The sequence below is a fragment of the Mercenaria mercenaria genome, chromosome 17, assembly GCF_021730395.1.
Source record: "Mercenaria mercenaria strain notata chromosome 17, MADL_Memer_1, whole genome shotgun sequence".
Taxonomy (NCBI): Eukaryota; Metazoa; Mollusca; class Bivalvia; order Venerida; family Veneridae; genus Mercenaria; species Mercenaria mercenaria.
The window spans coordinates 52204144-52453761 of NC_069377.1; the positions used below are offsets into that span (position 1 = coordinate 52204144).

Consider the following 249618-nt stretch of genomic DNA (forward strand, 5'->3'; position numbering starts at 1 on the left):
ATATGAAAAACGAACATGTAAAAAAAGATAAACCTGTCATTTGAATAGACCCTATTATAAATTGGTTTTCATTATGGAATTCTAAATACAAATAAATGCTTGATTTAATTCGACCTATTTTCTATCCGTGAGATATTGATTCTGTCATATTTAAATTTCTTAGCTTGACTGATTTCATTTATATTCATTAATATTTCATGAATTCACCTTCTGTTATAGTAAAATATTAAAAAAAAAAACAGATCATGTTGTCCTAATACATAAATTAAATTGCTCTTTCGTGTTTTTTCACCAACTGGCCCAAGGCGGTGCCCAGCTGTGTTCATATGTAGTTCTTGTCTATAAATTCTTTAATATTTGTCTGTGTACCGTTCTGTTAATATTAATTATTCAAACATACAAACACGGTTTTTTATTAAGGTTTGGTGCTGAGATCTTGGAATATGGGTTTTCCTATCTGACCTGGATCATTGTTCTTGTCTAAAGAAATGTCATTTTAAAATACATATCTGTGCCCTCAACATTGAGAAGGAGCAATCTTGTCTAAAAAGAACATCTTTCCAAGAAAAAAGTAAAACAATTTTGTTTTTATATGTTAAATGCATTTCACAGAAGGATATCCACTTGTATGTCTTTTTGATATTTTCTTACTCAATTTCATTTTTTAACCCTTAGCATGCTAGATAAATTGTCGTCTGCTGGAAATGTCGTCTGCTAAAATTGTTAAGTTCATTCAGTTTGCTCCAAAATTGGAAGAGATATTATCAGAGTAGCAAACAGCTTGGAACCTGATCAGACGCCGATTATTTAATCGGCGTCTGATCTGGTTCCAAGCTGTTTGCAAAGGATGTTAAATTCGCCTGCAGCGGGCTAAGGGTTAAGTATTTATGTAAAGTAGTAAAGCAGATATTATCTCATAATGTAAGAAAACCTGCACTAAATCGTTAACAGAAATGTATTAATATTAAAGACTCTGTATAAACGTTAAATTTCATCGGTAATAATGACCAAAATAACGCTACAATTGTCACTTGCATTTCATTTGTTAACGTGTCGTATTGTTATGAATGCCCTCGCAATAAGTTTTTGTTCATTAAGATTCGTAATCGGAGATGTAACATCGCTTCCTCATTATCATAAACTGTAAAACTGATAATTGCACTTTCTTATTTATATCATTTCGTGGAGGCATCTGTGTGTAAATTGTGGCCACAGATTTATTCCCTGATTGTAATATTTTCTTATTTTTTGCGACAGATTGAACCTCAGGTTACGTCTGGTTATATCTATTTATAGCAGCATGAAACGCCAATACTGACTTTAGCACAGCTGCATTTGAACTATCAAAACAGAAGGTATAGTTGTGATGCTAAAACTTTAAAGGCTTTTTACTAAATATACAATATATACTATACAATATATACTATACTACAGAAATGCTATATTTACGAGATATAATGTAAGAACACGAAGTTTAGTCGCAGGTATATCCTTTTATCATGTAGCACATTTTCTGCCTTATTTATTTGTCACTGATATATGCGTTTGGTGTTAGGCTGTACAGATAATATCATTTCACTTTAGGTTTGAAACGCAAAGTTAACACAAGAAGTTATGGAAGAAGTCTGAACCAGCGATTAAGTAGCTGTATTTAGCATGGTTTTCAAACTTTCGAAGGACTGTAGACTGCTAAAATCTGATATTCTGGAAAATATGTGGTTTCTATTGTATTACATGTAATTATATAGGACCCAAATTTAGTAGTGTTCAACCTAATAGGCCTTACTGTTGAGGGTTTGGAGAATACACCAAAATTGCATATATTTTGCATATGTGTAAAAGTAACATTTGTAACTTATCTGGATATTTCTCTCTTTAGTAATTAAGCTACGACTTTTCATAATTTTTATGCAGGCATTCAAGATTATGTAAAATAATTCCTTCTTTAAGTTTTGTAGTCCCAATACATTAGTCCTAATACATTTTCATTCGGAGAAAATAATTGCCCTAGGTAAAATATTCCATTAAAAAGTTTTTGTAAAAAGTAATTGCTGATAAATTTGATGATTATTTTGTAAACGTCTCAATTAATCTAAATTGTGTGAAACTTGGAAAACTTCTTTAGATTAGACTTATTAAATATATTTTTCATTGCCCAAAACAACGTTTTTTCCTGGAATGTTCGTTTTCTTAAGCTTATTACAATTCTTCAACCAGCCTTGTGTCTTTGTATAAATTTGATACGGACAACAGTATATTTTTGTGTTATGGATATAGTCACAAGGCTAAGTCACTTACGTCTGATGTTTTACGGCCTCCAGGAATTCTACCTTAACTGTTTACGTTTGGATTTAACAACGTTTTGTGTCAACGTATGCAAAACCATTACAGGTCTATGATTAAAAATTTTCACGAACATTATCACTATAAGGCTTTTCTTAGCCGAAGAAAATAAAGATAGGTATGAAACATAAAATTGCATGAAAGATATTTTTTAAAAGAGACAAACAATGAATGTTTTTAGAAGTCCATACTAAGGGTGAAACTATAATTACTGTTCAATTTGATCATATGTTCTGTCATGAAAATAGATTCTAACAACACCTTTAAGGCGTATAAATTCTGAAATGTTGTACTGTAAACCGCTTTAGAATACGGATAATATTTAAGAATGCGATATATATACAAACTTTTTCATTTCACATATTTATAGAGCGAGTTTTCAAAATTTAGAAAAATATCTTTACATACAGGAAAACATGATTACACTCGTTCACATAATCAGAAGAATCGTCTGTCTGCTTGTTAGGTCACAACTAAGCATTTGCTGGCGTTTAATAATAATAAAAAGCTTCTTCAAATATGAATTACATTTCTTTTACCCATTTGAAAGTGGTCAAAAAGTAAATATATTTTATTATATGATTGCAATACATGTAAAACATTTGTATGTTCTATGCAAATCTGTGTAGTCTCGCTTATCTTCTCTTAAAGAAGTGTATTGAAACACAATGTTTAGTTTTTCTAAGTAGCTGTAATCGAAGTCTCTTAGACATGTAACAAAAACACTTTTGAAGATTTATATTATTATTATTATTTATTTATTTGTGTATATAAGTAGGTAATACTAACATACCATCACCATAATAAGATAACATGGGACCGTTTCACGAAGCTTACATAGGGCAAGGTAAGAACTTAAATGTACATCATATTAAAAACATGCATTTTAAGTGCTAGTAATAGGCTATTCTTAGAAGATGAGCCAAAGAAAATTTTAGAACTTGATAACAAGTAACATCCTATGAAATAATTGTGTTTTGAAAGCCCGCACGTTCAACTAAATATCTAAGATATCATTTTGCTTAGTTGCGTTCTTTGCTTTAAAAAGATTTTCTCAAAAATGTTATTGACATCCAACAATTAATTCTTTACGCACCGTTTGGCGTCTATAAAAGGTCTCCCCATATTTGAACTCAGTGTTACTACCTGTCTGGTCCTTTTGAGCTAGTTTGACTATAATATAGAATTGTGCTTAAGGCGATGCTAAGATTTTAAAAGAGTTGCAAATTTCATTACATCTCAAGTCTTGATTCAATCAAACAGAGGCTGCTATTATTTTGTTGCGTTCTGTTCATCCGATGGATTTCTCAATGATTTTATTAACATGAAAGGTAAACGCTGCTACATGTAGTTTGCAGTATAATGCGACAGCGTTTTTGAAACGTGGCTTTCCATATTGAATATTCAGTTGTGCATTTTTCCACATTCCCTCCCCAACACCCCCACCCTTTAATCTACCCATTACCCCCTTTATGTATTTTTGCAAATAATTCAAATGTCATTGTTGTTGGGTTTTTTAAGCAATTCATCTGCAATTTTTTTTTTTTTTTTTTTTTTTTTTTTTGTTGTTTTTTTTGCGGGCCTACCTTGCGATGGATGACTCTATGGCTGTGTTTGGGACATTCTATGTGCACCGTTACCTTTTATTTTTATGAACTTTTTAAAACATTCTACAAGCCAACTACGACATAATACATAGCAGTACAGCCGAGCGTTCATGATGTAAAGAAATGAAAATTTCTGTATTATATTACAAGTTTACATGGAAAGTATGTCTCCTCAGAGGCAAAATGCTTATATACATGAATGTGCATATGACTAACACATACACACGTACGTACGTACGCACACACGGACAAATAAACGAGCACAGCAGGTCACCGCCTTTGAAGAAAGACAATTGGTGAGCTTAAACTCGTATCTGTGTGCCTATTAGTGACATATAAACAACTGACACTGCCATCAAAATTTAGGGAGTAGTAGGGCTCAGTAGCAATGTACGTGCAATATCTAGCGGAAATTTGCTTGATTCAAAAGCAAACATATTACTGGACTTCATATGACTTTAAAATTTTCTTATTTTTCCATCAATTTCGTCAGTGAAAAGAATCTAACATACGCCCTTACAAAATCTTCCGATGTTTAGGACTTTGGGGATTGTGTATTTGGTAATATGACCGGCTGTGTCAGTGTGGAATGTCTGTCCATAAGCGGCATTACTATCTTATGCACTGCGTTTAGCTCGCCATCATTTTTTCCACTCTTATGCTAATGAATTCTTTTATAACTTTAAAAACAACATTCGGTCGCATTACTTGTTTCACCAACTTTGTTCTTTTGTTTCCGCCTGTACTGTATATTAGTTTATTCCCTGAAATATCTATAATGCTGTTCACTGCAGGTTCCTAGTACAATGAATGATTCCAGAAATTACAGCTATATATAAAATTACAAGCCATATAACCAAACGACCTTTATGCGATCGGTTCATACGATGAAACATAATTTTATAAAAAATGAATTTAAAGCCACTGGCGTCCAGATCGTATGACAACAAAAAAGATTACTTAACAGGAAATTAATCATATATTTCTAAAGAAAGCACTAACATACTATATGTTATAAATTAGTTGTTTTCACTACTAGTAATTGTTACACTGAAAATCGAAAAGCATTTGTAATGCTTTACTCGAGGTAAACTGCAAAACATTTAACGCGATATAAATATATTTCTCCGTGGCGATAGAAAGACAGCGGAAAAGATTTTATTGCCGCGGCGGCCCGGGTTCGATTCCCGACGCGGGCATCTTTTTTTATTTTTCTTGATTTGGCATTTTTAAGATAGTTTAGAAACAAAAACGCATATTCTGATGTTCACAACATGACCAAGTTTTTCCAAAGAAAGACATTTTTAGCCAAAATCAAGCCAGTGCCTTTAAATATTAACATATCAAAGTTTTTTGGGGTTTTTCTTAAAGTAGCCACTGTGATATAAAACTGTTTGAAATACGAATTATTGCATAGTATACAGTATGAAAATATTTTGAATAAGTGGAGTTTCTTAGACATGTCTGAAATGATGAAATGTATCAGCCTCGTGTAAGGTTTTTACAAATGTTTGATACATGGTACTGGTTTGAAATGTCAGAGTCACAATCCAGCCTTGTCATTGGTCAGTAAATGAACCAATCAGATGTTGGAGTTATAGATATTCTTACTAACTTTGGACCAGTAGGTTTATTTCAAATATAGAAAATTGTTCCACGAGGAATTTTAATCACGCAACTAATTTTAGGAATATTAATGATATGTTCTAGGCGCAAATAACAGCACATCATTTAGTTTTATCTAGGTAGATGATGTCGATTATACTTAACCCTTAACCTGCTATATTTCTATAATGGACTGGTCCATCTTTTAATTTAGACAGTACCACTTATTACTCAAAGGGGTTTTCACTGAAAATTTACTGACTGAATAGCGAACAGTGCAGACCATGATCAGACTGCACGGATGTGCAGGCTGATCTTGGTCTGCACTGGTCGCAAAGGCAGAATCATCTGCCGCCAGCAGGCTAAGGGTTAATGCAGTTACGAACGCCTTTTACATATCCCTCAGTTACAATTAGTCCTACGCAGTTTTGTTCATAAAGACATAAACAGTCTGTGAAAGAAAAATGTTTATACACATTTATTTGAGCGTTTTTTAAACTGTTATGAAATTGTCCAAATAATTAAAATTTCAGTATCTTTATACGTATTTCATTTGAAAGTAATTAATGGGAAATATATGTGACGTGGGAGTCTTGGTAAATCGAAATTCTATAATTGTGTCGTTTTTGGTATTTACGCATTTTAATTTTATATCATTTGCCTACGTAAGTAAATAACAACCTGCATGTAGGTGGTGCGACATAATAATTAAGACAAAACAGATATTGGCATCTGTAAAAAATGTATGGCTGTCAAGATCTTCCTACAGTTCATTTTAAAAAGTCGTTTGACTCTTTTCCTCGTATCGAAAATTTGATGAGATAATTTGTTATATCATTTATCATTATAATTTAGCTTGACGAGTATTTTTGCACTCACTTCTAATCCCCGAAAACCACATTTTAAGCAGCGGGGGTATATTGCTTTGAACATGGCTTAGAGTCAAGTTTGAAACATAAAAAGCAATTATGTTTGAAATACTAGTGAACATCAATAAATTAAAGCACCTACGCTTTTACCACTTTCGGAATATATTTGAGCCGTGCCATGGAAAACCAACATAGTGGGTATGCGACCAGCATGGATCCAGACCAGCCTGCGCATCCGCGCAGTCTGGTCAGGATCCATGCTGTTCGCTAACAGTTTCTCCAATTGCAATAGGCTTTAAAAGCGAACAGCATGGAGCCTGACCAGACTGCGCGGATGCGCAGGCTGGTCTGGATCCATGCTGGTCGCAAAGCCACTATGTTGGTTTTCCCATGGCACGGCTCATTTCAAGAAAATGCGACTCCTGAATAACCATTTGCCAAATTTAGTAAATTGTCTTTAAGAAATATGTTTCAATTATTTTCTTTCCACTTTAATAGAAATATAAACTAAGTCAATTTCGATTCTAGTTTGACAATATACCAAGCAGTCACTTACAAATTGACCTGAATTTCAACCGAGTTATACAAGTTTGTTAATATTGTCGTACAAAGTTTATACATATACGTGTAGTTGAAAACCAGATATTTTGCAAGTAACACAAAAAAGAAAAAAAACCTTCTTTTGCTGTCGTTGTGACGCGCACCAGTTAAAATGATGATTATTTTTTAATTACTTGGAGTACAATCAAATATTTTGACAAACTGTACACATAATGAGTACTTTCATCATGTTCTTAAAGATTGTGGAATATATAGGCAGATTATGGCAAGTGTTTGATTAAGCATGTCACCATATTACGATAACATGGTTTTACTATTGTCGCAGGATTTTCTTGGTTGCATAAATAATTGTTTGCCAATATTCCTGTATATAACTTTCAGACTTAATTTTATCATTATCACCGATATTATTGAAACATTTTTTTTAAATATAGACATATATGGCTCCTTTTTCTTTGGCCATACTATATATATCAAAAGTAAATAAAATAATTCCCTTTGTTTGTAAGATAATTTTAAAAATTTAAATCCTATTTTAGTATTTTAGTACTTTGGTTATGTTACGGCAGCCTGTACCTTTCAGATACTCTTGGATTCTAAACAATAGTAGATTGATTCTCAATAGAAAGTCTACATGAATCAGAAAACGAAACTCACTAGCTTTTGTCATTTTGTCAAACCGTAAAATAGAACATTCGCCGCACCCGGTATCAAACTAGCTGCTACGTATTAGATTCATAGTATTGCGCTGTATTAATTTGGAAGGAAATGGTGTTAGATAATTAGTAATCAAATTCAACCCAAAAAGTATAAAAGATGAGTGGTATTTGTGTGTACTTTATTTGCTGTTACTTTACGTTTTAGTATGTCCAACCAACAGCCGATTTCAAACGGTTACCGCTGTACTTTTATTTGAAAGCTTAATAAGTCCATTGAGGTATAATTCCATACCCTTTCAGGCGTCTGGGTGAAATAACTTATTTGGCTGCTACGCATGATATAGTCCATATCTGACTCCTGATGAGGCTCAAAACAACCAATGGTTGGAGTCAAGTGACTAAATTAGAAAGACAAGTTGCCAACACACCACTAGCAAGTTTAAAGTGGGTAAAGATACGCATCGAATTTTACTCTTAATCCCCAACATATATAGTTACAGTACAGTGTGAATGAAAGTTATTCAATAAAACACCCAATGGCTATAAATGGAACATTCTATTATATAGACAAAAGTGTTAGTGTAAAATATAAGTTAAAACCGAACCTAACAAACAATTTACACATGCACTGTAGTCATAGGCTATGCAGAAGGCAGAGCAACAATAGAAACACCATTATGGTGCCAAAGAAAGGTACTAAAGTAGATCAGTCGCAATCAAAATTCCGCTTATTTCTTTGGGCAGTAACTGATCAAATAGAGATCTATAGAAAGTGATATTGACTGCATGAAGTGATACTTCTGCAAATAAACTTGTTTTCCATGAATATAATATTTGTTATATTAACATGTATATACATCTGGTTTAAGTACAATAGTACAGTTTAGATAATCTATATCAGTTTGCATCTGGAAGTCTGACTTCATCTTCATGTTTATTTTGATAATGTTCCATGAAGTTTAAATAATCTATATCACCGATCTGCTCATGTCTTTGAGAGCACATATCGTTTGTCTTTTTTTCAAACAGTTTCAACGTCCACCACTTTCCTACTTTATTGCCCTGGACAATCAACATTTGTATATGCAGCATTCTTCCGCCAATAGTGACTTGCATCAGTAAGTATGGTGATGCCTGTTGCCTTCACATCTTCAGACAATGGCCACTGACATGGTTATTTCTGCCTAAATAGCTTTTCCTTTTAATTTTTCTGTTACGTTAGCAACTATAACATAGTATGTCTCTAGTAGTTGTTTCAGCTATTCTTCTCCCATTTCAGCAATATGGGCAGAAGAATGCAAATGTCTTAGCTGATAAGGGGTAATTCCTGAAGGAAAGTTTTCAAAATGTTTTCAAAATGTGGGGAAGACGTTCGTCTTAATGTCACACTTCACAGAAACAGAAGCAACGTGATGTATAAATCTACTGTCTTTGTTTTGAAGATGTTTTGTACATTTTTAGAATGGTTTTCTATGGCTTGACATGTTGTCAAATGAAAACATGGTGCCTATGGAAAAAAAAGCTTTGCTGTGCTTTCTCCTCAGTAATGTTCTGGTATTCAGGATCATCTTTAATTTCATCAGTCTTCAGGAATATTGATACATGTATTAATAAAAAAAAGTCTAGGACCCTGTTTAATAATTGAAATGTTGAGACTGTATTGAAATTTCCTTCTCCAAGAAACAACTTTAATTTGTCCATCTTTTTGAGTAGTTGGATTTTATTTTTTCATTTTCACTTTTGTAATGATAATCCAGTCTGTCTCTAAGAAGCGGTGTTGTTTGCTTTTTGCTTAATTTTAGCAAATTTCCTTGCCTCTATTAATTTAGAAGGATACTGCTTCAATTGTACATTCCTTAACTCTTCACGAATTCTCTTCAGTGGAGGTTGACTATTTTCGTTATCCATATTTCAGTATTATAAAAACTATACAATGCAATTATTTTTATCTAATAAAATTTGAAAGGCATTTATCAAGTTGAATGTTAACTAGGACTGTGAAACACAGTGTCAAGACATGAAATCAAAATTTGATGGAATTCGTGGAGGCCTGTTTCCATCACTGAATTATCAAGAAAGTCCAGATAATAGACAACAAGGGAGGATTGTCAAAATAAAACACATTCATGGCATTAAATGTACTTTTAAGTTAAGTTTGTGGCACTTTGCAACTGGATTTTCATACCAGATTTTATTCCCATGAGAAAATAAAGCATTTAGTGGAAAAATCGGAAATATGATTATTGTGGAAGCAGAAAAAAAACAAAATTACAACTTATTTATCAACCAAAGCTTCAGTAAATAAACACTATAATATACTAGTTATATAATCAGTATTTATTCACATGACTAAGTGTCGATCATTTTCTGAGAATAGTTTTATTTCATAAACACACATGTGAAGAAAAGGCAGGCACACAAATACTAAACAAGTGGTAATTGTGATTGTCTTTTGATGTAATGTCCAGAGTCAAGATTGTTCTGTGGGGAAGGTCACAGGCTAGGCGAACTTGTATGGAGATGAGGAAGAAACACGAACACAGAAATATGGGCATTTATTAAAATGCTAGGAAAGTGCAAGATTAGACATTAAAGCAGTGCAAGCATTACAAAGCGATACAAGTAATAAATTTCCGAATCGTAATATCTGGTAAATTTGTAGTGAATTACCGTCTGCCGTCACCCCGACTTCATCTCAGTGTTGTTATATTTTCTGGTCCTTCGGGATCATTGAATCAACTCATTTAAATTTGAAGATTGAATACTGCTTAAGCCGGTGCTAGGGGGCGTGGGCAGTGTTGCATTTTCCATTACTGCTCATGAACAGACTCAATCAAACCGAGTCTGCAATTTTCACTGTTTGCATTGTTTTCGGTGCTTCCGAGGGATCTACTTTCCAGATTGTATTTACATTCCCTGCTATCAGTGAAATGCAAATTTTTAATAATTGAAATTTAAGAATATATAATATGTATACTTTCTTGGCATTTGTTTAAAAAAATTAAATGCACAAATAGAAATAATACATATCAAACTATATCTGTGTATGTTTTAATTTTATTTGATGAAGGCGTTCTTTCAGGATTTCAAAATAAGGTTCTTTGATATTTACAGTGCATATGTTATGTAGAAACCTGCCCAAGCGCCATCTTCCTGTTTAAATATTCCAGTTGAGGGTTAAGCTAAAATTCAGATGTCATGTTACGTGTAGCATACTATTCATATGTAAAACAAACAAAAATCAACAAACTGAAAATGTGTACTAAAATTATTACTTTTTAATTAAATGACCTTTTGACCTTTTCACTCAGTATTTAACCATACATGTTGTTCAATGATGCACAGAACAAATGGCAGGTACGATAATTACTTTGTCAATGACTGATCTCTTGTACCATACCTACGTAATGTAAACCATACTAATACTTAGCAATGTATTAAGACTAAGATCAACGCTCATCACGTTGTCACACGACTTGAAAACTAGTAAATATAAATTGTATAACAGTGTGAGAGCAAAGGCAGAGAAATCTAAAACAATTCAGCTAGACGTTCGTGCTTATATTTTCATTTTGTACATCTTTTGTTGGTGTGTTGGAATGCGATAGACAAGGCGCTCACTTGGAAACATTAGACAATTTGATATTTAACGGCGATTTTTTGATCAACGAGAAGCATAACTGCATGTGCTCTTTTCTGCAAGAAAAATGCCGAATGCATGGCATTCTCAACAGCACGACCGTGTGAAAATGTCGAATTTATCGTTCAGGAGATTCTCATGTTAAAGATGGAACACCTGACAAAGGCTGGAAATACTACAAGTATTGTGTTACAAAGTGTCCTTTGGGAGCTGGTTTTGTAAACAGTCGTAAATACAACATGTGTATACACATTTCGCCAACTTCAAATTATCTGTATTAAAATGAAAATCAGTTTTGCTTAGACATAGGATCGAGTCTGAAATCCCTCAATACCACCGAAAAGGTCAGTGGCATAGCAGAAATTCTGAGCATGCAGAAATTGTCGGGATTTTACTTTTTTATTGCACTTACGGCATACAGCGGACATTGGAGATGGGAAAATGGATATGTGCTATGCCCAGAGGCAAACTGGGCAGACGGTACAAGAAATGGTAAGGGATATTACTGTGCCTATTCGAGGAGGACATGGGGTTACAAATACGAAGATCATGCGTGTTATGCCTATCCTACACATGTTGTGTGTGAACATCTTGCACAGTAATGTCTGATGAACTTGTGAATGAAGAATATGTACATTTGATATTGTCTTATGTATTGTCTTATGTACATTTGATAGTGTCTTATGTCTTAATTATTTAGGCCCTCTTCTTTGTTCAGATAGTTCACGAAATTATTTTGCGTATGTTATCCTGTAAAGACAATGGAAACAGATATTCGTAGCGAGCGTTCGAAGCAAGTAAGTTTTTATTTAATTGCGCTGCCTAACTGAACACTTTACGGTAAGTAGCATTAAGGAGGTAGGTTACCTTGTTACAAGGGTAAATTCAAATTAGTTGAACCGCAGCATTCTTTTGTATTTCGTGTAATATGAAGTTTTAACTGCTACAATCTCAATTTCGTTTGTCTCTGTCCCTTCAAGTTAAATTTTTATCCAGGTTTGAAGAACATGACCCTCCAATGGTATTTCATATTGAAAGAAGAAGGAAAATACGGATATTTAACACTTTTCAGTGTATTTTAGTTTCATCGATATCCGTAGAAGTCTGAATAATTGATAATTTTACTAATATGCACTTTAGCTTTCTAATATAAGCTTAAAATGTATATGTCGCGGGGCTCGTGTTTCCATGGTAACGCATTTTCTCTCATTTTTAAACAATTATGTATAAAAATAGGGGTTTTCGACGGCCTCAGTGCAATTCTGTTAATGACCAACATGGAATATTTGGGTAATATTATTAGCAAAATACTAAGCACTTTACATGGTACCCTATTTTTCTTAAAGTTTAAAGTAACCATGGCAACAGAGATGTTTAAAATAGCTTATATCTTGCTTTTTGTTCTAATTTTTTATAAAAAGTATTGATTAAGATTATCTTTCTAGTTGATGAAGCTTTAAAACATATTATTTCTAACGTAAGTTATATTTTCGTGTTATTTGCATTTATTCAAACAAATTTCACAGCTTAGAATACTTACAGCAGTACCCCTCGACTGGAATTTTTCATGGAATAATCTTTCAGCATGCTGCTTTTATTCTCATGGATATTGTTGAAATGAAAATAAAAAGCCGAAGCTGTGTTTCTTAAATAGACCAGTGTCAACGCTTTTAAATTTTACATTTAGATACATAGGTCACGGGCTTCGTTTCCATGGTAACATCAATTAAATTCAAGAAACCACAATTTTCTACTGAAATTGCAACAATTTTAGATCTTAGTTTTAGAACATAAGTAACAAATTATCAACGGAACCTGAAAAATAGGTATTAGAAATCAAACTGCTAGATTTTTATATTTGAAAATGGCCGTAACAAGTAACCTTTCACCCAACTATACTCCAAATAACATTGCTTATCATCACCCATTTTCTTACATTCCGCATAACATTTCAATATATCTACATAAAAGAAGCAAAATATTGATTATTATTCAGAGCAAAAGACTCATAAAAAATATTTCAGCAAATAATGGTTATTTGAAAATAGTTAAAGTAAAGAAAATGCACAGAATTACGTACTTTCAAGATAAAAGCTATTAATTTTGCGCGGTATCTGGCACGTAACGTCATGACGTCAATGACGTCATTTTAAGGCAACATTGTTTTGAAGCGTTTCTGCGGCAATTTATTCATTATTTCTGCATTATTAAACCATAAAGCATCAGATCGAAGACAGGTTCATGATTAATTTTCAGAAGAATGAATATACAGACACATTTAGTTTGTCGTAAACGCCGTCGTAAATCGTCACGTTAGCTTCCGTTTGGACATGCGCACATACAAATATGAAGGTAACCTACCTCCTTAATGTCTTATTAAAATAAATATTCGTAACATTTTTTTTAAACTTCTGGTGATGGAGGAAGGCCCTAGCTGCTCATCCGCAAATCTTTAAAGACATGGGCGAGTACCCTAATTATCTGTACAAATATAGATATATGCAGCCAGACTGAAGATCTTTATGTCGTAAAATTGAACTGCAACATCTTGGCTCGCTACATACACTCTCTCGGAAGTCCATTTGTAAAGATGACTTTCTTTTAGAAATAAAATAATTTTAAATTTTCTTGTTCATTGTTCTTAAAACTACTATCATCGTAGTACTAAATACGACAGGAAAGAAAATGGAGGAGCTGGCTAATCTGTATCATTGTTTTAACCAATATATGTTACAAATAAAACAGTTTAGTCAGAATTTTCATGAAAGTATAACTATAATGTCAATAAGATTTGTTTTTTCTATAGATTTATATGTATTTGTCGAAGCTGTAGAAAAAAGAAATTTAACACATTTCAGTATTTATTAATGGCCTAGCTGAAAGATTATCTGCAAAATTTATCAAATAAATGCCAAATAACAGAAACTGTGTAAACGATGAGAAATATCACCTAGCAATTATCTAATAAAAAGTTCATATAATATTACGTTTTAGTCTATATTATTGTAACCAATAATTAAAAGTTTTATCGTCCATAATTTTAGCTCAGCTGAGCACGTAGTACTTTCAGTGACCAGTTGTGATCGTCCGTCCATCCGTTCACACTTTTCTTCAGATGACACCTTTTCTGAAACTATTGACCAGAATTTGACCAAAATTGGTCAGTAGCATCCTTTTCATGGTTTTTCCATCACTTTTGCTCAGATGTTTCAGCTTTGCCTCTTTTAGGGGTCGCCGGAGCTAAGAAAAAGAAAAACCTTTAAACGGTTTCTCATCAACAGCTGGATGGGTCAACATCGGACTTGGTCTGTATCATTATTATAAGGTCCTCCCCAAAGTTTGTTCAAATCGGGACGCTTGACCTCTTTTAGGGACCGCTAAAGCTAAAAACGAAAACCTTTAAATGACTTTTTCTCATGAACCGCTTAATGGATCTTTGCCTGATAAGGGTACGATTTCACAAAACGTTTGCAAAACGTTAGAAAATTTTAAGAATTTTGTACGTCTGTTGGTAAAATTATTTTGTACGAACTTTTTAAAAAAAAAAATGTTATCAGTATTTCTCTTCATATGATAAGAATTTCTTGTGTACATGATGAAATCTGTAGTCAAGGCCAAAAAACCTTTTTACGCCCATGTTTTAGCTCAGCTGAGCACAAAGCTCTCGGGGTGAGCTATTGTGATCACTCACCGTTCGTCGTCCGTCCGTCATCCGTCCGTCCGTCCGTCCGTCAGTCTGTTCGGTGTCTGTCCGTTCATCCACACTTTTCTTCAGATTACATCTCTGAAACTACTGGTCAGAATTGTCCCAAACTTGGTTAGTAGTATTCTAGCATGATCCGGTATCAATTTTGCTCAGATGTTTTAGCATGGCCTCTTTAAAGGATTGCCAGAGCTAAAAATAAAAAAATAAACCTTTAAAATGAACACTTTTCACGAACCGCTTATGGATCAACATCAAACAGGGTCTGTATAAACATTATTAGTACATGTATATGGTTTCCTCCAAAGTTTTTTCAAATTGGACACTACGCCTCTTTTAGTGACCAGTAGAGCTGAAAATAGAAAATATCACGACTTCTTTTCTAGAATTGCTTGATGGATTTTCATCAAACCAGACTGTTTCACAAAACGTTTGCAAAACGTAGGAAAATTTAAGAAAAATTCGTACGTCTGTTTCACAAATTTGTCGTACGAAGTCATTGCGAATGTTATGAAAATTATTGTGTACAAACTTTTTTATAGAATGTGATGGGACCTATTTCTCTTCATTGACAATGATATACTGTGTTCATAATTGAATCTGAAAGTTAGACAAAAGTGAGCACAACAAACCAGATAAACTTTACAATTGAAAGAAATCCTTTCATGATAACACTTAGAGTTATGGTTTAATAAGACATTTGTAATAATAAAAATAATACTAATAAAAAGTTCTTATTTCATAATAAAAAACTGAAAATTCTATTACATAATTTATAACAAAAATTTAACAAGTGCATTCCGCTATAAAGTGACGATAATAGCTCGTAGTTTTTGTTGTTTTTTCTTTTCAAAATTATACGAGCTAAAATAAGATCTATTCAACAATAAAATCTGTAAAAAAAGAACTCTTGGAGCAAAGAATACAACCAAGAAGAATGATAGCAGATTCGGTTTGATTGAGTGTGTTCATGAGAGGTAATGAAATGTGCAACACCTCTCACGCCCCTTAGTACCGACCTAAGCGGAGTTAAGTTTGTCTCTTTTTAAATAAAAAATAGGAATAAAAACAGCTTCACGACGTTAAATCATAAACACCAATACCATGTGCAACAATAAATCTACATGTCTTTACAGCGGTTCCACTGACAATAAACAAACAGCAATTGTTTTTTTCAGTAAATTTCAAAGACATGGTTGAAAACACGTCATCATATTCTTTGAAATAATGCGTTGCCATATTTGACAACATTTAAAAGCCCTACATAAAAAATTGAGTTTCCAAATTAGTCCATAAAAATCAAGTAGCCTTTGATTATCAAGCACCAGCAACAAAGAAGAACTCATTAACCCATTAAGAAGTAAAATAGAACCAAGCCTAAACATTATGACAGGTAGAAAAATCGAATAGATCTATGCCTTCTTTTCAATTAAAAAGCTATTTGAATTTAGCAAAATATTTTCTGTGATCTTAGAAATATATGGCATTGTTTTATCTCAATTTTAGCCCACCTGATACTTGATACTCAAGGTGAACTATTATGATCATCCTGTTGCCGACATCCGTCGTCGTCGTCTATTGTCAAGAATTTTGCCAATCTGGAGGTCACAAATTTTGGTCCAATGTTATCCTCAATAAAGTCTAGGACGAGTTTGAAATTGGGTCATTTAAATAGTTTTGGAAACTTCTGGTTAATCAAGAGTAAAAAAAAACATCTTTAAATCACACCGATAGCCCAGTGGTAGAGCTTCCACTTCGAGTGCGGGAGGTCGTAGGTTCGATCCCCGGCCGCGTCATACCAAAGACGCGAAAAATGGTACCAGTAGCTCCCTTGCTTGGCGCTCAGCATTAAAATGGAAACTGGCATCTCCTCTCATACCCTCTTGGAGATGGATTCCATCAGAAATGAGGTGTCGAGAGTGATTAATATACGTTGTAGAATTTGCATCACAATCAACCTAATATGAATTTTGTATAAACTAAAATTCTAGCGAGGTCCAAGGCTGTGTTTGCAGTCTCAAACCATAAGCAGCTGATTGGTTGATTTTGATTATCCAGTTACAATGCGCTGGTCTCACTTTCATTATCCTGAGTTTGGAACTGATTTTGACTCCCACGTTATAAATCTATAAAACAGGTTTGTCCTCAGAGACTTTGCGGGCTAGTTTTAGGTCTAAAGTGTTTAACACCGTGTCTTGAAATAACGTTACGGCCCGATTATGTTTTCATGGTCATGAGAATATGCAACAGACCAAGTATCAATGAGTTAAGACAACACGCAAAAGAATTACAGCAGGTGACGTCTTTCATTGTCTACTTTCAACTGCAGGCAGTACAAAGAGTATACTTCCTTGGGCTTCAAGCATACCGTCTGACAATTTCCAGCACGAAAGTCATCTGGCATGGGGGTGCGACATGACATGCTAAATATAGAGTTCTTACTTAAGTCATCAAGCGATGTAAACATTTCAAATAAAAAATCAGTTTTATGACATTTAAACACGTCATACAGGGTAACAATTTTAGAAAAATAAATTTCTTGTTAGAGACATTTAAAAAATATCTCAGAAGGTATTGTCTGCAAATTCGTGGGCTCTTGTGGTACAATTTTCATTTACATCAAAATATTTAGGCACTGTTTATTGAAGGATACAATCTGAGTTTTGTGTAAATAATAGTTACAATGCATGTAACGAAGAAAAATAGTTATTACATATTTATAATAGAAAAGATTATTAACTGCATGTAGATATTATTCCTACTCAGATTCCTTAGTAATGATGAAACATGCTGCACAAATAAATTCATGTACAATAATCTCTAATTGGAGCGTCCAAAAGCTTCCGTTATGACAGTTATTTTAACATCAGAAATTGACAGTTTCTACAATCTGCATCAATTGGCAAATGCTTAGATCGAAATATATAAAACTGCTGTAAACTTACTCTTAATTTTCTTAATTAAAAGGTCAACAAAATTAATTTGACAGAGATGAAACGTACGCATCAAATAAAGTGGAAAGTAGAATGCTAGTAATTGAAATCAATAAATTTGGAAATATCGGAAAATAGTTAAAGCGGTAAATTGCTAAGTGTTCTTACTGAAAACCATCATCCATATTCCTTTCCGTTATTTGTGAATATAGGTTCAGATGTTTCAGTACGTGCAGGCATTTTATTAGGTAAAGTTACATGTGGTGACAGAGGGACGCAGAATGTACTTACCTAAACAGGACGGTCTTTTACGCAGATATATTGATGGAAAATAACACTACGAAGTTTCTACCGAAATGCCCACCCATGCCTACAATAGCGTCCTGAAGTTTATAAACTGGGAAAAAATGGGACAACATTTAAATGCATTGACTCAGCTAAACAAGGCCTGCTATTAGTTTTGCTAGTTAAAGTGTTTCGTACTTGAACTAGGTGTTATTAAATATTTACTGGTCCTTTGTGGTCAGAGACCTCCGTGACCGAGCGGATAAGGTAGCTCACATTGAATCACTTACCCATCACCGACTTGGATTCGATCATCGCTCGGGTCATTGAATTCCTCATGTAAGAAAGGCATACAGCTGGCTTATGGAAGGCTGTTAGTTCCATCCAAGTTCCCGCTCGTGCACGAATGGGCATCTGCAGTCTTACTCGACAATCAAAAGCTGGAAAGTTGACATATGACCTGTAATGGAGCCGATGTAACGTTAAACACAACAAAAATAAGGGCCGACATTGATTCAATATTCGTTTGGTTTGTTCAACTCGCGTCTGCTTTTCTTATTTGCCATTGACCTTTGAGATAAAGTTTCAAATAAGTGAAGGTCAATAAGTACAGTGTACGACGTTTACTACCTTTGTGTGACTTTATCATTTTCAAATGTCCTTTTTTATGTGATAAGTAAAATTGCCCCAGTTTAAGATTCAATTAAGAAATATCGTGATTTAGTGGTGTTATATGGCGAAGAAGTACATATACGAATTTAAAAATGTTTTGGACTACATGCGTACTTCATGCAAGCCCATATGTTTCATACCGATTTGGAAATTACTAAACTGCGTCTGTTTTGTCTTTTTTTTAATTCTTCTAATTTATCCAGTATTGTATTCTTATCAAATTATAGTTCTCTAAAGAAACAATCGTCAGCTAACGGTAGATGTTGGAGCAACTATTGTTCAATCAAAATGTTCGCTTTGTACTGATAATGTCCGTAAATAATCTGGGTTAGAAAATATGGACGTGGTAAAAATATGAATGCCGAATGTCTTCACGCGCACCTTAATTGGAACAATGTATTTCATATCCAAATGCAAATTAAATAAACGTGATGTTTATTTTTTATACAAACTCATATTTTTCCTTTTATCAAACTTTTTCAAATAGGTTAAAAGTTGCATACTTTGGTACTTATACTTCTCTGAAACGACAAAATTGCAACCTTGCGACAGCACTTGAAATAGGAAACATTCTAAAGTTAATCAAAAATGTGTACATTCCATAGTTAATGTCCGGTCACATGCACGTTGCAACAAATTGTAGCCGACCAAACATTATGAACTTAGTTTACCTTTTTTGACAAAAGCAGTGTAAGTTTATCTTAATGGCAGGCGCTGTTGCACATGTAGTAACAACTAAAACAAGGAGCTGCGTTCAATAAACGCGTGATGCCCCCGGTGGCATCCTTGGCGATACGAAGCAACCTAAGTCCAAAACGAGGTCAAATTCAAGGTCAAGGTCAAACTGAGGTCAGGTGATGTCTGAATATGAGGAATGGTCACAGGTTACATCTGCATTAGAATCAAGTCATTCTAGTAAGGGGTATTGATGCTAGACGAAACGGTCCCATTTGGTTAACCAAGAGATGGCCCATACGAAGCAACCCAAGTCCAAAACGAGGTCAAGGTTAAACTGAGGTTAGGTGATGTCTGAAGATGAGGAATGGTCACAGGTTACATCTGCATTAGTATCAAGTCATTCTAGTAAGGGGTATTGATGCTAGACGAAACGGTCCCATTTGGTTAACCAAGAGATGGCCCGTACAAAGCAACCTAAGTCCAAAACGAGGTCAAGGTCAAGGCCAAACTGAGGTCAGATGATGTTTGAAGATAAGGTATGGTCACAGGTTACATCTGCATTAGTTTCAAGTCATTCTAGTAAGTGGTATTGATGCTAGACGAAACGGTCCCATTTGGTTAACCTCGTACGGACGGACGAACAAACGAACGAACGGACGAACGGACAGGACAATCACTATATGCCTCCCACATCTGTAGATGCCGGGGGCATAAAAATTGACTGCGAAAACAAGGAGGATGTACATTTATAAACTGTTTGCTCATAGTCATATAACAGTCTAATACAAGCCGGTCACCATGGCCCAGTGGTTAAGGCGTCCGCCTCGGGATCGGGAGGTCGAAGGTTCGAGCCCCATGGGGATCGTTCGTCTGGGGGATGTTTGTCATGGGACTCGTTCCGAAATGGCCGGTTCGTGAGCCTCGAGCTAGTTAAATGAATGGTTACCAACTTCTATCCGCCTGGCGCCTGGCATAGTGGTAGGAGTTGGGAGGTAATTGGTACGCACAATAAAGGTGTCTCATAAGCCAAATTGGCTGGCCCTTTCAGTAGGGGTGACACTATAATAAACAAGATCTTCACCTTTACCTTTTACAATACATCCTCAAAGTGTGGGAAATTTAGTTTGAAGTAAATAGGTTAGATAAAGTCGTAGCATTTTTAAGAGTAAAAGAGTAACATCATACATTCAAAATATTATTGCTATCTAATTAAACGTAAAATGCTTTCATTATAACTGAGTGATTAATGGTAAACATATTATGGTAATATAGCCATGTTTTGCTGTTGTTTGTGCATGTTTTAAGCTAGCCATATATTTACATATATATTATTGCACAATGTACTTCTGCTACATCGCGGTATAATTTTTCTCTACAGGTTTACCCACCATTCCTTTTCCAATTATTTGAGCTAGATATAGATCTGATTTTTTAAGTAAGCCATCCCTATGTGCTAGCATTGTTGCTGAATAGCCATGGGATTTACCACAATTACTTTTCATTAACATGTTCATCCGCTTCCAAAATAAACGAAAGTGTTAAATATGAATTAACATCAACGTATGTATTCACGTTGATGCAGATTCAGCATTTGATCCATATCTTCAAAACTGAAACATGCAACATTTAAAATGCATCTCTCCGGTATGAATGTTCAACTTTAACATGCGCCAGAATGGCATTTATGGACATAGTAATTCTAAATCGATATGGTTTACTAATATACAAGTAACCTTTTTCTGCTTCATAGATAATTTGACTTTAAATCACAGGCCTTTACCTCTAAAACTTTTATTTTTGACGATTTGCGGTTACAGAACTTGCACATATATATTTTGCATTTTGTGCATCTTTTCAGTCATATATTTTCTAATATGAACTAATATTTACAAAAATCACATAATTATCTATTTGTGTTTGATCGCTTACAACTTACATTTGTATGCCATTTTGGTTAAGCATTGTTCTTTAAATACACTTTTTCTTGTACTCAAAGAATGATTTATCAATCAAGTAGGATATTTCCCTAATACAAAATTGACGAACATGAATGTTTTTGCCAAAACAACGTGACAAACATTAAAAGTTCATTAAAGAAAATTGTTTCTGCTGATACAAACAGAGATAACAGATATTTACTAGGATGCTAATGGTATGTCAATGTTCACTGAGACACCTCCACATAATAAACGACGCCTTCATCTTAAAGATTATCATATCTTTATTATTTTTAAATGTATCTTTCATCACACATCCTTATGCCTATACTGAGCGGGCATTGACTTTGCCGTTTAATGAAAATGATACACGTTTCGAATGAAGTTAACATACATGTAGATTTCTGCCAGTTTAAAACAAGACTGAGTTCACATTATTATTGTTACTATAGCTTGGGTAGAATCCAGTTCAATGTAATTTTTTTTTTTTTTTTTTTTTTTTTTTTTTTTTTTTGTTAAAGGATAGCATTTCTAAAATATAACCTGTTTTCTGTTTTCAAAATTGTTTAGGTAAAACTTAAGAATAACTATTAAAATAGTTTTAAAGGGTTGCCTTCAAACATTTAATTTGCGCAATACGTGCATTTTAATCACTTGTTCACTTATACAGATATTGAAAAGTCTATTTCACACATGTTGTACTATCCATACTATAGTAAATTTTGAAAAATATAACAGTTTTGAAATCAACATTTATATGAATCAATCTATATACATCATGCAACAGATGCAAGCGGTATAAATCAAATGAAACGCACATTCATACTCATAGTGCAATAACTGCATGGGGTACAAAATAACTGAATTCACCCCGATAGACAAGATAGACGGGAGGTCGTGGGATCGCTCTCTGGCCGCGTCATACCAAACACGTGAAAAATAGTACCAGTAGCTTCCTCGCTTGTCGCTCAGCACTGAAGACAGTATTAGGGCTGGTAAGCCTGGTATCAGTATAATGTGACTGGGTGGCATGTCACGTGTCTACGACATGATATGCTAGTGGAATAGTACAACAAAGCTGAGCATTGGTCTCACTGCTACAAGTAGACAACGTCGTTTATATGACTGAAAAGTTGTTGAAAAAAAAGACGCTAAAGCCAAACGCACGCAACCTTACACACAAACACATACGCGTGCATGCGCGCGCACGCAAACACATACACGCATACACGCATACGCATACGCATACGCATACGCACACGCACACGTACACACAAAGAAATAAAAAGTTGAACCTCACATTCGTATGGGTTAACACATTATGCAATAACCACAAGGGCTACAAATGTAATGAATCGACAATCATATGGACAAATATAAATACATAATACAATAATTGCAAGATGCGCAAAATCTAATGAAACGCACACTCATATAGTCTAAATACATAATGTTTTAACGTGTAAGGGATACAAATATAGTAAAACTAGAGGACATAATGCAATATTTGCAAGGTGTTCAAATCCGTCCTTGGATCAGTCTAAACACATAATACATCTATTGCAAGGGTACCAATCTATTGAAACGCACCCTCTTATGGGCCAATTTAAACACATACCTGCAAAGGGTGAAAAGCTTCTGAAACGCACACAAATAATGGATTAACACATGTTATGTATATGTATTGCCGTATCGAAAGCATATCCCTATATGGAAAGGTCTGTTTCACAAGAGTTCATTATTTTATAGGTTCTGCATTGAAATCAGACTTTAACAATGCATTACAGACATCTTAATTGAAGCATTTAAATTTTGAATAGTTTTACTGCAAAACAGCATTAGGAAGGAATTGAAATACTATTGTGCATTGCTTGTACTAGGCGTTATATACAGTGACCTTTGTGAAATTTCCATGTTCTTAGGAAAAATCCTTATCCTAAGACCTTGTACTAGTTTTCACGGTTTCAGATTTTAGATATGTTCACAGATGGAAAATATTACATGCATGTCTTTTCACATTGATTCAATGAAAAGGGCTGAATAAAATGTGAAGCTGTGCCGAGCACTGTATCATTTTTTCAGTGAGTTTGATTAATTCAATGTGGACAGAGACAAGTGTAAATTTTCTTTTATCACATACTAGCTTTTTGGTTGAAATTATAAAAATCTTCTTTATTTACCTGTTATATACAGTTGATACTTAAAACGACTTCTCGTTGGGTTGAGCACTAACTGACATTTAACCTTTAACCTGCTAAATTTCTAAAATGGAATGGTCCATCAATCAATTTTGGCAGCAACACTTATTATTCAAAGGGATGTTCACTGAAAAATTATTGACTGAATAGCGAACAGTGCAGACGGTGATCAGCCTCTTAGCCTGCACTAGCCGCAAAGGCAAAATCACTTGCCGCCAGCAGGTTAAAAGTTAAAATCATAAACACATTCTGGTATTTGAATTTCAGTAAGATAATCTGAAATATACTCAACGTCTTCAATACGATGTGACCTATACTAAAATCCCAGGGATAAAACTTCTTTTGAAAAGAAAATTTCTGTAAAATACAAATACGTTCATGACTTTAATCCATGATATATATGTCTTTATAACTAAATAATGGATTAGATTTTAACTCTCATGTTCCTTATATGGTGACCATATATTTGCATAGAAAGACCGCTGGTATGGTGCAGAAATGATTAACCTAAATGGCATAAAATAATATTTTAAAAATATCTGTTTAATCCACGTTCTTGAATAGCAATCACTTTGAAAGTTCACGACATATTTATTTCAAATATGCTTAGCTACAAAACAGAACTATACCCTTCAGCTTTACTCTTTAGATAAGAATTTTAGATTTCGTGTCATTTGTATTTTCTAAATTGACTCTACACATATACATATTTTAATGAACACATAAATATCTCATAAATCAAGATAGCCTGCACACAGTAAGTATCATGAAATATTAATAAGAATACGTTCCGTAATAATGACAAAATAATGCAACAATTGTCATGCTATATTTGGATCTTGTCTTTGTTCATTAAGAGTTTTGCAATCCAAAAGAACATGTAACATTTGTATAACATTCATGCTTTTGTGATAGTTATTATCCTCAGGCTCCATCTGGTTATACATGCACGTTAAATCCAAGCTATGGTGGAAACGTTTTTACAACAAAAAGAATCTGTAATAAAAGTCTAACAACCTGAACCAAAATTCCACTTGTGGCTCGATGATAATGAACAATAAATTGTTATTTTTTAAATGCAATTGATGTGTATTAACTCTGTTTACAAAATAGACAAAGAATGGCGTTCTGGCTTCTGATTGGTCAGCATAGATTACCTGGCCAAAATATTGATCTGCGCTAACAATAAACGAGAAGAAGTAAGAAGTAGCGCGTGGAATCCCAAAACAAATATCATAAATCATTTTATATCTTTAAAACCTATTTATCAAGTGCAGTTTACGTACCTCAGAATCAAGTGCACCTTTCTTATTTCAGAATTAATAGCAACTCACTTATTGCAGAATCAAGTGCACCTTACTTTTTTCGGAATTAAGTACATTTTACTTATTTCAGAACCAAGTTTAGTTTACATATTTCAGAATCAAGTGCACCTCACTTAATTCAGAATTTAGTGCATCTTACTTATTTTCGAATCAAGTGCACCCTACTTGTTTCAGAATTGAATGCGCCTTGTTTATTTTAAGTTCAGTCATTATATGATTTTAAGAAATACAGATTTATTGAAAAATAAATATATTTATGCAAGTACGGGACGGTATGGTGTTTAATATTATTCAATTGCGGAGCAAGAAAAGCTTACGCGCAAATTATCAAGAACTTCAAACCCTTCCTCCCATCCCTGTTATGCTCAGTATACCTATAGTTGTAGATAGTTCAACATGTGCCAGTCAATTTTTGTTGTCTTGATAGATATGTCATTATAGTTTCATTGTAAAAATGATGTTCAACATATGATAGTCATTGTTATAATAGATATTTCTCATACTTCTTAATTGTTAGCATGACATTCAACATACATTTATAAATGCTGTATTGATACTTCACATGTAAATATAAATATATCGATATCATTACTTTTAACTATAAGGCTGACATTCAGCGTGCTATTATCATTATGCTAGTCATTGTGCCATTACTTTTTGACTATAAGACTGACATTCAACATAATATTATACTGATCATTGTTAATTAATGGATATGTATTTCAGTATTTTCCTTGATATTAGACTATCATTCATTCCTTATTGGCATAAAGGTTAGATCCCCACCTTTGATGATGCATATCAACTGTTAATATTTGTCTTTTCTTGATAAAATTAGTCACCTATCACATATTATGTATGACGCTGTAACAGAACCATTTATTGTTAATTGTGTTTTCAAATTCGTCATTTAGATATTAAATGACAGATTTCAATCAATGATTTCAATGCGCCTTGTTTATTTAAAGTTCAGTCATTATATGATTTTAAGAAAAAGTACTATACTAAAACCTCAGGAATACAACTTTTTTTTGAAAAGATAAATTCAGTGTAAAAGTCGCAGATATTCTATTAAAGATGATAATCCACCATAGGGGAACATAAACAAACACATTTTACTTACCTTAGTTATATAAATGTTTAGGTATTTCACTTTACTGCAATTCAAACAGAATGAAAAATATGCTTTTATCGTGGATTGGTGCAAGTGTTTCTTTACTTTATGTGCAGCAAAATAATAATGACCAAAAATCTACCACGTTTTGTACGTCAGTATCAGTCTGATTACGTGTTTACCATAGAGACAAGTCCCCTTTTATATTTTATTAATGAACACAATATGGTGAAAAAGAAACAAAATAGGTTAACTGACGATTACAAATGCTAGTTTAATTGCGACTTATTTGACATTTTTGGTACAAACAAGAATTTCTGTACACAGCTCATAACAGCTAAAAAATATATATACTAAATGGTGACTCGCACCACTGCTGATAATGTGTACTGTCTTAAAGGGACTGGCCTCCAGATCGTTCGACAACAACAACAAAAAATTTTTTCAGATATCTGGAAATAAATGCTTTATTTCCTAAGAAGGCTTTAAAACTTAATTACTAACAGAAACACCGGATAATTTTCTGTTTTACTTCTTTTTACGATGAAAATCGAAAAGCGTTTGAAACACTTTACTCCAGGTAAACTGTGTCGATTATAAATATCTATATTTTGAACTCATAATTCACTAATTCCGCTATAGAGCTATTGGTTACGACGACGGGAAAATGTCTGTATTTGCCGCGGTGGTTCGGGGTTCGATTCCCGACGCGGTCATCTTCCTTTCTTGATTTGGAATTTTATAATATTTTAGAAACAAAAATTCATATTCTATAGTTCATAATACGACCAAACTTCAATTTGAGAAAAAGATTATTTTAGCCAAATCTGGAGGTCAGTGCCTTTAAATAATAAGTTTTCTTATCAGTCATTTTATATATGATCTGACCTTTTTAGCGAAATACATACAAATGACTTCATTCACATTTGAATGTAGTATGTTTGAATGTCTAGCAAAGGCAACAAAAGTGCTGGACATTTTTCATATATTCTGCCTGTGGAATGACACAAACCTATGAACCTGTAACATCTCCTGCATGGGTATAAATTAATTGCGCAAATGGTAAGGGCTGACGGGATGCTTTTGGTAGTATCATCGGCATTTTCATGACAATTCCATCTCATGCAAACTTATTTTGTCTGCCTTCATGTTTTCACATTCTTCTGCTCATGAATAATTTCATTTCTTTTCCGTCTAGATTTCCATATTTTTTCGTATTTGTCACATTTTAAATGTCTACAGAATCATTTATTTCATCAACTATGTTATTTCAATCTCTCTAAGATGTAAATTTTTGACTGAACATGATCTTTATTATTATCATTCTAGATTCCTATCAAGTCATAAACAATAAGCCATACACACAAGCGACCTTAAGACGATGGGTTCAAAGAGTAAAATTGACAAAAAAATGAAATTTAAATAAATTTTCACAGATATTATTTTGTACTGATTTTGATTTTTATGCTGTAAAAGTAGCCATTGATATGAACTTCAGTTTATACAAATTTTTGCTAATGTGTAAAGCAGTTATGAACGATATCAGTGTTCTAAAAGAGCTTTTACAGATTTTCTCACTTGTGGCTCTTGGAGAGCAGTCTCAAAATGATGCATTGGCATTGGTTAATTTCAAATTTGAACTCTGAAACAACCAATCAGTATATTTATACAATCTTTGAACGAGTATGTTAGCTACTTCAGATAACTACATTTAACAAGATTGATAATTCATGCTAGCAATACTTGAAATACGTGATCAGATACAAGTTAACCTTTTAAAGGTACAGGTAAGCCTACGCAGTTCCTTTCACGACGATTCATACAACCTGTCTAAAACTTAAAGAACAGTACACGCTAATTTTCAAGTTCTAAAATTTCTGTGACATTTGCAATGTTGGGAAACTGACAGATGGTGTCTTTTCCGTCAATTATTTTAAGTTTATTTTCACATAAATACTGTTATAATTACTGTATGGATATATATATCCTGTCATTAATGTCAGTTATTGTCAAGAATTTCCAGATCAGTCTAATTTAAGAAATAAATCTATTTTTCGGTGTTGAAATACGTAATCAGATACAAGTTAACCTTTTAAAAGCCTACGCAGTTCTTTTCATAACGATTTAAACTTAAAGAATAGTACACACTAATTTACACACTAATTTGTAAATTTTAATCTGCCGATCCTATTCTGTCGTTCATTTCGCATGAACACCGAAAAAAGGGTTCATTTTTCTTATATTTACATTATATTTCCTTTCCATTTGTAAACAATATTAAATTATAAATTGCACATATTTTTTTGCATTTAACATTAAAATCAGCTTCCCGGCCATTCTGTTCACCAGACGGAACAACTGCGACGTCATGTAAGGAACGTTCTCCCTGACTATACGCAGACGCCATCAAAACAGAGACCCTTTATCACTAAATACGTTATCACGTTGACGTAACCTTTGGCTGAAATGAACGTCACAATTTTCAATGGAAAAGAATAGGGCGAATGTAAAGATTTAAGCTATGTTTGCATGATGCACAACTAAATTCCTTGTAATTTACATCAAAATTCTACTGCGTGGCTTACTCTACATAGAACCGAAGATTTTGAAATGTGGAGAACTATAACTCCATATAAGTATCAATAGGTTTAAGATTTTTAGTTTATAAAGTATGTTTATGGTAGAAAGTGAAAGCAGAGTATTGAATTTTCGGAAATGTAAACAAAAACAAACAACGATAGCTGTATATAATAAACGTCTCGAAATATTTAGTCATAAACTCTATACAAATATTACAAATATCTCTCGACAACAACAGAAAATATGGTGCAAGTCAGACATCTTACCACTTGGGCACCGTGTGATAGGTTAACTTTAACTGTATAGGTTATAATTAAGAAATAATGTATCTCATCCAGTGATATGTCGTTGAATAAATCATTGTTTGGAGTTCAGATGCGAAGGAATTATATCACGAGGGCGCAGCCCGAATATTATAATAGGCCTACGCATCTGAACGACAAACAATGATTTATTAAAAGAGCAAATCACTAAATGAGATATATTATTTCGATTCTAACACGTTACCAAGGATTTTTAAGTACATCCTTGACGACGTCCGTCAAATATTTGCCTGTTTTTAGTTGGTTTCTTTTTCAACGCGCCGCTATGCCGTTTGATGCTATGACGTAATAGTTGTGGCGTCAAAACAGTGAATTGTTGTGAAATAACACACAACTTTCACCCTTCTTTGTTTAATAGGAAAATGAATCAAGTCGTGTTAGAATAGATATTTTCAGGATACAAATATTGCGTAGATTAACGGAAACGCCAGAAGTCGTACGCACGCTGAACCATCTCTACATTAAATTCTCATGCAAATCAAATTCGTGGTAATGGGTGTATTACCCGTTATCCGGGAATGATTTTTTTTTCATGAAAATGCTTTATTGGTTAAGCATGCATAGTACTCAAGCAAAATGCAACATTGAAGTTTGGTCATGTTGTTAACATTTCAATACGAGTTGGGGTTTTTTTCTCAACTATCTTAAAAATGACAAATCAAGAAAAAAAAAGATGCCCGTGCCGAGAATTGAACCCGGGCCGCCGCAGCAATAAAAACTTTTCCGCTGTCTTTTTCAATCCCACCACGGAGGCTTTCGTGTTTAACGCACAAACTCTTTCGATTTTATTTTTAAAAATTAGTAAAAACAACTAATGCTCATGTGTTTCCATAACATATAGTCCATCAGTAATTAAGTTTCAAAACTATCTTAAGAAATATAGGTCTAGCAATAATTTCCTGATACCTATTTTTTGTACGATCTGGAGGCCAAAGCCTTAATTTTTACACACAGTCAACTCATATTACTCCAGTTGGAAACCACTGAACACCACAGAATCCCCAATACATTTTTAACCAACCATAAGCCCTGCGAGTTGAACAAAAAGAAAAAAGTATACTGCTGAAGGATAACCGAAATGCCTGTCTAAATCAAAATTCAGAATTATATATCATCATAGATGTAACAGACATGACGAGGAAATAACTATCTAGGAGTTGCATAATGTAAGACGAGTTAAGAAGTCGCGAAAACAGGATAGAAAAAAACAGGATAGAAAAAAACAGAAGAAAAACAACTTTAAAAGTGAAAAAAAAGATGAAAATGCTGGTAAATCTCATAATGTTGAGTTGAACTAAGGCAACATTTAACTCAATGGATATCGCCAGTAAAAGATACCAAAGAGCCCAAACAATTGTGCAAATTAAAAAAGTCAATGTTACATTTTAGAATGCCCTATACAGATTTACCTGGCTTACATAACTCACATACGGCCTTTATTGCAGGATAATCGTACCGTACCATATTAGCTGGCTGCTGTTCTCTTGAAAAGTTATTCTTCATCGAACATGAATGCATTCCGTTTGCAAATATTATATGTATTCCGTTATAGCGAAAAGTTTTCCAGCGTACGACAATGTACCTTCCGAGGCTTCGAAGCAGGTAATTAAATAACATATTTCAAAGGAGATATTTTTCAGAAAAAAAACGTGTGAGTGAAAGAGAAACATGTCTCAGTGATAATATTCAGTATACAAATATCCTCCAAATTATCTGTGTTTGTTTTCAAGCAAAATACCAGTAATGCTATGTAGGTGTTGACAAAACTTGCAAAAAAACATTTTCAAGATGGCTTCTTCTGCTCTGACAAGAACAGATCCTGATATTGACCCAGTTGACTGAACCAGTTGAAAGTTGTATCGTTTCTGGCCGAGGTGATTAACCAATCTGATATTAGCTGTAAATATTCTGCATTGGCTGAAATACTGCTTGGCCGGGATAGCACTAACTGTTGCCGATTTTATCAGCTTAGTACTTTGGTAATTAGCGCAGTACAGGGTGGCCAACTCACATGGCTTCCGGATACCGTACACACGGAGAAACGTTTCGATATAAATAACATTTTGCCTACATTTTCCTTATAACTTGATGGATTTTCATAAAAAAAAATGTGTGCGTCGAAAATGTGTGCGTCGAAGACAGCAAAATGAATGCTTTCCTCCGAACAAAGTATCCTCCATCTGTTCTCAGTACTTTTATTAAACACTTCAAAATACATTTTATAAAAGCAGTTAATGAGACGTTCGAGGCGTCTAGGTCAGTTTATACTTTATGTTGGTAAGTACAGATAAAAACAACCACAAGAGGGAAATGTTTATCAAAATGCAGATATTTTATCTATATACAGGGAAAAATATGACACTCAAATTTATAATAATCAAGACAAGAGTGTACTCGTAAAACCACTAATTAGAACGTTCCTAAGTGTTGTTATGAAAATTGACAACTGCTTCCTTTTACATCATTATCAGTGTGTTCCTAAGCGACAACATGATTCCTCGTAAAACAAAATCATTGAAAATTAGTTTGTGCCCAATAAGATACTACTGAATACTGAAAGAATGATGCCATTTAGATTCTATGTTTTAGTTTCAAATGTAAAATTCAAAATAGTTGGGTTGAAAATTAATTGAATTCTCTAAACTAATAAATACATGTCTTTTCAAGAATTTATAACGCATGATGAATTATGGTGCCTACGCTTCATAACGCAAGACACTAATTCAGTAACATTTCCAGATTTAAGTAAATTATACTGATTTCCATCAGATTGTCTTTAAATGAGAATTTTTATTACTTAATTAAATAAGGAACATACCAGTGTTTTTGGAGTAATTTTATCTGTTTTCTTAGTAAATATCAAATAAATTACAACTGACATTTTGAGAAATAATATTTTCGAAAATGTGATTTTCCCTGTGAACAATGCTGGCAATTACATAGTTAAAATAGCAATAAAAATTGATGACATTTTGTTATGCAGATGGTTATTTTTAATATAACAGGTCTAGATATTTGTGAACTTTCTATTTTCATGATAGAAAGGCGATGCTTAAAGTACTTTTCTTTCATTCCAAAATACATCAAATGAAAAACATAAAAAACTCTGGGGTTTTTTTATGAAAAGTACATTACAATATATCAAAACAAATAAAACTCCCAACAGTTTTTGTGATTTCTGAATGCATGGTATCGTTCATCCAAACACAACACTTCCTTCGTTAAAGACTGGTTTAGACATGTGAAATATCTCTTCAGTATTTTCAAAAAGAAAAAAGAAACTCGGAAAAGAATTCCTATAAATTTGTGTTCACTACCTAATGATCGACATTTCCACAGGCAAAAATAAATAAAATATTGCAATATTTTACATAGAACCCTTCTGGAAGGTGACTGATTATCCAAAGTGAACCATAACTAAGTTATGTGAAATCTGTCAAGGACGTTTTGGGGACTGAGTCTAGTGAGAAACGCATTTTCTTACTATGGGAGCATTTGTGCCCAGAAATATTAAAATACCTCGATGGATGGAATATTTGTGGAGCGGACACAGAAGATACCCTGTTAACTTTTGTCCGCCAATGTGGCATTTGCCTTTCAGCTGGGCGTGGTATATCACCTTATTATGGCAAGCAATTGTGTCGAGTAAAATTTACACCGTTTGATAAATGGCAGAGTTAATAAGCAAACACGGAACAGACTCTGTTCACGTTTGAGCTCTGTGGGTAAAATGATGCCTCGTTTTATTATTTGGAACATTTGAGCAAAGGTCATTGTTTCTGCGCACGACACATCGTCAACTTATGGTAAGTATTTGTTATAAAATCCCTTGATGAATGGTAGAGTTATGGACTGGAAACGTAAAATACTTAATTACACCAGAGAAGGTAACTTGGCTGGACCTTCCAGAAAAACTTTGTCACTTTATAGTATGCGACAAGTTTTCAATACTTTTTTATATATCGGATTCTTTGTTAATCACTAATTTATAGAATAAAATCTGTCAAAAGATCCTTTGGAAGCATAGAATGCAACCAAGCAGAATAATAGCCAACTCGGTTTGATTGAGTCAGTTCATGAGAGGTAATTAAATGTGCAACACCTCTCAAGCCCCATAGCTCCGGGTTAAGCGGAACTCTGTTACACATATATTGAATAGACTCCATGATCCCAAAGGACCAGACAATATAAGAACACTGAATCCAAGTTTTCACCTTGGCCAGACATAAAACCATGCTTAGTAACATGGTTCCGGTAAGGCTCTTATATTGTTTTATTATACTGCGTGTGCATTTGCGCTGTTATGAAAGTATCTTTATTGTGTAACAGATTATGCCATATTTGTGCTGTAGGTCTGTGCCGTAAGTAAACTGTCTATTACTGCACATGTTTGCGGCGCTGTGTAAGGGCATAGGACCTCATAATTCTCAGCGAGTGTGTGTCGGTCTTGCGAATATTTCATGTACAGTTTTGAAGAACTAAAACTCATCGTCATCAAAAACAAATACTCACCTCAGTTAGTAACTAGTTCAAATATCTTAATATATCTGCGGATGATAGAAGAAACCAAGTTCTTAATAGCGGATACAAATACATAGTACTAAACCTTCTGAACATTTAAATAATTATGAAACAGACTGAAGCTGAAAAAGGTTTGGCAATCCCGTAAATTGAATTGTAAGATCTTCTCAGTATATTTACAGTTACGTTCTAAAAATATTTTTGTAACAAGAATTGTGTCAACATTGTATGAGAAATGCTTTATAGAATAAAATATAACAAAATGCAGAAAATCTGACATTAAATTCCCCACAGTACTTCATGCTGATGATGAATACTACAAAGTTACTTTTTTAAATGAATGGAAACTGTAAAAATATTTTGAGCACACAGGGTACTGTTGTATACATGTAATGTACAGTTAAGTCCAAAAAGGTACATACCTTAAAACATTTCAAATAGTGACATATTAAAGAAATATCACATATATTGCCTACTTCTGGAACCTCAGATTAAGGTAACACTTTTTAAAACAAATGAAACTGTAGCGTACACAAAGACAAAGATTTAGTTGTAAAAATATTCATTAAAGTCAGAGCTGTCCTCAAGACCACATGTAAACAGTGACTTCCAGACCCTGAAGGCTACAAGTAATATTTCATTTTTTATTTTTTTTTAAAATAATGTCTTTTAAGCTGAAGATGATGCATACCTGCAAATAAAAAGAAGCAATTTGCATTCATACCAAGGTTTGATTGTATGCAGAAAGGTACTACTGTTTTCACCAGTTACCTCGAATGGGGTATCTATTAGACGATAAATTGGCACCCAATATATATGTTTTAGTTTGCTTTTAATACTCGTAATAGTAACTGCCTTGTCAACTTATGAAATGACTCGGCGAGATACGGAGACAGTGAACATTTCAATTTAAATTCTCAGAAGATGCGTCAAGAAAACGAGTAGTGGCAATTTCAACTCTGTCATTGGATAACATTTCATTTTGTTTAGTTGAAGTAATTGTTAACGATTCGTCTTTATTTGTTCTAAATTTAACACTTCGATAGATGATTTCAATAACATTTTTAATCCGAGGTAAAAAAAAACGATAGACAAGTATTTTCTTGAATATCTTCCTGTAAAAAAGAAAAATGCAAAACTCATCTTAGTTAGAATAGAGCATAGAAAAGAGCATAACTTTCGAAATCACTTGTACGCCAGGATTTTAATAGCAACGATAGAGTCCCTCCGCCAGTTATGTGTAATGTGTAGTAGGAGTGAACCATCAGGTCTTAACACTCGGGTAGTCATCGCACAATGTATACTGTAATTAGACCACTTAGCTCAATATGGAGGGTCGCGTGGTAGTGGTGAGGCGTTTGTTCTCCGTGACGACTTAATAAAAGACATATTTGTGTCTGAAATCATTCTCCTCCACCTCTGATTTATGCGGGGAAGTTGGCAGGTACTTGCGGAGAAGGATTTTACTTGTACAGAATCCAAGAACACGGGTTAGATTAATTGTCTGTCGTTACATAACTGAAATACTGTTGTAAAACGGCGTTAAACCCAAAGCAAACAAACAAATACCTGCTGTGATATTTGGTGTTGACTTGTATCCTTTCTCGGATTTTGAGATTACCATTATTTGCATAAGTCAGGAGTTAACTCCAGCCCGCCAGGTCGAAAAAAAACGCACAATATAATACTTTACTGCTATATTGTTATAATGAGTATCATTAATGATATGCATTGATATATTGATACATTTTAATACATACTGTATATATGATGTGTGGATTAAGAGTTATGTTCAACTTCTAACTGTTCTGTTATTTTATTGCCATCATTGTAAATATAGAAATACTTGGTAACCAGATAATTTTCTGAAATTATGTTAGTTAGGTGTAGTTTCAGTCATTTTCTTTATTCGCTGAGATCATGCAAACAAACATGACAACACATAGTAATAACACGTATTTATAATATACGAGGCTGTCAAACATATAGAGAACAAAACTTACGGGCGAGCAAATAATAATGCGATTTTCTACACTAAAGAGATTAAATACAAATATCAAATTCAATGATAAATGGCTTCTTTTGTATTTACAAATAATTTCTTACAGAAACTAGACATAGTTTTTTCATACCCTAAAAATTTACAGGGTCCATATCCATTAGCAAGTGTAGGCAACGTGTATTGTATTGTTCAATCACTTAGGATGTAAATAACGTTTCCGGCTGTTAGCAAAAGAAGAAAGCATTGTAACATATAATGAAATTCGTCTCCACAAATCTTTGTCATGTTACAAAAGTCATATCCTAGTGGTAGAGCGTCCGCTTCGAGTGCGGGAGGTCATGGGTTCGATCTCCGGCCGCGTCATACCAAAGACGTGAAAAATGGTACCAATAGCTCCATTGCTCGGTAAGGGAAACTGGCTTCCCTTCTCTCCAGTCTGACTAAGTACTTGATAAGGAATTCATCTTTCTGTATATTTGGATTTCCGAAATTGCTATTTTTATTTTCGCAAATCTATTTTATTTGAACCAATCAGACGACCCGTTTCAACAAGCATTTGGCTTAACTATCAAAATAGCGTCGAATATGAGGGGAGAAAAATGTGCAGTCAGTCCGGGGCTCGAACCCGGGACCCCTCGCTTACAGGGCTAGTGCCCTACCAACTGAGCTAAGAGGCTGTCTGACACCTTACGTGAGCAAGTCTGTACCGTGACATATTGTTTCTCTCAAAACACGAGGGCCCAGTCGCGATGTGGCCGTCGTAAGAATTGTAAATATGAAACACCCAGGCTAAATATAGATTTTTTTAAATCAATTTTTTTTAACATTCTTTATATCATAAAAATAAAACATCAACTAGAATAATCATGATTGATGTGTAATAGTGAAACTTTGATTATCAAAGTTACTTATTGCTGAAAGTATAGACATTTCGATGTTTGGACCTGAGAACATAGTGTTCGTAAACAATAGACTTTTAAATGAAACTTGTTCATTTTCTTCATACTTTGCAGTCTTACAGAGGGTTTCTACAATTCTTTAATACATACTGCCTAGATCACTCCTAATCACTAAATATATTTACTAATGAATGAAAGCATTTTCTGAATTCTGAAAATAATTGACGCAAATCTGGAGGCGTGCATTCTCGTTTTTCTGCCTAATAGAAAGGTTTGTTCAAATAATTGATGGAAATAAATCAACAATAACTGACACTAACTCATTGTTAATGATTATTCTTTAGATCAAGCCTGTAATTGTAATCTTATTTATTTTGGATATAAACGTTCGCTAATTGACGTAAAGGGGCATCTGCAGACATTTTCCCCCAAGATCAGAACAATAACAATAGAAGCTTAGGAACGCTCCAATTAGTGGTTGTAGTTCTTCAATAAAACGTTACAGCATGTTTATGTTTTTATTGTCATAAACGAAACGGAATGGGTTTCGGGAAACATTTATTTTTCGGGAATCATTTTTATTTGTGACGGGTCGCAAGTATGGAGGCCGTGCCGCTTGGTTGTCATACATGGAATTAGAAGCCTCAAGAGGGAAATCTAGTTACCTACTAAAACACACACCATTATGTGTATTATTCAGCGTTTATTAAGCACAGCGTAGCATGTGACATAGACATGTGATGTGTTTTAAAGTAATTTGTATTTTGAAACTGAAAAATTTATAGACATTTACAAATATGCAAGAATTACTATTTAAATTGTAGAGACACAGAATTTTGACAACGTGTAATCTTTATGGCCTAAGCCAAAGACAACACAATCATACAAAATAGTTTAAGAATTTATCTTTTCTAAGTGTCGGTTTATTCTTACGAATTCGGTGCATTACCCTTGTAATGGCAAACTAATAGATGGCGTAGGCAAAGTATAATTATACCGCTCTCCTTAGATTCAGCAGAAATCAGCTATACACACAGATTTGAGAAAACAAATAAAGCATATAGTAATCATGTATGTGTATATTTTCTTAAAATCTATTGACAATATCCATTTATAAGACTCTGTATTCAATACATAGCTAGTAGTGAAACTAAGTCCGCGAAAATATGTACCAATGTTCAAAAATATTACCATACTGGTCTGGTGGCAAAAGGTTAGGAGAAAAGCGCACAGTGTCTTGTACACAAACCTCTCCCCTACCCAGACTGCATAACAAAATTACCTGTCAATCGATTATTTTTTTTCAGTACTCTTTCCTGAACTAGGCCTCTGTGGATTTGATTCGCACAAAGAGCCAGCAATCACAGTTTCGCATTTGTCCTACCTCAGAACACTATTTCCATAAGGGTCAGTTGAATACATGTCGGAAATAAAATCCGCATTGAATGTAATAAAGGAAACAGGGCCTTTGGTTTTAAGACTTTTGTTTACTTTAAGATTTTGACCCTTGTCAATTCGCTATAAGGCTGAATACTACCAACTGCTACCTAAGTAATATGTAACACGGTTGACATTAATTAGCTTATATATCAGGATGACGGGCGGTGCGAGTAAGTAGAGCCGGGTACTTTTAAACATGTTCCCAAATTAAAGACCGACTGTTCCGTTAGTGTACACTCACTGGTATAATTTAAACTGTGTTACAGTTCAAGACATGTCACAACATTTTGTTAAATGTAGACAACACTACATTTAACCAACTTTTCATAAAATTTTGGGGATAAATCATATCAATTTTACTAATAACGTTTTTGATGTCGGCGTGTTGCCATTGCAGTGTATGCATTTGAAGGAATCCCCAAACTAATGTTCATATTTTGACTTATCGTATACTAATACTTAAATTGATCTTATTCACGGAAAGGGTCGCTTTGATTTTTGCGATCATCTTTTTACATAGAATATTTATAACCATCATTTGAAATAGCCAGCGTAGCCCTATTAACACTATCAAAATATAACGATTTAAGGTATGACCCACCTAATGGTGAGTATTTCAATTGTTCAAAACAATGTTACAGCAATATACTGTATCCAGTGAGAGACTTGTATGCAAAAAAAAACTTTTACCTGCCGTTTTTTTATAAATTTTATATAATTCATGATATTTTCACAAGCTCAAGTAGAGATAAATTTCAAAGTGATGGCCACTGTCCAAAAGATTTGCAGCGAATTCATTTTACCATCAATTTTGATAAAAGAAACATCAAACTATTGGTAAACAGTTATAAAACACAAAATAAAACTGTGAATGTAATTTTTTTCTAGGTTGCCTCAAGTAAAAGGATTTAATGAGACAGAATTCTAACTCCAACATTGAAAAATTAAGGTAGAGTCATTTGAGACTGTTTTAGATGTTGCACACTTCATTCAAAAATAACCTTGGGGCAGAAGTAAAACCTACCTACATTTCTTCCACAATATGTAATCTAAAGAGTAAAGGCAAAATAAGAACTTTTACCGCATGTAACTCAGTATTTTTAAAGATGTCTAACGCTGCTCCCTTCTGTTTCAGAGGTAAATTTACTTTGAACAGCAAGAAATCACTTACCAGTGAAATATTTTCACTTTTGTACACTAAATCAATAATAAATCTTGAAGTAAAAACTTATTAGAAAAAAAAAAGAAAAATAAGGGGGGAATGTGGTCCTAGTGGGGCTTGAACCTATGCCCCCTGAAAAATTTAAGTTAAAGTAGGTTTATTGTAGGAATTGAATACTCTTCAAAATGGAGGTACACTATTTATAAGAGCTGAAATAAGACTTTCCTTGAAACACATCGCAATTAGTCTTAATAGTCGTAGATCGGTTGTATATGATATAAAAGGGTGTTTCCAATGCAAAATAATAGTGAAATTTGAAAAATTTTGAATTTTTGGCCACATTTTGAGTAGATGTGCCTATTTCAGCAGAGATTTCTGGGATTAGAAAGCCAATATTTTGTCTCCAGTATGTCAGAAAATGCACAAAATGCATCCTTCTGGCTCTTATTCATAATGGAATGAATGACATTTCAGAATCCCAGTGAAAAATAATGCAGACAAGTGAAACTTTTACCAAAATATACAATAAAAAGGACAATAGGGCCAAAATATAGCCCAGTAAATGGGTAGTGGGGTGGCTTCTATTAAATACCTATATTTCTCTAAAATCTCGAAATTTCACAATGAAACTTGGCAATATGTTTGGTATAACATCTTTCTTGAAAACAGAGATGAAAATGGTGTGAAATTTGATAAGAAACATTTCTTATAGGAATAAGGTCAGTAATTCGGTCGAAAATGTGCTTCCGTGGTGTAGTGGTGTAGTCGAAAGAAGTCCATAATAAATAGATCCTAATTTTCCCATTTTTTGCGCAAATTCGTGTAGAACGAGTGCTTTAATCACCATTTTTCACTACTAGAATACATTCTGCATGAAATTAGACGGTTTTCATGTTCATACACCCCACATGGCAAGTTTTGCAGATCGAAACCGGAAGTAAGTGTTTATTGCGAAAAAATGAAAAGAAAATAGGGGGTTATGTAGTTCCTAGTGAAATGCCAGTCAATTGTGGTCTGCTACCCTAAAAATGGCGCATATTTGCTCTCGTCCGCGCAATAAACACCTACTTCTGGTTTCGATGTGCAAAACTTGCCATGTGGGGTGTATGAACATGAAAACCGTCTCATTTCATGCAAAATGTATTCTAGTAGTGAAAAATGGTGATTAAAGCACTCGTTCTACACGAATTTGCGCAAAAAAGGGAAAATTAGGATCTATTTATTATGGACTTCTTTCGACTACACCACTACACCACGGAAGTACATTTTCGACCGAATTACTGACCTTATTCCTACACGGGTCATACCTTAAAATGCATCCAGTCTGAGAAACACTGTATATTGATAAGATATTGAAATATCATGTACATAAACACATACATGCAATCAAGTTTACAATTAAAATAGTTCAAAGAACTTTCATTGTAAACTTTTACAAATTCATTTCTTTGAGAGTAAAACAAAATTAGCCCACATTGAACACAAGATGGAATAAAGTGCCCACGCTTCGAACCCCTCCGAAATCATTTTTTTTAAATAAAATTTAATTATGTTTTCTTTCATTTTTAGTATTTTTTTTTCTAAAAATTGGTTTTAACGATTCTCATTTAATTTTATTGGAATGATGACATAAACAAGTGTTATGATGTCATAATCAAGACAATGACAAGAAAGTTACTTAATTACGTCGCTTCCAATTTCAGCCTTAAAAGATATTTTTTAAAATATCTGATATTGTAGAAAATATTAATCTTTCCTTTTCCTTTTCATTTCCTTTTCATCTGTTTAGAAAAGAAACAGTCAAAAAATATAGAGTGGGAAAACAAATTATATTAACATTGATACACGAAAAATTCGTTTGTTACTATTTTTACATTATGGGAGAGAGAGAGAGAGAGAGAGAGAGAGAGAGAGAGAGGTCACCAATGTTTGGCGTACTGACCTGACATTGGGGATTTTAAATGATTAATCAATATTATGTCTTGACATACATTTGTAAAAATATCATATTATTTTTTTACACAAAAACTGTTATGTCAAGGAAATTTTGTCAACATAAGCAAGTTTTGTATTGTGACAGAAAGGAACATTGTTATTTCATTGTTATAACTGCGGAAAAGTTTTGTTTAAAAAAAATCATAAAAATTATTCTTTATGAATAAGAGATGAATTGTAACACTGCGCTTCAAAGAGCTCAAAAATCTTTAGAAAATATTTCAATAATACTTTGATGATTTTAGATGGATTTTTGATTGGTGTTAATGATTTTTTTCAACGGAGTGAAAAATTAGATTAATTAGTTTGTCGTCAATTTATGTCCTATTTCAACACATTCGCTGGAAAGTCATTGCTTAATTAATGTCAATAAAATTTCTAGTTTTGATATGAAACAATGGCTCGCTCTCTGCAAGTTCATTTTTTATAAAAGTTATCAATCTGCGACGTGAAAAGCTGCCGACAAGTAAAGTCGTTTTGCGCTGGAATTTGCAGGAAAGTCGGTCACAGAGAAATTACTGTGTTCTTTTAGCAAAACGATGCGAAGATGCTGTAATAGGATGTAAAAATACGATGATAGCAACCTTTCGTGTTGTATTTTTTTCGTTTTCACACAGTATCACACAATCGTCCCGTCAGCCTAAAGTACGATAATTCTATGTTAATCGTAAGTTTGCCCTTAGGTAGAGGGGCGACATTGGGATAATACGATGCTAAAACGCAAAATTACGGTGCGAACGTTCGCTATTGATATTGCTTAATGTTTTCACGTTTTCGTATTGTATCATAATGCTATCTCGTCCTATCTTCACACCTTCGCATTGCAGCCCTTACCATTCTACATGGTGAAAGGGTGAAACAACGATGCCTTAAACGGAACACCGTAGAAATGTGATTGGTCGAAAAAGATACATATGTTGTGTCATAGAATGTGAAACTGTTTAATAGTGTGCAGAATGTGTTGGTGTTTCTAAAGTTACTTCATAATTTGAAAATTGAAATCATCGGAAAAGCCTAAATATGTCTTGTTTTCGAAAATGTTGCCTAGTTCTCTGCATATGTTAAATAGGCGCGCGCATGCGGCCTAAGACATTCTTTTTTAGAATAAAATGTGTCTGTTTCCATATTTTAGTACTAGATCTTTGGGAAACGAAAGATATAATTTGCTAAACAGACATTTTGATATCATTTCATAATGCAAGTCTATGTGAATTCAATTTGTATATGGCAACCTAAAGACAAATCAGTCACAAGATAAAATATGTTCTAGAAGACTTCAACTTCTTTTCCCTAGCGTGGGTCAGTGCAGCTGTGGTAGTGGTACCAACGATATCATTCGGAAATGGTTACTTGTCTTTCGGCAGTTCTTACTTTTCATTTATAGTGACAAGTTTCTTTTTATTCTGATGATGTCACTTTAGCATTGGTTTATATTCATTTTTTGATGTGGTTCGATCTTTATTGGCTGTTACCGGCAAACTGATATTCACATTTTTTTTGAAAATTCATACTTTCCACGAACCATCATGGCTTCCATTTCGAAATTGTCAATTTTCCCCCATCTGGATGTGGAGGTCCTTCGAGTGGCATCAAACGGTGTCTATACTTCACAACTTTTTCATTTTGCAAGAGCGTGTTCAAAGTTAAAGAATTTAAATCATAGATATCTTCGGAAGGCTTTCACTGAATTTCACTACAGATCGTCCCAACTTTTAAAGAAATATAACACAAACCTTTTACATGTATTAGTCAGTTTATCAAACGACACAACCCGTCACAAGATATTCTAGTGCGCCTGTGCTGCTCTTAATTTCAGTTATCTTAGTCTCGAGGCAATCAAATACAACACGTGCCATAATTCCTATTCACTACAGACGAGGGACAACGGTGTATCTTATTACAGTGACAAAGGCACTAACTTAAACTGACTAATGGATAAAGAATAAATTTAAATTAATGAGTGCGTTTTACAACCAACTTTGCTGCAGATTTAACAATATCCCTTTTTGGAAAACTCCTGCGCAGATTTGTTGCGTAAACCAAGTCGTCAATTACTCTTTTTCTTTAAATTGATAAATGTTGCATTAACGAGCAGATCGACATAGAAACCACCCACAAGAGAAATGATGATATAGATCATAATTACTTATCTACGAGGGCCATTCAATAAATGATGCAACTGCTCTGACACTTTTTAAAGTATAGTGCATAAAAAGAATATTGAATAAATACAAAGTTGATTCCTCACCTTGTTTGATGTTTATTAGAAAATACGAGGAGAAAATAAACCAAATTCCATAGATAAGTATTTAGGATGGTATGGTGGTCACGATCTTCTCCAATTTAACGAGAAACTACCATTTTCCAGTATTGCTTTATTTATTTATAGTTCGACTATTCGAAAGAATAACGAGGGCAATGGCCGCCCTGCATAGGCGTTGGGAAGAGGTTTATGAGGTTCAACATTTTCTTTATTAGTTAAGATGTTTTATTGAAATATGCTCTTAGTGGCAATGTTCGTTAGTGTGATAATTTGACTCTGAAATGTCTGTCGCATGTCATTTAAGGGTCCCCTCGGGAGCACAATAAATTTTTGATAAATTGTTCACCTTCTTTATTGTGTTGATGGCTGCACTTATTTCTTCTTTGGAAACTAATGATATATCATTATTATTATTTATTAACTGCTTCAATGGCATATAGTTATTAATAACGATTTCACAAAAGCTGTAGTCTTAGGCTGGGTCATCTTCTACGGATGTATACTTGTCAAAATGATTTTAAACCTTGTACAATATTTTTGCCTGAATAAGTCTCTCCACCAACATTTAAATCTGTAATAAATCTGCTAGAAGTTTTCATTTGTATATAATCACTTATATGTTCTAGTTTCTAAAAACATACATTTTGTTCTGCTTTTTGACGTATGGGTAATCCAATTCTTAGGTTTTTCATCAAATACTATTTATTGTTTCCTCTTGTGTTTGTAAAGTGGCTGTTGCAGATCATTAGGCCATATGTATTATCAGCATTCCATTCTATCAATTTTGTATTTCTTTTCTTTTGTGCCCTTTTTATGGTCAATTCACTGAGTACTTGACAGTCGTTTATTACAATTTCTTTCTTCAGCATTTAACTCGGTGTTATAAAAACATTTTTGTTTGTTTTTGTTGAGTTTAAAGAGACACCGGCCCATTTCAGGACATCTTGCGAGTTTTCCAGCTTTTGGTGGTACAGGAAGATCTTAATTATTCCTTCGGGCATAGTTCCAAGAATGGGTGGACACCTGATTAGAACCGCCGGCCTTCAAGCTGGATGGCACTTGTTTTTAACCTTGATCGCAGTGTACAAGATTTTGTCAACCTTATTCCAGTTTACTTTTGAGTTGACGTTTATATTAGACCGACCGAGTAGAATTTCTTTCAACTGCTGCCTTTGCCACTGTAATATTTAGTGTCTATAATGGTAGGACAGTGATCTGAAATATTAATGTTTATGTTTTAATTGACAGATTTCCTTGAGATCTTTTCTCTTATGTGTTCATTATAGATAAAATACAACACAAATGTACTTAATTTCACTACAATTTGATAACAGTTGTTTTTACACAGTGATACATGAGGCTACATTCGTTCATCATGTCTTTAATTGATTCTTTCACTCTGTTTACAGTTTTCTTTTAAATTTTCATTTATGTCGCCTCCAAATAATATTTAATTGGTTATATGGTATTTTGTACAGTTCCATTTATTTCATCAATTCTTTAAATTTACTGGTGCGAACCTTATTTTCTCTAAAGGGCAGGTAATTATATGTACTTCCTAACAAAAGGGATATAAGGTGTTTTGGCATATTTCAAGACATTGTGTGCCTGAACTACCATCTTGTATTGTACTAACAATATGGTTGATATTAATTTTCTCTAAATAATTCCAGCTCCATCATACCCACAAATGTATTTTATTAAAACTGTCTATTCCTTTCCCTGTTGAACATATGTTTGTTGATTTCATCCAACAGATCGATTTGAAAATGAAACAACCGAAGTCCTTATACTCAAATTGAATCTACATTCTGCTTTTCAAGAAGATTGCTGGTTGCAAGGCTACTAATTCTTAATTTTGACATTAAATGACAAAAGTTTCAGTTGCTGGTGCTCTTTACCTATCGTTGTGTTTTCAGTTGTATGGTGTGTGACAAAAAAGGATCGCTTAACACTCCTCAGATCTCCTATATTATAATTGTTGGGGAGTATGGCAGGAGGATGTTTTGTGGGATTGGCACATACTGTCGCTGTTAACCAGTACTTAATTACTTCCTCTACTTGTGATGTTGGTGTGTCTATTGGGGTCTCGTCCTCGTCTTCATGTATACTGTTTGCTATGTATTTATTCCTTCATTAAGGCAATATTTGGTGCTGTCCTACACTAATCTCTTTATTCTATTGGTCGGTTCATTCTGGGGTTGTTCATAATTTTCGACGTTGAAAATGTTCATGAGTGTTTCGTCTTTTCTCACATTTTTACTACTTTTGTTGTTAGCTACTTGTAATTTATTATTGTCCTCAATATGTGTTTTCTGATTACTTTTTCATGTTCTTTCATCAATAAATGTTTACTAGAATTTCCCATTAATAAGAAAAAAATGTTGTTGTTTTTTTTTTTTTTTTTTTTTTTTTTTTTTTTTTCATTTTTTATATTTGCAACCTGTAAATTGTTTGTTGTTCATGTACTCAGTTTTTCTTTGCAATAATTGTAATGTTCATTCATATTCAATTTTCTGTGCTCTGATTTTTATCTCGATTATTTGAAGGATAAGCAGAGTTGTTCGATTCACCCGTGGGTCCCGATTTGGTTAAGTTTTGTATGTAAGTTGGTATCTCTTGTGTGAATGAATGATGATAAACTGACTTACACTACATAGGTTAAATAATTAATCAATAATAAATGACATGTGTAGGATGCATTTCATTTTGCTGACATTGATTTGATTATTTCTCTGTGATTACTGCACATATATATATGTGAAAGTTGTCTTGATTGTGAATTAGCTGATTGTGATGAGATTGGTGTAAATAGTATTGTGAAATATTTGCATTTTGTTTGTATTTTTTTGGCGTAGCTGTCTGAGCCAACTTTTGACCTTCTTAAAGAACCAATAAAAAATGTAAATGTATAGTTATTCAACTAATAAAAAAGTGGGACTGGTCAGAAATTAAAACACGCTTACTTTTAATTTGCTGAAATTAGTAAAGTTTCGTTACATTTCAACATAATAACATTAAATACTGGCTCTAATGACGTTTATCGGAGAGCATGAAAATATTATTGGAGTTTTACCTGAATGGTGATTGGTTTTTAATACATCAATCTTAGAACTCCAAACTTGTGTAACTATTTTTGCACGTTGTAGTTCATGGTGAGTTCGGTTATGCGGATTGATTTCCACCGCTTTATTAAACTAACAGTCTCAAATGCAAGTGTTTGATATTACTGTAAGAACAGAACAGCACAAAACCATTTAACCAAATAGATTCTACTTTCTGCGAAAAAAAAATCACCCTTATTTTTGGCTGGCATTTACCTAAAATTGACGCAAGATTTACAATGGGGTAGGGTTAGGTAGTTTGAAATATCTATCAAAATAGGTCAGGTTTGGTTTTGATATTTTCCTGACTGATACATATATAGTAATAAGCTCTAACTGAAATAAAAGTTTTCAAGATAGCATTTTATATTATCTAGAAACTATAAATTAAAACAAAAAGAACAAAAAATATCAAAATTTACCATTTTTTAACAGTTTTTTTTCTTAATAAATCTCTTAGATGCACGGAGACCCCTACTTTTTTATTTCCATTTTGAAGCATTTTTGTGTGTCATTGAAAATCTGAACGTCAGAATTTGTTTTGTAGATCTAAATACGTTTTTTTCCATTGAAAATAAAGTTGGTGGGGTAATTATGTCAACATGTAAAAATGAAAGAGATTTGTTATTGACATTTATACTTATATAGTACTGACATCACCTCGTTTTCATAATAACCTGTAAGACCTGAAATCCTATGATATTAAGTGGGATATTATATGTTTTATGAAATACCACCATTTTTTCAATTTTACAAGTATTCAGAAATGCTTAAACAGTGGGTGAAGAAAATGCCCTATAAAATAAAAACGAGTTTGGTGACCTGTGTTTTTTCTTCTCTTGTTTATCTTGGAAACTAATGTTCTTCAAGTTGACAGAGTATGAAAAATTTTTAACGTTAGAATAAATTCGTTCCTACATCCTTAAGTCACAAAATGCAGTCAATTTGCTGGTATATCTACTGAAAAGTGTCAGAAATGCAACATTAATATAAAATTACACAGGAATATTCGAACTCTTTTGTTAAATGTCATAATTTTGTCAAGAACGAAGTAATGGTTTTACTTCCTTCTCGTAAGCTGGCTTTTGTGTTAATTGTTTCGGAATCACCCGGCGAATGCTTTTTGTTTGTTTGTTTTGTTTTTGTTTTGGGTTTAACGCCGTTTTTCAACAGTATTTCAATCATGTAACGGCAGGTAGTTAACCTAACCAGTGTTCCTGGATTCTGTACTAGTACAAACCTGTTCTCCTCAAGTAACTGCCAACTTCCCCACATGAATTATCAGAGGTGGAGGACGAATGATTTTAGACACAATGTCTTTTATCAAATCGTCACGCCACCCCGCGATCCGTAGACCAACGCTCTCCCTATTGGGCTAATTAAGCGGGCGGGCTCCCGGAGAATGCATGCCTTGAACCAGGTTATTGTTGTATGTTTAGTTTGGTCGTCTTGTTTGTTCTGGTGTTGGTCCGGTACGATTTTCGTTCTTTGATGTAATGAAAAACAAACACTTTTTTTAAAATGTATTGTGAATAACAGCGGTGACAGATCTGTGTTTATAAAGATTAATACTATACCAATCAATCAAGCCTAGAAAACCACTATCACCAACAATGATTTTTTTATACACATCAAAGTACTCAGTCACTGTCTACACTCCAAATACACTGATGCACTTTCCTTTTCACTATTGGACTTTGAACATTAATCCAATGGGTGATTTAAGTTACTGAAAATTGTCTTTCTTGGCTCGCCCAAATTTGAGAAAATATTTTTTTCAGAACCACAAGCTTTAAACATTTGCCAACAATTTTATATTTGTTATACTATTATGAGTGTCTACCTCTTGAAATGTATATGCCTCTCGTTTTGCTATCACCCTACTAAATCTTTAAGGCTGGATAATTAAATGATCCATCAAAATAAGTTCGTTTTGTTATATTTCACCTCTGAGAGTTAATATAAACGCGCAAAAAGAGAGCTAATAGGCAAGATCGTCATCTATACTCCCTCAACATGTTATCTGATTTTGAAGTTGGAAAAAATCGGATGTCTCTTCCTCCTTTTAAAATCCATGATATCTCCATGCTTCCATAAGCAATAGCAAATAAAATGAGACTTCGTTTTAAGAACAATATAAGAGAATATGTTATGGTTTCATTACATTTTGATAACCTAACTTATTATAGTATTTTCTTTGCATATATATAAATACCATAGATCTACATTGGTGATAACTGGACTATAACATAGTCAAGATCCGGTTACTGGACACTTCTTCTTCTTATTCTTCCACCATCACTGGCCACATTCAAGTAACTGAATCTTCTACCATGAGGTTACGCAAAAGGGGAAGAATAACGTTAAAAGTTAGAATAGTACAGTTAAAAGCAAAGGACAGAAGTTAGAAAAAGAGTGTGGCGAGTTTACTCTTAAAGACCTCGGCCGAGCCGGCTGACTGGATGTACGGTAGCAGCTGGTTCCACTCCCGGATGGTACTGGGAAAGAAGGACTGTTGTCTGAAGGTGGAGCTAGCATATGGAACCATGTAGAGTTTGCACTAGACTGTTTAAGATGTTTATGAAGGATTTTTTACTGACTTATGGAAATTACCTGATTTATAATTTTGTACATCATGATTGTTTTTTGTTTTTGTTATTAAGATCTTCCAGTATTTCTGTGACACTTGAACAGTAGTCCTATCGGTGTATGACAAATCTTTCACTCCTCCTTTGTATCATTTCTATTTTCTGTATGTCGCCTTTCTCGTATGGAACCCAGACACAGCTTGCACATTCCACTGTTGGTCTAACCATGGCTTCATATGCTGTCTCTTTTGTCTTTGAAGGGGCGATGTTCAGGTTTCTTCTTAAGAATCCAAGGGTGTTGTTTGCCTTTGTTGTTATCGTGAAAATATATTGACCCCAGTCAAGGATGGTGTTGACTGTGCACCCAAGGTATTTGGCAGAGTTAGAATGTTAAACTGTGAGATGATATTTGTTTCTGATACGTTTTTTTTCTTTCTTGAGATGAATAAGACATTACATTTGTTTGGATGGAATTCCATTCTCCAGTTTCTTTCCCAGTTGGCTAGTAAATCTCAATCATGCTTAAGTGTTTTACAGGCTCCACTTTTACGAAAAAACTTAAGTAATTGCTTAGCTAAGTCTGTTATTTCATATGTTTGTTTTTTTACCCTTCATGCGTCTTCAGTGTTGACTTTTTCATCTATATCAGAACCGTACATGACTATTTCGTAGATCAAAACACAATTCTGTATTTTACTGAGAACGATGATATAGAACTAGCAGATACTTAAGTTCGTTATATCGTGTCTAAATAGAAATACCATATTTGCGTGAATGAAATAAGTATTGCAGACAAATACTAATAACCATATCATAATTAGCACCGTTTTGAAATAACAGACTTAACTAAGTAATTACTTAAGTATTTTCGTGAAATCGGGTCCTGGTCATTTTCAACTACTAGATAGGTGATGACATCATCAGCAAAGAGTCTTACAGTGGACTGGAGTCCCTCCTGGATGTCATTTATATAATAGAGGAAGACGCTCAGACCAAGCACTGACTCCTGTGGAACGCCAGACTGGGCACTGACTTGATCTGACCACTTGACTTTGGCTGTATCCGTTTCTTTGTTTTCACATAGTGGTGGAGCTAGTGGTGGAGCTTGCGTATCAGCATGCCGCGGCAGACCTTATCGAACGCTTTAGCAAAGCCCACTACGAGGATATCTGCGCCTATTTTCCTTCTTCAAGATTTTTGGATATATCGTCAATGAACACCGGAAGTAACGTGTCTCGAGCTTTTGGTGTTTTCTAAATCAATGCTGCAGTTGGTAAGGATTCTCTGCATGATGCATTATGTAGCTGGTGATGATATGTTCTAGAACGGATATGCAAGTGAATGAGATTGGCCTGTATTGTAATTTGATACGTCGTGCTTGTTACTCCTTTTTACAAGAAACTTTATTTTACGTCGTATAACAAATAACATTAGCTCATGAGCTATTTCCCGACAAACAACAGAAAACAGAAAATAATAAGAATAAAACGGCTTAAAGGAAAGATAAGCGGATAGTTAAAGCATTTAAAAACATTTACGTTGCAGGGGTTAAGAATGACATAGTTATATGATTAAAACAAACTTAAATGCATGCACTTAGCATATATAAGTACAAACCTGTAAAAAATGGAAGCACATAAGTAAAGGGGAAATTGACAAACATATAATTAATATACTAGTACAGTGTGAGTTAATTGTATAGAATGTGCTAACTTCTGCTGTTTCTCCATTATTCAGGAATAGTTCCAGTACTGTAGGATACGTTTAAGATGGTAGTAAGAATAGGTGCAATTTCTTTTTAGCAGTTCTTTAAGTATTCGTGGTTTAATTTCGTCTTGGCCATCGGCTTCGTGTGGATTTAGTTGTTCTAGTAGTTTCTGGACAGCTTTGACTGTGATGACAATATCTTGGGCTATTAAGACACTAGTGCAAAGTTTCGGTCTCTGGTATTTTGTTTCTATATATAGACTTGGACCAATGGTGTCAGGTGTTAAAATTGTACTTTGCGGAGCACATCTGGGCCTGGCTACTGGCCGCACGGAATATCGTACCATGGTACGGAATATAGCCCCTTCCGCAAACCGAAACCAAAATGCAAGTGGAAAGTCGGTTAGAAGATTTAATCCTAAAACTATTTGACATCGAAGGTGTAAAGTTTGGAGACTTTAAACTGAAAAGTGGGATTCAGTCACCTGCATATTTTGATCTGCGTGTCATTGTCTCTTATCCAAAGCTTATGGTAAAATATTGCTTTGTCATTTGTTTTCGCGATTCAAATTTTTAAGCAGTGCTCATTGTACATGGTCAGGCACTGTTATTATTTTTTTCATAGACTTCCATTATAAGTAATGAACCCATCAGATGCCCCAAAATTGAGAAATGACCAATAAAATGTGATTCTTTCAGTGACATAGTTAAAAAATTTGTGCATGATGTATACTCCTTTCTCATGGTACTGGGGCTTCCATGATACCGGTGTAAACAGTTTTCTCGCGAGACTTTTATGTTAGCCCCGCCTGCTGGATGTTGACATAATTAGCAGAGTAAACCCGAAGCCACTCTTCCGTATCGCACATTATTTTGTGAAAATGTAAGGATTACTGGTGATTTATTTACCTTTTAATTAAAAACTTCTGAAACATGATTTTTTCACCTTTGGTCCCCACCCCATGTGTCAAAAAAACATCTGTATCTCCTGTAAACAATTTTTATCATCTGGAATTTTTAGCGAAAATAACGTCTGACAGAATGCTGATGACGTCACCAAACCGGAAGCCATGTTGTTTCTAAATTTAGGTCATTTCTTAGAAATGAAAGTATGGCAAGCCGTTAAGGCAAAATTAATGGAATTACAGCAATATGTAAAATATAATGATACCCAATTAAGCCCCAGTTGATATATATATGGGTCTGTCATTTAAAAAAGATTTTAATGTATATTCTCACAAGATAACTTTGTTACTCTTTAAACTTACCTGAAGTATTGAGAAATATTAATATCATTGTGTATCAGGCTTTCCATAGTTGACACTTTTTAGCTCACCTGTCACAAAGTGACAAGGTGAGCTTCTGTGATCGCGCGGTGTCCGTCGTCCGTCAGTCTGTGTGTCCGTCCGTCCGTAAACTTTTGCTTGTGACCACTCTAGAGGTCACATTTTTCATGGGATCTTTATGAAAGTTGGTCAGAATGTTCACCTTGATGATATCTAGGTCCAGTTCGAAACTGGGTCACGTGCCATCAAAAACTAGGTCAGTAGGTCTAAAAATAGAAAAACCTTGTGACCTCTCTAGAGGTCATAATTTTGAATGGATCTTCATGAAAATTGGTCAGAATGTTCATCTTGATGATATCTAGGTCAAGTTCGAAACTGGGTCACGTGCGGTCAAAAACTAGGTCAGTAGGTCTAAAAATAGAAAAACCTTGTGACCTCTCTAGAGGCCATATATTTCACAAGATCTTCGTGAAAGTTGGTCAGAACGTTCATCTTGATGATATCTAGGTCAAGTTCGAAACTGGGTCACATGCCTTCAAAAACTAGGTCAGTAGGTCAAATAATAGAAAAACCTTGTGACCTCTCTAAAGGCCATATTTTTCATGGGATCTGTATGAAAGTTGGTCTGAATTTTCATCTTGATGATATCTAGGTCAAGTTCGAAACTGGGTCATGTGCGGTCAAAAACTAGGTCAGTAGGTCTAAAAATAGAAAAAAACTTGTGACCTTTCTAGAGGCCATATATTTCACAAGATCTTCATGAAAATTGGTCAGAACGTTCACCTTGATGATATCTAGGCCAAGTTTGAAACTGGGTCACGTGCCGTCAAAAACTAGGTCAGTAGGTCAAATAATAGAAAAACCTTGTGACCTCTCTAAAGGCCATATTTTTCATGGGATCTGTATGAAAGTTGGTCTGAATGTTCATCTTGATGATATCTAGGTCAAGTTCGAAACTGGGTCACGTGCGGTCAAAAACTAGGTTAGTAGGTCTAAAAATAGAAAAACCTTGTGACCTCTCTAGAGGCCATATATTTCATGAAATCTTCATGAAAATTTGTCAGAATGTTCACCTTGATGATATCTAGGTCAAGTTCGAAAGTGGGTCACGTGCCTTCAAAAACTAAGTCAGTAGGTCAAATAATAGAAAAACCTTGTGATCTCTCTAGAGGCCATATTTTCCATGGGATCTGTATGAAAGTTGGTCTGAATGTTCATCTTGATGATATCTAGCTCTACTTTTAAAGTGGGTCACATGCCATCATAAACTAAGTCAGTAGGTCAAATAATAGAAAAACTTTGTGACCTCTCTAAAGGCCATATTTTTCAATGGATCTTCATGAAAGTTGGTCTGAATGTTCATCTTGATGATATCTAGGTCAAGTTCGAAACAGGGTCATGTGCGGTCAAAAACTAGGTCAGTAGGTCTAAAAATAGAAAAACTTTGTGACCTCTCTAGAGGCCATACTTGTGAATGGATCTCCATAAAAATTGGTCAGAATGTTCATCTTGATGATATCTAGGTCAAGTTCGAAAGTGGGTCACTTGCATCAAAAAGTAGGTCAGTAGGTCAAATAATAAAAAAAAAAAAAAAGTGGTGACCTCTCTAGAGGCCATATTTTTCATGGGATCTGTATGAAAGTTGGTCTGAATGTTCATCTTGATGATATCTAGGTCAAGTTTGAAACTGGGTCAACTGTGATCAAAAACTACGTCAGTAGGTCTTGAAATAGAAAAACCTTGTGACCTCTCTAGAGGCCATACCCTTGAATGGATCTTCATGAAAATTAGTCAGAATGTTCACCTTGATGATATCTAGGTCAAGTTCGAAACTGGGTCACATGCCTTAAAAAATTAGGTCAATAGGTCAAATAATAGAAAAACCTTGTGACCTCTCTAGAGACCATATTTTTCAATGGATCTTCATGAAAATTGGTCAAGATTTTTATCTTGATAATACCTAGGTCAAGTTTAAAACTGGGTCACATGAGCTCAAAAACTAGGTCACTATGTTAAATAATAGAAAAAACGACGTCATACTCAAAACTGGATCATGTGGGAAGAGATGAGCGATTCAGGACCATCATGGTCCTCTTGTTTATGATTACACCGGTATCATGGGAAACAACTTTGACTTGTCAGATTTCAACAGGGCATCATACTCGTCGGGAATTAATAAACAATAACCAGATAATTAAAGTTTTCTATTCATTATAATAATGAGGAAGGATGTAGGAAGCAGCAAAGAAATAAAAAACTGAGGTGAATTGGTTTCTTTAGTTTCGTTCATTCTGCACATGTTAAGTACCCCGGTATCATGAGAAACCAGGCTACTGGGTATACCAATTACCGGGATATACATATTACCGTGAATGTCCCGTTTTGACATTTAACATGAAAGCGCTTTACATTTTTTCTCTCATTATTCATGCTTAATGTGCTTAGATTTTTAGCAAAACTATATTTGAAAATTGGAGTGTCTTTCTTTTTATTTCACACTGATCCCAGAAATTAAGGAATTTAGCTAAGTGCATGACTGGTCATTATGGTTAATCGTTGCAATTTTTCTCTGCAAATTTTCGATGAAGTTGCTTATTTCTGCCATATCTGTTTCATATTTAGTTTGGCCTATTGTAAAATAGAAATGCTTCCTTTGTCTTAGATCAATTTAACAACTTCTTTAGATTGAAAGTTGAAATTCACGGTAATAGGTATATGCTAGAAAATGCTAAAATTTCCCACCTCTGTTCTTTGAATGACAATAGTGGAACTTTTACCTGGTGTTTTGGTGATTTTTTTGCCAAAAGTCTAAAGCTAAATTATAAATTAATTATTAAACAGAATAAAATTTATCCATTCATACAATTGTTTTGTTATAAATAGAGTACACTGAATAAAAGACTCATGGTAATTGGTATACCCAGTATACAAATTTAAGCTTTTCTCAAGTGGCAACCATTGAGGCCTGTGAACAATTGCAGTCAGATTTAGATGGGCTGTGTGCATGATTGGAGTGAAGAATGGAAATTAACGTTTAATGCAAAAAAAGTGTAAAGTTTTACATTTAGGATCAAACAATGATAAGTTCACCTATAGTATACCATGACTGGCATGAGAGCATCAGATGGAAATTACGTAAGAGTAGAGCAAGTGCCTTCCGAGGAAGATCTAGGGGTTACATTTGATGAATGTTTAACTTTTGATGAACACATTACAAATATTACAAATAAAGCTCAAAAAAATATTAGGATTAATCTACAGGTCATTTGAAATACTTGATGAAGAAATTTAAATTCCCTCTGAATAAACTTTGATAAGGCCATCTTGAATACGGATCATGCATTGTTCTCCATAATTAAAGAAACATTTTAAAGAAATTAGAAGACATTCAGAAAGAAGGGCACTAAGCTCGTTTGGATCGTTGCAAATTTTCTTTATGAACAGAGGTTGAAACTTGGTTTGTGACTCTGGATTCGAAGGATGTGCCGATGTGATCCAGATTTATAAATCAGTTCACAATCTTGATGATTTGAAGTGGGACAATTTGTTTTCATTGGCTCAGGACGAATTTGCGTGGACATTATCTGAAGTTTAAAAGCAAAAAGTGTAAACATAATATGAGATTAAATTCCTTCAGCCAGAGATCAATTGCTTTTTAGCTCACCTGTCACAAAGTGACAAGGTGAGCTTTTGTGATCGCGCGGTGTCCGTCGTCCGTGCGTGCGTGCGTGCGTCCGTAAACTTTTGCTTGTGACCACTCTAGAGGTCACATTTTTTATGGGATCTTTATGAAAGTTGGTCAGAATGTTCATCTTGATGATATCTAGGTCAAGTTTGAAACTGGGTCACGTGCCTTCAAAAACTAGGTCAGTAGGTCTAAAAATAGAAAAATTTTGTGACCTCTCTAGAGGCCATATATTTCACAAGATCTTCATGAAAATTGGTCAGAACCTTCATCTTGATAATATCTAGATCAAGTTCGAAACTGGGTCATGTGCCGTCAAAAACTAGGTCAGTAGGTCAAATAATAGAAAAACCTTGTGACCCTCTCTAAAAGGCCCCATTTTTCATGGGATCTGTATGAAAGTTGTTCTGAATGTTCATCTTGATGATATCTAGGTCAAGCTCGAAACTGGGTCATGTGGGGGTTCAAAAACTAGGTCATAGGTCTTTAAAAAAAGAAAAACCTTGTGACCTCTCTAGAGGCCATATATTTCATGAGATTTTTCATGAAAATTGGTCAGAATGTTCACCTTGATGATTTTCTAGGTCAAGTTCGAAAGTGGTCACGTGCCGACAAAAACTAGGTAAGTAGGTCAAATAATAGAAAAAAAATTGTGACCTCTCTGAGGCCATATTTTCATGGGATCTGTATGAAAGTTGGTCTGAATGTTCATCTTGATGATATCTAGATCAGTTTCGAAAATGGGTCATGTGCCATCAAAAACTAGGTCAGTAGGTCAAATAATAGAAAACCTTGTTGACCTCTCTAAAGGCCATATTTTTCATGGGATCTGTATGAAAGTTGTTCTGAATGTTTATCTTGAGATATCTAGGTCAAGTTCGAAACAGGGTCATGTGCGGTCAAAAAACTGGTCAGTAGGTCTAAAAATAAAAAAACCCTTTTGACCTGTCTAGAGGCCATACTTGTGAATGGATCTCCATAAAATTGGTCAGAATGTCACCTTGATGATATCTAGGTCAAGTTTGAAACTGGGTCACGTGCCTTAAAAAACTAGGTCATAGGTCAAATAATAAAAAAAAAGTGTGACCTTTTCTAGAGGCCATACTTTTCATGGGATCTGTATGAAAGTTGGTCTTAATGTTCATCTTGATGATATCTAGGTCAAAATTTGGAAACGGGTCAGTTGCGGTCAAAAACTAGGTCAGTAGGTCTAAAATTATTTAAAAATCTTTTGACCTCTCTAGAGGGCCCTATTTTTTCAATGGATCTTCATGAAAATTGATCTGAGTGTTCACCTTGATGATATCTAGGTCAGTTTTGAAACTAGGCGTAGGTATAAAATAGAAAAACCTTGTGACCTCTCTAGAGGCCATATTTTTCATGAGATCTTCATGAAAATTAGTGAGAATGTTCACCTTGATGATATCTAGGTAAATTCAAAACAGGGTCACGTACCTTCGAAAACTAGGTCAATAGGTCAAATAATAGAAAAACCTTGTGACCTCTCTAGAGACCATATTTTTCAATGGATCTTCTTGAAAATTGGTCAGAATTTTTATCTTGATAATATCTAGGTCAAGTTCAAAACTGGGTCACATGAGCTCAAAAACTAGGTCACTATGTCAAATAATAGAAAAAACGATGTCATACTCAAAACTGGGTCATGTGGGAAGAGGTGAGCGATTCAGGACCATCATGGTCCTCTTGTTGGAATAATTTGTCAGAAGAAACAATTTCTGAAACTAATCTAAATCAGTTTAAATGCCTACTAAATGAAGAGAACTGGAATACTGAGAATTTCAAGAGTAGTTGTTACTAAGCACAGTATGAGAACACTGTTAAAAATACTTATTTAGAGAAGAGGATTGTATGATGAGGAACTTGACAAGAGGGGCCATTAAAGCTTAGGCTAATACTACGGCCCTGGATACAGGTAGATTACAGGTAGAGACAGCATTTCAGACACATAAAAATAGCAGTTTATATTATTAGTCAAAATAATTCGACATTCAGATTGTTTTATATTTGTGACGAGGCAATCTAAACGTCAAAACTTTGAAGGACCAAAATAATGGAGGATAAATCACAGTAAACGGTCCTGATAAGTTATTAGTTTTATCGCTTGCACATATTGGCGTACGGTAAACATTAATTGCTCATGTGTACAGTACATACATGGGTTTAAATCACCAGAAAATTCGTAATTTTGGATATTATTTGATAAAATTTACATAAATCAATGAGGAATTGAATCCCCTTTCGATACATGTAAGTTTTATTTGAAGTTATGGCCAATTCTTGAAATAATCTGCATTTAAACCTATATCATGTTAAGCGTCGGCAGTGATGAAAATTTCATTGGAAGTTGCTTCAACTGTTTCGGTCTTTCTAGTGTTTGACGCGAGTGGGATATTGCCCATAAGAAAAAATTATCTTAATATTTTCTAGGATTGTGTCAAATTAGTTGGACTATTTATATTATAGGCTTATCCAATCCAATTTATTACAGTTTTTCTTCAGATTAATATTGTATTAATATTGCTTGATTTTGACACCAATTTTATTATTGTAAACATAACCTTTTTATCCAGTCAGTTTACGTCTCATTGACTCTTACAGGTTTCCCTGCACTTTTTTCAACATGTTCAACAAATAGTTGATGAGAAGTTATCAAAAAATGTGACACTCGTAAACTTAAGATATTGAACACTACTGATTGCCTTGTTGTTGTTTTTTTTTGTTTCTGACATACAGTGTACAAGAGAAATACACTCTGTATCACAAAAGCCAGTAATATGGCGCGGGCGGTAATATGGTGCAAATGATGTTGCCATTGAAAATACATGTAAAATATGCGTTTGTGGCAAATTTGCTGAAGTACATGAATGGTCAGCCATAGAAATTTTAAGCAAGTGTTTATTTTACACTGCACATCATTAGACTTTGGAATGACATTGATCATATGTTTCCACTACAACAAAAACATGCATACCACTGTATTATACGGCGCAAATTGGTTTGAATAATCTTAATTCTGCAAATATTAAGCATGCAAACTAGTGTTTAGATGTTATTGTCATGTTGTTTTATTGTGTAATTTTAGACACCGTGTTGCATTATTTTAGACTACTGTAATGTTTTTATCACTTGAGATCACTCCTGTACTACTGATCCCTACTAGAATTACTAAAAAACACTTAAAAATATACATATTGTATGAAGCAGTAGCTAAAAAACTGTTTTATATGACTTATAATTATTACACATTGCACACGACTACGTCCTTGTGCGCCGTATTACCGGCAATGTAATCAGAGCACGGAGAAGGATTGTGTTCAACATTATATTTGCTTGAAAATCAGTATGATAAATCATGTGTTGTTTGTTTTTATAATGAATTCACATTTTGGTGAAAAAGTAGGTATTTTAATATTTTTAGCAAATCAAAAAGACTTAACTGCGCCATATTACCGGCCACAAGGCTACATGATGTTTCCTATATACTTTTTTTAGCACAGTTTTCAGCAAGGTCTTAGTTTATGGAGTTTATATTCTGATGCATGAAAACTTGCATCATTTTACTAGATTTTGTGTCACAGAGAAAGCATGGCTGGACAAAGTGGCATATATGCTATGATCGCTCAGAAACATACTGTAAGCAACAAATACTGTAAGCAACAAGTAAACCTCATTGACTTCATAAGCAGGGCTTCGGAAATTTGCCGGTTTGTCGGTTTTGGACCGATTTTTGACTTTTCAGACCGATTCATGAAGTGAAAAAACGAAAAAAATCGGTCCATAAAAATGGAGGAAAAGTATAAATTGTCGGTCTGTAACTCAATACACGTACTCCAACAGAAATTGTTGGTCATGTCAAAACTTTTGCACACAATAAACAAAAACTTTTTTTGGTTTGAAGAAACAGCATATTTTGAATTTCTATGTGCAATATTTTCAACATGGCTCAAAACTTCATTGATCTGTGATATGTGTGCACTATTAAAGTAGTAAATATCATGCTGCACATGGGTGTAGTGTAGAGCAAGTTGCAACTACTGTGGGAAGAGGCCATGTATTCAAGTCCCAAATGAGAGCCATTACTGATTTTATGTCCAGTAGGTAGTCATAGTCATAAAGTAAAATGAACATCACTTGTAATGACTTGATCAACTTCTGCCAAGCGATATGTTTTGCACTTTAAACCTTGCAGTGATCATGAACTTTCCAGGTAGAGTGACTTTGAAAAGACATTGTTTCTTTTGGGTTTAAGGCTGTTTTTCAACAGTATGTAAGTTATGTAACGACAAGCAATTAAGCTAACCAGTGTTCCTGGATTCTGTACCAGTATATACCTATTCTCCGCAAGTAAATGCCAACTTCCCCACATGAATCAGAGGTGGAAGACGCTTGATTTCAGACATAATGTCTTTTATCAAATCGTCACGGAGAACATACACTCTGCCCGGGGATCAAACTCATGACCTTGCGATCCGTACATATGCGCTCTCCCTATTGAGCTAAATGGGTGGGTAGTGGCCTCCGTTGCCAGGTGGTTAAGGTCACTTACTTCAAATCACTTGCCCCTCATCTATATGGGTTCGAGCCTCACTCGCAGCTTTGAATTCTTCATGATTGTGAGGAAGTCATCCAGCTAGTTTACGGAAGGTCAGTGGATCTTTCTTGGGTCTTCCTCTGCTATCAAAGCTGGAAAGTCACCATATGACCTAAAATTGTGTTGGTGCTATGGTAAACCCAACAGATAAGTAAGCGAGCGGGCACTTTGAAAAGAAAAGCCAATAGAATTGTAACAGTGTTCTCTATGATTAATGTAAAATAAATGTAGAAATTTACATTCTCCCTATTCATTCTGTTAAAATTGTTATGTTTAATATGCTTGAACCTCAGGGAGATAGGCGTCAAAGTTACAATAACACTGTTAAGTGAAAACATGCCGCTGTTTTGGCAAAGTCCTCATGTAGTCGTGGTGTCTGGTGGTCTGAATGACTGGGAAGCTGATTTCTAATAATGAATGCAACAAAGTATGTGCTGTTAACACTAAGAGCCCTGTTAACAGATGGGAAGGAAATACAGTGTAAATAATTAAATATAAGAAATCTTTTCAGACTTCAAGAGAAATGAACAAAAGAAGAAGTTTGCCAAATTAACTTTTAATTACTAGCGCAATTTGTGAATTTGTCAAACATATTCTAGCGTTCATTTTGCATGAACTCCGAAAAGAATCTGTTTATTTCTTAATGAAAGTAAACAGCCTTTTTAAATATATTTTGTCTGTCTGGTTGTGAATTTTAAAGCTTTATAAGATGTAAATTATTTCAGCAGAGCAGATAGGTAATAAGTATACACTTACTATATTTCAGCGTGAAGTTTCACAAGTACTATGGGAGACAGCGAAAAATGCTCAAAAGTTTGTTTCCATCTGTGGAGTGCCATACACTGCTTTGCCTATTGCATCAGTTAGTATATGCTAGAATTTTTAGCTCATCTGATTTTTTGAAAAAAAATGATGAGTTATTGTCATCACTTGAGCGGTTGTCGGCGTCGGCATCGGCGTTGCCTGGTTAAGTTTTATGTTTAGGTCAGCTTTTCTCCTAAACTATCAAAGCTATTGCTTTGAAACTTGGAATACTTGTTCACCATCATAAGCTGACCCTGTATAGCAAGAAACATAACTCCATCTTGCTTTTTGCAAGATTTATGGCCCCTTTTGTACTTAGAAAATATCAGATTTCTTGGTTAAGTTTTATGTTTAGGTCAACTTTTCTCCTAAACTATCAAAGCTATTGCTTTGAAACTTGGAATACTTGTTCACCATCATAAGCAGACCCTGTACATGAAGAAACATAACTCCATCTTGCTTTTTGCAAGAATTATTGCCCCTTTTGGACTTAGAAAATCAGTTTTCTTGGTTAAGTTTTATGTTTAGGTCAGCTTTTATCCTAAACTATCAAAGCTATTGCTTTAGAACTTGCAACACTTGTTCACCATCATAAGCTGACCCTGTACAGCAAGAAACATAACTCCATCCTGCTTTTTGCAAGATTTATGGCCCCTTTTGGACTTAGAAAATATCAGATTTGTTGGTTAAGTTTTATGTTTAGGTCAACTTTTTCTCTTAAACTATCAAAGCTATTGCTTTGAAACTTGCAACACTTGTTCACCATCATAAGCTGACCCTGTACAGCAAGCAACATAACTCCATCCTGCTTTTTGCAATAATTATTGCCCCTTTTGGACTTAGAAAATCATTTTCTTGGTTGAGTATTATGTTTAAGTCAACTTTTCTCATAAACTATCAAAGCTATTGCTTTAAAACTTGCAACAGTTTTTCACCATCATAAGTGGACACTGTACATCAAGAAACATAACTCTATCCTGCCTTTTGCAAGAATGATGGCCCTTTTTAGACTTAGAAAATCATGGGTAGGACAATATTTCTATTATACAAAAAAAATCAGATGAGCGTCAGCACCCGCAAGGCGGTGCTCTTGTTGTTAAATATATAGTTTGTCATGATTAAATGTCATTTCCTTTAACAGTATATCTAGACTTTAAAAGAACTCTTGTCTGTGTTTTGTACACATCAGAACATTTTGATATATTTAAAGGTGGTCAGTCACATTTAAACAACATTTAATGACATTTTTTACTTTTTGTATATTCTGGTAGAGAATTATTTAAGGAACAAAAAGACCGATTACATAGAGTTAGATTCCTATTTGAAATGTACATTTTATTATTTTTATAAAATTTTGAAATTACTCCCCTTTAATATGAAAGAATATAAAAAGCTGGGTATTTCTTTTTATTTCGATACAATGTCTAGTTTTACATTTGCATTTGATAGACATATCAACTATTGAACAATCTGAACCAAAATGCAAGTTTAAAAGCTGTGTGTTGCTTCTGATTTCATTTATTTCCAATCTATCTTGGTTGCGCAACCAAGATAGGCAAAGGGAGGTAATAATAATTTTTCAAACTTGCGTTTCTAATGAATTCCATCTAAATACATAATTTTTAATGCAAATATTTTACAAATATATTACAATATGTCTAATATTTATACATTTCCTTAGGCAAAGTATGTTTATCAAATTTATACTTATGATAAAATAACTCTATCTTGGTTGGGCAACCAGGATAGCAAAATGAAATTTTAAAAATACCTCCAGTGAAAATCTAATTTGTATTAAGTGTTAAGTGAACATAAATGAGTGTAAATGATCAGATGCTAAAGTTTCGAACAAATCCGTTACATGGCCAAAATCTGATTATCCACCTTTAAATGCAACACTCAGATATGATATTATTTGTATGTAAAACTACACTAAGCCTCAGATGTTTTCCTACTCATTGTTATTAGGCGTAAAAAAAAATTGTTTGTTTCTGGTATCCCGACCTACCCTAAATTTTTGGCCCAACCCTAAATGTTTTTATGGCCTTCGAGAATATTTTTTTTCAACTTTTAACAAAAAGTTGCAAAACTGCACTTTTTATGCTTTAAACATGGTCATTGATGTTTGAAATCAACATACTGATGCTCTAAAGGCATAACCCCTTATTTGTATTCATTTTTAGCTCATCTGATTTTTTGAAAAAAAATGATGAGTTATTGTCATCACTTGAGCGGTTGTCGGCGTCGGCGTCGGCGTCGGCGTCTGCGTCGGCGTTGCCTGGTTAAGTTTTATGTTTAGGTCAGCTTTTCTCCTAAACTATCAAAGCTATTGCTTTGAAACTTGGAATACTTGTTCACCATCATAAGCTGACCCTGTATAGCAAGAAACATAACTCCATCTTGCTTTTTGCAAGATTTATGGCCCCTTTTGTACTTAGAAAATATCAGATTTCTTGGTTAAGTTTTATGTTTAGGTCAACTTTTCTCCTAAACTATCAAAGCTATTGCTTTGAAACTTGGAATACTTGTTCACCATCATAAGCAGACCCTGTACATCAAGAAACATAACTCCATCTTGCTTTTTGCAAGATTTATTGCCCCTTTTGGACTTAGAAAATCAGTTTTCTTGGTTAAGTTTTATGTTTAGGTCAGCTTTTATCCTAAACTATCAAAGCTATTGCTTTAAAACTTGCAACACTTGTTCACCATCATAAGTTGACCCTGTATAGCAAGAAACATAACTCTGTCCTGCTTTTTGCAAGATTTATGGCCCCTTTTGGACTTAGAAAATATCAGATTTCTTGGTTAAGTTTTATGTTTAGGTCAACTTTTCTCTTAAACTATCAAAGCTATTGCTTTGAAACTTGCAACACTTGTTCACCATCATAAGCTGACCCTGTACAGCAAGCAACATAACTCCATCCTGCTTTTTGCAATAATTATTGCCCCTTTTGGGCTTAGAAAATCATTTTCTTGGTTGAGTATTATGTTTAAGTCAACTTTTCTCATAAACTATCAAAGCTATTGCTTTAAAACTTGCAACAGTTTTTCACCATCATAAGTGGACACTGTACATCAAGAAACATAACTCTATCCTGCTTTTTGCAAGAATGATGGCCCTTTTTAGACTTAGAAAATCATGGGTAGGACAATATTTCTATTACACAAAAAAAATCAGATGAGCGTCAGCACCCGCAAGGCGGTGCTCTTGTTTGACAAAAAAATAATTTCCAAAAAGTCTCAATAAAAAAAAAATCTAAAGAAAATTTTTTTTCCGACCTACCTACCCTAATTTTTAGCTCATCTGATTTTTTGAAAAAAAATGATGAGTTATTGTCATCACTCGAGCGGTTGTCGGCGTCAGCGTCGGCATCGGCGTTGCCTGGTTAAGTTTTATGTTTAGGTCAGCTTTTCTCCTAAACTATCAAAGCTATTGCTTTGAAACTTGGAATACTTGTTCACCATCATAAGCTGACCCTGTATAGCAAGAAACATAACTCCATCTTGCTTTTTGCAAGATTTATGGCCCCTTTTGTACTTAGAAAATATCAGATTTCTTTGTTAAGTTTTATGTTTAGGTCAACTTTTCTCCTAAACTATCAAAGCTATTGCTTTGAAACTTGGAATACTTGTTCACCATCATAAGCAGACCCTGTACATGAAGAAACATAACTCCATCTTGCTTTTTGCAAGATTTATTGCCCCTTTTGGACTTAGAAAATCAGTTTTCTTGGTTAAGTTTTATGTTTAGGTCAGCTTTTATCCTAAACTATCAAAGCTATTGCTTAAAAACTTGCAACACTTGTTCACCATCATAAGTTGACCCTGTACAGCAAGAAACATAACTCCGTCCTGCTTTTTGCAAGATTTATGGCCCCTTTTGGACTTAGAAAATATCAGATTTCTTGGTTAAGTTTTATGTTAAGGTCAACTTTTTCTCTTAAACTATCAAAGCTATTGCTTTGAAACTTGCAACACTTGTTCACCATCATAAGCTGCCCCTGTACAGCAAGAACATAACTCCATCCTGCTTTTTGCAATAATTATTGCCCCTTTTGGACTTAGAAAATCATTTTCTTGGTTGAGTATTATGTTTAAGTCAACTTTTCTCATAAACTATCAAAGCTATTGCTTTAAAACTTGCAACAGTTTTTCACCATCATAAGTGGACACTGTATATCAAGAAACATAATCTATCCTGCTTTTTGCAAGAATGATGGCCCTTTTTAGACTTAGAAAATCATGGGTAGGACAATATTTCTATTACACAAAAAAAATCAGATGAGCGTCAGCACCCACAAGGCGGTGCTCTTGTTTTAGCATGTTAACGGAAACAAAGAATGTTTTTTTAGGCCTTATGTAACAGTATGCTGTGTTTTAGGTGTTTTCCTGATATTTTGTGTTACTTTGTAACACAGTGCTTATGTTTCTTCCAAAACTTGTGTGCATTTTACAACATTTTGTTTGCATGATTCTTGGTTGCTGCAGGTGATGTCAGTTGATAACGATGTCCCGATGTTGATACGTAGACGAGAAGCTAAGGATTATGGTACCAAGAAAATGATCGAGGGAAAATATGAGAAGGGAGATGTATGCTTGGTGGTAGAAGATGTTGTGACCAGCGGATCCAGTGTGTATGAAACTGTAGAGGTATTTTCAAATTTCATCATTGTCATATGCATATGGAGAACAATTTTAAGTGAGGCTGCTGTCAACTAACCTCATTACTTAAATTTCTGACCAGTTGAAAACATGTCCACAAGAAATTTCATGTCACCACTTGCCAGTACAAAACTGTTAAAAGAAGAGGGTTTCAGTGTCCATGTTTATATGGTCAAGGGGAGCAAACTCTAACATAATCCCCAACACATATTAATTTTTGACAGTATGCGGTTAACTTCAATTTGTAGAATTTGTGTACATGTAGTAGAATGTTTCAGCTCAATGTGAAATAAAAATTGATGTGTTTTTTCAGCTTCTGAATGAGTATGGGTTACAAGTGAAAGATGCTGTAGTGTTACTAGAGAGGGAACAAGGAGGTACTGAGAGGCTGAAAAGGGATGGTGTCAATCTTCATAGGTAAAAAGCTGCAGTGTGTTTATATGTATTGTGTTTTTAAAGTGACCAGTTCACAGTTTGGGTGAATAATGTCAATATCCTTTTTGAACAAAGTTGTTTATGAAGGGTTTATTCAACAAAGCAGTAAAACTAAGGAGAAAGTATTTGTAAAGAATGATGAAAAATGTTGACATTTTTAGCTCGACTATACAAAGTATATGGAGAGCTATCCTACTCGCCCCAGCGTCTGAGTCTTTCCGCGTCCCCACCTTGGTTAAAGGTTTTTCCACATTTTCTTTTTACTCAATGGATTTGCTTTAAGCTTAAAATAGTTATTCCTCATCATCACCCACATCATATGGCACAAGGGCCATAACTCTCACACCAATATTTCATGAATTATCCCCCCTTTTACTTAGAATTTCGGGTTAAAGTTTTGATGCACTTTCACTCTATCTCAGTTATTCCTAAATGGATTTGATTCAAACTGAAAGTAGTTGTTCCACATCATCTCCCACATTATATGATGTGAGGCCAATAACACTAACTCTGGCACCAATTTTTCATGAATTATGTCCCCCATTTTAAGGTTAATTTTGATGCATTTTCACTGTATCTCAGTTATTACGAAATGCATTCGATTCAAACTTGAAGTAGTTGTTCCACATCATATGACACAACATGCATAACTCTTGCACCAATATTTTATGAATTATGCCCCCTTTTTGCTTAGAATTGTACTTGTATAGTTTTTTTATACACTTTATACACTTGATCTTTTCTTCTCTTATTACTTAATATTTTTGACACAGATTCAAGCTATTGTGCAATATCTTCATCAACCATTGGAGTCATTAAACACTCCAGTGACAGCTCCAGTTTCCACAGATGTGCCAAGTTTCACTAACCAGCATCGAAATAGTCAAGCGCGCTGTCTCCTGTGACAGCTCTTGTTATCATTGTAACAGCCTCTCTGTGCTCAAGGTGAGCTTTTGTGATTGCCCTGTGTCTGTCGTCCGCCACTGGCGGCATCAACAGTTTGACTGTTAAGCCTCTAGAGGTCACAATTTTGGCCCAATCTTAATGAAACTTTGTCAGAATGTTACCCTAAATAAAATCTTGGAAGAGTTTGATATTGGGTCATCTGAGGTTAAAAACTAGGTCACCAGGTCAAATCAAAGGAAAGGCTTGTTAACACTCGAGAGGCCACATTTATGACTGTGTCTTCATGAAACATGGTCAGAATGTTAATCTTGATGATCTTTAGGTCAGGTTCGAATCTGGGTCATGTGGGGTCAAAAACAAGGTCACCAGGTCAAATCAAAGGAAAAGCTTAACACTCTAGACGCCACATTTGTGACTGCATCTTCATGAAACTCAGTCATAATGTTAATCTTGATGATCTTTAGGTCAAGTTTTAATCTGGGTCATGTGGGGTCAAAAACTAGGTCACCAGGTCAAATCAAAGGAACAGCTTGTTAACACTCTAGACACCACATTTGTGACTGCACCTTCATGAAACTCAGTCAGAATGTTAATCTTGATGATCGTTAGGTCAAGTTCGAACCTGGGTCATGTGGGGTCAAAAACTAGGTCACCAGGTAAAATCAAACGAAAAGCTAGTTAACACTCTAGAGGCCACATTTATGACCGTATTTTAATGAAACTTCATCAAAATGTTTATCTTTTTTAGGTCAAGTTCGAACTGGGTCAGTTGGGTTCAAAAACTAGGTCACCAGGTCAACTCAGGAAAAGCTACTTAACACTCTAGAGGCCACAGTCACGGCCATATCTTAATGAAACTTGGTCAGTATGTTAATCTTGATGATCTTTAGGTCAGTGTTTAAATCTAGGTCAAGTGGACTCAGAAATGAGGTCACCAGGTCAAATCAAAGGTAAAGCTTGTTAACACTCTAGAGGCCACATTTATGACCCTATCTTAATGAAACTTGGTCAGAATGTTAGTCTTGAAGATCTTTAGGTTAAGTTTCAATCTGGGTCATGTAGGGTCAAAAACTAGGTGACCAGGTCAGATCAAAGGTAAAGCTTGTTAACACTCTAGAGACCTAATTTTAAGTTTGAAACTCATGGGAATTGATCAGAATGTTTGTCTTGATGACCTCTAGGTCAGGTTCGAATCTGGGTCATGTTGGGTCAAAAACTAGGTCATCAGGTCAAATTAAAGGAAAAAGTAGTTAACACTCTGGAGGCCACATTTATGCCCATATCTTAATGAAACTTGGTCAGAATGTTAATCTTGATGATCTCTAGGTCAATAGGTCAGGTGAGCAATACAGGGCCTTTGTGGCCCTATTTTTTTTCAAATCAATAATATTTTCATTTCCAGTTAAAGTTTTCAACTTGGAAAATTTTAGTATAGCTTTGCATGTGAGCTAGTACTATATGGATGCATTTCAAGTATCGAGCGAGTTTGTTGCTAATAGACAGCTCTTGTTAAGTTTATTGTATTTCACTTTGAGTGATAAATCTTTTTATATCACTCTTTTAGGATGTTATAGTTCATTCATGATGATGGTGATTTTGATAAAAATTGATTTTATTTCAGTGTGATTACAATGACTCAGCTTGTTAGTGTCCTGAAAAAGAATGGAAAAATAGACGAGACAATGTATAGCCGTGTACTGAAATTTGTTGCGGGAAACAGATTTGATAACCCAACGATACCATCAGTAGGAAGTGGTGATACTCCAGCAAAGAAAGCTAAATCTGTAATATACTGTGAAATCATTTATATTCATGGGGGACTAATTTTCATGGATCTCATTGTTGGGTCATTGTTGGGTCATTCTGCTATTTAAATCCTAGAGAGGGAGCCTCTGTGGCTGAACGTTAAGATCGCTGACTTCAAATCACTTGCCTTTCATCTATGCGGGTTCAAGCCTCACCCGGGGTGTTAAATTTTTCATTTGAGGAAACCATCCAGCTGGCACGGATGGTTGGTGGTTCTATCTAGGTGTCCGCCAGTGATGAAATAATGCACGGAGGGGCACCTGGGGTCTTTCTCCACCATAAAAGCTGGAAAGTCGCCATATGACCTACCTTCAAAGCTGGAGAGGCACCATATGACCTATAATTGTACTGATGCAATGTTAAACCTAACAAAAAACAAATAAATTCTAGCAAACAGGTATATATCCAATTCAGTTGATGCTGTACAGCTTAAAATTACAAATTCATATCCCCACAAAACAGCCCATGAAATTAAATGATTTCACAATAACAAGCTTTCTTTTCAATTGTCCATCAGTTTTATATTCAGTAAAGAAAGAAAAAAATCAACTGAAGGAAAGAAATAAAGTGTAATATAAGTTTAAGGCAGTCCCACATGTTTGAAACAAATATTGTCCTACAATGTTTTTTTTTATAATGCCTCCCCCCACCCCCACCCTACTGTGGGTGGCATTTGGTTGGTAATTGCAGCATCGTCCATCTGTTCATTTGTCACAGATTTGTGTCTTGTCTGTAACTTTGTCATTCATCAAGGGATTTTAATATTACATGGCACAAATCTATCCCATAATGAGTTGACATGTCATGTGCAACATCCACAGTCCTTGTCCAAAGAGGGGGCCTCCATGGCCGAGTGGTTAAGGTAGCTGACTTTGATCACTTGCCCCTCATCGATGTGTTAGAGCCTCACTGGGGGCGTTGAACTCTTCATGTGAGGAAGCCATCCAGCTGGCTTACGAAGGGTCAGTGGCTCTACCCAGGTGCCTGCTTGTCATGAAATAATGCACGGAGGGGCATTTGGGGTTTCTCCACCATCAAAGCTGGAAAGTCGCCATATGACCTATAATTGTGTCAGTGCAACGTTAAACCCAGCAAATTGAAATTTAATTGCCCAAAGATCAAGGTCACACAGGTAAAATGTCAATAGTTTTTTTTTTCCAGTCCAGCCCATAACTCTTTGATCCATCAAAGGATTTTAATATTAACTGACACAAAAGTTCCCCATAATGAGACAATATATCATGCGCAACACCAAGATCTCTAAGGTTAAGGACACACTTGAAGGTCAAATTTCAAAAGGATTTTTTCCCTACTCGGTCCATAGCTCTGCCATTCCTCAACAGATTTTAATATTTTTTTACACAAATGTTTTCCAAAACGAAACCATTTGTCTTGCACAACAACCAGACCCCTAGCTCAAAGATCAAGGTCATACTCTGAGGTCAAAAGTTGATAGGTGTTTTTCCCTGACCTGTCCATAACATATAGGTTTTAAAAAATATACCAATTATTTACCCATATATTACATCATTTGCCACATCCATTCAAATGAAGCAGTATAGGGGCATGCACTTTTTATGCCCCCAAAGGGAGGCATATTAGTTTTCAACTGTCCGTTCGTTCGTCACAACGTTAACTTTTTGCATGAAGGCACTTTACTCGCGAACCACTTCACCCAGGACCTTCAAACTTCACATGCTGATAGTACTTATTGAGTACACCACCCCTACTGACCTTGGGATCACCAGGTCAAAGGTTAAGGTCACAGGGGCCAATGTTAACTTTTTGCATGAAGGCACTTTACTCGCGAACCACTTCACCCAGGACCTTCAAACTTCACCTGCTGGTAGTACTTACTGAGTACACAACCCCTACTGACTTTGGGGTCACCAGGTCAACGGTCACGGTCACAGGGGCCAGTGTTAACTTTTTGTATGAAGGCACTTTACTCGCGAACCACTGCACCCAGGACCTTCAAACTTCACATGCTGATAGTACTTATTGAGTACACCACCCCTACTGACTTTGGGGTCAAAGGTCACGGTCACAGGGGCCAACGTTAACTTTTTGCCTGAAGGCACTTTACTCGCGAACCACTGCACCCAGGACCTTCAAACTAAACAAGCTGATAGTACTTACTGAGTACACCACCCCTACTGACTTTGGGGTCACCAGGTCAAAGGTCACGGTCACAGGGGCCAACGTTAACTTTTTGCATGAAGGCTTTTTACTCGCGAACCACTTCACCCAGGACCTTCAAACTTCACATGCTGATAGTACTTACTGAGTACACCACCCCTACTGACTTTGGGGTCACCAGGTTAAAGGTCACGGTCACAGGGGCCAACGTTAACTTTTTGCATGAAGGCTTTATACTCGCGAACCACTTCACCCAGGACCTTCAAACTTCACATGCTGATAGTACTTATTGAGTACACCACCCCTACTGACTTTGGGGTCACCAGGTCAAAGGTCAAGGTCACCAGGTCAAAGGTCAAGGTGCTGCCGGGGGGGGCATTTGTCACCATGAGTGACAGCTCTTGTTTCAAATGTAGTTTCTTGCTAAATTGTATGTTTTTAAAGCCTGAAATTCAGCCAGTAACAAAGATATAGTGGTGAGTTTGATGTTTTGTTAGATCTTTTTTGAAAATATTGTTCCTCCAGTTATTTTTCACCATAGGCTTATATAAGAAATAGTCATTTTTGCTGAAACTACAAGATTTCAGCCCATGAAATAATATAGTGGTAACTAAGTTTGATTGTTGTCTTGGAAAATATTCTTTGCTTAGATTTATTTAAATATTGTTTGTTTGGTTGATTTGGAATTAGCATTACCTGGTATTTATCAACAGTATTTCAGTTTTGTAATTGCAAGCAATTGTCATTACAAAAGTCTGTCCTAGTTTCGACTTTCTCTTCAAGTATGTTACAACTTCCCCATATGAAACGTTTGTGGATGACAATTGATATCAGATATACTGTCCTCTGTCAGTTTGTCCTGGATAACCTTCACCTTACCCTGAAGGTCAAACTTCTGATTCATAGGTGTTTATTCTACCTGCTAAGCAAATCTGAAGGCTTCCAAAAATTTCTCTTATCATCCACCTCTTATGTGGGGAAGTTTACTATGAAATCATTAATATCCATGTATTTTGTAGTTGGCTCAATCCATGAAATTTAATTCTAATGTCAAAATTGAGCCGTTGGAATTCCCATACATTTTATGTCAAAATCTACAAATTTGTATTCCCTTGACTTTATCGTTTCAGGAAATTTTGTGTCCACGAAATTGAGTGATTTCACTTCCTACTTATACAAAGTAATAACCGGTGAAAAAAAACTTATTCTAGAAATACACAAAAGAATTGACCACCGTACATAATATTTGTGAACATTGGTCAAGAATCGAGGTCTTTGGATGGCTGCAAATGACCATGAATGCTGTAGTAAAATGGTGTTAAACCTCGCAAAAACAAAATATAACAGCTAAAAGTAGCAGTTCTTTTTTAGGAGATGACATACAAAGAAAGGGCCAATTTGTGCAAAAATTCAGTGAGCAAACAGTTACTAGAGATAATGGAACAAAAACAGTCCAATCTTGCTGTATCTGCGGACCATACCAGTGCCAGTGATATCTTACAGGTAACTCTCATTTACATTCATCAGCTGTCAGGTCTATTTTTAGCAACACAATACTTCAGAAGCTTAAGTTATTTTTTTCCACATTGAATGCAGACTTACTGTTGTAAATGTGCAGACCATTTTTGTAATCATAGGACTATCTACAAGCAAAGTTTGGTAAAAAAACAGTTATTGTCTTTGGTAAAAACCATGGATTTTAAATTTAGCATTTTCAAAATGCAGCTTTAAATTACAATGAACTGGCTTTATTTGTCGGCTCTACTTTTTCTAATGAAAAAGTTTTAGAATCAGGCGTTCCACAGGGACCGGTGCTTGGGCCGTTACTTTTTCTCATCTACGTTAATGATATTGCAGAGTCCCTTACTAGTGTTACACGTCTTTTCGCAGACGATAGTTCTCTCGCGGTTTCATCTTCAAATACACAATACATGGAATCAATTTTGAATGCAGACCTAGAAATAATTAATAAATGGTCCAAACAATGGTTAGTCAACTTCAATCCTTCGAAAACGGAAGTCTTATTTTTTTCCCTTTCAGATATGGCTAGACCTAAATTAACTTTCCAGAACTCACAGTTAAACTTTGTTGAAAATCATAAACACTTAGGTCTAACTTTAAGCCAGGACGGCTCTTGGCATTACCCATATTTCTAACATCGTAGCATCAGCTTCTAAAGTACTTGGTTCTATGAGAATGCTTAAATTCAAAATAAAGCGAAAATCACTCAATCAAATTTATATTACATACTTAAGACCGTATTTGGAATATGCGTCTATAGTTTGGGATATTGTACTTCTTATGAAAAGAATATATTGAAAAATTACAATATGAGCAGCGGAATAGTAAGCGGTCTTACTAGGTCAGTCTCATAAAAAATCTCTTACGCGAAATAGGTTGGGTATTCACTTGCAGACAGAGAAAAATGCAAAATTGATTCTAGTTCATAAATATAAATATGGTCAACTTCCCGATTACTTAAATATACTATTTCGCCAACTGTTTTAGACTCTAACTCGTACTTCTTAGAAATAACTCGGATTTGTAACGCTACCAGACGCTAGAAATATATTCAAATCTGTAATACCATCAGCGATAAACTGTGGACGAACAAGATCAAAATATCGCGCAAATAGATTACACTCGCAAAATTCAAACAAAATTGAAAGAGTATAAAAACCCCCTATTGTACCAACATTCTTCCTAGTGGAAACTGAGCTGAACAGGTCCATCACGCCGTATTAGAAATATTGTAGTAACTTACATGCAGACTTATTCAATAATCATCTAAAAGACACTCCAAAATGTAACTGTGGTAAATTTCGAAATGCTGAACATTATTTTTTCCGATGTCGCTTATTTGCTGACCAAAGAATAATATTATTTCGTAATACACGACCGTTTCATCCGATAATACTAACAAACTATTATTTGGATAAGTAGTCGTACTGATGAAGAAAATGTTAGACTATTTGCAGAAGTTCAAAAATTTATAAAAAATACAAACGTTTTTATAATGTTTTACTACTGCAGCCCCTGTGTTATTTCCGATGTAGATGATGGGTCCACGGGGTGGTTGGGTGGTGCGGGTGCCGGCTGTCGAACAATTCAGAGAATGTCCCTCCTTTTTCTCTAACTGGATTCTGATTATTTTTCAATCATTAAAATATTTTTTTCTTTGTGAAACAATGATGTTAGATCTATCTAATCTCAGTTCAAGTTATTTTTTCATCTTCTTACAGTCATTTTCTCCTCGTTTTCTCACTTCTTTATCAGAAATTAATAGGTTTTAAAGCATATCTTATTTTTCTTTTTTTTCTTTCATTCAAGTTAAAAAGTTGTCATAGACATATATCTATCACTTGTTTACAGAGCTGTTAATTTGACTTCATGTGGAACGGGCCGTTTGCTGATGTTGATATAACTCGTGGCCCAATCCATTTGTATATGTTACTTTTGTGTTCATACTATTGTACATATGCCTAATAACAAATACAATAAAATATTATTAAACTAAAAACTGGCTTTATAGAATATTTAGCACATTCTTGAGCCACAGTATAAATTTCAAGACTTGAAATATTGAAAATGGGCCCAGAGTCTTAGAGTTAGACTTTAGAATGGCATGCCTGCAGATGAACATAAAAAATCAAAATTTATATTTAATTTGACAATGTATGAGGAATTGTATGTGCCTTAATTTAGAAAATGGAGAATCCTGGCAATTTAAAGTCTTAAATTTCCGTCAAACTATAAAGAGAAAACAGCTGTTGCAAATTGTTTACGTCTTTAAATAAATTACAGTCTACTCCAGTATTACAATGTCTATCTACCAACGGTTGTATTTATCATTTCTAGCTAGTGGATCAGGTTGGAAGTAAAGTGTGTATTGTGAAGACACATGCAGATATTATAGACGACTTCAGTGATACATTTGTACATAAACTACAGGAACTGGCTAAGAAACATAATTTTCTAATATTTGAAGATAGGTATGTCTTTTAAGTTTCTGTATTTTAACCCTTAGTCTACTGGTGGCAAGATGTTCTGACTTTGCGAACAGTGCAGACCAAAATCAGCCTGCACATCCGTGCAGTCTGATCATGGTATGCACTGTTCGCCATTCAGTCAGTATATTTTTGGTAAGCACCCCTTTTAACAGCTAATGGTACTGTCGAAATTGAAAGATGGACAAGTTCATTATAGAAATTAAGCAGGGTAAGGGTTAATAAAAAGAACCTCTTTATCGATCCCGCTTTTTGTTTTTAGCTCACCTGAGCCAAAGGCTCATGGTGAGCTTTTGTGACCGCTCAATGTCTGTCGTGTGTCGTGTGTCTGTCAACATTTTCTAAAAAAAATCTTCTTCTTGAAAACCACTGGGCAGAATTACACCAAACTTCACAGGAATGATCCTTGGGTGGCCCCCTTTCAAAATTGTTCAAAGAATTGAATTCCATGCAGAACTCTGGTTACCATGGCAACCGAAAGGAAAAACTTTAAAAATCTTCTTGTCCAAAACCATAGGACCTAGGGCTTTGATATCTGGTGTGTAGCATCATCTAGTGGTCCTCTACAAAAATTATTCAAATTATCTCCCTAGGGTCAAATATGGCCCCTCCCCGGGGGTCACATGATTTATATAGACTTATATAGGGAAAACTTTGAAAATTTTCTTGTACAAAACCACACGGCCTAAGGCTTTGATATTTGGTATGTAGCATCATCTAGTGGTCTTCTACGAAGATTGTTCAAATTATTCCCCTAGGGTCAAATATGGCCCCGCCCCGGGGGTCACATGGTTTATATAGACTTATATAGGGAAAACTTTGAAAATCTTGTACAAACCCACATGGCCTAGGGCTTTGATATTTGGTTTGTAGCATCATCTGGTGGTCCTCTACCAAGATTATTCAAATTATCCCCCTAGGGTCAACTATGGCCCCGCCCCGGGGGTCCCAAGTTTTACATAGACTTATATAGGAAAAAAAGTTTTAAAATCTTCTTGTCTGAAACCACAACACTTAGACCTTTGATACTTGGTTTATAGCATTGTCTTATGGTCCTCAACCAAAATTGTTCAAATTGTACCCCTTGGGTGAAAAGAGGCCCTGCACTGGGGGTCCCAAGTTTTATATAGACTTAAATAGGAAAAAGCTTTAAAAATCATCTTGTCTGAAACCATATGACCTAGGCTTTTGATATTTGGTATGATGCATTGTCTAGTAGTCCTCTACCAAAATTGTTCAAATTATGCCCCTGGGGTTAAAAGAGGCCCCGCCCTGGAGTCACTTAGTTATTATGTGTGTTATATAGGAAAAATACTTAAAAATTCATCTGATCCTTTTTCCAAGACTGTTTAATTATAATTACCTAATGACCCCAAGTACTATGATGTCACTTGACTGTGACCTTGACCTGCTGACCTACTTTCTTGTTTTTTTAAGATAAAGCCTTGAAATTTTGATGACATACACAGTTTCGCACACAAATCATAAAACTAAATTTCATTGACCATGAATGTGACCTACGGACTTTCTTAATATTTTATCATCAGTTTGACATTTGAAACATGTAGCTCATATTACTCAGGTGAGCGATCCAGGGTCATCATGACCATCTTGTTATTAGATGTTAAGTCACCAAACTGAGGTCATATGGTATCTGTGCAGCTCTAGCAGTGCAGGAAGATCCAAGGTGTCCCTCTGGTCATTAATTATTTCTCTTAAAATTGCTGGCTTTTGAAGTAGAATCAGATTTCTTCAGCAGTTAAACTATATGACCTCCTCTTCAGAAAGAAGCTTGCCTGCTTAGGTCAATAGAGATAAGGCTGAACTGCGGATCGCGGGGTAGTAAGTTCAGTATTGGGCAAGGCATGTGTTCTCCGCGACGACTTGATAGAAGGCATTGTGTCAAATCATTTTGTCTTCCACCTCTGATTAATGTAGAGAAGGTGATAGTTACTTGGGGTGAATAGGCTAGTACTTGAATCTAGAAATACTGGTCAGGTTAATTTTCCTCTTGCATAACTGAAATTCTGTTGGAAAATGGTGCAAAGCCCAAAACAATCTTACCAGTAAGAAAGACTTTGACATGAGGCAGGGTGAGGACTCGGACCTACAGCTGTAACTGCATTGTTGACTGCAGTCTCAGTATGATAGTCAGTGATACAACACTAACTTTTTAAGACATTAAGTGTTTGGAAGGTTAGATTCTGATCCATTAGTGGCTGAAAAATCAAATTTTGATTGATATTTTAGAAACTGCTGTTTTTAGCTCAACTGAGCACAAAGTGCTCATGGTTACCTATTGTGATCACGCTGTGTCTGTCCATTCGTCCGTCCATCAAGTCGTCCGATTTTAAAATAATTTAACAAAAATGGTCCTTATGTTACCCTCTACCAAAATTGTTCAAATTATTCCGATTCTTCAAAAAACATGGCCGCCAGGGGGCGTGGTCACTTTTCCCTATATGTATATAGTGGAAATTCAAAAATTCTTCTTGTGTGAAACTTGTTGGCCCGATTTTAAAATAATTTTACACAAATGGTTCTTGTGTGACCCTCTACAAACAGTATTTAAATTATTTTGATTTGTCAAAAAACATGGCTGCCAGAGGGCATAGTCACTTTTCCCTATATGTATATAGTGGAAAATTTAAAAATCTTTTGGTGTGAAACTGTTGACCCGATTTTAAAATAATTTTACACAAATGGTCCTTGTGTGATCCTTTACCAAGAGTGTTCAAATTATACCGATTCATCAAAAAACATGGGTGCCAGGGGACGTGGTCACTTTTCCCTATATATTTATAGTGGAAATTTAAAAAATCTTCTTGTGTGAAACTGCTGGCCCGTTTTTAAAATAATTTTACACAAATGGTCCTTGTGTGACCCTCTACCAAGATTGTTCAAATTATTTTGATTCGTCAAAAAACATGGCCGTCAGAGGGCGTGGTTACTTTTCCCTATATGTATATAGTGGAAACATTAAAAATCTTCTTGTGTGAAACTGCTGGCCTGATTTTAAAATAATTTTACACAAATGGTCTTTGTGTGACCCTATACCCAGATTGTTCAAATTATTCCGATTTGTCAAAAAACATGGCTGCCAGGGGGCGTGGTCACTTTTCCCTATGTGTATATGGTAGAAACTTAGAAAATCTTCTTGTATAAAACTGTTAGCCCAATTTCAAAATAATTTCACACAAATGGTCCTTGTTTGACCTACTACAAATACTGTTCAAATTTTTTGATTCATTAAAAACATGGCCGCCAGAGGGCGTGGTCACTTTTTCATCAACAATTTCTTTTAAACAACATTCTCTCCAAACCACTGAATGGATTTTGATGAAACTTTTACACAAATGATCTCTGGTAGCCTCTTTCAAAGTTGTTCATATAGTTTGGGTTCATTGAACACATGGGTCATTTTCGTTAGAAATAGGTTTTCAGCTATCAGACTTTAAAAATCTTTTTCTCTAGAGCATGTGATATCAGGGTGTGACTCTCTACCATAAAATTTATGTCCAAATTATTGCCCTAAGTGTGACATGTGCTAGGGGGCATGAGAGGTGTTGCACATTTCATTACCTCTCATGAACAGATTCAGTCAAACCGAGCCTGCTATTATTCTTCTTGGTTGCATTCTTTGCTTCTAAAGGATCTTTTTACAGATTTTATGTACTTACTATATAGGCTTATATATAAGAAACTTTGAAAATCTTCTTCTCTGAATCAATAATAGCTAGAGCCTTGATATTTTGGCATGTGATATCAGAGTTGTACTGTCTACCATAATTGTTCAAATTATTGCCCTAAGTTCAAAAATGTGTGTGACATGTATATAAACAGGCTAACATAGAAGAAACCTAACTTTGTACTTGTACCATTACGTTACACAAACACATTTGAAGCCTTGTACTCAGGTGAGCGCTTTAGGGTCAGTGACCCTCTTGTTTCATCTTTGACTGGCATAATGATGAAAAATGCATAATTTCTTACTGTAATATTGCATGAGTGCATTACTCTTTTGATTTTAATAATCAGAGACCTTGGATCCTTTAGGGTTACATGAAAACATAAGAAATTGCATTAAATGTGTTGTTGATTTACTGAAGATAGTGCAAGCATGATAAAGATCGACAATTTCCATGTTACTAATATTCTTGTGTGTTATTTTGGTATTCTCCAGACACTACTGTAGTACATTTGAGTACTTGACTTCATACGAGCCAGAAAAGCCAGTAATGCAAATGGAGAATGTTTTCCATACCAGCAGGGAAAGTTGAAAAATTCTTTCTATTCCAGCGGAAAAAGTCAATCTGGCAAAGTGAGAATACGTTACCGGATGAAAATAATTTCAGATTGTTATAACCTGTCTGCTTCTTCCATGATATTTCACTCACTGATGGTGTTGACTAATGATATGATATTGTTTAAAGTAAAAAATCATAGATTTCAGTAACATATTTTTTGCTCACCTGTCACATAGTGACAAGGTGAGCTTTTGTGATCGCCCTTCGTCAATCATCCGTCTGTCCTTCCACAATTTATTGTGAATACAATAGAAACCACATTTTGCAATCAGTTTTAATCAAACTTGCACACAACTTGTATTGGCATAATATCTCGGTTCCTTTCGAAAACTGGCCAGATCCCATCATGGGTTTGAGAGTTATGGCCCCTTAAAGGGCCAAAATTCGTTATTTTGGCTTGTGAACACAATAGAGACAACATTTTGCAATCAATTTTAATCAAACTTGCACACAACTTGTATTGGCATAATATCTCGATTCCTTACAAAATCTGGCCAGATCCTATCATGGGTTCCAGAGTTATGGCCCCTTAAAGTGGTCAATTTTGCAATTTTGGCTTTTGCAGCCATATAGAGACTTCATTTATGGTTTGATTTGATACAAACTTGCAAAATATCTTAGATTCCATGATGAATCCGTCAGATCCAATCATAGGTTCCAGAGTTTACAGCCCCTGATAGACCCTTGTAAGAGCCAAAATTTGTTAATTTTTACCTTGTGAATAGGATAGAAGTGACACTTAACATTTTATTTTAACCGTACTTACACACTACTTAAGTCACAGTAAAACCTCGGTTTCTTTTGAAAACCGGCTAGATTCCATCTTGGGTTCTAGAGAAATTTTCTATTTTGGCACTTTTAGCCATACAGAGGTTTCATTTATGCTTTGATTTGATACAAACTTGCATAGAATGTTTATATTGATGATCTCTATGCCAAGTTCGAAACTGGGTCATGTGAGATCAAAAACTAGGTCACCAGGTCAAATCAAAGGAAAAGCTTGTTAACACCCTAGAGGCCACATTTGTGACCCTATCTTCATGAAACTTGGTAAGAATGTTTATATTGATGATTCTTAGGCCAAGGTTGAAACTGGGTCATGTGTGATCAAAAACTAGGTCACCCGTTCAAATCAAAGGAAAAGCATGTTAACACTCTTGAGGCCACATTTATGACCCTATCTTCATGAAAGTTAATCAGAATGTTTATCTTGATGATCCCTAGGTCAAGTTCGAATCTGGGTCATGTGGGATCAAAAACTAGGTCACATGCTCAGATCACATGAAAAACTTGTTAACATTCTAGAGGCCACATTTATGACCCTATCTTCATGAAACTTAGTAAGAATGTTTATCTTTATGATTCATAGGCCAAGTTTTAAACTGGGTCATGTGGGGTCAAAAACTAGGTCACCACTCAAATCAAAGGAAAAGCTTGTTAACACTGTAGAAGCCACATTTATGACCCTATCTTAGTGAAACTTGGTCAGAATGTTTAAATTTATGATTACACGGTCAAGTTTAACAGGTGAGCGATATAGGGTCATCATGACCCTCTTGTTTATGTTACTGTGCCTTTACTTGTAATTTGATTTAAAGTCAAATCTTTGTGCAAAGACCAGTTTTGGAGTCCAAATTTGGTCTTTATAAGCAAATTGTCTCTACTGTGAACTCATAAATACTCATATGTTTATAAAAACATATAGCTGTTGGTTTCTTTGTTTTTAGAAAGTTTGGAGACATAGGTAACACAGTACTACATCAGTATAAAGGTGGGATCCACAAGATAGCTGACTGGGCAGATATTGTAAATGCACATACCGTACCTGGTGCTGGAGTGGTTACAGGACTTAAACAGGTATGATTAAACTCATTCACATTTTTTACCCAGACCCCTAGCTCAATTGTAAAGGTCTCACTTAAAGGGACTAACCTTCACATTTTAGGCGAAAAATAATTTCTCTCAAAAATCTATGAAAGTGAGTACCAGTACTCTGAAAGTGACAAGTGGTACAACTTATTGACATGATTTTTGCAAGATACTTCTATAGATAACCAAAAATTGTGCAGAAGGTAGTAAATGGTTGCAACGGTTTTGAAATAATGCAGAAAATGTATATTCCTCTGGCATTTTTACCAATATCTAACTTTTATTTTCACCCACTTTATCATTTTTTCAGTGTTATATATACACTCTATGCCAAACTTTGTGGAAATGAACATGTTGAAAAATTTCATCCTAAGTTAACTGTGGGCGAGTATCTTTATGAAGCCATTTTTCTTATCCATTGTATAACTTCCTAATGCATGGTTGGACATTCAAACATTCTAGGTACAAAGTAACAAGAATATGTGTCTGTTAAGTCTTTACATGCAGTCTAGTATTTTGTTGAGGGCTTACAAAATGTTGAACACACTGTCTTTACACAACTCTCTTGTTATATCTTATATTGTTCTTGTTTATTTGTATTAATTATAAATCATATAAATTTATGTAGTCATTTCCTGTTTTTTGTCAGGTTGGCGGAGATAAAAACAAAGCTTGCTTATTAGTTGCTGAAATGAGCAGTTCAGGTTCTTTGGCCAAGGGAGATTATACTAGAGGTAATGGTAGCAGATGCTGATTTATCTCCCTTTAGTATTTAGTATGAAAATCATAGAGAAAAAAACTTTAGTTTAATTTCCGGTTTTGTGAATAACACCCAAAAATATAAATGCATTGAATGTCGTCAGTGCCTTTATGTTGTTCTGCATGTTTAGTAAACCAAGGCCCATATTCAGTAATCTTTAATAGTTAAATGTAAGAGTTTATTTTTACAAAGTTCATACATCAGTTTCTATGGTTTTAATTCACATTTTATTAAGTGAATACATGGATGATAGATAGATTTATAGTCCATCTTAGTGTTCAGTGAAAATAATAGCGGGAAAAAACACAAAAATTTCACTGTAGAATTTTTTCTCTGCAAAAGAAATTCATTGAAATTGTGATTTACAGAACTCGTTATACCAACTTTCTGGAGCTTACCAAGCAGAGTGTCCTTTATTGCCTGATTGGGTAAATTAAAACATGCTTAGCAACCAATAATATTTTCAGTCCCCATTCAAATTTTGTTGTGGGCACAAAATGTCATCTTCCTTCAGAAAAAGCAATATTCTGGGGAAATTAATCACATTTATTGGTTGCTCTAGTTATTACTGATTTTGAATGTATGAAATTATGAGAGAACCCCTATACTCTTACAAAATTTTGAAAAAAATAACATGAAGCATTTTAACTTTCAGCCACTGTTGAAATTGCCAAGGAAAATTCAGATTTTGTGATTGGATTTATATGTCAGAACAAGCTCATGGATGATCCAGTGTTTATACATATGACTCCAGGTATTGTTAGATACCTCTTTTAAGTTAAATAGTATGCTTTTACAATTGAGATCTTTAGGTCAGAGAACAAGTTCTCTTTACTGTTGCCTTTATCTCTATAAGAAAACTAGATATTTTGTTGAAGCTTTGGAAATGGTGTGTTTAATAACACCTTGGCGTTGTGTTTTAGAACTAAATGTGACAGCTGTGCCTTTCCTTAAAACACTATATCTAATTTGTTCAGGAGATTGACTGGAAAGGTGTCTTGAGTTTAAAGCTTTGATTACAGTCAATCTTGAATAAGTGCAAAAAATAACAAAATTTTAAGGAGGACAAAAATTAACACGAACATTTTTTTGTTGTTCATTTTTGCAGGAATATGTGTATATAAAGGCAATGCTGCAATTCATTAGCATATCAGCTTTGTAAATTTGATTGAATTTAAATTAGCAACCTCTCCTTGGAAAGAATCTAAAACAGAGAAGATACAAATGCTGACAGTTCTGTACCTGCCTTAGGTTTATATGCAACATTGATTTTGTTCATATATTTTGTAGGTGTGAAGTTAAAATCAGGAACAGACTCTCTTGGTCAGCAGTACATAACTCCAAAGGATGCAGTATTTGTGAATAAATCTGACCTCATCATTGTTGGGCGAGGAATTACCGCAGCTTCCGACCCTGTCGCCGAGGCCGAACTATACAGAAAGGCAGGATATGATGCTTACTTGGAAAGACTGGCTTAATTTTGACAGAGAAATAGGGATATAAAATTGTTCATTTTTAGCTCATCTGATTTTTTGAAAAAAAATGATGAGTTATTGTCATCACTTGAGCGGTTGTCGGCGTCGGCGTCTGCGTCGGCGTTGCCTGGTTAAGTTTTATGTTTAGGTCAGCTTTTCTCCTAAACTATCAAAGCTATTGCTTTGAAACTTGGAATACTTGTTCACCATCATAAGTTGACCCTGTATAGCAAGAAACATAACTCCATCTTGCTTTTTGCAAGATTTATGGCCCCTTTTGTACTTAGAAAATATCAGTTTTCTTGGTTAAGTTTTATGTTTAGGTCAGCTTTTATCCTAAACTATCAAAGCTATTCCTTTAAAACTTGCAACACTTGTTCACCATCATAAGCTGACCCTGTACAGCAAGAAACATAACTCCATCCTGCTTTTTGCAAGATTTATGGCCCCTTTTGGACTTAGAAAATATCAGATTTCTTGGTTAAGTTTTATGTTTAGGTCAACTTTTTCTCTTAAACTATCAAAGCTATTGCTTTAAAACTTGCAACTCTTGTTCACCATCATAAGCTGACCCTGTACAGCAAGCAACATAACTCCATCCTGCTTTTTGCAATAATTATTGCCCCTTTTGGACTTAGAAAAATCATTTTCTTGGTTGAATATTATGTTTAAGTCAATTTTTCTCATAAACTATCAAAGCTATTGCTTTAAAACTTGCAACAGTTTTTCACCATCATAAGTGGACACTGTACATCAAGAAACATAACTCTATCCTGCTTTTTGCAAGAGTGATGGCCCTTTTTAGACTTAGCAAATCATGGGTAGGACAATATTTCTATTATACAAAAAAAATCAGATGAGCGTCAGCAACCGCAAGGCGGTGCTCTTGTTGTATATTTTGTAACAAATTCTTGATAAATTAGCATTATGATTTGCAGACTACAAAGAATAAGAACAAAAGTTCTGTATGAATCTCGTTATTATTGATTAAATGATGGCCATGTTTGTTCATTATATGATTGCAATGTGTTATAGGTAAAGTTAATAAACAAATGCAGTTTCATTTCCTGTGACTTCAAGTCATAGATTTTACTAAAACTTTAATTCATATCCCAGTATGTGCAATTCAGTATTTTCTAGTACGGTACTAGTAACATGCTGTGAGAATTTAAAGGCTGCAATAGCACTAGGAGCTATGCTAAAATAATTTCTCTACTTGCAATAAGGTTATGTCAAAGTTCATACAGTTCAAATAATGCAAAGGCAGGAAATACCCGAAAAGGCTCCGTTTACTGTCGTTTTGTAGTAACATGATAACATGCATTGCTTTTATATGCAACAGAAAAATGCAGTCCCATTATGTTTCAAACAATAGCTCTCCCAAAATCTCTGTTGGGGGGTGGGCACTTAGAGTTGCCCTTGTCCATCTGTCAGTCCGTTCTTCCGAAATTGTGTCGTGCATATCTCAAAAAGTATTCGACCCAGAGTCATCAAATCTTACAGGCTTGTTATTCAGCATGGGAAGTTGTGCACTAATGGTTTTCTTTGGATCTCACACAGCCAGACCAGAGTTATGGCCGTTGACTTAGTCAAAAAAATGCAATAGGGCCTCAGTTTGTGTTGCATGTATCTCAAAAAGCACATGAGCCAGTATTATGAAACATTACAGGAGTATTATTCAGCATGTGAAGTTGTGCCTGGGGTTTTGTTAGAGATTTCACTCAGCCAGACCAAAGTTATGGCCCTTGACTTAGTCCAAAACATGCATAAAAAGGCAAAAAAGTTGTCTCGCACATATCTCAAAAAGTATTTTTGATCTAGGGTCATGAAACATCATAGGAATATTATTCAGCATGTTAAGTTGCGCAGCTGTAATTTTGTTCTGGATTTTTGTCAGACCAGAGGTATGGCCCTTGATTGTCAAAAATATGCATAAAGGGCATACAAGTTTGTGTTGAATGTATCTCAAAAAGTATGTGACTTAGAATCATAGAACATTAGGGGAATGTTACAAAGCATGTAAAGTTGTGTGCCTGGTGTTTTGTTTAGGATTTCACTCAACCAGACCAGAATTATGATCCTTGACTTTGTGAAAAATACACATAAAGTAATTAAAGTTTGTGTTGCATATATCTTAAAATTATTTCACCTAGTGTCATGAAACCATGTACAGTGACAGGAGTGGGGGGTTAAAATTTTTGTTAAGGTTCACCTTTTCTAAAAAACTATAAGTGCTACAGCTTTGAAACTTTGCACACTTGTTTATCATCATTAGGCGACTATGTAGACCAAGAACCATAACTATGGTATGCATTTTGTCAGAATTATGGCCGTTTTTTTTACTTAGAAAATCTGAACTATAACGGTAGGTGGTGCTCTTGTTTGTAAATTCATATTATCTCGATTATATAAAATCGAGGAATTTTCAGTGTTCATAAAAGCAGTATATAAATTTCCAGTGTTTATAAATGTTTTGTAGAAATTTTTAGTTTTCTTAAATGCAATGTAGAAATTTCCAGAGTTTATACACACTTATTTCCTTTCTGTATTGGTTTTTATGCCCCGAAGGCGGGCATATTAAAATCACACTGTCCGTCAGTGTGTGTGTCTTTGTAAATTCTTGTCCGGGCTGTAACTCTGCCATCCATAAAGGGATTTTGAAATAACTTTGCATAAATGTTCACCATAATGAGACGACATGTCATGCACAAGACTCAGACCCCTGGCTCAAAGGTCAAGGTCACATTTAGAGGTCAAATGTTTACAGGGTCTGTTTCTTGTCCAGTCCATAACTCTGCCATTGATAAAGGGATTTTGAAATAACTTGGCATAAATGTTTGCCATAATGAGACGACATTTCATGCGCAAGACCCAGACCTTAGCTCCAAGGCCAAGGTCACACTCAGAAGGTGTCCAGTCCACTCTGCCATTGATGAAGGGATTTTGAAATAACTTGGCATAAATGTTCCCCATAATTCAAAACTTAGATATTTAAACCAAATTAAAAACCTTGATGTTTACAATGTACTGGCCATAACTGACTTTTTAGTTCAAAACTGTGTACATTTGTGTTTAGCGGCACAAAGATTGATTTACTGAACAATTTATGGTTTACACTTATTATTATTTACATGTACACAGATTTCTCACACATAGTTGTACATATTTAAATGTCTGTTTCTCTTCTTTGACGATTGATTATAGACATTGTGTCTGAAATCATTTGTCGTCCATCTCTAATTCATGTGGGGAAGTTGGAAGCTACTTGCAGAGAACAGGTTTGTACTGGTACAGAACCCAGAAACTCTGGTTTCAGTTATATAACTGAAATACCATTTGAAATTTCATAAAATAGAAATAATGATCCTTAATAAATAGAAATGATATTCTATGTACATCCTGGATTGAAGTAATATTGTCCACCTCTTAAAGGTAAAGGAGAAGAATTCTATAAGACTATGTGTCTTTCATTCTTATCCTTTCCTACTTATCTTGTTATATGATGTATGTTTTTAATTTGTACATGTATTACCGGGAATAAAATATGTTTAAAGTAAAGCCCAGGACAGCTGCTGTTATTTGAAACCATGTGTTTATTTATGTTATATTTCTTTGGTAAGAATTACCATTATTGCTACTTTTTTTTCTGTTACATATTTAATTGTCATAAAGCGTTACCTGTAGAATGTTCAAAAGTAGGTGCTCATCTAATGAATGCAGTATTAAAATTCTTTTTTTCTTGCCATATATTTTGCTCTTGTGTTTTGTTGTAAAATTTGTAGTAACATCTCCAGCGTTTTGGAAGCTTAGTTCTTGAAACTGCTTTTATTAGCACTTTGAAAAAAAGTCCTACAAAGTTTCTTGAAATACATGGATTGTCATGCGTTTGATGTGGTCTTTGAAGTTATATTTGACTTGAATAAAGGGGTCCGTGGTCTTCAGATATCAGGATAATATCTGCTTCATATAGAAAAAAGTCCTTCATTATATTTGACCAGAATGATGAAGAGAAAATAGATGACAAGACAAGATTTTGTCCTAGAAAATTGTATAGGCAGGGGATCAGAATATGATAGAAGAAGCCTGCTCTGCTTGAAACCATTAGGGCATTAATGCTCTAGACCACTGTGCCACCGTGTGATTTTCCGAGTGTGAAGATTAATTTAGTAATGCTGACCTTGAACTTGACCCCAATGACCCCATATACAATCCCAACCTTGGTTTTTAGCTGACCTGAGCACAGAGTGCTCAAGGTGAGCTATTGTGACCAGTCGTCGTCCGCCCCCGGCCGTCGTACGTCAACATTTGCCTTAGCACTCTAGAGGCCACAGTTTTGACCCAATCTTTATGAAACTTGGTCAGAATGTTTGTCTTGATGATCTCTATGTCAAGTTAGAAATTACGATATGTGGGGTCAAAAACTAGGTCAGTAGGCCAGATGAAGGGAAAATCTTGTTAACACTACATAGAGTTCACAGTTTAAGTCTATTACTCATGAGAATTGGTCAAAACGTTAGTCTTGTTGACCTCTAGGTCAAGTTCGAATCTGGGTCATGTGGGGTCAGAAACTAGGTAACCCGGTCAAATCAAAGGAAAAGCTTGGTAACACTCTAGAGGTCACATGTATAACCCTATCTTCATGAAACTTGATCAGAATGTTTATCATGATGAGTTTTAAGCAAAGTTCAAAACTGGGTTATGTGGAGTCAAAAACTGTGTCACTAGGCCAGATCAAAGGAAAATCTTGTTAACACTTTAGAAACCACATTTTAAGTTTAAAACTTTGGAGAATTGGTCAGAATGTTTGTCTTGATGACCTCTAGTTCAAGGTAGAACCTGGGCCATGTAGGGTTAAAACTAGGTCACCCGATCAAAAATCAAAGAAAAACCTTGTCTATCCGATAGGGGCTGCATTTTACACTGATCATGAAATTTGAACAGATTGTCTTGATCAAATCTAGGTCAAGTTTGAATATAAGTCATGTGAGTCAAAAACTAGGTCACTCTGTCAAATCAAAGAAAAATGCAGTGTGTACAATAGGGGCTGCATTTTTCATCTGATGTGCATGACTCTTGGTCAAAATGTTTGTCTTGATAAAATCAATGTCTAGTTCGAATATGGGTCATCTAGGATCAAAAACTAGGTCGCCTGCTCAAATCAAAGAAAAACTGTGTGTGCAATAGGGGCTGCATTTTTTACTGGATATTTGTGAAATTTAATCAGAATAATCTTCTTGATGAAATCTAGGTCAAGTTCGAATATGGGTCATCTGGAGTCAAAAACTAGGTCACCTGGTCAAATCAAAGAAAAACTTTGTGTATTATTATTATACCAGATTTTTATAGCACCCTTTTCATGATAAACACGTTCAAAGGTGCTTTACATATACTGCAGCCACACAGGGCATGAAATCATCCTCTACTAGTACAGACACAGAGCGATCTGACCAGAGGGATAGAGTGAGATAAAGCCCCCAGAACAGACAGAGAGAACTTTTCAGATACAGACGTGTCTGGTTAACTTAGCCTAGCTCTTTTCGAATAGACAGTCTGGTTCTTTAACATGCCCGGTGTATAGCACCGATACACGCGAAGCCGTCTTTCCTGGGAAGAACCAGTACAGGCCTCTAGTTAGGTGGGAGACACTCATGAGCATCTCAGAAATTTCCAGTGCCTGGACCGGGATTCGAACCCCGGACCTCTGGATTGACAGTCAAGCGTGTTACCACTAGACCACCGGCCCAATAGGGCTGTATTTTTCACTGAATATTCATGGAAATTAAACAGATTGTCTTGATCAAACCTAGGTCAGGTTTGAATAAAGGTCATGTGGGATAAAAAACTAGGTCACTGACAAATCAAAGAAAAACTTGGTGTGTGCAATAGGGGCTGCGTTTTTCATCTGGTGTGCATGAAAGCTGGTCAGAATTATTGTCTCCATGAAATCTCTAATCTTGGTCACGTGGGGTTAAAAAGTAGGTCACCAAGTCAAATCAAAGAAAGAGCTTGTTTACACTCTAGGGGCCACATTTTTATTCGATCTTCATAAAACTTGGTGAGAATGTTTGTAATCACAAAGTCTTGGAAGATTTCGAATCTGGGTCACATGAGGTCGAAAACTAGGTCACTAGGTCAAATCAAAGGAAAAGCTTGTTTACACTCTAGAGGCCACTTTTGCACTTTAATCAAAGTTAAAACATCTTTTTTTTAACTAAACTTTGTCAGAATGTTTGTCTCCATGAAATCTTGGGCGAGTTCTAATCTGGGTCCTATGGAATCAAAATCTAGGTCACTAGGTCAAAACAAAGAAAATGCTTATTTACACCCTTGAGGCCACATTTTTGCTCCAATCTTAATGAAAACTGGTCAGAATACTTGTTTCCATGAAATCTCAGAAAAGTTAAGAATTAGGTCAGGTTGGTTCAAAAACTAGGTCACTAGGCCAAATTGAAGAAAAATCTTGTTTACACTCTAGAGGCAACATTTTTTGCTCCAATCTTCATGATCATGACACTTGGTCAGAATGTTTATCTTGAAAACTCGGACCAGTTTGAAACTAGGTCATGTGGTGTAAAAAACTGGGTCACTTGGTCAAACATGTTTACACTGTTATTGTAAGTTACTTAGGTGATCGACTTAGGGCCATGTTGGCTCTCTTGTTCTATAAGCTACCTATAGGCCAAGTTCAATTTCAATACATCAATGCAAACTAAGGTTATTAAGCAGAAACTGTATTTTCTATTTTTAGCAACAGTGAACCTAGTGACCTCATTACAATCCCAAACTTTGTCTCTATGCAAGCTACCTATATACCAAGTTTCATTTTAATCTGTCACTCCTAACTAGAGTTATTGAGCGGTAACCGAAAGTTGACGCCGCCTGGACAACAACATTGAGCAATCTAATAACCAGTTGTTTTTTTTTGAAAACCTGTTTAAAAACATGGCCACCAGGGGGCATGGTCAATTTTCCCTGTATGCATATTGTGGAACCTTAAAATATCTCATTGTCAGAAACTGCTGACACTTTAAGAAGATATACTTTTTGAAAATAATTTCAGAGACATTTTTCTTGCATAATTATCTTCCAGAACTGCAAGCAGTGTAACTCTGGTGAGTGATCTTGGGCCATCATGACAATCTTGTTACAAATTTACTCATCACCTAAGTAATATTTCTATCACATTGTGCATAGTCAGTCCAGTGGTTTTTACAAATTTACTCATCGCCCAAGTAATATTTCTGTCTCATTATGCATAGTCAGTCCAGTGGTTTAACCTTTAGCCTGCTGGCGGCAATTGATAAAGCCTTTGCGACCAGTGCAGACCAAGATTTAGCAGTGTAAAAAGGTTAATGGATATAATGATTGAAGTTTTCTCTTTTTTTAATCTATGGCAGCCATTTTTTTGTTGTTTTTAGGGGGAGGGGGGTGGAGGGGTTAAGAGGTGAAAAGGCAACTCTAAATATGAACATTTGGTAGATGTTCATCCGAGGAACATTTCAAAATCAGACCTACAGTGCAGGAGTTGTTTGGAAATTATTAGCTTCATGCTCATGTGGAGCTATTGTGATCATGCTATGTCCATCATACCCGTGTGTATCTGTCTGTCTGCGTTCCAACAATTTCTTTAAATGACACCTCCAAAACCTCAAATGGATTTTGATAAAACTTTACACAAATGATCTCTTTCAGTTGTTCAAATGGTACCAGTTCATTGAACATATGGGTCACTATGTTTAAAAATAGGTTTTCAGCTATCAAACTTTAAAAATCTTTTCAGAAGCTAGATCCTTGATATTTGGCTTGTGATATAACATAATTGTTCAAATGGCGATGCTTCTTTAAAATCAGACAGCAGTTTCTGACAAGAATAAAGTTTCCACTATACACATAACCTATAGTGGAAAGGTGACTGTGCCCTCTGGCAGCCATGTCTTTGTGGAATCAGAATAATTTGAACAATCTTGATCAAGGATCACCAAAGGAACATTTTTGTTAAAACTATTATTTAATGTCCTGGTGTCAGAGACCCAGGAGGCATAGTGCTTTTAAGTATCAGTCCATTCATTAGATGGTAGACATCAACAGGAAGTGGACATGCATATATTATCAGGACTTTCATGTCAGATTAATTTTTCTGGAGTTACTGCCATTTTTTCCACTTTGGGAATATTTTATCTACATCAGAACATTGTGTATCTCCTGCAGTTTCGATCTAACTGAAATAAACTTCGTACACATCTTGTTGGGACTTTTGTTGGCCATTTTCTTTTTCTTTGAAATATTGCAATATCAGTGGATTGTGTACTCTACTGTTTCCATCCAACTGAAATGAAACTCGTATGAATCATCAATATGAAGTGAACATGCACATATTTTAAGAAGACTAAAGGACACCTACATAACTCTACCTTTTATTTTGTCAAAATCATGACCCTTTTAACTTAGAATTGGGGTCTTCCTCCACCACCAAAAACTGAAAGGTCGCTATATGACCTATAATTGTGTCAGTGTGACCTTAATCCCTCAACAAAAACAAAAAATAAGTCTGTGTTAAACAGATGGTGGGTTTAGGATTTTACTTGTTCTTCAGATTGAGGGCACCTAGATTTTACCTTGCTCCTCACTAGCAGAAAAAGTTCTAACAGTTGATCAATGATCACCAGTAGTGTTTAGACAGTAGTGTACACAAAGGAAGGAAGATAGGGACTTGTCTTACTTTGTACCTTGCTGTTGTTATAAGGCACCCCTTCCATTTCTACAATTTACTCAAGTGGCAAAACATAAAAAAGATACATACAGAATGAGCAACAGTTTTATTGTGAAGTTATATGAAACCTTTCCAGTTTCACTTCATTAACAAGTTGTAACTGAACATGTAGAACAAGCTATAAAATTGCAATCTTAACTATGGGTAACTTAAAAGCTAACTCGGAACTATCATATATGCTATGCTGTATAATGGCTAAAATCTACACACCCGACCATCCTGTATAAAATAAACACTATTACATTATTATTTACTGCAAAGCAATTCTTTATCTTCTGTTACTAATTTATTACCATTAATTGTAAGTAGTAAGGTTTTTTCACTAACAACACTATATTTGAATCATAAGTAAAATATTATTATTTATGCTTCGTCTGTTAGTCCCTCTTTCAATTTTTTTGTAAATAAAAACATTTGTAAAATGAGCTGTATTGTTAGTCAGACTTGTCATATATTAAAGATCAGATGATAACTTTAGTTCGATTTTTATACAGGTAGTCATTGGTCAAGACCAGCTTGTACATTCAAAATTCCTATCACAGCTTTTTTCTCCCCCTGATACTGCCATTGTTACAACTCCATTCACTAATGCTTACAGATTATCTCCCCCTGGTTCTGCTTATTATACACAGATTACCTCTCCTTGATTCTACCCCTTTCAAAACTTTAGAACAGTCTACTTTTCAACTTAATTGCATTTTATTTTACACTGTTTTTTCTGGCAAACATGTTCAGGGCCACAAAACTATCATGAGGTGTAGTAATCAATCTAAACAAAGTCTACAGTGGCAGACCACAGACACCACTTGCTAAATAACCATTTGCATGCAGCCATTTCTCAATTTAAATAACTAAATAACAACCCGATTGTCTTGGTTGTTCACAACTGTAAATAAAAAAAATCCACAAAAAGGCTGAAATAACTCTTAAAAAGGTATCCCTGACATTTTAAAATACTTTGTATATGACAAAAAAAAAACATGCAATAAAACTTATCACAACATTCGTTAGCATGTCCAACACCTTCCAACATAATTTGACATGCGTGTTCTTGCAATAGATAATACTACACAATAAAAATGGCATGTGCAATTTTTTTTAATGCTATATGTACTTTCAAAAGCATAAACACATTTTACAATGGTTGGTAATTTTAATTACTGAGACAACAAAATTTGGTTTCCATATCTATCAGAAAAGATAAATTTGATAAATTCATAAGGCAAATTCATTTATATTTGCAGGGGACTATGGTAACTGTGTTATGGTTTCCTTGTTTAAGTGGACCCATGATAATCAATCTCCAATTACCTCAAACACTTAAAATTCTGGACAATTTCCAATTTAACTCGTCTTTAAAAACTCATTTCCCTATTAGCTAGCAGTTTAAATTAACAAATTTTATGTCATCAAACTAAATGGTAAAATAATTTGGAAGATGTTAAACATGCATAATGAACTTCTTATGCAATATACTAAAAACTCATATATAAACTGATGTATGAGACTATAAAAGTAATTCAAACATGCAGGAATAGTCTAAGATTTTTACTGCTAATATAATGGATTTCTTAGAAAAAGTTTTAGACTTTTTGTTCATATTACTTTCATCATTTCTGTAACTGTTTTAAGATTCTTTACATTTTCAGTTAAAGTTTGGTTTTCCAATTCACAAATTTATATCAATTTTTGTTTACGACACATAATTTTCCCTAATAACTTCATGCATAAAATAAATAAATAATTGCAGAATAGCACCATAAAATATGCACCATAAAGAAAAAAAAATTGTATCATTCAGACCTTGAGCAACACACCTATTAAAATTTACTTTTAATGTTAACAAGTTTCTTACCAGTACTTTTGTTTTATCTGTTATAACACTCTCTGTGTGAATAATTCTCTGAATTTGCAGCTTAACTAGTGCAAGTGCAATGCCCTAAAAAGCAAAACTTAAAAACTGCACTATATTCTAAAAAAAAGATAAACACTTTAATACTTTAGTAAACTAAAACGAATGACATGCAGTCAAATTTTCATCAGCATTGTAACACATGCAAGAGTAAAAGTGAAACTCAACAATGATTAAAAGGATTTCAGAGGCAACTTGTAGCAGCTCAAATTTAATTTAAAGAAAGGGGACACCAGTGTATCACTTAAAAGTTTATACCACTAAGTTTGGTGTATACAACCATTAGCATTTTGCGACTTGGGGGGAGGGGGTAAGAACATGAACTGCATTCTGTCAACATAAATATTACAGTTAAAATCTCAGCGCTTGTAAGGAGGCTGCCTAAGTCTCTAACAAAATGATTATTACTGTACAGCAGCATCATGTGATTATGATATATATGCGATTGTCATATATTTATGTAGGAATGCGATTATGTTTTATGATTGTCATAAACATGTGATTTTTTTTTTATTTCATTTTTCGAAGAGAAAAAAAAGTAAACCATAATTCATATTCTAAATGTGATTAAACATTATCCATGTGATTAATAAGTGATTCATGTGATTATTTAAATGATTTACACTTTTCTATGCGATTTACTAACTTTGATTAATACCTTTACTATCAAACATCATGTGATTATTTAAATGATTTACACTTTTCTATGCGATTTACTAACTTTGATTAATACCTTTACTATCAAACATCATGTGATTATTTAAATGATTTACACTTTTCTATGCGATTTACTAACTTTGATTAATACCTTTACTATCAAACATCATGTGATTATTTAAATGATTTACACTTTTCTATGCGATTTACTAACTTTGATTAATACATTTACTATCAGACAAGATTAATACTAAACTACTTGGATATATATTATGATTCGTAAATAGTTAAAGAGGGTACAAGTTATAGTTTGTAGAATTCTTTGGATTCTGATTATTTCTATCATTCTAAGACAAAACGTAAAGCTTATTAAATCATATTTACAAACAGAAGTACCATAACTGATCTCAACTGTGCAGTTGTAAGAGCATTGATGGACTGGCTCTTAATTTTGCTAAAAAATAATTTAGCAGAGACTGGTTACTTTTATTAACTGATTCATTTTTATAAGGAATTATTTCAATAAACTCTACACCTTTGACCAAATATTATGGCCTCAAATTATTTGAGTCTTTTGGAGTTTTCCCCCCTACCTGGGTATGCATAATTAACATGTTTTCTTGGAAATATTGTAATCTTGAGTTATAACTCCCTGCAATTCACAACCTAATGTATGGCACAAAAATAAAACATTATTTGAAATAATAAAAACCCTCACCAATTTATAATAACAAAAAAGAAAGAAAATACCTTACTCTTAATATGACATGCTTTAAAATCGTATAAAAAAGGAATTAATACTAAAATCTAATAAAATCTAGAAAGACATCTCCATAAAATAAAACAAAGTTCAATAAATGAAAACAAAATTTAAATCATTTCTGGAAACTGTTTTTCTTCATTAAATAATAATCCCAACCCAAAAGTTACCCAAAGATACATGGAGATGCCTTTTAAGCACATTTAAAATATCAATGTTAATCAATAGAAAAATACTACATAAAATCAAGTGCAAAAATCAAAATGGCAAGAGTTACTTAAGATAGCTCTAACATAATCAATGTCCCACACTACCCTAAATTAAACCTGTATTATATAATAACTGTTCACACAAGTATGTCTAAAGATATCACTATGGGTGAATCATACCCCAACAACTAAAAGGCCTGTTGAAAAGGTTATAGTCTTGTTTAAAAAGTTAAGCTGTAACTTATTCCTTAAAAATTCAGCCTATCAGACATCCCTTCATTTCTAGCAAACTTTTATCCCGACAAAAGTGAGAAGATCATTGTATCATGATACATCAGATTACCTTCAGTGGATTAAACGTTCAATGTTCAAAAGTGTGAAAAGTAAAAGAAGGGAGACAATTGTTTAAATAACTAAGATAGTTTTGGCTCTTGTACCTTGTTGCCATCAGTAACTGTCTACAACTGAATGTCTTGAATATTTTGGGATGGAAGAATGGATAGACAAATGAGACAAAGTGATTCAAACATACTACATCCCTACAAATGTGTATGGCAATTGGGATAACAATTCTCTTGGAATATCAAATTAAAAACTGACTAGCTCTGTCCTATTTTTTTAAAAATCAATTCTCAAATTGAAATATAAATCATCAGATTGGCGAATGCCCTTAAAATGTAGAACTTCCTGTTTCCGAAAGAACATCAAAATGACTTGGAATGTCCTTTGGGGACTGTATCCACTTACCAGCCAAAATCACATTTTTGATTAAGGCTAAATACACAAACTAAACATGGGGTCCAGCAAGAAAGCCACATCAATAAAGGCAATGCCAAAATACACACAATCAAAGGAAAGCAATCACTCCGTATTTCCTAAATTTAACTTTGAAACAAAAATTGAGGGAAAGAACTAGACATGATATTCACTACATTAACTGACAAAATTTTAGCTCTACATGATACCAAAACCATTAAAGTAATTTGCAAAGTTCTAACTTTTTCCATTAAAAATTTCATTTTCTACAATCAACTTCTTTAATTTACCATGATTAAACATCCTACACTGGAAAGCCTTTAAGCAATCTACACTGCTTAAAACATTCAATAAAGCATTATTCTTACATGTTCTTGAGCAATTTAAAACCTTATTGCAGAGTATGGTGTAAAACAAAAGTAAAGTACAACATGTGTAAAATTTTGCTGCTAAAAACTGCAGCACAATCTCATATTTGTCTAACATCATCTAGTAACTTCTAGACTTTGTTTCTCTGTAAAATATCTGGTACCCTTCCCTACTTGCTTCTCTGTTTGGTACCCAGTTCTACCTGGTTCTTTCCTAGATTTGCTTCATTAAAACACATGGTTCTTTTCTTGACCTCCAGCAGTGCCCATCTTTATTAGCTTCTCTAAAACACAACAATGTCATGTGTAACTTTTCTTTTTAAGAAACAAGTTATTCTTCTAAAAGAAAATTTTCTAGAAATAAACATATCATAATCCTTGAATTGGCTAGAGTTTGGATTTAGAAATAATTTTTTTAATTTTTTCCAACTCGTGAGTCAAACATGTAATTAAGCTAAATCGTTTTGCATAGAGTAATTTTGTATACAATCCATGCATGTGAATTAATTACACAAGCAAATGCATCCACACCCCTAAAAATTGTACATGTCTTAATGAAGCAAATCTACTTATATTATGACATCTATATCCCTTCCTTAATCCTGGGACAAACTTCTTTAGAGAAATGACATAACGTTTTGCAATCATACTCATGATGAGTGAAATCTCTTTAAAAAGGACAGCAAAAAATTCATGACCATTATCTATGACAACAATTAACATCTCATGTCTGAAACTAGAGCAAACATGAAATACAGCCACAAAATGTAACTTAGATATACAGCAAGACTTGTCCTAAAGACACTTCTGAATAAAGATGAGCTGGCTCTTCAGACCACTGTTAAAATTTCTGCTGTAAATATCTGAAGTATATCCAACTTTTATATGGAGACAAATAATGGCAAAGTTTGGATTCTCCTAAGCTACAGGTTTGATCGAACACTGTATGATTACTATATAGCCATGATTTTGCCTTTAAATGATGCACATAGCTTATTTAACACAAAATAACAAAGGACTTCAAAAGGATTCAAAGCCATTGGATAATTAACATATATGTTAATTATTTATGCAAGTCATGCAACTCTCAACAAGAGGGAAACTCTTTAAATCTTAAATTATATCAGAGAGACCGAGAGAAAATACACATCCGAATATGTTTGTAAAAATTATGTCATAACTCTTTACTTTGGCACAAACGTTGGTAAATCCAATCAGTCTTAAATCAGGTTTTCTATCAAAGATAGAAAAGAAAAATAACTCTTGCATTTAGATTCATTGTGCAAAAAAATAAAAGTACAAAGTAAAATAGCATAAAATGACGTGCAACATAAATAACAGTAAATAAGATCCAACAAATGACAAAAAAGATGCTTAAAACTGATAAGCAAAATACATATTTAATAGAAAAAAGAAAACAATAAAATGGGGGACTATATGTAAAGCACTCTGTGCTATTTTTCTTACAGAACTAGGCTTTCTAATAAACCAAATATCTGAAATCCTACTACACTCAATGGCAAAATAGAAACCATTACTTTGAAAATTGATTCATCAGCTAAACTTGTGAAATTGATGCAACTTACTAGTCAATCTGGTTTGAATTATTCTCTACATATTTATACATAAATCTAAAAATACTGGTACTTACAGAGGTACATCACTGGTTGTCACCTCAATACAGAACTGTTAACTGTACATACATAGAGAAGGTAACAACATATTTACACACCGAAGTGGAAAATATTTCATTTTATAAAATAGTAGCACTTCCAGGGTCTTAATTTCAACAATTAAAGCTAGTAATCCTAATAATTCATGTTTTTCTTAGACAAATTGATCATGATAGGGTCTGGGCTGTTCAAACAAACCTAACTCTATACAGTGACACATTTTGGGAACTATTGGGAAATGTGCCTTAAAACAAAAAAAAAAAGCCGATTTCTAGTCTCAGTACATACTCCCTTGCCATTGAGTGTTTACATGCACAACTTACAACATAAAAAAAATAAAATACACTGATCTAATACTACATAAAACATAAACATGAAGAATACTGTATAAAAATTCTGTTCCATTTTCCTCCATGATAACAGTAAACTCACATCTTTTACTGTGAAGTATTTCATTTCATGCTGTTGTTTCCTCACACAACCATACATGATGCAAAACTTGTGTTCACTCCAGTCTCATTTTATAGAAATGTTTGGAACAAGTATTCCACTTGAGTCAAAGGCTTGTTTAATAACCGATATTGCAAAAAAAAATGAATAGAAAAAATCTACACAAAACAAAATTTACAACCCAAGGTTTCACATTAGTTCTTTGTGACATTTCTGCTGAATAAAAATCTAGTGTAAAAACAAAAACAGCAACAGCAAATAAAATTTACAACCTTGTAGTCAATATCCTTCTTTTTCTTTAGACAATCGTGAGCAAACACAGAAACATGGTAGTCATGGTAATATTGCTGGCATTTGTAAAACACAATTCCAACTGCACAAAGTCTTTCTGCATTTAGAAAAGGTGCGTCAGAAGAAATCACACATGAATAATGAAAAGCATAAGATTTTCTGTACTCAAAATAAAAGGATAACTTCTTGTTCATTTTAATTATTCTCTCTATAGTCTGTATATAACTTAACCTAGTGCAATAACAGAATACTTTTCAAAAAAAACTTTAAAACTTATGGAATGTAAGCTTTCTCCATATATTATGTAAACTTCTAAGACAAAATAGGATATATATTATGATATAAATAAGTTTCTCCTTAAAACTAGTTTCTTCATAATAAGTAACAGTTTATAAATATCACAGCTACATTAAAAACACAACACTCCCCAAAATCTCCAGTCAAATCTATCCAAACATCTTCTATTCGTTGACATCTTAATGAGGTCTTTTCAGTAATCCATCCTTCAGGTTAATACTGCGATACTGTCTGTATGCTGGTCACTGGGGGTGGTGGACCATAACCAGGTGCATGGAAAAATTGCTCTGCAACTGAAATCAATATGGAGAATATAGGATACACTTTGAAATCTTGAGACCTCATTTTCAGTCCTTTAAGATTATTTCAATGATATGAAAACCATATATGGTAATTCAGTTTATCAAAAATATATATAAACAAGAGCTGTTTCCATAGGATGACACATGCCCCCGTTGGCACTTTGAATGAATAGTTATGGCCGATGTTAGAGTTTAGGACCTTTGACCCAGGGAGCTGGGTCTTGCGCGTGACATGTCGTCTTACTGTGTCAAACATTCATGCGTAGTTATTTTAAAATCCATGCATGAATGACAAAGATAAGGACCGGACACACCCATCAATGCACTATCATGAAAAATGTCCTTTAACGTCTTAGTGTGACCTTGACCTTTGAGCTACGGACCTGGGTTTTGCGTGCGATACATCGTCTTACTGTGGTACACATTCATGCCAAGTTATTTGAAAATCCATCCATAGATGACAAAGATATGGACCGGACACGCCCATCAATGCACTATCCTTTAACGTCTAAGTGTGACCTTGACCTCTGAGCTACGGACCTGGGTCTTGCGCGCGACACGTCGTCTTACTGTGGTACACATTCATGCCAAGTTATTTGAAAATCCATCCATCGATGACAAAGATATGGACCGGACACGAAAATTGCGGACAGACTGACAGACCGACAGACGGTTCAAAAACTATATGCCTCCCTTCGGGGGCATAAAAAATACTGATATGATATGTTATGTTACATGTAAGAAAAATAATCTGTTCTGAAAAACATCACCCTCCAAAAATGCTCCCATGAAAATACCCATTTAGCAATTACGCCTATGTAGACATTTTCTCAATCAATAAAACTAAAACTTGGAAAGTCACAACGTAAATGGTCTAGATCTTTTCTCAATACAAGAAGCAATAAAAATAAGCCAAATCTATAACTGCCACATCTCATAATGACTCATTATACCAGATTTCATCAACAGCATTTGGACTACTTCACATGTAACACTGAGTAGTCACTTCCTGTTGGTGTAACCAGTTCTTTACAACAAGGCCCATTTAACAAGGCCCAAATGGGCCTAAGTCACTCACCTAAAGAGGACCTTAACAATCTGACCCTTAAAGGAGCCAAACACCCAAAACTGAACAAATTCATGAGAGGACCTTATAATGATGCTACAGACCAGGTTTGATGAAGATCTATAGACTGGTTCATGATAAGTAGTCATTAAAAGGTATTTTAACTTCTCTGATGAAGATCCTTCTTGCGGTTCATTTGAACTCGTCATTTAAAGGTATTTCTAATTTTGGGAGAGGACCATATGATGATGCTACAGGCCAAGTTTGATGAAAATACATCACGCGTTTCATGAGAAGAAGTTGTTTAAAGGTAATTTTAATTTTGGCTCTAGAGGCCACTGAAAGGGGCCAGATGCCCCCGATTTGAACAAAATTGGGAGAGGACCTTATAATGATGCTACAGACCAGGTTTGACAGAAATCCTTCAAGCAGTTCATGAGAAGTTTAATTTTTCTAATTTTGGCTCTAGCAGCCCCAAAAAGGGGCCAAGTGCCACCCTTTGAACAAAATTGGGATAGGATCTTATAATGATGCTACTGACCAACTTTGATGAAGATCCATCAAGCGGTTCAGGAGAAGAAGTTTTCTAAAGGTTTTTCTATTTTCAGCTCTGGCGGCCCCTAAAAGGGGCCAAGGTGAACCATTTGAACAAACTTAATAGGGAATTGATCATACTGATTGACTGATCCTTCTACGGTAACATGCGATATACCGAATGAGATATATACTATCGAATTAAAAAATGTGTATTTCCCACACATGCACAGACCTCTTGACTTCGGATTTTTGGAAGAATATGCTTTTTCCTTATGCCTAATAAGCGTTCACATAACTTGTCCGAACTGCAACGTCTTCATACATGTGATAAGTTCAGAATCCCAAAACTGGAGGTTTGCCATTTTTCAGCTGGAGTTGGGGTCTCAAAACTGGAGGTTTTTTATCGACATAAATTAAGCGCGCGGACACATAACTTAGAGGCAAAATCCAACATTTTTGGCCACACAATAATGTATATAAGACTACACCAGAAGAAACAATCATCATAACTCTTGATTTGAATTTCATTTTTTTGTTAAAGTTTTATATAATGTCTAATATCTCTGATACATACAAAGCTATTGCCTATTATGCCCCTTTTACTGGCAAAGCTTTAATTCAGAGTCAATCACTGAGAAAAGTCGAGCATGCTATCTTACAGAAGCTCCCTCTTGTTCTAACTTTAAAACTTTCTTAACAGATTAAATTTGTAGAAACAAAGTCTCAATTTAGGTCTGAAATGAAGGTGAACATGCATTAACATTATTCTACTCGAGGACTTAAAAAAAAAACGAAGCTCTAAATTGGTCTGAACACAACACATAAATTATGTAAATTCCTTACCCCACCCACTTTCGTATAAAAAATACTGATGATTTTGACATGAAAAATAGAAAACAGAAATGCATCCACATGTATTTACCCTTACCAAAATAATGTAGATTGATGTTATCAAATAAATGAGTGTGTGTTTTCATCCAGTTTTCAATGAAATAAGTCCGATTTATTAGCAAATTAACTTGGTAAACATTGGAAGAAAATGGCGTAACTCCGTAAGGGGAAATAACACTCCTGTTCTAAAAATAGTAATGGGTTGGTTTTTCCAACAGTTACATGTATTTATGTGATTTTATTACCGAGCAAAATTTTTCTTTGAATAATCAAAATTCATTTCAGTTGGGAATTATTTCTTATGACTGGGAGTTTTTTGCTTCAAATTGGTAAAAAATGGAGCTTAATTGGCATTGAGAATGGGCAGATATTCGACCCCGTGAGACAGTAGAAAAAGGCCCTGCTTGTCTAATCCCTTATCAAAACAAACAATTAATAATTCACCTGTGAAAAACAACTCTTTCCTCCAGCTACATGTGTGTCAAACATGTATAATACACAACAGTCGGTGACACTTTGATTTACTGTGTAAACATGTTTGGCACTCCTCGGTAATTATCAACCCAGTCATGATACTGATTGTTATTTTTTGAAAAGCGGGAGAAATATGGTTTTGGTCGGGAGACGGGAGGCAAGGTGAAAAAGTCGGGATTTTGACCCTCCCGCGCGGGAGATCACATGTATGAACGTCTTTCATATCAGTATAAATATGGGTATATGGTATGTGGTATATATACAAGTAGTGTGCACTTGTAAATAAAAGCACCTAGTGAGCACAGTTCATATAAATAAATATACCTATCCAAGAGGTGGAAATTACATGTCATAAAATACAATATGGGCAGTGTTGTTTTCATTCCAAAATCTACCTTTAAACTGATAGGGAATCGATCCTACGTGTAGTGACAAAAATCAGGATCAATCCCTCTACGGTAACATGTGATATACCAAATGAGATATTTACTATCAAATTAAAAAATGTGTCCTTCCATGCTGTCATTAGACAGTAAATCTTTTCAAATGTTATGGGATGAGTTGAAATCAGATCGACTGAGGCGCTGCCTTATTTCATATTAGAGATCCATGCCAGGATGCTACTGAGCAAATTTGGTATAATTCTGAGCAGTAGTTTCAGAGAAGAAGTAAAAAATGTTGCCGCAGGACGACAGATGTTGGACGCCGGAATATCCGCCTATACTAATAGCTCACCCAGGGTTCATACAGCCAAGTTGACAAAATTTTCAAGTACTTTTCATGGACATAGCTTAAATTTTCAAGGGCTATCCTACTTCGACAAATGAAAGAAAAAGTCAATATATAGTTGGGAATTGCAACTACATATGGAAGAATTCTTACAACAGAACACCAGTATGCCTAGAAAAAAGCATAGATAACCAAGTAGACCTATCTAAATCGAATTATTTGAGAATGGATCTATAAGCTTTTTGTAGGAATTCAGCTTAGCATCTGACATCAATGCACAATACAATTTCATTTCTCGCAACATCAGTCAATTTTTTAATCATTCACTTCAAATTAGGTACTTCTTTCTTAAAGAATTCAGCTAAATCTCATCAATGAGCCAATGTCTATTATTTTGTTCAAATGTTTGCACATCGCTTTGTGCCGGTTTTCGTGGTCCACCAACTACGGATACATTAACAACCATTTTTCATTTAAAACAGCTGTTTTTCGTCGCCGTTTCCCATGTTTTTTACATTGGAAACAACGAAATATGGTGCGCATAATAATCACACTTCATGAATATCTTAACTTAAACGTTTCATACTCAATACAATTAATATGTCGTATGCAATGCGTTTTTTTACGCAACATGCACATTTTATACTACATTTCCGATCAAAATGGGATTATTCTGCTCGAAAGATTTGAGATTAAGGAAAATAAGGACTTTTCCAGCAAACTCAAGCACTTCTTAAGTACTTTTCATTTTCCAGTGGAAATTCAAGTACTTTCAAGGACTATTTTTAAGTACTTTTCATGCAACAGCTCCAAATTCAAGTACTTTTCAAGGCTGTGCGAACCCTGAAAGTTCAGGTGAGCTAGTGACAATTTGCTCTTGGTACCATTTGAACAGCTTATTTGAGCTCTTTCAAATTTTTGCTAGCTCTGATTGCTGAAAGAAGCAAAACACTACTTCTGAGTGTATTCGATTCGAAATCTGTGACTTGCTAGCCAGTTCTCTAAAATGTTTTACGGCTAAAACAATCTTTGAAATGTTCAAGATAAAACACATTTTACGCTGAAATTTAAAAAAAACAACAACACTGAAATATAGGGCTGGGTACCACCTTGAAAAAAATACCGCGGTATGCCACGGTTTTTTCCTAATTACCGCGGTATATACCACAGTATACCATCATCTTTATCGTAAGACTTACAGCAATGGCAGTGGTCATAAAAATATTGAAAAACTCTCAGAAATACTTAATTTATTATGAGCAACAACGAAGACTAGTTACTTGACTAGAATTAAAGAAAAAAAGTACACTGGAATATTAACTTGACTAATGACTAGTTAGATTAATGACCCTTAGTATTTTTTACCAGCGTGTATTCATCGGAAGACGCCATATTGCCTCTAGGGAAGCACTGGGTCACATGTATATAGGTCGCGCTTGTTTGAAGTTCGATTCGTGCACCCGTTTGATAAATCAGTAACGTTTATGAAGGCTTCATCAGATTGTTTTCAAACAAAAAAAAATAAATTTCGACTGAACATTTTCCATACTATTTATTTCTTTTTTAATACGTGCAAATACATACTGGGATATTTTAAACTATCATCATTTAAACAAGAAGTCGGGACTCGCCGAATTTACCAGACTCAAAGTAAAAACAAGTGCGCCCATGACGTCATCCATCTATACGGAATAATCTGGAGGTTTTTGAAGTTTTGATTGGGGATCACGCGGTCGATCATACATGTTCAGTTGCACCATTGGGTGGTTATTTTTGGAAACTAATAATAGTAGCATGGAAATTCCAGAGATATAAATCGGAAAATCATGCATGGTGTCAATTGCTGTTACGGAAGGCTACATAGACAAACTATATTAAAAATAAACAGAGGTGGGGATAATGTTGATAAAATACCGGTATTCCCCGATGGTACCGCGGTATCGTACCACGGGAAGATGGTACCACCGTTACCGGTATACCGGTAATACCGCGCACCTCTACTGAAATAGTTTCTTGATAACAAATAAATGTTTGTTTGTTTGTTTGTTTTGGGTTTAACGCCGTTTTTCAACAGTATTTCAGTCATGTAACGGCGGGCAGTTAACCTAACCAGTGTTCCTGGATTCTGTACGGGCCAGTACAAATCTGTTCTCCGCAAGTAACTGCCAACTTCCCCACATGAATCAGAGGTGGAAGACTAATGATTTCAGACACAATGTCTTTTATCAAATAGTCACGGATCACATATGCCCCGCCTGAGGATCGAACTCGCGACCCAGCGATCCGTAGACAAACGCTCTACCTACTGAGCTAAGTGGGCGGGTACTGTAAAATAAGATCAATGTGCACAATATGAGGCACTGGTAAAAATCATGTTTAAACACAGAGTTTGAAATGTTTGCAAGTAAGAAAAATTTCAACTGTACTGGCAATTTTGTCCAATTGTTTTTTATAGAAATTTCCTGTCTGTTTTTGTTGTTGTTTGCCAACACTTCACAGTGTTGCATGAAATTAGATTGTTTAAACAAGAGTGCCAGAATGTCACAATATACGCCCGTCACAGCAAATTTCTTTACACTAGCACCTGTATTTGCAAATGGAATTTTAATTTTGTAGTTGTTTACAATGTTTTTTTTAGAAATTATTGTAATTCTTTTATTTTTCTAAGTCCACAAAAAAAATCCTTACCAGGTAGAGATACCTTAAAATACACCCAAAATTTGGAAGTATCAATGTTGTACCACAGAAAAGTGGTCTTGGTTTTTCCCTACGGTCAATTATAAAAAAGTTACAATGTAAGTTATTTATAGTAACAACTAAGGGAAGTTAATCTTTAAAGAGAGAAAAAAAAAAAAAATTGCAAGTCCATACAAAAATCCTTACCAGGTAGAGATAGCTCAAAATACACCTCAGAATGGATGTAACATGCATGTTGTACTACAGAAAAGTGGTCTCGATTTTTCCCTACGACTAGTAATGAAAAAGTTACAATATAAGCTATTTATAGTAACAACAAAGGGAAGTAATTCAAAAGAAGGGACCAGTGCATCTCCATCTCATGATGGTGTACAATTGTGCCAAGTTACATCAAAATCCCTCCTTGCATGAAGAAGAAATGCTCCGGACAAAGTCATTCTTGTATCTGACCTTTGGCCTCTAAGTGTGACCTTGACCTTAGACCTAGGGACCTGGTTCTTGAGCATGACACTCCGTCTCATGCTTGTGAACATTTGTGCCAAGTTATATTAAAATCCCTCCATGCATGAAGAAGAAATGCTCCGGACAAAGTTTTCATTCTTGTATCCTTGACCTCTAAGTGTGACCTTGACCTTAAATCTAGGGACCTGGTTCTTGCGCATGACACTCAGTCTCATGATGGTGAACAACTGTGCCAAGCTACATCAAAATCCTTCCATGCATGAAGAAGATATGCTCCGGACAAAGTCATTCTTGAATTTTTCATTCTTGTATCCTTTGACCTCTAAGTGTGACCTTGACCTTAGAACTAGGGACCTGGTTCTTGCGCATGACACTCCGTCTCATGATGGTGAACAATTGTGCCAAGCTACATCAAAATCCTTCCATGCATAAAGAAGATATGCTCCGGACAAAGTTTTCATTCTTGTATCCTTGACCTCTAAGTGTGACCTTGACCTTAGCCCTAGTTCTTGCGCATGACACTCCGTCTCATGATGGTGAACAACTGTGCCAAGTTTCATCAAAATCCCTCCATGCATGAAGAAGATATGCCCCGGACAAAGTCTGTGGACGCCGCCCGCCCACCAGGGGCGTTCCCATAATACGTCCCATTTTTCAAACAGGCGTATAAAAAAAAATGTAGATAAAATATCTTTATCTTTTTAAAATCTGCAACTAGTCTACAGGGTACATCCACTGTAAAAACATCATCAGTTAAAGCATACGGTGTAAAAACGCCATCAATAAAATTTCATTATTTACAGCATATCAGAAATGAAAGTTGTAGAAATGAAAATTGAAGTCATTTGCCCCCAGCAACCGCCTTTTCAAATATACTTATAACATGCTTGTGCACAAAAGCAAGAGATGATGAAACTGTCCAAATGAAAACTGTTATAACAAGCTTGTGCATAAATGCAAGAGAGGATAAATCTGTCCAAACAAAAACTGTTATAACGAGTTGTTACATGGTTCATTGTCGAGTCATGGGTTTTCCTTGAGTCATGGGCAACATAAATTAAGCTCAATTTTTAGAAATAAAATAAATGCACTTCCATTTGTTTTTGTCAGAAAATGGTAGTTACAATAAAATCAATTATGCTAAGCGAAAATCAGTGTTATTTAACTAAAACAAGACCTATCACCAATGGTGATGAATACCCCCAGACAGCAGCTTATTGTCAGAGGAACCAGGGTATTGAAAATGTGATACATTGCATTTGTATATTGTACTGGGAGTAAATGTACAAAGTTGCACAAACTAGAAATGTGTCCATGAGACACAGATGCCCCCACTACATGACAAAGGACACAGATCAACTTTGGGAAAACAATACGCGTGACAAAACATTAAAATGACAATTTTTTCCTAAGTCAGGGACCATAACTCCTACAATACTGAATGAATCCATGAGCCTTTGGCTCAAGCGAGCTAAAAAGTAGGTCAGTAGGTCAAGGGATCATGTAATCACTAAGGGTCATCAACTAGTTATACTTAACAGCATATGAAATATGTTAGAAAATTATTGGTCTTTTCCAATGTAACTCTATTCATATTTGAAACAAATAAAGGGCCATAACACCAAAAATCATTAAATGGAGTGTGCTTTGCACATGCACAACTACACTTGATACTGATGATAAAAATATGTTTGATAAAAGTCTGGCATACAATGACTAGGCTTGGTACTGATAATAATTACATGGTTTGATGGACCTAGTGACTTTGTTGTGGGCTCTGCATGTCATATTGATCCAAGTGTTATGGAAATGTACAAAGCATTTAAGGTTTGGAGCAGACTAAAGATGATGAAACATACAGACAGACATGTGTGACTCAAATATTGCCCAAATTTGGAGTAGAATAAACTAAAGAACTAATCATTAGTAGGCTTATAATCTTTATCAGTGTTTACATTTTATCCATCATAAATATTCCCTAGGGACCTATTCATTAGGTTCTAACAAAATGAAATTCTTTCAAAACAGAACAGATTTATTCAGTTTATCAGTTTTAACATTCATCAAAAAGCAACAAATGTTCTACTGCCTTATATCTCAGTACTTACTTTGATGTGGTGGTGGTGGTGGCATTTTCAGCATTTGGTTAGCAAATGCGACATCCTGAGGGGAAGGGGCTGGGACCCCACTTGGCATAGGTACAGACATTGGAATGGTTATAGGCCTGCCTGTGAAGAGCTCAGCACCTAGCAAAGACAGAGTAACATAGCATAGATAGATCACTAGCTTCTACTAACTTTACACAGTTCAAAGTAGCACTGATTATAATGTTAATATATATTTAAAACTAAAAGGCATACCTGTAAAATGAAATACTGCCTCTACCATGTTCATCATCACAGCATAAAACTTGCTGTAATTAATACCTACTACAAGTATTCATTTTGTTTTCAAGGAGGAAATTTTCTACATTTAATCCATTTCCAGACTGAAAACGTCTGGCTAAGGATCAAGAGAAATAAATTTGGCAACATAAAGTATCAAAAGATAAACAGGAAGATATAATCAATCAGAAAAAAGGAATGTATTTAGATTTTCTGGAACTGTTTAGTTATAATTACAACTCGATGGTTTATGTTATAAGGGATTACAAATAACATGGCTAATTTGAAAACAAAAAAGTGGAGGAAAGAACCAAAAGTTTAGAAAGAAAGTATCAAGATGACAGCTTGAATGCACCAAGATCCTAAAGAAATAATGCAGTTGAAGCATTCACCTCCATCCTGCACTGCATCCAGCTATTTCAATTACCTTATATTCACCCATTAAAATGCTTCTTACAAGATGTAGAATAATCTCATGCTGTTCATCAGCATTTATGTCCTTACATCTCTATCAAACTTCATCAACATCTTCCTTTACATTTATCAAATTTTCACAACCGTCTTTCTTAAATTCCCTATCTAAATAATATATATTTAAAACAATTACAAAAAAACTTTCAGCCCTACATGTGGGAACCATGTTACACACTTTATTTTTTAAGTATATAATACAGTGCAAATTCAAGATATTTTACAAACTTTTTATCACAAGAATTTTCATGCCCAAAGATAACTTATAATGCAGGGGCGTAAAAATTCCACTTGCCTGCTAGCATTGATGAGTTAAAGTTAGAACAGGACGAGTGAACCTTGCTGTATACTCAAGTGATCGAGCAAGTGCTTTTTATGTCATAACTTTACCAAAATTCAACAAAAAATGTTCTGAATTACTTCGTAAAAAACAATGACAATCTAGTAGACTCTTTAAAATTCAATCGCACAGCAATAATAATTCACAGGTGCGTGCCAGACTGTGATTATTATTACCATTGATGCAATCATTACAGTAAAAACATGTACCCTAAGCCAGTCATAAAAGGTATTTTATCCGAGATAATATTATGCTATCATATTCACCATTTATTTTCCAGAACTTTGTAAAAGCATGACTTTAACGTCCAAACAAACACCGTAGTTTGTTTGGAAAGCGACCAGGTGGTGCAGATGAAAAACAAGAGGACCATGATGGTCCTGAATCGCTCACCTATCCCCAAATGACCCAGTGTTCAACTGAGTATGACGTCGTTATTTCTATTATTTGACATAGTGACCTAGTTTTTGAGCACATGTGACCTAGATATCATCAAGATAAAAAATTCTGACCAATTTTCATGAAGATCCATTGAAAAATATGGCCTCTAGAGAGGTCACAAGGTTTTTCTATTATTTGACCTAATGACCTAGTTTTTGAAGGCACGTGACCCACTTTTAAACTTGACCTAGATATCATCAAGGTGAACATTCTCACCAATTTTCATGAAGATCTCGTGAAAAATATGGCCTCTAGAGAGGTCACAAGGTTTTTCTATTTTTCGACCTACTGACCAAGTTTTTGACCGCACATGACCCAGTTACGAACCTGACCTAGATATCATCAAGCTGAACATTCTCACCAATTTTCATGAAGATCCACTGAGAAATATGGCCTCTAGAGAGGTCACAAGGTTTTTTCTATTTTTAGACCTACTGACCTAGTTTTTGACCCCACATGACCCAGTTTCGAATTTGACTTAGATATCATCAAGATGAACATTCTGACCAATATTCATGAAGATCTCATGAAAAATATGGCCTCTAGAGAGGTCACAAGGTTTTTCTATTTTTAGATCTACTGACCTAGTTTTTAAACCCACGTGACCCAGTTTCAAACTTGACCTAGATATCTTCAAGGTAAACATTCTGACCAATTTTCATGAAAATCCATTGAAAAATATGGCCTCTAGAGAGGTCACAAGGTTTTCCTATTTTTAGACCTACTGACCTAGTTTTTGACGCACGTGACCCAGTTTCGAACTTGACCTAGATATCATCAAGGTGAACATTCTGACCAATTTTCATGAAAATCCATTGAGAAATATGGCCTCTAGAGTGGTCACAAGGTTTTTCTATTTTTAGACTACTGACCTAGTTTTTGACCCACATCACCCAGTTTCGAACTTGACCTAGATATCATCAAGGTAAACATTCTGACCAATATTCATGAAGATCTCATGAAAAATATGGCCTCTACAGAGGTCACAAGGTTTTTCTATTTTTAGATCTACTGACCTAGTTTTTAACCCCACGTGACCCAGTTTCGAACTTGACCTAGATATCATCAAGCTGAACATTCTCACCAATTTTCATGAAGATCCATTGAGAAATATGGCCTCTAGAGAGGTCACAAGGTTTTTTCTATTTTTAGACCTACTGACCTAGTTTTTGATCCCACATGACCCAGTTTCGAATTTGATTTAGATATCATCAAGATGAACATTCTGACCAATATTCATGAAGATCTCATGAAAAATATGGCCTCTAGAGAGGTCACAAGGTTTTTCTATTTTTAGATCTACTGACCTAGTTTTTGATGGCACGTGACCCAGTTTCGAACTTCACCTAGATATCATCAAGATGAACATTCTCACCAATTTTCATGAAGATCAATTGAGAAATATGGTCTCTAGAGAGGTCACAAGGTTTTTCTATTTTTAGACCTAATGACCTAGTTTTTGACCCTAAGTGACCCAGTTTCGAACTTGACCTAGATATCATCAAGATAAACATTCTGACTAATATTCATGAAGATCTCATAAAAAATATGGCCTCTAGAGAGGTCACAAGGTTTTTCTATTTTTAGACCTACTGACCTAGTTTTTGACCCCACGTGACCCAGTTTCGAACTTGACCTAGATATCATCAAGGTGAACATTCTGACCAATTTTCATGAAGATCTTTTGAAATATATGGCCTCTAGAGAGGTCACAAGGTTTTTCTATTTTTAGACCTACTGACCTAGTTTTTGATGGCACGTGACCCAGTTTCAAACTTGACCTAGATATCATCAAGATGAACATTCTGACCAACTTTCATAAAGATCCCATGAAAAATGTGACCTCTAGAGTGGTCACAAGCAAAAGTTTACGGACGCACGGACGACGGATGACGGACACCGCGCGATCACAAAAGCTCACCTTGTCACTTTGTGACAGGTGAGCTAAAAATGGGAGAAAGAAAAAGAAAAACATCTTGCAGAGGAAAGAAAATTTAAGCAAAGTGAATATGATTAACGAAAAGAAAACATAGTGAACAAGAAAGTATTATTTGTCTACTGTGTGTTATATTTTCATATGCGACGATGCTCCAGAGTGGGCCCTGCATATTAACGGAAGAAGAAGAAGATATTTGCAATATGTTTGTAGTTCATAATTCTTCTTTCATAAGACTGACAGTATTAAAAAGTCATCCAGATAGTTGTAATTTTATTGGGGTAACTGTTCACTAAGCGCGAGTAGTTTTACTGGCTAATTCTTATAAACACATGAACAAGCTAACACACACACACTTTTGCATATCAAACAACCATTCTAATGAACACATACACACGCAAACACTTCTGCATATACTCAAAACAACCTTTTTGAACACATACACAAGCAAACAACTATTTCGATGACTGCCAGGCTCATTACAAGCAGCTGTGCAAACAAAATGAACAAGAATAAATTCTCTGAACTGCAATTTTCTTCAATGCTTGTAAGCAAGTGAAACTAGTGTTCAGAATGAATGAAGCGTAGCAATACGTACACTGTCAAGCTTAATTAATCCATGCATATATATATAAATCATGAAAATGTGTGCTTGCTAAAATTTTGCGCTGTACATACTCTTTATAACTTCATAAATTTTCAAAGCATTTTAAGCAAAAATGATTATGTAAATGCTGTATATATTTACATGAAAATTTTCAAACAAAAGCACTTCCAACGGAGCGGATTAGCATAAGTACATATGTTGTATTTTCTTGAATATTAAAACCTTCCCTCATTTCTCCTCTCAATATATAACTGTCCCTGTAACAATTATTTCCTCTCTGTCTTCAAATGTGCTCAGCCACATGTTAAGTAGGCTCTACTTTCAAGCAAAGGAAGACATAGAACATAATTACACAAGCTACGTTTCTAACCTTCTGTTGGTATACCAAGCTGCTGAAGAACAAATTCTGCAGCATAATTCTTCGCCTCGTCCACAGTCCTACTTAATTTATTTGGCTGAAAGGGTCCACTGTTAGCAGTTAAAGCAGGAATCGCAACCTGTAATATAGTCCTAACTGTAAGCATGTAACTAAGAATTTTTATTTATCATCATCATTAGGTTTGCTTCATCTAACTTTTATTTAACAAGAAAATATCAGTAAAACTGGCGGATGCTTTCTGAAGTATGATTATTATTGTATAATAAACTCACAAATCTGGAATTTATAAACTGGGCACATACCACATCTTGGTACAGGTGCAAGTAATTGTTTGAGAAAAAGCAAACACCATGGCTGCAGATATGCGAATCTCCCATATTGATTTTGAATAATCAAAAGGCAGTAATGTGGTGAAAATTAACAGGACCAGAACATTAATATGCACAGCTCCTCTTAAGACTGAAGCTTCCTATGAAGTTTCACTGTATTCCAGTCAGTGGTTGCTGAGAAATACTATGGCAATGAATTGCGAGACGGATGGAAGAAAGAAATGGCCGCTATATACTTCCTCAAGTTGTCAGCATAAAAACTGGCTCCAAAAAACTTTCTTCTACCTACCCTTTATCATACATATTTGCCTGTTAGAAAAAGTTTAATACAGTACTCAGGCACAATATTTCATTTTTCTTAACTATGTTGCCATTACAAATATTTCACTGTACCTTGTACAAGAAAAGCTGGACATCACCACCCCCGTCTCTACCCATGGTCGAGTGTAGCTGGTAGTTTGGAGATCCCCATCCATTCTTCTGACACACTTCTTCTAGAATCTACGAGTCAAAGAAAATGATTATACATATAACTAAATACTTTCAGCATCTATAAGACATCACAAAGAAATCTAGTACAAAATTTAGTCCATAAAACCTTTCTTTGTTATACATATTAAAGAAATAAATAAAAGTGCGAACAAAAAACAACCCACTATCCATAAATATATATCTGCACCACATAGGAGCCAGTATCAATTTTTTTGTTAGGCTGGTATTGTGGGGTGGGGGAGGGGGGCGGGGAGGAATGGCCCACATATATTTAATAACAAGCAAAGGCTGGAAATGGAAAGTATATACTACATTACAATACTTATTCTAATGTAACAAACATTTTGTTTTGGGTTTAACACTGTTTTTCAACAGTATTTCACCAATGTAATATTATGGTGGGCAGTTTACCAAACCAGTGTTCCTGGAGTCTGTACTAGTACAAACCTGTTCTCCGCAAGTAACTGTCAACTTCTCTTCATTAGAGGTGAAGGACGAATGATTTCAGACACATTGTCCTTTATCAAATCTTCACGGAGAACATATGCCTTGCCTGGAAATCGAACTCACGACCCCGGGATCCGTAGATCTGCCCTCTCCCAATTGAGCTAAGTGGACTGGTAATGTATTACATACAGATCATTTTCCCCATAGAGGTTGAAACTAGTCATTGTGCTGAACTAAATGCAACATAATATAAGGCAAAGGATTCTAGACAAAGGAGTTGGTCTGCTGGAAACACTATAAGCAAAAGATAAAATAACTACAAAAGCGATGGAGTAGGAATACTGCACAGTTGTTTGAACAAGTGTGTTATTTATACCAATATTCCAAATCATGGAACATAAAAATGTAAATTAGGGAAATAAAGATTTAATATGTATCATTGTGACTGGATATGGGGATAAGCCACTTAAACTGACATATATATACAAGCTATTTTTTTTTCATACACTGACCAACTTATATAAACTAGTTATTAATTATCAATTCTTTAGTATATCTGCTTGGCCAAATTACCTAGCCATCATAAAACTAAGCTTCCTAAAAAACAAGTGAAGTGACCGAGTACTGCAGTGTCAATACAGAAGTCCCCGACCGGTGAAAGTCTTTGTAGTGTTTGCCCTTTTTGGCAACAGTGTTATGACTAAAAATGCTTCAATATAGTAGCTAAGAAACAAAAACTATTTTTACTTATATTTTAATAGTGCCCTTGATCTACAAGCATAGATCATGTACGTGACACATTGTCTCTTCGTGTGAAACATTTGTGTGCAGTACTAAGACATTCCATCAATGCACATAAAAGTTATGGAGTGGAAACAATTCTACTTGACCTTCAATAGTGACCTTGACCTTTGACCAACAACCATGGGTCATGTGCAAGACACATAGTGTAATCATGTGGAACATTTCTGTGTAGTAATAAAAAAAAAAACCTGCAATGAATATAAAAGTCATGGAGTGGAAACAAATTTTTACTTGACCTTGAACAGTGAACTTGACATTTAACTGACAAGTATAGATCATGTGTTCACATTGTCTATAATCATGGGGAACATAATTATGTGTGTAGCACTAGGATAATCCATCAATGCATACAAAAGGTATGGAGCGAAAACAATTTTTACTTGACCTTCCAATAGTGACCTTGACCTTTTACCTACAAGCAAAAGTCATGTACATGCATAATCTACATACTGCCCTCTATTCACATACAAAGATTTATGAACGTAGTTTGAATACTTTTGAGTAATTGCAGGATCCAGATTTGTGGACGGACAGACAGACTGACAGACGGAGGGCTTTCATATAGTCCCCTCTGGTGTTCCACCGATAAGGGACTAATAATTCTCAACGAAACTATATAGTAAATTACATTCATTCAGTTTGCAGAAATATAGGCAAATACTTTATAGCAGTACTAGCCAAGGCTCCAACATTTACAGATCTTTCAAACACAGAACAATACCACTGAAAAGGCCATCAGCCACGACTCTGGATGGCCTTTTTCCCTGCTATAATAGTGGCCCACACTTGTAAATTTATCATTTTCTCAAATTTCAGAGGAAAAACATATTACAAATCAGGGCTTTTTCCACCTGTCTCATGGGGCCGGCCCCATTCTCAATGCCAAATATGCTCCATTTTTCCCAATCTGGAGCAAAAAATTCCCAATCTAAAGAAAAAATTCCCAATTGAAATCAATTATTTTTTGTTATTCAAAGTAAGTTTTGTTTGCCAAGGAAAACAAACAAAATGTTGGAAAATTTACCAACTCGTTTCTATTTTTAGTAGGCCTAACATGACCGCCTGCAACCTCGGCAAAAATTAAAACAAGATTTTGCTAAACAAGAGGGTCATGATGACCCTGAATCGCTTACCTGAGTATATTGAACCACATGTTTCAAATGGCAAACTGATGCTAAAATATTTGAAAGTACATCAGTAGGTCACATTAACTTTATGGTCACTGAAAGACAGTTTACAAATTGGTGTGCAAAACTGTACATGCCATCCAAATTTCAAGGCTGGATTTTAAACTAGAGTGGTCACAAGCAAAAGTTTCACATGGACACACGGACAACGTAGACCTACTGACCTAGTTTTTGACTGCAGTTGACCCAGTTTCAAACTTGACCTAGATATCATCAAGATGAATATTCAGACCAACTTTCATACAGATCTCATGAAAAATATCGCCTCTAGAGAGGTCACAAGGTTTTTCTATTATTTGACCTAATGACCTAGTTTTTGAAGGCACGTGACCCAGTTTCGAACTTGACCTAGATATCATCAAAGTGAACATTCTGACTAATTTTCATGAAGATCCATTGAAAAATATGGACTCTAGAGAAGTCGCAAGGTTTTTCTATTTTTAAACCTACTGACCTAGTTTTTGACCGACAGTGACCCAGTTTCGAACTTGACCTAGATATCATCAAGGTGAAAATTCTGACCAATTTTCATGGAGATCCATTGAAGATATGGCCTCTAGGGAGGTCACAAGGATTTTCTATTTTTAGACCTACTGACCTAGTTTTTGATGGCATGTGATTCAGTTTCAAAACTGACCTAGATATCATCAAGGTAAACATTCTGACCAATTTTCATGAAGATTCATTGAAAAATATGGCCTCTAGGGAGGTAACAAGGATTTTATATTTTTAGACCTACTGACCTAGTTTTGGACCGCACACGACCAAGTTTCAAACCTGACCTAGATATAATCAAGATGAACATTCTGACCAACTTTCATACAGATCAAATGAAAAATGCGACCTCTAGAGTGGTCACAAGCAAAAGTTTAAGGACGCACGCACACACGCAAGCACGGACGACGGACGCCGCACGATCACAAAAGCTCACAGGTCTTGTCACTTTGTGACAGGTGAGCTAAAAACTGTATGATTTGTAAGCAAAAACCTCTCAAAATGCATAAACATCAATATTTATTAAATAAAGTACCCAAAACATTTTGACAGATATAGTTCTTACACCATTAAAATCAATTGTCACATATTTTCGCAACCCAGTTCCAGTTTTTTTTACTCGAACATACCACTTTGCCACTCTACTTTTTGGAGAATTCAATTATAATTGTGAAGAAATCAAATTGTAAACAAAGGTTCAAACATGACAAATGAAGAGTTACCGTACTTAATTTTTGCAAAATAGAGTACAAATGTATCAGCAACTTGGAAAACAATCCTGAAAAAATAAATTCTCAAAATTTCACATGGGGATAATTATATTTAAATTTGTAATTCATTTGGATGTCTTCCAGTAAAACTTGAAACTGAAGTTTTGAACTAATACTAGAGCTGCTTTTAAGAAAAGTGCATGTCTCCCACAACTGCCTAATCATCTAAATAGTAAGTCAGTCTTTATATATCGCTTACTCACTACAAATACGACTTAGAGTGCAGACAAGAGTAAAAAGGCCAATTTTCGGTAATTCAAAGGCCATAACTCCATAGTGCCTGGGCCGATTTGGCTCATTATTGGACTTGCCCTACTTGAGCGTAAAAATTGCACATTCATCAAGCCTAAAGGACTCCTATACTACTCAGAGCGCATGCACATTCCTGGAACCAAAAGGGCTCCTATACTACTTATTTGTAGTATAGGATACCTTTTGGGTGCAGGAATGCACATGCACTCCGAGGGTTTTTCGGTAATGCAAGGGCCATAATTCTGAAGTGCCTGGGCCTATTTGGCTAGTTATCGAACTTGGCCGAGGACTTATGGTCAGACAGTTTGTTCAAGTTTGGTGAAGATCGGATGAGAAATGTTCAACTTAGAATGCGGACAAGCTTTATGACAGACATACAGACACACACACACAAACACAGACAGGAGTAAATCAATATGTCTCCCACACCACTGTGTGGTGGAAGACATAATTATTAAATGTTAAAAACTCTTGATTTGTCGATACATTTTCCCAATTTTGACAATTTACCGCGTTAAAAATTCCCAATTTGACCAGGGGCCTTTTTCCCAAAAACCCTTGAAAAAGCTCTACAAATTCAAGGTAATTTTTGGTATCATTTTCGCAAATTCAGGCAGTTTCCACATTTCCATGCTACACTGACACCGACGCAATTACATTGCAAAATGGAACGAATCAAACTTAGCACTATATGCAGTCTTCCTACATAGTATAGTTCCATCCTGATAATGGAAGTGATTCTTTATCAAACAAGTGTGCAAAATGATGGCTTATAGTAGTCGCAACTTGACCGCGATGGTTGACCTTAGGCTGATTATTCATATCGATTATTTCATTATAGAAATCAAGGGTGCTTAGGTTAGCCGTGTATATTTATATGGAATTAGTTTGTATAAGGTGCAGTTTCAAAGTATATATACTTACATCTGATCAGTTAAAACCTTCAAATGCGCTAATTTATATTTACACAAATTTATATTTCCTTTTTCTCGTGCAGCTCGTGTTTACGTACACTCCTTTTCAATAATAGGTTGTGCCTCATTATGTATTATAATGCAACGGTCAACCATCGGGGTCAAGTTGCGTCCACTATACCATTTAAGGAAAAAGAGACGACATCTAATATCAATACTGCTAAAAGATGGGAAAACACTCATTTCAGTCAGTTTTATGAGCATAAAAAGACTTTGATGTTTTGATGGGTAATCACTTGCTTTAACAGGGTAGAAATTTTGAAAACTCAACATGGACTTGTTTTAAAGATGTAAATGTGGTAGCCTTAGAGCTAGTAACAGCTAGGCAAGTTCTCATTATTTTTAAGTTACCACTTTTGTACATTTAACATTTCATAAACTTTCTAGCAAAGATGAGTCCTAAGATGTAGATGAACTTCTTTATACTTACTGCCAAACCTGTATTAAGGACAACCTCTAAATAAAGACTACAACCAATTATAATCTTCTTCTAAGGGTCAACGTATCTCTTTATGTTTTATCATACACAGTACATTTTTACATGTTAACACTTCTTAATAAGACCACTGTATCATTTGTTCTCGTCAATGTCTCTACAATTAGACTTTATTCATAAATGTCATATTGCTGAATAATAAGACTTAAATTACACAAGTTTGTTTGTTTTTTTTTCACAAAAAAATGCATTCCTGACCTTTCTGCATTACGGCCATAATTATGTGACTTCTCAAAGATTTAAGGTGAATCATTTTAATTAGTGTCTTAAAGTGGTCAACCTAAACAACATGACTTGAGAGAAATCCATACATGAATGCAACAGACAAAGTTTGGCTGAAATCTACCTAGCAGTTCATAAGAAGTTGTTTAAAGGGTTTTCTATTTTTTGCTCTTTCATTAGAACAAACTTGATAGAAATTCACACACAGATGCTACAGATCCTGAGTTTGGTGGAGCTATATCAAAAAGCTCATAAGAAGATTTTCTTTAATATATGTTTTTCTTCAGTAGCCCCTAAATGGGGTCAAGTGGAACAAACCATTTGGACAAAGTTGAGGCAGGTCCATCAAGGATCCTTCTTTGAATGTTTGGTGAAGATACACGAAGAGTTTCATATAGACGATTAAAGCTTTCAATTATAAGCTCTGACAGCTACTTAAAGCAATCATTCAAGTGAAACCATTTGAACAATCTCAAGAGAGGTAAACAAAGATGCTTAACAAATTGAAGACCAGTTTTGGCAAAAAAATATCAAGGGGTTCATGAAAAGAAGTCATATAAAAGTTTTTTCCTAATTTTAGCTCCGGCAGCCCCTAAGTGGTACAGAGCAACCACATAAAACATATTAAAGCGTGATGTTTACTAGGAAGCTGAAGATCAAGATATAAAAGGGGCCTGATATACTTTATATCCCTAGAAACCTTAATCATTTAAAACACAAGGCAATATGGCAACCTAACATATTTAATGACTGTTTTTTATATACATATAAATGCAACATATTTATAAAATTATCACTTTTTCAAAATACAAAATATGGATGTTTTACAACGTATTTTTCCCAGTTGTAAAGAACACAGGCCCATTCCCAAAACAGAGAGAAAAACACCCTGTAAACATTATTTTTTCTTTTTCTTTGGCTTAGCGTCGCAATGACACAATAATAGGTCACAATTATAGCGACTTTCCAGTTTGATGGAGGAGGAAGACCCCTGGGGCCCCTCTGTGCAATATTTCATCTTGAGCATGCATTTGGGTACAATCATCGATCTTCCTTAAGCAAGCCAGATGGCTTCCTCCCATGGCGAATTCAACGCCCCAAGTGAGGCTTGAACCCACATCTGTGAAGGGCAAGTGATTTGAAGTCTGCGATCTTAAGCATTCGGCCATGTAAACTTTGATTCAGATAAGATAAACAGGAGACTAACAATGTATCATGACAAACGTCTACAACTTCAGTTTTCACTAATTTCTAACTACAACTTTTGGTGGAATCTCACATTCCAATATTTCAACAATTCCTAGCATCACATCTAAAGGTTTCTGTCTACAAACATCCACATTTATAAGCATGGGTGACAAAAAGCAAAATACTACCTGTATCGGAGATTTTGAATGTTGTGGTTTTAAAGTGACTGGGTTAGTTGGTGTTAGTTCCATGCCAGGTAGCAGATCATATAAATTAGCCTGTGCAATTTACATATATATATAAATGATATCAAGGTCCAAAATGCACATAATAATTATTGCCCTGAAATAGCTATGAGTGTGGGTGTATGTGTGTGTGTGTGTGTGTTTAGATTTAATGAGTTTTTCAACACCTTTTCAGTCACATAAAGGACGGTGTCTACTTGCAGTAATGAGTACAATGCCCATCATAATAGTGCTGCCTCACTGGAGTATCAGCCTTTAGACAGGTGACACAATACCTCTCCCAGTCACCTGCTACTGACATCAGGATGCCAGTCCGAAACAGCTATGAATATAATGTGGTAATTGCGGGGTAATAATATCTAATAGATACAGAACTACCCATGAATAAGGAAAAATATCAATTAAAAATATTTGAAAATTCTAATCGAAACTTATGTATCAAGAGAAAGATGTACATAGTTTTTAGGAAGATTTAACATGCATTTTGTTTCAATATAATGACCACCTACAATGATTACCCCTTATTAAACTACAGTTAAAGTGGATTACAAATTGTAAATATTTCGGAGCTTTTATTACAAACAAAATTTTCAAATTGACCTTCACAGGGATCGAATTTAACTTTTTTTCCCACTAGCAAATTTTTGCTAGTACCATTTTTTTCTGCTAGCAAAATGATGGGTTCCACTGGCAATTATTTAAAAGCTGTTTACGTGCTAAATTTAAGTTGTTTCCTTGGACTTTTGGCTGAACATTGATGTTTTTAAGTTTTTCTCAGGTCACTGCCCATAGTGTTGCTAGCATTTTCGGTCTCCGCGGGCCTTTTTGCACCAAGAAACATGTTATTTTCATCTCCATTTTCGCAGAACTTTGCAAATTACAGACCAAAATGAAAACAAATATTGCCTAGACGCTTACTTAGATATCGGATAATTACTTTTGTATAAAGCGACAAGCATCTAGAAGCAGTCACGTGATTATCGGTAAATTAACTGCCCCAAAGGAGTTTTTAAAGAGAAAAGGACAGTTTGAGCGAATTCCCTGATTTTCAAACGTGATCGCAAAAATATTCGAGTGCCATGACTTTCTACTCGCATTTTTTTATTCTTACCCGAATTTTGCCAGTTAGCGACCGCTAAATTCGATCCCTGCTTCATGTCAGTCAAATTAATGTATTAATTCAACAAGAGTAAGAAATGTTTTTGTAAGTACCCCTGAAACTAGGAAGAGATCTTTAAATAAAGAAAAAAGAAAAACTTTTATAAAATAAATATCAAGATTAGATTCCTTTTGTATTTTTCATAAAATTTAATCAAAATTTGGTAAGAATAAATATTTAAACAGGTTAAACATCATAAAATACCTACATCTGGTGCATATCTGGGAAAAGGTGCCCTGAGATATCCCTGCACAAATCCACCTCTACCTCCCCGCGTACCAGCTGCCCCTCTTCCCCGGCCTCGCATCATTCCTCGTACACCTACAGCAGTACGACCAACTCCCCTGCACAGCAAAAATTAAAGATACCGTCAATATATATCCATGAATATATACCACAGCCTCAATTATTAAGAACTTGCATGCTTCATTTCTATTGCCCATGTCAGGTTAGTGCTTCTGGACAGCTTTACTGGCACATTGACTTGCACTTGTTGCAATTTAATAATTGTCTGCCATTTTATACTAAACATAAATTTTCTCTAGTTGCCTTAGAAATGAACATATTTCCTTTTATTTCACAAGGTTATCTACTTATTCCCTCTAAAGCAGATTCCACTTAATACTGCACAGGGTTCGACACTAATGGTGTCCCGGGGGCCCCGAGGATCCCAAATTTTGAGGAGGAACACCAACTTCTAAAAGCTGGGATTCCGGCTGGATACCTATTTTTTTTTTGTCAATGATATCCAAAAAGTAAAAGATAAATACCTGTTTGAAAAATATATTTTTAACCCTTTCCCACATCGATACGTTTATCACCGTATCTATCGATTACCAAACAGAAACGTATTGACCCGTGTCTATCGGTTACCCGATAGAAACGTATAATACCGAATTACGGCCATTTGAACAGAATCGTTTTATCCCGTGTCTCATAATCAATCGCTTTATCGTTCTTTTCCTAAGGAAACAAATTCCGGATGTTTACTAACTCAAAATTGGGATTTCGTCATCATTATTTACGTACAAGATCATGTGGTTACTATTTAAATATATCGAGTACTTTGCAAAGAAAGACAGCGGGGTTTTTTCCTACAGGTGCACGATGCTACCAGTACGTCATGGAAAATTACTGAGAAAACCGCTTGCAACTGGCCGAATCGCGCCGCGGGACTTTCCTCGTTCTAAAATAACAACCTAAGTATTTTTAAAAGTGTTAGGTCATGAAGGTCACGCGTGATACATGCAGATTTTCCCTGAACAACAATTCGTGTTCACGATGGCTTGGAATTTATGGCCTTACATAACAGGAAGTGTTAATCAAAACAGAAGGACCGCAGCTTCCAAATATTTTATGACACCCCCAGAGTCAATTGCAGCGGAAGTCACCCGTGATGTACCGACATTTGATCATCAAAATATTACGTAATATTATCTAAAAATATTTTAATTTTTAGCACAAGAATACTGTAGTCGGTTACGAGTCTCGATCTCGGTGATCTTTTTGCACTTTCAGAAATTTTACGATCCGTTATTTTTGTAGTGTAGTGTTATTCAGTTTGATGGTTGGTTGTTTTTATATAAATACTTACCGATTCCGATTCGGAAGATAAGTCTATTAACTATAAATCAAGCTTTCAAACATCAAAATGAAATTGTATATGAATTTCAATGTGAAAGTAATCCAAAACAGAATTTTATGCCTAAAAATATAATTCCCTTACTTTAACACTTTATATCTTCAAACCTCAAAGAGAAACTACAATAAATTTTGTATCATCGGAAATATAAATGCCAGGTAATATTAAGATTTCATATTTTAAAATATATGAAGAGAAGTCAAGAATTTCAAGAATTTTTTTTTCGATATTTTAATTTTTAGTGGTTGTCACAATAGACTTGACAATGATTATAATTATCTATAAGATACAGGTGTCTCCAAAGTCGAGACCTTGTCTTGACATTGGCAAACATGTAAATTGATATCAGTTTGGATACATTCTTCTGTAGTAGTTAAGGTGTCAGCCACTCAATACAGAGGTTGCAGGTTCGAATTCCACTGGGGTACGACCGTAACTTCTCATAAGACATCTGTTGTGATTGTTTTTATATATCATATTATGAGGGATCCCAAAGCCTGAGGAGGACCCCCAGATTTAAAAAGTAGAGATTCCTTTGGGAACCTTGTTCAAATAAGTTAGTGTCTAACCCTGCTGCATAATGCTAGAATAAATGATTTCATTTTAACATCACCAAAAAAATATGGCAACAACAAAAACAAGCAGAGGAGGACGGAGGCAAAATTTAAAGAAAAAGCAAACGTTAAAGATTTAAAGACTGTGAAATGGGATGGGGGGTGGGGAGTGGAATTTTTTTTTTTATATCAGAGGATGATGGAAGCAAAATTTAAAGATTCTTTTTTTTTTTTTTTGGGGGGGGGGGGATGGTTGCAGGATACTACAAAAGGGCAAGAAATTAAAACGATTTTTGGAGTGGGGTGTGGTTATTGGGTGTCATCACCACCTGTCTCTATTCCAAGTTTCATGTCAATATCTTAAATAATTTTGATGTTTGACCTACTACCCTGGTTTATGCACTCTGCACAGCGTCTCAGTTTGAAGTCAATATCTTGCATGGTTATTCAGTTATGCTCCCTAAACAAAATATGATGACCAACTTTGACCTTTTAGCTCAATTTGTGACCTCGACCTTTGACCTAAACAGAGTTGGTTCAAGCACTCACCACCATCTCTACCTATATCCGAAGATTAAAGTCAATAAAAGTTATGCTCCGGACACCAATTATGATGGACAGATAAGACACACGGGCCATCGCATAATACATCCAACTTTTCCAAAACAGGCATATAAAAATGTTCGTCAAAGTAACAATGCTGATTTATTTGCTCTCAAAGGGCAAGTGCAACAAAAGTTGGAAGTCCAGTCCTGACTTGTTTATTTTCATATAAGATGTATCAGCAAAATCCATAAAACACAGTGAACTGTACATACCTTCCAAACATTGGCTGTGGTGGTGCAAATGGGTTATACATTGTACCTGCATTGCTAACTGTGTCACCAAACTGAAGGCTGTATCCAAAGGCCTGCTAAGAGCAAAACGTAATTTAATTCTTAAATCATGTGTTTTAAAAACATTAAGAACATCAGCAACAAACTCACTTCACAAGCATGTCAAATTTGGTTTATATAAAACTTGTATGAACTAATTTTAATAATGTAACTGCATGCTGCTTCTTTTAGTCAAAAGAGTAGTATAACTCTGTAATGGCAACTGGAAATATACAAAAATAGGATGTCATGATATTGATAAATTGGGTGGACTTATCAGAAATCAATCTACGTAATAGAAAGAGCATTGAAACTCGAGGGTAAACGATTTGTACGAGGGGGCGTAGCCCCCGAGTATAAATCGTTTACCCAAGAGTTTTAATGTTCTTTCTGTTTTGTATCATAGCCTTCCATATATGGTAGTTGTAGGCGTTCCTCATTGCCATATGCAGCAGTTCAGTGAGTACTTAAAATCCTTTCTTTACAAATGTGTAAAGCCCAGGTAAAATAAACCAATGCGAGAGCAGAAAATCAATAAAATACACTTCGCTGTCTACTGTTCCAGACACGCTGGCATACTTTCCTATCCAACAGTGCGGTAACTAGCGTGAGGGTATTAAATACCTGCACACTTTTAGTTACCGCACCCTGTAGTCAGTGTATACGATTTACCTGCAGCAAATTTGTTAAGAAAAAACACCGAGCTATGATACAAATTGCCATATACAGCAGTTTAGTGAGTACTTAAAATCCTTTCTTTACAAATGTGTAAAGCCCAGATAAAATAAACCAATGCGAGAGCAGAAAATCAATAAAATACACTTCGCTGTCTACTGTTCCAGGCACGCTGGCATACTTTCCTATCCAACAGTGCGGTAACTAGCGTGCGGGTATTAAATACCTGCACACTTTTAGTTACCGCACCCTGTAGTCAGTGTATACGATTTACCTGCAGCAAATTTGTTAAGAAAAAACACCGAGCTATGATACAAATCTAGTTTACAATCATATCAAATTATATCCATCAAAAAAACATATTCCAATTTATTTTTATCCTTTTAACATAAAATACACTGTCGGAGTTTACTTTAAGGTACCATGATAGACTTTATAATTCTAAAGTGAGATCTCTAACAACAATGTTCTATCTAAGCCATAAGAATTGATTGGTAACAAAGCTTAATATTGGCAAGACATGAATTGGAATGCCATTTCAAACAAACATTTCAGACAACATGGACATTATATGTTTAAACAGGCAGATGTTGTTTAAAGTTATTGTTACAGTAATAAAGAGGTTTCAGGCCAGCTATATAAAGTATTAACTTAGGTGGGCAAAACATCAAAACTATTTTCTTTCAAAGGATAAGCAAAATTAGTTATAATACAGTCATGCAGTCTTGTAAAGTCGTACCAGTATAAATATGTAGCAGTAATAATAGATTGGTAATAGGGCAAAGAAACAATCACTGCCATACCATACATCATAGAATTTGTTAGTACTGGTATCTACCCGAAAGTAGTTAGGTAATTTCACCAAAAACATATCACAGCAGTTAGTAAAATTTCAGGCATTCAGTTTTGTTACTTTTTACACCACATCAATAAAGATTTTCACTCTGAGCTAACAGTGTAGTCTAAAGTAACTAAAGTTCAAATGAACATATAATTATACTTGGTTCAAAATATATTGACTAGTTTCTAAAGTCAATGAAAACCAAGAGGTACTGGTCAGTGAGATATAATGGAGATGTATTTATGGATCTGACTGGGTACTTTTCTACTTTTTCTAATATGAATGTTCAGCCTCACCTTAAAGGGACTGGCCTCCAGATCGTTTAACAACCAAAAAGAAATAATTTTTTTAGATATCTGGAAATAAATGCTATTCTTCTTAAGAAGGCTTTAAAACTTAATTACTGACAAACTATAATATGTTACGGAAACACATTTGAATTTGCTGTTTTTACAATTTTTTACGATGAAAATCTAAGAGTTTGTAACACTTTACTCTAGGTAAACTGTCTCGATTATAAATATCTATATTTTGAAGTTATAATTCACAAATTCCGCTATATAGCGCTATTGGTTATGACAACGGGAAAATGTCTTTATTGCCGCTACGGTCCGGGGTTCAATCCCAATGGTCCGGGGTTCAATCCCAACAAGGTCATCTTTTTTTCTTGATTTGGAATTTTTAAAATATTTTATAAACAAAAACTCATAATCTAATGTTCATAATATGACCAAACTTCAATTTGAAAGAAAGATTTTTTTTAGCCAAATCTGGAGGTCAGTGCCTTTAATACTAAATCCTAAATGTATCCACCCTACATTTAGTTCAAAGGAGAAACCCAAAAAAGATATTATAATTACTATAGAATTATGTGTCTTTGCTTAGAACTAAAAACATCAAGGCCTAGTAAAATATTTAATGAAATACCGTACAGTCAATTCTACTTTTATGCATATCAGTTATTTGAATATTCTAGATTATTTGCATACTCGTTTGCATAAGTTATTTGAATATTTCAGATGTTTGCATAAAATGTACCCCTATATACCATTATTATGAAAGTCTTTAAAAACAATGTGATTTAAAATACTGAAAAAGGATAACTATCCAAATCTGTACATAGCCAGATAAAAGTATTAGTTGTTAACCTGTCAGAACAAAACAGAACAAAACTACTTTATTAGCTCAAATTACATGCTAAAGTTATGCAACATACGAGTATTTATACATAGAAACATGTATGAACTATTACCAATTTACATAATATACCATCATTTATTCAAGTTTAAGTCACAAGTAGACAAAAAGTATAGAAATTTACCTGAATGACATGTATCATAAAGTAATGTTCCCTTATCACAAATATACTGACTGAACAAAAAGAAAGTTTATCACTCAATATTATAGGGTTTAGTTAAACCTGCATTAGCATTAACCTCAGTCCTGTATACAGCATGACCATGTTTTACATAGAACGGTCACCTTCAGATCCGACTGTTGGAATTCTCTATATATAATGACCCTTTATGTAGCATGACCCTGTCAAACATGGTCAGCAGTCAGTAGAAAAGTCAGCACAAAGCACTACAACAGTCACTACGAGCTCTTAGGCTGTAGAATATCAAGGTGCTTTTTTTTTTGTCTTACTGTATTGCTGTAAAAAAAGTCCCTAGTGGTCTAGTAGTCTAATTACAGAAAAGGTGTGAGAGACCATTCAACCATTTAATCTTTTAATAGCACATGCCTGACTTGCACAAAACTGCCACAAACCAAAATATTTTGTGCACTGATGACAACAAATTAAAACCATTCCTGGGCTGAGGGCAAAACTCTTTTGTAACTGTATATAAATAAAGAACAATATACAATAGTTTCCAGCTCAGCCCTCGCATTGCTAGAACATTTTGAAAGTAAATTTACCAATACAATATTAGAGCTGCTTTTGAGAAAAGCGCATGTCTCCCACAATTGCCTAATCATCTGAATAGTAGTATATGAGTAAACCATGCACCAAGGAAGCCCACCCGCTTAGCTCAGTAGGGACAGCGTTGGTCTACAGGTCGCGGGTTTGATCCCCGGGTGGGGCAGATGTTCTTCGTGATGATTTGATAAAAGACATTGTGTCTTTTTTGTGTCATTTGTCCTCCACCTCTAATAATTCATGTGGGGAAGTTGGCAGGTACTTGCGGAGAACAGGTACAGAATCTAGGAACACTGATTAGGTTAACTGCCCTTCGTTAAATGACTGAAATACTGTTGAAAAACGGCGTTAAACAAAAAAAACAAAAACAAAAAACAACAAAAACCATGCACCAGGACCTCAACTGCCTTATCAGATTTTCAATGCTTTGATTATCAAAAACAAGTTTCAAGGGCCATTATTCCGAAGTGCCTGGGCCGATTGGGCTAGTTATCAAACTTGGCTGAGGACTTATTGGCAAACACATTTTGTTCAAGTTTGGTGAAGATCGGATGAGAAATGTTTGACTTAAGAGTGCGGACAACACACAGACTGACACACACACACACACACTGGAGTAAATCAATATGTCTCCCACACCACTGTGTGGCGGGAGACATAATTATAGCTGTTATGTAAAGATTCAAAATTAAAACTGAAAAATGATTGTCACTATTTATGAGACAGAATCCATTCTAGAAGACAACATATAACTTAGAAAGAGAAACTGCTCCCATCAGCTGCGTGTGAATTGTGTATTTTTTTACGTTGTAATACAAGGTACAAAATTTATGTACCTGTTTTTACCAAGTAACATAATACAAGAGCTTACAGATTCTTTACATAATAAGCAGAATTAAAAAACCAAGGTGATATCAAACATCGAAGACCTGGATACAGTGGTAACCTGTCTGTAGTGGTCACTTTCAGTCAATCTCTTCCATGACCACTCATTCCTATTTATCAGAAGTTCAACATGGTACCCCGAGACCAGGGAACCATGGAAAACATCTGACCAGTATGTGAGAATAGTGAACACTATACGCAACTTAGACCATGTATCATTAGGCCTTACTAATAGATTGTTAGTAAATTAACACAAACAAAACACAAACAACTAATAAACCATGCAAAACAACAACTCTAACCTCAACAATTGCAGTGATCTCAGAATCATCTTCCTATATATGTAGAAAAACTGTACAGTTTAGAAGCAAGTATTTTCAACATTATTTTAAAATCCATCTGTGTGAATTAGTAGTGAATTAGTAGTGTTTAACACTATTAAACAAGAGGACCATGATGGTCCTGAATCGCTCATCTCTTAATCCCACATGACCCAGTTTTGAGTATGACATCGTTTTTTCTATTATTTGACATAGTGACCTAGTTTTTGGGCTCATGTGACCCAGTTTTGAACTTGACCTAGATATTATCAAGATAAAAATTCTGACCAATTTTCATGAAGATCCATTGAAAAGTATGGTCTCTAGAGAGGTCACAAGGTTTTTCTATTATTTGACCTATTAACCTAGTTTTCGAAGGTACGTGACCCTGTTTTGAACTTTATCTAGATATCATCAAGGTGAACATTCTCACTAATTTTCATGAAGATCTCATGAAAAATATGGCCTCTAGAGAGGTCACAATGTTTTTCTATTTTTATACCTACTGGCCTAGTTTTTGACCGCATGTGATCCAGTTTCAAAACTGACTTAGATATCATCAAGGTGAACATTCAGATCAATTTTTATGAAGATCCATTGAAAAACATGGCCTCTAGAGAGGTCAAAAGGTTTTAATAATTTTAGACCTACTGACCTAGTATTTGACCGCAGGTGACCCAGTTTCAAACTTGACCTAGATATCATCAAGATGAAAATTCAGACCAACTTTCATACAGATCCCATGAAAAGTATGGCCTCTAGAGAGGTCACAAGGTTTTTTTATTATTTGACCTACTGACCTAGTTTTTTATGGCACGTGACCCAGTTTCAAACTTGACCTAGATATCATCAAGGTGAACATTCTGACCAATTTTCATGAAGATCCATTCAAGGGTATGGCCTCTAGAGAGGTCACAAGGTTTTTCTTTTTCAAGACCTACTGACCTAGTTTTTGATCGCAGTTGACCCAGTTTCAAACTTGACCTATATATCTTCAAAATAAACATTTAGACCAACTTTCATACAGATCCCATGAAAAATATGGCCACTAGAGAGGTCACAACGTTTTTTCATTATTTGACCTACTGACCTACTTTTCGAAGGCACGAGACCCACTCTCGAACTTGATCTAGATATCATCAAGATGAACATTCTGACCAATTTTTATGGAGATCCATTCACAAGTATGGCCTCTAGAGAGGTCACAAGGTTTTTCTATTTTTAGACCTACTGACCTAGTTTTTGACCGCAAATGACCCTGTTTCAAACTTGACCTAGATATCAAGATGAACATTCAGACCAATTTTCATACAAATCCCATGAAAAATATGGCCTTTAGAGAGGTCACAAGGTTTTTCTATTATTTGACCTACTGACCTAGTTTTTGACGGCACGTGACCCACTTTCGAACTTGACCTAGATATCATCAAGATGAACATTCACACCAACTTTCATACAGATCCCATAAAAAATATGGCCTCTAGAGAGGTCACAAGGTTTTTCTATTATTTGACCTACTGACCTAGCTTTTTGATGGCACGTGACCCACTTTCAAACTTGACCTAGATATCATCAAGGTGAACATTCTGACCAATTTTCATGAAGATCTCATGAAATATATGGCCTCTAGAAAGGTCACAAGGTTTTTCTATTTTTAGACCTACAGACCTAGTTTTTGACCGCACGTGACCTAGTTTCGAACTTGACCTAGATATCATCAAGATGAACATTCAGACCAACTTTCATACAGATCCCATGAAAAATATGGCCTTTAGAGAGGTCACAAAGTTTTTCTATTATTTGACCTACTGACCTAGTTTTTGATGGCACGTGACCCAGTTTCGAACCTGACCTAGATAACATCAAGGTGAACGTTCTGACCAAATTTTATGAAGATCTTATGAAATATATGGCCTCTAGAGAGGTCACAAGGTTTTTCTATTTTTAGACCTACTGACCTAGTTTTTGATGGCACGTGACCCAGTTTCGAACCTGACCTAGATATCATCAAGGTAAACATTCTGACCAATTTTCATGAAGATCTTTTAACATATATGGCCTCAACAGAGGTCACAAGGTTTTTCTATTTTTAGACCTACTGACCTAGGTTTTGATGGCACGTGACCCAGTTTCAAACTTGACCTAGATATCATCAAGATAAACATTCTGACCAACTTTCATAAAGATCACACAAAAATGTGACCTCTAGAGTGGTCACAAGCAAAAGTTTACGGACGCACGCACGCACAGACGCACGACGCGCGATCACAAAAGCTCACCTTGTCACTTTGTGACAGGTGAGCTAAAAAGTCTTTGTTTGCTGTCTCCCGAGCCTACTCTGTGAAGTTGGGTAGGTAGGTTAAGGTAGGCAAATAATTCTTTTTTATTCCAGTGCTACTTATAACTAATTATTTTATATTTCTCATGAAGATAAATGAATAAAATATGAAAAGGTACCTATGTCATTTAATATCTGATTTGGTGATGCTTTGCGAATATCTGAAAACAAAATCTAAATTTTAAATGATACAATTAAACTTCTTTCTGCTCTTCTACAACAATGACTAAAATTCTAAATTGTTATTTTCATTTTATGTGGGAGAGTCTGGGTAGGATGTGTGATGGTGTAAAACAGGGTTCGAATTTAGCCAGATTTGCTACTTGCATTTTTTCGCAAGTGGTATTTTTTTTAACTTGCTAAATGAAAAAACAACTTGCATTTTCTGCAACTTGTCACTTTATTAGAACATTAACATAAACCTCCATGTGACGAGTCCAGCCAATCGTATCTGCGCTATATAAATAGTAACTTATTATAGATTACCAAAAAACCCATCGGATGCGGTAAACGTCATCAAAATTGGCGCAGGTACTTGTCAGCAGTTGAAAAGACATGCGCAAGGGACATGTATCGAGTGTAAACTTCTGTTTACGACGAAAGATGAAAGAGTGCTCCGAAATTCGTTCTGCAAATGACAATGCACTGCAATGACCGCGAGTTGTTAAAGAAAGAACAGTGTAAGATCGAGACGACCGTTAGAAATGCACATTATTCGGCCAAAAATTTTCACTCGCAAAAAAAATGCTGGTGTCTGAAATCTCACCTCGCAGTTTGAAATTTGCACTCGCGAGTATGCGAGCTTAATTTTGAACCCTGTAAACGTATTCATTGTGTAGAGTTTTTGATAATTTAATTTTGCTCATGTTTGTTTTTAACAGACGAACTTAATGTATGGGCAGAGAGTGTGATATCTGATGAGGCTACGGATCCATGGTAATGTAGTTTAAAAGGATTCACCGAAAAAAGTCACACGCCCAATCTCCAGACGTCAATCTAAAAATTTCCTTCTGTAAATACTCTGTGCTAAAACAATCTACATTTATGAAACTTTACTTAAAGTAATTTACATAAGCCTCTAATTGTTGAATTCTATTTGCATTATGTTACGAGGAAAATATGCACACATTTAATTAACAGAAAACTTACGAAATGAAACGCACTTGTATTGTTTTCCGGCCAAAATTTTAATTGAGTGCTAATTCAGCAATAAATTCATTTTAGTGCTCAGATTTCAGGATTTCTGTTTATCGTCTGTATTTCAAAATGTGAAACGGGAGATTCTGAGCTATTTTCATATTAACATCAGATAAATTGATGAATTTTGCGCGGCGACATCGAATAACAAGAGGACCATGATGGTCCTGAATCGCTCACCTCTTCCCACATGACCCAGTTTTGAGTATGACATCGTTTTTTCTATTATTTGACATAGTGACCTAGTTTTTCAGCTCGTGTGACCCAGTTTTGAACTTGACCTAGATATTATCAAGATAAAAATTCTGACCAATTTTCAAGAAGATCCATTGAAAAATATGGTCTTTAGAGAGGTCACAAGGTTTTTCTATTATTTCACCTATTGACCTAGTTTTCGAAGGTACGTGACCCTGTTTTGAATTTTACCTAGATATCATCAAGGTGAACATTCTCACTAATTTTCATGAAGATCTCATGAAAAATATGGCCTCTAGAGAGGTCACAAGGTTTTTCTATTTTTATACCTACTGGCCTAGTTTTTGACCGCACGTGACCCAGTTTCAAAACTGACCTAGATATCATCAAGGTGAACATTCAGATCAATTTTCATGAAGATCCATTGAAAAATATGGCCTCTAGAGAGGTCAAAAGATTTTAATAATTTTAGACCTACTGACCTAGTTTTTGACCGCAGTTGACCCAATTTCAAACTTGACCTAGATATCATCAAGATGAACATTCAGACCAACTTTCAAACAGATCCCATGAAAAGTATGGCCTCTAGAGAGGTCACAAGGTTTTTTTATTATTTGACCTACTGACCTAGTTTTTTAAGGCACGTGACCCAGTTTCAAACTTGACCTAGACATCATCAAGGTGAACATTCTGACCAGTTTTCATGAAGATCTCATGAAATATATGGCCTCTAGAGAGGTCACAAGGTTTTTGTATTTTTAGACCTACTGACCTAGTTTTTGAAGGCACGTGACCCAGTTTCAAAGTTGATCTAGATATCATCAAGATGAACATTCAGACCAACTTTCATACAGATCCCATGAAAAATGTGGCCTTTAGAGAGGTCACAAGGTTTTTCTGTTATCTGACCTACTGACCTAGTTTTTGACCGCACGTGACCCGGTTTTGAACTTGACCTAGATATCATCAAGATGAACGTTCTGACCAATTTTCATGAAGATCTTATGAAATATATGGCCTCTAGAGAGGTCACAAGGTTTTTCTATTTTTAGACCTACTGACCTAGTTTTTGATGGCACGTGACCCAGTTTCGAACTTGACCTAGATATCATCAAGGTGAACATTCTGACCAATTTTCACAAAGTTCTTTGAAATATATGGCCTCTAGAGAGGTCACAAGGTTTTTTTATTATCTGACCTACTGACCTAGTTTTTTAAGGCACGTGACCCAGTTTCAAACTTGACCTAGATATCATCAAGGTGAACATTCTGACCAATTTTTATGGAGATCCATTCACAAGTATGGCCTCTAGAGAGGTCACAAGGTTTTTCTATTTTTAGACCTACTGACCTAGTTTTTGACCGCACATGACCCTGTTTCGAACTTGACCTAGATATTATCAAGATGAACATTCAGACCAACTTTCATACAGATCCCATGAAAAATATGGCCTTTAGAGAGGTCACAAGGTTTTTCTATTATTTGACCTACTGACCTAGTAAAGTGCCTTCATGCAAAAAGTTAACGTTGGCCCCTGTGACCTTGACCTTTGACCTGGTAACCCGAAAATCAGTAGGGGTGGTATACTCAATAAGTACTATCATGTGAAGTTTGAAGTTCGCGAGTAAAGTGCCTTCATGCAAAAAGTTAACGTTGTGATGAACGAACTAACGGACGGACAGTTGAAAACTAATATGCCTCCCTTCGGGGGCATAAAAATATTATAACACTCTGACGGAAGTATGGTATTTCGCGCTTTGAAAATTAGTTTTTTGCACTCGTCGGCAAAATGAAACTAATTTTGTAAGCTTGTCAATGTAGCAATCATCAGTTATCTAATATATTTTTCACACCTTGTGATGCAAACACACTGGCTCAGGGATCGAATTTAACTTTTTTTTCCCACTTTTGTTAGTGCCATTTTTTTCAACTAGCAAAATGATGGGTTCCACTAGCAATTATTTAAAAGGTGTTTATGTGCTAAATTTATTAAGTTATTTTGTTGTTGTTTGGTTTCATATAAAAGTTTACGGTCCGGACTGGCCGGGGACTTTATGGTTTTGAAAGTACGATATGAACCAAAGTACTCAATGATTCTTTGGACTTTGGGCTGGATGTTGAAGTTTAAAATTTTTCGGTCGGGAGACAGCAAACAAACCTAATTTTAATATTGACCTTATATCATATCTGGCCATTACAAGCAACCTTAAGGGTTAAGTATCCAGATATATTTAATGCTGTTAAAGATTTTCCCCGTTTTACATTCTATGTACCTTTTTTGTTACAATTATATCATTCAAGAACACATGTTTGCTCATTGACAGCTTCCTGAATACATGAACAATGCCCTAGAATGGGGCTGTGATATGTAATCGAAGTCCTCTTTCAACAGAGTTTAATACCCCGGTCACACATACGCTGATAGCTACGTCTAGTCACGGATAGAAACGTAGTAATCCGTATTGATCCGTACCGGAGCCGTACAGATCAGGGCACTAGACAACTTTTGGGGACAGGTACCTATACCCTCAGGAACGGGAATTTTTTGTCGTTTTAAGACAAAAAGGCCACATAATTATATTTTACTACTTTTCAAACTTATTAACACTGTTTTCAATCATTTCTAACAAATGTAACTATACTGCAGCAGTACCCTTCTTTAGATGCACAATAATATAACTTGAAAGAGAGTTCGTATCTATCTGTGTCAAACAACCTATCATCAGGGGAATTTACTTCTGAGAAAGGGGAAAAAAACATATTATTTTAGGAGGGCAATGGTACCCATATTCGGCCCTAAAAATGGCCAAACGAGTGCCCTGCAGATTGATACAGATTACTACTTTAAGGTATGGCTCAGGTGCTGATCGATATGGATTATTATGTTTGAACTTTTTATCCGTGGCTAGACGTAGCTATCCGCGCCATATGTGTGACCGGGGTATAAACCATGGTCTCTAAGTTTGGTAATATTCTGATGAATTTAATGCAACTTAGTTATTTAAACCACAATACCTGTGCAGGAAAAGCTGTCTTGTTCCTGGCATATCTTTGATACTCAGCCTTGTCTACTGGTTTGGCAAGAACAACCTCAATTCTAGAATTCTCCAGCAATGCACCTGAAATTTAAATTACCGTAAGAAACCAACCTAACCTTTTAAATAACAGCTTTTCTATTTCAAACAGTTACTGGCATATCAGAATCAGTAAGTGAAGAAAAACTTTTTCCTCAACTTACTTCTGTTTTTTCTATTTCCATGGTTCATACAGGACTTGGCAAAAAAAATTCAAGGACTTTTCAAGGACTTTTTAAGGACTTTTTATGGATTTTCAAGGACTATTTTAATCGCTTTAAATCTTAAATTACAAAACCATTTAGGCTCTTCATAAGGCATTATGACAGAAGAAAAATTACAGAACAGTTTTATTTTCCATAAGCTACAATAGCATATCTTAACCTTTATGAGATCTTCAATGGGATTACCTTTTATGAGCTATATTTGCCTGTATACATACTTAGTACATGTTTCTTATAAGTCTTTCAAGCTCTCAAGACTACATTTGTAGTTTTCAATTTGTCCTCAAGGGCTTCACTTCTTGTTTTCGCGTGTGATTTCAACGCACTTTCTCCCATAGTTCCGACATCAATGAGTTTATCACATACACTTATGCTTGTCTGACTTAAACTCCTTTAACCACGATGAATAATCATCCTGTGTACGCCATTTATTGGCGAAACTACATTTATTTTTCGGGCCACTCATTGTTGTTGTTGATAGTCACGCTACAATGACCTTGCGCATAATATTTTAATGTTGTGAAAATCGCTATTCCATATCTAACTTCCGTACCGAAACGGTGTTCAACTAGCGTTCCCTCCGTGGGTGTGCATGTATTTTTATTTTACACCGTTTTTTTGCTCGTTTTGACTTATTTATTATTTATTTTTTGTATTTTTCCCCTACAATACGATTGCACCCCCGTTTTTAGCAAAATTTAAGGACTTTTCTACCTTTTTTTTCAAAATTCAAGTACTTTTTTAGGGGATTTTTGGAAGAAAAAAATCAAGGACTTTTCAAGGACTTAGGATCAAATTCAAGGACTTTCAAGGACCTGTGCGAACCATGATTTCTCTTTTAGGCTTATATCTTCTTTTTCCAAAGCAAGCTGCTGATAAAACGTATTTCAAGGAGGTTTTGGTGAAGTTCTAGCATTCGTTTTTTTTATTTCCAGAAACTTTTCATGCTTTTAAAGTTAGTCATTTTCAAATTTCCAAGGAATATCATAAAATTCAAGGACTGTGCAAGGTTTGTGCAAATCCTAGTAAATCAATCGATCATCCACTCATTCTTTTATTTTACTAGAAAATAAATTAAAACCATAGTAAAACTTCTGAAAAAAACTAGATGCCCACGGGCAACATGTCGAGCCCACCCTTTGACCGCTAACTGTGACCTGACCTTTGAGATAGCAGGGTTTTGTTTTTTTTTACTAAGAAAGTGACACCGATAGTCGGCATCTTCCCCTCTGAAAATTTTTCCCCAAAAGATCAATTTTCCCCAATTTATCTCCAATTCTTATGTTTCAGGGATCGAATTTAGAGAATATAAACAAGATTCCTCAAAGCATGTCAAAGTTATGGGCCGTACAAGATCTGACATGACCTTTAACCTCCAACTTTGACACTGACCTTTGAGATAGGAACCTGGGGTTTGCACATGACATTCCATCTCACTGAGGTTAACATTCATGCCAAATATAAACAAGATTGATGCATGCATGTCAAAGTTACGGTCTGGACAAACAAATCCTGATGGACAGACAATAAACAAGCAAATTCGATGGTATCCCCCGCCAAAAGGGCTTGAGGTGAAGAATGGTAAAAAAATATTTCTGGCAAAAAGTTAAGGATGTTATTAAGAAGCAAATAATTTCATTATATAGTCAAAATCCTTTTAACAGAAAATGAATGTTTTGTTTTTTTGGTGGGGGTGGGGGCGGGGGCAGTGGGGGTGACCGGGTGAGGGTACAAAATTTCACCTGTTGATTATAAATATTGATGGAAAATTAAAAATGAAAAAAAAAAAAAAAAACTGGGTGGGGGATGGGGACGCATATCGGGGTTGTGGGCAAGACCGAGTGTAGAGTGAGGTGGGGGAATGGTACAACTCTGCATGCTAATAAATATTCATGAAAGGTTTGAAAAAAAAAATAAAAAGGAATGATGCGCCTCGGAAAATGTTTACGTCTCCATTAATAATTATCCTCATGGAATTAAACTACCATAAAGGCCTGGAAAGTCTGTGAGATAATTAATAAATTTAGTTTCTTAGAAACTTTGATTAAATATATTTAAATAACCTGTTAATCTTAAATGAGAAAATGCACTACAGACATGGAGAAAGTAGGCTACTTGTATGATATAGCAAACTGTTTGGTAGGGCCCTTCATTTAGTGCTAGTACACTTTAGTCCGATCCGTCAATTTTCGTCTTTTTCGATGCTTTGGGTTATTGAACATGTTGATATTCGCAACAAAATGGCCGATTCGTTTGAGTATATATACCTTGCATAGGTTTATTGCTTTACTGATTGTTTCAAAGCCAAGGAAGGCAAGAAATAGAAAAAAATTTAAAAATATTTAATGTTAGATTTATTTCTGTCCATTTCAGTTATACAAACATCTCAATGTGTATTAACAGCAATTGTTAACAGTGCCGTGTCTTACACTGTGTAGTGTGTAACAATGCCAGTTGTTAGTTTTACTGTATAAAATATGGTGGCCGATAACTATTGCAATAGTATCGCAATAGTAACCTGCAATAGAATAGTATCGCAATAGTTTTTCAGCAATATCAATAGTATTGCAATAGTCAAAATTGGCCTCAATAGTCACCCCTAGGGGAAGGTGTATGACCAAGGCAAGGTGGTGACCAGGTGTGGGTACAAAACTTCACATGTTTATACTAAATGTTCATGGAAAAGAATGAAAGAAGTTTAATGAAATTCTACCAATGGGTTGGTTTGTTATGTACAAATCTGTAGATTTTGAAACAATTAAACTGCAATAACTCTAAGGAAAATTGACCAATTGAAAAAAAAAATGACCGGCATCATCGAAGTACGTTGGTTCATATTTATTTCAAGTTTCATGAAATTCTACCAGCTTGTTACTGAGAAATGGCTGCAGATGTTAAATCAAGGGCAATAACTCTAAGGGAAATTGACCAATCCGATGAAAAATTTGACGGGCATCATCGCAGTATGCTGGTGCATGTTTATATAAAATTCTACCTAATAGTTACTGAGAAATGGCTGCGGACGGACATTTTTGGGCATTTTTCATTAAATCAAGGGCAATAACTCTAAGGGAAATTGATCAATAAAAAAAAAAACTTGACGGGCATCATTGCAGTATGTTGGTTCATGTTTATTTTAAGTTTCATGAAATTCTACCTGCTAGTTACCGAGAAATGGCTGCGGACGGACGGACAACGCCATTTCAATACCCCCCTCCCGATTTCATCGGCGGGGGATAACAAGATACCTTAATGCATGTCAAAGGTATGGGCCGGACAAGATCTGACATGACCTTTGACCAACTGTCACCTTGGCCTTTGAGATAGAAACCTGGGGTTTGCGCAAGACACTCCGTCTCACTGAGGTCAACATTCATGCCAAATATAAACAAGATTGATGCATGCATGTCAAAGTTACGGTCCGGACAAACAAATCCTGATGGACAGACACAATCATGCACAAAGATCCAAAGCTTATTAAAGAGCATCTACGACTAACAAAGCTCCGAACCAGAAATATACCTTTTTCAACCTATGGAGTAACATGAAGATATTTCGGCATTCCCATTCAAGCTGAAATTCGTGTAATTCACGCATAAAAAGTCACTTGCACGCAAGTTTTAAAAATCCACGGGTACAATGCTAGCATAAAAGACCTGACAGAAAATACACTGTTCGTCCATAAAGAGCCGAAAATTCAAGCAACCAGCAGACTTTATTTTTGGTCCGCACATGCAAACTACCGCAATTCAAACTGTTGACAATTTGCTAGGTGTCAAGACGAGTTGAATTTACATGCCGACGGCATAATTTAAGCTCCACCTACTTTAGGTACTTGTGAGATTTTTGCGAGAACTGTGACAGTGAATCAAATTATTCGTAAAACTAGATGGGATAGTATTCAGCCAATCAGGGACGCTGTTACATCCTTGACACGTACTGATAATTGTCAACATTGCGAGTGCAAAAACAACGTTTTTGAATGTTTTTTCAACAAGCGATCAGCTGGCATCTACTAAGTATACACAAATATTTTGTCTCCACTGTAAAAGAAACTTGTCAGCTGCTTGTTTATAAATATTTACAAAATGACCGGTTGCTGACTAGGGTTGGATATCATTAAGGGCAAAGCAGTATGATACCGATACCAACGAAACGATATGGTATTTTCAACGATACCGATACCATGCTTTCTAGTACAACACATAAGCAATGATTTGGTTAGTATTAAATACACCTATGTAAGTAGATATACATCAAAATTTGCTGTGATAAATAAACATAAAATTTTTAAGTCTGTTAATGGAATGTTGTATTAGATTATGAAAGAGTAAAAAATAAACATATCTTACAGACTAGTTTTCCAAAATAAAAATCTAGAGTAGATACCTCGCTCATTATGCAATTTAAATCTATGAATGCACTCACTGTAGTAATGCTTTTAAAGCTCAGCAATGACTAGAACTGGTAAACTGAACACTTATTAGTTTTTAAATTACCCCTCTAACAAGTCAGACTCATTTTCACTCATGATAATCTTCGACCAACACTTTTGCAACACATTTTTAATTGAACAATAACCTTCAAAACACTTGAAACAACCAACATTCCAACAATAACGTATTTCTAATGGTTCGCGAAAAACGATTATTTGTTTACGTAGGTTACAGCTTAGTCTTGTAACTTTTTATTTAAATGATTTTTTCATTTGTTTTAAAAGAATACAACAAAGAAAAATAGTGTCGTATGTTTTGAAATTAAGTATTGGTTTACGTAGTTTAAAACGACGGGAAAAGAAGTTTTTCAAGTAATATTTAGCATACGAAACTATTCGCAAGGTTATAGCTCTCCATGTTAATTCAAGGGAGGTTACTTGGAGCGGTGTCACAGTAAACAATGTCGATCGCGTTATTACGATATTTGCTTAAATTTCTGCTTTATTTTGCCGCAGATTTTGTAAGAATTTTGTTTTTACTTTTATGGAAATACCGAAATCGGAACCGGTTCTTATACGAAACGGTATATACCGGTACTTTTCGAAGTGATGATTCAGTATTGTACCGATACCAGGAACCGGTGTCCAACCCTAATGCTGACTGACTTTCTTCGGGCAATCTACAAATTATTTTTCATTTTTATTCGAGTCCAGTATACTGTCCATGCTAAATTGATGGCTATGTCGTAGGCCAAACTGGAATCTAGGCAGATCCGGAATCGGTCTAGACCAAACTAGAATTCTAGTTCTCTTTAGCCCAAAAATGTGTACAACAGCTATACACAAATAAAAGATGAAATAAACTGCAAAAACACTGATAGGTTAAACAGATACAAAGGGACACAGTAGCTAGGCATAACAGACAGTTTTTAAAAACTTGCATACGCCTGTATTCTGGAAAGCAAACATTCGACTTCAATGACTGCCAGCCATTTTCGACAGTTGTGTTTTTTCACCACACATGTTTATCGGCTGATTTTTTTTATCTCAGAAAGAACAATAGAACCCAGAAATTTTGCATAGATGCTCCGAAAAGTTACACCAAATGATTAACTTTTTTACAGATTGTTTATAAACGAAGACATTTGTGCAAAAATCTGGAATTCTGTTAGATTTTTCAGACTGAAGAAACTGTTAGGGAATGTCTAAAAATATAACAATTGTTTTTCCGACCATAGTTGTAAATGTAAGCCATCTATATTTTTTTAATAAAACTTGAAGTTGAATTGCAAGGATTGGCTTCATTTTTATAAATAGAAATAAATGAAAAACTTATCTACCCATTTACAGCAGTGTTATTTTTCCAGCAGGTTTTTTTGTCCAGCAGCGTCAGGATAACCGGTTATCGCGTGAAGGGTTAATTGGCACTAATTTAGATTTTAATCAATTTGCCGAAAGCATAATAAAGACCAGATTTTTAAAAAAGACTTGAGACAAAAATTTCTTGGTAGGTATACCTAGAAAATGGGCAATATTAAAATAATACATACCATTCATTACATTCATAGCATTAATGGCAAGATCCCGGTCTCTGAAGTGAACAAAGGCATAATCTTTCAGTTTCTTCACTCTTTCTATAGCATTATCATGTCCACATGCCTTGTTAAAAGATCTAAGGATTGTCTCTTCTGTAGTGCTTAGCATCAGATTTCTTACATACAAGATCTTCACCTAAAATACAATATTATATGCTTACAATATATCTTGGTGAACTGCAATAAAGATAGGACTGTACAAGAGAATGTCATCATATATCTGCTCTGTTGTTTTTTTTTTATATGAACTATTAAAAGAACAATAAAAATTGGTACCTTTTAAAGCCTGAAGTAAAACCAATGCTTATTTGCATGTTTCTACAAGCAATGGATAAAATTGTCCTATCTGGCCTGTCAGATATGGTCCATGTTTCGGATAAAAAAGTTTGAACATCACCAAATCATAGAGAGAAAGAATTGTTTTACATGAAAATTTAACAGCATATAAACATTTATAATTCTTAGTAAAAAACTATTATCAATTTACTCATATATGTATTGAATTCCAGAAAGGAATTGCATGAAGGGGCCACACTTCTGGACAGTTCAGCGTCTTTAAAAACTCACCAGTTTTAAAAAGCTGTTACATGTCTTTGTTTTGATGCATTTGCAACAATGTCCCAGTGCTTAAACTTTACATAACTAGGTTAAATTATGAAATTACAGATCAGTATCTTCATTAGTTATGGAGATATACCCATTTTAATTTGAAATAAAGGGAGGTAATTTGAACTAAAATCAGTCCATAGTTATCTTCCCTGATTGTCTCAATCCAACTAATGACAATAATGAAATTTCAAATAAGTCCAATAATTACTTACTGTTATTTCCATTTTTGATTACAATCAGGGGAGGTAACCAGATATAAAATAACTGGAACCTACGATTGAATCTGACAGATTCGTCATGGAATCCAAGATTTATTGTTGCTGAAGATATTTTGTAAGTTTGTATCAAATCAAACCATAAATGAAGTCTCTATATGGCTGCAAAAGCCAAAATAGCAAATTTTGGACCTTTAAGGGGCCATAACTCTGGAAACCATGATGGAATCTGGCAAGTTCAAGAAAGGAACCAAGATCTTGTGGTGATACAAGTTGTGTGCAAGTTTAGCTAAAATCAAATCATAAATGAAGCTGCTATTGTGCAGACAAGGTCAAAATAGCTAATTTTTGCCCTTTCAGGAGCCATAACTCTGGAACCCATAATAGGCTCTGGCTGTTCAAGAAAGGCACCGAGATCTTCTGGTGACACAAGTTTTGTGCAAGTTTGATTAAATCCAAATCATAAATGAAGCTGCTATTGTGCAGAGAAGGTCAAAATAGCTAATTTTGGTCCTTTCAGGGGCCATCACTCTGGAACCCATAAAGGAATCTGGCCAGTTCAAGAAAGGAACCAAGATCTTATGGTGATACAAGTTATGTGCAAGTTTGGTAAAAAATCAAATCATAAATAAAGCTGCTATTGTGCAGACAAGCTCAAAATAGCTAATTTTGGCCCTTTCATAGATGAAAAAAGCGCTATAAAAATCTGGTAAATAATAATAATAATAACTCTAGAACCCATAACGGGATCTGGCCAGTTCAAGAAAGGAACTGAGATCTTAATATGGTGATACAAGTTGTGTGCAAGTTTGGTTAAAATAAAATCATAAATGAAACCTCTATTGTTCAGACAAGAAATTGTTGACGCATGGACGGACTGTTGACGGACGAAGGGTGATCACAAAAGCTCACCTTGTCACTATGTGACAGGTGAGTTAAAAAAACAAAAAAAAACATAATTATGTTAGAAAGTAAGAAATATTTTACAATGTGTGCTGTTAATTAAATGCCAATAAACTGGCCAGTAATTACCGGCAAAAAGCTATGTATTTTGTACTTCTTTGTTATCAGCAATTAGCGTGATACCTGACACTTTTGATGTTCACACTTTGTTCTCTGTTGAATACAATACTTGATCTTTAATGAGTATCATAATATTCATGATCTTTTTATAATTCTTTCATCAAAATACTATTAAATTAAATTCATATGAAATTAACTTTGTTTAAAAGAATAAAATACCAGGCCTCGACACTAACGGTGTCCCGGGATACTGAGGACCCATAATTCTGGCGAGGGACACCAACTATTCAAAGCTTGGTGTTCCTCCAGGATATCTATTTTTAATAAAGACAATCATTCAATAATTTTTAATTCTAACAGAACATTTGAACGAACTTTCACTTTACCAGTGTTTTAGTGTGACTTGGCGCAAAATCATTACCACAGGACTCAGCAAGTTGTCTGATAAATTTTTTTTCAAAATCTTGATTGAGTAAACAGCGATCTTACTACTTTATACCTAATGTGCACCAAAATCCATACTGCAAGGGTACATTTTCGTCCTTTCAGACTGGAGGGATCCAAAGTCTTGGTGAGGGACACAAAATTCTACAGGTAGGGGGCCCTCTGGGACACCACTGAAAAAAGTTAGTGTCAAGGCCTGTAAACTGCTCGATCTTTGACAGAACATAATGGCAATCTAGATTTTAGCCTAGACAGTTAGCGCGGAGAGTAGTTTCTCTTTACCAAAATGGCGAAAATCGTAAACAATCTTATTTCAAAGTTGGAAAATCGTCTACACCTGTGTATAATATTCACCCACAATTCTGCCTGATTTGGCAGTTGAACGAATGAGTTCCGAATTTCTGCGTGCATGTACCCCAAACAAGCAATTTTTATGCGTGCATTTGATATTTTGTGCATGCTGTATGTTTAATCAACTGTAACTCAGTGTGATAAGATAGTTTACAGATCAATTTCACGGACTTTCATATTCTTGAAACAGTCGACAATCTGGTGAAAGTGACTGATGACTTTGTTTGTGGATACATATCCTTATCAGATTGTCCAGTGACTCTTGGCTAAGTTGACTTCCTGAAGCTGTAAATAGGTTGTTATTCAAACTGAACACTCGTTCAACCCCAGTTGTGCTGCTTGGAACCACCCTTACAGAAGAAAAAGGCCTGCTGCGTACTCTTGCTGTGTACATACAGCGTATATAATGCGTACATGATGTGTACTGAAATCAAGGGCTTTAAATAGTATGCAGGATATACACCGCACATACACCGATAGTACGTTTGTAGTACACTTTTGACATGCAAATGAGCTCTGCCGCGTACTACTTGCTGCGTACATGCTGTGGACTACATAGTACACAGGATGTACGCTGGAGGAATTTAGTATGCGGGAAATAGTACGCAGCATGTACGCGGCACATACACTTTTCACATGCAAATGAGCCTGCGGTGTACTACCCCTGCGGCGTACATGCTGTGTACTCCTGTGGCGTACATTCTGTGTACTCCTGGCCCGAGTCCTGCGGCGTACATGCTGTGTACTCCTGCTGCATACATGCTGTGTACTCTTGTGGCAAAACTGCTGTGATAATGTAAATTCCTTACCCACCAACTTTCTTATGCAAATGCTGATCATTTGGACAGAAAAAAAAAGAAAAAAGATTAGTGACATGCATCAATAAGTATTTACCCTTACCAAAATAATGTAGATTGATGTTATCAAATAAATTAGTATGCTTTTCTTCATCCACTTTTCAATGAAATAAATCAATTTTTGTAGCATGTAATTTGGTAAACATCTGAAGAAAATGGCGTAACTGCATCAAGGGGAAACAACTTTAATGCAACTAAATATAAGTGTTATAAATTTCGAAGTATCTGCGGTGTACATGCAGTGTACTATTTTCTTGTACTAGTCCCTCTTGCATACATGCAGTGTACTCCTTAAATTTTCAGAGTCTGTGCTGCATACTTGAAGTGTACTAGTGACCTCCTGCGTACATGCTGTGTACTCGTCGAAATAGTATGCGGCATGTACGCGGCATGCGGTGTATGTAAAATGTACTCCTCTGGCGTACTACTGTGTTCGCGGCATATACACAGCAAATACGCAGCATGTACGCCACAGAGGCTTGCTTCTGTAAGGGCAGCAAAGAAAAACATGACTGGAAAGGCATTTTTGAGATCTTGATCTGGCGCCAACATGACATGTTTTAAACGTTGTTGTTGAAATCAATCTATTTCTGTAAGACGCTTGCACGGATTCATAGAAATGATGATTGCCAAATGTATCCAATTGTACTATCGTTTTTCATATTCAATTTTCGTCGTACTTGCTGTTTTTCTTGGTAAAACAGGTCAATTTTTCTTGAATTTTTTTAGCTTTAAATGGGGAATTTTTTGCTTGAAATTGGGAACATTTTTTTTTTTTGGTTTGGTTTAACGTCGCACCGACACAATTTTAGGTCATATGGTGACTTTCCAGCTTTGATGGTGGAGGAAGACCCCAGGGGCCACTCCGTGCATTATTTCATCACAAGCGGGCACCTGGGTAGAACCACCGACGTTCCGTAAGCCAGCTGGATGGCTTCCTCACATGAAGAATTCAACGCCCCGAGTGAGGCTCGAAACCTACATCGATGAGGGGCAAGTGATTTGAATTCAGTGACCTTAACCACTCGGCCACGGAGGCCCCCAGAATTGGGAACAAAACCAAATAACAGAAATTGGGAACATAACCGAATAACGGCTATAAAATCGGCCCAAAAAAAACCCTGAGACTGCTACTAAAAACTATGCAGTGCTTTCTTTGTGTACACAGGGGATGACAAAAAGTTCATGTACCGACCGGATTACTTTAAGAAGACCAGTCTTCGCCTTAATTTTTTTTCAGCACTTCTCCTTTCGGGCAAGTAAGTTAAGAAAACCACTTGCCCGAAAACATTTTTACTTGCCCGAAATAATTTTGTTTATAAATATGATGTATTTTGGTTTATGCTTAATTCAACATTCAGTTATTTAAATGGTAGTCAACTAACCTACCCACACTATCCATGGGGCAGGCTAAGCCAACGTAAGTGGATAACCATGTTGCAATATTCAAGTAACTACCAGACAGAAATTATGGGAGAAAACTGTAGACAAAAAGTAAGACCTATACCAGTATCTAGTTATATGCCAGGTGTGGGGTTCAAATTTGCACTACCCTTCTAAAACTTACTTTTTTAGGGCCTTTAAAATATTGTGTAGTTGTTCAAAGTTAACTGCAATAATGGATCAACCTGGTTAGGCACCCCCATCCCCACCAAAAAAAATGTTGTGTTTCTGCTGGCATGGCCAAAAAAAGTAGGGTTGGTAGGTCAGTATTTTTGTTTTTTGTTTTGTTTTTTTATTTTTTTTTAAGCATTATTATCAAGTAAAATTTTAATGTAGCCTATTATCACAGTCCGGGGCGACTTGTCCAAAAAAAATATGGATAAAATAAACATCATCAACCCACCCGTGTTTACAGAGAAAAAAAAACAAAAACATTGTCGGTAATTATTCTGTTGATAAACAAGTAATTGGCCTTGTTTTCATCATCAATTAAAACCCCCTCAAAGAGCTAAATGAAGTGTGTCGGTATCGTGGCTTCTGAAGTGGAGATCAAAGCGGTGTAGTGGCCCGAGATTGTCATGGCATTACGTCACGTTTTCGCGCCATGTGACACATCACTGTCTGATCGTACGGCCTCGGTTCTTTAAATTGCTGAGAAGAAATCAGTAAAAAATATATCTTCTTTAATTTTTTTAAAAGCGAATGTACAATATCTCGTATAAATCTGACAGGTAAATGTGTCAAACGATAGAAATAGATATCCTACCTCTGTGACCTATTTGCCCTCAAGGAATTTACATTATTGATTGAAAAGAATATCTGACAGTGTCCAGTCAAAAAAGTACAAAGATTTATTTACTTATAAAAGTTATTAAAAACCACAGCGACATCATACTGCTTTATTTTAAAACAATCATTGTTTTTATCTACGTCCACGAGGTCAAGTAACCTATTCTGCCGCACTTGCAGAAATCAGTTTGCCAAAAATCGTTTTACTCGATGTATTTAAATAGCTGCAGCTTTTTCATTATTTAAGATTTTTTAATTCTGTTTTTTGTACTTTCTTGTCAAAAGTCTGAAATTTATGACTATAGTATGTATTATTTATTTACTTTTAGAAATAAATAAATAAATAAGATCGCGCTGTTTGAAATTTTACAAATAATTGTATGAAACTTCGATCGTTTTTATAGAATTTTGCCTACATTTCTGTCGATATCTTATTAAAATTGTTATAGAATTCAAACTGTATAACTTCTCAAACGGTGTTGAAAATTTGAAGCGATTATATTAAACAAGAGGACCATGATGGTCCTGAATCGCTCACCTCTTCCCACATGACTCAGTTTTGAGTATGAAGTCATTTTTTCTATTATTTGACATAGTAACCTAGTTTTTGAGCTCATGTGACCCAGTTTTGAACTTGACCTAGATATTATCAAGATAAAAATTCTGACCAATTTTCAAGAAGATCCATTGAAAAATATGGTCTCTAGAGAGGTCACAAGGTTTTTCTATTATTTCACCTATTGACCTAGTTTTCGAAGGTACGTGACCCTGTTTTGAACTTTATCTAGATATCATCAAGGTGAACATTCTCACTAATTTTCATGAAGATCTCATGAAAAATATGGCCTCTAGAGAGGTCACAATGTTTTTCTATTTTTATACCTACTGGCCTAGTTTTTGACCGCATGTGATCCAGTTTCAAAACTGACTTAGATATCATCAAGATGAACATTCAGATCAATTTTCATGAAGATCCATTGAAAAATATGGCCTCCAGAGAGATCAAAAGATTTTTCTAATTTTAGACCTACTGACCTAGTTTTTGACCGCAGTTGACCCAGTTTCGAACTTGACCTAGATATCATCAAGATGAACATTCAGACCAACTTTCATACAGATCCCATGAAAAGTATGGCCTCTAGAGAGGTCACAAGGTTTTTCTATTATTTCACCTATTGACCTAGTTTTCGAAGGTACGTGACCCTGTTTTGAATTTTATCTAGATATCATCAAGGTGAACATTTTCACTAGTTTTCATGAAGATCTCATGAAAAATATGGCCTCTAGAGAGGTCACAAGGTTTTTCTATTTTTATACCTACTGACCTAGTTTTTGACCGCACGTGACCCAGTTTCGAAACTGACCTAGATATCATCAAGATGAACATTCAGATCAATTTTCATGAAGATCCATTGAAAAATATGGCCTCCAGAGAGGTCAAAAGATTTTTCTAATTTTAGACCTACTGACCTAGTTTTTGACCGCAGTTGACCCAGTTTCCAACTTGACCTAGATATCATCAAGATGAACATTCAGACCAACTTTCATACAGATCCCATGAAAAGTATGGCCTCTAGAGAGGTCACAAGGTTTTTTTTATTATTTGACCTACTGACCTAGTTTTTTAAGGCACGTGACCCAGTTTCAAACTTGACCTAGATATCATCAAGGTGAACATTCTGGCCAATTTTTATGGAGATCCATCAGGCTGTCTAGCATACCCTGACAAAAAATTAGGGCTAATTTTAGGGCAATTTGTACAAAAAAATAGGGCTAAAATTAGGAATTTGGTACAATTTTAAGGAAATTTTAGGGCTAAATTTAGGAATTTTCAAATTAAAATATGGACTTTAAAGACCATGTAATGTGCTTACCTTTATGTGATTGACATAAAAGTAACTCACAAACAGAGCTTTATTTACAGAAAAGACGTCTACCACTGGTAAACTGCTTTGAACTGTGCTAAACTGTTTTTTTTCTGAATTAGAAGAACTTTAAAACAACATTTAAAACATATTCTTTTTTTGATCATTGCAAAAAAGTTAAAAAATTAGGAATTTTTGTGAAAAAATAGGGCCTTTTTAGGAATTTCCTTTGATTTTTTAAAAAAAATAGGAATTTTAGCCAAATTGAAAAAAAATAGGAAAAAGTAGGAATTTTAGGGACGCTAGACAGCCTGAGATCCATTCACAAGTATGGCCTCTAGACAGGTCACAAGGTTTTTCTATTTTTAGACCTACTGACCTAGTTTTTGACCGCACATGACCCTGTTTCGAACTTGACCTAGATATCATCAAGATGAACATTCAGACCAACTTTCATACAGATCCCATGAAAAATATGGCCTTTAGAGAGGTCACAAGTTTTTTCTATTATTTGAACTACTGACCTAGTTTTTGATGGCACGTGACCCACTTTCGAAATTGACCTAGATATCATTAAGATGAACATTCAGACCAACTTTCATACATATCCCATGAAAAATATGGCCTCTAGAGAGGTCACAAGGTTTTTCTATTATTTGACCTACTGACCTAGTTTTTGAGGGCACGTGACCCACTTTCGAACTTGACCTAGATATCATCAAGGTGAACATTCTGACCAATTTTCATGAAGATCTCATGAAATATATGGCCTCTAGAGAGGTCATAAGGTTTTTCTATTTTTGACCTACTGACCTAGTTTTTGACCGCACGTGACCCAGTTTCGAACTAGACCTAGATATCATCAAGATGAACAATCAGACCAACTTTCATACAGATCCCATGAAAAATGTGGCCTTTAGAGAGGTCACAAGGTTTTTCTATTATTTGACCTACTGACCTAGTTTTTGACAGCACGTGACCCAGTTTCGAACTTGACCTAGATATCATCAAGGTGAACATTCTGACCAATTTTCATGAAGACAGGCTGTCTAGCATACCCTGACAAAAAATTAGGGCTAATTTTAGGGCAATTTGTACAAAAAATAGGGCTAAAACTAGGAATTTAGTACAATTTTAAGGAAATTTTAGGGCTAAATTTAGGAATCTTCAAATTAAACTAGAGCTATCACTAAAGGTGATGAATGTACCCCCCGCATGCACTGACACAGTACATTGCAATTTCACGCACACAAGATTGCATAATTATGTGGACTGTATGTATATAGACTGTATGTGTATAGTAACAAAAAACAAAGTCCCATAACTATGCAGAATATTTATCTAAAAGAATGTAACATGCACCATGCACAACTAGGGTTGGTACTGATCACTTGTGTGAAGTTTCATTAAATTGTGTGCAAGCGTTTGGTAGATTAGGCACGCACAAGATTGCAAATGCAGACTGTATGTACATAGTATGTTAACAAGAAACAAAGTCCCATAACTGTGCAATTTTTGTCGCTGAAAGAACCTAACATGCCCCATGCACAACTACTGTTGTTACTGATCACTTGTGTGAAGTTTCATTAAATTGTGTGAAGGGGATGAGGAGAGATGGTGCGCACAAGATTGTGTCTATGTATATAGTATAGTAACAAAAAAACAAAGTCCCATAACTCTGCAAATTTTTTTCTGAAAGAACCTAACATGCCCCATGCACAACTACTGTTGTTACTGATCACTTGTGTGAAGTTTCATTAAATTGTGTGAAGGGGATGAGGAGAGATGGTGCGCACAAGATTGTGTCTATGTATATAGTATAGTAACAAAAAAACAAAGTCCCATAACTCTGCAAATTTTTTTTTCTAAAAGAACCTAACATGCCCCATGCACAACTACTGTTGGTACTGATCACTTGTGTGAAGTTTCATTAAACTGTGTCAAGGGGATGAGGAGAGATGGTGCGCACAAGATTGTGTCTATGTATATAGTATAGTAACAAAAAAACAAAGTCCCATAACTCTGCAAATTCTTTTTCTAAAAGAACCTAACATGCCCCATGCACAACTACTGTTGGTACTGATCACTTGTGTGAAGTTTCATTAAATTGTGTCAAGGGGATGAGGAGAGATGGTGCACACAAGATTGTGTCTATTTATATGGTATAGTAACAAAAAAACAAAGTCCCATAACTCTGCAATTTCTTTTTCTAAAAGAACCTAACATGCCCCATACACAACTACTGTTGGTACTGATCATTTGTGTGAAGTTTCATTAAATTCTGTCAAGGGGATAAGGAGAGATGGTGAGCACAAGATTGCGTCTACGGACAGACAGACGGACAGACAGACAGACAACCTGAAACCAGTATACCCCCCCTTACAACTTTGTTGTCGGGGGGTACAAATATCGACTTTAAAGACCATGTAATGTGCTTACCTTTATGTGATTGACATAAAAGTAACTCACAAATAGTGCTTTATTTATGCAGAAAAGACGCCTACCACTGGTAAACTGCTTTGAACTGTGCTAAACTGTTTTTTTCTGAATTAGAAGAACTTTTAAACAACATTTAAAACATTTTCTCTTTTTGATCATTGCAAAAAAGTAAAAAAAATTAGGAATTTTTGTGAAAAAATAGGGCCTTAATTTTTAGGAATTTCCTTTGATTTTTTTTAAAAAATAGGAATTTTAGCCAAATTGAAAAAAAATAGGAAAAAGTAGGAATTTTAGGGACGCTAGACAGCCTGTGAAGACCTTGTGAAATATATGGCCTCTAGAGAGGTCACAAGGTTTTTCTATTTTTAGACCTACTGACCTAGTTTTTGAAGGCACGTGACCCAGTTTCGAACTTGACCTAGATATCATCAAGATGAACACTCTGACCAACTTTCATAAAGATCCCATGAAAAATGTGACCTCTAGAGTGGTCACAAGCAAAAGTTTACGGACGGACGGACGCACGCACGCACGCACGCACGCACAGACGACGGACGACGGACACCGCGCGATCACAAAAGCTCACCTTGTCACTTTGTGACAGGTGAGCTAAAAATGAATGCACTACACGCATTTTTTGTGTACGTGTCGATAAACAAAAGTAACGGCGATACGATAGGTCGCACGTGCTCGTGGAATGGAAAATTACTGGCATGGCGTTTTGATATCTTTACGATTCGCGGGTAAATTCCAGTCAATTCAGGTAATTTTAGGGATGTAATTTCTGAATTTTGTAAAGTTACTTTATATATTGCAAATGTGAAGTCATCAATTCATGCATAAATATACGAAAGCTAGTATTTAGAATGTTCATTTCAGATTCATGAAATTCTGTAATTATTGTGAAAATTAAGGGATTTAAATTTTGGAAAAAAGCACTTGTTCATTCGGGCAACCACCTGAAAACTTTGGCTTGCCCGAAACAGGATCTACTTGTCCCAGACTTCGGGCAACCCAGTTACGACGAAGACTGGAAGACCCTTTTTTTCCTGAGAAAGGGAGAGTGGGGTTTGGGGTGGAGGTCAGGGCGACAAGATGGAAAATCATAAATAAAACCCTAGGTGCATAACTTCACATGCTGAACAGCATTCCTACAATTTTGTAACTCCAGGCCAAATAATTTAGGGGATTTATGTGCCACACAAACTTTAAGGCACTTAATGTATATTTTTGACTAAGACATGAGCCATAACTCTGGTCAGGTTGAGTGAAATCCAAAACAGAACAACACATGCACAACTTCACACGAAGGTTCACATGCAACAGCTGAGACAAATTTTAAGCATTTTTTCTCGAAACCAAACAATAGTCAGATCAACTTTTATCCAATATTACCAAAAATCTTATTATAAACTGATAAATTCTGCCACAGTATAGGTATGTGTCCACATTAAACACATTTTCATTCAAATTATGTCATTTTCATTCAAGTTATGTATTGTTACGTAACCAAATACCACATTTTCTTCCATATTCAGGGCTCGGCACTAATGCTGGTCTGAGACCAGTGGTTTTCAGGAAGGACCACTAAAAACTTTTCAAATCTGTGTGGACCACCGTAAATTACAAGGAAGTCATTTTTAAAATAAATTAATAAACACTGAATTGTTCACGGTACTGCAGTACAGCAGTTTAAAACAGAATTTGGTTTTCTCCGTGCGTTTTTTCCTTGAAATTGTAATGCTGGTACTAAAACCCGGGAACAGAACACGGTAACTTGTTTATCTATCGGCTTGAAGTATAATACTTGACGATAATCCGATATTTAGCAATACACGAAGACAATTCACCAACGCGTCAATATCAAATTACACCTTGGGGCATATATAAAGCGAGTGAACAAAGTTTATCTCAGGAAACTATGGTATTTATATATGCATGAAAAAGACGAATACCAATGTCACAGTGTATGTCCCGAACAAACAGTAAAAATCCAAGAAATTTTAACTCAGAATCCCGGAAATGTCCTGAAAAATTATGGCATGTATGCCCAGTATTATTGTTACATTTGGTGACAAAACTGCATTAACACAGAGCTCTCCACAAGCCCCGGCGGTCGGCGATTTCGCCAGCTACTGACGGATGTACCGCCGGCTACTTTTCTCAAACTGAACAAAAAAATGAACTTCAAAACATAAAATAATTACCCGAAATTAAATGTCGAATGAAAACATAAACAAAGCATTACCATTACATGTGTATTCCAACAGTTAAAATACGTTATTTTTGTATGCTGACGTCATGTGGTTGTTAATTTCCCAAGTCAGTGAATTGCGCAGGATCTTAGCGCATCTATTTTTAATCAGTCTCACCAGGTGACGACCACTGACGAATAGTTTAGCAATATGAGCGGGCACCGGTGGGTTTTCCAGCTTTCTTTATTTACCCGATCCAATGCATACTTTTTCCATACGTTTCCGCTATCTTTGCTTTGTATTGAAAGCAAAATTAAATAGCAAACCTGTACAGGGTTTTTTTTCGGCCGTTTTTATAGCCGTTATTCGGCTATATTCCCAATGCCAAAAAGTATGTATTTTTCCCAAAATGAGAGCAAAAATTCCCAATCTACATTCTGAAAAAAATTTCATCAAAATTGAACAAACATTGACCAAATTATGGACAATTTTGTAATGGAAGTATGTTAAAAGAGGTTGTACAATGTGAAACAAGTGTATGAGAAAGTGCTTAAACACATCTTTACTATATCCTATGGGACTGAATATTTTCCAATTCGAAACATATACGACTCAAAATTCCCAATTTTGGGGGTATAGGCTATGTTCCCAAATTAGCTAGAAAAAACCCTGCTGTAAGTAACTAAGTAGAATTGATTAATTAATTTTCAGTCTTGTTAGTTTCCATTCAGCCTGTTCAGACCGCTTGTAGCGTTAATTCTTTTAACTGGCACGATGCACTCCGAAAAATGTTTCGTACGCCGTTGCTTGCTTGCTGTGCGTAAACGGTTTGCATCTGGGCTTTGAAGTAAGATTTTTCAGAAAGATTACTCACTTGCCCAAAGGACGGTCAATCATTGATAAAGAAATATTTTTGAAACAAAAAATACGGACCTGGAAGCAGTAGATCTACACGTCAAAATGCTCATGATCACCTTTCTAAAGGCTCATTGTTACAGCGGGAAAAAAATCAAAATTACTTTTTTGGCATTTTTTTTCTCTCAGAATACATTATCACTGTAACAAATTTAAGTGTATATGGCTCACGGACCCATACTGTATCCTAGATATATCCACCTATGTGCCAAGGCTGTGAATAACGACTGTGATGCTTAACTGTTTTTGACAGATTTTTTGACGATATATAATGACTATGGTCAGGGCACTAGACAACTTTTGGGGACAGGTAAGGCATTCCCCTCAGGAAGGGGAAATTTTCGATATTTTAAGACGAAAAGGGGTAGTTTAAGCCATGTATATGTAACTACTTTTCACACATATTAATACTGTTTTCAACCATTTCTAACTGATGTGACTATATTGCAACAGTAATCTTCCTTAGAGGCACTATATAATATTAAAAGAAAGAGTTAATATCTATTTGTGTCAAACAATCTATCACTCAGGGGAATTTTCTTCTGAGAAAGGGGAAAAAAACATATTATTTAAGGAAGGGAATGGTACCCATATTCGGCCCTAAAAATGGCCAAACAAGTGCCCTGATGGTTTAGAATGAGGGTATGACTCTGACTTTTTATGTGATGTCACAAATACATTTTTAAGAGGAATTATGTTTTTATGTCTTCTGTACAAAAAAATATAGGCAGACAAAGCAAAGAAAAAACACCCAAAAATACACCAGATTGCACCATTTTAAACCTTCAATTTCAAAATTTTCCTGGGAAGGACCCCCCGCTTGGGTTCCGCTGGCTACTTTTCTTTCATCACTGACTACTTCAAACTTTAGGGAGAGCCCTGTAACATCTTGGAATAAACACACTGTCACAGGCACATAGCAGCTTAAGTTCAAAGAAAAGTGACGATCCGAATTTGTCCTTTGATGTACGATGAAAGGAAACTCTGACAGTTAAATATTCTGATGTATGCGATGTAATTTGACCTAATTCTACTCATTTGTAAAAATTGTGTATTAGATAACTAATGATTTAAAAGGATTGTGATGATATTTATGGATCTGCAGTCGCCATTTTTACAATAATGTCTGCAGGCATGTTGCACTTGGTGTAAAAAAATCAACTTTTGCCAATCAGTCTTGGATTTGGTGGACTTTTTCTCTTGCTATTCCTGCATCAGATGGTAATTTTTTAACCTTTAATGACATGCCGTTCTTGAGTTATGAAATTTAAAGCAACTGCTGGTATTGTGCGTTGCGGACACTACATACATTTATGTTATACTCATATAATCTGGTCAAAAATAGACATGTTTAACATATACCATTATTTCTAAGATAGTCCTTGCATTTGGTAAAAGAAAAAAACAATATTTCTGTCCTTCATGAACTTTTATTTCGAAAAACGACTTATTAATTAACAACTGAATGACTGCCAAATTTTGTGTTAAAAATACATTAATAGATAGTTTTCTCTAAAATATAGTCCAGCAATTATTATTAAATGTTATTTCATACACTTAAACTTTGATACATACTTCATCAGAAAGAGCCATTTATTTTAACGTGAGTTTGAAATGCAATGCCATATAAATAGAATACGAAAAGGTATAAAAACGTTGCGGACACTACATAATTGCATTATTGAATTCAAAAGTAATTCCATGGTTTAATGTCACAGTCAGTGAGATAATTAAATAACATTGTTCACTGAAAGTGAAACAGTAAGCTTCTGTATGAAAAATTAGCCATGTTTATGATAAGTTTACCGATCAGTATGTTGGCAAAAATATTTTGTAAGGTAAACAGGCCAAAAATTTGTGATATCTTCCAAACAGCATTGTTTATCTTTGCTATATTTGATGCATGGACATTAGAATATTTGTTTAAGAAGGACTTTTATAGATAAAACAAACTGTAACTCAAAAAGAAATTCCAACTTGGCATTTAAGAAAACGTTGCGGACACTACACATAATAATTAGTGTGCTTTCCTGCCAAGCCGGAATATAAAAATCTAAACAAGAACGTTTTAAAAGATATTCAAGTATTAATTACATGTTTAAATCCTCAATTGCTTTGTTTTATATTAAATTGTTTGAATAGTGTAAATAGAATACAGCTAAAGCTTGTGCTAGTGGGTGTTAGCTTTCAATGCCTGGAACGATCCCTTTTTTGAGAATTTACTTTACTAAATTTTAATAATGGAAGATAAACAGACTTACTTTACTGAAATAGAAATGTTGCCTAGCTTGTATGGTAACCAAATCTTTACATAATTACTTGAAACGTGTCCTCTCCAAAAGAGTTTCCAATGGAAATCAGAATTTATAAAGACCAAAAGAAGTATAGTTAACCTCACTTATAAGGAACTCGGATATAAGGAACATTCGGTTATAAGGAACAGTTTTCAATTCCCCGATCTAATTTCTTCATTATTCAATGTAAAAATCCTCGGTTATAGGGAACTCGGTTATAAGGAACACTCAGTTATAAGGAACACTTTTTTCAGTCCCAAAGTACGAAATTCAATGGAAAACCCCTCGGTTATAACGAACAGACATAAAGAATAAAAAATATTGAAAACCGGATATAAACAAGAGAATCGCTGATGGTGTCACGCGCTTTCATGCACATGAATAAACACAAATTATTTCATTATTATGATCTTTACTTTGTTCATTCACGGGTACGCTAAAAAGAAAATCTAAAATATCATCATTAACATTTACCAAGTATTAGACGATAGTAGACTTACATTTTCTCAAAATTATGTTCGAGAGCTACATGTATTAGGTACTGTCTAATACTATCCTAAATAAATGTGCTAATTACGCGTGATTAACAATGGCAAACAGTCCAGTTTACCAAATTTCCAATTATAAAAATTATAGCAGGTGCTAAAATGGACAATAGCTAAACTAAAGGTATAATTTACACTTTAATTTGTGTGTATGGCGCCGTTGTCTTAGTCATAATGCACTGTATGTCATAAACACCTACTTTAAATTTCAATGGGTTATCTAATTTAACATTTTGTTTTGATTTTCCTATATAAATGACGGTTTCTCCTTTTTAAGAGCTACGGCAATATATTTCCATTGTACATGTTATTTTATATTAGTATTGATGCCTAGTCACATAACAGGCAGTCGAGCAAGGTAAGGGGAGTAACTACAACATATCGTAGCGCTCTTTAAAAAAAGATAGAAATGACCAACAAAAAATAAACACAAATTACCGTCATTTTTACCGTTAGTTTAGGTTTGACGCCGGGTTTCAAAACTATTTCAGTCATATACATGCAGGCAGTTAACCTTACCATCTCTCATGGAAGGGACCGTACCAGACTCGCAACTTTCACACATAAAGATGCATGGTTGGCCCGGAGAGTGAACATAGAATCCTTTCAACGAGTTCGCTGTTCAAATTCGTGTTCGGTATACAAACCTCGGTTACAAGGAACTAGTTCGCTATATGGATATAAGGAACCTCGGTTATAAGGAACAATTTTTAGAGGTCCCAAGCTGTTCCTTATAAGCGAGATTTACTGTATATATATGTATAGTAATTCTGTATGTATGTGTATTGGTTGGCGTAACACTATTAAAAACGTGTCTTAGCCCTGTATCCATGGGTCATGTAACATCAAGTTGTAATAATGAAATGAAAGAACTGGCACACAGAAAAGTGCCATTCTAATATTCCAAATTAAATGCAAACACAATTCACCGTGTCCAACCGCTGAAAAGGAGTATGGGTAATTTTAATTGTTATTAAACGAAAGTAAAACATATATTAATCACTCTCAATCATTATGCATCAACACAACTCAACACGTGCACTAACGGTCTGAAGGATTCCCCGACATATCACCAGATAAATTCCCTTGCGAAGAATTAATGGCAAGTTAAGGCCTTTACGCGCGCAACGCTCCTTGCCTATCTTGCCCATCAACCGAAGAAAACCATTCAGCCAAATTGCTCACATGTCTTCATCGCAGTTAATACCTTCCATGAAAAAGTGATTATGCAGACTTTTTATACCGTTTGTTTTAAATCATTATTCAATTTTGTAAGAACCTAGCTAGACCCTTATTGAAAGAGGCTACCAGTTAAATCATGCGATCACCTTGAACATTGTAGATGATAAGACAGAAGTGCCTGTAATAATTGTGATGATTATCCAATCTACCTTCTGTTTCTAAAAAGTCTTATAGGTTTCATGATCACCTGCATCCGCTTGAGAGCAAAACGGGTCAACAAGTAATCTATCCATCCTTTTATCCATGCGATCATAAGAACGGCACACCTTATCACTAAGGAGCAGTTTGGTTATATCTTTCACACAATCCATGTTTTTGTGGTCAAACTAAAACAAGTAGCGATTAGGCACCACCTGTCCGTGTAATCAACTAAGATTGATGCCCGCTCCACACATGACGCAACATCTTCAAATACCGACACTTTTCCATACGGCCAAGAAACACAATATTATTATTGAAAACTCACTAAATTATTTGTCTGTCCTATTTATCCCACAAAATAATCCAGGTGACGGGGCCGTTCTTGAAATCGTAAGCTTACACCAGTATATATCCAACCCTCATGTAACATCAGAGCTCTTCTCCAAAATTTGACAACGCGATATACTTACCTTAAATCACGTGTGACAAATCAAATTACTTATCTGTAGACTATCCCTATTCAGCGAGGGAAACCACTCGGGCACCGCCATAGAAAATATGACAATAAATCCTCCGAAGTTCGAGCAAACCCTTCCAACTCCGAGCAATTCCACCGACTCAGAGCAACCAGAAAAGACCCACCCGCCCGGACGCCACGGTTGTACCGCACAGCCACTGTCTGCCGACCGCACAGTCACTGTCAGCCGACTGCACTGACTTCCTGTCAGTAATGAAACCCAAGCTAAAAAAATAGCAACCACCTCCAACATACTTCCTACACAAGATCTTAGTTCACAAAACTACACTTACACCTCAAAACTGTCAACACTTCCGCATGTGTTCATGTCCTGTTGTATACAATGTATCTTCTAAAACTCAGCTATCAAACGTAAGTACCCATAACCTTGCCCTTTATCGAAAGGAACCAAACAGAGACGTGTCGAAATACTGTCAAAAATATACATCAACATATCGTAGCATACATCAAGTGAGTGAGTGATCAAATAAGAATTAATCAGTTAATATATATGTCAAAACCAATATACGCCGCAATAATACACTATATACCACAAAAAGATCAATACCTCCGTATGTGATCATGTCCTGTTATACACAGTGTGTGCAATAGAAAACTTTCCAGTTGTATGCGTAATAACAGTTGAAATTACTATCTATATATTTTAGTTTCTCTTGAAAATAAAACAGAGGGGAGTGTTGTTGATTAATACATGCCCGCTTCCTGCACCTATTTATTATCAAGGAGCTATTAAATGAGCAGCGGGCAACCTTGGAAGCCCGCACAGTGAGCAGAGCCGCAACACATTATCCAGCTGCCTAGGCCCTATCAGATATCTATTTAGGCCCCCGGAGGGATGTAGGTTGACGGCGTGTTTACATTTAAATTTGGAATATTTGAATGGCACTTTTCTGCGTGCCAGTTCATTCATTTCATTATTACGGCTTGATGTTGCAAGATTCATGAATACAGGGTGAGGGTCCCAGTCTATAAGTCTAAATAGATAATTCTAAAGAAAATTTGACTATAATAATTAGAGAAAATAGCAATGAAATCATAAGTATGCTGACATCTATTTTGTAGTGTCCGCAACACTTACAGTCATGATATACTATGTGTAGAAATACACACTAAATACAAGAACTTAACTGGTTCCTCAGGACATTTCAGAACACTCATGGGAAAAGACTTCAATAATTTTGTCATTTTTGTTGTAACGAGCTATTTATAACTTCTTTGAATATTCATAAAGTTTAGTTCCTTTTTTTTGCAAATAACTTGCCTTATGAGGACTTAGAATTTATGGTATAATCCAACAAAGGCCAGTATTAAATATGTATACTCATGTCATTTGATTGAAAAAAAAGGTCAAAGATCAGAAAATCAGGATAGATTTAAGTATATTAGGTCTGTTGCGGACACTACAAAACGTTGCGGACACTACAAAATCTTTTGCAAGTTAAAATGCTGTTCAACTGTATCTTCACTTGTCAATACTAATAAATCTAGTTTGAAAACACTACTCATGGTTTCATCTTGGACCCTAAGTAATACAAACTAATATACGTATTTAATATTCTTCTCGACAAAAGCTGCAAGGCTTCTTAGCACGTTTTATGTTATAGCCCTGTTTCATTTTTATTTTTGTTGGCACTTTAGGTTTAATTATAAATTCCGTTGTCTTACAGAACGATATGGACATTTAAAACACAGAATTTGATCTGATAAAATTGGTTTCTTAAAAATAATAAGTGTTGCGGACACTACAAAACGTTGCGGACACTACAGTCAGCAAATCCAGTATGGAAAAATCATTGTTGGCATAGCAGCAAAATAATTTTGCACAAATAATGTGCATCACAACTGCGTTTTGTAATCAGTAACTCGCTGTCATTTGGATCACTTTCATTTCCTGTATCTACTGCGTTGCGGACACTACAAATCCTCTGATTCAAGTACCCATGAAAATACAAGAAATGTTATTTTAGCAATATCATTTTTTGGTTGCAATTCCATACTTTATTATTGAAAACAGCATACTTAAGCAAATATCTAATTATGTTTAATAGTTTTTATGCATTTTATAACATATTTTTCACCTATTTTAAATTAACACAGTTGTTTTTAGAAAAATAGCATAACGGAGTATTGTTTTGCAGAAATTGCTGTATCTTTGACAGTTTTTATCCGATTTGATTGAAATAAAAAATACCTGAAAGCGATATTGTTGAAGTTGTAAAAAAGGTTACAAACCATCTTCAGTATTTCATAGTCTTTCCACAAAATTCAACACAGTTTATCCAATTTTTCAGTGCAACAGCATAACGCTGAAAAATGGCTAAAAATGCGACACATTCTGTGGAACTGCTGAAACTTATACAAATGTAGATGTATTATATATCATTTTTCTCGTCCGCAGACACTCTAGCTACATGGAAACAATAAAAATAAGTCATTTTAGCCTGGTTTTTCTCTTGAAGAGCAAAATTGATATAACAGAGAGAAAATGTCTCTGCAGACATTATTGTAAAAATGGCGAGTGGAAGTGCTGTGAACTTCATTTCTATTTCCATAACCAAAAATATTTTGCAGAAGGTAGTACAGTCTAACCTGTACTAACGGTCACCTCCGATCAGCGGTCACCTCCGTTCAGCGGCCATTTTATGACGCCCCCGACGGATTTTCCTCAATTTTATCACTTTATTCAGCGGCCACCTGCCATCCGCGGCCAGCGGCCACCGAAATTGCCTCCCGACCGCCGTAATTGACCCCTTTCAGCGGCCATTTTTCTTCCAAAACCAATTATTTTTAGGCAATAATCGCCGAAGATACCCGATTTTTGGGAAGCACGTGATTGCTAAGTTTCGCGTGACTTCACCTAAGAACGACAAAATGACATGAGCTTCTCAATTAAAACTGATAACCAAAGGTGTAATCCCCTTTTTGTTATGATCAAATGGCCAGTAATTATCGGCAATTAGCGTGTCACCTCGTGTCAATTTTGTTGTTCACAGTTTGACCTCGGTTAAAGATAATACTCGATAACTAATTAGTAGCATAAGATTAGTGATTTTTTTTATACTTCTGTCATCACAATACTATTAGATTTATACGAAATTAATTGTGTTTGAAAAAATATAAACTTTCTATCTTTTACGGAACGTAACGGCAATCTTAGATTTTAGCATAGACAATAAGCGCGGAGAGTAGCTTCCCTTACCAAAATGGCGAAAATTGTAAACAAACTTGTTTTGAAGTTAGAAAATTGTCTGTAACAATTTCTGTAGTAAAAAAACCACGCCGGAGTTTTAGATTGCTAAGAAAACCATTCGTATTGCGAAGGCAAATGCACGTCATTGTATCCTGGTAAAATAATAATGGGAAACCCAAACAGAAATGGGTCTAAAGGCTAAACTGGTCAGAAGTCTGAAAAATACATACACTGGCTGCACCTCCGATCAGCGGTCACCTGGCTTAAGCGGCCACATTGTCTGCTTCCCTTGGCTGGCTGCTTAAGACAGGTTAGACTGTAAATCGTTGCAATGCTTTTGAAATAATGCAGAAACGGGGTTTTTTTTACCAAGAGGGCAAGGGGCCCAGGCCTGTGATTTGGGGGGAAAAATAGCTCGGTATTTGGGCAAAGGGGAATAAAAAAACTTATGTAAAGTAAATTTTTAGGGAAAACTGCATGATTTAAAAGAAATTTTCTGCGGGGAAGGGGCCTGTTAACAGCCCCTATTATAGAAGGGGAAAAAAAAACTCGAGAAAAGTTATATTCTTCTTACACCTTACTTTAATTTTCACCCACTTTATCATTTTTCAGCGTCATAATGATGCCAAACTTGGTGGAAATTAACATGTTGAAAAATTTCACCCAAACTGTGGACGAGTAGCTTTGTTAACAAGAGCACCGCCTTGCGGGTGCTGACGCTCATCTGATTTTTTTTGTATAATAGAAATATTGTCCTACCCATGATTTTCTAAGTCTAAAAAGGGCCATCACTCTTGCAAAAAGCAGGATAGAGTTATGTTTCTTGATGTACAGTGTCCACTTATGATGGTGAAAAACTGTTGCAAGTTTTAAAGCAATAGCTTTGATAGTTTATGAGAAAAGTTGACTTAAACATAATATTCAACCAAGAAAATGATTTTTCTAAGTCCAAAAGGGGCAATAATTATTGCAAAAAGCAGGATGGAGTTATGTTGCTTGCTGTACAGGGTCAGCTTATGATGGTGAACAAGAGTTGCAAGTTTTAAAGCAATAGCTTTGATAGTTTAAGAGAAAAAGTTGACCTAAACATAAAACTTAACCAAGAAATCTGATATTTTCTAAGTCCAAAAGGGGCCATAAATCTTGCAAAAAGCAGGATGGAGTTATGTTTCTTGCTGTACAGGGTCAGCTTATGATGGTGAACAAGTGTTGCAAGTTTTAAAGGAATAGCTTTGATAGTTTAAGAAAAAAAGTTGACCTAAACATAAAACTTAACCAAGAAATCTGATATTTTCTAAGTACAAAAGGGGCCATAAATCTTGCAAAAAGCAAGATGGAGTTATGTTTCTTGCTGTACAGGGTCAGCTTATGATGGTGAACAAGTGTTGCAAGTTTTAAAGGAATAGCTTTGATAGTTTAGGATAAAAGCTGACCTAAACATAAAACTTAACCAAGAAAACTGATTTTCTAAGTCCAAAAGGGGCAATAATTCTTGCAAAAAGCAAGATGGAGTTATGTTTCTTGATGTACAGGGTCTGCTTATGATGGTGAACAAGTATTCCAAGTTTCAAAGCAAAAGCTTTGATAGTTTAGGAGAAAAGTTGACCTAAACATAAAACTTAACCAAGAAATCTGATATTTTCTAAGTACAAAAGGGGCCATAAATCTTGCAAAAAGCAAGATGGAGTTATGTTTCTTGCTATACAGGGTCAGCTTATGATGGTGAACAAGTATTCCAAGTTTCAAAGCAATAGCTTTGATAGTTTAGGAGAAAAGCTGACCTAAACATAAAACTTAACCAGGCAACGCCGACGCAGACGCCGACGCCGACGCCGACAACCGCTCAAGTGATGACAATAACTCATCATTTTTTTTCAAAAAATCAGATGAGCTAAAAATGATCACACGAATATCAAATGATCTTTTTCAATAGGGTACAATAACACTGTTGCCATTTTTCCCCTCAGCATTTTTATAACCAGTTTGCAAATTCTAAGCATTTAAGTGTATTTTTGTGAATTTTCTGTGTTGTACTGGTACTGATGATAAACCCGAACAGAAAATGAGGTTTTTTACCTGTAACTTTTTTATTTCTGCAAACTGTAATCAACGGTCGGTATCAAAATAAAGCTTAACCTTTGCTGAAAACTTTACATGATTAAAATTTATATTTAGTAAACAAACTCACACGAAGTGAGGCCCTGAAAGGGGTATGTAAAAAGGGGACTGTATGAACATTGACTGATGATAAATTCGAACACTTTGTCATTTACAAAATTTTCTTGGTATTATTATATTGAAACTTTCCCCAAAAAGCTGCAGCGGTCATTCCTGATCAAGTAATGAAAAGTTACCAAATGTCAGGCCTTCATGTTTCGACAATGAGCATGCGCAAAAAAACACCCTCTTCCCCAGTAATTTTGGATAAATATTTTTTATACAAATTTATGTAAGTCATTTATTTATACAGAATATTTACCAATTTTGTTTTTGTTTACACCAGTTGGTGTTATAAGTGGAAACTATTAGATGGTGTGTTCAACTTTATAAATAACCGATTGCAATCGAATATTTCCAAGGTGGTCGACTTTATCATCTGTCCGGGTTTATCATCAGTACCAGTAATAATTTGATTTTGTTGAAATATTGAAAAGAAGGATATTGCTCTAAGTGTACTCTAATTTAAGATGAGATTTATTTTACGTAGGCAAGACATAATTATACCAGTGTTCATTCCAGGATTTTTTTAAGTGGGGTCAAAGGGCCCCATGATGGCAAAAAAATGGGGACATTTGAAAAAAATAGGGGCCATGAAAGAAAAACTGATTTACATGAAAGGAAAGGCTGTATTTTTAACACTTTTCTTACATGGAGTTCAAGGTATTATTTTCGCGGTTCGTAAAACATAATTACAAAGAGAAAAGTGGACACTTCACAGGTCGCTCAACACGACAAAAACGAAACAAGTCATAATATTTTGACCGTTACCGAAACTTAACCACGGAAAGTCCGACAGCCATGAATGCGGATTTACTACGGAATTAATGTTTGTCGCCTGATTTTGGCTAAGCGGTTAGGCTATTGAGTGGTCTAGCGGTCTCGAACATGTCATCTTTCTTTGGAAATTTGTTCTCCGTCGTCTGCTTTTTTTAACGGTTAGAGAAAAACGTAAAATTGGATTTCTTTTTTCTCCGAATCGCGACTTCTTTTTTTTTGTCCGCCATTGCATAGCAACATTGAAAGCTGTATGTTGTTAGGCGACCGGAGACTGGCTACTATTTTAACATCGACCAATAAAAATGCGCGTTACGTCATCGGAAGAGTCGTATTCGATTCACAACTTCTGGAAGTCGGCTCATTGTAAACGGACTGTTTTCTGAAAAAGTGTGCGCCCGACGGGCGCTATAGGGCAAACTTTTATGCGCCAATACAGTAAAATACGCGCCTATGGCCCCATGGCGCGGCCTGGAATGAACACTGTTATACAAATAACATTAAGATATTTGCAAAATAACAAATGGTGGGTTAGCTGTTTTCTTCAGTACATATTATGTAGGTATGTATGTATACAGGACACTTCTTTATCTTTGACATCAATTGCAAACTGTTTCAATATTCAAGCTCATGAATTTATTTGATTTGAAGAGACATGTTACAATCAAAGTTTACTTTTGCACTATCAATGTCTATAAATTAGCTAACTTTGAAGGCTTTGAAAGTCATTTTATTTGCGGTTCAAACTATGTTATATTTCAACCCCAATCAACTGATCCTTATATTGCATGTACCTATTTATGATAAGTCCCCTTGTCAATATTACGATCAGCTAAAGTAAATAAGATAAGCGATGTTCATAAAATGTGTAACACCTAAAAGGTGTAGTGACCTAGGAATTCAATTTTACATCATTGTTTATCAATTATTACCATCCAGTATCACCCAAAGCCCTACTATCTGTGGATGTTTTATATATAAATTTGACAAATGTTATTCAATAAACACAGCTTATCAACAGATTGAACACACTGATAATGGCACAATTTCAGTAACAAAACATTTAAAGATAAATCCTTTACAGGACAGATAATGAAATTTAAATAACTACCAATTTTTTAAAAATCAGCATTTAGAATTTGAGACCAAACAAAAAATATTTTGGTTTAACACATAACAAGTTAGAGTGGTGGAACCTATGCTCGCGGTATTCCTATGCTCGCGGTATTTCGATGAATACGCTCTCTGCAGAAGCACAGATAAAAATATTTCATCATGCTATGTTCAACACCGACCAGTGGTAAAATGCCTTTACAACAAACGTAGCGATAGCCGCGCGTGCCGCTCACGTGACGTATACAGCAGCCGATACATTTTACGCAATCTGTATCCGTCGCACAAATCTCAGACAAATATGTCAAAATAACCCAACTAAATTTAGTTTTTTAGAAATCATGCATTACAGTCAGATGTAAGATACATTTAAAAGCAAGATGTGATGAATGTGACGCCTGGCTACACTACGAGTGCCTGTCGAACCATGAAAAGATCGATGTTGATCTTAGTATTTTGACAAAGTCCAAATGGCTTTTTCTGAGATGTAGGGAGGAGTAATTTTCCTACACACAAAAGAAGTGTCGGAAACATTAGTGAGTTATTCACGCTCGTTGTTTGAATCATTAATACTTGAACATTCTGTTTTTATATAACATTACTATACGTTTATAAGCTTTTTCCTAATAGTGACTCCATTTCTGTAAGGGAAATATACACATAGAGGCACATACTAAATTTTATCCTCATTTCTTTTGTTTTTCACATAATAAATGAGTAATGTTCTAAATATTATATTCGCATATGCTTGTTTGTTCATTTTTAGCCTGCTGAATGTTTTTTTTTCGCCCTTAGTTTAATAGATATAACATACCGCCAGCATAGGTTCCCTTCAGGGCGAATTTTCACTTTTTCACTTATGCCGTGTCGATAGCTCACGAGACGACTAAGTCACGTGATGACGCACATCAACAATATGTTTCGATAATAGGAGGATAACTTTATGTTTTTGTATAGGCAAATCGAAATAATAATTTTTTCTTGTTTCTTAAAAAGATAATATATGTACAAAATACCGCGAGCATAGGTTCCACCACTCTAGATTATCTAAGTGACTTTGATAAAAAAAACATTTCCTGTGGTGACTATTTGAAAAGTAAACTAAAGTATTGTCAAAACTGATTTTTTTTCAGCCCTAATCAAGTAGGTGATTTAAAAAACCTACAGTAAAACACTGTTTGCAATAATTTCAACTATAAAACTGTGTTTCTATAAAATGACCTGAAAAAGTCAAATTGACAGAAGAATATTGAATTCTACATTTACACATTCAAACCACATCTTGCCACATCTATGTAAATTTATTTGAATCTTGGTAATTCCACTTCATATTAGCCTTTAATGGATCAAACTTGATCATGTATCAAACATTAATAGCTACAGTATTCTAATGCTTATTTTATCAAACATACTTTACTCATAACATCATCATCAACTTCTTGTTCGGGCTCAGCCCAGTCTACTGCAATCTGATGCCCCCATAGCTGTATTCTGCCTGGTATAAGCTTCCTTCGAGCCATTGCTGCAGCCCTGTGACTTTCATACTCAACAAATGCAAACCCCCTATTTTTGCTTTTGTCCATGGCTGAAGGATACACTATCACATCTGTAACACCATCAGTAACTTTCTTCATCTCAATCATAATCTCTTCTTTGTTTTTATTTTTGGGGATTCCACCAACAAATAATCTACAGTTGTCAACACTGGGACATACTCCTAACAAACGTCCCTTTCTTATTTCATAGTTGTTCATTTCCCTCACCGCTTTTAGTGCATCATTCTTGTTCGTATACATAACAAAGGCATAACCTCTATTGCTGCCACTAAAGTCCATCATCAAACGAAATTCATATATTTTTCCAACTTTTTCAAATGCTGGAACAAGTTCATCTTCAAAACAATCTCTTGGAATTTTACCAATGAAAATTTCACATCCTCTTCCTGGCTGCGGTCCTTCCCAGTTTGGAGGAGGTCCACCGTATTTTCGCTGTCCATTTTCTTGAATCATACTATAGCCCGTTTTCTCCATTAAATTCAACAAGGCTCTTTCATTCGGAGCCCCAGTCACACCATGTGTATCCATATTTGAGCTAAATTAAGTCTAACTTTGTTGAAAAATCTTTTATCAATTCACTATCATTTTATGTCAACATAGCAGACGTCTACAATTGTGTCGAAGTTCATGCACATGCGCACTCCGTCATTTTGAAGCGCGCGGACTTTGATATGCAAATTATCTCGCTCCTATCTTACAGTTTATTGGCTGGATATTTGGTATATTGTACTTCAAAGTACCGCGGGAGCACGTGTTGTACAATCAGCATCCGAAAAATTATGAGGCCCGTAAACAGCTAAATATATGTGTTGTTATTACATAGTAATCTAAAGTTGTTATTCTTAGAATAATTATGATGTTGTATTTATAAGACCTATGTGCGGGAGCGTTGATTTTAATGTGTTCAGTATTATTATTCCATTGCTGTAACTGGGTTAATAAATTTCAGGCGTGAAAAAGTACCGTGAAGGGAAATTGGTTACCCGAATCAAAATGGATTGCGACAAGAGTGATTAATACAGGTTGTAGAATCGACCTAAAATAAATTACTGTATTACAGAAATGCGGGTTTTAAAGAAGCACATTATCTTTTTCAGACTTGATGTTATCCACCAGTTCGTACATCAGAGATAGGAGTCCTATTTCGTATCAGATAAAAGTTCTTCCGGATATAATATTGATGACTATTGAGGGAATATTTCATGTTTACACTCCAACCGTACCCCGTACCATAATATCATTCGAGGGCATGAGTGGACAACAGTTCGACAAGCGTACTTAAAGACGAATTCGACAGCTGGTGAGGCTCCTACCATTAGCTGACATGGCTTCTAGTTACCTTAATTACAGATTTTAACCACGTGAACTAGAAAATAAGCACTTATTGCACATATTGCTCCCCAACCCCCTCGAATGTCACTGACTACATTTGTCCACCCGATTTATACTCTAATAGGATAGACTAGTTTCAGAGAAATACTAGACCAGTGTCAGCCTACTCCAAGGTCCCACTGAAGACGTATACCAAGCGCATAATTCTGATCGGGTCAATCTATAAAGGGTAAAGTTCGAACTTTAAACATATTTCATTGGCAAAATATATAAATAGTGATACACGTATACGAATACAATTACGTAATTTGAAAATACATTATGCAACGGTCTTCCCTAAGGTTTGATACTCTCCATCCGACATAATCCCGAGTATACTCTACACAGAGTGAGGCGATCACTGAAGATGATGATGATGAAGATGATGACATTCTTAGACCGAAAAACCACCACCCGCTGTCAAAAAAATATAGTCAATATCTTTCAGACGTGTTCAAAATGAAGTGACCACAGATCTGGACCATGTTACTGGCAATGTATAATTAAAAGAAAATGTAACAATAATGTCTTTTAAAAAATTTTCCGGGTTTAGATCATTGAATATATGGATACTTTTAATTTTCAAGTGTATATTGAATAAAAATGGAAAATAGTGTGCATTTTAAATTGTTTAACAGCCCACCCACGCACCTTTGAAGATAGCGCAGAGTCAATCTAAAGTCTATAAAAGCTAATTTACATTAAGATTAGCTAGTTTTAACATACCTGCCTGATGTAACGATAGCATATTTTATGTATCTATTTCGACTTTTCTTTAATATACAAACATTTGACATAGACATCACCGTTAATCATCCTTTATGTATATTGACAGAACAGAGTAAACTGTTTGACAATGACACTGGCGGAGACCGACTACTCTTGGTCTCCATAAAAATGCCACATTTTGTTTTATATATAAAAGTTTATATGATTGGTAATTTATCATAAGAAGGCATGTAACAGCTTTTCATCTAATATAAGAACATTGCGAAGAAACTATTTGTTATAGTGGTCCAGATTTTGGAATTAGACTAAGTTGGTCGTTCTCTAGTGAGTACTTCTTCTCACGCATCGTTTTAACTGAATTTGCTCTAAAAGGTATCTTTTGACCTTAGTATTTGTGTGTTTCTTAAAGGTCGTTGATTGAATAAATCGCCAGCCTAAAAACTATCATTTCTGTACCGGAATTTCATGTTCACAACATTTTGATTACGGGCTGTTTCGGCGCATTTGTTTGGTTAATAATGATGCTATATGGATAAACATTGTAATATAATTGGAGATGAACATTAATTATGAGTTGAAAAAGAATTATTCAACAGTAGTTGTTTGTATAAAATAGATCAACCTCATTATGCATTAAAATATAGATGTAATGTAGGTTATAGACAGAGTTTATGAAGTGAATTCTTCTTTGTAATAGTGCTCCTTTTGCGAAACGAAAAATAAACGGAAGTTGAGCACAAACATACTTAAATAGCCATTCATTTGTATGTAGTATTTACATTAAAGATATATAGACTGTTGTATTTAGTTCCAGATAAAACTCAAAAGTATCACAATAATAAAAAAATAGTTAATTGAGATCCATTTTATATATTATGCTACGATTTCTGAATCTTTTAATTATTAGGGTTATATGCTGTGTACATACTAAATTGTAAACATTAAATTTTACATTGTACAAAACCTGTTCATACTGACTTATAAACATACATATAATTGTACAAACATATACATACACATTTTAAACAAACATTTTATAATCGTATATGGTTTTAAAACCAAGTATTAATTTCTCTGTCATAAATTTTTGGTCAAATCAGTATGTAAGCCGTATCAAACCTGAGCTTTTTCCCTCCCTCTATCCACTATATTCTCTGGGTGATATTGGCAGCAAACTGAGCCGTTCAGGTTTTTCTTTTTTCTTTTTTTTTTTTATTGTTTGTTTAAAACAATTCTTCAGACACTTCATTAAACTAGCAAACATATACAAATCAGAATTCGAAAAGTTCATAAGTTCTTTGGGAAGAGGGATGTGGGGTTGGGGAGGGGTGGCGGTGGAGAGAGAGGGTACCATACAGATACCATTATCTTTGTAAGAAAAACGATGTAACTGTCCGTAAACGTGGTATTGTCAGTTTTTACTTAAAGCGACTCCTTCATTTGTTTTAGGCGAATTCTTTCTCTAAAAAATCTATGAAATGTTGCTACTGTGAGAGTGACTAGAGGTACATACTTACTGACATATGATTTTTGCAAGGTGTCTTAGTAAATAACATAAACAAATATTTATAGAGGGCGTAAACCGTTGTAACACTTGTGACATCAAGGTGAAAATCAACATTCTCCTTGCCTTTTCCCCTAAATTATAACACTTATTTTCACTCACGCTGTCATATTCAACGTCATATATTCTATGCCATACTCGGAAATGAACATGTTGAAGAATAACACCCCAACTACGGTGCATAAAGGGAGATAATAAAAACGCAGTGAATTCAATGGTACTTCCTTTTGTGCATTCAAATATTCTAATCTAGCACAAATTTCTGAAATAAATATCATTAAAACAGTCACAGTATAATCGAAGTCATTACGATCCTTTAATAACTGGTTTAGCTTCGTTGGGATGAACATCATGCCGACACACTTGTAGGTTAAACGGCGACTTTCCAGCTTTTGATGGTGGATGACGATACCAGCTGCCACCACGAGCATTATTTCTAGGTAGAACCACCGACCTCCCTTAAGCCAGCTAGATGGCTTCCTCACATGAAAAAAAAATCTACTCGTCAAACGAGGTTTCGAACCCACAGCAGTAAGAGGCAAGTGACTTGAAGTCAGTGACATCTGCTGGCCATGTATAAAGGTACAGGTAGCCGTCACTTTGTGAAACAATGAGCATATAGGCTCATCACAGCTTTTGAGCGACCCTATTTCAAGACCAGTTTAAACCTGTAAAAATTTGCTGGTACTCATTTACAGTTGGGTTGACTGAGGCAATCGTGATATTTTAAAGTGCCTTGCCCCAAGGAGACACAATGGAACTTGAGTAACCAGGAATTGAACCCGCAGCCTTCGCCGCCGTAGGAAAGCGTCGAGTGCAGAGATTTGGCGCCAGATATTTTGGTCTTATGTAAAGCCTTTTTAAAGTTTATTTCATGTTCTATCAAGTTTTATGCATTTTTGTTGTGCCGTCCATATATATTGAAATGTTTAGTATTTTTCTATCGGTGCAAAATACATTTGATATACAGACATATATCACTTTAATATTTCATTAACTAACTGAAAACAAATCATGACAACATATGTCAGACAGATACTCTCACTGTGACTGGTCTCACGTGCTATACAGGAGGTACCTAAAAACCTATCGGCAATCAGTTCTTGTCATTAATCATACGGGAGTTACAACACCTGCTTGACAACACTTTTCCGGGAGGATGAAAAAACGTCAAAATATGGGCGCTTGTAGTTATTTTTTCAGAGTTTATGCCAGTCGAAGAACAAATAGCGATTCCTGGTTGATTTGCCGAATCATGTTATATGTCATTCATTTCGCAGAAACTTCGAATTTCTTCTTTTCTTTACATTATAGTTCCTTTCTATTCCTTAACAAGGGTTTTCTATAAAATGGACGTAGTTTGTTGTATTTGATACTAGAAGCAGCTTCTAGGTCATTCAGTGTATCAGGTTTAACGATTGCGACGTCAGCTCTTGACGTCACGCGACGTCAGTTCTTGAAGTCACGCGACGTCAGTTCTTGACGTCACGCGGGTGTCGTCAAAACAGCGGTATGTTTTTCAATGGGAAGAATGAGGAGATTGTGATTGACATTTTCACAGTATTAATGTACCAGTGTCATTGAATAAGGACCATAATAATGATAATTTTAATACCTTAATCTTTTGTTACACAATTTATAACTTTTGCAACACTGTCGTCTGCTACTGCTACATTTCACATGCAAAACGCACAAAAAGTTATTATGACACGAGGACAAGTTTTAAAAAAGAGAAACACACAAACTGCATAAACACTTAAACGTGTGACGAAGTTTCTTTTCAGACTAGATCTAGTTATAGAGAATGTATTTTAGAAAAAAGTGTCCAAACAAAATAATGCACAGCAAGCTGATGTTTGATTCCATAATAATTTCCACTTCCTCCGTTGTTGCCAACAGGACTAGACCCTTCTGTGTAATTAAAGCCACCAGCTGAAAAATAAAGACACGGATAATCCAGAATCACATTGCTACGGTATCCACATCCCATTTGAAACGGAGGACGCGTGTAGCGTTGCTAGACCCCAAAGTCATTAAAAATGTGCATTTATCTATTTTCTTAACAAGTATATGATATATATTGTAATGTTACCAACAATCATTGTTTTCAGGAACATTTTATATTTATTTATCGACCAGATTTTGTGTGTGGGATGAGATGGAGGTTTGTTATTGTTGTTGTTCACGGCTGTGGTGGTGGTAGAAATTGAGGGGTGAGGGGAGACGGATGGACTGTCAGGGACATTTTACACCGACAGTTCCGTTGAATATCACTAGACACGGTCGGTAAATTCATTGTTGCAGGCAGGGAATGACCACGTTCTTATCAACTGCTGGGATAAAGCCATTTTTCGGCAATATTTCAGTGACATCAACAGTGATCAGTTGAATAATATCCTATCTTTTAATTCCCTTTCTTTGACTATATAGAGGATGGACTTTATAAACTCTTGTTAAAACCTGCTTGAAATCCATGTTGGCGATATTTATCAAAATGCCAGTGAAATCTACCTACGCGTATGTCGTGTATGTCACAGAACTTACACATATATACCTGGAATATATAAACGGCCGAAAATAAACGTTACAGGGCGGAATTTTTACTAAAGTGTCTTTGACGAAATGACGTCTTTGACATAAATCTTTTTTGTCAAGGAACAGGGAGGTAACTATATTTACAGTCTTTAGATAATTAATATTTAAGTTACTTCCCTTGGACTACTCTTGTTTTCTTCAAAAATAATAAAATGTCCTTACTAGGGCATACATTACAGGTGTTGGGGCAGTTGAAAGGTACAGTAGAACTGTATCTCACACAACCACTCGCATCATAGGATCCACTACCACATTCGCTTGGTTCTGTCAGGTTTCGACAATCAACTGTGTTGTAAAATAAAGTCGAAGAATAATACGTAGGGAAATACAGAAAATAAAGAAACATATTGTATCGAAATTGAATTTAAAAGAAATGAACAAACTATATCGTAGTTTTAAGTAACATAAACATTCTACTATTCAAATGATAAAGTGCAAAATATGAAGTTATATTATTACAGGACTCCTTACCTAAATGTTTGTGCTACTAAATTTTGCTGGGCTAAAGTCAGAACTTGAAGAACTTGCGGGTGCTGACGCTCATCTGATTTTTTTTATAATAGAAAAATTGTCCTACCCATGATTTTCTAAGTCCAAAAAGGGCCATAATTATTGCAAAAAGGAGGATGGAGTTATGTTTCTTGATGTACAGGGTCAGCTTATGATGGTGAACAACAGTTGCAAGTTTCAAAGCAATAGCTTTGATAGTTTAGGAGAAAAGTTTACCTAAACATAAAAGTTTACCAAGAAATCTGATATTTTCTTAGTCCAAAGGGGGCCATAATTCTTGCAAAAAGCAGGACAGAGTTATGTTTCTTGATGTACAGGGTCAGCTTATGATGGTGAACAAGTGTTGCGAGTTTTAAAGCAATAGCTTTGATAGTTTATGAGAAAAGCTGACATAAACATAAAACTTAACCAAGAAATCTGATTTTCTAAGTCCAAAAGGGACAATAATTCTTGCAAAAAGCAGGACAGAGTTATGTTTCTTGATGTACAGGGTCAGCTTATGATGGTGAACAACTGTTGCAAGTTTCAAAGCAATAGCTTTGATAGTTTAGGAGAAACGTTGACCTAAACATAAAACTTAACCAAGAAATCTGATATTTTATAAGTCCAAAATGGGCCATAATCCTTGCAAAAAGCAGGATAGAGTTATGTTTCTTGCTGTACAGGGTCAGCTATTGATGGTGAACAAGTGTTCCAAGTTTCAAAGCAATAGCTTTGATAGTTTAGGAGAAACGTTGACCTAAACATAAAACTTAACCAAGAAATCTGATATTTTATAAGTCCAAAATGGGCCATAATCCTTGCAAAAAGCAGGATAGAGTTATGTTTCTTGCTGTACATGGTCAGCTATTGATGGTGAACAAGTGTTGCAAGTTTCAAAGCAATAGCTTTGATAGTTAAGGAGAAAAGCTGACCTAAACATAAAACTTAATCAGGCAACGCCGACGCCGACACCGACGCCGATCAAGTGATGACAGTAACTCATCATTTTTTTTCAAAAAATCAGATGAGCTAAAAATGAAACGTAGTGTGCTTAAGTCAAAACCTGCATGTATTTCTGATATCATGTAGCAATTTACATTTATAATTATTGAACGGCTTGCTTGTCAATAATCAAAGTTGTTTGCCCTCTGTCCCCGGACAATAGATGAATTGTTGGCCGGAAAAGCGTTCAGTAAGTGTACATATTTTTTTTAAATATTGGTTTGGAAGAAAGACACTGCAAAAAGTTGAGAAAGGTTAAATGTTTTGGCACTTTTTTATTATTTGTTTAATAGAAACCAAAGTAAATTATAGCAAATTGTAAATATAGTTTTACTAATACATACGTTTACACCTATCGCCGACATTAAACGTTCTCTTGCACGAGCACTTGCACGTGCCCGGGTCGAGAGTGCCCCCATTCTCACAAACCATGTCGCCACAATCTGTTTGAGAAATAGAAATGAACGATATGACTTGTAAGAAATACAGAACCCCCACAAATTGCTTTCACATGACGAACTATTAAATTTTTTTGGCTAGGTACTATCTTTATAAAATGAGCCAATACCCCTCAAAGAAAATGTATAATCTGCATAAATAAACTATTAAGAAAGTTTCTTTCTATGTCTAGAAAACATTCCACGACTTTACAGCGGTGAAGCTTTTGTTTTATTTTATATTTTTGTTTTTGATTTGGTTCTCTGTCAGTAAACACAGTTTAAAGAAGAAATTCTGTCCGTAAGGAAAATTTGCCCGATGTCAATATTGACACTGTGGCAAATGTCCTTGATTATGAACATGACAAAATGATACCTCAAATTGCTGGTCTTTCCCATGGACCGAATTTCTTTAAACTGTGTATAATGAATGCAAATGATGACTAAAACAGAAATATAAATTAAAATGCAGTTTCCTTGCCTTAATCTTGAATTATCTGTCCTTGAAAATTGGATTTTTTAAGTATTTTCTGATTTACAAGGACAGATAATTCAAGATCAGGCACCGATACTTATGGTTTTTAATACATATTTTCGTTTTAAACTTGATTCTCAGTCAGTACACACAGTTTAAAGAAATTCTGTCTGTAGGAAAAATTTTGCCTATATGCATGTAGAAAACTGTCAGACGTATCTTTAAACGTGTATTAGTGGTAGGATCTCAGACTGAGATCATTAGAGCTAATTGTTGAGTTACTATCTGTCTGCTGTTTGATTCGAATAACAACAGCGGTCAATATCTATTTAATGTACAAACTTCAATTGTTATGTATAGTTGCAGTATTAACATGCCAGACTATGGATCCAGGGCGACATTTCAGTCCCCCGTTGATTCAGCTAAAATTATTACCAGATTACTTTTGAATAATGCTCCCGTGTACGAGTGCTTTACATCTCTTACAATAAATAATATGTCTAGGAGTCGCCAGTATGGATGACCGGTAGAAAGACTCTGACAAACGGTAATACAACTTCATTTGAGCCGCGCCATGGGAAAACCAACATAGTGGGTGTGCGACCAGCATGGATCCAGACCAGCCTGCGCATCCGCGCAGTCTGGTCAGGATCCATGCTGTTCGCTAACAGTTTCTCCAATTCCAATAGGCTTTAAAAGCGAACAGCATGGAGCCTGACCAGACTGCGCGGATGCGCAGGCTGGTCTGGATCCATGTTGGTCGCACACCCACTATGTTGGTTTTCCCATGGCACGGCTCATTTATTACATCAGTTATTGTCTGTTAGTTCACCACTTGAGACATTTGTAATACTTTCGTTAATTTCACAAAGTTGCTCAAATGCTTATCAAATGAATGTTAGAAATGAAGTCATTTTTTGTATGGTGTCTCAGACAAAAGTTGAGCCACTGTGGCCCTTGATGAATAAAAGTGAAGGAAAACATACCACAGAGGCCATCGTTACCCGGTTTGCAATCACCACATCTAGTACCTGATTTATACGGCCGGTTTATAGGATCTACATTACCTCTGAAATGTAAAACAGACAGCATGGCCTACACTACACACAGAAATATGGCGGATTTCTTTAGATATTCAACATAGACCTGTAAACGTTTTAAATTAATTAGTGCACATAAACTAAATGATTTCAAACTTACACTCACACAAAAGGCGCGACACTGGTGAAGCTCACATATGCAAATCTTCGATAGGAATTTATAATTTGCGAGGCTAAACCTAACTTCATTTCTAAATTTATTAGAATCCTCATATATAAAGGTAATCGCAAGTTCATGAAACAGACAGTTAAACAAAATTAAACTTATCCGAATATTGGGCGTGCGTCGAGTTTTATGTCAACTTTTTCCAGAAATATTGTTTTAGCAACTCGGCTAAACAAAAAGTAAAGTGATTAGGTGAATTACTTCGCTTCTCTGTAAAATGTAAGAAAGCTTTCTATTGCCGTAGTGATGCTGTAAATAGAAAGCTGTATCGCACACCTAAAATTTTATAGCCATTTTGGAAACATATGACTGGAGGCATGCTTTTTTAGAGATGGTCAGTCACATTTAACAACATTGTATGACATTTATCATTTATTCTCTTAATTAAGGAACAAAACGACCCATAACATATTACATATCACTATTAGAAATGTATGTTTTAATACATTTTATGAAGTTTTGTTTGTCATTACCTTCCTTTAATATAAAAATTTCAAAAAGCGGACCTTTTCTGTTGATTTCAATATAACTACTAGTTTTACATTTGCATTTGATAGATATTTTAGTATTTCAACTATCACAACCGAAAGACAAGTTTTTAAATAGCGTGTATCTTCCAAATTCATTTATCTACAATCTGTCTCGGTTGCGCAACCAAGATATGTAATGTAAAAAACTTGCATTTCTAATGAAATTCGGCCATGCAAGTATATAGTTTTCAATGCAATTCTTTTGAAAACATATTACAGTAATTATTCACTGAAGTATGTTTATGAAATTAATAGTAAAGCTATACTTTAGTCTATCTTGGTTGAGCAGTCGTATTAAAAATACTTTCAGTAAAAATCTTTTGTACTAATAAGTATAAAATTCCAACAAATTCATTACTCTACATAAACCTTTCATAGTCACACAAAAGACTTACGCAGGCGAGTAGTTACAAACGTGAAAATTTGCACTTCTACAATTGGCCATGCCACATCCTATTTTATTTGAAGTCGCCCAAACTAACTGCAAACATTAAAAGTAAATATTAGCAAGTCAAGTCAAATATTTTATTGGCAAAACATATAAGTGTATTTATTTGAAGTATTGTCTCATCAATGCACACCATTTAAAAATAAATATACATCATAATAAAAGTGTACCAATCCTGTTAGAAGTCCACATTATATGTTCATCGCCTAATAACTTTGAGGCGGTTTACACAAAGTATGGTGTGAACAATTTTCGTGTATAGCATTATAACATTATTCTATGATATCAGTTTGATATACATAATAATAATATTTAAATAGCTTCATTTATATGTTGTGTCAACGTGTATGAGCACTAATTCTGACTTTCTGATTATGAACACATCTAGCCAGACTAGCTATGAACATTCCCCACCCAGATAGCTGTGGCTAGCGTCCAACTTCGAAGCTAGCTGTTAACTAATCCCACATGCGTGGACACACTCGGTCATCATAGCTGATCTTTATCCCGCATTTAAAGTTAAGTCTCATCAACTCACCAAATATATATCTAGCTTAACTGAATACCTGTGTGTAATGTCCAACTTTTTCGAACTTATTGTTGGCGTTGTAAGTGAAATCTTTAACCTCGTCATGCCAAGCTTTTATAGCAGCTTTCCAAGACAGGTAACCTGTACCAATATTCTGACCAGCAGAAAGCCGACCTATCAGTGAATACGAGAGAAGATAAGAAAGACAGCGTAAATACGAGATGCGATAAGAAAGACAGAGTGAATACGAGATGCAATAAGAAAGACAGAGTGAATACGAGATGCGATAGGAAAGACAGAGTGAATACGAGATGCGATAAGAAAGACAGAGTGAATACGAGATGCGATAAGAAAGACAGAGTGAATACGAGAGGCGATAAGAAAGACAAAGTGAATACGAGAGGCGATAAGAAAGATAGAGTGAAAACGATATTCGATAAGAAATACGGAGTGAATACGAGAGGCGATAAGAAAGATAGAGTGAAAACGATATTCGATAAGAAATACGGAGTGAATACGAGAGGCGATAAGAAAGATAGAGTGAAAACGAATGCGATAAGAAATACGGAGTGGAAAACGAGAGGCGATAAAAGAAGAGTAAATACGAGAGCGATAGAAAACTGATGACGAATGCGATAGAAGAAGAGTGAAACATCGATAGGAATACGGAGAATGCGATAAGAAAGACAGAGTAAATACGACATGGATGCGATAAGAAAGACTGAGTGAATACGAGATGCGATAAGAAAGACTGAGTGAATACGAGATGCGATAAGAAAGACAGAGCAAATACGACATGGATGCGATAAGAAAGACTGAGTAAATACGAGATGCGATAAGAAAGACAGAGTGAATACGAGATGAGAGAAGAAAGAAAGCGTGAATACGAGAAGCGATAAGAAAGACAGGGTGAATACGAGATGTGATAAGAAAGACAGGGTGAATACGAGATGCGATAAGAAAGACTGAGTGAACACGAGAAGAGAGAAGAAAGACAGAGTGAATACGAGATGCGATAAGAAAGACAGAGTGAATTCGAGATACGATAAGAAAGACAGAGTGAATACGAGCAGCGATAAGAAAGACAGAGTGAATACGAGATGCGATAAGAAAGACAGAGTGAATACGAGATGCGATAAGAAAGACAGAGTGAAATATTGATAATTGTTGTACTGTATGGTGTCAAGGAAATATGAGCTCTTTAAAGAAAATACTGCAAATTCAAGGTAGAGCTGCAAGAATAATTTTGAATAAAACGTTCCAAACAAGAACAAAAGATATGCTAAAAGAATTAATGAAAGATGTAACTTCCACACGGGGTGTCTTATTTACAAAGCATGCAACAATTTAGCACCTTCATATATCTCTGAAATTTAAACTTTTCCAGCAATGATACATACAATCTGCTGCTCATAATGATATAGTTATACCTAAACATCGTACAAATTATGGTAAAAAAACTTTTGTTATAATGGTGCAAATGTTTGGAATTCAATACCAAATAAAATTCGCTTCACATGTTTTCTAACATCTTTTTAAAAAGAAATATAAGAAGTATGCCTCTTTCTCGTAATTCCGAGCCTTCTCATTGAACCGAGCCTTTGGAAAATTTGCACTTGCAGGTATTTCCTGTTTCTAAAATTTATGTATGTTGTAAAAAATCATATGACAGATAAGCAAAAGTAAAAAGAAAATAGAATTACTTGCATTAAAATAGAAATATACACAACAGAAAATTTTGGCACAAAATTTGCTTATCTAAAATCATTGGGGTAATATATATAACCTTCTTAGAAAACAGAAAGCACTTATTTTAAAACTTCTTTGTCCGCTAACACAATAATATATCTGTTCTTAATTTTAACAAAGAACTTTTTCAAAAAAGCCTTAATGTTTCAGAGCTAGTACAAATTATTGCAAGTCTCGGTTTTAACGAGAAAGAATTTGGCTGTTTCAGAGGGTTAGGGTCATCATGTGAAAACCTAGATTATTCATTTACAAAAATCCTTAGAATTTTTCTTCATGGGGATTTTATAAGTTTAGATGTTGGAGTACCAAACTATAGCAAAAACTCTTTTGAAACTTAAATCTTCTACTGACCAGCACTGAAAAACCGGCTTAGGGGCTCGGAATAACGAGAAAAGGGCATATATCTTACAGCTGACTGCCTAAAGAATCTCTTTGTTTATATCAGCCGAATTATAATTATGCCATTACAATGTATAATATAATTGATTATTATAACTAATTGATTGCCTAAATGGAAATTATATAAATGGATACTTTAAGGCAAATGTTTTAAGAGACACGATTTTCGAGTGTATATCTTAAACGTAATGGTTTCAGTAGAAACATGAACCGATTTACGAATACTAAATGCACGAAAAAATGTGAACGCTCAGTTGGTTCAAACAAATCTAATATAAAGCAATGTTATCATATAAAAGCAGATCTAAAATTAAATGCTGGGTAAGGCGACAACAGTAAATTAAAGATTTAGAAATTTCACTGAATTGAAAAGTTTGAACACTAAACTGAACAAACCTGGAATATTTCTGTTTTTACTTTCGTCGTGACTAAAAGAGCAGGTCTCCGCCCATGCTTGTGCCACTAGCGCTACCTCAGTGTCCCATGTCTGAAAGGAATCAAGCGCTTTATTACAACAACTTGTTTTGCGTGTTTGTAAAACTTGAATGCTGAAAATGTTTATAGACAATTCACAATGTAATGCGTACTGGGCAAAACTAGCCTGGAATTTTGTATTTATGAAACTGTCTCTGACACATAAGTTTTAAAAAGCGGTACAAATTTCGTTGGTCATTTGCTAATTTAAGAGAAGGGCAACTGTAGTTCATATCGCACATATATGACATGTATGCCCTAAATAGCTGACGTTGAATAAACAATCATTCAAAGACCACATTCGACACCTTAAGCTGAACCCTTTTTAATTATAAGCCATACAGACAAGAAAAATGTCTATATTTTAAATTTCGAGTATTCTAGTTCGCGTCGTTGCCGATATTGACTCAGTTTTAACTATTCAAATTCAACATGTTTGTATAAATCTTTTAATTTCATTCAGAGGGAGAATTACTTTACTTAATTGAACATTGATCTTCTCTCATCTCTTCTTTGATGAAATTAAGTCAGAGTTATCCGCCTTTATATCAAAAGTTAAAAAGATAAACCCAGTTGAGTGCAAGGAATTTCATGTCATACTCGTACATATTTCAATGGTAACAAACACAAAAGACACAACCACAGAGTCCATTTCAGGGGTGTTTAAACTACGTTAAAGTGAAACACTGCAAAAACTCTAAATGAAAGCAAGGACCTCATAGGTCGAGTGAATAAGGTCACTGACTCATATCACTTGCCCCTCACCGATGTGGGTTCGAGCATCAATCAGGGCATTGAATTCTTCATGTTTGGAAGTCATCCAGCTGGCTTACGGAAGGTCGGTGGTTCTACAAAGGTGCCTGCCCGTTATGAAATAATGCCCGGAGGGCCACCTGGGATCCTCCCATCACCAACAAAGGTGGGAAATCGTCATATCACCTATAATTTTGTCTGTGCAACGTTAAACCAACAAAAACAAACAAACAAAATGAAAAGCGTTACTATATGACATGACTGATCTAGCCGGGTATTTAGATGACGGGGTATATACAAGCAATAACAAATTACCATTTTTAACATATTAGAAGCCGCTGGGGTGACACTCTTACGGTAGTTGTTATGCTCGTCTAGTATCTCTTGAATGTCAGCATCACTAACACCTGTATGAAAAACAACAGTGATATTAGTCTGAGATTAAAAGTAAAATAAAACAACAACAGATATCCTGACGACACCCGTATAAATTTTTTTTTACGACTGTAGCTGCTGGGGCAATATTCCTACGATATTTGTAACAGTAATGCCAGTCGGGTTAAATAACCTGAGATTAGAACACGTGTTTTGATGAAATTTTATCAGAGGAATATTCTAATCAATATGGTTTGAAAATAAATTAATCTGTACACAGACCTCCTTACAATACTTCAAGATTTAAGGGGCTTAACAGTAAAAATGCAGTCTTTTGTGTACTTCATTTAATTTAAGTTGATGAAAATGTAATATGTCATACAATAAAACACATTGAAAGGGGCGTACTTCCAGATCATTCATTCATTCATTCATTCATTCATCTTGTTAGTAATTGTAAGAAAGATATGGGGTAAGATTTAGGCACAAGTGTTCTTAGCAAATTATGTAGAAATAGCGTTATTCATACAGGAAAAAAATGTATAAAATAGAGGGATTCAACACTATATTACCCTATACCGATCTTACATTGTGATGTACACCTGGAGGTATGCCCCGTTAAAACGGACGGCATTCTTATTTCTATAGTTATAACAAAAAATAAAACTTTTCCCTTCTGTTTCTTTGCTTTGGTTATTACTTCTCACTACTTCAGAACAGCATGCTTTACCACGAATTCTTAACCAATATAGAATATAAAATATAACAAAATACAATTTTCGAGCCCACGTCCTGAGCCGACTACAACATTACAGATCAAGATATTGTCTTAATGACCCTTTAATTATACACATATACTTATTTCTAGTTTTATATCAGTCAAACTTTGACTGACTTGAAAACTCCATTGAAACGGTGAACTTGTTGACGCATGGTACTCCGAGACACCACTACGTTATTTCCGAGTATCTGATTGGAAATGAACCCGCCAGTGAAACACATGCTGTATTTGAGTCTGTATAATGAATAGAAATATCTCCCCTCTCCTATCCTAAAGCTGAAGGACGATAGGGTAGACATAACGTACAGACAGGAAGGCTATTTGGCTGCCTCAGGGGAGGTATTTCTTTTTGGTTTGCTTTCTTCAATTCATTTACGGGCCTGTCCGACTGTGAGTCTAAACCCCTCAAGGAGGATTTTATCAAGCGATAGGATTTTATTCGGATACTACCTGCACTTTGGACATCAGGAGATCTCCATTGGCAAGCTGAATGGTTGTCTATCACCTTAAACTTGTCTTTACAGTCTCTAGCCTACAACAATCAAATACAGTTATAAAGTCACTGAATTTCTTACTTGTTTATCCGTATGAGTACAAGTAAGGATTGATTATACATTTTTACGTAGTCACTAATGTATTGTTGATAAAACACTTGGTTTAAACATATTTTATTCGTCTATATACAGCTACATGAAAAAAATATTGAACACAACAAAAATGAAAAGGATTAAGCTGAAAGCAAATTAATGCTTATTGAAGCTTTTTCCAAATAAAACACTTGAAAACCCTATTTCCGGAGTTTACACATTGCATATCAGCGTACTATAATTTCATTTACACCCCTCCCCCCACCCCTCGATTTTCGAGTAAATGTTTGACAAACAGTATCTACAAACTATTCAACTGTTACATATGGCAGGCCAAACATTGCAAAATTGTTTTTCAGCATCTAACATCCCTTTTTGTCAGATATTGATATTCTTGTTATGTGATGCGCTCCTACTATTTTTGTTACTGTTAAATGTTTCTTATTCTTCTGATTATTATTAGTCCCTTTGTTTCTTCTTGGTACTGGGAAGTATACTCCCAATACTGCTGTACAAAGTGAAATGGGCTGGGAGCCAATTATGATTGAACAATTGAATTATGTCTGTAATCATTGGAGCTGTTGCCTGAATTATGATAGGTCGAGAGTAAATAAGAAAATATTTGACTTGACATGGCACAAATGCAATAGTAGGTGTAAAAACTGGGTTTACATTGTGACCAGTAAGCTACAATCACTTGGGCTAAATTCTTACTTACAACTGCCTTTCTCACGACGGCAATTACTGACTGATATGTCTGAAACTATAATGAATGATCACATTGCTCAATGGAGGTCTGATTTAGAAAGAATACATAGTGTAAATGGTTCTGGCCGTAATAAATTGGGAACATACAGTCTATTTAAAAGCGAATATGAATGTGAAAACTACTTTAAGATTCATATGTCATTTCCGCATAGGTCTGCTATGGCCAGATTTAGGTGTGGTGTTGCACCAATACGGCTCGAGACCGGGCGGTATGAAAACATACCAGAAATGAATAGAACCTGTCCATTTTGTATTGATGTGGTGGAATTAGAAAGTCATGTTTTATTGCACTGTCCGGTGTATAATGACGAAAGACATTGCCTGTTAGAGAAAATTAGATCCATAATGAGTAACTTCAGTGGATTGTCTGATGACGATAAATTAAAATTTATGTTCACCCATCCTGATATAGTTAGAGTTGTAGCCAAAACCTGCTGTAACATTTTAAAAATAAGAAAAAACCTGTTGTACAGTAAAAACATGTAAGTCATATGATCTTTGACTCCAAACCACTAAGCAGCATACATGTACACATGTGTATCTGGTCATCACGTTTTGTCTTATTTGCATCTAACTTTTTTAAGGTTTGTGAGATTGTTATAGTATAGTTTCCTTTTACTGTTTTTTTTTTTTTTTTTTGTGTGTGTGTGGTTTTTTTTAAACGCGTAATTTGCTTATTATACTAGTTATTTGACATCTTAACAACAGAATTATACAGTGTACACAAGATATTGCTTGGTAGGTTCGGAATCACTGACATACAATATTTTAATGCTTGAAAGGTATTTTTTTTTTTAGATATTGTTATAATTACTCTTTTTAGCATTGCTGTTTTTCATATATCATTTTAGGAGGTGTTTGCTAATCTGTCTGTCTCTAATCTGATTAGAGGTGGTAATAATAATAATAATAATAATAATAACTTTATTTTCTGAAGGTGACATACTAAGTGTACAAATACAGATATTTTACAATTTATTTCCAGTATGGCCTTCAACTGATATACATTCACACATACACACAATCATACAGTCAATTTATAATTTAACATTTATACAAAAATACACATATCAGAATTACTTAAATTTTCTTGACAAACACGTCTCAAATTAAAGAAGTCTTAAATAAACGTAATGTAACAATAACTATGTTTTAAAAGAATTACCATGCGTCACAAAGATTATACATGACAATTAAGATACATACAAAAAAGAAAGTCTGTCCCATAAGATAATAAATAGTTCCAGATTTGAATAACAAGATAGTATGAATATTATTATTATTGGAAACGAATACAGTAACATCAATTCAACAAAATTCTTGTAATTACAAGTAATTAATTGCTAAAAACTATCGTAACAAGAGAAAATTCTTTAAATTATGCTTGAAAGTAGTTATATTATTAAGTACGGAAATAGGTCTATAGTTTCCTGGGTCTTGTTTGTTACCTGACTTGAATTTAGGAATAACCCTTGCTTCTTTTAATTTATCAGGAAAAGTACCATTGTATATACTATTATTTATAACAGATGCAATTGCAGAAGTAATATGATCTCCACAATATCTCAACAGTCTTGGTCCGATACCGTCAAGACCAGTAGATTTTGATAAGTCAAGTTTGTCAATGATATTTTTTTACATCTAATGGAGTTATGTATTCAATATTAAACTGTACATGGCGCAATTTCGTATCTAAGTATTTTTGAAGTTTTGTGAAATTTGTATCAACTAAAGGTATTTTTGTAGTTATATGGGATACATTTACAAAATGGTAATTAAGGGCATTTAATATTTCCAACTCATCAGTTACGACATTATCGTCAATTTTGAGTTTATTAGGAATATTAAGTTGTTGATTTTCTTTGTCATTATTGGTAATATTCTTTAGATTTTTCCACAGATGTTTAGGGGATTTATTATCTTTTACAGCGTTGTTATAAAAAGTTTTCTTACTTTTCCGTATCATAGAAGATAACTTATTTCTAGTTTTCTTGAAATTTTCAAAGTCTTTATGCTTGTAATAGTAGTCTCGGAGATAAATTGCTTGTCGAATATCTTCTGTACATGTTTTTAATTTCCTTTTAATGGAGCATATATAGTGCACATTTCAACTCTTCGTCAAAATTTATTAATTATCTTTCAAGGCTCTTTTATGCACTTCAGTGCACGATTAGCAAACACTTCCTAATTCTTATAATATATATACCTAATTGCAAGTGGAATATAAAAACGTGATGTTTGATATACAAAATGGTGTAGTATTTGTATAAAGTCTCTTGTAACTCTTACTAGAGTGGCCATTTACATTTTATTTTATGTGCAGTATTTTATATGTTTATGTAAATTGACCCATGTAAATGGATGAGACTCAAATAAATAAAATAAATAAAATTTATGCTTAATTACTGTCCTATTTATGTCTTTTTACTGGTTCTTAAAATTTAGTCTCTGTTTTACATCTTTATTTTCAAACGTAACTTCATTGATACAATCTCTTGTGTATATATTGTATTTCATTATTTTCAAAACTGTCCTACTTATGTCTCCTATTTATGTTTGTTGTCATTTCTAAAACACAGTGTGTAGAGCCTGTATATCAAGATGCGTATGTTTACGTTCTGCATTTCTACAATGTATATGACTGTTACATTACATTCCAATTTTCACGTTCTTGTTTAGAATAGCTCCTACACTAAAGTATATTAATTTTTCTGCTTTTATTTTCTGTGATGTGAGGCAACGACTCTGCACCATTTGTATGTATAACCATTTTGAGCTGTCTTGGTAAACTTTTCACTAGTATACTGAATAATAATAGGCTAAATAAGTTTTTAGAAGAGTCCGGTCTCTTGAATGGAGAGCAACCAGGTTTTCGTAAATCTTAAGGAACTATCGACCATATATTCTCTCTCAAAATGATAGTTGGTTTGTATCTTACTAAAAATAAATCACTTTACTGTGCATTTGTAGATTACAAAAAGGCATTCGACTCTGTAAACAGAATTTATTTATGGAAAAAACTTTAGCTCACTCAATAGATGGTAAAAATTTAAGGTAATTTATAATGTATATGATAAGGCAAAATCCTGTGTTAAATGCGCGCAAAGTGTCTCGTCTTTCTTTACAAGTGCGACAGGTGTTCGTCAGGGTGAAAATCTTTCACCAATTTTATTTTCTATCTTTCTTAATGATCTGGTTGAACACATCTCAGGTAGATACAATGGTTTAGTTCTTTTATCAAATGTCGTTAAAGATAATTTAAGTGATGACACGGTTGAAGTTTACTTAAAACTATTTTTACTTCTTTATGCGGATGACACGGTTATATTTGCAGAAAATGAAAAAAGATTTTCAGTCAGCATTAAATGCTATGCATAGTTACTGTTTTATGTGGAAGTTAGAGGTTAATACATCTAAAACTAAAATTCTAATGTTCAGTAAAAGGAAAAGTAAACAACTGCCTTTTTTAAAAAAAAATTCAACAGTACCAAATTAGACTTTGTAGAAGATTTTTGTTATTTAGGAGTTAAGTTTAATTACAATGGCAATTTTAGTAAAACTACTAAATATCTTTGTGATCAAGCCAGAAAGGCAATGTATCCTGTTCTTCAAAAATCCAGGTCTCTTTGTTTAGACATATACCTCCAGTTACAACAATTTGATACTATGGTCACACCTATTCTTTTGTATGGTGTAGAAATCTTGCGTGTTGGTAACATTGAAATCATTAAGTATTTTCAGTTAAAGTTTTTAATATTATTGCTTAATTTCAAAAAAGTCAACTCCAAATGTAATGGTGTTTGGTGAGTTTGGATCTCTTTTAATAGAATTCACTGTTAAAAGTAGAATTTTAAATTTCTGGTGTAAACTTATGAATTCTAAGTCTGACAAAACTTATGTATGAACTTTACAAACAAAATACATACCACTCTCCTTGGATAAATAACGTTAGAAATTCACTAGGCCTACAAAATTTAGGTTTTGTTAAGTATTGGGGATATCAAACCGTTTTATCCCAATTATTCTTTAAAAATGTTATTAAAGATAGGATAAAATTTCAGTATATACAGACTTGGAATGAACAACTGTCAAGTTCGTTCAAGTAAATGTTCTACTTATAAGGTATTTAAATCTTCTTTTGAACTAGAAGACTATAAGGAATCTAGCAACATCCCTCTGTCATTTTAGATGCAGTAATCATAAACTTCCTATAGAAAAGGGGAGTTTTATTAGTTTGAACCGCAACACGATGGTCTGTGAACAATGTCCGTACAGTAGATTAGGTGATTAATTTCATTATTTATATGAGTATGAATTATTCAAGGCTGATCGCAAGAAATATCTTCCCTTAAACCTTAGAAGACCTAACATGTTTAATTTTGAAAAAAAAAAAAAAAACATTTTACAAGCCATGATTAAAACTGATCTTGTTAAACTTGCAGTATGTGTCAATAATGTCAAAAATAAAACGACCTACCACTTTCCCCGAATTTCACTTACTTTACCGTTTTTACCTTATACATGTATAACTAAGATATTATGAATGTTTATGTCTTTTTATGAACATCTGTAAGTTTATGTTAAAGCTGGTTGTGGATAGTCTCGCTATCACTGAGCAAATTTCTAAAATGCTATTTTATTTCACAATATTAGAAAGTTCAAAGGCATTATACATTGTATAATATGCTTTGTAGTAGGCTCACTACTTTTAGCATTGCGTTTCATGATTTATTTATTTATTTTATTTTTTTTTGGGGGGGGGGGGGGGGGGGGCGGAACTGTAAATGTTGATGCCCATATGGGCTAAACATATGAAAATAAACTTGAAACTTGAAACTATATGATATATACAAGTAGTCGTAAGAAATCTCTAACATAGATTAGCTTATGCCACTATTATATGAAAAAAAGAAATATTAAAACAAAATCTTTTTTTTTGGATAAATTAAGTCTAGAAGCTAGTTTATTTCTTGTTCTAAAAAGACACAGAAAGTCCTCACTAGGAACACGAACGTAAAAAATGACAGCAAGATAGTGAAACATACAAGAAGAATATAAATATTTTACAACGCATAATGTTAATAATTTTAAAACAGGAGAATAACATTAAAAGTGGAATTTATTTAAATGTATGTAGCGTTTTGAGTCTAACCGTTGGTTTGTGTATTGCGTATCTCACCAGGAAATGATATCACGTACTGTAACATACTATAAAAACATTAAACATATTTATTTAAACCTGACCAATTGTGATACTGTACTTATTGAGAAATTTATATCATACGTTGCATTTATATTTTCACATTTCTTATCCCAAAATGTTACGAAACTCGAGCAAAACAGGCACTCTCTACGATTCGTGCTATACGATATAATGTCCGTTACATCGTTACCGCAGTATGATTTTATTCCGGTTTCAGTTATTTAGACAAACCACACTTGAGAGCAAAAGTGTTTCATTAAGTGATTCTTGCAGTTTTAAGTTAATAGCCTTTTAACAAATAAGGATCAAACATGCTTGTGAATAATCAAAACTACTTGAATGTTATGAATGAAGATATTCTGTACAAACCAAACAATAGTGAAATTGCGTTTTACTTTGATTCTATCAATTGAAATCTTTGTATATGATATTCAATCTCACTTGAATGATGTTACATAATTAAAATTTTATAGCTAAAATTCTCCTTTTGTAAATACCAGAAAAAAACTCATAATCTATATTTCTTTAGTTTTTGGTATTTTAAATTCCTTAAAAAACAAAAAAAACAAACAAGGCAGTTGTCTCGGCAATTTTCGGGTGATTACGTATTCTATACCTCAGCGCGTATTTGGCTTTCAGTAAAAGACAAGGGAATGCCGAAATCGCATACGGAGAACTTGACATTGGGTGCACCACCATAAATAATTTTTATACACATGCCAGTTGCTCATTAGCTCCACTATTCGGAGAATAGGGGGGCTATACTACTCGCCCTGGCGTCGGCGTCGGCGTGACCGTTCTTGGTTAAAGTTTTTCGGCAACCTTTGTTTTTCTGTCATATCTTTGTTACTATTGCTTATATCTTACTGTAACTTCACATAAACATTGTCCAGTATACAAACAATGTATGTGTAGGGGCTGAGCCCATTATACCAAAGGTCAAGGTCACCAGGCTGTTATACTTAGGTTATTTTTAAGGTTAAAGTTTTTCGGCAACCTTTGTTTTTCTGTCATATCTTTGTTACTTTTGCTTATATATTACTGTAACTTTACATAAACATTTCCCAGCATACAAACAAAGTATGTGTAGGGACTGGGCCCATTATACCCAAGGTCAAGGTCACCAAGGTCTTATACTTAGGTTATTTTTAAGGTTTAAGTTTTTCGGCAACCTTTGTTTTTCTGTCATATCTTTGTTACTATTGCTTATATCTTACTGTAACTTATTATAAACATTGTCCAGCACACAAACAAAGTATGTGCAGGGGCTGGGCCCATTATACCCAAGGTCAAGGTCACCAAGAAGTTATACTTTGAATTATTTTCATGTTAAATATTTTTGAGAGCTTCGTTTATAAACATATCTTTGGTACTTTAAAAGATAATGACTTGAAATTAAAAGTATTTGTTTATAATCATCTGCATGTGTGACTACATACCCCATAACTCTAATTGTGTTTTTGACAGAATTATGCCCCTTTTGTACTTAAACTTTTTTTGCAATCTTCGCTTTCTGGATACTACTTTAATGCAATATAAGATAAAGACTTGAAACTTAAAATGTATCTTTATGATCATCATCTTCATGTGTGGTAACCCGTAACTCTGATTTGTATTTTTGACCGAATCATGCCTCTTTTATACTTAATTTTTTTACAAACTTCGTTTTCTGGACATAACTTTGGTACTGTATAAGATAATGACTTGAAACTCTAAATATATATCTTTATCATCATTATCTGCATGTGTTGTAACAATCCTAATAACTCAAATTTGTGTATTTGATGGAATTATGTCCCTTGGTGTATCTTCCTTTTAAAGTAGAGGTCTCTTATTCAGACATATATTCATTTTATTGTCAAATCCCCGAATAGTGGAGCGCGCTGTCTTACGGACAACTCTTGTTTTTTATTGTTACTGCTTGAAAAAAAATCTTCTGTAAAAACAGTATACTTACCGCTCGCTTTGTTCTTTCCGATTCTGAAAATTTAAATGTATAAATGTATCGATTTAAACTCGTGTTCCAGATTATTAAATTACTTTAGTCACATAATCGCCAGAAAAAAAAACATTCCTCTGAAAAAAAAATCGATAACGTTATAAAGTCGCATCGACAATTAACAATTTTATATATCTAATTTACTTGTGAAAAAAAAAAAAGAATTTCATTACAATATAAAGATATAAAGAAGACAAGTGCACGGACGCTGTCCATCCGAAATAATATGAAGTAACTTTTTGCAGCATATTTTGAACAAATCATTCAAAAGCGTATTCAATCCCATTAAGTCCACACGTGAAGAATATTGTCATAAATACGATAACAGATATATCCGAAACGTGACTGGTTAGATGGAACAATATTTCTTTCGAAAACAAGAGTACAATTCTGTTGAATCTTATTAATCTAAAGTTACCTCCCTGTAAGAAAAAAATGTCTTATTACATACAGAAGGTTGCCGGCAATCCACTTTTTTTTTCCTGGCAATTATTTCAAATTAACACAAGCTTATGTACGTCCAGGTCCTATTGATCGCTGTGTCTACAGCCAAATTGGGCAACAAAAAACTCTTTATAATCTTTTTGTTAGTTTGGTAACAAATGATAGTATTTTTAGAGCAAGCTGTGGACATGTTCGCGATCCGTACTCTATTTATTCTGGTCGGATGGGCCATCATGAAGAATAAAGGTGTTTGTCCCATAAATGCGACTGCTACAAAAATATTATTCTAATTTCTTCTGTAAAGCTAACTTCTAAAGAAATCAACATAATTTTGCATCTACGGACACACGTTCTCTATTTTCAACATTTCCAAAGGAGACTCCTTTTCACTATTTTGCAATTTATTTTTCTCTTATGCAACTACAGTTTTTATCATCATTTTATTTTTGATTGGATAAAAATCAAAAGAAGGAGGAAATAATAAATTCATATTTCTGCTTACCGCCTTTATCCAAAGTGCAAGCAAAAACGATTAAAATAAAAATTCCATGTGTATATTTATGCATTTTTTTAACAATGCTTATATCTTAATCAAGAGTAATTTTATTTCTAAAATTTAATTGACAAAGTTTCTTTGGGTAGCAATTCTCTCTTTTCAATTAATTATTTTTGATGTGTTAAGCGCATGCGCCAAGGAAGAAAAGCATTTTATTTGCTTTGACTACGGAAGTTATTGTTAACGATTTTACCAGATGGTTTGACAGACGTTTTGATGTACAACTTGATTAAATTAAATTAGATTTCATTAGCTTTCATTAGATAATCTCCTAGGTCCCTTTATACATCGTTATCTTTGCTATGTGAAGCAGCCTTGATAATAATTTCTATGCTATGTTGATATCAATAGATCACTTGATTAATGCCAGCTACCGTCAAGTGCCCATGTATCAACTGATCATTTATGGTGTTCTTTTATGTTCATCATTGTAACATATTAATAACATTTTTATGCGACTTCACTGTATGACACCATGGTGTACTACGGCAGCACGGCAGCGCTACTGCAGCACCGACACCATACTTTCAAACTTTTATTTTCTGTTTCTATTCACATAAACAATATAGACACGATTCAGTCATAATTAAACAAGAAAATTCAGTGAGTTTGTATCCCCCGCCAAATGGATAAAAATTTTACCCTTGAAGAAGTAATTTCTGCTTGCAAACAAGCACTTAAATGCAACTGAATTTCAGTTTTTGGAAAGCTACTCATTCTAAATTATAAATTGAAGACATTTTTGCTATATTCAGTGACAATGACCTTGATCAAAGCTACTTTAAATGACTTCAGTGAAATCTACCTGTTTACTAGGTTTGTTCTGCTTACCTCATTCTTAAATGAAGTTATCATGAGAAAAACAATTTTCTATTTTTCGTAACAATGTTTTTACCTTTGTCAAAGCAACCCAAGATACATCTTAAATTATGGTTTCCATGGAAGCTTCCTAAATTCTAAGTTTGGATGCAATACCCTATTCCGTAGGGAAGTTATTGGGCAGAAACATTTTTTTTCTGTTTTAAGTAACAGCGACCTTGACCATGACCCCAGTGTCGAAAACGCATACAATACAACTGTTTCCAAGAAAAATAGGGTTATTATAACAGTAGCTTGATCTGGGATGCTGTATTCGGCTCGAGTGGATTTTTGCTAGATCGGATCTCACGAGGCGCACAAGCCGACCTCGCAAAATCCACGAGAGCCGAATACAAAGTCCCAGATCTAGCTACTGTTATAATAACCCTTTTATTACATACCTCTACCTTTTTGTTTGTTGTTTTGTTATTGAACGAAATCTTCAATGTTTATCGACATTAAAATAGAACTGAGTAAAGTTTTATGTGCGCTTTTTATAGAACTCTGTCAGGTCATGCATATTATTGAAGTAGTCCGGCAGCATACAATACGGAAGGTACAATACGGAATTTAAAAGGCACAATACGGATTATTTTTCTGCCTGTTCATATTTAATTGTGAAATACAAGCTGATTTTTTTTTTACAGAATTTATATAGGTATATAATAAAGATTAATATGTACTCAGATTGGTCACAATATCCAGAAATATAAGCAGGAAAAAAGGATCTTAAAATGACATTAAATTTGCAAAGAAATTGCCTCTTTTGTAAGCAATATTATAAGTACTAAGGGCCATAACTCCTGTGTTCCTGAAGCAATTTCACTGAATCTTGCAAGGCCACATTTCCCAACTTACAGTTAATATTATTACGATGTTTTATTGAAATCCTTCAAACCATGTCTGGAGATTTGACTTCGAACGGACAGAAAATGGAATAAAAACACTATTTATGTAATATTTTTATATAGGTTTAAAGGACAATGCATCTTGTTTTCCTCAAATAATCTCCCTGAAGCTTGCAGGGTCGCATTTCCCTCTGGTATATAACATTTCTTTTGGAATCCTTCCATCCACGTCTGAGATATGACTCCTGACGGACAGAAAACGGACTATTTATGTACTACATATATATAAGTACAAAGGGCCATAAGTCTCGTCTTCCTCAAGCAATCCAACTTGAACTTGCGGCGCCGCATTTCTTTATAGCAGTTAACTTTACTGCCATGTTTTATTGAAATCCTACTAACCGATTCTGAGATACGACTCCAGACGCACAAAAAAATCGAAGAAAAACACTACACATGTACTGTGAACTGCTACAGGGCAATTTGGCCCTGCAAGTTTCATTAAGATTGACATGATATTGGCCGTTTGCGATTATATTTTATATATACATAAATAATGGCAAAGGGCCATTATTTCTTGACATCTTCAACCAATCTAAATGAAACTTGCCTTGAAGGCCGCATTACCCCATAGCAGGTCGCATTTCTACCATGTTATATTGAAATCCTTTCATCCTAGTCCGGACGTACAGAAAATGGAACAAACACTATATAATGTATGTATATAGGACCAAAACTCTTGTCTTACTCATGCAATCAGACCGAAATTTGCAGATTGGCATTTTCCTATGGACAGAAAGACGGACGGACGGACGGACGGACGGACAACGCCAATAGTATGGCGGGAAATAAAAATGGCGGCATATCTTATTAGCAGTGTGCAAATAAATCGAGTAACGAGTAAACAGAGTACAAATAAACATTATTTATATATAAAACAGTTCTGGTATATTCATATAATAACTGAAAATACATGTGCAGCAAATTTTGAGAATAAAAAAACAACGTTTTGTTTGATTTATTTTACAAAAATATATAGCTGATGTGCTAGCTTGAAAAGTTCTTATAAAAATTTCTTTACCAATTACAGTAAGTTTATTCAGTATGGAATAATACTGTTTTATCGCAGAACAACTTTTCTGGTCTGTAAAAGAAAAAATAATATAGAAACAGCGTTCCAACTTCTTTCATCAACACATTTTTGACCTATTTGTGTTCCCATGGAAACCGATTGTGAACCACTTGTCGCAGGTTTGTTTTTATGTACTTTTATGAAAGTGATTTAATGTTTAGGCTATTTTCCAGATACGCAGTAAGATGTTATCATTATATTTAACAACATGTACGAAAGTTGCTGCAAGATGCAGCAAAAGAAAACTCCGAACTAAAACAAAGTAGTGTAACTAGTACTGATAGAACAGGAGATGATATAACGAACCTGGTGTCTTTGTTGTAGACCCTAGGCAAAAAACTGTCTGATGAGGTTTCATGAATGTTGGATTTTGTTGTGTGGGCACGATTTTATTGTTGTATTTAGTGACTTTATTATTGACTGATCATGCCCCAAATGCGAATATAACCTCTAAGTTTCGGTATATGAAATGAAATGTATTTGACTCAGTTTCAAACTTCGCTCAAATGTTACCAAACTATTATTCTGATAAATGCCTAATCAGGAATGTGGGCTCTGTATGATACTTTCAAGTTAAATAATGAGGAAGGACTAAGATGTACAATGAATGAAACACAGCAAACATTATTTTGGCGTGAAACTCACAGTTTAAAAGGAACAAGAAAATTATAACCCAAGTGTTATATGTTGACGATTACGTTCGTGAAATTACTTAGAGGGTATTGTTGTTGTTGTTGTTTTCTCCACCTCTTTAGGAGAACAGCAATGAATATTGACAAAATTCACTACTATAAACACCTTTACCACTATATACAGTCAACTGATCAACTGGTATTTTGGAAGGACAAACAGTCAATCTTGTGTGCAATCAGCCACCTCTCAAGAAAGACCATTGTTCTGATATTGCCAAAGGTCAGCCTGTAAGAAACCTACATTGAGATAATAGAGCAAGGATACTTTAAAATGCAAGTCACCTAGGTTCAACGGCCAGTTTTTGTCTTATTGTTAGGTGACATTTGTAAAACGTTTGACTATAATTATGCATATCAAACATAAAACACATAAATACTTAACTTAAAAAAAATAATCAAAGTATAAAACTAAAAATAAAAGACTGTTTATGGATGTTTGTTCCAGACGTACATACTGTGTAACTGTGTAATAAGTTTGATGTTGATAAGGAAAGAGGAATGGGCATAGCCATGTCTGAACCTTGTGCAGAGTGAGTTACAAACTTAATGCATAAAAACAACGACATATTAACAACACGATACACTACATACAACAATGCTTATACGGAACTAGTAGTAAAAAACTTACTTATATACTTACCAATAAAAGTAACACAATAAAGTGGGTTAAAAAATTAACACAAATTAACCTTACATGCGCGGATCCAGAGGGGTCCGGGGGTGGGGGGTCCGGACCCCCTTGAAAATCAAAAAAAAAAAAAAAAAAAAAAAAGAAAGAAAGAAAAGAAGAGAAGAAGGAAAAAAAAATGTTTTTTCAAAACAGCAACATTAGGACCGCATTCAAATTGTATGTGTCTGGTGCTACATACGACCTCAACATAATTCATGTTTATGTTAATTATCTCAAAGAAACAAAGGTAAAAAAAGAGCTCATAAAACGTGAAAATAAGGGGTATATTGTATATAAAATTGCAGTGGAAAAGGTGTTATTAATATGTTCCTAAAATGCTCCCAGAATGCAGGAAATGAAGCTTTCAAAATTTTCCAGGGGAGGGGGTGGGGGTGGGGGCATGCCCCCGGACCCCATACCTAATTGGCTACTTTTCTACTTCAACCTGTTTAACAAAACATTTGGGCAACCCTGTACTTGTAAACAGCATCAACAACAACAACAACAACAAACATCAAAAATGTGTAGAGACACATATGTTTGTTGTAGTGATGGGTCGGTCGGACTCCCTCTGAGAAAATTGGCTGGATCCGCGCATGCCTTAAATACATGTACAACGCAGTATCCGGAATTTCGGTTAGAATAAAAGGCCTATACCCCCTATCATATGAAATAAATGTGTAAAATAATAATGCCTACAATAAATCAATAATCAAACTAAGATATCAAATAGAATTATTACACACGAAAAAGGTAACCTTCTTTCTAGCGCATTCATCAAACTGATAACGAAAGGATTTTATTTTACGTGATGTCTAACACAAACTGCTTTTCTGCTCTTTGATTTCTTTCCTGCTTCTTTTTTCTAGTGGAACTTATTTTTCTCGTTTGTGTTGTTAAATCTAACGCTAATTATATGGGCCAGATCAGACATTAAAAGTAAAAATTTGAAATTTTGCAAATCGAAAGGAAAAAATTCGTCGTTTACGACGTACACTGCACTCACAAAAAGCCATCACAAATACTAATACTCCGCTAATTTAGCATCTCTGTCTGTTTAGTACATTTGAATTATAATACCCACAAATATTCATGATAAGAAATATGATTTAAATTTGAATAAAAGTGGGGTAATACTAGCCTCTTAACGCCATTATCAACCGATCGGAATCCCGTGTAAGATGGTCAGAGACAACCAATTCAGTACTGGGAATAATAAAGTTAAACTATATATGGAAAGTTTTGATTCGTTCTGATTGGTCAGTAATGTAAACAAAACCAAAAAGTGATTTTTTTTCTAGATTGATAGTATGTTCAGAGTATTTTATTTTACTTCTCGAGAATATTTGCAACATTTGGCGTGTATTGAAAAAAAGTATCCTCCCGCCATGCCAACGATATAAACAGAGGTCATACCATTCACGCTAAAGATACTTAAATAAAGTGTTTTTCGCCCGTTATTTTGGAAATACGATAGTTCTTGAGAAAAGAAAATTATTAGATATAAATGTTTCGATTTAAGGAAGGCCGTACAAGCCATAGACTTACAAAGTCAGTTGAGATCAAATCGTCTGTACAAAGTCAGTTGAGATCAAATCATCTTTCAGAAAGTGGTATCAGAGAGGATTGGTTTTATGGCCAGATGCTTTACATTTAATGACTCTAACGACTGGTGCCAGTCTATACATGCCATAATGCTATAATGGAAGTCTATGGGGAAACAACTGGTGGTCTTTAGACAAATATATTAATAGAATGCAGGTTATGCATCTATGTTGTACAAGCGGCACTGGCCTTTTAGCCACTGTACATATGTGGTTTTGTAAATACTTCAAGTTTGAAAATTCACACAAACTGTAATTAGATTATGATTTATTCGCAATAATATTTCGAATATTAAAATGTTAACTTTTTATATTAAATTTCATTTAATTGATATGACGTCAATCTTTTATTTAAAAGATGCTATTACAGTTATAAAGTTAGTTTAAACATATTTTATTGCAAACGATGCTAACATAGATTAATGATAATTAGAAAAGCATGTTAATTTATACATTGAAATCAGAAGCAAAAGGGTCGGGCCACAAGTTTTCCCAACATTAGCGACGACCCTTCCCCAAGAATAGATTAAGGTAACAGGTGGATCTAGAATTTAGTATAAACATATATTGTTATACAGAGAATGATGATACAAAAAAATACAAAACAAAAATGTCTAGTTCAATAAAGAATGACAAAAAGCTGAAGAATGAAAAAAAAAACTAATGAAGATTTTGAAACCTGATCAACCTCGATTCTCGTGCCTCGTGTGTCCCCGGAATTTACTGTTTTGATTGAGATCAGCGACGAAGTACTTACAATTATGATAAAGTACATAAACAACATTTAGTTATTAAACGTTTCAAAGCGTCTAGTTAATTTAATGCTGGACTTCTTTGAAAAGAGTAGAATTTTCAAATTTTTCTTCATCGATTAAATAGCCAATATCAAAAAGCATTTTTTTTTACTGTTAAGAGGATGATATTGTCTAGTACTGGTAAACAGTTGGGAGTCTTTGGTTTATGTATAACGGACAGCGAAAGAAGAAAGTTATAAAGTTCCATGTTGATCAACACTATAAAATTAGTCACCAATAATTAATCACTATTTATTTATTCTGAAAATTCAGACCAACGAAATGTAGTTTAAGCTTTAAATTTAAGTAATGTGATTCAAATGTTAAAAATTCATAATTATTATATCCGAAATATATGATATTACGTGCTGTAGGAAAACATGCGTATAACAGTGATGAATTCAGGCCTGGCTTATTATGCAATCCCAGTGTAGTGGGGAATATATATTTTGCTTTGTTTATCCGTCCGTCCGTCCGTCCGTCAGAGATATCCGGCCAAAAGAATTCAACGATTCTCATAAATTTGTATAGGAATGTAGTTCAGCTGTACCCCTATCAGCCGTTTTATAAGTTCATTAGTTGATCGTATAGGAGGCAGTAAACAGTTTTCAGCTGTTAGTGTCGAATTGGCCAGTCAAATTTACAAATAAGAGGCGATTTACGGAATGAAGTGCATATTTGAACTTCTAAATAATAATTATTGCTAGAATTGAAGTTTCAGCGGCTAGAATTGAGTTTCACTTATTTAAAGAAAATCAGTTGAGTAGCCTTCTTCTTGATAGTATGACGTAATGACTTGCAGGAGCGTATACATGCTTCCTCAGAGCTAGCTTAAAGTGGGGTTGTCATTTTAGCAGGGGCCTCAGGAAAACTAGAATAGTGAAAAAACGGTACGGATGGCACATATATTTCAGCTTATTTTCAGATTTTACAGTGTTACTGGAGTATGGAACAGTGTAGCAGTTGGGGCTATCATTTGCAGGGAATTTTCTGCAGCGATTTAAAAACTGGCAAATTTAGCTTTTTTCGTCATCAGTTTCCGCGACCGGGAGAGCACAAAATTCAGGTTTTGTAAACAGAAAACTAGATATTAGAGATGTATTGCAGATGGTTTGTAACGATAGACATACAGTGATGTTAATGTTGCAATATCTTTATTTCAGGTGTGTGGTTACAGACTTTTGTGTGAGGTTTTGAAAGTTAGGTAGGCGACTCTAGGCCGAGAAGCTCAGAAAACTGTTTACTGCCTCCATAGTGGATTTTATTTAGTACATAAAAACATGAGGTACAAAGTTCTTTAAATATGATTTATTCATTCCAAAGCCCGAAATTATCCTGAATTAATTAATACATAAAATCTCTCTCTCTCTCTAGATGCACATTTAAAATAAATAATTCTATCTTTCTTAAATTAATTTATCCATAGTTCCGAAATAGTCCTTTAAAATAAAACAAGTTTAATAATAATAATAATAATAATGATAATAATAATTTATAATCTTAAATGCCAAAACTGAGAGACATCCACCATCTTTCAGCTCTGTTCGAAAGCTAAGGCGCTCCGCAGCAAAAGCGCTGCCTAGCTAAGGTGCTCTCCACATCCTACCTCTAAGCCCCTCAAAGAGACCAGGGTTATATAGCAAAACCTTAAAGGAAGATGTGTCAACTGCTGACCATTTCTCATGCCACCTTAATGGAATCAGTATATAATATATTCTAACAAGGTATCCAGTAACAGCTTATAATAGCGATAAATATCCGCACTCCGAATAGATACCACTGTGGCATTTCTCATACTTTATCTAAAATTGCTGACCCCTAAATTAGTCTCGTCTTTACTATAGTCGAGCTTCTTTAAAGAAAATGAATATGATTTAAAGTTTAGAAAATTGTTAAAATAAAAATCTTTTTAATTACAATAACGATACAATCATAGTATTATACAACATAAGGGGTTTCGCACCCGAGGTTTTAGCATATCTGAGAATAGTGCTTAAAGTGAGCTATTGTGGTGGCAATGTGTCCGTCGTCCGTTTTCGTCCGTCGTTAACACTTTAGAGGTTACAAGTTTAGACCAGTCGTAATGGAAGTTAGGACAATCCTGGCAGATTACGATATTGGGACATCCTGGTTCAAACACTAGGTGACTAGGTCAAATTAAAGTAAAACTTTGTTAACATTCTAGATTCCATTCTTTCCTACTGGATATGTAGTTGACCTGGTCAGAATCTTTGTCTTTATATTTACATTAAGATTGCAACTGGATTATCTAGTTTCTGAAGTTAAATGTCACTGGAAGAAGTTACAGAAAAAACATCAGTAACACACTAGAAGCAATGGTTTATATTTGATCTCTATAAAACTTGGTTTAGTCTAGTCCGATTTTGCAGATATATGCTTATTTAAGAAGTTACGAGCATTTTGTTAGTATTTGGTCCAACATATTTTTTTAACATATTTTGGGTATGCTGAATCCAAAAATATATGTTGGCCATCTGGCAAATGCCTCTGAAAGGGTTAAAAATAGGGGCAAAAATGACCACTGTTTTTACAATTTTTATTTCCATTGATATTATTTTATGATACAAATGTTTATCTTTAGATATGTTTGAAAATATTGTTTCATATTTTAGTATAATTGAGTTATTATTTATCAGTAAACTATTTTACAAGTTAAAAATTTGTACTTCAGGGGCTCAAAAAGGGGAATTTGAAGACTTTTTAATTTTTTTAGAAATATTCAACGTCATTCATAGAATAAAAAAAAAATGAGAATAAGTATAAGATTAAAAGCTTCTGCTGGAATTTTGTCAAAAAGAAAATAATACTTTTGATGAAATGCATTTTTTAGAAAAATCATTTAAGACAAAAATAATGGAGAAATCAAAACTTAATTAACATAACATTGTCTTGTCTTTAATAGAGAAAAGAATAACATGTATAACATTATGTAATCCTTGTAAGATTTTATTGAACAATAAACTTTTTAATACCTAAGCATCATAATAATTGGTGAAAATTAAGTGTGACAGGGATTAAGATTATGGCTAATGTGAACTTAATTAATATAAACAATCCAGGTCTCTGTTACAATAATAATCTGAGTCTGATCATGTTATTGTAAATTAAGTCCTTATCTAAACACTCTGAAATGCTTTACCTGTTAATTAATCTACATTAATTCTGACAAGGACACACTCTTTTGTGGTCATTACGGTTTTAGAGGTGTCAAGAATACTTCATGGAATCACTGCTTTTTGCAGGTAGGAAAAATTTATATGTATTTTTTTCTATAATTTTAGAAATGCTTTGTTTCATATACATCGTTAAATTTTAATATTTGGTGAAATTGCATTTATTTTAACTTTTAATATTTGTGATACGTTTAGTAAAAAGTATCTGTTAAAGCTAGCTTTATATATTATTATTGATTGTGAATGATAAGTAATACAATATTATTTTGTTTTTCATAGGTGTTAAAATATTCCACAGTAAGAATGGACAAGACTGTGCATTTAAAGAGACCATTTCAAGATAGCACAGAAATATGCATCATTTGTCAGGAGACAAAATCTGACAAACTTTATTTCATAGGTATGATCATACGAATTATGCACGTTGGGGAACTGTCTATCTGGCAGATGCACATCAGCTTCCTCAAGAAGTGTTGCAAGAGTTCAGAAATGGCAACTTTGTTGTTAAGAGGTCAAACTCAAAATTCAATCAGGTGGATCCTGATCAAAGTCAAGAATGGCTGAATTCAACTGGGAAGAAAGGTGGAGGAATAATTGGTATAACAAGAACCCCTACAGCTTTGACTAGATGGTCTTTATCGTACAACCTGAGGTCTCATATAAGCCTTCTGACCAAGTGTATGTACAAAGTCAATGACGAAGACATACTTGTGCATAAGGAAAAATCAAAGAGCAGGCAAGCTGTGGACCAGCAAGCTGAAGAAGCAGTTCTAAATGTATAACAAAGATATAATGTGGCTGATCCACATCTGCAAGGTGAAAGTTTGCTGAATGTAGCAACTAAAGACATAGTAACTGATACCATAGAAACGTCTCTACTGTCTGCCCTGCAATTAGGCCAGGAAAAACTTGATTGTTTTGTAAGAGAGAGACTACAGTTTGAAAACAGTGATAATGTATCAAAAGTTCAGCTACGTGATACAATTAAAAAGAATAATCCATCTACATTTGCTTCTTTGTACATCAGTGATAAAGCATCGAAGTCAACAGTTGAAAAGGGCAAACTATTAAGAGCAGATCGAAATACACTACATCGTTTAGTGACAGCATATAAGGCAGGCAGAGATGTTAATATGGAGGAAATACTAAAACATGAACTGTTGCCAGTTCCAGTTTCCATTTCCGAAACCAATGGAACTCTCAAAACGGGCAAAAATCCATATTGCTGGATGAGCTTGTCAAGGATATTGAGTTGAGTGACCGAATAAACATACAAGGAAAGTCTGCATATATTGTCGATGGCCAAGCGTTAGTACAAAGTCTGAAAATAGAAGGAGAAACAACATTTGGTCAGTATGCTGATTTATTTGTTGCTGCAGTTTTAAACAAAGGAAAAAAGTATGAAAGAATAAATGTAGTGTTTGACCGATATAGGCATCACTCAATAAAATCAAACACCAGGAAACAACGCACAAGGACATATCAACCAGTGAGGAGAGTAATTGAAAGTAGGGATGTACCGTTACCAAAAGTCTGGAGTAACTTTTTAGCACTTCCTGCAAAAAAATTGACCTGGCTAGATTTTTATCAGAGGAGCTGATCATGCAAGCCCCTACTGAAAAGACATTGGTTGTTGGTGGTGGCTTTCAGGAAGAAGACATTGTTGAAAGCAATGTCAGTGACCTAAATTTGGATGAATTCAAAGCTAAACATGAGGAAGGTGACACAAGAATCATTCTTCATGCTGTTCACTGCAGTAAACGATCAAGTTGCAACACTGTTGTTGTTTCTGCCAGAGACACTGATGTGTTTTTGCTCTTACTGTGCCATCTGCAGGAAATAAATGCAACAGTATGGATGATGGCTGGAACAGCAAAAAAACGAAAATACATACAAGTCAACACAGTGTTAGATAAATTATCAATAACTGAAGAGTTGCGTAGAAATTTACTTGCCTTCCATGCACTCACTGGCTGTGACACAACATCGTATTTCTGTGGAATCTCTAAAAAAAAATCTGCATTTAAGGTCTTTCTAGGCAATGCAAAATTGATAGAAGGTCTCGGATATGGACAACTGTCTGATGAAGTAATGAAAAACTGTGAATACTTTATTTGCAAGATGTATGGCCAAGATACTGTTAGTACTGACAGTGCTCGAAATGTTATGTTTGGCAGGTCTACAAGTCCTGAACACATGCCCCCAACCAGTGATGCTTGCTCATTTCACATTAAAAGAGCTCATTATCAAGCTCTGGTATGGAACCAAGTAACTGTTCCTAATCCAGATCTGCCTGCACCTACTGACATGGGATGGAAGGTGGCAGATGACACACTTAAGCCAGTTCTTCTTACCCGTGATCCGATTCTTCAAGCTTGTATGGAGTTCATTGCTTGCAAGTGTACATCTGGATGTAGGACTCTCAGATGTAGATGTAAAAAGACTGGGCTTTTACGCACAGATATATGTCAATGCGATAAAAGCATTACCAGCTGTATGAACTCGAGGCAGTAAATTAACATATAAAATGGGACTGTGAACGCATACCTTAAGGTTCAAATATTTCAATCTATATGATTTTGAAATAATTATATGATAAACAGTTAAACTGTAAACTGATTCAAAACATTAAAAAATTAGTGTACTGTACCAAAAATAGCTTTGCAAATATAACCAATTTGAGTTGAATAATATAAAAATAATCAAGTTTAAGTTTTTTTTAAGCTTTTTTTCTCTGAACAGAGCACACATTTGGATTAAAAAGTATTTATTTTTGAACAAGAGTGTTGTTTCTTTCATTTGTTACTATGTTACACATCACTTTGATAAAGAAACCCACATATTTCTGGATAATTGTAATAATATTACCCATTTCTATTAGAAATATCATAATTTGGCGGCCATTTTGTTTTCCGCCATTTTAACCTATAAAAAATCATTTGTCAGATGGCCAACATATATTTTTGAATTCAGCATACCCAAATTATACTAAAAAAGTATATGGGACCAAATACTAACAAAGAAACCCACATATTTCTGGATAATTGTAATAATATTACCCATTTCTATTAGAAATATCATAATTTGGCGGCCATTTTGTTTTCCGCCATTTTGACCTATAAAAAATCATTTGTCAGATGGCCAACATATATTTTTGAATTCAGCATACCCAAATTATACTAAAAAAGTATATGGGACCAAATACTAACAAAATGCCTGTACCTCTCACATTTATTGAAATTTGGACTAGACTATAATCAAGTTTAAGTTTTTTTTAAGCTTTTTTTCTCTGAACAGAGCACACATTTGGATTAAAAAGTATTTATTTTTGAACAAAAGTGTTGTTTCTTTCATTTGTTACTATGTTACACATCACTTTGATAAAGAAACCCACATATTTCTGGATAATTGTAATAATATTACCCATTTCTATTAGAAATATCATAATTTGGCGGCCATTTTGTTTTCCGCCATTTTAACCTATAAAAAATCATTTGTCAGATGGCCAACATATATTTTTGAATTCAGCATACCCAAATTTTACTAAAAAAGTATATGGGACCAAATACTAACAAAGAAACCCACATATTTCTGGATAATTGTAATAATATTACCCATTTCTATGAGAAATATCATAATTTGGCGGCCATTTTGTTTTCCGCCATTTTGACCTATAAAAAATCATTTGTCAGATGGCCAACATATATTTTTGAATTCAGCATACCCAAATTATACTAAAAAAGTATATGGGACCAAATACTAACAAAATGCCTGTACCTCTCACATTTATTGAAATTTGGACTAGACTAGTTAGAATGGTTGTCTTCATAAAATTTAGATCTAGTTTGAAGATTAAAAACGCGAGGTTGCATCATTGGGGAAAAAATCAACACTAGTGGCAATATTTTCTACTGGATCTTATGAAACCGGATAGGTATATTTGCTGTTATCAAATGTGAGTTATTTTGAAACAGAGCAGAAACAAAGCCAATAGGAGAATAATACAAAAGACTTGTAAACACTTTAGAGACTTATTTGAGCCGTGTCATGAGAAAACTAACATAGTGGCTTTGCGACCAGCATGGATCCAGACCAGCCTGCGCATCCGCGCAGTCTGTTCAGGATCCATGCTGTTCGCTTATAAAGTCTTCTGCAATTAGAGAAACCGTTAGCGAACAGCATGGATCCTGACCAGACTGCGCGGATGCGCAGGCTGGTCTGGATCCATGCTGGTCGCAAAGCCACTATGTTGATTTTCCCATGGCACGGCTCATTTGTTTATCTGATCTATATGAATTAATCAAGTCTTAGACTAGTTAAAGTTTTAAATTTGGTCATCTGGCGTTAAAAGCTAGGTCAGTAAGTTAAATCATATAAATCATTGTAAACTCTCTATATGCCATGTTTTTATAAGAAATTTAGTCAGAACATTTCCTTTTATAAATTTTAGAACAAATTCAAAATATGCCTATTCGAGATTTATAACAAGGTCGCTAGACCATATCATAGCAAAACATTCTCACCACTATATATACCGTCTATTTTCTGACTGGTCTACATACATTTGGCCAGAAAGTTTGTCTTTTTATTAAATTTGTGTCAAGTTTAAACGACGCAATAACTGAAGAAGAAGATAATGACTGTGATGCTGATCCACCTATACAAATGGCCAACTCTATAAACGTTTGTCCCGCCATCACGCAGTAGTAACGTAAAACACATTTTAATGTTCGTGGAAATAATCATAAAAAGAAAACCATTTCGCATATACTCCATACATGTGCAAAGAGAAATACAATCTGGGCAGAACACAAGAATCAAAGTAGCTCAGTCCGAGCAAGCTTACAGAACCGACATAAATAAGGGAACTGCAAAGAGAGCTGAACACCAAACATGTTGTGTGTCTCAAAATAAGCAAGTGATAACCTCTTTAAAAATACATAAATCAACTTAATAGAGTTTGTATGTTTGTTAACAACATCTCTATAAAAGTCTGGTTTTGAAATACATTGTCGCAGAAGAGTCCTTAAAACAGAAGAAATTCTAACCAAATCTGTATTGCTCGATATTAAAAAGATGGACAATTTATCGATAAAAACGAAGGGATGTACCCTGCGTTGAGAAACATTTCTAGATGTTGGGTTTGGTTGACTCGGTGTGTGAAGACCGGACGAATGACTCATATTCTTTGATGGGACGGACATATATCTAACTAAATTTGATGTTTTTTCATAGAAACGAAAGAGTTAGGTTCACTTTCAAGATTGGAAATGTTATAAATGAGGTTGTTGGTGATGGTATGTCTGTGATGCCATTGGTTGATTTCATGGTGATTTCATGAATGGCGGATTAACTGGGCTTTTTTCTTAGTGATGTAGTTTGCTTCGCGTGTGCGCGTTTGTCTTGATTTAAAGCCACCTGGCGGAATTCTTTTCTGACTGCTTTGAAAGCTGTTTATGATTTGCTCCATGATATTCACATCGGCTTGCTTGTCTCTAGATAATGCGTTAATGTAAGCAGTCGTGTGCAAAGAGACATGTGACTTGCTCCATGATATTCACATCGGCTTGCATAATGTAAGCAGTCGTGTGCAAAGAGACATGTGACTTGTTCCATGATATTCACATCGGCTTGCTTGTCTCTAGATAATGCGTTAATGTAAGCAGTCGTGTGCGAAGAGACATGTGACTTGCTCCATGATATTCACATCGGCTTGCTTGTCTCTAGATAATGTGTTAATGTAAGCAGTCGTGTGCAAAGAGACATGTGACTTGCTCCATGATATTCACATCGGCTTGCTTGTCTCTAGATAATGCGTTAATGTAAGCAGTCGTGTGCAAAGAGACATGTGACTTGCTCCATGATATTCACATCGGCTTGCTTGTCTCTAGATAATGCGTTAATGTAAGCAGGTGTGTGCAAAGAGACATGTGATGGAATATCTGCTTGGAAGGTAGTTGGTATTTAGATAGAAAAAACAAAGAACCTAGAACTGAATCCTCGCGGAAACCGGAAGTGTGACAGGGACTGACGGGGTGTGGAGTTCTCAAGTACAGCGTCTTGAGTGCGATTTGACTGTACGTCTTTAATCCTGGTATTCATTCTTTTGAAATAACTGTTGCGTTTCTGCAGTAGTCACTGCTTGGTGGGGGAGGGGGTGGGTGTTTGTCGAAACCCTTAAAAAATGAACAAAACTATTATTTGTTGATTTTTTATCAAGACCTCTGGCTAAGTCATTGATGTTTAGAATGACTTGTATTTCGCAAGATTGACCTGTTTCCAAAACCAAGGCGTTGGTCCGATAATACGTGTGTGTTTAAGCGTGGGCTGTTACTGTGAAAGATGATTGATATACTAAATAACCTTTGGCCTGCTGCCAGCAAAAAATTCTGCCTTTGTGACCAGTGCAGACCAAGATCAGCCTGCACCTCTGTTCGCTTTTCAAGTCAGTAAATTTTCAGTGAATGCCCCTTCAAATAATAAATGGTACTGCCCAAATTGAATGATGGACCAGTCCATTTTAGAAATATAGCAGAGTAAAGGCTATTATCGACAAACTTGCACTCAGTGTATTGCAACGTTGCATGGACCTCCTTTAATTAAGTGTATCCAAATGGCACCGATTAACTGTTTTGGGGATCTTAAAGAACTCACGTAAACGAACCACTTTATGAATCCCCACCAAATTCGGTCCGGGTGGACCTTTGTCAAAGTTCGAATATTTCATCTTAACTGCTTCTTTCTTACTCGGGTCAAATCTCACACATTTCAGGTGTCCCTCACACTAAAATGTTACATTCGTGATACAATATCACATTATATATATTCAAGGCCAAACGATCTCGGTTAGGTGAGCGACTAAATGTCATCGTGTCCCTCTTTGTTTTTTGTACTCGCGCGATGTCGAGTCAAATAACCGGTAATTTCGCGCAATGATATGACCGGCGTTGCTAGTCTTATCTGAAGAAATGAACATTTCATATCATGACTGCTGGCTGGACTGCTTAATAAGAGTTATAACATCAAGTATTTATATGGCGAAACAACATCTTTAAACAAATAAAAAATAACCAAAAATGTATCATTAACTTGCGCATCATAAGATTTGCGACGCATCATTTTTTCTTGTATTATTTTTTTTAATATAATATAAAGGTAAATGCACTACATGTACACTGAAATTTGATTGCGACAAGTCGCAGAATTTAACATTTGCCGAAAAAGCCTTCACTGCCGTTAGAGGGGTTTAAACTTAGTTCCACATACATGTTGCTAAATTTTATAACGGTTAAGTTAAGTATACTAAAATTCAAACATTGTATATAACTCAGTGTACATTTGATACGGATCCACTTTACATTTTTATCGCGATAGCCCAAAGATAGCCCAGTCCACTTAAGAGTCCGGTCAAGCTGTGAAATAAAGGTCAACACTTTTGAGGACAAATGATCAACCCACCTACTATACCTAGTACGGAAAATCCATGTTTTAATACTAGAAGATTACGTTCCAACAGGGTTGGACATCTATAATTTTATTTTCGTCCTCCCACACATTGGCAAAAACTGTCCACACGAAACATTTAACGCCACTGGCAAGCACCTAGCCAACGAAATCGTAGACAATTTCAGTTTCGGGTAAACTGCTGCCAAAGAATCTGCGACAGAGTGGGCAAATGGATAACTTTGCTTTACGCTCTTAATTCTTTTTTCATCGAAATTAAGAATTAGATCAGTATGTTACTAATACATTGATAGTATCACTTTACGAGGAAGATGCGTTTATTTGTTACATTACAGTGAATGTTATTGTGTTTTCTATACGTATTGTCTTGCTCAAGGTTAGAGGATAGGTAAGACAAAGTGAAAAGGAACATGCAATAATGCACTAAAATCATTGTAAAAAGAAATTTTGAAATTTTTCTTTATACGAAAGAAACCTGTGGTTTCTACAAAGCCTGTACAAAACCGTGTGGGCTTTTTATTAAACACTTTGCTACAGACTAAGAAATAGGCCTGCACAAGTCGAGGAAAAATGACATTCATAATAACTAAAAATAGGAAAGAGGAACGTGTCACTTTGATCGAAATTCACCCCACCACCCCCAACATATACGCATGCATGCACAAACACATACAATAGTAATGAAATGCAAAAAAGGGATACTTACGGAATCCTGTTGGGGCCATTTATAATGTCGCCGTCGCGTTTGTGGGGTCGACACACGACAACGCGAAGTGACATAGCGACATTACGAAGTGACACCCGACAATCGCAAACGACGGCGACAATCCAAAACGACAATGTCGCGATATCCACTTTAAAATATCGCATTGTCGCTATATCACTTCGTGATGTCGCGATGTCACTTCGCGTTGTCGTGTGTCGACCCTGCAAACGCGACGGCGACATTATCAAACGACATGCGATAATCTCAAACGACGCTCGACAACACGATGCGACATTTTCCTAATGTCGTATCGTATGTCGCGTGTCGCGGGTTTGGGTGAGGGTCGACGTGCGACAATTCCAAACGATACACGACACGCGAAGTGACACTCGACAATACGAAGCGACATTTTTATAATGTCGTATCGCATGTCGCCCGTCTACCGGTGAAAAGGTAAAATATTTCCGTACTTTTCCGTACGGAAAATGTCCGTGTTTTTCATTAACTTCAAATAATTGTAGAATGTTCCAAACACAAGATATTTTAATGTAATAACTTTTATATATTAAATTCAAACATTGTCTAAACGGATATGTAACTTGTATAATTTTACCGCCGACGGTTTCGTCGGAGGACCGTCTCAAAATGTATCAGTTTTCGTGAAAATATGCATACTCTTCATATATTAAATAGAGGGATGGTCCTTGTCTGAGAAGCCATATCTTCATAACCTGATGTCCGATTTTAATAAATGATATCTTGTTGCAAAGGACAAGTCAGTATCTAGAGAAAAGAGGCCACGTCAGGTTCGAACCCGGTCGGATTGGGATCAAGGTCATAGGTCAAATTCCGGTAATATTCTCAAAATATGAACTTGTCAGAGCAGTCAAGACGGTCCTGAAAACCCAAGCACTACCTTCACTGAGTCCAGTGACACCATTGGAGCAATTTTCACGGCTCCCTGGGTCGGGTCAACTTAGTCTTGGCCAGTACCCTACCGCATATAACAAGTTAAATCATTTTCTGATACCTGTCCTGAGCTCTGATGGCATCCTATGGATTTGTAAGTAGCTTAAATGTAAAGCCAAGTCATCTACGAACATATTCATATATATATATTATAGGTAGGTACCTGGGGTGTAGAGACTCGAACAAGGGTCAAAATCTAACAAAGTGTCAAAATCTAACAAAGTGTCATTATCAACTGAAATTCAGTATAAATTACAATAATAATAATCTAAAAAATAGGACAGGTATCAGAAAATGATCAAACTTGAAAGCGATGGTGCGATAATGATAACGCGACAGTACGATGGTAATAACGCGACAGTGCGATGACGATAACGCGACAGTACGATGGTGATAACGCGACAGTACGATAGTGATACCGTGATAGTACGATAACGAAGTGGCGAAATCACGATACTACGATAACGAAAACGCGACAGTACGATGGTGAAAACGCGATAGTATATCGCATTATCATCATCCAAAGAGTTATAAAAATATTTATACTTCTTTGCATCATCGTACTATTGTTTTATCGTGTTTTCGTTATCATAGTATCGCGTTATCATAATCGTATTGTCGCGTTTTCGTTATCGTAGTTTCGTGATTTCGCGTTTTCATCATCGTACTATCGAGTATCGCCTTTCAGATGAACACATTCAACGGCGATGGCCCTAACGGAATTCCGTAGACAACGCGAAGTGACATCGCACATTACGAAGTGACATAGCGACAATGCGATATGACGCTCGACAACGCGAAGTGACATCGCGATTTATTATACCTCACTTTTGTCTACAATGGTAAAATCCCATTACCCGAAAAGGAGATATTTTGACTATCAGAAACATTTTCAGTCTTTTTGACACGTGACCAAGCGAAAGTGACTGTCAGGTCATGTGACCGCGCTGATATTTTGAATGTCATATAAGGGCAAATAACTGCTTCAGGTTTTTAGCCATATGATTGCGTCCCTTGTACACATTGTCATATTGTAATGACGTTGCTATTCAGTGTGTACACAACTGATTACCGCGCTAAAGATGAAACTGTTGAATTAAATGAACCAGAAACATTTTTAAAACTTTTTTATGTGTTTAGTTTTGTTCGGTATAATAAAATAAATACCATATGGCATAGTGTGTGACATTGATATTGTCAACCCTCGGAACAGAATGTCACCACTCGGCTATCGCCTCGGGTGACATTCTGCCCTCGGGTTGACAATATCAATGTCACACACGCTGCCATATGGTATTTATATAATATCGTGCTTTTGAAAGGCGACATTTCAAAGTGGATATCGCGACATTGTCATTTGGGATTGTCGCCTTCGTTTGCGATTGTCGGGTGTCACTTCGTAATGTCGCTATATCACTTCGCGTTGTCGTGTGTTGACCCCACATAATAAATGGCCCCAACAGGATTCCGTAGATACTAGTATTCAAAACGGTCATAACGTATTAAAATGTATCTTCAACTGACTGGAATAGACAATTCCATTAGCTAGCTATGTACAGCCTTTAGTACCCCCCCCCCCCCCCTCCCACCCCACTCCCCAAACAAAAAAAACCCTGCTTTTTTTAAATTATACTCAGCATGGCTATTTTGACCAAAATTAGAGGACAATTGTCGACAAAAATGTTAGAATCTTGAAAATGTGCCAGTTCTACCCCTCTGTCTGAAAACCTTTTCGGGGATAATTCTGGATGCTTTCAAATGCTCTGTAGGACTAAGTGATTTAACTTATTATCCTGCAAACTTGTTTTGTGTTTTCTTAGAGTGTCATTTTTGTCTTGAATCTGTGAGCAATTTTCGGCTTTAGTCTCAGGTAAAGCCTACCTTTCATTTCATGCCCCAAATATAATCCGTCTCAAACACGTCAGACAGTTTAAGCGGCTACTTTTCTACGGTTGTGTCATGTTTATTTTTACCAAATTTGTAATTGAATGTATCTATGACACTGAAAAAAATGGTAGTGAGTAGAAGTAAGTGCTAATCAAGAAAAATGTTGATTTTCTCCAGAGTTACTCATTTCTGCACATTATATTGTTTGGTAAGTTATTGGGATCATATGCCAGTAAGTTTGTACTACATGAACTGGTCACTTACTAGCACCTACTTTTTATCAATTTTTGAGTGAGAGAAAAAACACTAAGAAGTGTGAACGAGTTGCGTTCATATGAGCGTCATTTATTTATATTTCTCAAGGCTAATTGTAACGTCAGTATGGATCGTCTTGTCCAATTTTTCGGGTTTTTAAAATTATTTTTAAAAATATGTCATAAAGAACAACACTTGTACAACAGGGGAGTGTGTGTGTAAGGAGCGGTGGAGGCGAGTCGGGGTTGACGGAAACAGCCGAGAACTCAGTTGTTACGGGTCTTAAATACATCCCTCAAATGGGTAAAAATATCTATAAATTCGCACAGGACGCTATTCAAAAGCAAAATGCCGTATCTCTCTTTCTTTTCTGTTTCATTTTCTTTCTTGCGTACAAATGCAATTGCACACAAGAGTATTTTCCGAGGTTCTCTTCACGAAAACTTAAAGAAAAAACACCACACATCTCAATATGTTGTGCAGTTGTATGCTATACATCAAATAAGTTTTTCATTTAATTTATTTTTATTCGACACTGGGCTGATAAATACGAATTTCAGACAGTTTTGACCTTGCTCTGAACTTGCTGTGCTATTTTTGCAACATCACTTTCCGTATTGTTTAGCTAAAAATAGTTAACAAAACCTCTGAAATAATGTTCATACACTAGATTCTATATTAATTCTCCGTTTACATAAGATTTTATCATATTTTAGCCTAAAAGTCATCGTCTTGACATATGAGCATCACTTTCGCTCTTGAAAAAGTGAAATCCCAAATACAAGTATCTCTCGTCTACCAATAGATAACAATTACATATATTATCAAATTATATACATACATCGTTTAAAATATCTGATTTGGTATAATGTTTATTTATAGCACATAGATGTATATGTATATTTAGCAGCTGCGGCTGAACCAGCGGTGTATGTGCGAAAGTTGAGATGTTGTTTTGTATTGTAGAATGTAGACGTATTCGTTATGCCCTTTATTGTATGTTTACAATAGTGCGTTGATTCTGCATTGACACAAAAGGAAAAAAAAGTCGGTCACATACCTTCCTTTTCATCTACTCACTGATGAAAATAATGACAGAAAATACTACAACTTGAGTAAATCATAGTAGCCGTGGCATAATTCTCTGCAGTGTATTGTTTTTCAATTTTGTACACAAGGAAATTACCTTGAATTATATAAGCGAGGTTTACCTCTGGAAGTATACATCATATACAGTACTCATTTCTTAACTTAGCAAACGAAGAAATTGACTAGAAATATTCCGGTGAACACACTTTCCTAAATTAGCGCATGTGCCAATTGCAAGAAAATGGGCTAGTTGGTATGTAATGTCATTGTAAATATACTAGTGAGAATGTGGTGACATTACCCTCAATCATTGCATTCCTAAGTAAGCAAACAGGAGAAAAATGCACGTGACACTGTGAAGCCATGCTTAACCTACCTAAGAATACATGCAATTGCCAGTTTTTGTTAGTCAATTTATACAAGATTAACGCTCGCAGAAATAGCTTGTAAGTATACTGTTCCGGTAAATATTTAAAGTCATCTTTTCTTGATTAGCATATGGACGAACTGCGTAGAAATCTTACTACAAAGAAAGTATTTAAGATGATGCTTTCTACATTTTCACATGGACCAAACCAGTTGCCTGGAAATATAAGTGAATATGGGAAAATTTCATTACGCTTGTGAAGTTATGACGTCATACTTTCCTAAATTTGCGCACGATGACATTATTTGTAATAAAATTATTTCTATTCGGTGAATAATTTGTGATGTCATTCCGAGGAAATTGCCTGGAAATATATATCTATCTATACCTTTATGAATCAGCAAGTGAGACAATCAAGTTTATTCTCAAATATGCGCGGAAGCAAATTGCCTGGAAATCTTCCATTTAGAATGAGAATGAGTAGTTAATACTTTCCTAATAAGTTACACCGCATAAGCCGAAAATCAAAAAGGCACCTGAAAAATATTCTAGCGAGTCTGTGAAGTAAAATGTTCAGTATGTAACCAGCTCAAACTTAGTCGCGAGTTTTCCCTTCGAGACAGTACATAAGTATTATGAACATACAACCGCGTTTACAATGTGGGGCTTCTAACGGGAAACATGATTTATTTATCAGTGTATTTTAATTGTTGTTATCAAATACACTCATTCGTTTTATGGAGAGCGAAGATAATTAGTAATGGACACAAGTTAATCACAATTAAATGAAGATTAGTAATCAACATAATATAAAATAAAAAGAAATAACGCCCTGACCACACTGTCTTAGGATTTATAGACGGAACACTTTGCAAAAAAATCTTTACAAAATTAACGGAACACTTTGCAAAAAAATCTTTACAAAACTACAATTCTTGAACTGATTTCATCCGTGCGGCAAAGGTATCTTTTTTCACTTTATTTTAAGTTTTCTGTAATAGATTCAGGACATGTGTATAAACCATTTAACAAAGGTTCTAGCGCAATACTGTTCTTGCTCAGAGATCTTTAAAATTGCTTGCATGTTAATTTTTCAAATTGTATAATAATATAATAAAAATTATCGAAATTTCATCAATATCGAATGATGAAGTCCTACATTATGTTTTTTTTTTATTTCCTTTTACATTTATTTCACGACCCCGCCCACTAATTTTAAAAAGTCACAAGAATACATATAAACGTGTGGTTTCTATAGATCGATTAAATCGTCCCAATGTTTTCTTTAATTGGCTTTTCACACAAAAATATGCTCACATATCAGAAACAATGAAGATTTTCTTCTTGACTTGGGCCATAGGCCCTATATAAACTTTATTTTCTTTTTTTGTTATGATTGTTTTCAAAATTATGTAGACTGCTTGTTCATCTATCCAGTTACAGCTCCTTGTATGTAATGACGACAGTAAATTGAACCGCGCCATGAGAAAACCAACATAGTGCGTTTGCGACCAGCATGGATCTAGAACAGCCTGCGCATCCGCGCAGTCTCTCAGTTTTCTCTAATTGCAATAGGCTTTGAAAGCGAACAGCATGGACCCTGACCAGACTGCGCCTGCGCTGGTCTGGATCCATGCTGGTCGCAAACGCACTATGTTGGTTTTCTCGTGGCGCGGCTCAATTGTATTCGATTTTGACGCATTTTGAGACCCATAATGCCTTGGTTTATAAAATGACTGCCACAGTTTTTGTTATGAATATAATTATATATTAACTTTTTGATACATCCTGTTTTCGATAATCGGTTTCTCTAATATTTGTTTAAGGTTTGAATACTGATTAACGCAATAGGATGTTTTATTGGACTCATTGTTTTTATTACCTCCCTTTATGGTTTTAATGGAATAAGTTCATGTGCAGTAATGAAAATAATGTCATTTTAACCATGCTATTATGCATAACATTTAAAAAATATATAATGTGTCGTTCATTTGAATCATAAAAAGTTGGAAAACTTGATTTAGATTATTACAAAATTTGTTAAGTAATAATTACTTTAGTATATAACATGACGAGAGTTCAAAATACGTACACTTTTTTTTTTACAAAAGTTTAGAAAAAAAAATGAAAATGATAAAAACTTCTTACAAAGGTAGAAAAATAATGAAGATATAACACAGTGTGATTAAGATATGCGTCAGCTAAATAAAAGTAAAATGTAATCTAAGATCTGAATTCCCCAGCAGCTGTCAAATCTGTCCATGAAGCTGAATTGTTGCCAAAGTAAATGGGAGCGAAACTTTTGCATGCTATGCATACCTAAAGCATTAAATGTATATACTTTCTGTTTCTTTTCCGTAGAAGCGAAAGAAATTTATTTCATAACATCTTGACCGTGCCGTAACGCCTCCATAAGATGTGAGCAACTTGGTTTTTATTTTACACGTAGTCTTTTTTTCCCCCCATTCAATTAAAGTTATGCATGAATTCAAATTATCCAAATTTGGAATGTCTCACCTTTAACATGATTAAACAAACTTCCGGAAAAAGCGGTATGTACTTTTATTTAATTCAGTTCACTTCGCTTCGCTTCGCTCATTGAACTGATTTCATGCATTACCTTTTTCAATAAAACGACAAAATATAATTATTTAGAATGTCGCTTTGTGGCCGAATGGTTAAGGCAGCTGATTTTGAATCACATGCCACTCACCTGGGTCCTCTGCGGTTTCGAACTTGGAAATAAGAATTATTCCCTATAAGAAGGTTATTCAGCTGGCTTACTCACAGACACTGGTTTTACAAGTGCCCATATCTATGCCTGAAGTAAGGCCGTATTGTGTTGTTAGTGGTTTTTTTAAGGTTGGGGGAGGGTGGAGGAGCGGGGGAGCACCTGGAGTATTTCCACCACAGCAAAGCTAGGAAGAATTATTATGACCTAAACTGTGTCAGTGTAAGGTAAACATACACAAAATCATATTTTGTAAATGCGGACCCGAGAGTATTTCGTAACCACCATTGTGGTGTTAACTTATTTAAATAAGACATATCCTGGTCATAAACACTACTTGTAAAAGGAAAATCTAGTCAATATTTCAATTTGTTCATATAATGTTAAATAGAAGCCAGTAATAGAACATTTTTATGGAAAACCCTTAGAGTAATAGATCTTGTTTCTTCCAGTCATTGCTCAAGAGAAAAAAAACAGCATCAAAATAGTTCGCTGCGAAGTCAGTGAAGTGTTGATGTATTCGTCACAATGTATGCCAGTAAACCAGGTTAAGTGGTCGTATAAAAAAAAGACCTGACTAATACGGTGCAAGCCTGACTGCTCATTAAACAGTATAATAACGTTAAGGAAAATCCAGTTTCGCTGAATGTAACTTAATATTCATAAACATAAGAGAAGAAAAACCGGATAGCGTTATTAGTCACTGGCTTGGCCAGGCTCCTTGTAACAGATTTTTTTTCAATATACTTCCCGGCAAATCGGTACGTATGTTTTATACAGGAAACCGTTACATAATTATACATCTCACTTATTACAAACGTCATAGGTCAAAATTTGAATAATAAAGAAGAGGTTTTTTGTCACACTGACACAAGTTATGTTATATGGCAACTTTTGAGGGTGGATGGAAAATCCACCGAGCTTCCACTAGCCAGGTGGATGACTTCTTCATAGGAAGTTTTGAACCAATACCAGTAAGGGACAATTAGTTCGCGGCCTTAACTAGGCCACGGAGGCCCATGACGCCGTATATAAGTACATGTATATCGAAACGAACGATCCAAATGCTTCGGTACTCCGTCCCCCATCCCTTCGCCCATACAATGTTGTACTGATCCAATTCCTGCTTGAGCTATATTATACATATTTCTTGTGGTTTAATTCCGCTGCGACGATAAATATGGTCTTCGATTTCCATGCAATATCAAAAGTTGACAGTTGTACAGAATGTGGCATACCCCGAATTAATTCATAATGACTTTAATTCTATGCAAGTTTTCCGGTATCTAAATTCGCTAAGCTACTATATTATTGTAAATATGCATAGAAAAACAAATTCTGCGAATCTGATGTTATGCATGGTTTCCCGCGAATTCTACCAATCGGTTTTGTAACGAATATCATAGTTCTGGAAAAAAAGAGGTAATTTCATATGTTCCTAAATATTGTTTGCATAGAAAACTCAGGGGAAAACTTTATATTAAAGCTCACATATGTATAAAACAGACGGAAGTGACTGGCTCGTCTGATCTATAAATTTTGGTATTGTAAAACTGTCAAATTGTGAAGTAGTCATTGAAACCCACTCGAGAAACAATTAAAATACTCTCTGAGGAGTTTCCTTTCGTCAATGTCACGTTAAGATCAATCATACTGAATGAATTACTACAATGTGCAACTGTACTTTCACTTTCGTACAACACTTTCCTTGTTACAGAGCTGTCCTCGTAAGTCTAGATCCGTTAAGTAATTTCAACATGTTTTATCATCTAAGACTTATTTGAGCCGCGCCACGAGAAAACCAACATAGTGGGTTTGCGACCAGCATGGATCCAGATCAGCCTGCGCATCCGCGCAGTCTGGTCAGTATCCATGCTGTTCGCTTTCAAAGCCTATTACAATTAGAGAAACCTTTAGTGAACAGCATGGATCCTGACCAGACTGCGCGGATGCGCAGGCTGGTCTGGATCTATGCTGGTCACAAAGCCACTATGTTGGTTTTCTCATGGCGCGGCTCATTTATGAATTATTTTTTTAAAGCTTAGTATGCCATTAAGCATGCTTTTCATTATGTATAGTCCATTCATCATCGTGCATTTCAACAATGTTCAATAATGTTCATCATGTACACTCCATGTACCCGTGTGCACGATTTAAGATGTGGTATTTCTAATCACATATAGTCTATATACCCACTTTCTAATCTCGGTATGCAGATTTACTTGGCACCACGTATAGTCCGTGTATATTTTGCAATTCAACAATGCACAATAATGTTCAATCATGTGCAGTCCATATACCACCGTGCACTATCAACAATGTGCAATACTTGCCATCATGCATAAGGTCTTTGTACCTGACTGCATCTCTAGACTGTACCATCTAAACTGTGCAATACTTGTCATCATGCATAAGGTCTTTGTACCTGACTGCATCTCTAAACTGTGCAATACTTGTCATCATGCATAAGATCTTTGTACTTGACCGCATCTCTAAACTGTGCAATACTTGTCCTCGCGATATGGACTTTGTACCTGGCTGCACCTCTAAACTGTGCAATACTTGTCATCATGCATAAGGTCTTTGTACCTGACTGCATCTCTAAACTATGCAATACTTGTCATCATGCATAAGGTCTTTGTACCTGACTGCATCTCTGAACTGTGTAATACTTGTCATCATGCATAAGGTCTTTGTACTTGACTGCATCTCTAAACTGTACCATCTAAACTGTGAAATACTTGTCATCGTGATAAAGACTTTGTACCTGGCTGCATCTCTAAACTGTGAAATACTTGTCATCGCGATAAGGACTTTGTACCTGGCTGCATCTCTAAACTGTGCAATACTTGTAATCATGCATAAGTTCTTTGTGTACCTGGCTGCATCTCTAAACTGTGCAATATTTATGTATAGTCTGATAAACCTCTTAATATTATTTACTCTGTGCAACTGTACAGTTTACTGTTTGCAATTTACTTTAACAAATTTACAATGTCTGTCAACTAAAGAAGTATAATTTATTGTGTTGATCAAGACTTTCACTGTATATATGCTAAAAAAACTCAAGGTTATTTCATATAAATATACATGCAACAAAAATCGTTTCGTGAAACGATTTTTGTTGCATGTATATTTATATGAAATAACCTTGAGTTTTTTTAGCATATATACACTGTCGATTTTGCCTTTAGCTGCATTTGATGTAGTATCGTTAGAGTTATTATGTATCAAAATAGTAATACAGAACCATCAAGTGTATGACCCCTGTCGTGGCCGGCCTCAATGATAAGAAAGTGTTTGTTTGAAAAGATAATTCTCAATTATCAACATATTTTAACTGATAAATTTAGCCCCCTGCCAGCGGCCTCAGCATTCCGCCTACTTTTCATTTGAGCGAAGTTCATTGGCTAACTAGACGTTGTATACATAATAACGTTTCCCAGGCTCCTGATTGGTCGCGGTTTGCTACGATTTTCATGGTTTCCTATTATACTATTTGGCGGTAAAATCGATATAGACAGTGGATCCTACTATCACTTTCTTATATATAAAATATGAGTAAATTCGGAATGTCCATCGATTCCCTTTATAAGAGAAAACTGACCTGCCAAAATCAAAGCATTGAGCTAACAACCATTATAAAGTATAACACGAGTATTATAGTAAAAACTTACTATTTATATATTATTTACATCTATATATTTTGAAAAAGAAATTGTAAAAATGAAAATAAGTAAGTATTCGTGAATTTGAAGGAGTTTGTTCACCGGCTTACCTATAGCTGTATCTTTGAAACATAAAACAAATTATAATTATGTTTAGTTTAATACATAAAGAAATATTGCCCATTTTCTGTTATGCAGATTTTTTAATAATGCAGGGTTTTAAGTAGAACAGTCTGATTATAGTTTCCATGTGCCTTAGCATACAGTAAGTTCAACAAACGTAAATTTTTCTGTCTTTTTCCAGTTTGTAAAGTTTTGTTTATAATATTCACGGTCACTTGACTGATACGTTTCACTGCAAATTTGGGAAAGAAAAGTATTACAGATGTGACCATATACAGATTATAATCTTACATTCACCAAGAACAAATGTTTGATTATATTTTCTTTATAATTTTCAGCATTTTCAGTATGGCTATCGTTCACTGTGTGTGCACTGGGACTGACGGTTGCGTCACCAATAGGCAAAGTATTTCAAGTCACTGGAAAAGACAGCACGGAATCTCAAACTGTGTCACCACTTCTTCTAGCACTAACACTGTCAGAAGACCACGTATCACTACTCCCACAAAAACCCTCAAGATCTGACAATAATATTAGAACCACAACTTTTCCACATTCAGCTGTTTCAGGGACTAGAACCTCAGAAGAAACGAACAACTCACATTTTAGAGGAGTTCGTAGCGCAACATCTAAGGAAACTCAAACCCCAGATGAAACCACAGTTGGTCCTATCACGGAAGAAACAACCGCAAAATCGGTGAAAGAGGAATCAACCGTTGTCCCTGTCGATGAAATAACAACTTCTAGTGTGGTAACAGGAGAAACAACTGCACCTGTTGAAGTAGTTTTGGACCGAGAATATCTGGATAATGCATCCAGAACTGTTAAAGCAGTTTTAGCAAAAGTGGAAAATCAGATCATAGAGGTAGGTGTTTTGATAGAGATTGTTACCCAAACAATAGTAGAAAACAAATGAATACATGACAGGTTAATGGTTTCGGGAATATCCAAGTCCGTTTTTTAACTACTTCTAGATTCTTATGTGTTGTAATTAAAATTAAAAATTGTAAGCTATACATCATTTTGAAGTACATGTAGTTGAAACAATATCTACATATAACCAACTAAACGTCCAAAATGTTTAGCAGTATTTCTTATAAATGTCATGTTGCGGTATTGTTAACTGTAACTTATGCTAATAAATGAACAATCGCCAAAATTACAATATTTCGAAATTTGTCTGTACCACTTGCCCTTTAGAAACGGAATTTCCATTTTATGTTAAAATGAAAACTACATTGTTAATGTTGGCCGAAAAGTGAAAAGAAGTACTTTGACCAAAACGATCATCTCAGATAGATAAAAAGATTTGTTTACAAATGGACATATAAATTAGTTAAAATATACATGAGTATATAATAAATCAGGTCAGTCAGATTCTTCACAGTGGACTTTATATTTAGTACATGCAAAAACAAATGTTGTTTTTTTCTACTTGCACTTATTCAGATTTTAGGACAGAAAGGGTAGGACAACAAGTTAAAGAGGCTCAAACTTGTTTCAAAATTGCTACAAATTTAAATGAATAATAACATTATTTAAACAAATGTTAAATAACGAATTGAAATAATTATATCTACTTTTTTCCAGCTGGGTTATCCGTATGGTGCAGTGGATGTGTTGTCCCGTCCCATGCTCCCATCAGATATTAGAGAAAATGCGCAGCAGTGTGTTCAGATACAGGTATATATTTTAAATGCGTATTAGTGCATTTTATATTAACACAACGATGAGATATTATCATTTTAAAGTGTTTTCATTATAATTTCCGACCGTCAGATTGTTCACTGATTGATTTAGACGGATATGACTGTTGCCTTATTCGGGACCAATTTTGATTTAATTGTTAACCCTATCAATTTATATAAGTTTGACTTCGAAAAAAAAAAAACTGCGGGTATTTTGAATATTTATCTACATTCGTCGGTAAAACCCAATCCAATGTCTTACCACGGTGTCTAATGCTTGCTTTAGTCGATTCGAACTCGGGACTCTTGGACGGAAGAGACCAGCACTTTTTCGGCTGCAGAATCATTCGCTACAATGTATAGTATATTTGTATGAATGATTACTTCGATTTAAGATGAACTTTCCTGAATATTTCAATACTTAAAAGTGTATAATAATATCTCTTATTTTTTCTAACTTTGCAGCCGATGTTGAAGGCAATGCACGAGCTTCTGAACGACTTCATGTCCCATCTGGAAGGTTTAACTACACTGAATGGGGATACTACTGTAAAATACGCTGTTAGGGCACTTGACTGGTCCATCTTCAATCTGGTATGTACCGTTCTTAGTTTGATTAGCTATGTGTCCTAAACACATCCGCTATCACAATCCGCTCTAGGCTTTAAACGGGCATTTCTCTACGGAATGTGCTGTACTTCGCACAAAAACAAAATAAAATAATAATAATAATAATTATAATAATAATAACATATGACAACGACGGTAAAATATATATAACCACGAATCAATGTCATGTAAGTTGGGTATTGTCATGTGTGACAGTTCAGCACATTTTCTTATATTTCACTGTATGCCTAACATGGCAGATTACATAAGATATCATGCCATAATAAATAATAACATTCCCAGATTCTAACTCGTGTTGAAGTCTAGTTAAAGTTGAAGTTTATGTTGCTTACCTTCTTGTACAAATCACAGCGACATTGCCTATAGGCTCTTTCTTTAATACCTTCTAGTCAACATTATATGTTCAAATTTTAGTCTATATATTGTAAACGTTATTTTTAACTATAGTAGATTCAATTTTAATGTGGTGGGTTTTTTAAATTTCAGATATCACCATTGTACAGTTACACCCCGACTGTGGCACCGGGAACCAATGTAAAGAATTCAGAGGAAGTTATGTGCACTCTTAAGACATTGCAAACCCAGTGTGAAATTATTGGCCACGTTCTTTTAGATCTCAAAAACTGCTGATACGCCGCCGAAAATAGAACATCTTCGTTATACTAACAGATTATGATTTCTCAAGGGAGATAACTTCGTTGTGATTAAGGACTTAAAACTGGACAATGCATAGGATTTTTTTTTACAATATAGTGACAAAAGTGAACCAATTTTAGTGTACATGATTGTACTACGTAGGATTTTACAAGTGAACTGATCTCACGTGTTGTGTTCATATTTATTTGATAATCATCGCCGCATTTAATGCAATTTTACATTGTGCCTGTGACTTGCCGAAAAGGACAATAACTCTAGCAAGAATTAGATTCATTCTAAAATGCTGGTTGTCAAATCTACCAAGATACTTTTAGGATAAGAAGCAGGTTTTTTTTTAGATTTTACGTTCAATCCATACATTTGCTCAACGCCCGGTAATGCCGTGACAATATGTTTAAGAATACCAAGTATTCAGTATTACCTCTTCCAGTAATTGCAATCTTACTTCATTTGTGACCATTTTGCTCATTATATTTATCCAGTGTTTATTTCAACTATTTATTGTGAGTTATATTTGAACAATACTCATTACAGTTTGCTTTCAGTGTTTACATGTCCCGGTTCATGTTGTATTTTGTCTTTTTTTAATATATATATATATTTTTGTGGATTTTTAATCAAATTGTTTTTATTTTTGTTAAATAAATTCCATAAAAGCACACGTTTTATTATGTATTTTTCGTTTATGTACGTTGTTATCTCAATCACTTTCAAAGTAATTGCTTTGAAGTAAGTATTTTTTACGGTGGCATAGAGGTGACAGGTGTTTTTATACTAATACGTGCGCACGTAATAGTATAAAAAACATTACCGCACATAAAGTTGAAAAAAACAACATCTGCACACGTATAAGTTATTGTGTGCGCACGTAATAGCTAATATGTGTTCACGTATTAGTTTAAAAAACATCACCAAACATATTGGTATAAAAAACATCAGCATACATATTAGTAGAAAAAACCTCTGTACACGTATAACTTACTACGCGAGCACGTATTAGTTTAAAAAACATCTGCGCACGTGTAACTTATTACGTGTGCACGCAATAGCTATTACGTGCGCACGTATTAGTTTATACGTGCGAAAATGTTTTTCATTTTAGTACGTGCGCACGTACTGATATGTGCGGTGATGTTTTTTATACTAGTACGTGCGCACGCATTAGTTATTACGTGCGCACGTATTAATATAAAAAGAAAACATCTATGTCACCTCTGTGCCACCGTAATTTTTAACCAATGATATGGTTAGCGTTTGCAATATACTGCTTTCTGTAAAACTAAGTAAGGACCCGCGTAAAATTTCAAACCCAATGTCTCGAGACAAGGACAGTATGCGGTACGAACGAGATAAAAGGGTGAACGGCGTAACTGACATAAATCTTTAAGAGGGTCTCAGTTGCCGAGTGGATAAGATTAATCAACTGCCATCGTCGCCGTCGGTTCTGTAGGCTTTGAAGTCACCATATATGGCTTCAGCAGTGTCGACGTGACTTGATCAAATTCAAAGTTTCTTATGAGCTTTCATGCATAGGTATTGCCTCGCAAAATCACAATTTTGTATTAATCATGTTCATCTATTCCTCTGGAAACTGAAAGCACTGCATGACTTGAAGCCGAAGATTCTTGATCGACCCACCCGTTCATCATTTAGGTATTGCGGTAAACGTTGTGAGGGGTGCAGTTCTTTAAAGTTACATTTTTTTTTGTATATTAATTCTTTTAACAGCAAAATATCACGGACAATTTGCCACTTTGAAAAGATCCATTTAAGCCTTAATCGAAACTCTGCGCCTAATAATTAAAATTCATTATCACTTTGATAATATTTTGAACCGCAGATGAATACGTTTAATATTTGAAAATTGCGCCTATAGATTAAAAAAGAAAATATTTTTATTCTATCAAGTCAAGCTGGTGAGTTTGTATAGAAACGACAGGGTTGTGTACAAACACATGAATATTGATATGGATAAAAGCGAAGAGTACTTATATAGCACATAAAAGATATTGTGCAGATGTTTACGTGGAGTACCTATATTTCACATTAAGTCATTTAATGTAGAAGTTGAGCACGATGAAGAGAGTGGTGGAAATCTGTCTTCTTTGGATATTTCTGAACGGTAAGCTAATACATGTTAAATTTTTTTTCTTAGGTAAACTAATAAAAAAGTTTTGCTTAATTCAAATTTCATATTAAACATTACTTTTGCTGCTCCCAGTTCTAATTAATGGAAGTGGTCACCAGGAGAAAATTACAACAAATTTCTTAGCTCAGAAAAAAAAAAAACCCCGATTAATTAACATTGAACAGACTTTCAATGTACCTAGTAGTTCCACTGGCTGAATATCGCGGTAACTGTATTATGATTTAAACAAACGAGAGACACTATTATATTATTTAGCACTTTTTTAGATTTTTTTTTTTCATTTTCACAAATACATAATTTACAGTCATTGTATATACATATGAACTTACCTGACTTTTAATTTAGATAACATATATCTAATTACGGTATGTAAATATCAACTGACCACATTATCTGATGTGCAAATTTAACATATTTATTTTTCATTATGGATACATGTTTTTTTTTTTATTACATGGCTCCTAATGTAAATCGAGGGTGAAGTGGTTGTATTATATTAATGGTCTATCTTCAACGCATGTTTACTGGGCTTACAAGTCAAATTAAAAAAAAAAAAAAAAACTTCAAAAATTAATTTCTGATGTCATGTTATAAAACACTTATTGAATGACTTGCCGGTCAAAACTCTTTTCCCAAAGGACCTCGGAAATAGTTTCGACTATTGACCGGCAAGCGATTCATTAAGTGTATACTATTTCACGCCTTTCTCTCAAATAGTGCAAGAAGTGCTCAAAATTTGGAATACTGTATTAAGTTTACTTTTACAAAAATAATTGTGAAGTTTATGGGTGATTTTAGTGAATTACTGACAAAGCAACAAAACGACAGTTCTTGTTAAATTATAGGTACATGTATTTGAATCTCACTGCATTTCAAAAGCAGTAGATGTTTTGTCAATTTAAGGTATTAAATGGACCCGTAATAATCATCGGCCAGTTACGTATTCTAATTATGCGATTTCGGCATTGCCTGGATTTTTTACGGAATATATGAGAGTTCGTAATTATACGAAAATTTCCGAGTGTAATGAAGGGTCCAGTACCTTAACATACATGTTACACAAAATCTAAAAGGCTAATACTCATGTATGTTGTATTTGCATTGAAAACGCGCTAAGTCTGGTGCCGAAAGTACTGAACTCTACTTGTCCTCATATTTGTTTTTAACCGAATTATTGTTTGCTTTCAGCAAAGTGTTGCATTTTTTTTTCGCCCCGAGTTTTCCTAAAAGAGAGTTTGCGCTTTTTGAGTATCATGCCATTTTGTCGAAGTTTTACGCATTCGTGAAAATCTGTCGTAACCAAACGTATACTAGTATAATAAATATTTTTGTGACTTCGCAGTTATTTTAATAACGTTGTGTTCAAAGCATTTAGGTATTAGATTGAATGAGAAGTTCAGTGACTTCTAAAATTTTAGAGTGTGCGAGAACACAATATGTTCGTGTATGTGCACAGAAATTAGCGCACAAATGCCTTATATATAAGTGGCTGTAGCCCGATGATAGTCTAAAAGGTTCTATCAGGGAACAACAAAAATCGAACTATATCCGCTTGCATAAGTAGCCAGCGTCATGTCCGTAACAATGATATAATTCGCGAACTTGACATCACCACCAACTTCTCTCCATATTTTCAACAATTGTATGTGTTTACAAGTGAATAACAAAAAATAATTATCAGCGCGTAAACTTTCCAAGCATCAGAACTGCAACTACACACCGATAAAGCAATCTTTAAAACAGTTCCGAAGAAATCCCCGTAGTGCAGAACTTTTGATTTGTACGCAATGCTTATCTTTACAGAAAAAAAAGATTCAAATATGGAAAACTCCGAAACTCTCCTTTTGATAATGTCATTCATTAAAAGTTTAGGTAATTCTGAATTAGAAACCGACAGAGTTTCTTATTTTTAGACACGTTTCATTAGGCCTACAGGATGAAGAAACAACAAACTATCATTTAACGCTGTTTGCCAGCAATATGTCTACAGTCTTGGCAAAAGTTTCACCAATCATATTGCAATGTAACTTTGTTAGTGCTCACCTGGCCCTGTTATCTAACATTTTCAATGAAGTTTTACATGATTCTCCCTTAAACGTTTTTATTGTGAATTTGCAGTCGTAAGCGGCAGAGAAAGGCGTTCCATTACTGACAATAGTTTAGAGAAAGTGCTTTCTGAAACAAACAACAGAAATGGTCATCTACTCACAAAGCTCCTAAGTTCACAATACCAGAAAAGGCTCACGGAGGATTTGGATCGGTATCTCGCTGAGAAAAAACGCCAAATTAATCAAGAGGATGTTGAACTCGCAGACGAAAGAAAGACTCAGGAGACGCTTGAAGAAGTGCTTGAAGCGCGTGCGGTACTGGAACGGAAGTTGAATTCGGCATTATCAGACTGGTTGAGTACGAAAATTAGGAGACTGGACGAGAAAGAAAAAGACCGAAGAGGGTGGGGCAACGGTGAACTGCCTCACGTCAATTGATAATATTATGGATTTTATTTTCCGCTCTGTTTGACTTTTTTGGGACAAAGAATCTTTATGCGACGATCTGGGAATTTAAGTAATTTGATGATCTGGAATGAAAATAATCATTCAAAAACCTGTTACTGGTCAAATATTTAGTGAGGACAAATTTCAAATTTAAAAACTTAAAATATTCTTCTATAACTTTTTAGCCTCTACGAGCAATGAAAATGAAAATTAGATGTACAAATTGATGACTTGTAAAATATACATACTTCACGCATGACATGCGTTCAATGGTTCTTAAGTTTCACATCAACAACTACACCTTTTCATTCATCTTCTACTATGGTATGCTACGACTGTTTTGTTTACGGAAGTAAACCTATTTTCATCCTTTCATTTCTATTTAAAGTTTTAAAGTAAGCGTGTGAACCCGTTTTTAGAAAACAGCAGTAGAAAGAAACACACTTGCGGTTGATGTAAGCGCCGCCCACATCGTAGTATAGTTGCAAAACGTACAATAGTAAAATATTTAAGTTAGCTAGACAATAAATAAATACAGATATGAAAGAAAAAAATGCCAGCATAAAACAACAGAGTAAAGGGGAAAGTTTCCCACGCATTAAGCATGAAGAAATTATGAATGTTTCAAGAGGGTGTGCGCCAGGAAAATCGGCACATAGATACCACTGAAGCTCTGGACAGTGTTTTTTTTTTTTTTTAGAAATAACATCATTGCGAACATGGTATTTTGGTTACAATTAAGAGCTAAAGCCGGAAAAACTTGGTCACCAGCTTTTAACAAAATCGAAAAAATATGTCCAAGTAAATGCACATGAAATACTTTATTTTAACTATATTCTGATTCGTCTGGTATTTTCCTTGTCATTCGTCTTTACAATATAAAGGAATGTGATTACCTGTTTATCATTATAATTGTTTTTGCCCATCTATGCTATGCTGAATTTCTGTAATTTTGTTTGATCATGTTGTGATACCATCATAGTTGGATATGAATCATATAAAGTCTGTCTATGTGTCTGTCTGTATATCATATCATATCAAATCAAATCAAATAAAAGGCTCTAAAATAGTGAAAACGCGTCAGTCTTCCTTGAAACTTCATCTCTACGATTATGAATATAAACTCTTAAGACAAAATTTACAACGATTCTAATATTTTACTTTTGCCTTGACGATGACTGTTTCATTGTTTAACATGTATCATTGACTCGACAGGCTGTTGTGACCTTAACCATTGATGTAGCATGTCGCACCTGTTTAAAACATTCTAGCTTACGCGCTTGACATAAATACATAATTTTTCAAAAATGGATGTATTTGTTGCTGAGTTACCTTTTTACTGAATCCTCATTAAAATGATTAACATCAGATCCTGTTACAACGTAATTTAGTTTCTCATTTCCGGAATATACCGCTCTATCATTTGGGAAATACAAATGATAAAAAGAAAGAATGCTAACCGTTTTAAATCGTTATGGTGTAAAATATTTTTAAATTCGTGTGAAAATACCCCAGGTTATGTTTAATGTTATTGGACAGGCAGTAACACCCCGTAAAACTAATGCATTTTAAGTATTTAAATGACATTTGATTAATTTTGGGTTTTACGGTGCAACGTCAGGTAAAGGTTTTATGGCATAAAACAGAACAACTATTTGTTTTTCATAATTCATTTAGGAATCAAAACTTTTCTGCCTGCTCGAATCCCAGAGATACAGCAAAGCCAAGTGCCCAGACCGTCTTAGTCGTCTCTTACGATAATGAAAGGGCAAAACATTTCATGATACAAGTTGTCCCAGAATCATACAGGACAGAATTTATTTTATCGAGAACATCAGCTTTTCCTGATAAGACGAGAACCAAACTACCGATGTAAAATTCAGCAGGGAATAATGAGTAAAATAACATTCACCACGAAAGAAAACTTCTGACAAACTTACGTTAAACAAATTTCTGGCTTGGCGAAAGCAACTTCTGCAATAACTAAGCTGAAATAAACCCAGCTAAAGCTAAACTTCCGCCCATGTCGGTTCGAGGTCAAGTCAATGGTCAGACTGGAGTTATTTTGTGTCCCCTTTGTGTCTTTATACCTCGAAGAATAACTTTCTTAGAATACTAGCCGATAAAAGTGATGTTGGTTCAAGGTTGAGGCAGTTCCATGAGAACAAAATCAGACAGTACTTATTTTGTGTCCGAAACATTTAAAAGGATAGTTCTGAACAAACTTTAGAAATGTCAAAATGTGGCAAAAGTTCAGCCAGCCTTTAAGGAGAATAAGCTCTTAAGTTTTTGTTTTTGTTTTTTTTTGCTCTTTACAGCTCTAGCAGACCCTCAATACAGTCAGACAAATTTAAAAAAAGGTCAATGGCCAATTTTGATGTAAATCTATGAAGCATTTCATGAAAAGTGGTGTAAGTATTTAGCTCTGCCAGCCTTGAAATGCAGTCAAGTATATCCGTAGCAAAGAAACTATAGAAGGTTCATACAAAGATGCCACAGACAAAATTTATGTTGGTTCATAAGGAAAACTTTACAGGCTTTTCAATGTTAAACTCTGGGACTGGAGGGCTGGATATGGTGAGGGGACTCTAAATGCAGATAGGAGTCTATGATGCTCAGTGGTGTAATTCTTAACAGTAGATCTGAGGAGATTATTAAAGGCTTCTTTTTTATTTTTAGTTTTCATGGCAAAGTAAATACAGTAATTTAGAATCACCACACTGTTTTATAGTGTGTATCACTATTGTCATCACCTGCATATCTTATGTCTTGATGTGAAAAATAAACAAAACTAAACTAAACTAGAACTACATCCTGCAGTCAGGATGCTACAGAAGCTGTATAGTACAGACCAAGTTTATGACAGTGGTGACCAGTAGTTTAGGCAGAGATACTGCAGTAAAACTGTCTATACTTGATGATGAACCAGCCACCTGAAGCTCACTCTGAACATTTGGTGCATCATCTGAAAACAGATTTAAATGTCCCGACTATGAAGAATTTTCATTAGTCGATGAGCTGAAAAATGTTTGTCTGACATCATCTGAAAACAGACTTAAATGTCCAAGAACTCTCATTAGTTGACCTATTGAATCTTCTGGCTTTTCAATGTTCATATATTGCTACTTAATAGTTAAGTGATTTTATGTACATGTATGCTATATCATGGTATCTAATTTAAAATTCCTGTGCTTATAAATCATACATCTATGAAGCACAGCATGGAATGTAGGAGGCAATTTATCATGAGCAAATAGATGCATGTCAATTTAACATTAATTCATCAAGATAGGAAAGAATAGTTGTCAAATCTTTTTAGAAACTTCTTTCTTATGAAAATCAGAAAATTTTTACCATGATGTGGTAATTTGAAAATAATCACATTTGCATAATTATGCTAATTTGTTAAACACAAAAAAGAGTGTAACCTTGTCAAAAAGATCTCAGATTTCTTAACTTAATCTACTTTTGAGGTGCACAGGATCAATTACAATTAGAAAATATTCAAGTAATCTCCTACATCAAGTGTAAATTGCATAAGCTAATAATGTGAAATAATCTCAAATTTTTTTTACACATGGCATTTATGCAAAACAAATGCATAAACAATTATCTTGACATTTTTAAGATACTGTAAAATGATTTGACTTTTGGATGCACAATTTTGTGTTTTTTGTCAAAAAAAAAACAAACAAACAAAACATTTTCATGGGGACATACATGTAAATACATTAAATACAAGTGTTTGGAAATTATGATTGTTTGTTGGGATTAACTTAAGCGGATTTATGTAACCATAAAATCAAACAAAAAATTGTCCCTAACAAAAATGTCAATGATTTCAGGGTATATGGTATATTATTGGATTTCAATGGTTCACTGGAATATTTAGAATCAATGAAATGTTATGCCCAAACAAGAGGGTCATGATGACCCTATATTGCTCACCTGTTAAACTTGGTCTTGGAATCATCAAGATAAACATTCTGACCAAATTTCATGAAGGCAGGGTCATAAATATGGCCTCTACAGTGTTAACAAGCTTTTCTTTTGATTTGAGTGGTGACCTAGTTTTTGACCCCACTTGACCTAGTTTTAAAGATGGCATAGAAATCATCAAGATAAACATTCTGATCAAGTTTCATGAAGATAGGGTCATAAATGTGGCCTCTACAGTGTTAACAAGCTTTTCCTTTGATTTGACTGAGTGACCTAGTTTTTGACCCCATATAACCCAGTTTTAAACTTGGCCTAGGAATCATCAAGATAAACCTTCTGACCAAGTTTCAGGAAGATAGGGTCATAAATGTGGCCTCTAGGGTGTTTACAAGCTTTTCCTTTGAATGACCTGGTGACCTAGGTTTTGACCCCACATGACCCAGTTTCTAACTTGGCCTAGAGATCATCAAGATAAACATTCTTCGCAAGTTTGTATCAAATCAAAGCATAAATGAAACCTCTATATGGCTGAAAGGGCCAAAATAGAAAATTTTGCCTCCTTCAGGGGCAGTAACTCTAGAACCCTTTTCAAAAGGAACCGAGATCTTATTGTGACTTAAGCTGTGTGTAAGTGTTGTTAAAATCAAATGTAAAATGTCACTTCTATCGTGTTCACAAGCAAATATCAGCTCTTTCAGGGGTCAATCAGGGACCGTAACTCCGGAACCTATGATTGGATCTGACGGAATCCAAGATCTATTGTTGTTAAAGATATTTTGTAAGTTTTTTATCAAATCAAACCATAAACAAGAGCTCCTAGAACACGAAATGCCCCCCCCCCCTTGATGCATTCAGTAATTGCACAAGGAACAGAAATTATTTGGTCACTTCATACAAAAGTTCTACTGTTCTTGGTCAATGTGACCTTGACCTTTGACCTATAATATTGACCTCAAAATCAATAGGGGTCATCTGCTGATCATGATCAACCTCCCTATCAAGTTTAGTGATCCCATACCCAAGCGTTCTTGACTTATCATCCGGAAACTGTTCAACTGTTTCAGGTCATTGTGACCTTGACCTTCTTTGACCTACTGACTTCAAAATCTACAAGGGTCAACTGCTAATCATGATCAACCTCCTTATCAACTTTCATGATCCTAGGCCCAAGCATTCTCAAGTTATCGTCTAGAAACGGTTTAACTATTCAGAGTAACTGAGACCTTGATCTTCGACCTACTGACCTCAAAATCTATAGGAGTCATCTGCTGGTCATGACCAACCTCCCTATCAACTTTCATGATCCTAGGCCCAAACGTTCTTGAGTTTTCATCCGGAAACCATTTAACTGTTCCTGGTCACTGTGACCTTGACCTTTGACCTACTGACTTCAAAATCAATAAGGGTCATCTGCTGGTCATGAACAACCTCCCTATCAACTTTCATGATCCTAGGCCCAAGCATTCTTGAGTTATCATCCAACCTTTTAAGTGTTCCGGGTCACTGTGACCTTGACCTTTGACCTACTGACTTCAAAATCAATAAGGGTCATCTGCTGGTCATGAACAACCTCCCTATCAACTTTCATGATCCTAGGCCCAAGCGTTCTTGAGTTATCATCCAACCTTTTAAGTGTTCCGGGTCACTGTGACCTTGACCTTTGACCTACTGATCTCAAAATCAACAGGGGTCATCTGCTGGTTATGGCCAACCTTCCTATCAACTTTCATGATCTTAGGCCCAAGCGTTCTTGAGTTATCATCCAGAAACCGTTTAACTGTTCAGGGTCACTGTGACCTTGACCTTTGACCTACTGACTTCAAAATCAATAAGGGTCATCTGCTGGTCATGAACAACCTCCCTATCAACTTTCATGATCCTAGGCCCAAGCATTCTTGAGTTATCATCCAACCTTTTAAGTGTTCTGGGTCACTGTGACCTTGACCTTTGACCTACTGATCTCAAAATCAACAGGGGTCATCTGCTGGTTATGGCCAACCTTCCTATCAACTTTCATGATCTTAGGCCCAAGCGTTCTTGCGTTATCATCCAGAAACCGTTTAACTGTTCAGGGTCACTGTGACCTTGACCTTTGACCTACTGACTTCAAAATCAATAAGGGTCATCTGCTGGTCATGAACAACCTCCCTATCAACTTTCATGATCCTAGGCCCAAGCATTCTTGAGTTATCATCCAACCTTTTAAGTGTTCCGGGTCACTGTGACCTTGACCTTTGACCTACTGACTTCAAAATCAATAAGGGTCATCTGCTGGTCATGAACGACCTCCCTATCAACTTTCATGATCCTAGGCCCAAGCATTCTTGAGTTATCATCCAACCTTTTAAGTGTTCCGGGTCACTGTGACCTTGACCTTTGACCTACTGACTTCAAAATCAATAAGGGTCATCTGCTGGTCATGAACAACCTCCCTATCAACTTTCATGATCCTAGGCCCAAGCATTCTTAAGTTATCATCCAACCTTTAAAGTGTTCCGGGTCACTGTGACCTTGACCTTTGACCTACTGATCTCAAAATCAACAGGGGTCATCTGCTGGTTATGGCCAACCTTCCTATCAACTTTCATGATCCTAGGCCCAAGCATTAGGAAACAGTTTAACTGTTCCTGGTCACTGTGACCTTGACCTTTGAGCTACTGACCTCAAAATCAATAGGGGTCATCTGCTGGTCATGACCAACCTCCCTATCAACTTTCATGATCTTAGGCCCAAGCGTTCTTGAGTTATCATCCAGAAACCGTTTAACTGTTCAGGGTCAATGTGACCTTGACCTTTGACCTACTGATTTCAAAATAGGGGTTATCAGCTGGTTATGACCAACCTCCTTATCAACTTTCATGATCCTAGTCCAAAGCATTCATGAGTTATCATCCAGAAACAGATTGGTCTACATACAAACTGACCGACCGACATCTGCAAAACAATATACCCCTCCTTCCTCTTCGGAGAGCATAATGAAGTCTCTATATGGCTGCAAAAGCCAAAATAGCAAATTTTGGCCCTTTAAGGAGCAGTAACTCTGGAACCCACGAGATATTATGCCAGTACAAGTTGTGTGCAAGTTTGACTAAAACTGATTGCAAAATGTGGTCTCTATAGTGTTCACAAGACAAAATAGTAATTTTGGTCCAATAAGGGGCCATAACTCTGGAACTAATGATGGGATCTGGCCAGTTTTCGAAAGGAACTGAGATATTGTGCCAATACAAGTTGTGTGCAAGTTTGATTAAAATTGATTGCAAAATGTGGTCTCTATCGTGTTCACAAATTGTGGACAGACGACGGACAAATGGGCGATCACAAAAAATTAAATGGTCTGAATTGTATCCTCATGGTGATGTTGCTCTTTTGAAGTAAACTGCATTAAATATCTTTCTTCACAAAAACTTGTTCTGTCATCCCGTTTGTTTTGTTTTGTCGGGTTTAACATTGCTTTTCAAGTGTGTTAATTAAATATGGTATTCATTTCTACAATCTATGTGAATTTATTTGGCACCAACTGGTTTTCAGCTAGTATCTGAAAGTGCCCTCGCATTAATCAATCGTGGAGGACAAGTAACAAACACCCTTTCCATGTGATCTCTAGAGTTTTTCATATTGATCTAGTTTTTTATACTTAGTGACTCAATTTCAATATTTTATGAAAGGAAATATTCTCACCAAATTTAATCAAAATTGGACAAAAATTGTGCTAACAGTCAAATTTTTACCAAGATGACAGATGATGACAGACACAGGGCAACCACATTAGTTAATCTTAAGCAAGAACTTCATGCTTAGGCGTGCTAAGATCCAAAAACATGTGAAAATACAAACAAACAAACTATGTAGTATATGGTTTTATTTGCAAAAATACAAAACACATATCTGCAAAAATAAAAGACACAAAACTCAGGTTTAATTACAAAGTACAAATACACTAACTCAATTTGTAAAAGGCAAGCTAGTAACATACAAAATTATTTAGGGTGTATTAAACACCATTAAAGCGACTAATCTGATTTTGAAATTTAAACTTGCGTAGCTTATTTGTGATACATAAAATTAAGAAAACTTTGGTTTTTCAGTTTTTATCTTGATCCAACACTACTCAGATGATAACATATTATGGTGACATTCTCACATAAATGGTTGAGGAACTGTGGTAAGTGCCCATACAGACATTACTTCAGACTCATATGGACAAATGGGTAGAACTAAGACCTTCCTCAAACCAGCTGGACAGCTTCCTTAATGAAAGAGATCTAAACCCTAAGTGAGATTTTGATCCCGCAAAGGTGAGATTATTTGAGCTATATGGCTTAAAGCAATGTTCTTTATTGCTAACAAGCAAATGTAAAGATGAAAAATTTAGTAAAGCCTGTTTTACATGCTAGAGGAAAACCACAGGTGTCGCTCCAAGTTTTATTTCGGGTACAGGCAGGCACCTGCGTAGCATCACTGACCTTCCATATGCAGGCTAGATGATTTCCTCATATGAAAGAATTCTACATCAAAAAGTCTCAATGAGGGGCCGATGATTCAAAGTCAACCACTCGGTGTCGAAGCCCCCTTCTGTATTTGTGTAAGAGAGAAAAATAATCTAAAATACTTCATTGGCCAATATAAGTACTATTGTAAAAATTCACTCATTAGACATTGGAATTATCATTTGTACAGATATGAAAAAATGTTTCTTTTTTTTATAAATAAAAAATATCTTAAAAAGACACAATTTTGCATCATGCAACACCTCTATTTATAAGGGGATATTCAGAATCTGTGTTTAGACAGCTCAAAATTTTTAGTGTTTCAATTGAAATCTTTGCAGAGGATCTTATCCCATAAATAATTAACACTATATAGCATTTTCTACTCCCCAAAGTGCAGTCTTTATATTAAAGTCTGAATGTCACCAAAAAACTAAATTAGAATGGAGCAAGTGTCTAACCATTAGGGTGTCTACCACTCAACTATGTTGTAGGTTTAAGCCCCACTGCGGTCATAACCACACCTTCTCATATGACTGTTTTTCCAGGAAATGGACCAAAGAGTGATAAGCCTCATGCTTTCATTACAATCCTGCTAATGAAGTTAGTAAAAGCTAAAGCTAAACTCACTTTAGTTATAAATCAAAACTAAATTCTCTGTGGGGAGATGCCAGCGACCTGCAGAAGATGGTGCAGTTCATTGCTGCATCTAATCTTTAGATATAAAACGGCCATAAGAAGACGGAACGCAGTAAGTAAGTAAAACTACATTCCGATAAAGATTGAAGTGTATGAAATAACATGGTGCATAAGAAAAATAAAAAAAGGTCTGATATGTTTTATCATTACCTTATAACATAATCTTATTTTAATTTGTATGCATAAGGAAAATGTCTGACAAAAGTACAAACATGTAACACATAAATTATGAATTTTGTTTGCATAACATTTTGTGGTTTGGGCCAAACCATTACTAAGTATTTAAAAGGAATTTTTTGTATTTCATTGGGATTGTCCGCAAAGAATATTAATAATTTCATACATACATCACTTTCTATATTCTAAAAGAATATTTTTTCTTCTTTTTGTCCTTTTGAATTATTTTAAAGTCATTTCTAATGAAAGATAAGATAACGTGGATTATGGGGTAGTAAATCCAACTTTGCTCTGCCTATTAATCCTTATGAATACTTGGAACACAGAAGATAACAAATGTTTTATAACAGCCTTTACATGAAAAATGATATAAAATATGTAAATAATTCATGAGTGAAAGTTTCAATGGCTCTCTAATTTTTCTTCCTCTAATTTTACTAAAAAACAAAATGAGAAAAATCTATTTATGTTAACCCTTACCCTGCTAAATTTCTATAATGAACTTGTCCGTCTTTGACTGTACCATTCACTGTTAAAGGAGGTGCTTACCAAAAAAATACTGACTGAATGGCGAACAGGCAGATCATGATCAGACTGTAGGATGTGCAGGCTGATCATGATCTACACTGGTCACAAAGGCAGAATCAATCGTGTCCAGCATGATAAGGGTTAAAAGACTTACCAGGATTGGAATTTATTCTGTGCAGTGGAAAATATATCTTTTAACTTTATGTAAGAAAACTTCACAAAAGAATGCTACATACTAAAATTGCTCTAATTCTTACAAGCAGTTTCCTTAAACATGTTGTATCAGTAAAATAATGCTCTTAATAAAAGCTAGACAATGATTAACAAGAGGGTCGTGATGACCCTGGATCGCTCACCTGAGTAATAAGAGCTACATGTTTCAAATGGCAAATTGATGATAAAATATTAAGAAAGTCAGTAGGTCATATTCATGGTCAATGAAATTCAGTTTTACGCTTGGTGTGCAAAACTGTGTATGTCATCAAAATTTCAAGGCTGTATCTTAAAAAACAGGAAAGTAGGTCAGTAGGTCAAGGTCACAGTAAAGTGACATCATTTTACTTGGGGTCATCAGGTAATTATAATTAAACAGTCTTGGAAATAGGATCAGATGATTTTTTAAGTATTTTTTTCCTATATAACTCACATAATTAAGTGACCCCAGGGTGGGGCCTCTTTTAATCCCAGGGGCATAATTTGAACAATTTTGGTAGATGACTACTAGACAGTGCATCATACCAAATATCAAAAGCCTAGGACATATGGTTTCAGACAAGAAGTTTTTTAAAGTTTTTTCCTATATAAGTCAATATAAAACTTTGGACCCCCAGGACAGGGCCTCTTTTCACCCCAGGGGGATAATTTGAACAATTTTGGTAGAGGACCACTAGATAATGCTACACACCAGATATCAAAGACCTAGGTCCTGTGGTTTTGGACAAGAAGATTTTTAAAGTTTTTCCTTTTGGTTGCCATGGCAACCAGAGTTCTGCATGGAATTCAATTCTTTGAAGAATTTTGAAAGGGGACCACCCAAGGATCATTCCTGTGAAGTTTGGTGTAATTCTGCCCAGTGATTTTCAAGAAGATTTTTTTAGAAAATGTTGACGGACACACGCCGCACAACGGACATTGAGAGGTCACAAAAGCTCACCATGAGCCTTTGGCTCAGGTGAGCTAAAAATAGCAATTTTGGCACAAAAATACACATGGCACACATAGGATAAATTTATGCATTAAAGCACAGGCACTTAAAGCTCTATCAATAAATGTATGCATTATCATATCCCATCCACTTAATATACCATGAGATCTAACCTGCATATACATTTTTATTGACTGAGCTAAACACAACTGTGATTAAACATGTAATAATGAGATTCAAGAACATACAACACTTCAGATAATTTGTTGATGGTACATAAAAATGTGTTACTATGAAAAACACAAATAAACAAGCATGCAAACAGAGAACATTCTTAAACACACATACAAACACTAATAACACATTCATAAATATGTATGACATAAAATGCACAGACACTGTTCCATATAAAAATATCTATCAAAAGCATTAATCTTTTACACTGGATAAATTTTCAAATATCACAGTTAGAAAGTAATATGTTCATACATAAACCAGAGCTGTCACTTTTAGTGACAAATGCCCCCAAGTTGTCTGCGCAAAATATGCCAGAATAGTTTAGGTATGAATCATTTTATGTCCTTGACCTGACCTCAATATGGTTTACATTCGTGTCAAATCCCTTGTTAAATGGCAGACCAGACAAGAAACAGACCATGTTAACCTTTGACTTCTAAGTGTGACCTCGACCTTGGAGCTATGGGTCTGGGTCTTGCACATGACATGTCATCTAGTTATAGGGAACATTTATGCCAAGTAATTTTAAAATCCCTTCATTGATTGGCAGAGTTAAGGAACGGACAAGAAACAACCATGTTGACCTTTAACCTCTAGGTTTGACCTTGACCTTAGAGCTAGGGGTCTGGATCTTGCGCATGACACGTCATCTCATTATGGTGAACATTGATGCCAAGTTATTTCAAAATCACTTTATGGATGGCAGAGTTACAGCCCGGACAAGAATTTACACAGACGCACAAATGGACGGATGGTTTTTAATGGTTATAAAAATACTATAATTTCCAGAAGTATAGGTTAGTTTAAAATAATAAAATCTTTCTCATTGTATTTCATACCGTACATTTTAAGTCTTTTCCTAACTGTCAAGTTTTTGTCAAATATAGGGAAGAACACTTAATTGAACTGGACAGAAAATTTTAGACGAGTACTAAATTTCTGCAAATGAACTAAATGGCATGCAGCAAATATTAACTGAAAATAGTGAAGAGGTTTAACAAGTATACAGAACTTCAATTCACGTAAAGCGTTAACTGAGAGTTGCTAATCCACTCTATACATACCCTTGACAAAACACATCAAATAAACTGAATGATTTCTATTTTATCTTCAATTACTCTCACTCTCTCTTCAATACAACTCATAATGCTTAAATCTTTACAGAAAACAATTTGAATTTGTAAAAGTTTCATGTAATACTGTGGCAAAATGTAATGCTCTTATACCCTTGCTATACTCACATACTGAACTTGATAAAAAGTAACTCTAAAAACTTTTATTACTGCTTTTGATTTGGGTTCAACACCTTTTAGTAGTAATTTTCCTGAACTCTAAATTCTCAGCTTCTAGACACAAATTAGAGTTGATATCATACATAAAGTTTTCAGTCCAATCATCAGAGAACACTTGCCTTGCATGATGCTTGAACTTGCAACCACCTCACTATATGTACAATGTTTTATGGACAGAGCTGGTCAAGCTTAGTTTTTTTTATAATTTTATTAAAAAAAAAATTATTATTAAGTGCATTATTGTTGACAAACCACTTACTCACTATGCAAGTCTAGTACTACTGCCTGAACAAGACCTGACCTCTAAATATGATACAGACCTTTGAGATAAGGACTTGGGGTTGTACACGGCACTAGCTCTTTAAGTAAAACATTTAGAAGAAATATAAGACTGCTCCATGCATGTGGACAAGAGCTGACATGACTTTTGTCCCCTTAAACCTTTAGACAGGGGCCTGGCATTTGTGACCAACATTTTGTCACATCCAGGCAAACATTTATTTGCCAAATAATAAACAAAGATTGCTCCATGCATGTCAATGTTATTGCCTAGACTAACTCTTAAAGGACCTTTGACCCCCAAGTGTGACCTTGACTTTGGAGAAAGAGATCTTGGTTTATCCACCAAACTCCATCTCATAGAGGAAAATATTTATACTGTATCAATAAAAGATTGTTCCATGCAAGACAAAGTTACAGCTGACAGGAAAATTGACACCCCATCCATTCACTGAGAGTTACCTTGCCTTTCAAGATAAGGACTTGATTTTGTGCGAAAACATTCCATCTTATTGAGACAAACATTTCCACTACATACCACATACACTAAGCAGTTAATTTGATGACTATCATGCTCATTGCTAGAAGGCTTGACATATACCAGTAGAGGTCTTACAATGTTAAGAGCAGTTTCATGAAAAAATCAAATACTGCCCATAACAATGTATCTATAAATAACAAATAATAAAATTACCAGTACGTAAAAATTTAATCCAAACAATAATAGTTTAAAATGGTAAGCATAGCAAAAAAAAAGGCAAAAATATTAAAGCTGTATCTAAGACTGTTATGAAGCAGGTTTACTGATACTGTTTTCAATGGTCAGATCATTTCTGCAACAGTTTTAAGTACACTTAATTATGAAACCAATATAACATTGGTGCATATAAACTAGCATAAACAAAAATATCCTGGCATTATTACTATTAGAATACTAACTTCTGTCTAAAACTTAATAAAACCATTAAACTGCAACAAGCAAATAAAGCTAATAAAGCAAATATTATATGTTGATACAACAGAATGATTTAAACAAGAGGGCCATGATGGCCCTGTATCGCTCACCTGAGTTTAGTTGCTTATTTTAACTAATTTTATCAGTATTGAAATCTTTATAATTCATAAAATATTGATGCAAGAGTTATGGCCCTTGTGCAATTTGATGTGGGTGATGATGAGGAATACTTATTTATAAGTTTGAAACAAATCTATCAATTAATGAGGTCACAAGGTTTTTCTATTTTTTGACCTACTGACCTAGTTTTTGATCGCAGGTGACCAAGTTTCGAACTTGACCTAGATATCATCAAGGTGAACATTCTGACAAATTTTCATGAAGATCCATTGAAAAATATGGCCTCTAGAGAGGTCAAAAGGTTTTTCTATTTTTAGACCTACTGACCTAGTTTTTGGCCGAACGTGACCCAGTTTCGAAATTAACCTAGATATCATCAAGGTTAACATTCTGACCAACTTTCATGAAGATCCATTGAAAATTATGGCCTCTAGAGTGGTCACAAGGTTTTTCTATTTTTAGACCTACTGACCTAGTTATTGGCCGCACGTGACCAAGATTCGAACTTGACCCAGATATCATCAAGGTGAACATTCTGACCAACTTTCATGAAGATCCATTGAAAATTATGGCCTCTAGAGTAGTCACAAGGTTTTTCTATTTTTAGACCTACTGACCTAGTTATTGGCCGCACATGACCCAGATTCGAACCTGACCTTGATATCATCAAGGTGAACATTCTGACCAACTTTCATGAAGATCCATTGAAAATTATGGCATCTAGAGTGATCACAAGGTTTTTCTATTTTTAGACCTACTGACGTAGTTATTGGCCGCACGTGAGCCAGTTTCAAACTTGACCTAGATATCATCAAGGTGAACATTCTGACCAACTTTCATGAAGATCCATTGAAAACAAGCAAATTCGATGAATTGGTATCCCCCGCCGAAAGGGTTTGTGGTCAGGAATGGCAAAAAAATATATCCGGCAAAAAGTTAAGGATGTTACTAAGAAGCAAAAGAAGCAAATAATTTCATTTGTCAAAATCAATTTAACAGAAAATGAATGCTATTTTTTGGTTGGGGGAGGAGGGGCAGCGGGGGTGACTGGGTGAGGGTACAAAACATTGATTATTGTCATTGATCATCGATGTTGATTATAAATTTTGAAATGAGATGGAGGAACAGTACAACTTCGTATGTTGATAAATATTGAAATATGGATGGAAAAAAATTAACAAGAGACGACGTTCGGGTGGCTGACAGTCAATTTTTTTGTGTAATAGAAAATTGTCTACATATTTCAAGTCTAAAAAGGGCATCATTCTTGCAAAAAGCAGGATAGAGTTATGTTTCTTAATGTTCAGTGTCCACTTATGATGGTGAAAAACTGTTGCAAGTTTTAAAGCAATAGCTTTGATAGTTTATGAGAAAAGTTGACTTAAACATAATACTCAACCAAGAAAATGATTTTCTAAGTCCAAAAGGGGCAATAATTATTGCAAAAAGCCGGATGGAGTTATGTTTCTTGCTGTACAGGGTCAGCTTATGATGGTCAACAAGTGTTGCAAGTTTTAAAGCAATAGCTTTGATAGTTTAGGATAAAAGCTGACCTAAACATAAAACTTAACCATAAAAAAAAAGTTTCTAAGTCCAAAAGGGGCAATGAATCTTGCAAAAAGCAAGATGGAGTTATGTTTCTTGATGTACAGGGTCTGCTTATGATGGTGAACAAGTATTCCAAGTTTCAAAGCAATAGCTTTGATAGTTTAGGAGAAAAGTTGACTTAAACATAAAACTTAACCAAGATATCTGATATTTTCTAAGTCCAAAAGGGGCCATAAATCTTGCAAAAAGCAGGATGGAGTTATGTTTCTTTGCTGTACAGGGTCAACTTATGATGGTGAACAAGTGTTGCAAGTTTTAAAGCAATAGCTTTGATAGTTTAGGATAAAAGCTGACCTAAACATAAAACTTAACCATAAAAAAAAAGTTTCTAAGTCCAAAAGGGGCAATAAATCTTGCAAAAGCAAGATGGAGTTATGTTTCTTGATGTACAGGGTTGCTTATGATGGTGAACAAGTATTCCAAGTTTCAAAGCAATAGCTTTGATAGTTTAGGAGAAAAGTTGACCTAAACATAAAACTTAACCAAGAAATCTGATATTTTCTAAGTACAAAAGGGGCCATAAATCTTGCAAAAAGCAAGATGGAGTTATGTTTCTTGATGTACAGGGTCTGCTTATGATGGTGAACAAGTATTCCAAGTTTCAAAGCAATAGCTTTGATAGTTTAGGAGAAAAGTTGACCTAAACATAAAACTTAACCAAGAAATCTGGTATTTTCTAAGTACAAAAGGGGCCATAAATCTTGCAAAAAGCAAGATGGAGTTCTGTTTCTTGCTATACAGGGTCAGCTTATGATGGTGAACAAGTATTCCAAGTTTCAAAGCAATAGCTTTGATAGTTTAGGAGAAAAGCTGACCTAAACATAAAACTTAACCAGGCAACGCCGACGCAGACAACCGCTCAAGTGATGACAATAACTCATCATTTTTTTTTTCAAAAAATCAGATGAGCTAAAAATGAAAAAAATAAAAATAAAAATGGGGGGGGGGGGGGGAGGACTGGGTGGGGGGGGGAGGGGGGGGAACAGTACAACTTTGTATGTTGATAAATATTCATGAAAGTCTGAAAAAAATAATAATAAAAAGGAAAGAATTTTTTTTTGGGGGGGGGGGGGGGGGGGGTTGGTCGGGGGAGGGGGTGTGACGAAAGCAAGGTGGTGACCAGGTGTGGGTACACAACTTCACATGTTTATAATAAATGTTCACGGAAAAGAATGAAAGAAGTTTTATGAAATTCTACCAATTGGTTAGTTTGTTATGTACAAATCTGTAGATTTTCAAATAATTAAAGGACAATAACTATTAGGAAAATTGACCAATTGAAAAAAAAAAATGACATACATCATCAAAGTATGTTGATTCATATTTATTTTAAGTTTCATAAAATTCTACAAGCTTGTTACTGAGAAATGGCTGCAGACGTGGATTTTTCAGTAAATAAAGGGCAATAACTCTAAGGGAAATTGACCAATCCAAAAAAAAACTTGATGGACATCACTGCAGTATGTTGGTTCATATTTATTTCAAGTTTCATGAAATTCCACCTGCTAGTTACTGAGAAATGGCAGCGGACGGACATTTTTGGGCATTTTTCATTAAATCAAGGGCAATAACTCTAAGGGAAATCGACCAATCCCAAAAAAAACTTGACGGGCATCGTCGCAGTATACTGGTTCATGTTTATTTCAAGTTTCATGAAATTCTACCTGCTAGTTACTGAGAAATGGCTGCGGACGGACAAACGCACGCACGGATGCATGGACGTGACGGACGGACAACGCCATTTCAATACCCCCCTCCCGATTTCATCGGCGGGGGATAATTATAGCCTCTAGAGTGGTCACAAGGTTTTTCTTTTTAGACCTACTGACCTAGTTATAGCGCATGTGGACCAGATTCAACTTGACCAGATATCATCAAGGTGACACTTGACAACCAATTTCATGAAGATCCATGAAATTATGGCCTCTAGAGTGTCACAAGGTTTTTCTATTGTTACACTACTGACCTAGTTATTGACCGCACGTGACCCAGATTCGAACTTGACCTAGATATCATCAAGGTGAACAATCTGACCAACT

The 249618-nt window shown here is 35.0% G+C and overlaps 5 protein-coding genes across 12 annotated transcripts; 3 read left to right on the top strand and 2 right to left on the bottom strand.

The window, feature by feature from the left end:
* The first annotated feature begins 51079 nt into the window (after nucleotides 1-51079).
* LOC123536315 (uridine 5'-monophosphate synthase-like) lies at nucleotides 51080-87215 on the top strand. Of its 2 annotated transcripts, none has more exons than XM_053528164.1 (11): nucleotides 51080-51245; nucleotides 61063-61158; nucleotides 65589-65750; nucleotides 66076-66179; nucleotides 68725-68887; nucleotides 72420-72551; nucleotides 74907-75040; nucleotides 81090-81219; nucleotides 81881-81965; nucleotides 82647-82745; nucleotides 83282-87215. In XM_053528164.1, exons 1-11 carry the CDS (start codon nucleotides 51099-51101, stop codon nucleotides 83467-83469), a joined length of 1440 nt encoding a protein of 479 aa, XP_053384139.1. In that variant the 5' UTR covers nucleotides 51080-51098; the 3' UTR covers nucleotides 83470-87215. The 2 variants fall into 2 exon arrangements, with proteins under 2 accessions (XP_053384139.1, XP_053384140.1); XM_053528165.1 differs by having other exon boundaries at nucleotides 68725-68848.
* A 5052-nt stretch (nucleotides 87216-92267) lies between these two features.
* LOC123537491 (APOBEC1 complementation factor-like) lies at nucleotides 92268-170525 on the bottom strand. Of its 7 annotated transcripts, XR_008368039.1 has the most exons (12): nucleotides 169772-170525; nucleotides 143113-143293; nucleotides 136845-136948; nucleotides 130081-130113; nucleotides 125400-125494; nucleotides 122594-122729; nucleotides 121170-121259; nucleotides 114048-114155; nucleotides 113317-113443; nucleotides 108876-109013; nucleotides 99294-99902; nucleotides 92268-97182 (listed from the first exon to the last, which is right to left on the bottom strand). XR_008368039.1 is itself a non-coding variant. In XM_053528166.1 (11 exons), the coding sequence occupies exons 1-11, from the start codon at nucleotides 170441-170443 to the stop codon at nucleotides 99823-99825; spliced, it is 1761 nt and encodes a 586-aa protein (XP_053384141.1). In that variant the 5' UTR covers nucleotides 170444-170525; the 3' UTR covers nucleotides 92268-99822. The 7 variants fall into 7 exon arrangements, 6 of the variants coding, with proteins under 6 accessions (XP_053384141.1, XP_045177161.2, XP_053384143.1 ...); XM_053528166.1 differs by having other exon boundaries at nucleotides 92268-99902; nucleotides 125400-125491; XM_045321226.2 differs by having other exon boundaries at nucleotides 92268-99902.
* Nucleotides 170526-175175: 4650 nt separating this feature from the next.
* Nucleotides 175176-195552, bottom strand: LOC123536894 (cysteine-rich venom protein-like). The gene is made up of 11 exons (XM_045320388.2): nucleotides 195388-195552; nucleotides 194400-194422; nucleotides 186335-186416; nucleotides 185044-185135; nucleotides 183898-183988; nucleotides 181391-181527; nucleotides 180772-180857; nucleotides 179567-179649; nucleotides 178013-178111; nucleotides 176337-176459; nucleotides 175176-175511 (listed from the first exon to the last, which is right to left on the bottom strand). The coding sequence occupies exons 1-11, from the start codon at nucleotides 195449-195451 to the stop codon at nucleotides 175375-175377; spliced, it is 1017 nt and encodes a 338-aa protein (XP_045176323.2). The 5' UTR covers nucleotides 195452-195552; the 3' UTR covers nucleotides 175176-175374.
* Nucleotides 195553-224286: 28734 nt separating this feature from the next.
* On the top strand, nucleotides 224287-228240 carry LOC123536785 (uncharacterized). Its single transcript, XM_045320203.2, has 5 exons — nucleotides 224287-224437; nucleotides 224831-225357; nucleotides 226083-226175; nucleotides 226646-226774; nucleotides 227297-228240. Exons 1-5 carry the CDS (start codon nucleotides 224428-224430, stop codon nucleotides 227438-227440), a joined length of 903 nt encoding a protein of 300 aa, XP_045176138.2. The 5' UTR covers nucleotides 224287-224427; the 3' UTR covers nucleotides 227441-228240.
* Nucleotides 228241-229431: 1191 nt separating this feature from the next.
* Nucleotides 229432-233187, top strand: LOC123536728 (uncharacterized). The gene is made up of 2 exons (XM_053528878.1): nucleotides 229432-229589; nucleotides 231735-233187. The coding sequence occupies exons 1-2, from the start codon at nucleotides 229544-229546 to the stop codon at nucleotides 232100-232102; spliced, it is 414 nt and encodes a 137-aa protein (XP_053384853.1). The 5' UTR covers nucleotides 229432-229543; the 3' UTR covers nucleotides 232103-233187.
* Nucleotides 233188-249618: the final 16431 nt, after the last annotated feature.

Bases quoted from the DNA above. Each gene is read 5' to 3' on its own strand.
- LOC123536315 (XM_053528164.1), top strand. From the start codon at position 51,099: ATGCAAGTGGAAAGTCGGTTAGAAGATTTAATCCTAAAACTATTTGAC. The intron at 75,041-81,089 runs GTATGTCTTTTA...CTTTGTTTTTAG, and splicing joins TTTCTAATATTTGAAGATAG to AAAGTTTGGAGACATAGGTA. The intron at 82,746-83,281 runs GTATTGTTAGAT...TATATTTTGTAG, and splicing joins GTTTATACATATGACTCCAG to GTGTGAAGTTAAAATCAGGA.
- LOC123537491 (XM_045321226.2), bottom strand. From the start codon at position 170,443: ATGGATACACATGGTGTGACTGGGGCTCCGAATGAAAGAGCCTTGTTG. The intron at 130,114-136,844 runs GTATTGTGGTTT...CTACATATATAG, and splicing joins AGACAGCTTTTCCTGCACAG to GAAGATGATTCTGAGATCAC. The intron at 125,495-130,080 runs GTTAGAGTTGTT...TTTTGCTCTTAG, and splicing joins AGATCACTGCAATTGTTGAG to CAGGCCTTTGGATACAGCCT.
- LOC123536894 (XM_045320388.2), bottom strand. From the start codon at position 195,451: ATGCATAAATATACACATGGAATTTTTATTTTAATCGTTTTTGCTTGC. The intron at 194,423-195,387 runs GTAAGCAGAAAT...TTAAATTTTCAG, and splicing joins TTGCACTTTGGATAAAGGCG to AATCGGAAAGAACAAAGCGA. The intron at 181,528-183,897 runs GTTTGTTCAGTT...ATTCACTGATAG, and splicing joins TAAAAACAGAAATATTCCAG to GTCGGCTTTCTGCTGGTCAG.
- LOC123536785 (XM_045320203.2), top strand. The intron at 225,358-226,082 runs GTAGGTGTTTTG...ACTTTTTTCCAG, and splicing joins TGGAAAATCAGATCATAGAG to CTGGGTTATCCGTATGGTGC. The intron at 226,775-227,296 runs GTATGTACCGTT...TTTAAATTTCAG, and splicing joins ACTGGTCCATCTTCAATCTG to ATATCACCATTGTACAGTTA.
- LOC123536728 (XM_053528878.1), top strand. From the start codon at position 229,544: ATGAAGAGAGTGGTGGAAATCTGTCTTCTTTGGATATTTCTGAACG. The intron at 229,590-231,734 runs GTAAGCTAATAC...GTGAATTTGCAG, and splicing joins TCTTTGGATATTTCTGAACG to TCGTAAGCGGCAGAGAAAGG.